At 41.8% G+C, this 288358-nt stretch overlaps 2 protein-coding genes across 6 annotated transcripts; one reads left to right on the top strand and one right to left on the bottom strand.

The window, feature by feature from the left end:
- Positions 1-2316: 2316 nt before the first annotated feature.
- On the bottom strand, positions 2317-5608 carry LOC142488561 (uncharacterized). Its single transcript, XM_075589035.1, has 3 exons — positions 5312-5608; positions 3836-3913; positions 2317-3470 (listed from the first exon to the last, which is right to left on the bottom strand). Exons 1-3 carry the CDS (start codon positions 5586-5588, stop codon positions 2389-2391), a joined length of 1437 nt encoding a protein of 478 aa, XP_075445150.1. The 5' UTR covers positions 5589-5608; the 3' UTR covers positions 2317-2388.
- Positions 5609-21305: 15697 nt separating this feature from the next.
- RB1CC1 (RB1 inducible coiled-coil 1) lies at positions 21306-195380 on the top strand. 5 transcript variants are annotated; one of them, XM_075584391.1, is made up of 24 exons: positions 21306-21450; positions 32608-32737; positions 37865-37991; positions 45131-45301; positions 46849-47051; positions 53843-54242; positions 64507-64677; positions 103341-103525; positions 112231-112417; positions 112881-112962; positions 117187-117248; positions 123355-123458; positions 126235-126361; positions 129225-131140; positions 137922-138087; positions 144428-144536; positions 146428-146674; positions 148138-148245; positions 148887-148935; positions 149284-149331; positions 173185-173243; positions 182977-183113; positions 186984-187054; positions 194665-195380. In XM_075584391.1, exons 2-24 carry the CDS (start codon positions 32667-32669, stop codon positions 194740-194742), a joined length of 4878 nt encoding a protein of 1625 aa, XP_075440506.1. In that variant the 5' UTR covers positions 21306-21450; positions 32608-32666; the 3' UTR covers positions 194743-195380. The 5 variants fall into 5 exon arrangements, 4 of the variants coding, with proteins under 4 accessions (XP_075440506.1, XP_075440507.1, XP_075440513.1 ...); XM_075584392.1 differs by having other exon boundaries at positions 182977-183104; XM_075584398.1 differs by lacking the exon at positions 148138-148245.
- Positions 195381-288358: the final 92978 nt, after the last annotated feature.

The following is a 288358-nucleotide window of genomic DNA, read 5'->3' on the forward strand; positions in this document are numbered from 1 at the left end:
CTTGGGCCATGACAAGGGTCCCACGTCATACGTGGTGGACCCGCTTTTAAATGTTGCATGATAACAAAACAGGTATGTGTTAGAGTTATGTTAAAATGTTGCTACTATGGTTAAAGGGATAGGAAAGTACGTATATTTATTCCGTCAGCAATGTGTACTACTCTTTCAGGTTATACTATATTGTATTCGGCAACAATTTCTTTGTGATCGCTACATGTTATGCAGTCTGCAATGTTACGCTGTATCCACGCATTGAAAGGGAAAATGGTGGTTAAAAAAAAAAAAAAAAACATTTAAACGCACAGTCAACGCATAACGGTTGTTATATTTACCATTCTTCTAGAATTAACTCTTCGTCTGGCTGCAACTGGTCGCTCCAGAAATGCAAGGCATTTTCATCCACGCTTGACCCACCCGCTGAATCCAGTATGACACACATCTCCTCCATGAAGCGCTCATAGGAATCGCCACTGCTTTCTTCAAACAATTGGTCGGGAGGTAGGTTCATTTCTTCTGGTTCCCATTCCAATGCATTTTCAGCTGAAAGGCTTGGTACATAATCATAGTACTTTTGTTGTTGTACAATGTGGGTTTCAGGAATGGAGGGTGCAGATATTGCAGCAGGTATCGATTCACACGGAACAGTAGTAGCGGATCCATTGCTATTGGCATTAGGAATAAATATGCCTTTCACAACAATATATGTGCCCTCTTTCAGGGTAAAATGCTTTTCCTTTGCAATCTTCCAGAAACCATAGGTGTGTTCTAGCTTATCCTGCACACGTTCAAAAAAGTCATTAGTTGATAAAGTGAATCTTATTGAGGAATTAAAATTCCGCGCATGCCTACGGTCTTGGTAATAAGGATATTTAGCTCGAATCAAATCATAGATTTGGCGTGTGCTTGCTTTGTGTCCGCGACTGTTTAAAATTGCTTCTGAAACCATGTACTTATACCCTAAAAGGGGATTCATATTGTTAACGAATTCATCAGCCATGTCAGAGTAGCACAAAAGATGTGTGCAGTTCTGTCTTCTTTGCTCATCAAAATGATTCTGCTCAATGGCTAACAAATTCCTGTGTTTCGTTTTCAAGGTCAACAAAAGTAACTACTTTTACTCCTTATTTCAAACGCCAATTGGATGTGTCCTTTTAATTGGGTTAAGTTTTGTGGTTAGTGATAGGCGAATGTGGGAAAAACATGTATCATTTTTTTATCTCGTTTGTGAAAACATTCCTACACTTATTTCAGTAACATTGAGTTTTCTATAAAAATAACAAAGAGCACTGTGTGAAAATAGTGCTTAGACAGCCATATCAGTAAATACACACACCTGCAAAATGAAATGTTTTTTTCCCACATACTTTTCTGTGTGTATTTGAAAGTCTGGTTAACTACCTGTCTGCATGAGTTTAAATACGTGTGTATCTATATATATATAAATATATCTCTCTCATAAAAATATATATATATATAAAGTGTATATTGTACTATATGTATAGTGTGTGTGTGTGTGTGTGTATATATGTATATGTATATATATATATATATATATATATATATATATATATAATGTATCTTTTTTTTTTTTTTTTATATTGCAGGAGTACACACAACATATTGATGGCAGTAAGTAGGCCTTGTATGAAACCTTTTTAAATGGTGATAAACATGAGTGAATTAAGTCATAAACATTTGTTTGCACCCAATAATGTTAGAGGCTCACACTTAGTATAGTTGTCAAACATTAGGCCTGTATTATTAAAATAGTGTGTTTTCACAAGGAAGCATGAAGTGTATGTTTTTTGTAAATACATCTATACCAGTTTAGATAGTACTATATATATACACACACACACACACACAGTGTGTGTCTGTGTGTGTGTGTGCATATATCAATACATACTACATATATTTTAGTATAAATTCAGAGATGTTCTTGAAACAAGAACACATAAATGATTAAAGGACAACATTACAATGGCCACCAAAGGTAAGTAATATTTAACACAAAATCCTGCTGTACACGTACAAGAAAGATGTTTGCAGTTAAATAGGTGCTTTTATAATTGCATGAAAATAATATGCACATGCAATGATTACATCAATTAACACACCCAAATGCAATGTTTTGCTGCAAAGTCAATGGCAGCTTCTCTAAACTTAGCAACTGGCTCCTGGTGGAGCATTACTGAGCAGACGATTAATACATCAATATTTATAACACTATTCATTAATTAGGAGTGTTAACATTTCCAAAAATTCCCGTGTACAAGAACATACTTGAAAGTTTGGAAACAACACAGTCTTCAGCATACATACAATAGTAATTAGATAATCTGAAGTCAACAAAACAAGGCCAAAGACATATTTTGTGAATTTTAAAATTTATTTTTTTTGTTCTTTTTGCGAGCGAGTAACAGGCCTGCTTGTTGTCTCTTGAATTTTCCTTTTTCTTTTGCCACCAACTTTAGGTACAACAGAGCCACTTTGAGTGGCCTCTGGCACTTCACGGGCAGGGCTTGTGGCCAGTGACACACCTACAGGGCTTTTGGGCAGTGACTCACCTACAGGGCTTTTGGGTAGTGACTGTTCACCTACAGGGCTTGTGGCCAGTGACTCACCTACAGGGCTTGTGGCCAGTGACTCACCTACAGGGCTTTTGGGCAGTGATTCACCTACAGGGCTTTTGGCCAGCGATTCACCTACAGGGCTTTTGGGCAGTGACTCACCTACAGGGCTTTTGGGTTGTGACTGTTCACGGACAGGGCTTGTGCCCACTGACACATGTGAGCAAGTTGGTAGACACTGCACAAGTGATGGTTGGTCTGTTTCATGTGTGTCTTTTGTTGTTTTTGACCAAAAACTGGTCAGTAGTAACTGCTTGTGTTTTCTTTTTGTGGCCTCCTTTGTAGGTGTCAGCTGCTGAATTTGTACAGATGGCAGCGGTAGGATGTCGTCAGGAACCTGCACAGCAATGTCTGCTACTTGACTGGTAACATTTGGGCCTGGTGAATGAATATCAGAAGCATGTGGTGAAAACTGACCTGCATGAACAGATCCTGGCTGTGAGGTGTTGAATTGTGGTACATTAGTCATTCTCCAGTAATTAGCTTGTGTTTGCTGAACAACTAATGCTTCGAATGAGGTGTTGATTTTTTGCAACTGTTTAGGCACTTCAATGAAGACTCTGTGGAGATGTGCCAATTGTGAAACTGTTTCTTCCTGCAGTGCAATCATCCTTTCCAGCACTGTCATCAGGTCAGAATGGCGACGATTTTCTGCTTCCACAATTTTTCCCTCAGAAGCTACAATTGCATCATATGTGGTATTTGCTGGACGTTTTGGCGGTAAAACAGTTTCAATTGGAACCTCTTCATGGTCACTTGCTTGTATTTGTGTGTCTATGGCGGCGGCAGCGGCATCATCATCATCATCATCATCATCATCATCATCCTCTTCATCATGTTCTACAAATAAATGTACACATTATTAAATGGCATGTTAATCTCTGCTGTGTTACTATGTAATTGTACTGTGTCATAAGTAACAACTAACATGTTTCCATACGTTTTATAACCTCACATTAAAAACTACCTTGACTTAAGAATAATGTTTGGACTCAGTATGAAATATGAGTGAATGAAAACTTGCTGTAAACTCACATCTCCTACATGATAGTTAACATCACTAACACAATACAAGTTGCCTTACACTTCATTTTCACTGACACTAAGTAATCCTATTTAAAGAAGATGTGCAAAACAAATAATGAACATGACAACATAACATATAGAAGAGCACATATTATATGGCCACCAACTGATACACTCACCCTCTAGGTGTGTTGAGCTGGCTGACCCAGGTGAAGACACTTGTTCAGTCTCAGGTGACACATGTCCTTCAGGGGCAACTATATATAACAATAACATAAGTTTTACATTTACATGTGTAAATATTGAACAAACAGTTATTGTATGTTCTGTATTTATGAGTACCTAACAGCATCATTTCCTTAACCCAAAATGTGTGTGTGAAAGTGAACATAAATAGTTGTAATAACAATGTGCATGCCTGTGTACTTAGAACTTTTGAGTTCCCTAACATAAAACATACTATGTTCCTGCAGTAATGCGTGAGGATAAATAGATAAAATTTGTACATAAAAATCATATGTTGTGTAGTGATATCAGTATCATAATGTACATAACTATCATGAGATGACCATTCACAATGGTTATCATGAAGGTGGTCATATTGCAAAAAGTGTTGTTTTTGGTAGAGGATATGTGTGGTACATTAATATAAGATGTGGCACACCTGAATGTGGCTGTGACTCAACAAGACAACACATGCAGTGTGTGATAATGTGTCGTTGATAGTAGTAGTTCAACTATAGATATGAGTGAACTAATGTGTGAGGTACGGTTTGATAAGTAATGAGTTGTTGGGGCATTTAGTAGCTAAAGTGAAGCTTTCAAATGAGTGTGATTAACTTCAGTTGTGCTAGTCAGGTTGTAAGAACGGTATTCCCTTCCCCAAAAAGCCTAATCAGCCACACCTTTCAATTACTTGAAACAGGTGAAAATGGTGTGAACTAAGTTGACCCTAAAATGAGGCTGTAATTAGTGTGTGTGCTGAACCCCACCCCCTCTGTTGAAGTGTATGCTGTGATGAGATATTAATTGCAGCTGCTTTAACACAATGGTAGATGAGCTAAATAGTCGTGTGCAGTTTTTAAGTTATGAAAACAATGACATAAAATATGATACGTGTGCCTCATTATGCTGTCTGTATATGAGTTAAAGCAAAAATGGACCTTTTCATAAACAACTATAGATGTGTTAGTGCAAGTGATGTTTGTAGGCCGTTGCATGCAATATATTTGATGCATGCTTAAAATAGGCAGTAATGTCATGTTTGTCGGAGTAAAATAAATAAAATACACAATAATATTATACATATTTCTGTTCTGTACCTGTAGCTAGTAATAATTTCTGATTAACATGTGTTACACATGTGTACTACCCTGTTGTTCCCCATCTTCGCCCACCATCAATTGCTTCCACTGCAGCAATGCATTTTGGGAATTCACATGTAAATGAGCACGCAATGGCACGTGCTATATTAGTTACTGCTTTTAGTAGGACTACAACATATATGTCTATTTTGAGATATATATATATACAGAATCAGACATATACATATATAGATGCAGGTATGCTTATATTGTGAAGACAGTATAAAAAGCAGTGTAACTATGCAAAATAACTGTAAGCAACGACACGCCTAGTACAGTAATATTTCTCACCTGGTGGAAATTGTGAGGGGTAAATTCCTATATCACGGTCACCAGGTAAGCCTTCCACGACGACGGGAAGTAATTTTGCCCGAAGCAGCTCCTCCAATGGACTTAATATGAGACGTTGTGGTGTGGGCCCACCTCCAGTGCCAGTAGCATGCACGCGTTGGTGTTGTATTTTCTTTTTCAATTTGGACCTAATATCATCAAATCTCTTGTGACAATTCCGCTTGTCCCTCACATGATTCCCACACGCATTGACACCAATGACTATTGTGTCCCACATTTCTTTTCTGCTTGCTGAACTTGTCCGCCCTTGAAAAACATATAAAATATATGAGGTAAATGAATAATAATAGAAGCACCAGTTTCCTACACTGCTAGCTGTTCCAAGAGATAGCAAACATGCTGTTTTATGTGTAATATGTGAAGCACATGAGCATTCACTACTAAACCTATACATGTAAGCAAGGTTGCATTCATATTGTATGCAGTTATGGCAAATTGACCGCCTGTGTTTAGTTGTCCTTGTAAGGCATGATAAAAAGCTGTGTTTCCAGACTAATTAACATAGAAAGATATTCTGAACCCATATTTGCATAGGAACAAAACTCAGATGACCTAGGATCACATGTATTTGAATAATAAATGTAAAGGTACACTTACCTAGTAAATGTCCATATATACTGTCATAGTGCTCCAGAATGCCAGTGACAAGAGCTGTATTTTCCTGGTCATTGAAGCGAGGATTACGTGGCTTCTCCACACGTTTCTTCCAAGCAGGTTTAGGGTCAGAGCTTGGCTGGTGCTGACTGGACTCTCCTTCTTCCAATGGAAGAGCCTCCAAAAGCTGCCCACCAGCAAGCACGGCACCACCAGACACCCCATCAGCAACTGCGCCACCAGCAGCACTCACAGCACCAGCACTCCCACTCCTAGCACCAGCACTCCCACTCCTAGCACCAGCACTCCCACTCCTAGCACCAGCACTCCCACTCCCAGCAACAGCACTCCCACTCCCAGCAACAACACTCCCACTCCCAGCAACAGCACTCCCACTCACAGCAACAGCACTCCCACTCCCAGCACCAGCACTCCCACTCCCAGCAACACCACTCGGTGCACCAGCAACATCACTCCCCTGAACAGTACGTTCACTCCGACGCGTACTCGCACGAGTAGCACTCCCACTCCCACCAGCATCACTCTTCCCACGCTTTGCGGGCATACTTCCAGCACTCACAAAAAACAGACAACTAATGTACAGCCAATCACACGAAACACTTCCACATATAAAACAAGACAAAGATGTAAACAAAACAACAATGGACAAAGCTCACCCAATACACAACAAGTCTCTCCGTCAATATGCAAATGTTCAATCAGCCAGCTCTGTGCGTCTCTCTCTCTCTCACTCCCAACAACACAGAGAATGATTAGCAGTACACGTTGCCTTTAAATATGGCGCGCAATCCAAAACATGCTTGTTTCGCCTGATTCAGCAAGATTTGTGATTGGGCAACCTATCAGCACCCCGCCACGCACGCCGATACACCTGTGTGTGATCGGCTAATCATCGTGAGAGTGGGCGGATTTGTTTTCGGGTTGATTTTGAATGTATTCGGCACTTACTGCATACGGAGAGGAAAAATCGCCATTAACATGACTAATCGGTAAGCTTGCCGATTTCACTTAATCGACGCTTACTGCATGAGGCCCAAAGTGTCTTTCAAAATCTCCATCATGGAAGCAAATTTCCTCGGTCTCACAACTTTTATATAGGAGCAGGCCTCCTCTCTACCGCCTATAGAGGAGCAGGACTCTTCTCTACAAGAACTCCAACACAGGAGCCGGCCTCCTCTCTACCAGAACTCCTACACAGGAGCAGAACTCCTCTCAACCCCAAATTCCTACACAGAAGCTGATATCCTCTCTCCCAGCAAACCTACACAGGAGAAAGTCTTCTCTCTTCCAGAACCCCTATACAAGAGCAGAACTCATCTCCCAGAACTCTTACAAAGGAGCAGTCCTCCTCTCTCCCAAAACTCGTACACAAGAGTAAACCTCCTCTCTCCCAGAACTCCTACACAGGAGCAGACCTCCTCTCTCCCAGAACTACTACACAGGTGATGATCTCCTATCTCCCAATAATCCTACACAGGAGCAGAGCTCCTTTCTCCTTGAACTCCTATGCTGGAGCTGATCTCTCCCAATAATCCAACATAGAAGACCTCTTACAAAGGAGCAGACCCCCCTCTCCAACAGAACTCCTACACAAGAGCAGACCTCATACATAGGAGCATACCTTCTCTCCTCCAGAACTCCTCCACAGGAGCAGACCTCCTTGCTCCCAAAACCACTACACAGGAAAAGTTCTCCTCTCTCCCAGATCTCCTACACAGGAGCAGACTTCCTCTCTCAGAAGTCCTACACAGGAGAAGACCTCCTCTCTCCCAGAACTACTACACAAGGGCAGACCTCCTCTACCAGAACTCCTAAACAGGAGCAGACCTCCTCTCTCCCCAAACTCTTACAAAGGCGCAGACTTCCTCCGCCAGAATTCTTACACAGGATAAGACCTCCTCTCTCCCAGAACTACTACACAAGGGCAGACCTCCTCTACCAGAACTCCTAAACAGGAGAATACCTCCTCTCTCCCAGAACTCTTACAAAGGAGCAGACTTCCTCCGCCAGAACTCTTACACAGGAGCTGACCTCTCCCAGAACTCCTACATAGGAACTGATCTCCTCTCTCCCAGAAGTCCTACATAGGAACTGATCTCCTCTCTCCCAGAACTCCTACACTGGAGCAGATCTTTTCTCTCCCAGAACTCCTACACAGGATCAGACCTCCACTCTCCCAGAACTCCAACACTGGAGCAGACCTCCTTTCACCCAATTATCCTACACAGGAGCATCTCAATTAAAGTCTAGAAATACTTCGTAGTCCAGGAAAAAAAATACATTTTCTAATCCACGAAACAGACAGATGCAATGCAGTTTACCTTAAGCCAGTTTTAGCTGGCACAGAATCATTATTATGTAGCAAACATTTGGAAGGGAACCACATGAGCATTCCTCACTCTACCTTTATGTAGCCCTTGTACCCCCCCCCCCCCCCCGGAGTAAAGAGACTACCCATGCTTCCATCACTTGTTTGGCTACCAGGAAGTCTGTAGCTCCGACTCTGGGAGTCTGGGGTATACTTATCGTTTTTGGTGCAGCGCCTCCACCGGCGAGGGAACCCAGCGTAGTGCGCCGGAAACCAATATACACAATAATTACACACAGTTATATTATAACAGTATTTACAAAGCACATATGAATATATATATATATATATAATATATATATATATATATATATATATCATCAAACATAACACAGCCCTGCAAGGCCTTCCCCAACCAATAACACCTCCCGGGTGGAACCCCCAAAATCCTGAAGTGCCTGGGCACTTTACCCTGTAGTGTCCACAAGCTAGTCCCTTGCCCAAAGAGTATGTGTGGGATAGAGCGCTTCCCTTTGTGTGTTGGGGCCTGTTGGTGCACGTGGCTAATACCTCCCTGGTCTCAGTCCAGACCAGGTCAACTTAGTAGGAGACTCTGTGGATCCGCGACATGGTCCTACACCGCAATCCACTGGCTCCTCTATTGAGTTGTTCCCTGGGCAGATGCCTCTGGAGGGGCTTCCAGCTGGAGTGTACCCCTTTAAGATAGTCTCTGTTGGAGTGTCCTTGCTTTGCTCACAGGCAGCAGGCCGCGCTTCACCTTCAGAGATAATGTCCTGCAGTTGAGGCCTCTCACTGACACACTACTGGGAAGGGTCCCTATCTGAGGCCTTCCCCTGCAGCATACACAGCATACTCCAACTACAGTGACTCAGGGAATCTACCTGGATCTGGGGGGGAAATCTGGCCTAGTCCAGGGGAGCACTGCTCCCTGGAAAGTACCTTCAATCTCTCTCTCCGGATCGCAACTGGCGTGGTGTCCCTTGGCGCCAAATGCATCTACTTGTCCCTCCGTGTTTCCAGGAGCCCTATTGGTACTCCTGCAACACATATGCAGGCGCCCCGTAGGTTGCTGGGGCTTGTAGCCCCCTCCCTCATCCTATTCCTATGGGACACCGTACTCTGTCTTGTACTGGACAGGTGCGGGCTTGCAATGATCGCCGCATGTGTGAGCCTCCTAGACATGGCGGCACCCTTACCTGCCACTCGCCCTCAGTACCTGCCTGAGTCCCCATGGAGCCATCACCCTTCGTGCAGTCTGGAGGTAAGAGGGGGACCAGGCGACATCTATTTTGTAATATTTCTAAAATACTGGGAAATGATTTTACCGCAGTAATATTTAATTGGAGATATATAGTGTGACGGTAGAGGGTAGCCAGTCATCTTAATAAAGGTGAAGCCCGACTGGTTACCCATGAAACCTATGGGTCCCTGGCAGCCACAGTAGCACCCTAAGCCATGGTCAATGTAATGCATATGAAAAACCTGACCTGTTTGAGGTTTTACATGTCCCCTTCCCCAATAAACATGAAACTTTGGGAGTGGGAGTTTTAGATGGGATATTTGTGTACAAATGTATTTATCTTGTTTGCAGGAATTCGGGGCACAAAGTTACCGGTAGTCCCGTAATTCTCCCTGACGGGCCGGCATGATTTGAGGGTACGCCAGATGAATTACACCGGGCTACATAGTGTCCCCCAGAATCCTGGTTTTCAAGCCCAAGTATCCCAGACCCATTTCCCACACATATATAAGGTTCTCCAAGAAGTATAAGTTTATTAAAACAGTGTTTTAATTTTTAATACTGTATGTATTAATGTCTATACAGTCAGCTCGGGAATCTACATAGGTGCCGGGATGTCTACATAGACATCAGAGTTCAAAGGAGAAAAAGGATGTCCAGAGGTGAGAAAACCGTTTGGTGAGCGGGGACGGGGGAAATATCAGGTCTGGAGAACAAAGCTGCCGGGCCCTGTGGCCAATACTGTAGGAATCTGTGACATCAACATGTGACGAGTAAGCTGAAAACTGCAGAAAGCTGTAGGAGATACCACCACCCCCTTCAAAGTATCTCTGGAAGCAGGGGGTCCACAGAGATGAAATTAATGGGGTTCAGCTACGGAGACACCCTGCTTCAATCCTATGTTAAAAAAAAGGAAGAGAAAAAAAACCACAATAAAAACAGCTCAAATTGCCTTTTTAATGCCATTGTTAATGTGTTTGTAATATACCGAGCATCCTTTGATGTCTATAGCAGACTTTAGCACACCTCTCCAGCACTGCAAGATATGTGCAACACTTTACTGTTCGTGATAATTTGTTGCCAATGTTCCCAGCAGTTTGAGCTGCAAACTGTAGCAATAGATAATGTTACCTTAGTAATATAAGAATGCATTGTAGCTGCTGTACACTGACTGAAGGATTGATTGAAACTGAAAGGCAGCCATTTAGTGAACCCTGGGAAACAGGATCCTTACTGATCGATAACTGGGGAACTAATCGATTGTGCGCTTGGGTAATTCATTTTCAATAAAGGTAATCAAATGCTGCATATATTAAAACAATTTTTTTTAAAGTGCTGCTTGGATTGCCTCTTTAATTCACATCCAAAAATTTGGCAAAAATGTTTTTGTTTCTAATAATCTGCACCTGATGTAAGAAACTGCCCTTTAGCTCTTAGGCTGCACTTATAGTGCCGGCGACAGCGACGCGACAGTGACGTCACGCTGCGGTCGCTGGAAAAATCAAATTGACTTGACTTTTAGCGATCGCGACCAAGCTGTCGCGCCGCTTCTACTATAAGCGCACGCGACGGCGACAATACATTTGTTTTGCTGTGACGTCGCGTCGCCGGCACTATAAGCGCAGCCTAACGCATTGTCTCCAAAATATGGTGCAAGGCATCAAGACACTTTCTCTGCTCTAAAATTGCTTTAAAGCGCAAATACTAAATTTCACCTTTTTTACTTCTTATTTTTATATAATGGATGTGACAATGTATAATTTTACATTCCTACCTAAGATGGCTATCGTTTGGTGTTCCTATTATAAATCTGTAAAAATCCTGATTGAGTGCCTAAAATAATGGCTGCCTTTCAATTTCAATCAATCCTTCAGTCAGGAGCTAGGCAAGAGATCAGAAGAACAGCCGCCCCATGTAAGAGCCGAACTCACCAGCAAAAAAGTGAAGTTATAAAGCTCTTTATTAAACTACATAAAATAGATACTACATCCGCAGACAAAAAAGAACCTCCTCCCACGCGTTTCCGTGTGAAACGCAGGTGTCTCATGAGCTGAACAAAGTGGATTTCAGAATTGAATTCAGTCTTGGGAACCCCCTGCTCCCGAGACACAGGCCCCAGTATGGGGTGCCGGTATCCCCGCAATATTAAAGGCCCCCGGTCACGTGACCCACAGGATTTTAACATGGCGGGGATACCAGCACCTCAGAACAGGGCCTGTATCTCGGGAAGCAGGGGTCCCCGAGGCTGAAATGAATGCGGTTCAGCTCAGGAGACACCCTGCTCACTCACACTATAAATAAAAATGTAAGCAGCTTCATTACCTTAACAGTTAGCCGCTAAGGCAATGAAGGGGTTAAGGCACAATTGCAGATTTATTGGGGGCAGAGGGGGTGAGTTAAAGGGGTACTTGGGTCTTAACTCACCCATTATGCCCCCAATAAACATTACAGTATGTACTACTCACCAATACACAACCCAACCACCCCCTGTGCCCCCACATAACATTTTGTTTTCTTTTTTCTACACAAGATTGATAGCAGAGACTGGTGGGGGTCCTCAAGTGGTCCACTCAGGGGTCTGGAGGTAATTGTGTGGTCCCCGCAGGTGTCAGGGGGCCTCCAGGTGGTCCCCCGGGTGTCTGGGGGACCCACGGAGGTCCTCGTTTTGTTCCTGCGGGTGTCTGGGGGTTCTCGGGTGGATCCCGCAGTTGTCTGGGGGTCTCCAGGTGTCACCGCGGGTGTCTGGGGGCCCAACAGGGGTCCTCGGGTGGTCCCATGGGTTTCTGAGGTCCCTCAGGTGGTTCCCGTGGGTGTCTGGGGGCCTCCAGGTGGTCCCCGCGTTTGTCCGGAAGTCCTCGGGTGGTCCCTACAGATGTCTGAGGGTCCTTGGGTGGTTCCTGCAGGTGTCTGGGGCCCTCCAGGTGGTCCCCACGGGTGTCTGGGGGTCCTCAGGTGGTCCCTGTGGGTGTCAAAGGGTCCCGCTGGCCTGCGGTATCAATCTTGTGCATAAAAAAAAATGCAATACAGTACATTCAGATAAATACACCCCCCCAATACAAACAGTACAGTAATGGGCAAAATTACTATTATACAGATATGGATAATAGTGCATTTGCCCATTTAAAATAAAACATAAATCAGCAGCATAAAGTAAATTAAACTGGCACTTACCAATGCCAGGATGAAGGCTGTCCTCATCCTCATCACCGTCCTTGTCCTCCCTGGGCATCAACAGCAACAGCACAATAAAAAAAATACAATCTAATAGCCCCTAACCCCTTAATCACCTTAGCGATTAGATACCGCTATAGTAATTAAGGGGTTATCCCACCCTCCCCGACTGCCCACCCACCCTAATCGGGGACACCACCCCCGCTACCCATTGATTGGCACAGTGTTAACGCATGCCCATATAGTATGGGCATGCTTTAACACTATATCAATAAATGGGAAAGCAAAAAAAAAAAAAAACAGGCCCAAAATAAAACACAGTATTACATAGAAAATAAAAACCCATTACAAATGCCATAAAAAATTTGATTGGCACTGTGGCACACCCATGCCCTGTGCGCATGAGCTGCCACCATGCCAGGCAATATAGAACCTGCCAATCACCAAAACAAGCCTCAAATTAAAAACACATCCAATTTAAATCTTAAAAATGCCAAAAAAAGTATTGATTGGCACGGTGGCACACTCATGCCCTGTTGGCATGAGCTGCCACCATGCCAGGCAAACTGCAAAAACATAAACACAGTAAAGTACATGCATCAAATAAAACCTACATTGCATTGCCAAAACACAAAAAAAAAACAATAAACCAATTGGTTGCCACAATACCACACAAATGCCCTGTGGGCATGGTCTGTCACTATGCCAGTCAATGGGCAACCTGCAAAAAAATACATGCATCAAATAAAAAAGGCACTACTGTACATTTTAATTAATAAAAATGCCAATACAGTACCAACCTAAAAAAAAGACTGCAAATAAAAACACAAGCACCAATCAACACATTTACATTGGAATACAAAAGTTTCAGTATGCCAATGCAAATGCCAACCTAAAAAAAAAATACAACATTAAATAAAATATAAGACATCTTTTTCTTACTTTTTGATGTCTTCACCCACCGAATCCGACTCCAACACTAACAATAGCAGCAGCAACTCTTGGTGTAAGGAAGCAGGGCTTTCACAACCCCTCCATACCTGCTCCGGAGGCCATCACTTCCACTCCCTCTCTTTCATGGCTGTGTTCCCGCTGCAGGCAGGCTTCGTTCCAGCCCACGCTGACACACGTGGCTGCCATATTTGCCAGGACGAGCTTACACTGCGTGCGTCTCCGGCTATAATTTATTCACTGTACTGGCTGCCTGGCCATGCCCCCGGCACTCGCTCCAGCCATACTCACGCCCCCCTGCTTCACAGCTGATGCCTGGCTATGATTACAACACGCACCTATCAACATCCGCTCCACAGCACACCTCTGCGCCACCTATCTCTGTGATTGGCTCTCCCATCTTTATTACCCCAGTTCTTCTCTGGAATCATTGCTCTGCATAGCGTTTGCTAACCTTGTGTGGATCTCCTCTTGCTTGCTTTTTGTTTCTCAGGTTTTGACCCGGCTTGGCTTACGTCTCCTTCTCTAGCACTCGATCCGGCTTGCTCCTCACTACGTTGCCTCTCTCATCCTTCGATCTCGGCTAGTACCTCGACCTCCCAGACCTATCTCACCCTCGACCCTTGGCTTCGGCATCTACTACGGTTCTTCTATTCCGGATCCGACAAGTATCTATTACTACAGCTATAACCTCCTGGCCTGACTTCGCCTATACCACACTCCGGACACGCGCCCTCTGCTGCGGGTGCGTGTTACTATACGATCCACCTCAGTAAAGGGACGGGTCTGGTCTGCGGGCAGCACTACCATGACACTTGGTCAACGACGCAATGCTCCTCAATAGCCACGGCCTACAGGTAAAATCTTTAATTATTTTCTTTCTTTTCTTCATCTGTAATTTGTAATCCATTTTGGGGTCTTCTTTATCTTCATCTGTTCTTGTAATCCACTCGTGGTTATTCTTTATCTTCCTCTGTTCTTCATCATGTTCTTCATGTTTTTGACAAAGTGCACACAGGTGCATGAAACGCGTCAGAGGTTCTTCTCGAGATCCCTGTTAGTGTACATGTTGCTGTTTGCAGAATAAAGTAATTTTATATAGCGATCCAGCATCCGTCAGATTTTTTTCAATTTGGAACGCAGCATTTCCTTGGTTTGGTACGCAGTGCACCGCCAATATCCTCCCCCTTGGGAGAACACTTCCTGCTATCATTTCGGGCTGAGAGCACGGTTCATCCAGGAGTCCGGACATACAAGACTGTGAGTACCATGTTTAAACTTATCATAGACTTTGCCATTCATATAATATTGTACTAGCTCCAGGGGATAGTTTGTTAGTGGATTTAGGGGTCTGCATCCCCACTCAGGTGGGTTTTCCAGACATCCCCAATGTACCAACATTATAACACACCTTTAAACGGGAGCCTCAATTACCTTTTGTGTATTGGGTACTCATATTTTTTCCCTTGGACATACCAACAACATGTTATTTTATTCTTAAATCAATCTATTTTTGAACAACATCCGAATATTTTACAGTTTATTATTAAGGATGTATTAACATACTCTAGAGCCCTGATCTAGGAGGTTTTTCCTCCGCTTCTCCTGTTTGGAGTGATGCTCGGCTGGGGGCGGGTTTGGTGTTCTATGGCCGTTACATAGATGACCTTATTAACAAACCAAAAGATAGTACCAGCACTCTCTGTCTCACAGCTACAGATACTAACGAATACCAGTGTAGGGATTATGAATAATTTAATGACACTAATAATAAACTGAAATTATAGCAACAATGCGCCAATGAGAGAATTAATACCACCATGGAAAAAGTCGAAGTATAAGGGGTAGAGGGGAAAGAAGGAGAAGGGGGAAAAAACACATGAAACAAAGGGAAAAAAACACAAAATGGAAAAAGGAAAGCAAACTAGGGGGGCGACGTTTCGAGGGGTAACCTCTTCATCTGTCCCATTCCCCCTGGTCCCAAAGGTCCTAGAGATACTTCCCTTAGCCTTCCCTCCCCACTGTCAAATAATCCCACACTCAGCTAACACAAGATATAAATCATGAATTATGGAGAGGACAAAGTGCATATGCAGATATCTGATGTCAAACAGTTAATGAGAATGAGCAAACCCTCTGTCCTCAGCTCCTCGTGCCCAGCACTCCACAGTATTAGAGAGCATGAAGCCCTCCCTCCATCATGGGTGGTGATAGATTTAAGAGATTATGTCTTAGAAATACTTTTTGGATTTACACTCTAGAAACATTGTCCCAAAGGTGTTTAATGAATCAATTGATGTTAGCACTATTGTATAGTTTTTGTCTAGTCCCTCTGGCTCTGCATTTAGGTGATCTTTGAAGGTTTGGGTTGAATATGATCTTCATGTTACCTTCATGGTCTCCTAGGCTTAACCCCTCCCCCTCCAATCCCTTATCCCCATCCTTTTCCCCTCACAGACAGTGCAAGCACAGTTATATTATTTAATCAATACATTATATGTATATATTTTATTATAGACACATTTAAAACACACTTCGTTATGATTCACATATCACATTATCATTATTATATCACACCATCAGTAATTCACTATTAACACATCACACATAGTACACACTTATATATTTGGGTTGCCCTGATGTACTGGTCTATCTGCTATCTATTCTTAGACATTTTTAAAGAATTTATGAAGTCCTATTTACCCAATTAGATCTACATTATGCATTTCGTTTTAACCACTTGCTACATACAGTAATATCGTCATCACTACTGATGCTTATTTCTTGTAGTTATACTATTTTCCAGAGCGCTTTTTCCTAAATTCAAAACTATTATCCAAAAGGATATTAAATTGGTCCTATTATCTATGCTCGATATTTTAAAATCATGTCCATATCAATACCATACCATATGATATTTTCTATCTTGATCTAAACTAGTGTACAGTATGTCAAGTAATCATTTTTTATACATTTAGTAAGCTTTCATTGTTGTCATTATTTCTATATCGGGACTCTGCATGTGTTTTTTTAAATCTATAATCTTGTATTGATTAATTACCATCAATGGCTATAAACTGGGCTCTCCGCTATTTATATGGGAGATTGATAGGCTAATACCAACCTCTGATGAAGTTGCAAACTGCAACGAAACGCGTTAGGACAATCTTAATGTTACGCTGGGAGACATCATAGCGGTAACGTGCCGGAGGTGCAGGAAATCCCACACCACAGAGGAAACATATCAGAAGTGCTGCCGGTTTCCGGGGGACCTAATCCGAAGGTGCAAGCGCCAGTTCCAGTCTCCGGATACACTAGTGGTGTCTAGGACCATAATTAACCTAGCGGAGTACGGCGGACACACTCCACTACCACGGCTGCGGTGACGGAGCTTGAGATTTATCTCAGACTTGCCTAAATCCATCCGGCGTTTGTGAGTTTGACCATTGTAAACTCATCTTGTTATATTAAACTGTTCATACATTTTTACACTAGGAGCGTGCACTATCTCTTTTCTTTCTCTTATATCTATAAATCAGTACAATTGTAGCTCTCAGAATTCTATTATTTTAAGTCTATAAGGACAATGGTATCAAGAATGAATAGTCACTCTACACCAGTGTTTTTAAATAAGGGTTCCTGTGAACCCTTGGGTTCCCCCAGGCATCCCTAAAGGGTTTCCTGCAAATTCCAGGTCATTTGAAGATTGTACCAAATACAGAAGAATTAACAATGCATCTGATCTCAGACGTGCTATTAGAGAGGGTTGGGGTTCCTTACAATACATCTGATATCAGACGCAGTATTAGAGAGCGTTGGGGTTCCTTACAATCTATCTGATCTCAGATACGCTATTAAAGATGGTTGGGGTTCCGCAGAATTTCACAATATAATTATAGGGTTCCTTAAACAAAAAAAGGTTCAAAAACACTGCTCTAAAGAAAGGCCTATCAGTGATTTGGAAGTACCTTGCTCATTTTTAGCACATATTGATCACAGGTTTCAATTCTCAATCTTTTAAGTAATTTATGTAATTATTGGCCCTTAACCCTCAACCCCGCTAATCCAACAGATAAGAAAATATTTAAGAAAAATATTAAATGTTGTTCACACTGTAGCCTTTACCGATGAATATAATTGTTGCATGGATAATTTTTTTAAAATATATTTTATGTACATGACCTAATATAAAAGGTACATGGATATGATGTGGTATGCATGACAGATTAGAATACTAATTATTTTGGTATCTAATCTTTTTTTATTCAATATGAATTATAAATAATTGTTACATAAATGTAGCCTGCTTTCCCCCGTGTCTAGGGTGACGTGTGGTGCGTTACCTGATAGGCTCACAGGAGGCCTGATCCTCCCCAGCAGGGAGCCTGGGGTGTACCAGATTCGTTCTGGTGACAGCGCCTCCACCTGTGAGGGTTCCTAGAAGCGCTGGACAACCCCTTCACAGGACCCAATATAATTTTACTGAACAGAGATATAATAGTAACACACCAACGTATATCATACAGGCCTTACCCATACACAATGCCCCACTGTCCAACCACCTTGTCCACACCCGGGTGAGGTTCCCCCAAAGTACCCATGTGATATTTTCTATCTTGATCTAAACTAGTGTACAGTATGTCAAGAAATCATTTGCCCTGGGCACCCAACCACCCGGTGTCCACAGGAGCCACAACCCAACCCAAAGTGTGCGGCTGCGTTACCCACAGAATGTGTGTGAATCGTTGGTGCACTTGTTGAGCTTGATACCGCCTGCTATTGGTAGTAACAGTCTGGTCCCATGTAGTCGTTGTCCGCGATGACGTCTGCCTCTGAGTGGGGTGGACTCCCGCTGGAGTGTGCCACCTGAAGAGTCTCTATCTTGCGGTGGTGGTCTGGTCCCAGACCACAGGCCGCAAGTACTGCGCGGCGTCTTGACTGTGTCCTTGAAACTATAGATCTAAAGGGAGCAATGTCCCTATTTAAGGGCTTGTCCCTGAAGCATCCAAAAGCTTATTGGGGACTCAGGGTCTTCCTGGGCCTAGGGGGGGAAAGCATAGCTCCCTGGACACTACCTTCTCTGTTCTGCTCCCCCTTGCGACTGAGCGCACGGTACCAGCGCACCAAATGTATCTTTTTCAGGAGCAGGGGATTGCTGCAGCCCTATTGGCTGTTGCACGCCACGTGGTAGCATCCCTAAGGCTCATGGGACATGTAGTCCTTGCACGGAGCCTATCTCTATAATGGCCGCCGCATTTCCTTCTACGCATGCGTGAACCTTGCACTGCGCATCCGCGCTCATATACAAGATGGCAGCGCCCTTGGCAGAGCTCCGGTGACCCGCTCGCCACACTGCTATCTGCCGCAGCGCTCCCAACATTGCTCGCACTGCCCCCCCCCCCCCCCGCAGCCTCCCTGACTAACCGCAGTCTCCCCGGCCGCAGCGGAGGTAAGCGGGGACCATTTGGGACACAGGGGGGGGGGGCTATATAAATATTCTGTGATACATGATTTATATGTACTCTTTCAGTGCCAGAGTGCCACGGTGCCCCTCCGGCAATCGCGATCTTATGAACACACCATCTCTGATGATGGAATAGAAGAGATTCCCTCCTCTTCCTGTAAGATTGCATCCTGCAAATGTTGTTTGTTTGTATATTCACTAAATGTTATAGTGTGAAGTTATTGAAAGATAAAGTAGTAAATGAACAGCATACTGTAAGTGTTGAGCCCTCTTTATTGAAATGTGAGCTATGCTCTATTATGAAGAAAAAGTCTGCACACTGGGTGAATGTCAATCCATTTTTTTTAATGTCCTCCTGTTGAAGGTAGCTAGCTGTACAATATAATTGGATCCTTCAAGTAATCACCTCTGTCATAGGACAGTGCTTCCTAACCTGTGATAGATGGGGGTAAATAAAGTATAAATTATTTAAAGTCTGCGTTTTTTAAAAACTTCTAATGTTCTTTTTAATTATATTTGTTAAAGTATGGATAATCCATTGGTTGCTACAGCAACCATTTAGAAAGTAATACCCACTTCCTCTTTTGAAACAGGCTCTAACACACATCTTTTCTAGCTCTGCCCTTTCGCAACAAAGTATCAGCAGACTGTCTATTTCTCTGAAAGCTGAAACAATAATGTGTTACACTTAGGAAGAAGTTGGTGTAAGAGGGTTTCCAAAGTTGTTTGGGGATTGGTTGGAGGCTTTTGTGATTTTGGCAAGTGTAATTGGGGAGAGATATCCATGTTCACATTTATTTAAGTATGTGGATACGATTTGGTCGACATGTTAGGCCATGGAAGGTGTGGTTTGATGGCAATATGATGAGAGTTTTTGGCAGAAGTTAGCAATACCTAGGCATATGACGGGATTGAAAGGAAATGGATTTATGGATGTCTTTGTTAGGGGGGAGGGGGGGATGTTAACCAGCACTCGGGGCAGCTGGTGGGGCCCGGAAAGGTGTATTGGGTATTTAATGAGGGACTATGTGATTGGGAGCAGGGGTATAAATTTAGGCACGAGTGTGGGGTGTGTGATAGAGCAGGGGTGTGCAAACTTTTGCTCCTATGCCCCCCTGCCTTGTGTTCCCCGGTGCTCACACCCCTCCCTCCCCTTCACTCAAGGGGTCATGTGACGTTACATGACCCGCGGTGTCATTTGACGCGTGTGACGTCACGCCGCATGATGCCGCAGCATCATTTGACGCCGCGTTGCCATGGAGACGCTTCCAAACGCCAGCTGAATCACGGTAAATTGAGGTTAGAAGCCTCACGCGATCCCCGGAATTTTGTTTTGATGCCTTGGGGAAGAGGGCAGGGCCTCTGCAACCACCTGCACCGCCCCATAAAAATCTCACGCCTTGCTTCTGTTTGTCCTCTACCACAGGAGTGCGCAAACTAGGGAGTTTGCGCACTCCTGTGGTAGAGGACAAACAGAAGCAAGGTGTTTTAGGAGGGGTAAAAGAATGAGTGGAAGTGGTTACGGTAGGGAGTTTGGTTAGAAAGGGGAAGACACTGGGGATTTAAATGAAATTGAAGAATTGCAAGAAACTAATAAGGGGGACAGCGGGTTTCAAAGAGGATTCCTGGATCCTCTTTTTTGGAGGTGAGGAATGTAGGAGGAATTTATTACCGATTTATGAGCACCTAGAAGTGGCTAGTTTTCATTCGGGCAGGCAGGAGGTACGTATGCATATCTTTATTTATGTAGCGGCACCTGTGTCAGCACACAACATAATAATATAACACATAATCAATGTACAGTAAGTGCCTCAGACATAAAAAAAATAACATTAGGAGAAAGAAGTCCCTGTTTCAATTCACGCACTGTAATTAAGAAATAATATCGCACATTTAGCATTATCAATAAAAAGAAAATCTGTTTCACAGATTGCTAAATACATGTCACAGATTGCGTGGCACAGCTTGCTATTGCTGCACAGGTAATAGATATCTGTCTTGTTCCTCTCCCGATTGCAACACTGAAGCGGTACAGCAGCCGCCCGAGGCTCACACGGCTCTTATGACGTTTAAGGCTGAAGTTAAGTGGGTGTGGCCTAAGAGCTCAGTGACGCGGCCCAGGGCACAGCTCCGCCTTCCCCGCCCTATCCCGATTTCCCCTGTGTAGCTCCCAAGTCCTAAACACGCGAGATTTCAGCGCGCTATCGCGATGTTTGAGCCGCTGCCGGAAACAAGCAGCTTGAGCGCTGCTGAGTCGTCAACAACAATAACAAGGGGATCCTCCTGACTGGCAGCCGGATCCGGGCCGGGTGAGACTGGGGGCGTACAGCGGGGGGTCGCAAAGCGGGGAGAGCGGGGGTCACAGAGCGGGGGGCCCGAGGCCTCTCTTTGTTATGATTAAAGTCCGTGAGGAGCCGGCCTTACAGTCTTAACAAATCCTCATCCCTCATCTGAGAGAGGCCCCTGTCACAGCTCGGCTTTAATCCACCCAGCTCAGACAACGATAGCAATGTCTCTGTGACATACTCCTGTAGATATAGACAAGTGACCGACCGGTTATGCCACAGACCAACACACAAATACACCTAATCACAACCTGTACCACAGACCCACTAAAACAAATACACCTAATCACAACCTGTACCCCAGACCTCCTAACAAATACACCTAATCACAACCTGTACCCCAGACCTCCTAACAAATACACCTAATCACAACCTGTACCCCAGACCTCCTAACAAATACACCGAATCACAACCTGTACCCCAGACCTCCACACAAATACACCTAATCACAACCTGTACCCCAGACCTAACAAATACACCTAATCACAACCTGTACCACAGACCTCCTAACAAATACACCTAATCACAACCTGTACCCCAGACCTCCACACAAATACACCTAATCACAACCTGTACCCCAGACCTCCACACAAATACACCTAATCACAACCTGTACCACAGACCTCCACACAAATACACCTAATCACAACCTGTACCACAGACCTCCACACAAATACACCTAATCACAACCTGTACCACAGACCTCCACACAAATACACCTAATCACAACATGTACCCCAGACCTCCACACAAATACACCTAATCACAACCTGTACCACAGACCTCCACACAAATACACCTAATCACAACCTGTACCACAGACCTCCACACAAATACACCTAATCACAACCTGTACCACAGACCTCCACACAAATACACCTAATCACAACCTGTACCACAGACCTCCACACAAATACACCTAATCACAACCTGTACCACAGACCTCCACACAAATACACCTAATCACAACATGTACCCCAGACCTCCTAACAAATACACCTAATCACAACCAGTACCCCAGACCTAACAAATACACCTAACCACAACCTGTACCCCAGACCTCCACACAAATGCACCTAATCACAACCTGTACCCCAGACCTCCACACAAATACACCTAATCACAACCTGTACCCAGACCTCCACACAAATACACCTAATCCCAACCTGTACCGCAGACCTCACAAATACAGACTCACAACCTGTACCACAGACCGCCACACAAATACACCTAATCACAACCTGTACCACAGACCTCCTCACAAATACAGACTCACAACCTGTACCACAGACCTCCACACAAATACACCTAATCACAACCTGTACCACAGACCTCCTCACAAATACAGACTCACAACCTGTACCGCAGACCTCCACACAAATACACCTAATCCCAACCTGTACCACAGACCTCCACACAAATAAACTTAATCACAGCCTGTACCACAGACCTCCTCACAAATACACAGACTCACAACCTGTACCACAGACCTCCACACAAATACATTTAATCACAACCTCTACCACAGACCTCCACACAAATTCACCGGCTCACAACCTGTAACACATACCTCATCACAAATACACCTAATCACAACCTGTTCTACAGACCAACACACAATTACACCGGTTTACAAACTACCACAGACCTCCTTACAAATACACAACTCACAACCTGTACCAAAGAAATCCACACAAATACACCTAATCACAACCTGTACCCCAGACCTCCACACAAATGCACCTAATCCCAACCTGTACCCCAGACCTCCACACACATGCACCTAATCCCAACCTGTACCCCAGACCTCCACACACATGCACCTAATCCCAACCTGTACCCAAGACCTCCTCACAAATACAAATAATAAACAACCTGTATTAGACAACCACAATTTAAACATAGTCACAACCGGTACTATAGACCTCTACCATTTGGAGATGTATAATCGCAACTTGTGCTAAAAAAAACTTCCCTATTGTCACAATCTGTACTGTAGATCTGCACCAAATAATACAATAACTATTTCATATTGTGCTTTTCTCCCAATGGGACTCAAAGCACTTCACAATTACAGTATAGTGTGCAGAATGCAGCACGGTACATAGGATTTTTACAGACAGTGTATCTGCTAAAATGAGTTTACAATCTGTTTTTGGTGTCTGAGGCACAGGGAGATAAAGCCCAAGGTAAGCGCTATGTACATTAATGGCGCTATATAAATAAAGACATACAATACAATACAAAGGATTTGAACCAGGTTTCCCTGCTTCAAGCTCAGTGTCGTTGTGATCAGTCGGTGCCTTGACTCACGGAGCCACTCCTTCAGCCCAATACAGACACCTAATCACAACATATACCCCTAGTCCTCCACCACATACACACACCGAATTAGAACCTGTATCATAGACCTTGACCAAATACACCGTGTCACAACCTGTACTATCGACCTCTACCAATAGACCTATAATCACAACCTGTAGATCTCCACCACATACAGACACATAATCACAATGTGTCAAACCTTCATCAAATACACAGTCGCAACCTGTACTATAGACCTCTACAAATAGACATATAGTCAGTCACATATAGACAATCACAACCTGTATTATAGACTTCGACCAAATGACACAGAATCACAATTTGTACTATAGACCTTCACAAAATACATATACCTGAAAACTAGCTGCACCTCGATAACCCATAAATAGATACTTGACGTGTTTTATATCAGACACCTGGTTTAAGGTTAACCCAAATAGACACCCATATCTGTCTAAACTTCCACACCAGCCGTGTGTGTGGGCATTCCTCAATGCTGACGCCCTGATTTGTACATGTTCAACAAGTCCAGATGTCCTGATCCACTAAAGGCTAACCCCATTCTGTCCTAAAGCTTCCCAAATTCAGACATTCTGAACAGAGACTGTGTTGTAATCTGCTATTTTCAAATACAACCCCACTGATATACATAATGTGTCCTAATATCCTTCCCAAATATTAATACTGTGATGTGTTTATTTAGAATTTTTTTACCAGGAAATAATAAATTGAGAGTACCACTCGTTTTCAAGTGCCGTATGTCCTGGGAACAGACATAATGACAATACATCGTTACACATTATATTTACAGACATTTCATGGAGAGTTAGGGACAATATATGTTATGGACGTATTTAACAGATAATTTATAGTTACAGAGAAGATTATAATGTGAGACAAGAAATAACTTGAACTGGAGGTGGTTTTGAGTGTGTCTAGTAGGTTGAATCTTGAGTCTCCTTAACCTTCTGCCCCAAATACATAATTTATAAAAAAATGCATTTTTAGACTTGTTAAAGGGAGGCACTTGCTTTATGAAACAAAGACAGCAGTATAAATAATAATTACTATTTGTGGTTTCCTTCCCTTAACCAGGAACTAATATTTTATGCTATATAAATGTTGGGACATTAGGCCCCAAAAATCTAATAACACAGCGGTGTGCAAACTGGGGGGGCGCGAGTAACTGCAGGGGGCGCGGGGTTTACACTTAAATTAAGTGCCTGGGAAGCGGCGAAGGCCTCTGTAAACTGCACTTACCGTTGTTCAGCTGGCATCTGGAGACGCGGCGCCATGGCAACCGCGGGACATGTGACTTCGTCATGACAGGCAGATGCTGGGAACCACAGTAGGGAGGGGGGGCGCGCGGAAAGCAGGACAGCTGGCGTGGGGCGCAGGGGAAAAAGATTGCGCTCCCTTGTAATAACATATAAGGAGGCTCCCCACAGGGACATTTTCTTGAGGGTGTGTCTTTAAGTCATGGTCTTCCTGTAATCCTGCTTTGCCGGGCCCAAGACTAAATTGTGAGGATCGCTAAGTATTATTTTCAAATACAATAACGTTTTCTCGGTGCACACGTCTCTTGGAGTCATGGATTGACTAAGGAGCATCATGGTTGAATGATTATTTTCTTAATCTCTAGTTTCTGAGGTTGCTATGTTAAACTTAAAGCCGTGATTATACCCAAAAACGCGCATGGTGTAGCGGCGCCGCGTGGCACCAAAACAAGCAGCAACAATCCTATGGAACTGCTCATTCAGCTGGTGACGGTCGCACTGCGACCATGCTGCAAAGCGGGCGGCTGGGGAAGAGACAACCAATTTTGTTTTTTTTCTTGCGACGGCCGTGTCCCGTGAGCGGTTCAGCTAATGTGGGCGAACCGCTCACGGCCACGCCTCCTCTGCTCTCTCTCCGTGGTATAATCAAGAGGCTGCTCGACTGGAGCGCTGGGTGACATCACAGAATAGCGCTGCCGCCTTGCAGCACTTGGGTACAATCTCAGCCTTTGCGCTTATAGTGACGGTGACGCGACGTCGCAGCAAAACAAATGTGTGGTGCGCTTTATAGTAGAAGCGGAGTGACGGCTTGGTCGCGATCGCTGGAAGTCAAGTCAATTGGATTTTTCCAGCGACCGCAGCGTGACGTCAAATGCTTTTATCTTCTGAACGGCACATCAGATTGTAAAAAAATATACCCACAATTGGAAAGGACCAAAAGAGATGCATCTTAAAATAAGTAAAAAAAAAAAAATTATACAAAGCAAAATCAGGTGGTCAGCGCAAATTGCACCATTTATTGACTCAAACTTTGAGACATCTCTTGATAACATTGCTCCAAGGTACTGCTCACATCGCTACTCTTAAAACTCCTCCTAAATCCAAAAATGACATAAGCATATACATATTTTCATAGATCATATTATATTCAGTGATAAAAAGTCAAATTGTGCAATTTGTCTCATTCAGTTTGAGACACACCCACACACCCACATCCCCCCCCTCAAATAATGTCACATGTTGAATAATACGAAGAATGTATAGACCGTTTTTTCAAACAAACTTTTTTGTATTCAACGCTACAGAGTTGTAGTGGTTACACTGAACACCATTTTTTTCAATGTCAACAAAAGAAATGTACAAAATGAAAGTTACTGGTTGCATAAGTATTCAGCCCCTTAAGTCATTACTTGGTAGAACCACGTTTTGCAGCAATTACTGCTGAGTCTTTTTGGATCTGTCTCTACTAGCTTTGCACAGTAGGATGGTGACATTTTTGCCCATTCTTAATGAGACAATTGATCCAGTTCTGATAACTTTGTTGGCAATTGTCGATGGACTGCAATCTTCAAGTCTTACCATAAATGTTCGATTGGATTGAAGTCACAACTTTGACTTTGCCACTCAATAACATTAATTCTCCTCTGGTTCACCCACTCCCCACTTGGCTTTGTGATTCGAGTCATTGACACTGGGGAGGAAATTCATATTTCAGCAGTACAGTGTCTATGCTGTCTCAAACAGGTTTTCTTCAAACGTTCGCCTGTACAGTACTTTTCACCATCCATTCTACTCGCTATCCTGACAAGCTTCCCAGTCCCTGCTGAAAAGAAACATACTCATAACATGATGTTGCCACAACCCTGCTTGACAGTTGGCCTGGTGTTGACTGGGTGACATGCAGTTTTGGGTTTGCGCCAGATGCAACGCTTGGAATTTAGACCAAAAAGTTAATTTTGTCTCCCCTGACCACAAAACCTTTCCCCACATATCTGCAATATCACCTATATGCGTTTTTAGAAACTCTTTTTGTGATTTAAGATTAGTCTTTTGAGTAATGACTTCTTTCTTGCCACCTGTCCATACAGGCCAGCTTTGTGTAGGGACCTGCTTATTGTTGATTTTTGAACAATGACTCCCATCTCAGACACAGAACTTTGCAGATTTCTCTCGATGTTATTGTTGGTTTCAGAGTGACACCCCGAACCAGGTTCCTGCTTGCCCGGCTGCCCAGTTTGGAAGGTTGATCTGATCTGGGTAGTGTCTCGGTTGTATGATGCATGTTCCAATTCTTAATGATGGACTTCACTGTGCTGAGAAGGATAATCGGCGCCTTTTAAATTTTCTTGTACCCTTCTCCTACTCTGTGCCTCTCTACTACTTTATACCTGACCTTGTTTCGAAAGCTCCTTCATGGTTGCTTTGTTTGATCACTTTGTGAGTTACAGCTTCAAAGTCTTTATATACCTGAGGGAAATAATTTACATATTAAACCACTTGATTACACACAGGCTGAAGCCATTTCAGTAATTTGACTTTTCAAACAATTCATTTGTACCAGTGCTGATTTTGGGGGGTGTAACAGGGACATATCCCTGTTTAGATAAAGCAGCCTTAAAGCTCTGAGAATCCAGAGGAGAGAGAGTTAATTGCAGCCACTCAATTAGCTAGTCTTCACCTGGACTAATGAGAGCTCTGTAAAAAGCCTCATGTGAGACACAGGAGATTCCTTTGCTCACATTTGGGCTGACAGAAGGAGAGCAGAGAAGCCTGTGATGAGATCCAGAGACCTATATTTCCTGGACACAGAGGACCCAGGAACCTGCCAGAGACTGACATGAAGTGCCACCTGCTTAAGGTACCTCCCTGCGACTTTGGGGTGATAGGCTGGTAATGGGACTATCCCTCCAGGCCTAGAGATAGTCTGTGGATGTAAGTTAGCCCTTACAAAGGGATAGGGGTTTGTTATTTTGTTATTTTTGTATGCTTTGCATGGCTAAAGGAACAGGCTCAATAAAGCAAAGATATAATTTAACACAAATCGGTCTCCATTATATGTACCTCTGCACACATCTCTTACAGGGGGCAGTAGCAAAGGGGTCGAATACTTATGCAACTGAGATTACTCTGTTTTTATCTGTAAATCTTACTTTATGTTCTATATATGCCTTTTCTAACTATCACTTTTGAGGATTTTATTAATTACATAGACATTCTAATTTTAAAGCGTTGTTAAGTATGCTCAGGTGCCAACAAACTGTGAAAAATTTGCAGTGGGGTGAATATGGAATGGGAATTTTCACCTTGACCAAAACACTTTGCCACAGGGCAGCTCGCCACAGGACACTTCGCCGCCATTTCTTGTATTCCGCGCACCTGACCCGACAACTGCATGTTTAAATGTCCAGAGCAGGACCTTTACACTGCCTAGACAGGCTGCTCCAACGCGCCATCTTTAAATGTCCCTCTGGCATTTTATAAAGGGTGCGTCTGAGCCGCCAGTCTTGGCTGTGTAGCGATCCTGTGTGGAACATTTAAACATACAGTTGTCAGAGCGGGCGGTCTGGCGCGGCAGACCTGGCTTGTCGGGCGCAGGAGTGGACATCGCAGCGAAATGTCTGTGCAGTGAAGTTTCCCGGCAGCAGAAAACTAGTGGCGGTTTGGTCGTCGCAAACGGCCTGGACCGGGGTGAATACTTCTGCACACTGCTGTGTGAGTGTGTGTGTGTATTTCTATATCTATATCTATCGAGAGAGCCAGATATAGATGTATATACATCCATATCCCATATAAACTTAAACTAGAATTTATACGGCAGATGGAAAAAACCACACTAAATATGTTCGGTTCTCAAATAGCTTTCAGAATGCACATAGAAATAAGTCTTTCAGTCCAAAGTGCTGATCAGGTTAGATGGTCCTGGTGTGTTAAGCAAATGCCTCCTGTGTCTCTTTAAAATCTACAATATAAAAAATTCACTGCACACAATAATTTGAACCTAAGTGTATACAGGCATACCCCGCTTTAAGTACACTCACTTTAAGTACACTCGTGAGTAAGTACATATCGCCCAATAGGCAAACGGCAGCTCACACATGCTCCTGACATCACGTCCTGAACAGCAATACCGGCTCCCTACCTGTACCGAAGCTGTGCGCAAGCGGGGAGACTATAGAGCCTGTTACAAATGCCTTATTTACATCACTTATGCACGTATATGACGATTGCAGTACAGTACATGCATCAATAAGTGGGAAAAGGTAGTGCTTCACTTTAAGTACATTTTCGCTTTACATACATGCTCCGGTCCCATTGCGTACGTTAATGCGGGGTATGCCTGTATTATGTTCAGTGCATCAAAAAGAAACCTGCACATTTTTAACAAGTCTGTGTACTTAATCAGGGGGATGCGCAACCACAGGAAGGGCACGAGATTTTTCTGGGGTGGCGCGGCGGTTGCAGAGGCCCCATGCTCTTCATGATCGCGTGAGGCCTCTACAACCTCAACTTACCATGACTCTGCCGACTTCAGGACTCGTCTCCATGGCATCGCGGCATCACGTTACGGCACACGCATAGTGGCGTCAAATTATGCTGCATGTAGGTAAGGGGGGGAGTGGGTGCGAGCACCAGAGGAGGCAAGGCAGGGGGTGGCGCAGCAGCAAATGTTTGTGCTCCCTTGTACTTAATCATAGTTGTTTTTGTTTTGTGTGCAAAGTATTATTTGCTTGTTTAATATAGTAAATGATATGAAGGATGGTATGCACACCAAAAAAACAAAACAGAATCTTACATTATTCAAAGATAGGAGGAAAAAAACAGTTTCAGATGCACTGGTCCCTTCGGGGTACCTATGCTAACCCCCCCCCCCCTTTTTTTTTTTTAAACGGTTATAGAAAAAATAAGGAAATTCCAGGCATTCTTCAAATATCCATTTTTTTTTATTTTTTAGAAAAAGCAATAATTGTTTCATTGTTTATAGAAATAATGGTTAATCACAACTCCATAGGATACAACAAAAGTCACACTTACTGCTATGTCTATGTATACATTCCACTATTTGGAACTCATCTTATGAAGGGTGCCGGGGACCTGAAAAGTTACATGTTCGAGGACTCTCACATGGATGTTTGGAGCTCTGCATCTACAGATTCCTACTTTGCTGCATACTTGGCCTTGGGAGATAAGTGTGACATTTCGTATCTTATGGAGTTGTGTATTAACCATTATCGATATGAATGATTACTTAGAATGCGTTCTTTTACTTTTTCTAAAAAAAAATAATTAATTTCTTCTTAAAAGATAGCTTTTTTGGTAGCCTTTGCTGTCTAGTCTCCAAGCGTTGGGATAAGGGAGGAGGAGCCACAGGGCTCTGGTTGTGCAAAGTATTGTTCAACACATGTGAAATTAGATAAAAGGGACTAGCCAGAGGAAGTCAAACCCCTCCCAAGTCTCAGCTCACTGTGTTTACAAATTTAAATGTATGAAATGATTGCAACCTTCCCCCATCATCCTTTATTTATTTTTTAACACTTTTTTTTTTTAATACATGATTGGGACGGGGTTTGGTGCGAGGTTCATCAGAGTAGATCAGACCTATTTTGATCATTGGAGACCCCCTGTTCCTGAGGTTCTTGTCACGGGAGACCAATGCTTTTAACACCAAAATACCCGGATCTTTTGAGCAAAGCAATGGATGAAATAAATTGTAATTTATTTACAGAATGAACATACACACTATTATTTGCAAAAAACACTTGAAATGCACTTACTGGGATGGGGCAAAACGAAATCTTCTATTCCCAAAACGAAATCTTTAGAAAGTGCCCCTAGGCACAATTTCCCAGGAGCGGGAGTTGTGCGCAAATAAAGCAGAAAACAGTCTTTATATAAGGGCACCTCTCGCAACCCCTGTTTCTCCTCCGCAGCTGTTTACTTCTTTCTACCGCCGTAGAATTGGTTCTGTATTCCTTAGTTCTTACGAACTCTTGACTTGGGTTACGATGTTGCAAAGCTTAAAATCCAGTGTAGATGAATCTGACTCCCGATCGGCTGCAGGGATTTTTACTGCATAAAAATCCCATCTCTAACCTGTGCAGCCAATGTCGTTTGTGGGAATAATATTGCCACCTATCCCAGCGTTGCCCATACTTGGCAAAACCTGGCAGAGGGGCTTCTTAGTTTGCTAAGTGCATGCACGAACCTCGCACCTTTGCCGCTTAGCATACTAGACCAAGCCCCTTTACCTGGCGACAGTTTATCTGCGTTGGCCGGACATTTGCTAAGATGGGAGATACTTGAATTATCCCTCCCACTTCACACTTTAGTCGACTAATGCTTTCAACTATGGACTTTTCCAGACATTGGGGAACCAAATCAGCGGGGTGGCTTAGAAGTCCTAGTTACATATGCATTGCTCACCTCTTAGGAATTTCCTGCTATACATTTCTAAAGTACCGCAATACAACTTAAGTGCTTCCCTCTGTTCCGGACGTCTGAATGAAAATACCCTTACGCCTATAAGGTTGGAACATTTAAAATATTAAGAAGGGGGACTTTCATTCATCAATTTTTTATAAAAATTGCTTTATAACCTTTTTCATGATTTTACTCCCTCAACGTGCCGGGCGCTGTGCTTGCGAGCTACTGGGTTTTAAAACCATTTTTCATTTGTGCGGTTACAGGAACACACTGCTATTGAAATACATGTCACAGTAGAAATAACATTATTCTCGCTACCTTATACCTGGTGGGAGAGACACAGCCATTTTTATGAAAAGCACAGTGTTGCGGCCATTACCGGATTGCAGAGCTGACAATCTACATTTCCCAATAAGGCTCAGGGGCACCCAGCCGGGCATAATACCTTTATTTACTTGCCTGGGTACCCCTTCACCGTCACAGTACTTACTTGGGAAGTTACTGATTTTAAATCTTCCAGTGGAAACAAAATGGCTGCCAAATTGCATGCCAATAGGAAACCACATCATCAGCTGGTGATTTTCTTTTGTGTGGCCATTGAATTCCCCTTTAAAAAAGCATTAAGTAAGACAGGGAACTTCACAGGGAAGTATCTTGGAAACCATGGAGTCCATGGAGTGAAAACGAGCATGGTTCAGTTCAGAAGGAGACCGGGACTTTTCATTATTGACGACATGACACAAACTATTTATGAAATAGGGTCTCTGGAGCTGTACAGCATTGCTTTCAGCTCTGGGGACCCAGTGTTTCCTGAGTTACTTACTTCTAAAGGATCTACCGGTTGCAGCTCTAGCTGGGCACCCAATGTGGCTTAAAGGTTCTGCGGACCAATAGAAGGCTGTGACATCATCCCTTGCTACATATACATCATCAACATACTGAACTATAATACTGTATATAGAGTGCTCTGAAAATTGTATTTATTTTAATGCTGTTGACGGGCTATTGTAATCTTTAGATTTGTTAGCTTGCACTATGCTATCCCTTTTGTATACTTGGGCTTTTTAATGATTCATTTTGTATGGTTTTGTTTTTACAGTTTCTAAATGAGCACACCAAAGTGTACAGTAGGAAACAGAGAAATTTAAAGAAGTCATCATGAAGTTGTATGTATTCCTGGTGAACACTGGAACCACCCTGACATTTGACACCGAGCTTGCAGTCCAAACGTAAGAGTCTAAATGACATATTTTTCAGATGATGTACTTTTTTTTAATGGCACATTCATTTTAATAGGTGTTCATGTTGCAGGAACATTAAGTACTAGTAAATAAACCCCATGTTTTCTAAAGTAAGAGAAAACAAAGTGCACTACACATGGGCCACACTATATGACATGATCAAAATGTTTGCCCTTTTAGTGCTCTATCAGTGTGTAGCACACACAACCATTGTGCAACTCAATCATACTGTGGTTATTCACAGCTGCAGCATTCTGCTGACATGCTGCCTGTCGTTTTTTAAAAGGCGATTAGAATGCTAGGTTACTCCATTAAATATATTTATTAGTAGAATTAACGTTTTGGTGCAAACATGGCACCTTTGCTTATTTGTTCACTGAAATATAGTAGTAGCCATTTTTCTGTCATTGATTTAAAGAAACTTTTTTGAACTTCATATTTATAAGACGGTCTTGTAAGACATTTGTGGGCATTGAATATACACATATGAGTAGGGACGTTATAGAAATTATATTCATTACAATGTGATTATGGTTCAGGCTTGCTTTACAAAATGAGGCAACATAGAGTGCAAAGCAATACAAGAATGAGTGGTATAGATGAGAATGAAAACTTTGAGAGTGGGAATCCCTTTTATGGAGAATTTATTAACCATGTGACAAATGAAAATGCCCTTTTTGTTTTGACTCTGTGCATATTTTCAATCGTTTACTGTGTTCGTCATGTTTCATTTGCTATGGAATTTCTCATCATTTATTTCCTAGGTTTTTTTGCATTTATGTTCCTAGTACACACTTTGTTTGATTATTCACCTATTGTATTGTTTGGTATTAAACAATGTAATGTAATGGAGATCAGGCACTTTTGATAGAGTTTGAAGATTGTATTGCTGTTGAAGTAAATACATTACCTATTCAGATGACATTAGCTTTGGCCACTAGTTTTATGCACGTGTGTCAGAATCTGCAAATAGTAGGACACAGGGTTCCAACAGTCAATGCTCAGCTGTAGAGAATCAATGTAGAGGTGATAGTATCTTGAGTAATGAAACAATTCTTAGAAGAACCACTTTAAATCCACTCTTGAGCATATGAGATTCCAGTGTGTCTATTGTTATCTCCTAAATGTGGGGGACCTGTGGTATAAAGTGCGGGTCAGCTATAAATGCCTGGCCCCATAATTTGTACCACAGTAATGAACGTCTCCCTGGAGAATGACACAAATATAATATAGTATAAGCACCCAATCCGTAACTGAAGGAGTGGGGTACTCACAATTGAGAAGTGGTGGGTCCGTCAGCGTGCATTACGTGTAGTGTAAATAGCAGGAGGATTTCCACAAAGAGTGGGAGATGCTATGGAGTGAGCTTTTAACCATTTAAAAGTGGGAGGGGTGAGCTTAAATTATGAAGGAGGTTGCCACCCTCCAATCGGCTAAGACCAGCTGAACAAGAATTGTAAGACATATAGAACACCCACAAGCTCATATTGAACCCCCAAAATAGCCACAACATATATATAAGCGTATAAGTGTCACAGATGAGTGCTACTGAGCATGGCAATATACATTTGAAACCAGAGACGAACATGAAACACAGACAGAGCTCAATGCACATCCAGCAAAACTTTATACACGGTACAGTGCCTAAATATACATGTATTGATATATATTAAATAAAATGGTCTTTTAGTTTAACATTTTGGCCAAATTGTTGTAAGCCCCTGAGCCACTGCACGGCAGACCAAATCTCAAGGGTCCCTACACTAATATGAATTCTTAATAACCTGTGCATTGCCAGGAAGAATGATTTATAATAAATCTGTCAAAATTAGTTGCATAGTTCTAAGTCTTATTGAAGCTTTTATTAACCTGTACATTACCAGGAAAAGCACTCTGTATTAGAGTTGTCACAATCGCACTGCAAGCAGGCAAGTTCCCCTGAGAGTGGGAGATGCTATGGAGTGAGCTTTTAACCATTTAAAAGTGGGAGTGGGTGAGCCAAAATGTTAAACTAAAAGACCATTTTATTTAATAGATATCAATACATGTATATTTAGGCACTGTACCGTGTATAAAGTTTTGCTGGATGTGCATTGAGCTCTGTCTGTGTTTCATGTTCGTCTCTGGTTTTAAATGTATATTGCCATGCTCAGTAGCACTCCTCTGTGACACTTATACGCTTATATATATGCTGTGGCTATTTTGGGGGTTCAATATGAGCTTGTGGGTGTTCTATACTGGCATGTCTTACAATTCTTGTTCAGCTGGTCTTAGCTGATTGCAGGGTGGCAACCTCCTACCTAATTTAAGCTCACCCCCTCCCACTTTTAAATGGTTAAAAGCTCACTCCATAGCATCTCCCACTCTCAGGGGAACTTGCTTGCTTGCAGTGTGATTGTGACAACTCTAATACAGAGTGATTTTCCTGGTAATGTACAGGTTAGTAAAAGCTTCAATCAGACTTAGAACTTTGCAACTAATTTTGACAGATTTATTATAAATCATTCTTCCTGGCAATGCACAGGTTATTAAGAATTCATATTAGTGTAGGGACCCTTGAGATTTGGTCTGCCGTGCAGTGGCTCAGGGGCTTATAACAATTTGGCCAAAATGTTAAACTAAAAGACCATTTTATTTAATAGATATCAATATATGTATTTAGGCACTGTACCGTGTATAAAGTTTTGCTGGATGTGCATTGAGCTCTGTCTGTGTTTTATGTTCGTCTCTGGTTTTAAATGTACATTGCCATGCTCATTAGCACTCCTCTGTGACACTTATACGCTTATATATATGTTGTGGCTATTTTGGGGGTTCAATATGAGCTTGTGGGTGTTCTATAAGGATTTCCACAAAGGAAAGAAGCAGAGCACAGCAGCGAAGTACGGGGGCTAGACACCGGTGAGTATAGGGTTAAAAATCCTTTAATCCATGGTAAACATCATTGTATGGGATGAGTAAAATCTCTAACGCATTTCGGGCCGTCGCCCTTTGTCAAAGAGAATATTTACAGGTCGCGTCTGTAACAGCTGATACCTGACGCCTATATCAGCTGTTACAGACGCGACCTGTAAATATTCTCTTTGACAAAGGGCGACGGCCCGAAACGCGTTAGAGATTTTACTCATCCCATACCATGATGTTTACCATGGATTAAAGGATTTTTAACCCTATACTCACCGGTGTCTAGCCCCCGTACTTCGCTGCTGTGCTCCGCTTCTTTCCTTTGTGGAAATCCTCCTGTCAGAATCTATTTGTAATCTTTGATATAGCTAGAAATAGGGAAATGTGATTAGCTTGTTGCAATATAACATCTGAATATCAAAAAAGAAAGATTTTTTTTTTCTTAAAAAGCCAGTGAGGATAGCAAGCCAGAGTTTTAGCATCAAATTAAAAAAAAGCTAATGTATATAAAGAAACATGCTTTTATCGAGCAAACTCCAGCTGTCTCAGTACAAAATAGTCACTTTTTATATGATCAGAAAAGTTAACAAGCAACCTGAAATGATCTTCTATACAATTTTCTTATTCCAATACATAGCTCTGAACAAAGTTTGTATAATAATTTCTTGATCCAAAGTGTAATTTATCTAAATTAGCGGAAGGTAAACCTAGATCTCAAAGTTCAATATTTCAAGGATAGCTTAGTCATTTTGGGCCTAAGGCAATTCTGTAGCTTAATTGTGTACTTATTGCAGTAATAATAATACCAATAAAGTCTATAAAAACCACTTGCAACTTACTGATTTATTTCTCACGGAAGCAGAATCTTGCTGCAGAGAATATAGTCCTTCATATTTTGTGTTTTTTTTACATTGTTTAATAAAGTATAGTATTTTCACATCTGCTGGAACACACTTCTAGTTGCTGGTTACATTTGAAGTAGCCAATGGAAGAGAAGGCAGTTGTATTTTGAGTTCAGCTTAAATGAATCTTGCATATTTACACGTTGGTATTTATATAAACAATATTCCAGTTGATGACGAATACTTCTCTGAAGTGGTTACGCGATGGAACAGAAGGGGATTATTCCTTCCGTTCTCCTACACTGTAAAGTGCAGGCCGCGATCTCCCCTACAAAAACAAGCGGTCATTTTGTGACGTAGCCGGCACAATGAGTTAATTCCAGTGCCTGCCAGAGTGATCCTTTGACAGGAGGGGGAGGGGACGGTCAGCCGGCCCTTGAACCGCTTACCTCTTGTCCCCTTCGTGAGCGGGCTCTCTAAGTCATGAATAAATGACCCTGCTGATCGATCACAGGAGAACTAATCAATAGGCAGCTTAGGTAATTGGTGTTCAATAAAGTTACCCAGAGGCTGTATATATTAAAACAGAAGTTTGTATGTAGCACGCAAACTGCCTCTTTAAAATAAACCTGACTCTTCAAATGTGTTTTTTTTTTTTTTTTTTTTTTTTAACTGCGCTTTTTTACTTGTTTGTTGTACCCTCCCTCTGATCCAGTGATTTTATTGAAAGCAAACATTGACAAACCGCACACAGGTTTAGACAAACTGTTCTAAAATTGTTGGCAAAACAAATTGATGCTTGCAACAGCGTCACAAGCACTGATTTTTCAGAACCCTGAAATTTCAAATGCATGATGTACTGTACAGCAAATAAAAATACCAACTGTGGTGCCATTGCATGTCTGACAGGTGTGCAACCCTGTTTTTTGCCATTATCGCTTAGCAAACAGCGCTTCCACTGCAACCAGGGATTCTGGGTAATGACATGCAAATTGACATGCAAAGTGTCACTTTGACATACAAAGTGTCACTTTTTTTATCCATTTTAATATGGAACCCTATAGTCTTTTGCCTGAACATTACACAACTTTTCAGCACAGCCTCGCTTGAAGTGCATTGCCAGTAAATCTACTCAGACAGCTGTTTTGACATTTTCGGTCTCATCAGTGTGAGAGGTTAGTTGCTGGCTTTGCATAATTGAAGTGTTGAATCCTAACCTGATGATCCTTATCACAAGTTGTTTGACTTCACATGTTCTGCATGCTTTTTTAACCACCCTAACACAAAGAAATAAGATATGTTCATGTGACAGTTACTATTGACCTTTTTTTTTTTTTTTTCATCGATATACATTCTCTTTTATATGCAGGGTGACTGACCTTAAGCATGCTATCCAAGCAAAGTATAAGATTGCTGTTCAGCAACAAATCCTTGTTGTCAATGGAGGGGAATGCATGGCACCTGACAGAAGGGTCTGTAGTTACAGTGCTGGCACCGTAAGTATTGCTCTTTAACTTCAATTATTTTCTGTTCACATTTTTTTTTCATTTAAGCAGTAAAGCAGCTAGTGTTGAACAGATGTGTTTTGGGTGGGTGCATGTATATATGTATTTTTCTCTAAGGATCTCTGCACACCCCTCGGTGATCGGCTGAGCAGTCTGTCACTCACCCAGGTACAACCAATGAGGTTGCACATCCTTCCTCCTCTGTGATAGGCTGATTGGCCTGTCACCCCACCCAGGGAACAGCCAAAGAAACTGCATATCTTGTGTAATTAAATTGCACATTTGCTGTGTCACATAGGACATGTCTGTGGAGTTCAAATTGGAGGTGAAGACTACAAGAACTGGACTTTGCGCTTGGCAGGAATTTCCTTTACGATTGTCTGACTTTGCTGCACTTATTATATTATTATAATTCCCTTTACTGTATTGACTTTGTAAAGTGCTGAGTACACTGTCAGACTATATACATAAAGATATACATACATCCCCCTCTGTGATAGACTGAGCGGTCTCTCACCCAGGAAACGCAGTGGGAGGGGATTTTTATGGCAATGGAAACAGCAAGGAGAGGAGGAGACAGATGAGACGAGTAGGAGAGGAGGGAGTGTAGTGTGCACAGAGAGGAGCAGACACAGTAAGGCAGGGAGTGCAGAGAGGGGGAGGAGAGGGCGAAGAGGAGCAGGGCATGATGGAGGAGAGAGGAAGGTGGGGAAGAGTGGACAAGAGACCGAAAGGCATTACAGGGAAGGGTGAAAAAAAAAAAGTTACGTTTAATAACCTTTTCAGATCTCCTAGATTGGCCTATGTTACGCCGGGTACAGCTTGTATATTATATTGTACTTAGTAATTTTCTAAGATAGAAATGGATGAATATAACTTATTTTGTCAACTTATAATTGTGTGCCTAGGACATACTTGAAACTGCTCAATGTATTTTTTCTGGTAAAATATTTTTTATAAATGTAAGTTTTTTTTAAAAATGTTATATGGATTGAATGAACAATATCATATGTTTTAATGGAAAAACATAATATTCAAATATTGTTGCTAAATTTGAGGCAACCTATACCTGCTAAGAATTAAGCTGCATCTGATAAATTGTTCAAGGTAAAAGTACAATTTAAATTCTTTAGACTGGGCCATTAAAGTGCATAGCATTTTTTTTTTTTTTAACTTGTATTTTTTTTATTGTTTTTCAAACTAAGAACAAAGGGGAAACAAAAGAGAGTGGGGAGGGGTGGGAGCAGGTACAGAAAATAAGAAGGTGTGGGGGGAGGGGGTAGTAGGGTGTCATCTATCATGTGCTCCTCGCAGGAAGCGTACATACAATTACACTTGAAACATCTTTAATCAGAGCTAAGTCAGTTTACCTAATAATAATTTCCTTATTTTGTCGATCCTATTGGATTTTTCCAAATGTATGTCTCCCACGGATCCCATTTTGTCAGGAAGGTGTGATGCCAGTCATGGATCAGACTTGTGAGTCTCTCCATTGTCATTATATAGTTTATCTTGTGTAATACCTCGGTAATAGAGGGGAGGCATTCTGCTTCCAGCGCTGGGGTATAGTACCAACTGTGTAGGACTTTCAGATTTGTTTCCCTGATTGTTGAGCACCGAGAAGCCCTAGCTATCCTTTCGTATTTTTCTTCCCACTCCTCTTCTTCTAAGGGGTTCTCAATATCGCGTTCCCAGTCCGATATATTTTTGCTTGTTTGGCCTTCATTTTGTTTCAATAGTGTCTGATAAAATTGGGCAATCGTCCCCCTGTTGTGTCCCCTTTGGAACAGACTCTCAAAATTGGTGAGTGGTCTGTTCCAGGTGTCTCCGGGCTGTATCGAGGTGACAAAGTGGGCTAACTGCATATATTGGAATATTTGTGCACTTGAAATATTGTATTTCTCTCTTATCCCCATAAATGATTTGATCTTGCCTCCTCTTTGCATGTCTCCTAGCTTGGATAGTTCTTTCTCGTCCCATTGTTTAAAGATGTTCGAGTTATGTGCTGGGGTGAATTCAGGGTTAGATCTGATTGGTGGTAGGGGCGATGGGATGGAGGAGATCTGCTTGTGTTTGCAGTTTTTATCCCAGATATTCAGGGAGTGTAGTAAGACTGGATGATTTCTATAGCTTGGCTGCCTATTTGCCTTGTTTACCCATAGGAGAGACGCGAGTTCCTCGTACCCAGCTCCCGACCTCTCTATGTCCACCCACGGTGTTTTTCCTGGGGCTGCGGACCAGTAAATTAGTGGGCTTAGTCTGGCTGCTTCGTAATATTTAGCTAGGTCTGGTTGACCCAGGCCTCCCCGGGTCAGAGGGAGGACCATCAATTTTTTCTTAATTCTGGGTTTTCTCCCATTCCAGATGAATTTAGTTATCTCTCTTTCCAGGTCTCTTATTACATAGATTGGGACGGTTACTGGAAGCACTTGGAATAGGTAGAGTATTCTGGGTAGCAAGTTAATTTTTACTGATATAATCTTGCCCGACCAGGATATCTGGTATCTTGAATTTAAAACCAGAGACAGAACATAAAACACAGACAGAGCTCAGTGCACGTCCAGTGAAACTCATACACGGTACAGTGCCTAAATATATATGTATAAATATCTATTAAATAAAATGGTCTTTTAGTTTAACATTGGCCAAAATGTTAAACTAAAAGACCATTTTATTTAATAGATATTTATACATATATATTTAGGCACTGTACCGTGTATGAGTTTCACTGGACGTGCACTGAGCTCTGTCTGTGTTTTATGTTCTGTCTCTGGTTTTAAATATATATTGCCATGCTCAGTAGCACTCCTCTGTGACACTCATATGCTTATATGTTGTGGTTATTTTGGGGGTTCAATAGGAGCTTGTTAGGTGTCCAGTATATCTGGTATCTTGACAAGATCTCTAGGTCTTTTTTCAGGCTTTTGATAAGATTTGGGTAGTTTGCTCTATAGATATCATAATAATGTCTAGTGATGTACACTCCCAGATATCTCATTTTGTCTGGCATCCATTTTATTGGGAATGTTTTCTTTAGTGCGCTTTCTGTTTCTCTAGGTATGTGTAGGCCTATAGCCTCTGATTTAGTGTGATTCACTTTGAAGTTTGATAGTTTCCCAAATTCGTCTAATGTATCAAATAGGTTTTTTAGAGAAGTTTCTGGGTTAGTCAGGGAAAGTAAGGTATCGTCCGCGAATAAGGACACTTTGTATATATTGTTTCCTATAGGCACTCCCTCTATCCCCTGGTTCTCTCTAATCCTTGATGCTAATACTTCAATGCACATGGCAAACAGCATAGGTGAGAGTGGGCAGAAAGTAGGGAGAGGATAGAAATCCAAATAACATATACTCTCAGACAAAGATGTTTAGTATCAGTGTGGAACTCGGGGATAAATGTAAAGCACTATGATCGATACAATTGGAAGACATGGGCTTACTATGCCCCTAAGGAGTTGTATAGTGCTAGTGAATTTATTAAAATAGTTTTATTAATCCAAAACTAAAAAATTGTATGCAAGAGGATGGTTAAAAAAACACTAAAGTGTATAACAATGGAGGTGAGTTGCACTGTATTTAGATTACCAAATATTGCCAGATCAGGGTCCTTAAGGTAGACGTCTTCGTGTGGGATACTTGCACCAACATTTTACCAGGATTAATTAGTTTGGTACTGTACTAATTCACCATGGTAAAATTTAAACCAGGATTCTAGGGGGGTAGGGGGGGTACCCTCTCTTCTAATATATGCATTACCCTAGTGCACCCAGATCACGCTAAATACAAGGTGAGCAGGTGGTTCTTTCCTTCGAAGGTCTTATCTTGCATTAAACGGGCAATGGATCGAAGGACAGTAAACATACTCATGCCCCTTTTTTATAAAGCATTAGTAAGTCCACACCTTGAATAAGAAGTGTAATTTTGGACACTATTCCTTAGAAAAGACACGAGGCGTGTAGAGAAGAGCTACCAAATTAGTTATGGGGATGGATAATCTGATTTATGAGGAGAGGGTAGCTAAATTAGATTTTACTTTAGAAAGAGGCGTCTAAGAGGGGATATGATAACTGTATAAAAATATATTCGGGGATAATGCAAGGAGTTTTTAAAAGAACTATTCATCCCAAGGGCAGTACATACCACACAGGGTCATCATTTAAGGTTGGAGGAAAGGAGATTTCACCAGCAACAAGGGAAATGTTTTTTTTTGTTTTTTTTTTAAAACAGTAGGAGCAGTTAAAATGTGGAATTCATTACCCATTGAAATTGTGATGGCAGATACAATAGCTGTGTTTAAAAAAAAGGTTGTACATCTCTTTGGAAAGGTATACAGGAATATACCAAATATGTAAACATGGGAAGGATGTTGATCCAGGGAGTAATCTGGTTGCCAATATTTGGAGTCAGGAAGGAATTTATGTTTCAATTTATGAGATCATTAGATGATATTTCACTGGGGTTTTTTGTTTGCCCTACTCTGGATCAATATACTGTAAATACAAATATAGGATAAGTATCTGTCTAAATTTAGCATAGGTTGAATTTGATGGACATATGTCTTTTTTTCAACCTCCTCTTATATGTAACTGCTATATAACTATGTAACTGTGTCGCCCAGCCTTTCAGTGCCGGCCTGAAATCCCCAGAGAAGGTACATAAAAGCCCACACACAACAACCCTCTATCACCAAACATATAAAAAACGTGAGAAGAAAAAATGAAGCATGCATTATAATATAAACACAATCCTGCTCATACAATGAACAGAAATAAATCTTGAACATCTAATAAATCGTCCAACTGCTATACATCTTGTTTATAAAAAAAAAACGGAATATAAATCACCTCTATTTTATATAGTACCCTAATGAGGAGTACAAAGGAGGTCCAAGTCTAAATAGGGAATGTATTGCGCAGAATTCAAAATACAAAAGTACTCACGGGAGACATAGGCCACACATGGCTGGCTAAAGAGAGATGGCTTCTCATGGTAATGGGACATCAATCTTCCATGTCTCGCAGGCTACGCCATAAAAATAATTAAAGAATAGTTCTATAAATATACTGAAAGATTTTAGTCTCTAAATCCTTTTGGGGACATTGTATCTAATCTCTCAATCCATTTAGCCTCTTTTTGTTTGAGCTGTTTTAATCTGTCACCACCTCTCCTTTTGGGTGGTACCTAGTCAATAATTTGAAAATGTATCTGAATTACCTCATATCCTGCTAGTTTAAAATGGCCCTCCACAGGAATTTCAATATTTCCTGGTCTGATGGTAGGCTTATGTGAACAGATCTGATCTTTAGTAAGTCTGGGGGTACCTATATAAGTAAGACCACAAGTACATTTAATCATATAAGCGATCCAGTCTGAGTCAAATGTAAAGTAGTTTGATTTAAATTATTTACCGTTTGAGGGTGGGTGAAGATGCTTCTTTTCGTTACATTACCGCAATGGGCACAGCTGAAGCACAGAAATTTCCCTAATGTCGAGACTAGTTGTCCCTTGTTACATTGGCCAATATTTGCGTCTGATGGATTCTATCTGTCTGCTTGAGTCATTTAAATTACTAGCAAAAGTAAAATATCACGAACATACCCATACCCACACAAACCTCCTTACCCGCATCTCATTCTGTCACGTGATATCAGACAGCCGGTACTCAAAAGCAGCGGGTCACTGTTCAGACTCCGGCCGCTGGACAGAAAGGTGCCTCTGTCCTGACTACAAGAAATTCACACTTGGGCTATTACAAAAAGGTGCTTAAACCTCACACTGATCTAATCCTAGCCTTCTTTGCTAGGATGGCAGGACCACTAGGGGTTCAAATAATAAAGACCCTTTATCTGACGTCTGTCATTGATGATGAAAGGGTAAAAATCAACCAGCTTGAAGTGAGAGATGCAGATTCCTTTTTTGCAGGACTGGGTGCTTAAAGGCACTGCAGGGCATGTGCAGGCAGTGTGCATGTTACTCACCGCTAGAGCCTTCCACACTTTGGCCCCTCAATGCCTTGCACTTAAAGGATCTAGATCACAGCGGCAGATGCAATGCATTGTGGGGCTAATGTGTTGATGCCCCGATGGTGAGTGACAGGCGCACTGCTTTCACACAAATTGCAGTTAAGTTAAGGATAAGGTCTAATTAAAAAGGAGGCTCTCTTTCACACGTCTGCCCTGAATTTTCACTCCTCCCGGATGAGGGTAAGGCCGCGTCCCTAGTCCGTGCTATGGAGCGCGTACGCTGCAAACAAAAGGCCGTACCTCAATAAGGGCGGCCATAGAGTGTGCGGCTGATTTTTGGCGCGACAAAATTATTTGAATTTGTCGCACAACGGCTGGCTCACATGCACGATTCAGCCAATGAGGTGAACCGCTCACATGAGGTCATGGGCACACCTCCCCGTCGTGTCTCCTCCAGATCCCAGGCCACGGATCGACTCTGCGGCAGGCGCACGCCAAGCCAATGCTCCGTTGTGTGCGCCTACTATATCCGAGGCCTAAGAGTGGATTGTTTCAGGCCTCTTAATGTGTATGTATTTCATGCAATATTCTGAAATACTTTTTCTGATAGAAAAATGTTTGTAAACCCAGTGTCATTTCTCCAATGGATAATCCTTGAAAATAGATATGTATTATCTACTGTACATAGAGTTCGGAATTCATATTGAAGCATTTATAGCCTTTAGGGGGGAAACATATTTCCCATTTAAAAGAAAACAAATGGCATTATTGGGAATTTTTACAACTGTTCATTAAACGTCATTTTAGTTCATTTGCTTATATAAGCAAATACTCGAACCTTGTGGTTATATTGTAACATTCTACCTCACTGTGGTATATAATCATAGTTCTGTGTTCACCTCAAGTAAGTATACTTTCGGTGCAAAGTACATGTTTAAAAAAAAAAAAAAAAAACCAAAAAAACACACAATAGTAATAGCCTCTCTCTCTTTTTTTTTTTTAAAGTATATACCGGTGAGCAATTTCCAAAAATGTACATAGTTGGGTATGGTACATATTTCATATTAAATATAGAGATTAAAGTATTAAATTAATAAATTGAGAATATGAAGAGCCAATACTAGCATAGATCTTCCCACTAATGTTTACAATATCTTTTTCTTTATAGGATACCAATCCAATTTTTCTGTTCAATAAAGAAATGATCCTGTGTGAGCGTCCACCAGTTATTCCTAAAACAACTTTTTCAGCAGAGAATGAAATGGAATTGAAAGTTGAAGAATCACTTATGATGCCTGCGGTATTTCACACAGTCGCCTCAAGAACCCAGCTCGCTGTGGTGAGAAATGTCCATGATTCTATAGTGATATCTGATAGATTTTAATGTCAGGGAACATGTTTGTAATTACTCTGCTGCGATTTATTTAGTATCAGGAGTATGCTTGAATCCAAATAAGAATGGAGAGAATCATGAGGCATAGCAGCATATTGCGATGTATTTGGCATTTATAACACACACAACCATAGTTGGAAAAACTGATATGGAACACAAAATACGTCTTTGAAATTCCGTGAAATCAAAATCTCTTGGCTTTTCTGTCCTCAAAGTTGGTCTCAAATAATTTTATGATGTAAGAGTCATGTCGCCATACCTTTTTATTAACCTGTTGGTTGTGTCGTACAAGCTTTCAGAAGTCCTCTGATCTAATAAACTACTGGGTGTTTTCCTGTGTATTAATACGTCAGCAATGACTTAAATTCAAATTGGCAGATCAATTTTTTTTAATACAGTTTATGGAATTGGCTTTTTTTTTAGAAAGTTTCAAATACCCTTAAATTACTACTTTTTATCTTGTATGCATTGGTTCCTGCCGGAAACACTGAATTCAAGCACATCAGCTACTTATGTTTGGCGGCTACACTAATGAAGGCACCATACTTTGTAAACAAAGGCGCAAAGCTGACCATTTTGATGACTGTCAAACATACATTAAAGATTGTAAAAAAAAAAAAAAACCTTTCAACACATTTAAGTACCCTAAAAATGTTAAAATGTAAATACTTATAAAAAAAGTGGAAATTGGCTACATTTAACCAATTAAACATGTCCTTAATTCACTTTTGTCCTAGGCAAGACTGCCCCTTTAACCCATTGGGTGCTAGATGGTTTGTGTCCTTCCGGGTTATGTGATCACTAGTGTAGTGATCACATGACAGTGACCTGCCGCTAATGTCAGAAACAGAAGCGAGGTCCTCCGTTCCGATCTCTGCTCAGTGATAGCTGAGGTAGCAATCTCCCCTAGAAATGAGAACGTAAATGACATGGCAAAACCATAAGGCCCACAGTGATGTTGCTACTTAATGACTCAATGTGGGTAATTCTGTGTGTGCAGCAGCAGCCGTTTAGTTTTTTTTTTTCTTTCTTGCGGTCTGAACGGCCACTTCAGCGTTTATAGAGTAAGGCCCAAAGCGCTAACAGCAGGTCAGGTGCTGCTGCTTTTAGCCTCATAATGTCTGTTGAAATGTTATTTGTTCAAGGTCTAGTCTTTTTTATTTACTGTAAGCAGGGCAGTAGCAAAGCACAGTAGATATTAGTAGATATTAGAAGATTTAAGATTAAAAGGAATGGTTCTCGCCTTCTTCAAAGTCTATTAGTTTCAGAAATCTGTGCTTCCTGCTGCTCCTTCACCGTATCAATATTAGGGCTAGAACCAGGTCCAGTAATCAAGTGATTGAGTTTGCTTGTTATCCAATATAATAATGTTAATATATATCGTGTATATGTTTTATTCCCTATGAATGGGAATATTTTAACAATAAACTACATCATAAACTGTTCATTTGTGTTGACTCCGCAAAGTAAAATTGTATTTTGTTTGTGTGCAGGAAATGTGTGAAGTTGCCAAGAAACTGTGCTCCTTTTGCGAAGGTCTGGTCCATGACGAACATCTTCAGCACCAAGGCTGGGCTGCTATCATGGCTAACTTAGAAGATTGTACACACTCATACCAAAAGCTGCTTTTCAAGTTTGAAAATGCATATTCAAAATATTTACAGACAATAGATGACATTAAAATCAAATTAACCAAGTAAGTGTGCAATGCAAAACATGATGAACATCTGTTTTTTGCAACAAATAGTTATTAATACAGGCAGAAATCTAAATATTTGCATCTTTCATGCATTTTCATCAATTGCATCATTTTATTTATAGTAGAAAATTATAATACATTATTGTAATATATGAATTCATTTTGTACCATTCCTTTATATACTTGCATGTTAACGCTGGTTCTTTCAATTCCCAACCAGGAAAAAATGTGTAGGTAGCAATTAGTTATTTGACTTTTTTTTACTTGCAATATGGTGATGCATAGGTTCCATGAAATTTGTAGGAATATGCTGTACATTTTGATTGAACAAAAGCACACTTCTGCCAGAACATGCAAAATATAATTTACTTCTATCTTGCATAGTCTCCCCCCTCTCTCTTCTGGTGTCATCTATCGATCACCTAAATTGATATGCTTCCCTTCAAACTTCCTGTCTGACTTTGCATCCTGGCTTTCCTGCTTCCTTTCCTGTGACGCACACACCCTCTTCATAACAGACTTGAACTGTATTACTGATGATCCCTTTGTTTCCCGGGTCTCTCCCTTCCTTTCTTTACCCTCAGCTTTGGCCCCAACCAATGTACACAAAGACGGGCCACTCTGCACGAGAAACTTCTCACTGTCTGACTTCAGTATACTTTCTGAACATCATCTCGTCTCATTTACGCTCTCGCTACTTGTAACTTACATTCTATAGCCCACACCACCACTCTGTACTCTGATCTCCCTCTCCTTGACCCTGGTAATCTTGTAAATAAATATAATTCTATCCTTGCCTCTTCCCTTAACCAACATGCCCCCTTTTCCTGCCTTCTTATCCCCATCCCTTGCTTAACAAGTACACACTTCCTGCGATCCTGCACTCGCTCACTTGACCGCCTCTGGAGGAACTCTCGCTGACTTCCTCCATCACAAGTGTCTCCCCTTCTGCTTCAACTCTGCCCTCTCTTAAGCTAAACAACACTATTTTTCTACACTAATTCGAACAAATCTAGCTGTCGCCTATTTTCTATTTTTGACACCTTTCCACCGGTTTATCTTTTAACTTCACACCAAGACTTGACTGACTACTTTAAGGCGAAGTTACATCTTATCCATCAAGACATCCCCCTTTTTTCTCATACACCTCCCCTTTGTAAACACTACCTGTCACTGAATTTGAATTGTCACAATAATATCCTCCTCTCACTATGTGCAAACTTGACCTCATTTTGAACCACTTATTCTACTGAAACTACCCTCACGAACAGAGTTAATGATCTTCACGCTGCCAAATCTCAAGGACTTCAAGGAATTTTGCTGGACATTTATGCAGTTTTTTTATATGGTCAACAACACTCTACTGCAAATTCTTCACACTCTATCCGTGTATAGATCTATCTTTGTATCCATAACAAAGACTTTTCCAGGTTCTAATCTTTATCTTTCTAACCGATCTTACCAAACTGTCTGGTGTGCTGTAACGCAGTGCTCACCACAAACAAGGTGGGACCCCGGTACTGAGGTGGGAATGGGTACAAACGCCACCCACAGCCACGAGGGCACGTATAGAGAGTAGATGGTCAGGCAGCCGGATCGGGATGGAGAGGTTAGAGTAGTCTTGATACTTGCCGAGGTCAGATGTAGGAGCCGGTAGAATGGTCAGAGTCCGATAGCCGTGGTCAGGGTTTGGGGCCAGTAGAAATGTAGAAGTCCGTAAGCCGTGGTCCGGATTGGAAAGATGCGGAAGGTCAGAGGTATGCCGGGGGCGGTAAGCCAGAAGTGCAGAGTCCAAATGTCAAGCTGGGTCGGTACACGGGAGATATATCTGTAAGCAAGGTGTAGGTACAAGGAGCAAGGCAATGAACCAGGAAGTGGGAGATCAAGCGCTACCAGGAACTCTGCTCAGCCAATGTGCAAGTGGCACAGCTGAGCATATATGGGAGAACAGGACCAATGAGAGAGAGGGGAGTAGTAGAGGTGCGCCCTCAGCGGAGACAAGGATAGGTGGAGTGGTGCAGGAGACAGGTGGGCGTAATGAGGGTAGTTGACGCATAGCTGGGGAGCGGTGCACACGCGTCACGTGTGCGCACCGCTGAAGCGCGCCATAAGCAGGGGCGGAGCCAGATTCCGCGATATGAACAAAGCTCCTCCATGAGCGTGTGCGCTGTAGAGACAGCAGGGTTGCGCGAGGCAGCAGTTAAGGAGGGAGTGTGCTGCGCTCCCCGATTCCTTACATGTGCCTCAGGGCTCTGTCTTGGGACACTCCTTTTCTCACTTTATTCACTTGGCGATCTCATTACCTTCTTTGTTTAACAAAATCACCTCTATGCAGCTAACACAACTGTTTTTTTTTATTTTTTCCAACCCCTAAGCTTACTCCTGACATCCAGTCCCAAGTCACTGATCGTCTCTGTTATTTCATGCTGGATGAACCTCCGTCACCTAAACCGCAACAGGTCTAAAACAGATAATCTTAATCAGTTCTTAATTGGGCCCCATAACTCCATTTTCTCTCATAGTCGATAACCCTTCTATTCATCCAGTGTGCAAAGCACACAGCCTAGGTGTAATATTTGACTTCACCTTTTCCTTCTCTCACATTTATAATATTGCTAAATCTTGCCACTTTTCCCTCTGCAACATTGCCAAAATCCTCTTTCACTCTAGAACTAAAATTCACATGCTACCCCAATCTCTCGACTTGACTATTGCAACCGTCTTCACTCTGGCCTTCCTGACTCAACTTCAAATTCTACAAGCTATTCAAAATACTGCTGCTATACAGTAGTTCTCTTTTAATCTCTTCTAGGTATGCCTGAGCCTCTCGTTCCAAATTCCCATTAATGCTTCCCCGTCCTACTCCGCATTAACTATAAAATTATTTTCTTAAAGGCCCTACATTCTGTTACTTTCTCTTACATCTCTGCGATTATCTCCCATTATATGTGTGTGTGTGTGTGTGTGTGTGTGTATGTGTATCAGTATCAGTATCAGTACCCTGTTAGCCGAGCTTCAATAATCAAAATCTTCCGGCGATGTTACAATGAATGAAGCAAGCAAAAGGGATACTTAACAACAGTGTCTATTGGAATGTTATCTGTGCTGGTCCTTCCCCCGGTGTGGATATATATGCAGATGAGCATACAGTTATATTTGCATATTTGCTTTCCTGTGGAGGGTTTTTGTCACTTTTTTTACTCACCATAACTTAACTCAGTATTATGGTTTAGCCTATCCCATAGCCTCTCTTGCATTCCCAGTAAAATCAACCCCACACTGATGAGACCCATCAAGGTCGAAACAGCTGTCTGTGGGTGGTTTTCTGGGTATGCACCTTAACCCTGGCTGTGCTCAAAGCTGTGACCATGCAGCAAGCTTAAGCCTATAGGGAACCATGTTAAAAATGGTTATTGAGGCAAAAAGTGACACTGTGTGCTCATTTGCATGTCATTTCCCAGAATCCCTTGCTGCAGTGGAAGTGCTGTATGCTGGGTGATAATGGGGAAAGGCGGGGTTGCAGACCTGCCTAAGACATGCAGATGAGCATACAGTTATATTTGTGTGTGTATATGTATATATATATATATATATATATACACACACACACACACACACACACACACACACACACACACACACACACACACACACACACACACGTAGAGGTATCAGTACCGTGTTAGCCGAGCTTCAATAATCAAAAAATAAATAGATGATACCGTTCTGTGGCTAACGAAATGCTTTTATTTGTGCGAGCTTTCGAGATGTTGTAACATCGCCGGAAGAAGAGATCAGTGTATCTCGAAAGCTCGCACAAATAAAAGCATTTCGTTAGCCACAGAACGGTATCATCTATTTTTTTTTGGATTATATATATATATATATATATATATATATATATATATATATATATATATATATATATATATATATACCTTCTCATTTCTTGTGCTCTACTTTCAGATATCTCCTCTATTCCATTTGTCACTATAGCACTCACATCTGAAACCTTTCTTACTTTTCACTCCCTCCCCACCATGGTGAAATCTCATGTGTTCATTTGGTTAGTTTAGGACGGTGGCTACTTGCTCTCCTGCTGCACTTACTTGCTTCCTCATATGTTCTATTCTGCGCTTTCTCCTATTGTACTCACACGAGCGTTCCCCACCAGCAGGGGAATCCTCCCGTCCCAGTCCCCCCTCACGGCACAGCTCACTACACGCTGTGACGCGTCAGCCGCTAGGGGATTCAAGAGAATTGTAATCCCTAGCGTCGACGCGTCACGTGGTGTAGCTGTGAGCCAATGAGGAGGGGAGGCTTCGGGAGGAGGAGAGGCTTCGGGGAGCGGGGAAGAGTGTGGAGGGAAAACAGCGTGAGTGCCCGTCTTTGTTTGTGTATGTGTGTGCCTGAGTGCGTGAGTGCCTGCCTCTGTGTGTGTGTGTGTGTGCCTGCGTGTGTGTGTATGAGTGCCTGTGTGTGTGTGTGTTGCTTTTGATTACCTTCCATCAGCAGCTCCAGCCCGAGCCCGTGGAGGGAGGGGGGGGAGTAGAGGGTCCCTCCGCTCAAGCCATGCCCCCCCTCCCGCTCAAGCCTCCCACTCCCGTCCACCTCCCGCTCCCTACAGACCGCATATCGCGCTGTCTGTGTCTGTCAGCGCCCCGTCTGTCTGCAGTGCGGGCGCGCTGGCTGAGGGAGCGGGGCCTTAGCCTAAGATTAGGATTAATCGATTTTAAGATTTAAATTGTAAGGCCGTGAATCCCTAATTCCCATTGTTTTAATTCCTGATAGTGAAAGCTTTGTATATTATCTCCCTGTTCTGCCGTGCTAATTGTGTATACATTTATTTGCTTTTCAAACATACGTTTGCAGATGTGTCACTTGCTCCCGTATTTGTAATACAGCACACAAAGGTTTATTGCTTGCAATATTACTACGATATATTGTGTGCCGCTTTTTATGGGGAAGACTTGCTAAACTCAAATATTGGGTATCTGCTCAACCCTTCGTCAACTGCAATTGACTTGGATAGCAGTTAACTCCGCATTGAGTGCTGATGTCCCTTATTGGAGGTTGAATCTCCCTCTGCTGTATCATTCACTTATTATCACTGATAATTGGAAAAGTGACAACATTTTTAGCAGCGCGGTACAATATGGTTACAGAGAGATGTAAATTACATAAACAGAGTTACATACCAAATAAGGACAAACATGCACAAACAGATACAAAAGGTAATGAGGGCCCTGCTCAAGGGAATGGAAACAGGTAAAGTGGCTGCTCATTGTGGGATGAAGTATGCCTTAGGCTGCGATTATAGAGAGTGCAAACAATTTACAACACAGCTATTAGGCTGCCCATAGTGCGGGCGAGTGATGAAAAGCGATCGCACGGCAGATTTGTGAAAACACAAATTATTTTGTATTTTCGCGCAACAGCCACCTCACTCACGTGAGGGTGAACCAGCCTGGTGATGTCACGGCCATGCCTCCGCCACGCCTCCCCGTCGCACAAACCCTGTGTGCACAAATCGGTTGAGCGAGAGGCGTGTGCACCTGCCCACTATAATTACGGCCTTAGGATGGCATTTGGTCCAGCATCACGGGTGATACCATAAAGGTTTGAAGGTGTGGATGTTGGGATGTGTGAGCGTGGCGTTTGGTCCAGTTGGTCACAATAGGGTTGGAGTGGTGGGTGAGGGGGGGAGGGGGAGAGTTGTATGTTAGATAACTCATCTTTTCAAGGAACCCTTTCATGGAGTTTTTAAATATCTGAAAGCTGGAGGAGAGTTTGATGGTGGGTGGTAGGGAATTCCGGAAAGAGAGAACAGCACGGGAGAAGTCTTGTACAATATATGCTGCCTCTTGTATTTTCCAAACTGAAGCTTTACGAATGAATTTCTTATGATAAAACATTTTAAACAGCATAGCTAAATATTGCACAAAGTTGTAGGTTTTGTTTAGCACTGTGTGTAATTGTTTTCAATTTTGTACATAATTTTTTCTTTTGTGTAGGTTTATTCAGTAGTGGCATAATTTAAATGAAGGATGTTTAGAAACATTACATGTATAAGATGCTATACTGTAGGTATTCTTGTCACAGAAAGTGCTTGCTAAAATTATGGCAAGTAATCAAGTGTTCCCTATATCTCAGTACAGAATGGGCCTTGTTAAACTTCTCGTAATGGTTCACATAACTAAACTGCCAATGTTTTAAACTGTATTGTGCTCTGCTTAAACAGTTAAAAATGGGGAAATAATGAGCTATCTTATAGAGCTAGGACACTGAAGTATGTATCAGTAGTTAATTTAGGTACATTGTCGCTTTGGTCTTCTCTCCAGACTACATTTTGATAACGGTCTGTTAGGATCAAAACATTGATGCAGTTACAGTAAATAAAGCTACTTATTAAACATGTTAGTGGCTGCTATATCTCTGTAACATAGTAATAGTATGAAACATTGACACAACGTAATGAATTCTTCAGTGGATTTTCTTAATGACAATTTAACAGCAAAGACTGTTAGCACTAGGTAGCCTCATCAACTAGATAAATTATATATTATAATTTGTAAAAAATAAATACCCAATACATCATAATATCCTGTAATGCCATACTATCATGTGCTACAGAAATAATTACAATAACTTTCAAGTGATCGAAAAAGACAGACGGCTAGTAGAATGAAATATTCACATTTCAGATAATCATTTGCAAAACAATTTGCGTACCTGAAACAATAATTGTGACCTGTTGTGTTCTGAAACTTTTTCCATTTTTCCTTTAGTTTAGGGACAGCTGTTTCTGTCATGGCCAAGATTCCGCTGCTAGAGTGCCTAACTCGACATAGCTACAGAATGTGTTTAGGGAGGCTGATATCTTCTATGGATGGAGACATTGATGAAATTGAGAGTGAGAAGTCAACTGAAATGCTGCATTATGAGGATGAAACAAAACTGAAAAATATGGCGTTGTTAGCCTCTCATTCGATGTCTGTGGAACAAAGAGACCATGTAATTGGTCAAGAGAACATTGATTCAGCTACCCAGGATATAGAACCTTCAGAAGAGCTTTATGCTGAGGATCTGCCTTCCTTCAATGTTTCATTATTGGACTGGATAAATGTACAAGACCGACCAAATGATGTTGAGTCGTTGGTCAGGAAATGTTTTGATTCAATGAGCAGAGTAAGTAACTGTGAGTGTGACATGTTGATTTGTTGATGCCATCTAATGACTTTAATATATAAACAAAACATCTTATGATTAAGTGATAGATTAAGTAAAATATAATCAAATCATATTTACAGCAGGAAAGTTTAATATGTTTATTAAACTTTCATGTGTGTGCTCACAACCTGAAGCACCTCATGCAGCTTCTTGGCTGAATCGCTTATCTTTTAATAAAGTTTGCTTTCTGTATCCACATCTCTTTATGCTTGAAAGCCCATTCTTCTAGTATGTATATAATGTTTCGTTTTAATTTAGTAATGTCAGCAGTTGATCCTCACACCCCTTGATTCATAAACATTAGCATCACCTTCTGTGGGTGGACACATAACAAATGTAAATGGCATGCGCTGTACCCAATGTAACATACTTCTAGATACAGCCATGCTTTCCATAAAGGTGGTAGAAGAGGTGTATAATGGGCAGGTACACATTGAGTTTGAAACACACTTGTAATCTACAGGTATGACAGAATTCCCAAATATGCAGTATGTGCTATTTGACAAGAAAACCATGTAGAAATGTATTCTGAAGGCATAATGGTATCCTGAGGATCCCCCATACATAAATCCACATTGTCATAATATTTGAATGTAGGTATTTTGTGGCACAGACATAATAGCACTGTGATATTTGAAAGTTCATTTTTTGTTCTGCCTTGTATGCAAAAATGAATTGATAAGTAGTTTTAGGATTTTTTGAGTAAATAGAATGGCAGCTTTATTATAATCTGTGAATCTTTTGATTATAAACAACGTATGCTGGGTATCACGTCCCACAGAACTTAATACTAGAGCTTAATTGGTCCTTTATTTTAGCATCCTCTTTGCAGTTAGTTTGTGATAGACAAACAAAAGTAGTGTAGAAGTGTGATACCTTTAATAGCCAACTCACGGTTAAACAGTGCAAGCTTTTCAGACTGTAAAGCATGTCATTAATACAAGAATTATATCCTAGTACAGTAGGTCTGGATATACAGATGCTAATTAGTGTGATACAGTACACAATTGACATCTGAATATCCAGATTTACTAGAATATACTTCCTGTATAAACATGACATACTTATTTCAGCCTTATTTCTAAAACTAATTTGCCTCAAGAAGGGACCTTTGTGGTGCTAAAATCTTGCACTTGTTTTAACCATGAGTTAGATAGTAAAGGCATCATGTCAACATTTTTGTTTATTCTACAGGCTAACATCCTATTATCCTTTTATTTTCTCATAGTTATTCTATTTAGGAAGAATATTGATTTAACATTTTGAATTTTCTAAGACCTATTTTAGACCATAACCCTCTCTGTAATTCTGACTATTGCTACTGAAGTCCTTTCTAGACCCGTAACTAAATTGTTGCGTGTTGCGTTGTTGCATATTGTGTGTTAAGGATTTGACAATTGGGTTTCTAGGTAAAACATTTTAATTCGTGACCAAATCTTCAAGCTAACAATATTAACAGTAAAAAAAATATTAATTGGTGTTTTCCTTATGTTCCCCATGTTGGTAAGCAGGACTGAACCTTTAAATGTGCTTTCCTGAACAAATATTGTATTGATAACCATTTTGTATAATTTAACATCAAGAGACAAACATACTTAAATCAGTTTTGTCATTGTCATTTACATATGTTTTTTTGTATTAAAACTCTTAGTTAACATTAAAGCATACAGTATAGTGATAATTAACATGGATTGCATGATGTCACTTGCCATCTATTTTTTTTCCCTGTAATATAGCAGCATTATGTTGTGTCTTGGATAATTTAAGGTTCCTGAACTAGTTTTTAAAAAGCTATTGTACTTCAGTCGCAAACTAAGAAACCGGGATATTCTAGTGGTGGAACAAATATATTAATGGCCTACTTGCTTCCCAGCTTTGAACTAAAAGACCGATAAGACTAAGCGATGGGGCTTATTACATACTCCCAAATCACTTAATTGTACCAATTAGTGCAATGTGTTGCGAGTTAATAGAATGAATCCATTTGAAAATGGAAAAAAACAAACAAATGCAGTAAATATTGAACTCTAAATGCATTCACCAACAAAACAATTCCAGGAAGATTTCACAGCACCCCATTTGCTTTTTTTTAGTTCATTGTTCTTAACCATATCCAAAAACATCTTCACTCTGTTCATACATTGATATTTCCATAATGTAAACCAACACATATCCTATTCTTATGCAAATTCGATACTTCCTCCTGTGTGCAAATGGATTAGGCATTCCCCAAAGGCTGGTGTTTCACTGCACTAGGGGGTGCAAAGTGCAGGGGGGACCTTCTGGATCTCACCCTTTCATGGTGATTTAACATTTTTAATGACTACCACTGAGAGGAAATTACACATTTGATTAATGGGAACAAAGTGTGTACCTAATGTACCAGCAAAATGTAGCTTTTGTGGTTGAAAAAGCAGGCAGCACCTTCCCCCTTCTCCGCCCTACCCCCACCCAGTTATTTTTAATATTGTAGCAATATGCTATTTTGTTTTGCTCATTCAATATGTTGTAGGGTAAAGACTGTTGTAGCCTTTCTGGAAATGCAATAGAAATTATGTAACTGTAACGGTTCACTAATAATTTTAACTATGGACACAACAAGAAAGAAAAACTATGTATAATGGATAAGACTGTTACTGCATAAAATGAAATGTGCCTGGAACAAATTCTAAGAATCCTCAACTACTTTGTGTTGGATACACTGGATTTGGTAAGAGGGACGTGAAGTGTATTGAAATAGTTCTCTCAGTCAAACTCCCCAAGTAATTGGCTTCCTCTTGCATTAAGAATTTAAGTTATTCTATTTGAGACGATTATTCATTTTAATTTTTTGCTTATGTCGTAACTCCATGTCTAGTAAAAAAAAACTCAACCAGAACAAATGCAGGATTTTGAGTGGGTCGGAATTGTTTTGTCATGGTATAAATTGTGATGACATTTGAGAACATTTTAACTACTCTGCCCTTTACAGGAAGTAGGACATGGGAAAAACAAGCAAAGTGTAAAAAATTATTGGACTCTTTGATGTAATAGTACCTCTTGATCTATATTGTACTGAAGCCAAAAGTTACATTTCCCATAACGGTTAAAGCTATTTTTATAGACAAAATGTTAGGGAGGAGACACAGTTATGATCTGTATTTGTTTAATTTTTGTGTCTCTCTTATTTGTGTCTTTGTGCGGTCTGTTTGTAATGTCCATCACCAATTAGCACTGTGTAAAAGGCTACAGGCACTACTATAGCAGTGGCTCACTTCAATTAAATAGTGTAGCAATCGTCTCTGGTCTTCATGACGAGATCTATGAATATTTTCTCACGTTCTTGGTTTACATGCAACTAAGAATTAGTCACAATTCTTGTTTGCTGTTGATTCTTGTCTTGACGCCTTGTTTTTGTGCTGAACATTATTTTATTGTTTTAATATAAAGATGATTAGCTTTAACCATCTGGATGTAGAATACCTTGTGCAAACAATCCAGGGGTTGCATCCCACTACCTGTGATTTGGACCCAGTCCCAACACACCTCTTAGGCTGTGTTGATGTAATCCTGTAGTCCTGTGCTCTTTGCAGACACTGATCTTTCCAGAACTGCTCAAGGAAGCAGTCGTCAGACCTCTTCTAAGAAAGCCTTCATTAGACCCGGATTGCATGGCTAATTACAGGCCTGTATCAAAACAAAAATTATTGAGAAAGTGGTGGCAACTCTACTGGAAAGCCGTTTATCAAGCCATGAAATGTATGACCCATTCCACTCGGGATTCAGAAGACGTCATTGTACTGAAACGGCTCTGGTTTGTGTGCTAAATGATCTATCCGAACCCCTTCAGTGTACATCTGTGTCGCTCCAAAGACGGACGCTTGATGGGGCTCCCCTCTGCACAAGACCAGCGTGCTAAGGGTCATCATTTGCTTGTACTTTGTGAAATGTCAACCCCACCCACTGGAATGTTTGAGCCAGGAGGGCAAAGAACTTTGAATTCGTAGATGCATTCAATCTTCAGTGTGCATCTGCGTAGCCCCAAAGGTGGACAGCCTTTGGCACAGCTAAAGGGTGTGAGCCGTTTGGTGATGTTCAAGCTTCTCTATTTCAATCTGAAACTCACCAGCCCTTCATCCCCTGAACCCAATTTTCCAACTATCTGTCCATCAAATGTCTGTGAATTGACTGACCTCTGTTCTGTTATTGTAACCATGTGTTGTTATAACTCTGTGCCCAGGACATACTTGAAAACGAGAGATAACTCTCAATGTATTACTTCCTGGTAAAATATTTTTATAAATAAATCTTCTGATGGCAAGAGACAGAAGTGACTGTTAAATCTGAGTACTCGTTGATCTCTCTGCAGCATTTGATGCCGTGGCCCATGGGATCTTAATGGAGCGCCTGAAGGATTTTTGTGGACTGGGTGGCACAGTTCTCAGCTGTTTCAGATCTTTTCTCACTGGCAGGTCACAGAGAATATATTCAGGAGTGTACTTCTCTGCACCAAGGTTCTATCCTATCTCCTATGTTGTTCGCAGTGTACATGCTGCCACTAGATTACTTAATCAGACGACATGGAATGGATTATCACTGCTATGTAGATTACACTCAACTCTACTCGTCCTTTGCAACAGGCACTAAGGACCCATTACCAGTCTTCGATAGATGTTTATCTGAGCTCCTGGAGTGGATGAGTGCCAGTTGGTTGAGGTTGAATCCTGATAAGACAGAAGTGCTTGTGGTGGATGCTTACCGTCGGAGCTTGGGGACTCCCAGCTTTTAAACTCTGTCCATGTGCGCAATCTGTGTTTTCCTAGACTGTAACTTGACCCTTAAACATCAGATGTCAGCCTGATCAAATCTTCAGTCTTCCACTTAAAGACCATATACAGGATTAAGCATTTGATCCACCCCATAGGATCTTGTACGCTTGTCCATGCCGTTGTGTCCTCTCGCCTGGACTACTGCAATGCACTCTACATGGGTCTTACGAAAAGCTGCAGCTGGTGCAGAATGCTGCGGCCAGGCTGTTCATTAACCAGACTCATGCTTGCCACATGACACCTGTTCTCTGCACTGGCTGCTTGTAACATGGCAAATTAATTTCAAGATTGGCTTGTTGACATTAAAAGCACTACATCATCAGGGTCACAGTTATCTGAAAGAGAATCCAGTTCCCTTCACGCCCATTCACCCACTTCGATCTGCAGATGAAGGACTTCCCAGAATCTCCTTCAATATCTATGGAACCCGTACTTTTAGTTTTGTACAGTTCTAGAGTCGTCTCTCTGGAAATCTATACAAACAAGCTCAAGACTTACCTGTTTCCTAGGCATTTAGTTACTGAACCACAACCTATCCATCATTTAATAGCTACAGTACCATCCCATCCTGTATTGTATTTTCCCTTGTGTTTGGTCTCGTTTATAACCTTAAATGTTAACTTTTTTTTGTAACTGTGATGTGCTTTGAGTCCCATTGGGAGAAAAGCGCTATATAAATAATTATGTAAATTCTCATGACATTTTGCTAGCACATGTACTTCACAGGAATATGAACACAACCATATTGCAAATTTTTATTTTTAAATAAAAGTGCAAACTCGTGTACATTTAAGAGGGAACAGTTGTTGCGGTAGCTCTGTTTATTCTTAAAGGGACACTGCCACAAAACATTTAAATGGTGGCTTTATAAATGTGACTGTAGGGCTAGCTGGCATCACAACTGGACCCAGCTAGCTAGTCCTACACCCATGTAACTTGGCCACCTATGTAATGCTTATTTTGGCCAAATGTATATAATATTTGTGATCTGTGTGTAAACACTGTGATGTGATTTGGGATTCATCCCTGTAAAGTATAAATTGGATTATGTACTCATTTCTAAGATAGCAGACTTGTAATGTGAGTTGCATTCCTATGGAGTGGACTGTGATTTAATCAGCTGAGGTTCCTGCAGATAAATGTGTTTTGAGACAATGGTTTGGAGCATGGAGCTGTTACAGACATTTGGTGAGTGAGAGAGTGAACAATCAGGGATGGGGATGGGTTCTTAGCACGCCCTCTGGCTTTTGTGGCACCAACCTAATCCATGCTCTGCTTGTCCAGCAGCCCCCCCCCATGTAATGGATAGCCACAGAGGGCTATACAAGGGGTGCTACTGGTCAGAGAATTCAGATCTACCTTCAGAGAGCATCTGAGAGCAAGGGAGGCTAACAGAGACTGAGAGGCACTCTGGGAAGGAGTGTGGAGATTCCCTCAGAGGACCATCTGAGAGACCGAGAGACATTCTGTGAAGCAGTTTGGATCTTGACAGTGACCAGCTGGGGATACATGTCAGAGAGGCTGCTGTGTGTGATCAGCACTCTGATATCCTGGACGAGAAGTGGACAGGGCAAGCCTTCTTGAAGCAGGCCCCTGCACCTAGCGAGGCTAGAGTCTACTCCCCAGGTTCCCAGTTGGTATTGTATCTTGTTTTGTAGATCTTTGTTTTGTCTTCTGACATGCCAGAATAAACCCCATTTTCTTCAACAACCTTGTCCTGTCTGGTGCTAGTGATCCCGGTGGTTTCTGTGTAAAAGTACTGGTCTCCCGTGACAAACACCTAAAAATGTACCTCTAAACCAGGGGGGCGCAAACTTTTTTCCCTGCGCCCCCCTGCCGGCTGTCCCCTCACTCCCGCGCCCCCCCCAACCCCAACTTACCCGCGCTCCGGCGTAATGACGTCACGTTACCACAGCAACGTGATGTCACATGACCCCGCAGCGTCATTTTGACGCCGCGTTGCCATGGCGACGCAGGGAGGAAGCCGCCGGAGCCACGGTAAGTTAGGTTTACAGAGGCCCTGCAGCTCCCCCGGCTCTTAATTTAAGTGCCTTCGGGAAGCGCGCGCGGCCTCTGTAAACCCCACGCCCCCCGTTGGCAGTCTCGCGCCCCCCTGGGGGTCGTGCCCCACAGTTTGCGCACCGCTGCTCTAAACTGCCGTAAGTGCACTCAAACAACTAAGTGATCTAGGATAACAATTGAAAATATACTAAATAAAGTCTAACACAATAAATAGAATAATTAAAAGTAAGTAACTGAATAACACTCATATATATATATATAAATATATATATATATTTTTTTTAATCTCTCTCCCTCTCTCTCTCTCTATCGAGAGAGAGAGAGAGAGATAGAGAGAGATATCACACACACTAAATCACAAAATGTTGAAAGTGTTCCAATTCATGTGCTGCTTCTTTGGGAAGGTTCAGCTGGATCTCCGTAATTGTGAAGAAGAATCAACAAAACAAAAATAGTGCAACCACTATAGTGTATTACTTATTGTAAAAAAGTTGAGTAGCATAAAAAAAACTAGAGGTAAACTCACAAACAGCCTTCGAATTGGCATGTTGCGGAGTTGCAATAACTCAATTCTGTGCTGTCCTTTCGAGGGTATTCTCCCCAAAATCGTCACTGTCTGCTTTGGTATGCTGAATTCTGTGTAGATTCTGACGTCGCCCACAATCAAACCTCCAGGTGTAGTAGCGATCATCTCAGCAGGCTAGAATGTCTCTATGCTGGTAATCGTCCCTCACAGGACCACAGTAAAGGACAATTCCACTTGAAATGATTGCAGACAGTTGCAGAGGTGGTCCCTTCACAGAGTACAATGTGGACTACTGGACAGGTAACCGTATGTGTTTTGTAGCAACTTGGCTACTTCATCAGGGATTGTACCAGGTACTGAATCTAAAGGTTCACATACTTGTCACACATAGTTATAGAATGTTGAATCATTTGTGGGTAAATAAATGTTGAAAAAGTATCCTGTTTTTGTGTCATTTGTTTGACCAGGTTAACTTTAGCTGTTATTAGGAGCTAGATTAACATCTAATAACATTTTAGGTTTTAAATATGTGAAAATCTTAAGGGCTTCACAAACTTGTTCTCGCCACTGTATATGTGAATAAGCACCATTTTAACTTGAGAATTATAGTTTTTCAAATTCTGACAAATAGTCAAGCACAAGGGAGGTTCCTTGACGATAAAAATTAGAATAGCAAGTAAAAATATAAAATTTCTGTTTAGTAAACTGCCCACCTAAGATGTATATTTAAGGTTTGATCCAAGTGTGGAAAAAAGCAGAGCACAGCGATCCCAAAAAAAAGGGGCAAATCACAAGTGAAGAAAATGAAAAACAATTTATTGGGTGGGTACCTCTGACGCGTTTCACGCTCTCAGCGCTTTGTCAAACCACAGAGCATGAAATGCGTAAAGGTACCCACACACCACCCTCTATGCTGTCACCCACCCAATAAATTGTTTATAATTTTCTTCACCTGGTCTTAGCCCTGTTTTTTGGATCGCTATGCTCTGCTTTTTTCCACATTTGGATCAAACCTTCAATTCTTTATTAGATGGAAGCATGCATGGAAGACAGACCCCACCATTGATGAGTAGCATTCCCGTGAATTTCATTCATATTCATTAAGAAGGTTTATATATCTACATCAAGCTCTAGGGGTTGTATGCATGTTGCACAGGACGACAACAAGCCGTTACTGTCTACCTAGGCCGACTTTGGCTCCATCATTCTCCCATCTGGGTACATACTTTAATCCACACATCTGAACAATGAATATCTGTGTTAGTATCATACTAACTATATTCATGAAAAAACAAAAAACTGCGCACTAACCCACGATTTTGTGATAAATTTAATAAATATGATGCAATCCTAAAATATATATTATACCAATAATAAATAGAGTGCACTGAGTGGTTTTTAAAAGAAACACAAAATAGTTTTCTTAAATAGTGAAATAAGTGACTTATAATAAAGTACATACAAAAACCTTCACTCATTTGCAGAGAGTCTGCAGCCTGTTAGTGTGGATGGCTCAACATTACACAGGAATCATGCGAAAGAGAAGAAAACAAAGCGCACAACTCTCATAGGGTAAATATATTGTGACAATATAGAGTGCAAGAAATGCACGAACAAGAAGGTAATTCAAACAAGCAGGGCATGTTTAGGGTACATGTTACCACTCCTGGATACAGGTGACTTGCTTCACGAGGGAAAGATCTGCATGCACAGCCTCCGGTCCGGTCAGAAGCCTTTCTCATCTTTTGCAGCAGGAAACATCCATGTATACTATGTACTGTAGTAAAGTCTGTGACACAGTACCCACAGGATTACGTGGAAGACACACTGGAAAAAACTCTCCTTGTCCACAATAGCCAAAGACAATCCATTGTCTTTGGCTATTGTGGACAAGGAGAGCTTGTTCCAGTGTGTCTTCCACATAACTCTGTGGGGTACTGTGTCACAGACTTTGCTACATAGTATACGTGGATGTTTCATGCTGCAACAGATGAGAAAGGCAACATGTACCCTAAACCATGCCCTGTTTGTTTGAATAACCTTGTACGTGCATTTCTTATACTCTATTGTGACAATATACTGTATTTACTTATTTACACTATGAGAGTCGTGCGCTTTGTTTTCTTCTCTTTTTTAACTATATTCATGGTTATCATTCTCTGTCTTCACCATACTCAGGAATCCGCTTTTATCATTATACGCCGTGTTGGTCATTTGCTCTGATACACTGGTATTTTGAACTTTGTTCTCTCTCGACTTAAAATGTATATTTGTATTCAAATTGTCACTATCCCAAAACACACGTGCTTCAAGTTAAAGTCCTACTAATTACTGTAATATTGTCTTTTACAATAATATCTAAGTAAATGCATACCATTTTTGAGAGACTACACAGAGTATTAGGGGCAAATTTAGCCCCTAACATTTTTTCCATTTGCCTCAAATGTTTTTTTTTCTAAGCTGCTTTATACATTCTAAATGTTTAGCAATGCCGTGTAAGACCTTCTGAAAGCAAAGGTATTCATGCATCAAAGTATAGCAGGTATGCTTTCAGGGGGAATAAGCATTTAATAATAAAATTGCTTCAACAATCAAATGCATTCTCATGAGAAATGGATATAGCACTTCTTTGCCCTACTATAGTTTTCATGGAGGTGGAATGGAAGCAAGTGAATTAACCGTTATCACTATATTCTTGCTATATAAAAAGGAAAACATTTGTACAATTACAGTGCATGTCTATTTAGTTCTAACGTATGATAATTTTATGAAATATGTTAATGCATGATTAGTTCCTTTAATTTATTTTCTGTTCTTATAATTTGTGATCTAAAAAAATAAAGCACTTTTTCATTGTACATTCTAGCTTGATCCACGAATTATTCAGACACTGTTGGGAGAAAGCCGTCAAACTGTTGCGAAACTGGATAATCAGAATATGAAAGCCATTAAGGGGCTTGAAGATAGGCTTTATGCACTGGATCAAATGATTGCTAGCTGCAGTAGGTTGGTTAATGAACAAAAAGAACTTGCTCAGGTAAGTGTTTATGTAGTATAATTTTTTGCATACAAATGTGTTCAAATTAACGTAAAATTACTACAGAATGTTTTAGCGTGCATTTAGAAAAATTGCAATCAAGTATTTTGTGAGAACATTGCTGGATTAACGTGTATTTCCATGTCCCTCCTATGCCAGTACACATGAATGGGGATTAAGCCTCGCCCAGTAATGAGTAGGACAAAAACTTTAAATGACTCTGGCTACCTCAGCCCGTACAAGGCTCCTTTCTCTACTCGGAGCAGTAATTTTTTTTCCTAACGGTCCAGTGGGTAGGTTCTCTATTCACAGATTTTGTTGTTTGGTATATCTGTGTGTCTTCAGGCTTAAAATTCTGCTAGTTTTATATATTTAAGGTGAATTTGTTTTATAACACATCCTAAAACTAAACTATTTCATAAGGCGCCGGGTGGCGTGAAATGCATTGGAAGATTTGTACCACGTTTTTAAGATGGCTATTGTAGTGCCGACGAGTATTCTAAAACCAATCTGGGGCAATCACCAACAAGACCAGGTACATGCTGGGTACATGCTGCAACATTTCAGTGACATTTCTGCAGACAGACTAATGGCCAATCTCATGGGTCTTGTTGGTGATAGCCCCAGATTTTCTAAGGGAAGTTTTTTGTGTGTAATTTGATATTTTTGGGATTAAATAGAATACAGGTACTTTTGGATATTTATTGTATACAAAATTAAATTCTAAAACACTAATGCCTTTCGCTTTGCCATGTATCAACATTATCTCCATAATTCTTAAAAATTCTGCCATTGGATCTCTTGCTAACTTCAGATAGGTTTCAGAATCCCCAAGGATTCTGTTAGCCTCTTGAATATACTATTCAACATTCATAATCACCATGCCACCACCTTTATCTGTCTGTTTAATATATTTTTTTTAAATTTGATCTTAGTTGTTTCAGTGCTGTAATTTCTTTATTATTGAGATTACTGTTTTTCTTATTTCTTTGTTTAGTACTCAATTCCTCAAAGTCTTTACTAATCATCTGAAAAAAAGGTGTCCACAAAATTCCCCTTACAGAAAGATGGAAAGAATGTGGAATTATACTTCAAATTTGAATGTCCTAAGACGCTCTCTTCCTCTGCTAGTTTAGTTGAGGGTAAATCGGATCTTTCTAAACTGCTTTTGATGTAATAACATTTTAAAGTAAGCTTCCATAAATATTTGTTAGCATCCATAAAAAGATTAAAGGAATTTAAACCTAATGTCGGAGCAAAAGTTAGACCTTTATTTAAAACTGAAATCTGATCGTTCGTTAAAACCGTGTCACATAAATTAAAAATGCCGACTGGATTTACAATCTCATTTTTTTTATGATGTGCCCTGCGTCCTCTAGTGCCTCTTGGCTGTTTGGGTTCTGTAGTCTTCTCAGTGAGGATGCTGTACAAGTAATTTCCCTCAAAGGGGAATATCTGTTCCTCTGGAACCATTGGGGTGAGTCCCTGTCTGTTTCTCTAATTTCTGGGGTATACATTGGCTTTTTCCCTAAAAAAAAGAATCTTGCCTATATTCTGTATAGAAAGGCCTGCTTTCTTTATCAAAAGTATTCCTGAGTTTTGGTCTATCTTGATGTCTCACGGGGTGATACTTGGTACTTCTATATTCAAGAGGTTTTGTAACATATTCTCTATAAGGGTGGGAGAATGGTCCCTGCGCGGCCGCGCACACTCCTGTAGCCCAAGCGATTTGTGAACTTGGCTGCAGGAGATTGTAGACGTGTTACAGCAGGGGCGTGGTGGACACATTACGTAGCTGGTTCACCCTCTTTGGCTGAACCTACTCGCGTGCACTGATGTCACTCTGAAGCTACCTGATAACACAGATTTTCTTGTATTCTGAAAACGCTGCCGCTTCAACGCGCTACTTTGCTGGCAGTTGCGCAGGCACTGGGGTAACTCCCATAACAAAATACAGCAGAGTGCTTGCCAGGCACGTGCGCGCATGCACACAGCGACTCCGGCATCATAAGCCGAGCCTAAGGGAGATTCAATGTATCTCTTTAGCTATGAATTTCCTCTCCTTTTCCCCCCCTCTGTGTGGGGCTTCTAGTGTCTTTATAAAAATGTCTTCCTTTGTGATGACCATTAAAATCTGTCGACTGATTAAAATTATCTTAAAATTCCTATTAGGGGTTCTCTCAGACACACCACTGTAATGAAATCTGTTAGGATTGCCAATATGGTTATCATTATTCTTAAATGTTGACAGGTCTCTAACTTTATTTCTAGCATAGTCCTCCTCATCTCTCTTGAACTTTTTTTGTTTGGTTATTATAATATTCTGTTCCAACTTTTCAATTCTCTGCTGAATCTCCTGATCCCTTTCTTTAAAATCTTCTGATATCACATACAGATGTGGTCTCTGGTTTCGTTGTGCCTCCCGGGATGCTCCGTGGGCAGTCCGTTGGCTTCACCCAATCTGGCTTTTATAAAGTCGGGAGGGGGCCCAATGTGGGAGCTGCAAGTTTTATACGTCAGAAGAGTGATAATAAAAACAACCAGTGGGTGTTGTTTTCATCAGGAAACGAGTCCGTAGCAAAACATTGAGAAAACTCTGAGGAAGCAGTCAGAACAGTGAAACGCGTAAGGTTAACGTTTTGTTCAAATCAAACTAAACTTGAATACGAGAGAGAACTCAATGTATTATTCCTGGTAAAACATTTTATAAATACAGCTTAATCCCGCTATAGCGCGACCCAGTATAACGCGAATTCGGTTATAACGCGGTTTTCACGTGGCTCCCGTTTACATTTTTTTTTGCACACTCACTGCCACACTACACACACTCTCACTGCACACACTCTCACTGCACACACTCCCAGCACTCACAGCACACTGCTCACAGCACACACTCTCACTGCACACTGCTCACAGCACTCACAGCACTCACTGCACACTGCTCACAGCACACTGCACACACTCACTGCACACACTCCCAGCACTCACTGCACACACTCCCAGCACTCACTGCAGACTGCTCACAGCACACACTCTCACTGCACACACTCACTGCACACAATCTCACTGCACACACTCCCAGCACTCACTGCCACTGCACACTGCTCACAGCACACACTCACACTGCTCACAGCACTCACTGCACACTGCTCACAGCACACTCTAACTGCACACTGCACACTGCACACACTCACTGCACACACTCCCAGCACTCACTGCACACACTCCCAGCACTCACTGCAGACTGCTCACAGCACACACTCTCACAGCACACACTCTCACTGCACACACTCTCACTGCACACACTCTCACTGCACACACTCTCACTGCACACAATCTCACTGCACACACTCCCAGCACTCACTGCTCACAGCACACACTGCTCACAGCACTCACAGCACACACTGCTCACAGCACACACTGCTCACAGCACACACTCACTGCACACAGCACACACTCTCACTGCACACTGCACACACTCCCAGCACTCACTGCACACACTCCCAGTACTCACTGCACACACACTCACTGCACACTGCACACACTCCCAGCACACACTCCCAGCACTCACTGCACACACACTCACTGCACACCCCCCCAGCACTCACTCTCAATGCACACTGCACACACTCACAGCACTCACAGCACTCACAGCACACTCACAGCACACAGCACACAGCACTCACAGCACACTGCACAGCACACAGCACTCACAGCACACTACACTGCACAGCACACTACACTGCACAGCACACTACACTGCACAGCACACCACACCTCCCACTCCCCCTCCCTACCTTTGGTGTCGGATGCTGAGATCGGAGCGGAGCTGGCATCAGGAGGAGGGGGGGTGTCGGGAGGAGGGGGGTGATGTGGATGCCGGTGGGGGGGTGAGTGAGGAGCAGGCTGGGACTCGGAGGGCCGCGTGGGCTAGGCCCAAAACTGATTATGCCGCGGAGGGCCGGTAGGTGTGGGGGCCTCGGGGGGGGGAGAAAATGGATGCCGGTGGTGGGAGGTACGGAGCAGGTTGCGGCTGGACTCGGAGGGCCGTTGCTGGGGGACGTATAGGGCTTCCGGCCACCTCTTCCTTACTCCCTCCCTCCCGATCAGGTGCGCGGCGGCCATTTTAAAAAAAATTTTAGCGCGACCCCGGTTCTAGCGCGGTCGGATCGGGTGGCCCCCGAATACCGCGCTATATTGGGGTTTAGCTGTAAATAAAATCTTAAAAGATTAGCAGATCCTATTTAATATTTTTTAATGAACACATTGTCAGGAACCAAGTAAATGTAGCGCACATACAGTAGTACAGCTCAACCCCGTTATAGCGCGATCCGCTACAACACCGATCTGCTTATTATTTATTTGTATTTTTTAAACAAAATGGCTGCAACGATCAGGGGTTCCACGAGGACTTACCCGCATCTGTAGCTCTCTCCCTGCTTCATTAGCTTTGGGCGAGGATGGTGTGTGTGTTTTGTTTTAATAGGGCTCTTGTTTTCTGTCCTTTCCATTATGGCTTTTGACACCCAAAGACTAAAATTCCCAGCATGCTCGCTGCCTGACAGAGCCTCGTGATTTGTTATTAAAGTTAGCTCCAAAAAAATATTATTTTTTTTGGGCAAACTTTAATAAGATCAAGAGGCTCTGTCAGGCAGCGAGCATGCTGGGAGATGTAGGCTTTGGCTGTCAAAAGCCATAGGGGAAAGGACAGGCAACAAGAGCCCTATTTAAACAAAACACACACTTGCCCAAAGGTTATAACACGGTCTCATTATGTGGACCCTGAGTACCGCGTTATAACGGGGTTTAGCTGTATCTGTATCTCTAAATTGTTATGAGATTGTTAGAAAGTGTGTTCAAGTATGAGCTGAATTTTTTGTTTAAGGTTGGAACTATGCATATTTAAAATATTAAATAGCCAAATACCAGTATACTAATTATATGAAATCATACCATGTAATAGAGTACATGATATTACTCTGAGTGTAGTTACAAATGTAGCTGCAGCGTCCATTATTTAAAAACTTCACACACTGTATAAATCGGAATACCCATGTCATGGCGCGTGATGTTTACCATACGTACCGCCTTAGACGCGGGTTTCTATCGGGTGCATAAAATTGCATTTTAGCGCGGGCTGCAATAACGTCGAAACTCAAGTGGGCGATCGCGAGTTGTTGTCTTAAAAATATAATAGCAATTCAACCTGTCTTTTATTGCCGTACAGTTCAGCAAGTGTGTGTGTGATTGTAATTTCAAGATTAATGTTAAGAGTTTATACTGTATAGTGTAGGTTGGAAAGAAGTCCTTTCTGAGGCTCCTTAGCCATGCACAGATTAAAAATATGATGACACAGTATACAAGATAATAAAGGGAAAAGAAGTAATACAAAAATACATTGTCGCTTCTTCCAAATGTATAATATTTTTCCCGCTCATGCGTGTACTGTATGTCTAAATGGAACTTTGTTGAAACGCAAATGCGTGTCATCACATTTCTATATGTATTATTTATTAAATACTTTTGAAATTGCCATGATCAAACATACTGTAAAAATCAGGGACAACACCCCAATACTCTCTTGTATCTCCGGCAGGAGGGCAATGCGAAAAAAACACTGATCGCTACTTAAGGTTTTTATTATCGAACGCTTCCAGCCACGAACATCAGGTGAAAACTTGGAAAATCAAAGTTCGAAATGAAAACATCATATATTTGAAAAGTCCAAAATTACTCTGACAATCTTTACCGAAATACATAAAATCCAGCCAAGTTCTTGAAGGCCATCAACAATATATTCCAGCCTTCTATCCATCAATAACCATCTAATATCAAAAAGGATGATACTACACTGACAAATCACATGGACAATGCAAACGCATTCAATTAATATTTTGTGGGGTGTACTACTTCTCTACTATCAAAGCGCAACCTTAACTACAATCATGAAGATCAACCTGTGATTTCCCCTATAGCTCCACCCTCTCCCTACAGTGCTTACAATTTTCTATTTGACAAGCGACAGAGAAGCCCAATGCTACATCCAATATGACAAAATTACACAGTAAAATACTTATATATATTCTCTTGAAAAAGGGTCATTTAGTTCAACCCTTTGGCCAAAGCATTGTAATCCTCTGAGCCATGACAAGGCAGACCCAGTTCACAGGTACTAACACTACCAGATAAAATACTAATATACCTCTATTAGGATTAAAATTCTAATTTACCTCTATTAGGAAGGAGAAAGACCAACATTGGATCTATATGCAGTAGAATGAAAAAGACCTGCTGACTTGGAAAGTGGGGATGAGTGAGCTTAAAACCTGGGAAGGAGGGGCCACTAACCTCCAACAGCTGAGACAGCTGAAAATAAGTTAAAGACACTTAGCTGTAGGAGGTTAGTGGCCCCTCCTTCCCAGGTTTTGAGCCCGCTCCTCCCCACTTCCCAAGGTAGCAGGTCCTTTTCCTTTTACTAGATATAGATCCAATGTTGGTCTTTCTCCCTCCTAATAGAGGTAAATGAGAATTTTAATCCTAATAGAGGTATGAGTATTTTATCTGGTTTTGTTAGGACCTGTGAACTGGGTCTGCCTTGTTGTGGCTCACAGGCTTACAATGCTTTGGCCAAAGGGTTAAACTAAATTACCCTTTTTCAAGAGAATATATAAGTATTTTACTGTATATTTTTGTCATATTGGATGTAGCATTGGGCTTCTCTGTCACTTGTTGTATACATTTGCCACGCTCAATAGCTCTCCTTTTTTACACTTATATACATATATACTTTGTGGACGCTCAGGGGTTCCCAAAATGAGCTTGCTGGGGTTCTGTGTGTTAGGTAATTTTCTATTTGACCCAGAATCTGTAGGGGAGATTATACAGGCGTTCTACCATTAAAACTAAACAGTCAATGTGGACCTGACCTAGTACAATCAAAGTTCCTACAACTCCGAGCCCCAGTCCTTGCCATACCATTTGCATCCCTAATTAACTCTATTTTGTCTTCAGGCCATATCACACAGACCTGGAAAACTGCCAGAGTTGTCCCAGTATTCAAAAGTGGGGACAAAAACCTTGTCTCCAACTACAGACCAATCTCTCTTCTCCCAAATCTATACAAAATCATGGAGAAAAAAAATTCACTCTCAATTAAGTGATTACTATATCAATACAAGTTTCCTTATCCAACTCCAATCTGGCTTTCGCCCAAACCACTCAACGGTAACCTGTTAAACATTGGCAATGAGATCCAGTGTGGAATGGAACTGGGACAACTTACTATGCAATATTTCTAGATTTTGCTAAGGCTTTTGATACTGTTTATCGTGTTATCTTGCTAAACAAGCTTCAGTGCTCTGGAATAGGGGAGAGCATGCTTTCAACAAGTTTAACTCATACATATCGGATAGATCCTTTTGTGTCTCTTGGGCTTTCACTCCAACCCCTTGAATGTCACCTGTGGAGTCCCACAAAGCACTCTTTTGTGGACCCTACTCTTTTCATTCTTCATTAATGATACATCTACAGCTTGTAAGGCAACTTCAATGCACATGTATGCGACTGACACAATCGTATTTGCACATATCCCTAGCTTTACTGACATAGGACACTTCAATTTAATTTTTCAAGAATTGAATACTAGATTTCCCAAAACCAACTGTTTTAAATACAGACAAAACTGTAACTTTCGTATTTGTGACTAAAGCTACATTTTCTAAAGATAACTGATTGTACACCGCTCACCAAATAGCGAATAATGTAACCGGTGCAAAGGGATGGTACTAACATGGCAAGTAAACAGGAAGACAATAGGTTAATCTTCCACAGATCCCAGATAACTGCACACAGGCTAATAGAATATATAGCACAAATACAGTTGCTTGTGTTACTACAGGGAGTGGACTGAGGGGGGGATCCTGGTAATTGCACCCAGAATTGGGGTAGAGCAATCACCTAAAATGCCCTATGGGCAAAACAATAAACTTTTATTAAACATATATGTAGACGCACATTGTCACGACGCAAAAAATCAGTGAATAATAAAAACAACTAAAACACAGGCACGGGTATGTAAGGAGGTGGTGGTAGGATAAATATCAGATATACCACTGCTTAGATAGATACCTCCACTAATGGCTCCGATAGGGGTGGTAGGCGGTGAAGGTAAATATACCTAATGAAAACTAGCAATATATGCTTGTGAATCACCTGAAGCCTGGGAGGGTGTAATGGGTGTCTGTTATGCAACTAGTATGGTAGTACCGGAGAAGTGAGCCTCAGTCACTGTGGGTCATGAGAGCTGCAGATAAATACGGCTGCGTTACACACTGCTCTATCGAATGCAATGTCACCCCGTGCAGCTTATGCAGTCCCCACTCTCCTGTCTCATAGAGCGGCAAGTGCCGGTATAGTGCTCAAAATCTGGCAAAGTAGCTGCGGTTAAGAGTACCCGGTACAGCAACTGACACCCTCCCTTCCCTGTAAAGGAGCGATCTCACCCGTGACTTCCGACGTCAACGCAATGACGTCATCCCGACGTACGTTTCGCGCTCGGGGGCTGGCGCTTTCTCAAGGTAGGAAAGCCTTGAGAAAGCGCCAGCCCCCGAGCGCGAAACGTACGTCGGGATGACGTCATTGCGTTGACGTCGGAAGTCACGGGTGAGATCGCTCCTTTACAGGGAAGGGAGGGTGTCAGTTGCTGTACCGGGTACTCTTAACCGCAGCTACTTTGCCAGATTTTGAGCACTATACCGGCACTTGCCGCTCTATGAGACAGGAGAGTGGGGACTGCATAAGCTGCACGGGGTGACATTGCATTCGATAGAGCAGTGTGTAACGCAGCCGTATTTATCTGCAGCTCTCATGACCCACAGTGACTGAGGCTCACTTCTCCGGTACTACCATACTAGTTGCATAACAGACACCCATTACACCCTCCCAGGCTTCAGGTGATTCACAAGCATATATTGCTAGTTTTCATTAGGTATATTTACCTTCACCGCCTACCACCCCTATCGGAGCCATTAGTGGAGGTATCTATCTAAGCAGTGGTATATCTGATATTTATCCTACCACCACCTCCTTACATACCCGTGCCTGTGTTTTAGTTGTTTTTATTATTCACTGATTTTTTGCGTCGTGACAATGTGCGTCTACATATATGTTTAATAAAAGTTTATTGTTTTGCCCATAGGGCATTTTAGGTGATTGCTCTACCCCAATTCTGGGTGCAATTACCAGGATCCCCCCCTCAGTCCACTCCCTGTAGTAACACAAGCAACTGTATTTGTGCTATATATTCTATTAGCCTGTGTGCAGTTATCTGGGATCTGTGGAAGATTAACCTATTGTCTTCCTGTTTACTTGCTACATTTTCTAAAGACAAGGACCGCTACAGATCAGAACCAACTCTAACCACTCTATAGCCCCTGTCATTAGTTTTAAGTATCTGGGAATGTGGTTTGACTTTGACTTAACATTCGGGGCTGCATAATGATACTCTTAACATCCAAAACATATGCCTAACTAGGTATACTTTTATACGAACAAATCCACCCTAAGCCCGCAGGTCAGAAAGTGCATCACACAGCAGATGCTAATGCAATTATAGACAATTGGAACATGGTGCAGCGCCCCGAACTCACCTTGGCAAACTAGACACGCTCAACAACTCAATGCCGTTTTATACTACAATGTAATTACAACACACATCACAGCAATATTTTTCCTGTTTTAACTTCAAATCCTTTGTGGGCACGCTACCCACCTGTCTGAACAAGCTCCTCACCCCTACACATGGCACTTATCTGACTCCAAAAAAACTGCTCAAGAACCCAAGTTTCAACAAGGAATCCAGTCACTCCTCCTCTTACCATGCACCTGACTGGAATAACCTACCAGAAACTCTCAAAACCACCTCCAGTTTAAGTAATTTGTCTTCATCTGTCTCACATTTTAGTCATGTCTGTGACTGTTACATATGCCCATAATCATATATTATCTCTTAACTGTTCATTTAATGTAACCATGTAATGTCATCATAACTCTGCGCCCAGGACATACTTGAAAATGAGAAATAACTCTGTGTATTATTTCCTGGCAAAACATTTTATAAATAAATACAATTTAACGCATTATTTAGTGTGTTACTTCTCGTTAACATAGAGTAGTGAGATCTGCTACATCTGTATGTTTGGTGTGCTGCAAATCACCTGTCCAGTTGCCCTTTTAATGTTAATTATGGCTCTGATAGGAACCATTAAGTGAAAGCAGGAGGGAGTGTTTGAAAGTAGTGTGATTTGTAATAGTGATATATCATTGGTGTTGGGCATCTATGCTGCTGAACTTGCATAAAAGCCCCCACATGAAAAATAAAGTTTATTTTGCTTTTAAATTAATCTAAATGTTACATTATAACGCTAGTTTTCAAACTTGGATCACAGCATCAAACTCCGTTTTAGTACTTGAAGTTGAAAAAGATTAAGACATGACATCTGTGACTCTTTAGGTGTTTGTAACGAAATCACAGACATGTGAAGTGACCTAAACAAACTAGGTCTTGTGAGTTATTTCATAGTGTTTGATCTTGAGCATAATAATCTGATGGAACTGTTCTGACCATGATCTGATTCTTGTCGGGCCGTCAAGAAATTATTCATGGTTCTCATTGAAATGTATTTGAAGATGCTTATAAATGTATACAAGTTTTACCGTCAAAATTTGCAAATTCTTTGTACAACCGCCACAAATCTGTTATAGAAGAGGTCGTAACCTGGGCAAATCTACTGACCCCAGCGGACCCCACTACTAAATATGCAGTTACAACAACATGGCTCCAAAGAGTACACAAGTGCCATGTTTGCATCAGTTGCCAATATTTGATCTTTGGGAAAACTTTTTTCAGATCCTCATAATGGCAATCAAATTAAAATCACTAACTATACAGTATGAATTGAGCCAAGGTCTGTGGTCTACATTATACAACGTCCCTGCGGTCTGTACTACGTGGGGAAAACCATGCGGATGCTAAAAGAATCACCAAGTCTGCATCGTTCAGCAATACGCAAAGCATTGACTGACAGAGGCAACAAGGAGGACCCCAATTATCAACCAGTGCCCAGGCATTTTAAAGAGTCAACATGGCCTGTCTACCCTTCGATGCATGCCGATTGTGCAAGCCCATGCCCCGGTAAGGGGTGGTGACCGGAATAAGACTTCTTCAGTTGGACGTTAAGATGATTCAACACTTGGATACGCTGAGCCCAAGAGGACTTAATTAAGACTTTAAATAAAGCTGTTTTCCATAAAACAGCCCACTCATCTGATGACGAATAACAAAGACTGCTGACACTAGGATGACTGCTTATCCACAGCAGCCATGAGTGAAGTAATGGATTATAGACAGACATGTCGTTACCCCAGTTGTTGTATATCCTTGGTACTTGTGGAACATAGTAACACATTTTAAGGCCATTTACTCATTCTTTGCAGGAATGGGTCTTGTGTTCAGGAGCATGATGATATTATAAATATTAATATTTATATTCACGGTGGTATTTTTGAGCATACTCATGCGAGTTACCTAATGGTTATTATTTCTCATGCAGTTACCCTGGCTACCACTTATTGCCCTAAGTAATTCATTGCTTATCTTGCTATGCTGATTTACCTATATGTCATCATATCCTGCTACATCTTTATTACCCATCTGATGACGAATAACATTGGACTGCTGACACTAGGATTTTTTATCTTCCACAGCAGCCACGGATAAAGCAAGGATAACGAGACAGACATCGTTATTCATGATGTTATTGATTTTTTGTGGACATAGTAATACTGTACATATTATTGCCATTTACCAGTTTTTTACAGGAATGGTCAGGGTTTCAAGACCATGGTTGTTGCTAACTATTAATATTCATAGAATTCATTTTTGCGCATATTTAAACAAATCGCCTTGGGAGAATCCATTCTCATGCAGTTACAATGGATATTACTTATTACCCATAGGAACAACCAGCTGTTCTGTATCTAATTGCTCATAATGTCATTCATCCTGCTATGCTGATCTACCGATACAATATCACGTCTGGCTACATCTTCATTGTGTACATAAGCATGTTTCCCCCCCCCATCACTTTAGTTCACATTATTTTGAGTCAATCCTGCCCCACAAAAATTTGTATACACGTTTGTGCAGCAAGCTCTTATTTTTCAGAGATACATTGTATCTCACGAGTATATGCATCTATTTTAAAGTTGTGTATGCGCAGTTGCATCTAAAATGGCCGCCGCGACTATGCTATGTCCTAGCAACCACACACGTGGGTTGCCGAAGCTTATTGTTACCCAAGAGAATTGCTTAGAGAAGTGTTTTTGTGAAGGAATCACACATTTTCTTTTTGAAGTAGATACAGTATCTGCACCTGGATATACATTCCATTTTGAGTGAGAGGTTTACAAACAAAAGGTTTGTTTACTTCAAATCCTGATAATAAACATACTTTTGTTTCGTATCAGGGACTTCAAAACAACTTGTGTTTACAAAATTAACATTTAAACCCCAGGGAAAACAGCTGCTATTTTCCCAATCAGGGGTATTGTTGACCTGTACAAACATTTATTGCCCTGATATAATAGATCAGGCTTCCCATCAACTTCCAAGAAACACACAATTTAGTTTGAGCATATTTAATCGACCAATCAGAACCTCCTACATGTTCAGCTATGGGTTTAGAAACACATTTAAACTACAGACAGGGTATTAGTTAGTTAGGAGAGAAAGGAGAGAAGAGTTTGGAGGGACAGCTCAGGAATTCCAATAGACAGAGAAGGTAATTATGATCATAATTCTTATGCACTTGTCAATCTGTATATATAGTTGAAAACACCATATGTAATATAACGCTCACTAGGATATATGATTGTGTAATATGATTTTAGCCTATAATATCAAGATAGATATTGGGTGCTACCTACTGCTGCGACACACTTTATTCGAGCAAATACCCAGTATGTACCTGGCAGATACCTGGAATGCGCCGCTCCTCACCTCTGACAAGCCCCGTTGCGTTTGCTTTCCCAGCCATGGTTCATGCCTGGCTGACGGGCGGCTGATCTGTTAAATGATAATGATTAGGATTTAATAGGCTGCAATGCTTCGCGTGTCCACCAGATGGCATAAATTCATGAATTGTAATGCAGTATATATATATATATATATATATATACTGTGCAGTATTGCAGCCAGCGGGAATAAAATGCTTCAATCCCTGCCTGGAAAATAACCCAATGCACTCGGGCAGAAAACAGTCACAAACCTCAATACACCTGAGTATACCCGAATTCGTGGGACTAGCCGAGCTCGAAAAAAGTGTGTCGCCAGTGTATGTGCTGTTATGAAATTGTATTTTCAAAGAAGGGAAAAGGGCCCCAAGTCATAAGGACCTTCCCCAGCAAGAAGCACATTAACGGTGCACTCCTAGGCTGTTAAAACTTAACATTTATTGTACTTTGATTAAAATAATGATACACATATATATTTAAATCTTAAATCCACAATTGAACAATGTGTAACGTGTTTTCTATAAAAACTCAATGAAGAAGTGCAAATTGTAGACTCTGTTGCTTATTCCTTAACCTTCACTATTGTGTAATCATAGGATATTTATATATACGAATCCTATGGTGAAGGATAGGTGTAACCTCTTATATGTAATTAGCTTAACAATGTTGATATCAATGGCTGAGCAGAAATAAAAAAAGTTATCCATATCACAGATGAATAAATCCTTATAATAAGTGCCTTTACGACTGATAAGCTTGACCAGATATAACTTAAATGCAGTAAATAATGGATTACAAGACACAGCTTACCTAATTACTCACCATAGACTCCGCCTATTGTGCATATACATCTAATTAACTGCTGATGTTTACTGGAATATGATGTTCCTCTATCTATAAACATCATAGATTTAATGACACAGTTCCAACATCACTGTATAATTTTACCCTCTTCTAATAGCAATTCAAATATCACACAGTTATATTAGAGGAGTAAACAGTGCCCTAAAGCAGGGTTTCCCAAACTTTTTTTTCCGTGACCCGGTTATTTTTTAACTTCTTTTTCGTGACCCACTAAAATTTTTATCGCCTATACTGGCCTATAGGGCCGGCACAGACACACACACAGCCACTGATATACACACACACACACACACACACACACACACAGCCACTGATACACACACAGACACACACAGCCGCTGATACACACACACACACACAGCCACTGACACACACAGATACACACACAGAGACACTGCTACACACACAGATACACACACAGAGACACTGCTACACACACACACACAAACACTGATACACACACACAGATACTGATACACACAGACACTGATTCACACACACACACACACACACACACACACACACACACACACACACACACACACACACACACACACACACTCGCTCTCCCCTATACGCACACAGACACAAACAGTGAATTACAGGCAACGACGGATGTGAGTGACTGGAGGGGGGGGCCAGGGACAATTGGGTTTAGGGGGCCAGGGACACTTGGGTGGGAGGGAGGGGGCCAGGGATACTTGGGTGGGTGGGAGGGAGGGGGCCAGGGACACTTGGGTGGGTGGGAGGGAGGGGGCCAGGGACACTTGGGTGGGTGGGAGGGAGGGGGCCATGGACACTTGGGTGGGTGGGAGGGAGGGGGCCAGGGACACTTGAGTGGGTGGCAGTGACTGGGTGGGGTGACTTACCTTGCCACCGGACGCTTTCCCCTGCTGCCCCCGATATCCCCTGTTGCCCGGGACGGGAGGTGGGCTTGGGGGCTCGGGAGGGGGTGCCACGGGAGGTGAGCTCGGGAAGCTGGCCGCCGGGGGAAGCGGGCCGCAATAGGAGCTTTTACTTCCTCCTCCGTCCCACGTTGGTGTAACGATGCGCGGAACACGCCCCCTGCGGCGTGTCCCTTCCTTTCCTGTTTACTTCTGATCGCCGCCCTCTAGCTGCGAGTCAAGATCCTGTGTCTTTAAGGATTCTGAAGCAAGCAACGCCATCTTGCTTTCTGGCAAACCCTGCCCTCTTCCTCCTGACAGGAAGTAAGCCTCTCTTTGACTTTCTCTCTGCTATTAGTCTTTTGCTACCAGCCCTGGTGCCTGCTAGTACTCATCTCATACTGTTCCTGCCTGGACCTCCTTGGGACCTTTACTTATCTCCTATGGATTCCAGAAGACTGGGATAATCACTCTTATACTATTGAGGTTAGTTTATCGTCGGGTAGTGTAGGTACCTGCTTAGTAGGGTTCACCTTGACGTGGTAGCAGGCTTATAATTCCTTGGCCAATGGATTAGACTAAGAACCCTTATGTTATGTTTAGTTTCGCTGCACCTTGCTGTTTCTGTCACTATGCCTTTAAGTAGTCTGGACGTTCTCCAAGAAGCAATCCTTCTCTGGATGTTACTTTGTGCTCTGGACTCCATGCCCATGTTCCTGTACCATGTTCCTGGTTTCCGTTTCCAGACTCCCGTGCTGAAGCGTTGGCTTCCCAGCAACCCCCGCGTTGGTGCCTGAGAACGCGCGCACTCCCGCTCTGCTGTCAGAGCATGCGCGCACATGCAGCTGGATCACTCGTGTCTCTGAGTAGGCACCGCACCTCCAGACGTGTTGCGCATTCTCATGCGCGCGGCGCGGTCACGTGTCTACGTACGTCGATCCCAAGCTGCGCGGCAACTTACTCCCTTCGTATCCCCTGCGGCCTCCCCACCTCGCTAATGGGTCCTTCCCTCTCTCCCTGCGCTTGTGAGGAGAGCACAAGCGTGACAGTTGGGAGCGGGGGGGGGGAGGAAGGGAGCGGGCCCTGCTTGCCCTGCGCAAGCGCGCGGGACCGCGGGGGGAATCGCCGCCATTGTTTTTTAACTTGAGCGGGGGGGACGGGAGACACAGCCGGCCAGCCTCGCTGCGACCCGGCAATTTTGGTGCCGTGGCCCGTGCCGGGTCGCGACCCACCATTTGGGAAACGCTGCCCTAAAGTAAGGTGCAATGCACTGCAGAGTGAATGGTGAGAGGTAAGTGGATTAATTCTGTGCCATGACCCCCAATTTAACTGTAGCTATAACCCCTGAAAACAGGTATTAACAACCACAAAATTACCAATACGTAGTTCATAAGCTTATTTCGGTTCAATATGTCTTCATTCTCATAAGCATAACAGTGGCAAATAACTGTGACAAACTAGCACACAGCGGTGCTTGTTCTCAGCTCTATACAACCTTGCAGACTCCCGATACACAGTCTAGCCCTCCTCCTGCGATGACGTCACCGCGTTCTCACGTTCTCTGACGTCACCACGTATGATGCCTACAGGCATACGTGGTGACGTCAGAGAACGTGAGAACGCGGTGACGTCATCGCAGGAGGAGGGCTAGACTGTGTATCGGGAGCCTGCAAGGTTGTATCACGCTGAGAACAAGCACCGCTGTGTGCTAGTTTGTCAGTTATTTGCCACTGTTATGCTTATGAGAATGAAGGCATATTGAACCGAAATAAGCTTATGAACTACGTATTGGTAATTTTGTGGTTGTTAATACCTGTATTCAGGGGTTATAGCTAAAGTTAAATTGGGGGTCATGGCACAGAATTAATCCACTTACCTCTCACCATTCACTCTGCAGTGCATTGCACCTTACTTTAGGGCACTGTTTACTCCTCTAATATAACTGTGTGATATTTGAATTGCTATTAGATGAGGGTAAAATTATACAGTGATGTTGGAACTGTGTCATTAAATCTATGACGTTTATAGATAGAGGAACATCATATTCCAGTAAACATCAGCAGTTAATTAGATGTATATGCACAATAGGCGGAGTCTATGGTGAGTAATTAGGTAAGCTGTGCCTTGTACCCCATTATTTACTGCATTTAAGTTATATTTGGTCAAGCTTATCAGTCGTAAAGGCACTTATTATAAGGATTTATTCATCTGTGATATGGATAACTTTTTTTATTTCTGCTCAGCCATTGATATCAACATTGTTAAGCTAATTACATATAAGAGGTTACACCTATCCTTCACCATAGGATTCGTATATATAAATAACCTATGATTACACAATAGTGAAGGTTAAGGAATAAGCAACAGAGTCTACAATTTGCACTTCTTCATTGAGTTTTTATAGAAAACACGTTACACATTGTTCAATTGTGGATTTAAGATTTAAATATATATGTGCAGTGGTTGACAAATCACCAAAAAATCTACTCGCCACACAAAAAAATCTACTCGCCACCTAGTACCAAATGTGTGCTGCTCGGGCCAATATTTACTCGCCCGGGGGTTAAATCCACTCGCCCGGGGCGAGCAAATGTATAGGTTTGTCGAACACTGTATATGTGTATCATTATTTTAATCAAAGCACAATAAATGTTAAGTTTTAATAGCCTAGGAGTGCACCGTTAATGTGCTTCTTGATGGGGAAGGTCCTTATGACTTAGGGCCCTTTTCCCTTCTTTGAAAATACAATGTATATATAGTTGTGTGAAAAAGAAAGTACACCCTCTATGAATTCTATGGTTTTACATATCAGGACATAATAACAATCATCTGTTCCTTAGCAGGTCTAAAAATTTGGTAAATACAACCTCAGATGAACAACAACACATGACATATTACACCGTGTCATGATTTATTTAATAAAAATAAAGTCAAAATGGAGATGCCATGTGTGAAAAACTAAGTACACCCCTACTGCTTCCATAGGAATTAAGATGCTATGTAGCAGACAGGTGCTGCTAATCAAATGCCCTTGATTAATTGATCATCGGCAAGTGCGACCACCTCTATAAAAGCCGACGTTTTAGCAGTTTGCTGGTCTGGAGCATTCAGGTGTGTTAACACAATGCCAAGGAGGAAAGACATCAGCAATGATCTTAGAGAAAAGATTGGTCGACGTGGAGGAGCAGTAACTGATTTATGGATTTTCGGTAAAATATAAATAACTGGGATAACAGGAAATGGTTGTTTTAAATATTTACCAGTTTCCTCAGAAATCCACATATTGGATATACCCAAGTCAATTATTGAATCAATTTCCATTGTGGGTCAATCCCTGCCCCACATAAATTTGTATGCATGTTTGTGCAGCAAGCTCTAATTTTGCAGAGATACATTGTATCTCATGAGTATATGCATCAATTTTATGGTTGCGCATGCGTAGTTGCATCTAAAATGGCCGCCACACTATGCTGTGACCTAGCAACCACAAACGTGGGTTGCGGAAGCTTACTCAGACATACCCTTGTGTATTACACATTGCACATGGGTTGGATCTCATGATTCAAGCTGGCAGAGTGAGCCACACATGCACTACTAGGCAGTACGGACATTTCTTTATTGCCCATGCACCGGATCTCCTGATCTAAAATGTCCGACAGAACTATTCAAAATGGCTGATGCTGCACTCTAGAGATCGTGGGAGTACAGGTTTTGCGGGCTTTAGTCTTATAATTGTTTTTTTGTAATTGTGTGTTAATTAGATTAATTACACCTGGGTTTAGGGTATTTATGTTGTGCATGTTCATTCTTTCACTGCACGTCCCTGAGGAAGGTCCATTTTTGGGACCGAAACGTTGGAAATTTGTGCTCTGTTTATTACAAAATTATTTACTTTACTTACCTGAGTGCTGTCTGCTGATTTCGTGAAAAAGGTATCGTACATTTGTCTTTATTTTATGGGATATGCACCAACTATTATTTTGCTATCGGAGTGCCGGCTGCTATTTTTTTCATTTGATGTTTTTTTGTGTCTGTGCGCCCGTATTTACAAATCAGTTTCTGTTGGCACACAGACCTGATTCTTTTAGGAGGTATACCAATATCAATTGTTAAACATTGTATAAGTGCAAATGGATGGATTTGACGATGTAGCTTGGATTTTCACTAACATCTGACACTGTCTGCTACAGGAGGCTGATATCACGAAGATCAGATACACAGAGGGAATTGATGCAGTTTTTGGCCCTGATAAACCAGTTGATACAACGATTTAATGAAATAAATAAATAAGTTGATTTGTATCTACATGGTGTAACCCTTTCCCACTATCATAGGGAGAAGCTACTACCCAGAGGTTTTCAGATTAAAAACCAACCAACTATAGGCAGGGGTGACCCAGAATTCTGTAAAACGTGTATAGGAATATTACATGTTCCTTTGATCTAACTGTCCTGATAATCGAGCAATGAAGCAAAGAGCTGATTAAAATTAGGAAAGAAATTGATACCCTTAATTCCAAACACAGGGCTATTTTATCAGCTCATACCACCACAGATTGGTTAGATAAAATTCAAACCACGATTGACGTATACAGGGATAACTTTATAAAATATAAAAAAGAAAAACTTAAAGCAGTTACAGCTGACTACAAAGCGTGGTGGCTATTAGGACAAACTGACCCCTCACAAACTAGATGTCAAACAAAAAAATAATTTTTCAAAAGCTAAATGTGCAGCAACAGCAGGTACCACTTACAGCACCAGTGACACTGAGTTTTCTGACACTCCTGATAATACACCTACTGTGCCTTTTAGCACAAGGCAAAACATTACATCACAAACCCCCGACGCAGGGGGAAAATCAGGCGAGGTGGCAGGAAACGGCAGATTTCTACCACGGCAATCCAAGGACAAGGGGGCAAACATGGGCAACCAAAGGAAAATTTTGTTTTTAATATGTCTAATCATATCCTTAGTACAGCAGAGCTTAGCCTTCTTAATAAGGGCCTTTCTTTTGTGCCAATGCATACCCAAGACCCATTTGGGTGGGAAATTGATTTGTATAAATTCAACAGACAGCTCAAACTTAAGGATTTTTTTAAGCAAAACTGCCTAAAGTACGGACATCACCACTAATAATGCTAGAACGGCACACTCCTTTAGACCTACAAGTACAAAGCTTGAATCATAATATTTCCACGTCCATGAGCTTGGTAGCGACAGACACAAGAAATAAAATTAAAAACGATTCCACTAGTTACTATAATTTAAATAGGGATGAGCACAAAGCATTAAAATCATTGCAAATGACTAAAGAGATCATTTTTAGGTCTGCAGATAAAGGCGGTGTTATTGTAGTTATGCCCTATACCTACTACCATGGTGAAATACTAAAACAATTAAGTGTTGATACACATTGCAACATTTTACCTGCAGATCCAACCACCACCTTTTAAAGGGGAAATTGATTCAATAATTGACTTGGGTATATCCAATATGTAGATTTCTGAGGACACTGCTAAATGTTTAAAACAACCATTTCCTGTTATCCCGGTTATTTATATTCTACCGAAAATCTATAAATCAGTTGCTGCTCCTCCAGGTCGACCAATCTTTTCTGCCGGAGGATCGCTTTGCCATCCTCTCTCACAATGCATAGACTTCTTCTTACAGCCTATGGTAGCATAAATGCAATCATGCATCAAAGATACCACAGACTTCATTAATCACATTGAGAGGTTATCCTGTGATACAGGTGACACCATATTAGTGACAATGGATGTTGCAAGCGTCTATACCAACATTAATCATACTGAAGGCATTGAGGCCAGCAGGAGTCATTTCAATAATTTGGCCAATCATATTGGCCCTCCGCCTGATTTTCTGTTGCTCCTTATGGAATTTCTTATATAAGAATTTTTTTAAATTCCAAAACCGTTTTACTTACAGCTCATGGGTACAGGTATGGGGTCAAATATTGCACCCTCCTATGCCAACCTGTTAATGGATGCGTACAAACAAATGCATATTTTAAATGAAACCCCATATAGTAGACACATTATAAAGTACCTACGTTATATAGATGACGACGTGTTTCATCTGGGGAGGCCAAGAGAACGAATTACTTAAGTTCATTGACGACCTTAATAGCATCCCATCTACCATACGCTTCACTGCCAGCTTTAGTTAGACGGAAGTAAACTTTCTGGATACAGTGGTTTATAAGAGCAAGGGTCCGTAGCTATAAGGGTCTTCAATAAACCAATGGATAAGAACACATTATTACTGGCAACTAGTCATCATCCCCCTCCACTGAAGAGGCATGCCCTATTCCCAATTTCTAAGAATTAAAACAATTAACCGCGATCGACTTGAATTGGAGCAAGCATTGGACAAAACAGCAGAGCGGTTTAAAGAGGGGATACTGCAGCACAGACATTGCGACTGCACTGGATAAAGCCAGATGATTGGACATAGACACTCCTAAAACCAACTGTAAAGAGTGAGTACGATGACTGGTTTAACATCAAAAGTATGTTCAGCACAGCATCCAGTTGCATCAAACAGAGTATCCTAAGACATTATCACATTCTGTCACATGATAAAAAATAATTGGCAAATACTTTGTACAACCGCCATGAATCTGTTCACGTGTTTTAGGCTGTGTTTATAGTGGCGTCGTGCTTGCTGATCCGCGCTGAGGCGCGCTTAGTATATTATCTGACACCCATTATTTATTATTGTGCCTTTCTGAGTGAAAGCTTCCGCTCGCGTGCTCATGCGTGCGGAACTTCGCTCAGCTTTTCGCTACAGGCAAATCTGTGTTTCAGCGCTTGCTGGAGAGGAGGTGCGGTCACGTGACCGCACAGCCGTCCAATCAGAGTGCAGCTCAGAAATGAGCTTAGACCCGAGAGTGGCCATTGTTCCCTCCGCTGTCGCGCGAATTAATTTTTTTTTAAAAAAGGCCGCCGCGCACCCGATCGGGGGGAGGGGGGAGGAGGGGGGACACACTGTCACCCGCTTCCCCCTCCCCCCTCTATCTCCCGCCCCGGGAAGGCAGCCACGGGGATCGGGGCAGAAGGGGGATATTCCAGGCAAAAGGTGACACGTATGCTCATTTGCATGTCGTTTCCCAGAATCCCTTGCTGCAGTGGAAGCACTGTATGCTAGGTGATAATGGTTGACAGGCAGGGTTGCAGACCTGTCTAAGACATGTGAATGTGCTCACAAGTGATATTTTCATTATATATATCTTGAATTTTGCTACAAGAGTGCTGGCTGCTTATCTATGTATATATATTTACACACACACACACACACACACACACACACACACACACACACACACACACACACACACACATATATATACAGCTTAACCCCGTTATAGCGTGGTCCTCCCGCGACCACTGCGATATAAACGGGGTCGCGGAAAAAATATGGCTGCCTAATTTTATTTTATTTTTTAAAGTGTTTTTTTTTTTTTGTGGTGGTACCGCGTCCGTTGGAGGGGGAAAGCTGAGAACTCTCCCAGTGTTCCCAGACCCGATGGGGCAGCGGCAACAGCACGCAGCTCTTCTCCCTGTCTCTGCTTCCTGCTTCTGCTTCCGTCTTGCGAGAGCAAGCTCCCTTAGAGACAGTGTGTCTCTGTGTGTGTGTTTGTGTATTTGTATTTGACTGTGTGCTGTGAGTGTGTGCAGTGTGCTGAGTGTGTGCAGTGTGCTGTGAATGTGTGCAGTGTGTGTGCAAAACAAAAAACTTAATTTTTTTAATTTATTTATTTTAATTCAGGGTCCACGCTCAAACCGCGTTATATGCGGATTCGCGTTATAGCGGGGTTGAGCTGTATATAGCACAACAGAAAAGTATCCTTATAATAAAGCACACGGGCATACCATGGATATAATTATTATTGTAAAATTTATTAGTATAAAAATAAAAACGGGGAGAGAAATATAAAAGAGGGGGACTCACAACTGACAATACATATATACCATGAGGACAAAGGCACATACAGTAAATTGGTCAAAAGAATCACCACGGCTGATATGATGCACAGCCAAAAAGTATTGGTACAAAGGAATTGGTAGCAATATAGAAGGCACTATTCTGTAAAGTAACACAAACTGCAGACTTCTGTACTAGGAATAGAGGTGTGCCTATAGTATAACCATAGATTCAAGTAAAGACAATATTGCCTAAGATAATGTCAAGGAATCTAAGATAAGGGCATGTATCAAGATGATATTGAATATTGATACATCACCAAAATCTGTGTAATAATCGTTGCCAAAATACGAGTTGCAGAGGCCTCTTGTGATGGAAAAAGTCAGGGGTCCCCCTCCACTTGGAGTTGGAGTCTGTGGAGGGGGACCCCTGACTTCAATATCATCTTGATACATGCCCTTATCTTAGATTCCTTGACATTATCTTAGGCAATATTGTCTTTACTTGAATCTATGGTTATACTATAGGCACACCTCTATTCCTAGTACACAAGTCTGCAGTTTGTGTTGCTTTACAGAATAGTGCCTTCTATATTGCTACCAATTCCTGTGTACCAATACTTTTTGGCTGTGCATCATATCAGCCGTGGTGATTCTTTTGACCAATTTATGTGCCTTTGTCCTCATGGTATATATGTATTGTCAGTTGTGAGTCCCCCTCCTCTTTTATATTTCTCTCCCCCTGTTTTTATTTTTATACTAATACATTTTGCAATAATAATTATATCGATGGTATGCCCGTGTGCTTTATTAGAAGGATACTTTTCTGTTGTGCTATACATTTATTATCCTTGAGCACCACTGTCTATTGATACTTTATCATATACTTAGGACAGTTTTTGGGCGACGGTCACGAATTGTGTTGATGCGGTATACTTTGTGTTTTCTGTTACACACACACACACACACACACACACACACACACACACACACACACACACACACACACTGTGTGTATATATATATATATATATATATATATATATATATATATATATATATATACATATATATATATATATACAGTGTGTGTGTGTGTGTGTGTGTGTGTGTATATATATATATATATATATATATATATATATATATATATATATATATAATAGATAATATACATTATACGTGTGTGTATATATATATATATCTCTATATATAGATATATAGATATATAGATAAGATAAGCAGCCGGCACTCTTGTAGCAAAATTCAAGATATATATAATGAAAATATCACTTGTGAGCACAGTATTGGACAGGTCTGCAACCCTTTTCACCATTATCGCCTAGCATACAATGCTTCCACTGCAGCAAGGGATTCTGGGAAATGACATGCAAATGAGCACACATTGTCACTTTTTGCTTCAAATCTGTTATGTCAAAATGGATTTGAAGCAAAAGGTGACAGTGTCCTCATTTGTATGTCATTTCCCAGAATTCCTTGCTGCAGTGAAAGCACTGTATGCTAGGCGATAATGGTGAAAAGCAGGGTTTCAGACCTGTCCAAGACACGTGGATGTGCTCACAAGTGATATTTTCATTTGCTATATGCTTTATGGTGGAGGTATTTTTTTGTCACTTTTTTACCCACCATAACTTAACGTGTGTGTTTGTGTATATGTATTGTTTAAGTGGTCACAAACTTATTCACATGCCCAGATGCTGTAAAACAACATAGAATCTGGTATCAGTGTGCACTTATGGTGTAATTGACACACAGGTTCAGTATACAAGTGATTTGATTAAATGGACTTTTTAACATGGGGACTAGCTCCTCTCATACAAACCCCTGAAGAAGTGGCGTAGATCGTGAAACATGTAGGGTATTAGGTCACATCATCCTATGTAATCCTGCGCAGCAGTAAGCCGGATTTCCGCTTCAGCCGTCTCGTGGAACGCCGCATCGTAGGCTCTCCCCCACATCCGAATCTCACAGGATTTTGAACGGTGAGACAGTGAAGTGACGGTGTGGCTTTATGATTGGACAAGCAAGCAACTAGTTATCCTTGGTTAGTGCCTGCACATGCCATCTGGTCTCGCACGCAGCCCTCCATAAAAGACGGAATAATAACATCCCCCGAGACCATATTCCAATCTACATGTGCATATCCTACCTGCATCTTGTAAAAAATAGAAATAAAGTGTGCTACTAATGTGATTGTAAAATAAATAATGATAGATACATATAACTGTAAATACAGATCCCAAATAACGAACAATGGTAATGTGATTAATATAACATTAACCAGTGCACAAATACAGTGATGAGTACATAACTTTATTAGGTGGTAAAAAGTGTCTGCTGCTGTAGAACAGGGGTGGCCCAGCACCCCACAAAAACTAAGAGATAAAAAACAAAAGCGCAGCGAACAACGCTCATAGTATAGTAAATTTTAGTAAGCATATGCAAAAAAGGGGGGGATAGGTAATCTGCGTACATCAATTCCAAAGGTAATAAGCATTTCATGTGTTAAGACATGCGTTACCAACACAGGAACCCGACCAGTCAGGAAATTCACAGCTTCTGATCATCTGATATGGATCTTTACAGGACACCTGTCCCCTTCCCTGATGTAGTGTGTTTTAAATACGAAATGAGTAGGGTTTTATTGTTGCCATTTTGTTGCTATTTTTGATTGATCTATTAATGTCCAGTTCAGTCACTAGGGTGTTAGATTGTACACTGTTAGCCAATGTATATGTATTCAATCAATAAGGTGACGTCATCAGGGAGCGCAACAGTGGCGGTTTCAGAGGAACCACACCGGAGCACATCATGACCATCCTAGTCGTATAAAGCGGTTAGCTTAAACACACGCTGTTGTTGGACTTACCTTATCACTGCAGAGTAACCTTATTGATTGAATACATATACATTGGCTAACATAGACTGTACAATCTAACACCCTAGTGACGGCGGGTAATACATGGAGAATTTCAATTAGAATTCCGTGTGGCTACGTCATTTGGATGTGAAACATGGTCATCACCTAAGGATCTTGGTGTAACTAATACCGATTTACACTTAACAAGGCTTAAACTAAGTTACTATCTGTATTAGTACATTGGGTTGTTCATTCATTTAACTGCAGCATTATCGTGTGGTTACATGTGCATTTTGGAAACATTGTAATGGTGTGTTAGCTATAAGTGTTCTGAGGACATTTGTAGTACTATAGCAACACATAGTGTCTTTACCAAACTATGTACGGCAATGTATCATTAAATATCTTTAAGAATTGAGATATTTATGATAGTGTATCATCTTGGGTGACAAATAGAGATTGTGCTCCTTAGTGACTAGCGATAGTCACATGCTGTAGATGTAACCCTCTAAGACAACACTAACATGTGTATTTCTTACGGTTAATTTTCAACTATATCTTTACAAGACAGACATAGTACGTGTCATGATATAGTTTTCCCCACTGAAGTAGTCTCCCTATAATTTTTGTGGAGTATGTGTTCCCTTTGTATATGTTTAATAAAATATTTTAGTTTATAATATTAGTGAGTGGCTATATAGGGATCAAACCCTAGGATTAAATCATTCCAAGCCCTCAATTGGTTATAGCTATTGCACATGTTCTTTGGTTGTCCTTCAAACACCACCTGCCCTTAATTTCCTATCCCCGTATGCACCCTATCTAATCCTTTACATGTAAATTAATATAAATGGAGAGCGGTAGTTACGTCGCCTTTCCAGAGGAGCAAGATGTCATCGATTATGCTGTCTACTGAGGCATGACCTCTGAAAAAACGCTCACTTCCTCCCACCAGCCATGGTAAAGGTTAGCGTAGGTGGGGGAACAGGTTATGCCCATGGCTGTGCCCTGTATATGTTGGGAGAATTTATTGTTGAACAAGAAGTAATTGTCTTAAAGTGAAGTTAAGTAGGTCACAAATGAAACAGAGGCTTACCTTTAAATAGCAACATAGTTGCCTTTCTCACTATACTACACAGAGATACATCTGTTTTTTTTTTTGGATACAGCCCAGTATTATTTTCACTGCAATAGTATCCTTTTGATCTACCATCTATCTCTGAGTTATCCTATAGGGAAGTGGTGCCGAACATAGGACTCTAATCCAGCCCACCACTCCATCTCGGGTAGATAGCTGAGCACATAATAAATAGCTTACTATCTGTAGCTCTGCTCACAGGGAGATGAGTACCCCCCTCTTTTAATATGTACTATGCCTAGGAGTACTGTCTAACTTTTGCTCTATTTGTGCTTTATTTTAACAATACCTATTACAATGTTACCTTTTAGTTGTTACATATTACTTACTAATTGTGGTGGTGTGCACCACATTGGGATCGCTATACCCTCTGTGTACCTTCTTGTACATTTTAAATTACATTGATGTTTGTTATTTGAACGCTGATTTGAGACTATATATTGGTACTATGTATTTTTTGTAAGGCATTTCTTTGGGGAAGGTCTGTTAATACCACTTAATCCTTCACTCTGATTTTAACCAAATATGGCACATTTGAGCACTTTACGGAGACCAACCATAACATAATATAAATACAAATGTCTGGAAATTATTTTAGTGAAATTTTTATGTTGGCTTAAAGGTCTCTGATGTATAGTGTGTATATTCAGTAGTGATCCATCTATTTCATATTGTATTAAAATGTTTTGCATTGTCTAGAACTCTAGACATGACAAAATACCAAATAAGTTAAGAATTGAATATGTTATGTGATTATAAGAGAGGAATGCACAATGCTCCCTGAAGCCTTACCTTTGACGTCAATAGTGATGATATATGACTCACATTAAAATCTCAATGCATTACTCCATGTATATATTACTCATTTAACGCTGGAATCTCTGACTGAAAATCATTTTTACTTTCATTGACATTAAATGTTTTACCTTTTTGTTTATTCTGCTCATATCTATTAAATAAAACAGATGAGTTTTGTAAGTGCTACATTACAAATTACATGGCATAAAGAAGAATTTAGATCTTCAATAGGATATTCCTGGTTAAAATATTTTTAGTTTTAAAGCAGCAGTCTATCTAAATAAAAAATATTTTAAACACCGAAGATGGATTACGCTGACCTTTTTTTTAAATTTCTTTTTGCAAACCATAAAATAACAATTTCATTACACAGACTACATTCTTATTATTTTTGCCACTATTATTCCTAAAAGCACTACTACTTACAGTATGTGTCAAATTTATTTTTAAATGTAGACCTGACAGCCTGTTTCACAGAATATATAATGCATACAAAATGCTTTTGTATGGGTCCTGTTGGAAATTTATACTCAAAAATAGCATGACATTATCCTTCAGAAATCATGGGAATCCTTCAGAGCCATCATTAATAAATGAACAGTTTCTCATCTATATAGGTCGCTTATTTTGATCCGATATTTCACTAAACTTAGAGAGTTCAGTAAACTTAAAAGAAAATGTTATTTGCATTTACGTTACGTGCATGAATGCTGAACACTTTAAGTCTGGTCCTTTAAATGCTGGTATACTGGGGTGGAAGGTTCAAGCAGCCAGTCTTTCTTGGGACAAGACCACCACCCGCTGTAATTTGATTATCTCAAACTGCAGAAAAGAAAATGTAAAAAGAAAATTTTAATCAATAAAAGAAACAAAAAAATCCATACAAACATCTATTATGCATAGCAAATGAAATGAAAAAGGGGTGTTTGAACATTACAAAAACATAATTAAAGTGCAATATGTCATGCAATCCTTCAGTTCACGTCCAGAAATATTATTGCAGAAAATCAAGTGAGACTACAATTGATATGAATCGGCGTCCTGATAAAATCTAATATCTGCACATACAAGAGCCCAATTACATTGGGAAACCCCCATAATAATACAATTGGAATACAACGATGTTGCATAACAGCTTGAGATATCGGCAAAAGATGTACATTCACGTGACACAAATACCCTACAGCAGTGGTTTTCAACCTTTTTTTGGTTGGGGAACCCCAACCCTCCCTCTCTTTACCCCCGGACCCCCTCCATCCCCCCGTCACCCCCCCTAAATCCCCCGGCCCATCTACCGCTCCCTCTCTCCTTCACACTCTCCCCCTTGCTCACGCGCACACACACTCCCCTTCTTACTTACATACACACCCTCTCACTTACTCTCTCCCCCACTCACTCACACTCACACACACACGTTGACGCACCAACCGGAGCAGGGAGTGGAAGGATAGCAGTGACCGGATGGCTGCTGCTGGCGGCTCGGGAGCAGTCTGGTCACTGCTATGTGAGGTGCCGCCGGGCATGGGACAGCTGGGAGAGTTGTCCCAGCTCTCCTCCCCTTTCGGGTGTGGAACACCTGAGGGGTGCTCAACCCTGGTTGAAAATCACTGCTCTACAGTATAACATATAATCCCTTCTCTATATTGTAATGATGATCTTCAATGGGCTGGTTGTATGCAGCAACCGATCCGGCACTTTGGCACAAATAAAATTAATTCCCAAAAATCCTTTTAACCTCAGTGGGGCAATGGGATTTTTAAAGATGATCATTACAATATAGACAAAACTAGATTTGTTTTTTTGTTTTCATTTTATGTTACGGTTAGTTAATGTTTTGATATTTATATTTAAAAATGGATGCTTTCTGGGTGCTCCAAACAAAACTAGTACTTTTATTTTTTGGTTCAATATTTTTGTTCTAGTTGGATGCACCTCCTCAAGGTTTTATTTTATGTAGTTTTACTTTTTATATTTGCTTGTCACACTACCCTTCAATGAAAAATGTATTTTGTTTAGTTTGATTGGCTTATTAAATTACTTTTGTCAACGTTCTCTTTATCCTGGATCAGTGGTTTTCAACCTTTTTTTTTCTCTCTGGGCACCCCTAACCACAGGGTTTAGTTGCTGAGGCACCCTTAAAACAGGACAGGGTCACAGAAAACACAGGACAGAGAGACAATCACACGATACAGTCAGGGACTTGCATGAGTCAGAGGGGGCAAGGAGTCATATATATTGCATGCACGTGCACACACACGACAGAACAAATACACACAGGGCAGAGACACACAGCCTCCGGGCACCTATTTCCGGTACACATGCTGCTTTCACATCTGGCCACTCCCCCCAGGCTCTTTATAGCACCTGATTGGCTGTTTCTGGGTAATGCAGCCAATCGGAATAGAGGACACTTCCCAGCCCCTAGCAACTGCCCTTCTCTGGGAAATCTTGCACCACCCTTTTTGGTCTTCACGGAACCACCGGGTGCTGCAGAACACTGGTTGGGTAACACTGTCCTAGGCACATGTTGAGAGAGTTTACAAAAAGGATTTGAAACTTAGATTTTGCAACAATAAAACCTTTTAAAGTGTTTAAATTAGATTTCTTCATAGATATAGTATCTACATGAACTTCTATAAAGAAAGGCAATTTGGTTCATTAAAGGTTATATTTTTACATGCACAATAATCTTAGTGCAGTGTCAGTGCTTCCAACTGAAGTAAATTTGTAAATGGTTAAGAATAAAGTAACTTTAGTTGATATCAGCTTGTTGCTTTTGGACAGAAGGTTAAATGGTATCAGGAGAATTTGAAGAACCTATTAACTTGATCTACCCTGAGATGGTAAAGTTTAAATAAATGTACATGTAAAGATATATTTTTCTCCAAAAAATTAAATACCCTGCTTTGTGAAATCATTTTTCTCAGAATAAATGAGCAGCGATCAATTTCATTATTGTTCGGTTATCCAACAAATCTGGTTCATATTGCATTCAAGTCTTGATTATTGCACTGGAATATAAACAATAGAACACTTACAGGTTGTTTTGCTTTCCCAAAAAGGCATTGGTTAGTGCTTTTATCTACAAACAGAACAGTTTCTTACAGTGACCATGAAGATGTCAGCACAATAAAAGTTACTATTCTTAAAAAAAAAAAAAAAAAAAAAACTGGGTATACCTTGGAGCTCTCTTCTACATCTTCTCCTATTAGACATTGTCACTTGGTTACTTCATTTACACACACATTCACTCCAGCACTCGCATCTATACTCCAGGCCTAAGTCTCCTTGTAATCTCACCTAAAACTGATACTATTTACATATTTTCAATCAATGTTGCTAACACTACCAGCCATCTAGTTTCCCTGGTACGTTGTTTCGTTTGGCTCGCATTCAAACTGTTGCTACCGTAAGTCTTGCCATTTCTTCCTTCACACCATTGCTTTGATCTACCCTTTCTTATGTCACCCTACAGCTAACACACTAAAGAAACATGCCTTCATTTTTGCTGTCTTAACTACTGCAACATTGTTTCTTCTCCGGTCTCAACCCTACAGTCAATGCACAATTCTGTGAAGGGCCGCCAACAGAAATCATGGGGCCCAGGACAAATGAAAGGAGCAGGACCTCCCCCCTCCCCCCAACCCATAGCGCACCGACCATGTTAAAAAAAAAAAAAAAAATAGCGCGCAACTTTGACTTAACCCCCAATACATATAAAAATACACCCCAAATACATATAAAAATACACCCCACATCCCCACAATACATATAAAAATATACCCCCACCCACCCTCCCAATACATATAAAAAATACACCCCCAATAAAAATAAAAATCAGACTTACCTTGTGGATGGTCTCAGGCCAGGCCCGGTGGCTGCGGGAAGGGCGGTGGGCCGGTGGCTGCTACTGCGCAGCGGTGGGGGCAAGGGGTTAGGCTGGTGGCTGCAGGATGGCTGGGGGGGAGGGCTAGGGTTGCCTGGCGGTACTGCGGGGAGCTGGTGGCAGGTCACAGCAGTTGCCGCCACCCCTGCCCCGCTGCAGGCACCTGTCTGGCTCACGTGCGTGCTGGAAGCTTAGCCCAGCTGACTTCCGGCGCTGCAGTCAGAGACCCGGCGCTGGGTGTAGCCACACTGCGGTTTTTTTGTTTTTTAAACAGCCGTACCCCTTGACCCACGTGGCCCGGGATGCCAACACCGGCTGTCCCCACCTGTTGGCGGCCCTGTTTCCATGGGTAGAATTATAACACTCCCTAGATCTGTCTCTGCCTCTCTAATCCTAAAATCCTTTTGCAGGCTTCCATGTCACCTACATAAAGGTATCGCCTACTAAATTCTCCTGTTTCTTGAATGCTCTTCATACCTATGCCGCTTCTTAAATGTCTGCTATTTTATGTCTTGCTATTTACCTCCTTGTATCTTTTGCCCGTCTCAAGCTAGTGTTTGTTCCCACGCTTCTCTACTGCTATGTCATGTCTGAAAGCTTTTATACTTTTCCTTACCTCTGGAACACTCTTCATCTGCCAAGTTCCCTCTCCTCCCCGCCTTATGAACTTGCCAGAAAATTCACCTTTACAAGGAAGCCTTTCCATATATTTGTATAATTACCATATGACCTACAAGATACACACCCTCTTAACCATTCACCATAAAGTTTGCACTTCCATGTACACTTTCTATCATGTCTCAATACACCACTTAGAAGGTAAACATCCCCTCCAAAATCTACTTTAATTTATTATGTATTTATTTGTATTATTTTGAGTACACTTGAAGAAATCCATATAAGGTTTTCAAAGCACCATACACTGTAATTGTAGCTGTAAGAACTCCGCTAAAAGGTATCACAATTTAAAATGAATCTGATCTTCTGGAGGATGAATACTGTTGCTAGAACTTTGAATTATATATATATTTTTCTTGTGATTGTTTTGTGTAATCCAGTATCGCTGTAAAAGCTCTGCGTACACTAGATGGCAGTATATAAATAGAGAATATAAATACAAGCTAAAAAAATTGTTTTCTAAATGAAAAATGTTTTATGATGGAATAACATATATGGTTAAATATCTTCACCAAAGGTCATTATTTTCTGTTGGTTAATGGTTAAATATCATTTTAACATGGTTAAATATCTTCACCAAAGGTCATTATTTTCTGTTGAAAAGAACATTTCCCTGAGGTGGTTTGTCATTCTGAAAAAAAACCCCTAAGTTTTCAGCCTACTTCAAACTCCTGAACATTATAGAGGGTAGAAACAATTTACAGGGTATGGACAAGGCAAAGAAGAAACTAATTTAAAAACAATGGTAATGTCTGGTCAAAAATATATTTTAAAAAACCCTCAAGTCCAAGACTAGTAAAAAAAAAAAAAAAATATGGGGGAGGGGACTAACTGTTACTGCATTCCCCCCTAACCACAATAGTTACAAAGCGCTCCCCCACTCGTGCCACGCTGAATTTGGCAGTGCCGACTGACCTGTCGGCTGCAACTAGCATCATCACAACTTATCCTGCTTAAAGTAGGATGTGTTGCGCTGTTGTGGTGACTGACAGGTTAGTCAGTACTGCAACTCAGACGCAAGCTTACCATTTTTTAGGCAGGATTTTTCCACCCTTGTGGCACATAATATAGTTTTAACCGGGCAATGAAACGAAAAGCCAACATAATTTCATAGTTACAATTTAGCGTTTTTCAAAACTCAATATAAAATAGTAAATGTATGGTGGCTTAAAAATAAATAAAACTTACCTGCTTATGTCTATTTGTCCATATCTATACCAGAATCCTCTGTGTCTGCACTTTCTCACACTGATGTGCAGATGTCTGGAAATGTTTAAAGGTCTCAGTTGATACAAAAGACTTACTATGTAAATATTAATAAAAATGTCCATTCATATTAACATATTTTATATGTTTGTATAGATCTATATATCTATATACAGACACGTGTATGTATAATACTGAATGTAAGACAGTCACAAAATTACTATAAAGAAATTAGAAATTCACCTAAAAAGGCTCAACTCTCCTTTACTTCTAGACCAGGAGTGAGCAAACCTTTTACATGGAGCCTCTTCCCCCCCCCCTTTATCTCATCTGCCCCCCCATATCTCCCTTTCCCCCCCATATCTCCCTTCCCCCCTCATCTTCCTCCCCCCCTCATATCTTCCTCCCCCCCTCATATCTTCCTCCCCCCTCATATCTTCCTCCCCCCTCATATCTTCCTCCCCCCTCATATCTTCCTCCCCCCTCATTTCCCTTCCCCCCTCATCTTCTCTCCTCCCTTCATCTCGTCTGTCCCCCCCATATCTCTTCTCTCCCCCCCTTCATCTTGCCTCGTCTCTCAGTCCCCCCCCCCCTCCACATCTCACCACCTCTTCTCCTCCCCTTACCTGCTCTTCTCTCACCCCCTTATCAATGCCTACCTGGCTTCGGTGGAGGAGTGTTGCGGGAGTGAACCAGGGCAGTGGCAGAGGAGGGTGGCAGGAGAATAGGATGGAGGACGCCCAGAGAGGAGTACGGTGGTAGAGGAGTTGGATGGCGGGAGCAAAGCAGGACAGCAGAGCAGGAGAATGGCCAGGGAGGAGTGAAGACTTCCGGGTCAGACCGCTGGTGCGTGCTCCTCCCCGGCCGTCCTGCTTTGCTCCCACGGTCCAACTCTGTTATCCTGCTCCGCTCTTGCAGTCCTTCGTCCTCTACCACTGCTGTCCTCCTTTTCCACTGCCCTGCTCCGCTCCCTCCTTCGTCTCCCGGCGCCCCCTTAAAAAAATCTTGCACCCCACAGTTTGCACACGTCTGTTCTAGACCACTTTTTTCCCCCTCTCCTGTCTCCATGTCAATACATGACCTGAGGTATATGCTCCTCCCAAGTGAGGCAGGACACAGAACAGCTGGCTCTTTGAGAACTACACTATGTAAGCCCTCCTCCATTTGTCTCTTGTCTGTGTCCTACCCTGAACATCATCAAGGAGATAGGTCTCCTTGAAGATAAGGAAGACTTGAATACATCAGACCACATTTTTTTATGCCTCTTAAGATGAGGATCTCATTCTCAATGAGTGGAAATATTCTTATCAGAAAAGTGGCACTTATAGCAAGTTTGCAAGGAGGTATTTGTTCAAGGAGGATAAGGTAGAGTGGAGCAATCCACTCAGAGTGGACACGGTGGTGCCAATATTACCAGACGGATGACTATTCTGTTGAAATATGCAGTATTTTTCTGATGAACAAGTGAATAGAAGGCCTTCTAAAGAGATTATACACTTCTGTGGGAACCACATACAAACCCATGATAGCCACAGCATGCCTAGCCAGGACTATGAATATTTGGTTCTCAACACTGCAGGAAGCAATAGTCAGAAACTTCACATCAGAATTCCTAAAGGATTCAGCAATCTTATCTGAATCATTAGATTTTTTTATGTGATGCCTTGTTTGGTGGAACAAGACGGTTTGCAAGCTTATCAGCACCATCAGTGGTAACATTCGGGCCCTTTGGCTGAAACCACAGGCAGCAGATAATTCCTTCAAGCACAAGTTTGTATCCACACCATTCTTGGGGTAAGCTCTTTTTAACGAGGAACTAGAAACCAGAATAAATAAAATTACTGGAAGAACGGGTTATTTTTTGCCGCAGGACTGAAGACTGAGGCCATTATCTGCTTTCAGAAGCTAAAGGCAGTCCTTTTGCGGGAACAGTATCTTCAGAGGGCCAAGAATGCCTAGAAAGCAGGAAGGCACAGTCTCAACGAGTAGATACAGAGCAGGCCAGTCTTTACACAAATCTCACCTTTCTGTAAAATTGGTGGGTCCCCTTCCTGTGCCCTCTGGCAGTTGGGGGCAGACTCGGATAGTTCAGGAAAGTATGGATACAAAATACAACAGATCTCAGAGTCCTTCAAATTATAGACAGCGGTTATATCATATAGTTTGCAGAAATTCCTCCAAGTGTGAGATTTCTTCCATCATCCATTCCTCAATACCCACACAACTACAAACATTAAAGTAGTGCCTTTAAGATATTCTACAACAGGAGGTAATCATAGAAGTGCCCAGATAGAAAAGAGGCAAATTATTTTTCTCAATCTTTTTCATGGTCTTGAAAAAGAAAGGTTCCTTGAGACCAGTACTAGACCTCAAAGATTAATCAGAAAAAGGAACTTAAAGATAGTATCCATTAGGTCTGTTATCAGCATGACAAGGAGATTTCGTAGCAACACTGGATCTCAAAGATGCTACATATCTACATATTCCCATCCACCAGAAATGCCGAAGATTTTCAATGCTGGATTGTCACTATCAGTTCTAAGCACTTCCTTTTCACCTTTCAACAGCCTCTCAGGTGTTTACGAAGGTGTTTGCCGTTATAGTGGCAGCCATCAGACAACCGTGGATATTTGTTGTCCCTTATGTAGAAGACATCTTTATAAGAGCTCCAGCTCAGAGGCAATTCTTCAACTACGCCTAGTACAACAGGCCCTAAAGAAGCAGGGTTGGCTGATCTACAACAAACAGAGCAGGCTAATCCCCTCCCAATTCCTCATATTTTTAGAGCTGAATTTCAATAGTCTGCCATCTGACAAGATGGAGGACATCATACAGAGGGCAAAACATGTGTTCCCTCAGTAGACCAATATATGACATTAGTTGCCACCATTTGCCCCAGCAGAGATAGTACCCTTGGGCCTCTTCCACATAGGACCACTACAACATAACCTCTTAATCGCCTGGAACAAGGGCTCTCAGGACCTGTCGCAGAAAATACATTTTACTCCCAAAACGCGTTTTTCCCTCAATAGTGGTAGTCCATTATGAATCTGTCCAGAGGCCAGTCACTGATGCCCAGTTCTACTGACGACCGACACATGCTCATCATGATGTGGCGCTAGCCTGCAAGGACAGTTCATACAAGGAACAAAGTCTAGTTCAGAGATATAAAATTCCAGTTAAAAATACTGGAACCAAGGTCGATAGTCCAAGCTCTACTGTACTTTTCCCACAATTTAAGGCTCATTCCACAAGAGCAATGGCAACATCTTGGGCGGTAAAACAGGATGCATCAGCAGAGCAAGACTAAAGCCACCACATGGTAATCACTCCATACCTTTGCAATGCATTATTGAGTAGATGTCTCGCCATCATCAGAAACAGCATTTGGGAGGACAGTCCTCCAGACAGCTGTACTATTCTCATTTACTCAACTCTATAATCATGGCTGTATCATTCTCATTTACTCAACTCTATTATCAAGGGTAACTGCTTAGTGACATTCCCTCGTGTCAGGTGCTGACATGGAGGAACAAGAAAGAAAATGGACTTATCATTAATTTCATTTCTCCTGGTCCCTCCTTTTTCCTTTAATGAAGGATTTTGTGGTAAATTTAGTAACACATCGTTCTTGTTATAATTTCTTATTGAGAGGAATATGTAGATACGTGAATAGTAAGCTTTGCTAGATGTACAACTGATCAGAGACCAATGGAGACGGGCATATATACCGTAGTTCTCATAGTCAGGTGTTCCGTGTCCAATCTCAGCTGGGAGAAGCATAGCCCTCACGTTCGTGCGCTGCCATGGGAGGACCAGGAGAAATGAACTGTAAGACAAATTTCCGTTTTTGCCATATGAATGCTGAAGACTTACAGCGAGTGTCATATGTACTTTATAAGGGCTTTGTCACTTTTTTGTTTAAATCAATTATATCATTCATTGTAAATATAAGAGTGTGTATGCTTAGTATATGCGGTTGACATAACAATGTTAACCTTTTAACTATTTCCATTATTTTATTGTATTAGAAACAAATACTGTAATATGTAAATGTATTGTAAGAGTTGAAAATAAGCAGTAGCTTCTTGATGTGACTCCACGGTTGAGTACTGCTATGATATTTTGGCTTGGCTCAGGTTGATTGATCATACAGTAGGTGGAAAATATTTTTCATTATTTTCTATGAAGGAGTGAAGTAGTTTGATCACTTTTACTGTGAGAAATATTTAAAGAACAGAGTCTGTGGTAAACTTTTAGGATTACATTTCATGCATGTAGGCTAGGAATAGTTGGTGATATTTGTCCAGCAGGTGGTGTTGCTGAATAAAACTTCATAATCCACATCTTGTTTTATTGCTAGATCTAAATTGTATGTCCTTCCTAAAGCCATAGAATCTGTAAATAAGATTGTGGTAGTAAGCATATATGTCAATATTTATGAATATATTGTAATGTTCATGAATGCAGAAGTTTACACACATACCATGCAGTACTAAATATACGAAGAATTAAGATTCTGGAAGAACGGCGACATTTGGGAGTGTGGCAATATGACCACTTGGGCTACTTATCACATAGTCCTGACCAGGCCCCCAGTGATGCGAACGGAAGTGGAGCGTACCGCTATTCTGATCGCGTTCATCTCTCCCTGGACAACAAATGCATATAACGTTCACGGAATGTCATATGCATTTGTGAACATGTCACAGTAAGATACGTATTACCTTAATGGGGAATCCCCAAGAGTTTAACGGTCGTTCCCATGTTTATGGAGATATTTGTACCGGTTTTGACACACAAAAAAAACTCGAACTATGGCGCTTATTCTGCAGCGGCCAGTCGGATTTCATTTTTTAATTCTAGCAGAAAACCACCCGACCCGCCGCTTCGGCGGATATAGAATAAGCCCCTAATCTTCAGATAGTGTTTCTATTGGCCACCAGAGTGATCCCGAATCCCAGCGGCCATATTGTTTGCCCCAGTTTATCCGGTTGAGATCCAGTCCACCATGTGCTCTGCCACTCATGAACTGGAGGGTCGCTGCACAATGAGGGACCCTTTTCAGGTAACGGGGGGGGGGGGGTCCCTATACCCAGGATTGCTGCATTAAATGTGTAGATCACTGACCAGAGGTTAGGTTTCCTTTTATTGAACCATCTATGTTTTGCCACTTACCAAGGTATTTCTAACTGGCATTATTTGTTTTCTTAAAGTATTTGTCTTACCTGGCATACTTGTATGCATGTGTGAAACTACTACTGTATTATGTTAATTTACTGGTTTTATTATAGTTCACTATTCCCTTTCAGGGATTTTTAGCCAATCAGAAGCGGGCTGAAAACTTGAAAGATCCATCTGTGTTACCTGATTTGTGCTTGAGTCATGCAAACCAGTTGATGATCATGCTAACGAACCACAGGAAACTGTTGGATATCAAACAGAAATGTACCACTGCCAAACAGGAGCTTGCTAATAACCTACAAGTACGATTAAAGTAAGCATATCCTTCTTAGTTTGTTTGTCTTATAACATGATGTATATTATTATGTACATTTACTAATGTAGGAAACTAAAATGAGTACATGGAGGTATGTTCCTTTTTTATGGTTATAAGAAGTGTGCTATGTTAGTGCATTATAGAAAGTAATGTCTGTATGTTACATTTGTTAACTCTGTAGTGTTGGGCCATATCAAATTTCTCAGTACAATAACGATATTAAGAAATGTATTGCATTAACTATATCGCAATACGTATGTTAAAATAAGTCTGAACATTTTCTAGTAAAAAAAATACTCAAAAGAAATAAATTTTTCTGTTGTCCCCATGACAGTGGTTACTAATGGGTTATATTCCACCCTCCAGCTGAGATAGGACAGAAATCTACCTGTGGGAGGACCATAAATAGCCCCTCCTTTCATCCCCAGGTAGTCTTTTTTTCTGTCCTACCTAGATAAGGTGGAAGTTAGTAGTTTTTCTTTTAAATGTAGAAAGGGGGCTTACCTGACTACTTAGTAGTTGATCCACGTGAGTTGTCTGCCTCTCTCTCTCTTCCGCTGAAGCCCAGACGTCCGCACTCCAAGGAGGTGCTGTTCTGGGAGCCGTCGGAAAGCCATGCTTTAAATAGCTGCTGAGGCTCGCAGCTCCTGAAGCCGCTTGTGGAGACGTGCACACGCATAGGTAGCAGGGGGAACACTCGCACACGGCTGCGTGAAGTCACAGAAGAAAATAAAAAAATATGGAGGATTTAAAGCACACTCTCTCGTTACTCTGCAGGAGTAGTAGGATGCACGGAGGACAGCACACGCTAGAAGCATGCTCATGCGGCAAGTAGGGTGTAACTGCTGCAAGCCTACATAACTATATAGGCACTGCTAAAAGTCTGCAACCCTATCAGGACGTGGCCATGGATACATCATGAATGCAAGCTCATTAAGAAATGCTGTTATTAAAGTCCCATGGGTAAGCCCCAGGGAGATAGTACTGGTACTCGTGTGATTTTTATTGGTTTTTAAAAGGAGATGGCTATAATTACTAATATTCATATTATGTCAGTACTCCAGGGTTACAACCGGAGGATCCAATGGCCAGAGCACCTACATAACTAACTATTAGAAAGAAGGCCATGAGGAAATCAAAACATTGTGCGACTTGAGAAGCCTGCATTGGAAAATAAGACTTTGTGAAAAGGATTGCTCAGAGATGCGGCAAGGGACCCAATTGAGCCAATGTGGGATTTTACCTCATGGATAACGGACACGGTAACATTTGGCATTGAGGCTGCCTCTTCGAAGTTGGGTCACAAAGGCCAGAAGCGGGCAAGATAATTTACTAGCCTGGAAAGACTGCAAGATTAATCTTATGGGAATTCGGAGGATGAACAATTCAGCAGGATTGATCTGGAAATGGAATCTTCAGAGAATGAGTTTAACAGAAAAATCATCCACTTTTGATCTAGAGCTTATAGACCAACTTCTCAAGACAGTGAGAGATCTTACAGATCGAGTTCCAGCATTCCCCTTCAGAACCTAGAGATCGTCTATTGAGGAGCCTGCATAGGAAATCAACATCCTTCCTGGTCCACAAAGTGGTGAAGGTTATGATTAAAGGATATTTGTCCCAGCCAGACAAAAAAAGCTCCTTTGATTAGTTCATTTTCAAGAATGTATCTATTCGAGGACAAAGTGGAAACATGGGAATCTTCCCCAAAGGTGGACACGACGGTATCAAGATTGGTCAGAAGAACAACACTGCTTTTGGATGACCAGCCTCCCTTCAAGACGGTATAGACAGGCGGATGCAGAACGTCTTGAAGAAATTGTTTACTTATGTGGACGCAGCTTGCAGGTCTTCTAGCCATGACATCTGTGTCAAGAGCAATAAAGTTATGGATTGCTAATTTGGAGGAAACCCTGGAGAAGGGCATTAAAAGATCCAAGATAGTTGAAGCACTCTGAGCTAAAACTGGCAGCGGACTTTGTAGCAGAAGCATCGCTGGATTCAGTAAGGCTGGCAGCAAGGTCTATGGCGCTGTGTCACAGCCACAAGAGCATTTTGGCTAAGGCTTTGGCTGGCAGATTCGTCATCTAACAACAATCTGTGTTCAATTCCTTTCGAAGTTCATCATCTGTCACAGCAAAAGAAGTGAAGATTGGATGTCCCAACTTTATAAATGAGAGGGCTAAATGAGAGGAATGAGACCCTATAGACCTGGAAGGGGTTGCTAAAGAACAGCCTCCTGGTGTTGAGGCCAGAGCTCTTTTTCATGGGCCAAGAAGAGGTGGACTCTCATATAGAGTCGCTGGGCGGTTCGCATGAGATAAAGGGAGCTCAAACATCGTACGTCAGAGAGATACTCCGGCAATTCTAGGACTTCTAGGAGCAAACAATTATGTACTCCTTGGTGTTCAATGTCGTCTGCAGGGGTTACTGTCTGGAATTCAAAATGATACTTGGAAGGCACATAAGATCTTGACGAACAGGAAACTTGCCAGACAGACATTAACCAGCAGTATCCAAAGGCTTATGAACGGTTATGAAATTCAACCAGTTTTACCACAAGAAAGAAATGGTGGTATCTGTTCACCATTGTTCCACGTGAAAAAGGTGATTGGAACATTCAGGTCTATCCTTGACCTATGAGGCGTAAACAAACTGCTCAAGGTAACGAAATTCCAAATGAGGTCCTCAGGACCATTATTGCCTCTGTGGACCAGGGGGGACTGGCACGTATCAGTATATCTATAGGATGCCTACTTCCACGTACCCATATATCACACACAAAGTATCTGCGGTTTGCTCTTCCCTTCGGTCTCTCTACATCACCAAGAACATTCACAAAGGTGTTGATAACACTCCTTGCCGATTTACGGACAGAATGAATACAAATTTTCTACTACCTGGACATGGTTTTGATAAAGGCACAGGGTAGAGTCCTGTTACTCCAACACCTATCAAGGGTATTAGAATTAATTTCACATCACAGGTTGGTCAATACAGAGAAGAGCCAATTAAGCAGCACAGACTGGGGTGCTCAACTCAGGTCATTTTCCTTGGGCTCTCTCTCTCTCTCTCCTATCGGAAGTCACGCAACATCAGCCAACATTTTAGAGCTATAGGGTAATGAAGGCAATCAAGCACTTCTCACCACAACTGTGAGGGTAGAACTTAAAAATCAGGTCAGACAACCGTACTATAGTGACCTACAGATGCAGCAGCCAGAATTCGACCAATTCTCACATTTTTTTGGGGGAGATCTCGCTGACATCCTTGCTAGATTCTCCGCAGCAGACTAATGGCCCATCGAATTAACACAGCAGGGGTCCCTGCTGTTTTAATCCTACCAGGGTCTACCTTTCTGTAAGAGACGTGCAGTAAGAGGCTGAATCCGTCACTCTACCTGCGTGCCTCTAACAGGCGATTGCATATTTTTTTTTTTTTTTACATTTTAACATAACCTTATTGTAGCTTGGGGTCTCCGGAGCTTAACCGTTTTGATTTCAGGTCCGGGGACCCCCTACTTCCCGAGTTACAGGTCCCAGTATGGGGTGCCGGTATCCTAGTCATGTTAAATTCCTGTTGGTCACGTGGGATTTAAATTCTGCAGGGGGATACTGGCACCCCATGACGGGGGCCTGTATCTTGGGAAGTAGGGGGTCCCCGAGGCTGAAACTAACTTTGTTCCGCTCAGGAGACCCCCTGCTCCCGCACACCAGTATCAAACCCCCCTCTCCCCTCCCTCCTCCCCCCACCCCCCCAAAAAATAAATAAAAATCATTACCGTAGCGGGTAGCCACTAAGGTAATGAAGCTGCTTAAATTTCATTTTTATTAATAGTGTGCATGAGCAGCCGGTCTCCTTAGCTGAACCACATTGATTTCAGCCTCAGTGATCCCCTGCTTCCAGAGATACAGGCCCCGGTATGGGGTGCCGGTATCCCCGCAATGTTAAAATCCTCTGCGCCACGTCACGTGGAAGCTTTTAACATTGCGGGGATACAGGCACCCCATATCGGGGCCTGTATGTTGGGAAGAAGGGGGTCCCCGAGGCTGAAATTAACTTGGTTCAGCTCGGGAGGCCCCCTGCGCACGCACATTGTGAATAAAAATCAAATTTAAGCAGCTTCATTACCTTAGCAGCTAACCGCTAAGGCAATGAAGGGTTAAGGTACACTACCAGGTTTTTTTGAGAGCAGAGGGGGTAAGTGAAGGGGGTAATAGCCCCAGGGTGGGTGGTTAGGCCTACCGGGAATGTTGCGGGAGGGGTTAACCCCTTCATTAGCTTAGCAGTAGTAACCGCTATGGTAATGAAAGGGTTAACCTCTACCACTACCCACCCGAGTCATAACCACCCACCCTGTGGCAACTTCCCCCTTCACTCAATCCCTCTACCCACAATAAACACTAAAATACCTACTTTGTACCAATACACAACGCACCCCCTGTACCCCCAACAACCCCCCCTAACACATACAGTACAGTAATGGTCAAAATTACTATTTTCCTGATATGGATAGTAGTGCATTTGCCCATTTTAAATAAAACATCAGCTAGCATAAAGTAAATAAAACTTGCACTTACCCCTGCCAGGATGAAGGCTGTCCTCATCCTCATCACCGTCCTTGTCCTCCATTATCAGCAACAGTACAAGTGGAGGAAAAAATACAATCCAATTGCCCCTAACCCCTTAATCACCTTAGCAGTTAGTAACCACTATAGCAATTAAGGGGTTAACCCATCCTACCCCACTACCCACCTAGGAGTCCTAACCACCCATCCCGGGGACACTACCCCCACTACCCATTGATTGGCACAGTGTTAAAGCATGCCCATGTTAATATTTATTTATAAAATGTTTTACCAGGAAGTAATACATTGAGACGTAACTCTTGTTTTTAAGTATGTACTGGGCATAGAGTTAATATGGGCATGCTTTGCCACTAAAGCAATGAATGGGTAACCTAAAATAAAAAACAGGCCCAAAATAAAACACATTACATACTGTAGAAAAAAATAAACACATTACAAATGCCAAGAAACCAATTGATTTGCACAGTGTTAAATCATTACATGGGAGGGGTTCGATTATCATAGAGCTTACTACCACTAAGGTAATGAAGGGGTTAACCCCTCCTTCAACCTTCCCGGTAGGCCTAACCACCCACCCTGGGGCTATTACCCCCTTCACTCACCCCCTCGGCCCCCAATAAACCTGGAAGTATGCCGTAACCCCTGTATTCCCTTAGCGGTTTGCCGCTAAGGTAAAGAAGCTCCTTAAATTTAATTTTTATTCCTAGTGTGCATGAGCAGGACGTCTCCTGAACTGAACAAAGTTTATTTCAGCCTCTGGGACCCCCTGCATCACGAGATACAAGCCCCGGTATGGGGTGCCTGTATCCCCGCAATGTTAAAATCCTCTGCGTAACATTTGGGGAGGGAGCGGGGAGGGGATGGGGGGGGTTGATGCTAGTGTGCGTGAACAAAGTTGGTTTCAGCCTCGGGGTCTATCTCTTACTGCATGTCTCTTACAGACAGGTAGACCCAGTAGGATCCACATCCTGCTGTGTTAATCCGATGGGCCATTACAGTCTGCTTCGGTCCACCTCTTGAGATATTGCTGCATAGTGCAGTTTTCATCTCGAGATGTGGTTGAATCCTGGCTGCTGCATCTGTATAAAAGAAGGAAACGAGGCACAAGGAGCCCCATACACCTACAGGAACAACGCCCAATTATAACCTGGGCAGAATGTCACCCAGCAGACTTTACAGCGATTCATATCGCAGGGAAAAGGAATCTGCGGGCAGACTACCTCAGCCTGCAGACCCTAGATCCGGGACAGTGGCCCCTTTCATATACGACTTTCAATCAATTTGTTGCAACATGGGGGAGAACACAAGAAGAGAGAAAGTGTCCCTGGTGATGCACTCGGCCCCCACTGATAATATACAGCAGGGCCCCGGGTATACGGCAAGTTCCGTTCCAGAGGCCCGCCGTATAGTGAAAATCGGCGGAAAGCGGATCCGGTGATTTTCAGTGCTGTGCATGCGCTAACCGGCTTTTTCGCCGTTCTGCGCATGTGCGACCTGCGGTCTGCGCGCGCAACCGGCTGCGCATGCGTGCCTGCCGCACCCGCCCGTTCTGCGCTTGCGCAATTTTAAATTCAACATAGCGGCCCCCTTCTCGGTGCCGCCGCACCAGCGGAGCACCGAGAAGCAGAGCCCTGCTGTAAATGAAAAATGACATTTTATTAAATCAAGAAAACATATAGTGAAAATCTAGAAAGCGCTGGTATGCGGTATTAAACCTAATGTGGCTAAAGTCAAAATATCATTGAAAGCTGCGATATCAGTATGATTTATCCTCTGGCCATATGTCCCTCGTGTATGGATACACTGATTATTGAAGCCAGCAAATACCAAGTGTATTTTAACACACATCAAACTGATCACAGCATTCCTTATTTCATAAACCATAGATAGCAGAGCAGTTATACTGTCAGTGGATGTTGGAAACCAGGCATAGATCTTGTGGAAATATAAGAAAACCAGAAGTTACAACAATTCTGCTCAAGAATGTTTCATCTAGGAACTACCAAGTTAGACACCCTGTCCTTTCCATGGAAATTCTGGCTCACGTATGTGTCCCCACCAATTCTTCTGATCCCAGGAGTTCTCAGAAAAATTAGGGCAAGGCCAAGTTAGTAGCAATACTCCCAAATTGTCCACCCTGAGCCTGGTTCCCACAGTTAATTAAACTTGTGGTAGACAAACCGTGGCAACTGCCGGTGTTTCAAGGCCTCCTATCCGAGGGTCCAGTGCAACATCCTAGTCCAGGGGAGTGGAGTTTGACGGCATGGATGTTGAGGGGGTGCTGCTTAGATCAAGACGGGCTGTCAGACTCAGTGGCACAGACGTTAATGGTGGCAAGAAAAAGGACTACTTCCACAGTATGTCATAGAATCTGGCAGTGATTCCATCTGTGGTGCGAGCCCCAAGGTGTAAGCTTCTTGGAGCCACCTATTCCTGCAATTCTGTTGCTTTTGTAAGACAGTCTAGAACAAGGTTTCAGCTCTAGCTCATTAAAAGTTCAGGTGTCCGCATTATCAGCACTACTAAAGAGACACGTGGATGCCATAGACAAAGTATCCGGCCGTTCCTCCTTCTCCTACCGTGCACCCCAAAACTGGAACAACCTACCAGAGACTCTCACATCCACCACCAGTTTAAGTTCTTTCAAATCTAAGGCTGTCTCACATTTTAACCTGGTCTGTAACTGTTTCATACGCCCATAATATATATTTTCTTTAACTGTGCACGCAATGTCTTGTATATAATGTATACCCTGTTCATTTATGTAACTGTATTTGTAACCATGTATTATTTGTCTTACTCTGTGCCCAGGACATACTTGAAAACGAGAGGTAACTCTCAATGTATTACTTCCTGGTAAAATATTTTATAAATAAATAATAGATCTCATAATAGGATCCTTGTCCCAAAATTCCTTGTATGTAAATCCACCCGGGCATATATAGGAAAGAACAAAAAGATTGGGGAGAAGTTGAAGAGAAAAATCTCATGTGATGTACTGTAGGAGAAGCATTATTGGAGTAATACTGCTACAATGTTGCAACCATACAAGGCTGTTCTTGTGAGTGCACATATAACAAAGTCTAATAACTTTAGCTAGTGGGAACACAAGGATAATTAGCTTTTTGTTCTTTCGTAATTGCCCCATATTTGATATGGCACATAATTAGTTTTCATTACTGGTTTTATCCTTTGTACTTTTTCAAATATTTTAAACATTTTGTTAGAAATATCCATGCTTTATCCAGTTAATTTGTTGTGTTCCTGCGTAAGTAGGATTAATTATATTGACACCGCATAAAGAAAAGAAAAAAAGGCTGCAGCAAAGACTTAAAAAAAAAAAACATTTTGTTAAAGGGTTGGGAGGCTAAAATAAAATAAAAAAATTGTTTTGAATTTCCTTGACATCAATTTTGAAAATAATCATTCAACCTTATTTTTAGTTTTGTCCCTGAAATATTGAGAAAATCATTGCATGGAATGGTTAGTAATGGGACTGTGTTCATAGTAAACATTATTATGTATTTTTAAGAATGTACTTCCAGTGGATTCTTTTTTCAGGGCCATCATATCCTCATGTACTCATATAAAGTGACAATCCTGTCTTGGAACTTTATTTTTTTTTTCTTAGTATTTTTTGTAATGGTCCCTGAATTGGGGGGCTCTGAAGTCCATAGCTTTTCTATTGGCTGCCAGAGCGAGCTCATACCACGGCGGCCACAGTGTTTCCCCAATTTTCCCGGTGGACCTCTGATCCACCACAGAATCGCTGCTCCTTAACTGGGGAGTCCACAACTGTTATGGGCAAGATTAAAATAAATTCTTTAATGCTGGAGGACATGCAGTGCATTACACTGAGCAGATCTATTACAGGCAAGAGATGAATATGTCCATCGTTATTGATACAACCCGTGTTCTGTAAAGTACTGTATCGTAGTCATTGTGAGCTACCGTAGTTTGCATTTAAAATGAAGACTTAAAAACGTATGGATTTGTAGTGTTTATCAATTTGTTGTACAAGCGTATACAGGAAATGAAAAACGGGAACATTTATAGCAAGAATATAATATGTAGCGGTTTAATATTTTTCATTTAGCTTTTGTTGCTTTACAGATGGTGCTGCTTTGTGATGCTACACGCTGATCAAGACGGGGAAAAACTGCAGGCATTGTTCCGTCTCTTGACTGAGCTCATTGAACGAGTCAAGATAGTGGAGGCACTTAGTACAGTTCCTCAAATGTATTGCCTCGCAGTTGTTGAAGTAGTGAGGAGAAAGATGTTCATAAAACACTACAGAGAGGTAAGCACGTTAACCACCTCCAAGTCCTCAATTACAAAGTTCATCAGTAATCGATGACATTTGCAACATTCTTTCCACTTTTGGGGGCTGAACTTTGTAATGTAATACTCGTACAGTATGTTAATTTACATTTTTTGGGTCACTCATAATAGTTTGCACATTTTGTTGTTTGTTTAAGATTTTCAGCGATAGCAATTGTATTGGCATGTGCTAGCTTGCCAATAACAGGAACATTGTACAATAGTTAACTTAAGACTTTGATGTAGAAAGTTTTTCCAAATAGACAGGATTTCATATACAATAGTCGTGTTTATTATGCATGTAAAGTATAACTTCATGTTTAGATTCTTTAAGGTATATAAATGTTAATTGGTTTATGCAAAACATGATTTTGTTTTTACGCTACAGTACCTCATTGAACTACATGCACTCATTCTCTCGTGTTAATGTTTTCTTATAACAGTGGGCAAATGCTTTAGTAAAAGATGGAAAAACTCTCTATGAAACGGAGAAGACAAAAAGGGAATCATTTGGGAAACTTTTTAGTGAGTATTTTTCTCTGTCTTTTTATATTTTTTACCTAGATTATATATATTTTTTAATTGTTGAAGTTTTATACAGCTCTAGCAGCCGGTTTTAGACCACTTGCCTTGAGAATTCTGCACTAAAACGAGTACAATGCTGGGAGATTTTTGCAGTCAGACTAATGGCCCATTGGATTAACACAGCGGGCCCTGCATTTGAATGGGACTCACCCTTTGTGAATCCTACCCGGCTGCGAATCCCATTCAAATGCAGGGACCCCCACTGTGTTAAACCGATGAGACATTACAGCCTTCTGTGGACAATCGCACGAGTTACTGCGAGATGGTAACAGATTTTCCAAGGCATGTGGGCTAAAACCGGCAGCTGAATCTGTATTTTTCAATGAAAAATAGCTAACAAAGAGAATCAAGTGAGTTTTTCACGTCTGAATGTTTGAAAATATTACATACAGTGGCCAGAAAACGTTTGTGAACCCATTAGAATTTTCACATATTTCAAAACTAAAATATTATTGGAACTTAATCTTATTAATCTTAGTCCTAATAGTAGCTAAAGATAACCTGATCAAACAAATTACACAAAAACATGATACTTTTTCAACATTTTATTTATCCACAAATAATTCAACACTAAATATCCATGTGTGAAAAAGTATGTGAACCTTTAGATTCAGTACCTGGTGGCACCCCCTTGAGCAGCAATGACTTAAAATAAGTGTGTCATGTAACTGCTGGTTAGTCTCTCCCAATCGGTTTTGATGATTTTTTGCCCATTCCTCCTTACAGAACTGCTTCAACTCGGTGATATTTGAGGCTTCCTTATATGGACAGCTCGCTTCAGGTCCTGCCACAACATCTCAATGGGGTTTATGTCCAGACTTTGACTAGGTCATTCTAAAACTTTTGCAGCCATTCTTTTGTAGATCTGCTTGTATGTTTAGGATCCTTGTCTTGCTGCATGACCCACTTTTTCTTCAGCTCAGGGACGAATGTACTGATGTTCTCCTCTAGAATCTTCTAATACAATGCAGATTCATGATTGTCTCAAATATGGTTCTGAGGCCGCAAAGCAGCCCCAAAGCATCACATCCCACCACCATGCTTGACGATTGGGATGAGGTTATTCTGTTCGAATGCAGTGTTTTTTGTTTTTGTCAAAGATAACATTTCTCATTGAGGTGAAAAAGTTTTACTTTGACTTGTCTGCCCAGATTATATTGTTCCAGAAGTTTTATGGATCATCTATGGCTCTTTGGCTAACTTGATACGGACAGCAATGTTCTTTCTAGAGAGCAGGGGTTTTCTCCCGGCTATCCTTTAATGAACACCATTCTTTTTCATTTTCTGATAATTAAGTCATGAAGACTCGCATTAGCCAAGACGAGAGTGGTCTGCAGATCCTTGGATGTTACTCTGGGATTCTGTGTGACTTCCTTGACGATTTGCTGGTTTGTTCTTGGGGATATTTTAGTAGGATTGCCACTCCATGTGTAGCGTGACTGTGGTCTTGAATTTTCTCCATGTGTAGACTGTCTGACAGTGGATTGGTAGAGCCCCAAATCCTTAGAAATGTTTTTGTAACCCTTTTCAGACTGATGAAATTCAATAACTGCTTTTCTGAGGTCCTCAGAGATTTCTTTTGATCGTGGCATGACATGTTTCCACACACCTGTATGGTGAAGACTAAACTCACAAAGTTTCTGATCTTTATATAGTGTGGGGCTTCCCAAACTCACCCATGAAGATCTAATCAATTATTTAAACATCTGATTCTAATTACCCCCTTTAATTTAGCTGATAAAATCAGGGTTTGATTTACTTTTGCACATACTGTGACTCGTAATTACTCATTGCTTGTCTTATTTATACATCATTTTGTTTAAAAAAAAAAAAAAAAAACATGCAATTGGTTAATATAAATCATATTAGCATTTAAGAAAAGACTGGTTTAGATTCAAACAAGTTATCATAGAAAAACTATGGAATTTCCGTAATTATCATTGGGGTTCTCAAACTGTTTCTCGCCATTGTATGTATAACAAATGTAATTTTTCTACTTGTAACTAGAAATTATTTTTGCACAAAAATCAGCATGAAACATTTTTTCATAGTACATAACATCCACAGATGTAGTGAAAATAAATGTAGGATGCTGCTGCTGCACCTGCTTTACTTTGGGCAAGACACGGTAAGTAACTACATGCGATGTGTCTACTGGTTTTGTTGTTCTCTAACAATGCAACAATTATCCTATTGTTAAACCTAATCAGATAAACTTGTGAAATCTTATATGGTTATTTTTAAATAAATCAGTTCTGTAATATTGGGGGGTGGGGGGTAGTAGTATTACTGCTTTAACAAAACATTACAACACTTGATGATACTGTTGAATTTAATATTACAGTCCTTGTAAATATGAACAGAATTATAAATTAAATGGTCCTTCTACATAACATATTTGTCAAAAACCTTGTTTTTCAGGCAGAATAATACGGATAATTTGCTAATAGGATTTCTGCATATGAGCTGATTTGTGTTCCTTTTAGATGCACTTTGTGGGCTTTCAGAAAGCTTTAATATTTTTTTTCAACAAAACAAGCATGTAAGAACACATTTATAAACCACATACAGAAGTTATTGTACCCAATAACACATTACAAAAAAATCCCTGCTCTCTCATTGGTTAGAATTCCGGGCACTATTCATTCAATAATGGCCGGAATTTTTGGCAGCTTGCCAACTCACCTTTCAGAGATACAATTGGAGCGTGGCATCTCTGTTCCTCTCACATCACACACAGGCTCTCTCACAGCAAATGCAGGCTCTCTCACAGCACATGCAGGCTCTCTCTCACAGCACATGCAGGCTCTCTCTCACAGCACATGCAGGCTCTCTCTCACAGCACATGCAGGCTCTCTCTCACAGCACATGCAGGCTCTTACAGCACATGCAGGCTCTCTCACAGTACATGCAGGCTCTCTCTCACAGCACATGCAGGCTCTCTCTCACAGCACATGCAGGCTCTCTCTCACAGCACATGCAGGCTCTCTCACAGCACATGCAGGCTCTCACAGCACATGCAGGCTCTCTCTCAGCACATGCAGGCTCTTACAGCACATGCAGGCTCTCTCACAGCACATGCAGGCTCTCTCACAACACATGCAGGCTCTCTCTCCTCCCACTCCCTCATCTCTCACCTCGCTCCCCCCCTTCACCTCGCTCCTCACCTCGCTCCCCCCACACCTAGCTCCTCACCTCGCTCCCCCACCTCTCTTTTCTCCCCTCCTCCACCTCTCTCAATCCCCCCTCACCTATCTCTTCTCCCCCACCCTTGCCTCTCTCCTCCTCCCACGCCCCCTCAACTCTCTCTTTCTCCCCACTTCCCCCCCACCTCTCTCCCCTCTTCCCCCCCACCCCCCACCAACCCCTCTCACCTCTCATTTGCTACTTCGCTTATTTTTCCTATACAGGTGTATCAGCGTTGTTTCGAGTTATATATCTTTACAAAAGTGTCTATTATTTTATTAAAAAGCCTACATTTATCCTATAATAGTAATAATCCCCTCAGAACAGGGCATTACTGGTCAATAATGCCCTGGCTAGGTTAAAGTGCCTCGGCCCTTCAACTCTTCCAGCCAGGGCATTATTGGCCAGTAATGCCTGTTCTGAGGGAATTATTACTTAATTAACACTACCACAATATTTATCTTAAGAAATACAGAGGCTCCATTGAAAACTATTGTAATGCGTGCACTATCATTTTCCTTCACATGATAATTTACACGTTAACGAGGTAACCACCTGCTACATCGGTATAATACTGACACTAATGAAGTTTCATTGAACATCAAAAATCTGCTGTGAATTATGTACAGAAAAAATAACTACTACAGAAGACAGAGAAGCCCAAAACTACATCCAATATGACAAAAATACAAAAAAAGGGTAATTTAGTTAAACCCTTTGGCTGAAGTGTTTGGCATACAACTGTTTGTCCACTAGTTGTACAGTATGCTAGCTTAAAAATAGCATCGTTTGGAACATAGGGAACATTTGGGCCCTTTTATCCATGTAGTTTCTTTATAACATTCAGAATTCATTAATGCTTTTTGCTTGGTTAATGTTATTTTGTTATGTTAAATACCATACAAATTATTTTATCAACTGATTTATAGCTAAACTAACTAAATATAAAAATGTTGAATAATGTTTCTATTCATGCAGGAAAATCCTATTTACGAAATCGTCTCTTTAGAGGACTTGACTGTTGGCCTTCATCTTTCTGTGTATGTATATTAGTTTTCTTCTTTGACTTTTCCATAGTTGCACAACGAACATTACTGGCCACTTCAGAGAAAAGTACATTGCGTTCCTAAATTACTTTTTTAAGCTCCGTTTAATTTTCTCTTGTATTAAACCAATGTGGTGTTGAACATTTCATTCGTCTCTAAGCTGGGATCTAAAAAGAATTAAGGCCAGGGTTTACCTAGCGTTTATGTGAGGTATCGTACTTGATCCGGTGTTAACTTCCATTCAAAACAATGGCAGTAAATGCTGTATAAGGGTGCGGATATCCAGCATCAGCGCTTAGTGAATTCCGGCCTAAATATTTTCATTTGAACGTAAAATGTCGATAGATACTGTTTTCTCAAATTTTTCCATTTGAATTTTAGTAATTGAGTGCCAAATACATAAAGTATGAGCAAGACTCTTTTTACTCTAACATCCATTTATGATGCTTTTACTGCTGAGCATGATATAGCAAAATGCATTCAAAGTTGTTTTTCTAAAGAAGTGAAACCGTCAATGGCTTGGCTCAAAACAAGGAAGTATCTCCCTCAAATATGATGTGTTACTTTATCCTATGCTGCTACTAGAGTTGGCCTGTAAAAATCCGATCCGTGGATTTTCCGCTGGGCTTTTGGTACAATCCGATCTGCACGCGTAAATCTGTAGATGGATTGAGTGCTGCTGACTCGGTCTGTATTTCTTGGAATCCGCAGTCACATTCTGTCTGTGCGGTTTCATTGGAATCGCGTATGGATTTACTATGAATCCATTGTGCGAATTACAAAAAAATTCCGAAACGAGCACATTTATTTTGCCTCTCACTTCCTGTCTTTTTTTGTTTTTCTCACACTTGTGATTGTGAGGGAAGGATGAGGGTGTGTGGAACTGGGTTGGTTACTGTTTGGGTAGGCAATACCTAGGGTTCAGTTCACCTTTTCTCATCTACACTGTTCCCATCACCCTGACGTCAATCTCATCCATACATCCCTCATCCCATCATCCCATCATTCTCACACTTGGATACTCCCATTTAAAAACACATTTTCTTAAGAACTGCCCAAAAATCTGTTTACTAATTTGTAACATTTTGTAAATTAAATGTTTTTAAATGGAGGGAGTATCTATGGGTGATAGTGATGGGATTTTCGGGTGATAGAAGCAGCATAGGTAAGAAAGGGTGAAGTTCCGACATGGTGTGGGAAGAGGGTTGAGGAGTCCCAGATGGAGGGGGAGAGGGTAGAAGGGGTTAAGGCCCCCATGGGGAGATAGGGATAAGGGTAAGGTTTATGGCCCCAGGACGTGTGGGGGAGGGGGAAGAGGGGAAGGGGTTAACACATGAAAACAAGTGCAGAGTAGTTCCTACCATTCACGCTGGTCTCACACTCACTCCCCATACTGCCCGAAACTCTTCCCCCTCGCCCTGAGCCCCTTCCCCCTGTGTAAGCATTCAAAAGCAGAAATTGAATGGGGAGGACTGAGAGATGGTGAGAGGCATCAAAGTTAATGCAAGTCTTACCATAGGAGCCTGTCGACATCACGGAATAGAGCAATAACTGTTAATCTCCCATATCGGCACACAGGGAGATTGTATTGTATGTCTTTATTTATATAGCGCCATTAATGTACATAGCGCTTCACAGCAGTAATACACGTGGTAATCAAATAATTAACAGATAATATTAATAACAGATCATGGGAATAAGTGCTTTAGACATAAAAGTAACATTAAGGAAGAGGAGTCCCTGCCCCGAGGAGCTTACAGTCTAATTGGTAGGTAGGGAGAACGTACAGAGACAGTAGGAGGGAGTACTGGTAAGTGCATCTGCAGGGGGCCAAGCATTATGTATCATGTGTTCAGAATATCCACAGTGCTATTCATATGCTTATTTAAGCAAGTGTGTCTTAAGTTGGGTCTTAAAGGTGGATAGAGAGGGGTGCTAGTCGGGTACTGAGGGGAAGGGCATTCCAGAGGTGTGGGGCAGTCAGTGAAAAAGGTTTAAGGCGGGAGAGGGCTTTAGATACAAAGGGGGTAGAAAGAAGACATCCTTGAGAAGAAGCCAGGAGAGGGATTTCATGAGGGGAGATGCTGAGACAGATCTAGGAAAGAGTAGAGTGATTCTGGCAGCAGCGTTTAGGATTGTAGGGGAGACAGGTGAGAGGCAGGAAGGCCGGACAGCAGGAGGTTACAGTAATCAAGACGGGAGAGAATGAGGGCCTGAGTCAGAGTTTTAGCAGTCGAGCAACAGAGGATAGGGCGTATCTTAGTTATATTGCGGAGGAAAAAGCGACAGGTTTTAGAAATGTTTTGAATGTGAGGGGCGAATGTGAGAGAGGAGTCGAGTGTGACCCCTAGGCAGCGTGCTTGGTCTACTGGGTGAATGACGTTGTTCCAACAGTAATGTGGAAGGAGGTAGTAGGGCCAGGTTTGGGATGAAGTATGAGGAGCTCTGTTTTAGCCATGTTGAGTTTAAGGCGGCGGAGGGCCATCCAGGATGATATAGCAGAGAGACATTCAGAAACTTTGGTTTGTACAGCAGGTGTAAGGTCAGGTGTTGATAAGTATATTTGTGTGTCGTCAGCATAGAGGGGATAATTAAACCCAAAAGATGTTATTAGGTCACCTAGAGAGAGTGTATACAGAGAAAAGAGAAGAGGTCTCAGGACAGAGCCCTGGAGTACCCCCACAGAGAGATCAATAGAGGAGGAGGAGGTGTTAGCAGAAGAGACACTGAAAGTACGATGGGAGAGGTAGGATGAGATCCAGGATAGAGCTTTGTTCCGAATACCAAGAGTATGGAGAATGTGAAGGAGAAGAGGGTGGTCTACGGTGTCAAATGCTGCAGAGAGGTCGAGTAATATGAGCAGAGTGTAATGACCTCTGTCTTTGGCAGCATGGAGGTCGTCAGTTATTTTAGTGAGGGCTGTTTCCATGGAGTGAGCAGTGCGGAAGCCAGATTGTAGAGGGTCTAGAAGAGAATAGGTGTTGAGAAAATGGAGCAAGCGAGCGAATACAAGATGTTCAAGGAGTTTAGAGGCAAAAGGCAGGAGGGAGACAGGTCGATAGTTAGAAAGACAGGTAGGGTCAAGCTTGCTGTTTTTTAGTAATAGTATGACTGTTGCATGTTTGAAGGAGGATGGAAAGGTTCCAGAGCAGAGGGAGGAGTTAAAAATGTGTGTGAGCGTAGGGATTATAGTAGGAGCAAGAGGTTTTAGGAGATGGGAGGGAATGGGGTCAAGAGGGCAAGTGGTAGAGGGAGAAGAGGCGATCAACAGCGACACATCGTCCTCTGAGACAGTGGAAAAAGTGTCAAGGAAGGCAGGAGGAGAGTTAGGAAGAGGTGTAGGATGGGAGGAAGAAACAGAGGGGATGTTCTGCCGTATGGATTCCACCTTTTCCTTAAAATAGTCAGCAAAGTCCTGAGCGGAGATGGAGGAAGGAGAGGCAGCTGATGGTGGTTTGAGTAGAGTATCAAAGACAGGGAACAGTCGGCGTGGGTTAGACTTGTGCATGTTGATTAGTGAAGAAACGTAGGCTTGTTTAGCTTGCGAGAGGGCAGAGTTGAAACAGGATAGCATAAATTTGTAGTGAAGGAAGTCTGCGAGAGTATGAGATTTCCTCCAGAGGCGTTCAGAGGAACGAGTGGAGGAACGCAGCATGCGCGTTTGGGAATTTAACCAGGGTCTAGGGTTAGAAGGGCGAGTGCGGCAGAGAGAAAGCGGGGCATGTAGATCAAGAGAGGAGGACAAGGCAGAGTTGTAGTTCCTGACCAGGTTGTCAGGGTCTGTAGCAGAGCTGAGAGAGGAGAGGGAGGAGTGTAAAGTGGACTCAAAGTCAGGTAAGTGAATAGAGCGCAGATTTCTGCAGAACCAGGGGTAGACGGAGGTGGAGAAGGGGAGAAGCGAGATAGAGAGGATGAGGTGATGGTCAGAGAGAGGAAAAGGGAAAATGGAGAAATCGGAGAGAGAGAAGTTTTTAGTGAAAACCAGGTCTAAGTAGTGGCCATCCTTGTGCGTGCTGGCTGCAGTCCACTGTTGAAGGCCAAAAGAAGAGGTTAGAGAAAGAAAGCGGGAAGCCCAAGGGAGAGAGGGGCATCAATGTGGCAATTGAAGTCCCCAAGGAGAAGAACAGGGGAGTCTGAGGAGAGAAAGAAAGAGAGCCAGGATTCAAAGTGAGAGAGAAAGGCAGAAGGGGAATAAGTAGAGGTAGGTGGGCGATAGATGACCGCCACGTGGACAGGGAGAGGAGGGAAGATCTGGACTGTGTGAACCTCAAAGGAGGGAAAAGCAAGAGAGGGGGGAATAGGAAGGGTTTGGTAACGGCAGAGAGAGGAGAGCAGGAGCCCCACGCCTCCACCCCTGCCATCAGGGCGCTGAGTGTGGGAGAAGGAAAGGCCACTATAAGAGAGGGCAGCTTCCAGAGCAGAGTCAGACTGAGTGAGCCAGGTCTCAGTTATAGCAAAGAGAAGCAGGGAGTGAGAGAGAAAGAAGTCATGCACAGAGTGGAACTTGTTAGAGAGGGAGCGAGCATTCCAAAGGGCACAGTAGAATGGGGGAGAGGAGGGAGCATGGCAGGGGATGGGTATGAGGTTGGAGGGGTTAACACCAGAAGGAGTAGAAGTTGTATGTGGGAGGTGAGGACGGGAGCAAGTAGAAATAAGGCAGGGACCAGGATTGGGAGAGATATCCGCAGAAGCAAGGAGGCGAAGCATGGAAAGAAAGAGAATGTGTGAGGATGATTTGTAGGGGTGTGTTTTAGTGCAGGGCGCATAGCTGTGTGGTGACAGAGGGTGCAGGTAAGAAAGGAGTTCATGTGAACTGAGAAGTGGGGAAGAAAGGAGAGATGGAGATATATGAATAGAGTTAGAGACATAAGGAGACTGGTGGAAGGAAGTGCATAATTTGAACATAAATGAGGTTACAGCAAATATAAAAAATAAAGGCGGCATCACAGCAATAGTTAAATGTTGAGATGTGCAGTCTGGGATAGATGATATCCTCCTTTCCAACATAGATCAAAAGCAGGAATCAGAAGCAGTAGGTGTTGTCCACTTTTCAACTTCCTTTTTAAACTTCATATCTACTTGAAATATTTCTACTTTATAGCATATCTGCTTAGGAGCATTGGCTGCAGGCAGCAATGGCTGTTATGAGTTTACTTATATACTTTTAGAAAGTCACCTGGTTGGCACAACAAACTTAATTAGCACATGTGAGGGACGTTAAAGCAAATGGTTTTTCTAAGGTGGGTGTTGTCTTGCACAAGTGTGAAAGCTGAATTAAATTAAGACAGTAGGGGGATGATTTACAGACAGACAATTTGGAATATGGTTTTACCTAAATAGAACTAAATACACAGAAGGGGAGGATATCAGGACAGACAATTGGGAATATGGTTTTACCTGAGGAAAGAGAATAGTCTTCCTTTTTAAACTTCATATCTACTTGAAACATTTCTACTTAAAAGCATATCTGCTTAGGAGCATTGGCTGCAGGGAGATTGCATTATTTCAGTATTTCGATATACCGGTTTACCGCCCAACCCTTCCAGGTCCTGTTTGTTGGAGACCGAAACGTTTGTTTTAGATGTAACCTGTGTTCATTCAATACACTTGTGTTACCACAATATACCTGAGTGCTGCCTCTTGATTGCCTGACGTTGGAACGGTATCGTGTCCCTCTCTTCCCTCTCTCCCCTCTCTCTTCTCTCTCCCCTCTCTCTGAAATTCCCTTACAAGGATTATTGTCCGGGAGAAACAATTAGGCCAATAGATTAGCCTGCCTCTGTTGGCTACAAAAAACTCTGTGACCTCATTGTGAGATAACATTACAGCTTTTGATTGGTTGATCCCACAGCCATCTTTGTTCTTCCTTAAAAGTACTGTAAATAAAATTCTGCAATCAGGAAGTTACCCGAGTTTTTAGTACCACAGTTAAAGTCCAAAGACTCCTAGTTCACTTGTTCATATGAGGTAATAATAAATAATAAAAAAAATACATTTTGCAGGGGGGAGGAGATTGTAAACTTTTCTTTAATTATTGTGTTAGTTATCACATTTTTCATCTATATGCAAATTAAATAACGTTCTTATTTGTATACTGTAGACGCGGAAGCCACGGAGGTTTGACGGTGAGCTTCCTGATATCTCATTAAACGACCTGCAGTTTTTGCAATCTTTTTGTCCTCCAGAAGTTCAACTTTTCCTCAGGTAATCTAATATAATCTAATATGTTTCTTCTCTTTACAAGTACAGTAAGATCTTATATTTCAATGTCTTCTCTATTTTATTTATGCCTAATAATATATACATCCATAACTGACTGGAAGTAATAACTTTGTAATGTGAAATCTTTAGTTATTTTGTAGTGTGCTATATTGTCACAGATTGTATCCAATTTTTCTCATTCTTTTGAAATTGTGAATGTTATTATTTAAAATGTGTTCATTCTTCACATGCAGAGTTTTCAAGGGTACCCCACTCCAGAGCTTGACACTGGGGCTTAATACGTGTGGGATCTGAGCGAGATCTAAGCGAGATCTACATGCGACCCCTCCTTACCTCTGGAGCAGGGGATCCTTGCCTGCAGAGGGTGGATGGAAGTGTTTGTGGGGGCGGGGTCTGTCTAATTGGGGCGGGGTTATAACACATGGGGGCAGGTGTTGAGACTGTGTCCTGGTCTCTCCCGACAGCGTGAGATTTACCTCATGCTGCGTGACACACATGCAATTTGAATGAGACTTAACAGGGATGCACGTTTGTTATTTTTGGTGCAAAAAGTATCGTTTTTCAAAGCACAGGTTAGCCTAGGTTTCACATAGCATTAGCACACATTTTAAAAGCAGCCATTACTATGCAATTAGCATTTCAGCCATATAGGTCCCTAAAAAGGATATTCAGTCTCCCTATCTTTGTGTTCATACCTGTAATCGTTCTTTACTTTGCAACCACATTACCTCTGTATTTCTCCCCCTGAATTCCTCTTCTGCTTTCTCCATATTTTTCTCTCTACCCCATTATTTTAAAATTTCAATATTAATATATTTCTCCCTTCACCCTTTATAATAGCCCAAAGTTATCCCCACTTACACCTCCTAGTCAGTCTTTCCACGTATAGTATGTTGATGCCTTTCTCATATTGTTTCCCCCTCCACCTTTCCACTTGTACCCTCTCTCCCACCTTTCTGACCAAAGTATGGCCATGTTTCACAAAGCTTACAGAATAAGCACTGAAAAGGTCTATATTTGTACTTCGTGCCTCCTCATGAAATACATTTTTCATATTTCTTATTAAAACTGCGTATTGCTTCAAAAGTGAGTCATAGGAACAAGCAGGTGGTGACCTGGATGAAAATAAATCTTATTAAATTAAAGTTACATTCAAAGGCAGCACATATGATGTTTGACATTTGAAATATTGGGCAAAACAAGTTTAGTCCAGTATTGGTTTAAAAAGATTTATTGTCTGCATGACTGTACATCCCAATTTCAGCTATAATAGATGGTATTTTCATCAAGCAAAGTCTTTTGGGATTAATGGTTGTTGGTGATTCCTTATAAAACAGAACGGGCATTTTGTCACCGAACTGACAGTATTTTTTATTTTCACCAACACGCATATGTGCTTGATAGAAATCTAACAAGAAAGATAAAGTATAGATAAACAGCAATGCAATTAATTGTTTTTCAAGTATTCTGATTCAATTGTTCTTGGGCTTATCTTTAAAGCTGCAGTTCAGTCTTTTTTTTTTTTTTTTTAATTCAATAGTTTCATATGGGCAATCTCTAATTACCTAAAGAACTGTATAGCTGCCAGTCAATTTGTTCTCCATGTATTGATCGGCGAAATTTGGCGACATCTTTAGATATGGCATGTGTTTTTCATCTGCTTCTGTCAGTCAGTGGAAGCTCATGAATATTCATGAGCACTCCTGCACTGACATGTCAAGAGGGAGGGCAGGACTGACAAAGGGGTGTGCCAGGGCTTGTGACAGGACATGAAGGGGCAGTGCCTTAGCAAATGCTTGTTAAAATAGAATACAAGAAAATTGGTCTTTCAAAGTTGTTTTTTTTAAAACAGAAAATGCTAAAAGTATTTTTTCTTACTACAGAACTGATTTATTAAAAAAAACACACATGCAGGATATTGACTGAACTGCAGCTTTAAATAGACTAGTTTTGGAGGCATCCATATATGTCTTGTGCTTTGTACATGGCTTTTCCAGAGCCTCACAAGCCTTTTTGTTTAAGAAAATGCTTGTAAGGTCTTGAAAACCTTTTATATTTCTATGTAGCAGTGTTTTGAAAATCAAACGATCAGGTGTCCTATCTAGTGGTTACAACCATTTCAAAAGGTTTGCTGATTTTGTTTTTATATAACCATTTTATGTTTTTTAAGGAGTCGAGTCTTACAAGTACAACAAACAAAAGGACATACGATAATACTGAAATGGCTAATTGGTTGAGCTTTATTTTAATCTAAAATATGTGAAATCTATATTGCACATGTGGTACATATTGCAAGATTATTTTGCTTTTTTAGACAAATATGTTTGTTGTCAATAAGGCCAATGCTGTGTTTATTTTAGTTTGCTGATTAAGTTTTTAGATATAACGATTTTATGACTTGTTTTCGGGGAATCAAGTCATATAAAAGTACAGCAAAGATAAGGGCATACGATAAAACAGAAATGGCTTATTGGTTGTAATTTATTTTAATCTCAAAGTATGTGAAAGCTACAGTATAATGCACATGTAGTGCATATTGCAAGATTATTTAGGCTTTTTGAGATATAGTTTCATAATTTGTGAATCTGTATTTTGCAGTATTCTACTTTCTACCATTGGATTGTATTGACTGTTATAGTCCGCCATCCTGAAAGCATACTACAAAATATTTTCTTAGAAAATGGAACATGCATGATATTTTTAGGGTTGTATTCGATTTTTCTAAAAATAAATGTATATGCTTCTCTCCTTCTTTAAGGGTTCCCTTACTTTGTGATTTCGAGCCTCTACACCAGCATGTACGTGCTCTACACAACCTAGTAAAAGCAGCGCAAAGTTTGGATGAAATGTCGCAGACAATAACAGATCTGTTAAATGAACAAAAGGTATAATTTTGTAATTTTCTCTTGCAAGGTAACACGATTTTACCTCTTTTTGTGGTAAGAATGAAAAAATGTATTTTTGTTGTCCATCCGGCCCATGTCGTGTAACTAGAATAATGCCACTTTTCAGTCATAACTGTAAATTTCTTTAGGGGTGTGTTCATTTTGGAGTTTCTCCTTTTTCAGTAGTATTGTTTTTTTTTCTGTTGTGTCTGCACTGTCAGAGGGAAAGTCAGCCTGCACTTCCCCCGTTTGCTATAGAGTGCTTGTTTATCATTGTCTTTATAAGGATTATAATTTTGGGCTATATTCCCAACTATGCTAAGGCTGCGTCCCCGCTAGCGCTGAGCTGGCGGCGCTTGCTGCGGTTACTTAGAAATAGATATATGTAAGTCCCCGCAGGCTCATGCACAGGCACACAAGCTCACCGGCGCTCGCCGCTTATGTAAAAATAAAAATCTAACTTTTCAGCGCGCTCAGTGCCCCCCCTCTCCCCCGCGCACACGGGCGTAAATGACAGGAGACACAGCACACAGCGCCAGCGGGGACTCAACCTAATAAAAAAAATGTAAATGAGAAAAAGTGGCAGAGCACAACCGGAAATGTCCAAAAAATTAGGAGGAAAGTGCGTTATCCATAAAATGATTTAATGGTCATGGTTAGAAAAAAAGGGCAAGACATTACCCAACCAACATGTTTTTGCTACACAGAGCACTTTATCAAGGCCTTGATAAAGTGCTCTGTGTAGCACGAAACATGTTGGTTGGGTAATGTCTTGCCCTTTTTTTCTAACCATGACCATTAAATCATTTTATGGATAACGTACTTTCCTCCTAATTTTTTGGATATTTCCGATTGTGCTCTGCCACTTCTTTTTCTCATTTGCATTTCTATCTACATGGACGGAGGCACACCAAGATTGCCTAGAACCTGGATCAACATGGATGCTGCAACAGACCAGTGAGTTTTTCTTGCTACATGTTTATTGTTATTACAAGGAATTTGGGTATTCAATTGGGGTCACATACAGCCTTTTGGTTCCTGGACTTATTGAGTGCCGCTTTTGCTGATTTACCAACTAGGATACCACACCCAGTACCCTACCTCATTTCAAGTTATATACTCCAGGCATCACACAGGAATTATCTTCATTACCTATACATATTGTTCTGTTAACAGTCTATAGCACCACGCATGAATATACTTGCTAATATAAAAATGTACATTGTGCCCTGTTCAGTAATAAAGGCTTTATATTTACTGTGATCCGTATGTTGTGCAGAATACTAGTGTAAAGTGATATGATAGGCTCAAAAACAACTTAACAGGTGGTCACTACTGATAATATAGTTAAGTGAAAAAATCAAACTCAATTATTTACGGTGTATAACAAAATACACATACATTAAAGTGAATCAGTGATAATAAAGTAAGAATGTGAAATACAAATATGCAAATAAATTGGAACCCCCTGCTCAAAACCCTCTGGTGGGATTCGTCTTCACTTGTCCCCAAGACGTAGAAGTAGATTCACAAAATCCAGGGGGAGCATAAAAGGGAAACAAAAAACACATAGACAATCTAAGTGTAGAGGTAATAAACCAATTAGCTAATATCAACTGAGATCTTTTCTCCTATAGAAGGCCTACTTACAAACTGTAAGATAATCAAAAGCAGTGTGTATTAACACTCCTGACAAAGCCTTATCCCCTGTGTGGCAAATCGCTTTGAGTGGGAGTATCCTACTGTTTTGGAGCCGACGGGAGACAAGCCGCAAGCTGTCCATCCACCGCCTCTTCCAAACCGAAAGTGTATCTCGAAAGCTCGCACAAATAAAAGCATTTAGTTAGCCACAGAACGGTATCGTCTATTAATTTTTTATTTTGTGTGTGTGTGTATATATATATTCCACAGTGTAAAAAGAACATTGAAATTAAACAATACAAACAACATAAAACAGAGAGAGACTAGTCTCTTAAATGTCCGATCTATGAAAAAACGCTTCCAGTTGAGTATAAGGCAGCTTTTAAATGGAAGAAACTGCGGGCAGAGTCCGTGACTGCTGGAGCATACTGTAGTTGGAGTTGAGCTGGAGACTGGTTCTGGTGCTGCTGCAGATATCTGGATCGGATTCCCATTACAGCTGGCGATGATATTAATTCACAAATGCTTGATTTTAACCTTCCCTTGTGAGTGAGCCTATTTTCTCCCTCCCTATTTCCCATAATTAAATGTACTTTTTACGCTATGGGCTGTGCGCTCTCTCTTTCTTTGCTTTTTAGGTTCTATTTTGGATGTGGTTCATCACTTTGAAAGCTGCCTTATACTCCTCAACTGGAAGCGTTTTTTCATAGATCGGACATTTAAGGGACTGGTTTCTCTCTGTTTTATTTTGTTTGTGTATTTACATACTGCATACATTCATACATTTATTTTGCTTCTAGTATAGTATCTTTTGAATTCATTTTAATAATATCACTTATATTTTTTGGCGCTACCATTTCCCTTTTTTTTCCTATGTATGTATATATATATATATATATATGTATATATATATGTATATATATATACACATATACGTGTGTGTGTACCTACAAGGAGCAGTCCCTGTAAATATTATTTACATAAATAATCCTCTAGAATAGGACTGGCTGCAGGCTTTCAAAATTATATATTAGACTAGGTTACAGAAGAAAACATTAAGACAAAAAAAAGCTGTATTAATTCAATGTAATTGCCTTTCATAGTACTGGGCATAATATTATAAATGGACATCTTCCAGTATATTTAGATGGACATAAACATGTTTAAAAATGCTGCTTTACTGCTGCTTTGCTTGTAAACACATTTCTACTTTTCTTTACAGGCCTCTAATGGTCAGCTCTCGCCACTATCTGTAAATGTACCAAGGATAGACAGTATAACAGAAGCTACAACTACTACCTCACCCAAAACGCCTCCATCGCTGAGTCTTCAGGGTCCCATTTGTCCTCCTATTACCCTTCCAAGGCAATTAGAAGAGTTGTCTCCAGACAGCATTGATGCTCATACCTTTGATTTTGAAACCATTCCCCATCCAAACATTGAACAATCACTTAAACAGGGTTCCTTGGAATTGGACTCATTAGCAGATAGTCCAGAATCTGATTTTATGTCAGCGGTTAATGAGTTTGTTATTGAGGAGAATCCTGTTTCACCCAACATTAGTGATCCACAGAGCCCAGAAATGATGGTGGAGTCTCTATATTCATCAGTTATAAATGCAATTGACAGTAGACGTATGCAAGACACAAAAAGTAAAGTAAAAGATGATTGTTTGGAAAACATCTCTTTAAAAGCTTGTTTGGAAAAATGTAAAATTGTTGCACAAGAATCCCAAGCCAATTTGAGAAATTTTAAGGAAGACCTTTGTTGTTTAACAACGCTTGTGCAAAAGGAACAAAGTAACTTTACTTGTGCTATAAAATGTGTTTCTGTAGAAATTCTAACCATAATTGAACAAGTGAAAGCTTCCCTTAAAACAACATTAAAAGAGAAACATTTAGAAGAACTGCAATCATTAGAAAAATCATACCAGAAAAGGCTAGAGTTGTTAAAAGAAGAATTTGAGGAAAATGAAAAAAGGATTACCACATTGAAGAGTGACCTTGTAGTGATACAAGAAGATCTGCAAAATAAGGATAATGAATTTGATGTGGTCAGAAACGAAAATAAAACATTTATATGTTTACAGATTGAAAATGATCAAAAAATGATAGGTCTGGAAAGTACCATGAGGGAACAAACTTGTGAAATTCAGAAACTGACACAATCACGAGAAGCAGCAGTAGAAGATTTCAAGAAACTTCATGCTGAAAATGAAGAAAAACTGAGACTTCTGAGGGAAGAACTTCAGACGTTGGAGCAAACTCACTTAAAGGAACTAGAAAATTATTTGAAACTTAGGCATGCACAAGAGCTTGAAAATGTAATTACTGACCATAAATGTTGTCTAGAGAAATTAAAAAGAGATAATAACCTTAAGATTGATCAGTTGCAAGAATCTTGTGAGACAATAGCTCAAGAGAAAGATCACCAGGTACAAGAATTAAACCTGAGAGTGTCTGAACTTGCTGATTTAAGGTGTACATTTGAAGTTGAAATGACACACAAAGAAGCAGAAATAGATGAAATTAAAGTATTGCTGGAGCAAAGCAAAGCACAGCAGCAGGATATCTTGAAATCCCAAATTGATGAGAAAACGGAAGCCTTAAAAAACGAGATAAATAAGTTGAATAACGTGATTCAGCTTAATAATGATGAACATGAACAGGGGCTAGTAGAACTCAGAACATTACTTGCAATTGAGCAAGACCAGTGTATTTCAGAGCTATTGAACAGGCATGAAGTGGAGACCAATTTACTGCGAGCTGACATGAGTATGGTAACCTCTTTACATCAACAAACATTAGAAGCAGAGTGTAGACTGCATGAAGAAATTAATGAACTAAGGAACACATTAGAGGATCATTTGAAAGCACTTGAAAAACAAAGAGAGCATCAAGAAATGGCTCTAAGTGAACAAAAAGAAAAATATGAAATGACTATCCAGAAACTTGCAGAAGAGAGAGAACAAATTCTGTCGACACAAAAGCATGAACAGGAGTTGCTCCTACAAAAGTTCACTTGCGAAAGAGAGGAATCAGTAGATCTTGTTGTTAAAGACTTAGAGTTGCACAGAGAATCTTTTGAGAAGGAACTGTTAAATAAAGCACGACACCTTGAGCAGCAAGTAAACCAGAGGTAGGATGAGATGCTAATTAACTTTGCAATTGGTGTGTTAAAATGTAAGTGTCATTGATGTACTATGAAACATTATTCAATGCCCCAATAGCAGACCAGTGTTTCCAGGGCAACAAAAACATTCTGCAGATTGATTTAGCATTAAGTGTGAAATGTATACTGAGGGATGTAATACTTCAATGATTACGCCTTTTGTTTCTCAGACCACTTTGGCCTTAAAATACCATCCCATCTGGATTAGAGATGGGATGAGTTGGCTGAGGAACAAAGTTGTGGAATGCTACCTTGAAATAGTCTGGTTATTTAGATGACAACAAAGGAAAACATTGTGAGACTCTATACCAGCAAGCCATCTTTTGGCTACTCTAATAGTTCAGGTATTTTTTCTGAAGCTTGACCAGCTTCTTTCTGCTACATGAACACACTGACAGAAACTTGATAAGTACTGTAACATGTTTTTCTTTGACTTGATTTCAGAACAAGTCTGTCAGTAGTTGAAGCAAATTCTGAATGAGAGGAAACCCATGTCTTTCATAAATTTACGTTTTTAATTTTTTCCATACAAAGTAGCTCAATGTAATATTTGATTGAATTTCATATTTTTAGAAGCGCAGGTCTCCTACTGGTGTTTTCTTTTTAGCCACACTATTTGATTTAACGAATAGGAGCCGGGGGTGTTGCAGGGTACATGCAACCACACACGTGGGTTCTTTGGATAAGGCTTATTTATTTGAGCCTTAAACCATACAGCACACCAAAAACAAATAGCTTCTCATCAGCAAACAAAAGAAAATAGCTTCTTCAGCAGACAAAACAAAATAGCTTATTTTTAGCAGACAGAACAAAATAGCTTCTCTCACATGTACTTTGCACCACATACCTTACAGCAGTAATCTCTTCAGCACTTTCAGTCCTGTCTCCTCACCAGCTCTCCTGCATGTGTGTACAGCCTGGGGTTTTAACACCTTGATTATGAAGCTGGGGTCAGACTAATTAAGCAGCCCTTCTCAACTTAACCTCGTCACTGCTGCACTGCAAACCTAAGGTTTTCCAGGCATATGGCTGGTGACGTTCATTCACCCTGTCACACTCGGGAACCGGGGTTGCCAAGGGCTGAAAATAGTGCTGTTCAATTCAGGACCTCCTGGTTCCAATCGTTGTGTGTGTGTATGCACACACATATACATAAACACATACATACATACATAAACAGGTTTGGTAGAGTGGATTTCTCTTTTAAAGCAATAATACCACATATTTCCATCTCTGGATGTAATCTTTTATATTCTATTATTATAGTACTTAATATTTTTACATGTTTTTTTCTTTTTCAATTTGCAGTTCTGTCTCACATTTTTAGGATGTTGGCGAGATTACATAAAATAATTGCTTTTTTATTTTATTGGAATAATTTTGTGTGCTAAAAACGAAATACATAATGTCAGAGCATGACATTGCAGCTTCCTATTGGATGACCCCAGTGGCCATCATTGATTATACTGGTGCATAGAAAGGTAAATGTCTCGGGAACCAGGGGTCCCCAGAGCTTGGTGTTAGCATAGTTCAGCTACAGGGGCTGAAAGTGGCTATTTTGTTCACATACGCTACCTCGTGTAATAACAGATACAATAAATTGAAAGCTACTAGCGATGTAACGCCTTTTTTTTTTTTCAATTTTAATGATTTACTCGGTTTTTTCAATTTTAGATCCAAAAACTTTATTGTTATAAGGCCAAAAGTAAGTATCACAGAATGTTCAATACGTGCTCCTTGGGTTAAAGTTTTCTTTTAATATAGGTATGAAGCCGGGGTTTCTGCAGCTGAACTGTGTGCTAATTTCAGCTCTGCGGACCCCTGCTTCCTGAGATACTTACCAGAGAAGTTGATACTGGTTACTTCCGAGTTGTTAAATGTCCCGCAGCGCGCAGGGAAATAGGAAGGCGTCACGGCTTCCTATTGGCTCCCATACCACAATGGACTTGTGCCATCATATTGCGTGCAGTACCGGGCTTCTACTGGCATGAGCTGGAAGGCAAGAATCCCGAAAAGCAGGGGTTCCATAGAAATTAAGGAAGTTCAGCGCCGGAGACCCCCAACTTCATATTTATCGTTTTTTTTAAAAAGAGGAAGAAACACACTTAAGTACTAATTAATAGAGCACATAGCAATGAAAACAATTCAGCAGAAATGTCAGTTTTAGGGGGGCCCATTGTTGAATTACTTTTTAAGTACTTTTTTTTTTTGCTTGAAAATATAACTTGTGAACACATTCACATGTCTCAGACAGGTCTGCAACCCTGCTTTTCACCATTATCTACTAGCATACAGTGCTTTCACTGCAGCAAGGGATTCTGGGAAATTATATGCAAATGATATGCAAATGAGCACAATGTGTCACCTTTTGCTTCAAATACATTTTGACGTGGACCCCTATGAGCTTATGCCTGCCCTACTTCACAGCTTCTCGGCACAGCCTGTTGTGTTTTTTTTTTAATGTAACTTTAAGTATCAATCCTTATTGGCTTTCTGGTAAAGTAACATTGTTTTAAAAGTAAAATGCGTTACTACTTTACTAATTTATAATTCAATTTATAACCAGGACAACTTTGAGTAGTGAGTATCTAATTCAGTCATTCCCAACTCCTGTCCTCAAGTACCCCCAACAGGTCAGGTTTTAGGGATATCCCTGCTTCAGCACAGGTGGCTCAATCAAAATGACAGGGCTTTCTGCTTCTCTCCTGGGTGTACTTGAGGACTTGAGTTGGAAATCACTGATCTATTTAGTAGGTGATTGTGCTGGATATCTTCTAGCTTGACAGGGGACAGTTTCTCTGTGATCGTAACATGGTCATTACCTGATGAACACAATAAAACAAAACGTTTCTGCCTTTTTGTTTATATATTTTTTTAGTTTGATAATGGACAGAGCCCAGAAGGGATAGGTTGCTGAAAAGCCCACTTAAGTTGGGACTTTGGCTGTCCCAACTTAAGGTGTAATATTTGTTGAGTATGAATGAAGGACACGTGAATCAAGTGTATTGTAATATAAAATTATTAAAAAGTATGGAAGATCATTTTTTCTAGGCTCTAACAAAATAGCGTGTACAAGGGAATTTTCACACACAAAAATTGTTATAAACTCCTTGTGACACCACACCTACTGTATACAGTATGATGTCTAAAGATATCTAATTGGCAATAATTAAGGATATACCACAAAAAGCGGGCAGGTGCACAGTGTGTATACATATTAAAAACACATTGTGTCTGTATACAGCAACCACCATCAGTAACCCAAAGGAGTTAATTCTCAAACTGTGTTTCAAAATGTGCATATGTAAATTTTTAAAATTCTATGATACATGTATATTTCTATTTTTTTTACGGCCCCATATGAATTCAATGTTATTGGGTATCTATTGTTCGCCCCCTTCCTTTATCACTTTGGCTAGTGATGGCAAAATAATAATTTTCCACCACAAATAATAAGCACAGATTTACTTTTTACCAAGAGTTTACAGTCATCACAAAACTGATTAGGTAAATATGGTAAAAACACTCCTAACCATTTGGTTAGGATGGAGACATTCAAAACTTAAAACTCGTAAGACATTTATTCTGGTCTGGTCTTTTCTTTTTAAAAGGTGTTAAACTTTATTTAACCTACTAAGCATGCACCTGCTATAAGTTAATCCTGGTCCTAGGATGGACTGCCACTTCGAATGTTTTTGCCCTTTGTTAAAGTTTACTAATGGCAATCTTCAAAACTAATTCCCTACTCATGACATTGCATTTTAAAAAATAATTGTATTGTTTTCAATTAGTTGTATTAATCTTGAATTACGTCCGTTTATTTGCTGCTGTATTTACTGTATATTTGAAAAATTAAATTCCCCAGACGAATTAAATGGAGACCGCAGAAAAAATTGAGATATAGAATATTTTTTAAATTGTGGTCAACTTTTCATGCGAGTGTAGAAGATTTAAAACCTCTTTTTTTAAAACATTCTGTATGTTCAATGACTGAGGCTTTCTTACCTAGAGATTAAAAGACTGAAGCACTAGTCTTTGTCTAAAATATGAGGACACCTCTTCCATGCGAGTAGAGTATTTATTACGTTTCTTGTAAAACCTTGCATCACATTCAAGAAATAAGGCTTTTATACCTTTGACATAAAAGACAAAAAGCACTAGTCTTCAATGAAGATCTGGTTACAGTCTTTTAAAAGTTAGGAGAAATACCTTTCCTATCAAAGATATGTGAATAAAATATTGTGATATATTGAGATCTGCGTGTGGAAACCTCCTATGGCGCTAAGGATAGAATGGAAGCTGAGTCTCTTGCAAAAGTTCACTTCTTGTGCTGAAAACCTCAGAAAAGGAAGACAAAGAGAGGCAAAAAACACTGCAATAGTGTATTACCCTAGGACATGTAATGATATATAATGAAGAGCATTTATTAATTAAAACAATGGATATTACAATTGGTGTGGAATAATTAAAAGAAAACAATTGATCAATAAAATATATGGGTATAAAACTTCCAAGCGCTTGTGCTCGAGGAAGCTATGCTGCTCCGCCGTGGGTAAAATTGAAATCCTACTCACCGGACATGAGTAGGACATGTGCAATAGGTTTAGGGTCTTTAGTACAGGAATCACCGCTCGCCGTGGGGTGCAGACGTCTGTTGGTGCGTGGGGATCTCCTACAATCCTCGTGGACTCGTTGCCGACAGAGTTTTTTTCGATCGTCTCCTCCGCTGACGTCACCGCCTGGATAGCACTGCTACGGTGTCCCTGAATGGCCAAAAACCTTCCAACGCGTTTCGAAACACCAATTGATGGGTTTCTTCGTCAGGGATGATTGCTACATGGGACTATGCTTCCTTTTAAACCCCAGATAGTTCAATTGGGATAATTGATATGATTGTCTTTTTGGGAACACCCTAATAAAAGTCCTATGTCTGAATATACATATAGATGAATAAGCACTTGTTGACCATCAAGTTTCTGGTGTTAAATCAGCTAATTTTCTAATAGGGTTTAAAGATCCAAAAATTAGTGTTATCTGTGTGTCATTTCATTTCACTTCTTGTACATTTTGTTGTATAATAATACTCTATCTATACTGATATTGGAGACATATAATTCAATTATAAAGAATTAAAAAACTTTTTATACATTTTTATATTTTTATTTTTATAAATAAATTTATTCACTTAATTATTTTATTTTTTCTTTATTCCCCAATTAATGGATTAAAATACCAAGTAACACCTATTAGGGTGTTCCCAAAAAGACAATCATATCAATTATCCCAATTGAACTATCTGGGGTTTAAAAGGAAGCATAGTCCCATGTAGCAATCATCCCTGACGAAGAAACCCATCAATTGGTGTTTCGAAACGCGTTGGAAGGTTTTTGGCCATTCAGGGACACCGTAGCAGTGCTATCCAGGCGGTGACGTCAGCGGAGGAGACGGTCGAAAAAAACTCTGTCGGCAACGAGTCCACGAGGATTGTAGGAGATCCCCCCCGCACCAACAGACGTCTGCACCCCACGGCGAGCGGTGATTCCTGTACTAAAGACCCTAAACCTATTGCACATGTCGTACTCATGTCCGGTGAGTAGGATTTCAATTTTACCTACGGCAGAGCAGCATAGCTTCCTCGAGCACAAGCGCTTGGAAGTTTTATACCCATATATTTTATTGATCAATTGTTTTCTTTTAATTATTCCACACCAATTGTAATATCCATTGTTTTAATTAATAAATGCTCTTCATTATATATCATTACATGTCCTAGGGTAATACACTATTGCAGTGTTTTTTGCCTCTCTTTGTCTTCCTTTTCTGAGGTTTTCAGCACAAGAAGTGAACTTTTGCAAGAGACTCAGCTTCCATTCTATCCTTAGCGCCAAAGGAGGTTTCCCCACGCAGACTTCTTATCTGGTTGGAAGATACCAGATTAACCTTTCAGGCAGCTCAAGGACTACCTTCATCATACTCTGTATTACAGGTTTTGTTTATTGTTTGCATATCACTGTATATTGTTTGCACGAGCGCTATTTGCACTTATTATTTTACCACTTTATATTGAGATCTGCTGTATATGAGCCAAATAGCAGCGGTGAATAAGGACAAGTGAACTTTTAAACAATCATACATTCCATGTATTTCATATGCATATACTTTGGTTTGTTTCAGCGTTTTATTTTATTTATTTATAAAATGTTTTACCAGGAAGTAATGCATTGAGTGACCTCAAGTATGTCATGGGCACAGAGTTATGATAACAATACATGGTTACATTAAATGAACAGAGCTTGTACAGTTCAGATTTACTGTATACAGAGGTTCACAGACTTTTCATGGACAGTTAGAGTTGGAAAATTGGGTACAGGGGATAAAAGGGCTGGCGAGTTTCAGATTGAAATAGAGCAATTTCAACATTAGCAAACGGCTCACACCCTTTGGCTGTGCCAAAGGCTGTCGTCCGCCTTTGGGGACGACTGTGGTTTCAGAGTCCTTTGTCCTCCGGGGGGGTTTAACATTCCACAGGGTGGGGCTGACGAAACACGGCAGTAAGCAAACGCAGATATTAACCCTTCGCACACGGGTTCTGTGCAGAGGGGTGTAGTGTCAGTTTCTTGAAGATGGCTAACAATTGATTATTTAGAACAGAGTTATATTGCACAATTTAAGGAAGGTGCTTAAATGTTTGAAATGGGCACATAAAATTGATAGAATTCTCCTTTTTTTTTTTAATTTCCATTTTAAGTCCCCCTGTTTCTGCGATGCCGGAAGATGACCACAGTTTGATCTCTGAACTTCAAGAAAAGCTTCAAAAGGAGAAGCTCACGTTCATGGAGCAACTTGAACAGCACGAAAGAAAGAAGTGTGAAGAAATGCAAAACCTCAGGATATCGCTGATTGCAGAACAACAGGTAATGTGATAAGGAGTTGTATTTCCTGAAGAATAAGACCGAATATGTAATATAAAATGTACTCCCTGCATATCTAAATGACTCCTTTGAATCTTTGACATTTGTCTATTAAATAATTTTAGAATCACCTAAATCTGTTGCGTTGTGACCAGTTTCGTGACATCTGTGTTGCAACACAACTTTGTACCTTCTCTGGCTGTGCGTGAAATACAGCAGCAACAGCCTGCCATCTGCAAATGTCAGATATATTAGTTTGCCATCTCCCATTAAAGTCTGGCTTAATAAGTGAGTTAAGTACCTGAACATGAACTAATTGAGATGATGGAAATATTTTTTTTATTTTGCGACATCAAAAAAGCTGATGGGAAGTAAAACTGGAAACTGGCCTGACATAACTGATCGAAAAAGTTATTTAATGCAATGCTCTGGATCGATTTAGTTTTTTCGGAACTTTTTAACCAACCTATTAAAGAGGTTAAAATATGTTCTGTATATTCAAAATACGAAAAAACGTAAATTTATCAAGTTTATTTTAACAATTAACATATATTTAGCAGCATTTTCCCTGAAACTTTTTTTTTTTGTTTTTTTGTTTTTTAACTTTGTGTTAATAGAAAATATGTGAAGTGCAGCACTTCCTCTGCCTGACTGCATGGTAAAAAGGGTGGACGTCTATGGGTGCGTGGACTAAACAAATTACATAAAAAGAGAAAACGTGGTGTAATCACACTTGGATGCAGGAATTAATCATAACATTAGTAGGTACACTTAATTTTGGCTGTAGTTGTTCTGTGATGGTTAGTGGACACTGTTCTTTCTTTCCTAGCCTTTCAGGGTGTTTCAGGGTGTATATTGATCTGCTGCATCTTGGTAGAAAGATAGAAGAAGGTACATGATTGTGACGGGCAAAGGTAACCAGGCTATATAATAAAGGTTAAGCTCTCTGGTTACCCTTGGGCCTCGTGGGTCCCTGACAGCTACCTAGCACTATAAGCCAAGGGCCAGGTATCATTACATGAAAAGTTAATGTGACCCCTGCTTTTCCACTTTCCATGTTCCCTTTGTCCCAGACTCATGAAACTTTCTGAGTGTAAGTTTTAGGTGGGATATTTGGGTAAGAATACAATTATTTTGTTTGCAGGAGTTCAGGGGCCAGAACAACCAGTAGTACCTCAATTGTACTCGGCGAGCAGGTATGATTTGCCGGTACGCGGGTAGAATTACACCGGGGCTGCCCAGTGTCCCCCAGACTACTTGTTTTTAGAGCCCCGATATGTGTCCTATTTCCCTTAGTCATGAGTCTCCCCAAAGTACCCCATGTATTAAAAATTTTCGGTGTTTTATACATTTATTATAAGGCTCTATGCATTTAGCGAGGGCATCTGCTTAAGGTGTCTAGGCACGTCTGCATAGAGTCCGTAGTTCAAAGAGGAAACGGAATGTTGAGAGGTGTCGGGGTGCCAAATAGCCGTGGCAGGGCAGAGTACTGAGTCCAGAGAAGAGACCCCCTGCGGGGAGGACCCACTGGTCTGTCAGACTTAGTGGAGCCTCCCCAGTAGGTGGCAATGTGTTGACGGGGAAGCGGCAGAATGTCGGCGCATTTCCCATTGGTCCACTCGTATGTCCTGCCCACTGGGCACCCCGAGCCGGCTTGGCATGCCCCCTCCTCTGATGTCAGCCAAGAGACGAGACCCGGTTTCTATAGGCTAGTGGGATAGGGTTTGATTGGTCGCTCCTCCTATCTCCATGCTAAGGAAAGCTTAGCGGAGTGTATGTAAGGAGATGGCCAAGGCAGAGAACCAAACCATCCAGTGGCTTGTGTCGATGAAGCTAAGGCGGGCTTTTCAAAGTTGCTCTGTTGCAAATAGCAGAGCAACCAGCTTTGTTTTGAAGCGAAGAAAGTCTGCCTCGCAGAGACTAAGTCCCGTTTTTTGCGTCCAAGTTCTACAAATCGAATGTAGTGGTTGCAGCTAGGAATTGAAGCCGAAAAGAGGACTAGGAGTGCCGGGGTCTATATCCCGGTCAGGGTAAGCTCATCCAAGTGGGCGCCCTGCACCAAGGAAAGCCTAGATTTTTTCCCCAAGACCCCCAGTAAGTGTATGTTTACCTGTATATTGTGTAATTCTTCTTCTTGTAAGTGGGTTTACCGAAATAAACGACATTTTGTTTCTACTACCTTGTTTTGCCTAATGCATGATCCCAGTACAAATATAAAAGGTGTTCAAAGTTCCTGGTCTCCCATGACAGTCTTTTTTGGGGTGGCAGAAGTGGGATCATTAGGCTTTGGACTATAAATTCCTGCAGGGGTTTATAGTACAAAGAGGAGCTCATTGATTTGATTGTGAGCTCTCAAAACAAGTAGGAAAAGAACGAAGAGCAATGGCGGTGCACAGTCATGAAGAACTCCACAGGGGCAGGTGAGTGTAGTAGTAGAAAAATATTTATTGGCTCATAGAGCAAGTTTAAAAAAAAAAACTAATGCGTTTCGCGCCCTATGGCGCTTTATCAAAGGGCGCGAAACAAGTTAGAGTTTTTTTTTTTTAATCTTGCTCTATGTGCCAATAAATATTTTTCAACTACTACACTCACCTGCCCCTGTGGAGTTCTTCGTGACTGTGCACCACTATTGCTCTTTGTTCTTTTTCTGCTTTCGTCTAGATGGAAGCACGCCTGCTGCCGTCGCAAACCCTGCAAGATACAAGCAATTGAGTGAATACTCCTTTCAATACAATTGTATCAAGATTTATACAAATGACTGATCTATGTTCGTAGAATGTTTCTTCAAGCAAGCTACATTGTATGCCAACAAGGAGTTACTTTACTGCTCATGGATCTTGAAGCTTAGAATCCTTACAGGGACACTGCTTTTCATATATTATAATCAATTGTTGCATGTCAGTTAATAGACATGTTTTGTGTCGTTGGTTTTTGATGCACTGTTTGATTTGGCACACACCAGATCTAATGCCTACTCTCAAAACAAGTAGTACACGTACGCACGACTACACAAAGCAGGAAAGCACACAGTTCTCTTGTAACTGACATTTATTGCCCAAAGGCGAAAATGTTTCGGCGTTCAGGACGGTATCGGTCCTGGGATCGCCATATAGTTGTGATCCAGTGTGAGGGTTATGGGCTACCGACAGACGATCAAGCTAAAGCTCAGCTCGAGGAGAATCTGGAGCACTATGAAGCTGGGGCATGGCTTCTCCTCTGGAACTGGAAACTGTGGCTGCTTCAGCCCAGGACATAACCCTCAACATCGAGGAGATTGGAGAGGAAACAGAGGGCGAGCCTGTAGTAGCCCCATTGGCTACTGGTGTCCCTTCCTGCGGATATCACGGCTATTGTTACAGCCATGGCCGTCTGGGTCACTTTTAAACAGATATTGCGACTGATCGCGGCTGGCTGCCCAAGGTGTTCAGATGCCCTGACCACAACCAGCCCCGACTCCCGAGGGTGTCTCACTACAGCTTTGCCACTTTTATGGAAGGCACTGATGCCATTGACAGCTTTTTGAAAGTCTTCGAGGACCAGTGTGGACGGTTCTGTCTCCCACCCCGAGACTGGGTGCTACACTTGTTCCCACTGTTAACCGGCAGAGCCCTGAATGCTTTCAAGGTAATCCCGACAGTGGACAGCCATGACTACAAGCATGTCAAGGCAGTCTTGCTGGATTGGTATGCCTGCTTACCGGGGGCTTTTCCGATCCAGGGTGAAAACTGGCAAGGACACTCACCTGGAATTCGCAGCCCGCTTAGCCCAGCCCGGTACTTGGTTGTTCGAAGGTTGCCGTGCCACCAAATATCGAGGCTTGCTGGACCTCATATTCCGGGAGCAGTTTTTGCAGAAATGTTTGCCTGAAGTCAGAGGGTGGGTGATTGACAAAAAAAACAAAGACATACATTGAGGCTGCCCGGCTGGCGGACGAGTTTGTGACAACTCGCCCTCAATTTTCCAAGTGGGCCCCCGCTCCTAGAGGGGTCGCCCCAACCATGGTGTCCAAGGCGGCTGAGACTGCTCATCCCACCCCGACCTGGAGACCCAAACCTCCTGCCGCGAGAAATTCAGCTAAGTCCACAGAATTTGTACGTGAGCGGCGGTGCTACCACTGTCACCGGATCGGGCATCTGACACCCGATTGTCCAGATTTGCATAGTCATCCCCCTCTTGGGCAACGTACCCAAGCGGCAAAATGCAGTCGCCTACGTGGGGCTGGCACCAACCCAGGAGCAGCCATCCAGCTTATACAGCTGAGGACCCAGGTGTTGGTCCCTACACCATCTACAGCCGGCACAGCGGAGTAGACAGATGGGCATGAAGTTGCAGCAGTCGGGCTTCAGATGAATGATGTCTAGCGAAAGCATTTATGGCCAGTGACAATCGGAGATCGCCAGGCAGTTGGCCTGATCGACTCCAGTGACACCATTACTCTGGTGTGACCTCATATGGTTTATCCGAGATGATCTGCTCCCAGGAACCGGGATGTAGGTCACTATGCCAAACGGGTAACCTAGGTCAACCCAGGTCGCACGGATGTTTCTCGACTGGGGTGCGTTGAGGAATGAGAGATGTGGGTGTCTTGCCAGGGTTGGATACAGGGGTGCTACTCGGTAACAGCCTAGGACACCATCTGTCCTTTTGCGGAGGAAGATGCTCCTGTGGCCGCAGTAACCAGGAGCCAAAGTCAGCCTTTGGTACCCCTGCCCACTGAGGAAATCACTGACCCCCTGCATTTGGGACCCACGAATCTTGAGGTCCCCTTGGAGACTGGGCAGGTAAGCCAGATCGAGTCTATACTGTGTCCTGACCTCCCTTCCAATGTACCGGTTTCACCAACCTTAATGACTAAGGATGAGTGGCCGGAGCTAGGTGCACGGTTCAGAGACTTGCCTTTTCTTGTATGACTGCTATTGCTTCTGATTTGCACATATTCATTTGTTTTGCACACTCATTGCATTCTATGTACCCGTGTACGCCTTTTACATTTGTTTTGAGTGTTTCCATGTTGTCTCTACCCATACTGCTGCAACTGCCGGTTGTCCACCGCATCACGGGACAAAAGTGCAGCAATCTCCCAAACACTCTGCTAGATGGTCCACAGAAGGCTGTAATGGACCATTGGATTAACACAGTTAGTGGGAGGCGCTTCGTTTTAACGGGAGTCGCGCTGTATGAATCCTACTGGGTTCCACCTGTCTGTAAGAGACGTGCAGTAAGATAGACTGAATCTGTCACTCTACCTGCATCTAACAGGCGATCGTGGGGCTTTTATTTTAATAGCATATTATTGTAGCAGCGGGTCTCTGGAGCTGAACTTTATTGAGTTCAGGTCGGGGACACCCTGCATCCTGAGTTATGGGGTGCCGGTATCCCAGCGGTTGTGTTTAAATTATCCCGCGTCATGGCCCACGTGATCGGGAGATTTAACTAAAGCAAGAGGATACCGGCACCCCATAAAGGGACCTGTAACTCGGGAAGCAGGGGATCCGGACCTGAAATCAATGCAGTTCTGCTCCGGAGACCCCCTGCTAAAATACTGTATTGTTAAAATAAAATAAAAGCCCCGCGAGTGCGTATTAGAGACGCGCAGGTAGAGTGACTGATTCAATCTATCTCTTACTATGCGTCTCTTACAGACAAGTGAAGCCCGGTAGGATTCACACAGCACGTGTCACATTAAAATGGAGGGACCCCCGCTGTGTTAATCTGATGGGCCGCTAGAATCTCGCAGCGTGAAATAGGTTTAAGTGCAGAATTTGCATGGCAAGCGGTTCAAAACCGGCAGTTGCACATGTACTTCCTATATGTATATGGTTGTATGATATGTGTCCAGTTATGAAGGGTGTCTTTTCTGTGGTTGTTTTTTCCTTTTGAACTATTTTTACATCAGTGTAATAAGTTGTGTATAAATAAATAGTTTTTGATACTTTTATCATACCGGTGAGTTCCCTAGTTCTTTGTTTGTGGGAGTCTCTTTGCCTAGTCTTTAGGCTTTGATTTGCTATGACCAACAAATAGATTATGTAACTGATTTTCCTAGGCATATAATGGTCGTCTCCCTAGGACCATCCCTATGAATTACAGGCTCTAGTAGAGGAGTGCATTCTCATACAAGCCCTCATCAAGAAGCAGCAAGTAGTTAAACACGTATTAAGTAAAATTAAAAAAAAACTTATAGGACCTACAATACTTAAAGACAATTTATTTATCATTCTCCATTGTAAATTTCCAGCAATACTTCACTTTTATAAGGCCTTTAAAAACTTTTTATCAGATCTATGTTGCATCTTCACTATATACTGTATATTTTTTTTTCTTCTGGTTTTTTTTTTTACAGACTAACTTTAATACGGTTTTGACAAGAGAGAGAATGAAGAAGGAAAACATCATAAGTGAGCTCAGTGATAAGCTGAAGACAGTTACACTGCAACAAGAAAGAGATAAAGGTGACAAATTGTGTTCAGCTCAGTTGACTTTTTAATTGCCCAATATCCTTCAATGTAAACCGCACGTTACATCATTAAAAAAATGAATGGAAGAAATGCACTTTTTAGGATATATCATCAAAATGTGAAAAATATTATGCTGTAGATTTACAGAAAATTAATTCTATAATATTTTTTAAGATATCCTTACTTTTCACGGGACAGGAGACATCCATATTGGATTAATGAACTCATTTATGACGGTAGAAAGCTGTATTGCTTTGAAAAACATACAAATTTACGAAATATTGGAACAACTTGACCCATCTAGACTTCCTATTTTATTATTTGGGGGAAAGAAGAAAAAAACAAAGGAGGGTTGACAATAGAGCCCCTTCTTATGTGGACTCGATACCCATTAGTCACTAATCAAATATAAAACACAGCTTTTAATTATAAAGTCACTAAAATCTGTGGACGGTGAAACCATTACACACATCACTGAGAAATACAGGTATGTAGTCAACACCCATTAATTACTAATGAGACATAAGGCATCACTTTTATGTTGAAGTCTCTAAAATGTGACCCCGCTGCGTTGCCATGGCGACGCGCAGTCAAATAACGCTGTGGGTTATGTGATGTCACGTGACCATGTGGCATCATTTCACACAGCGTTGCCATAGCGACACGTCGACTAAATCCGTCTTGAGTCAAGGTAAGATATAGTTACAGAAGACTTGTGTGGTCCACCGGCATTTAATTTAAATGCTTTGGGGAAGAGCACAGGGCCTCTGTAAGCACCGCACACCCCTGCCCTTTACAAGCTAACATCCTACTGGCTTTTTCCATTGCTTTGTTAGGGCGCGTTTATAGGGCCGGCGACACGACCGATGACGTCACCCGTTGCCATCACCACTAGCGAAAGTTAAACTGTAGTTTTGAGCGACGTCGCTGGCGACAAGGCCAGTGACGTCACGAAGGGGGCGGACAGCGCTCTTTGATTGGTTTAGAGACACACGTGGCGACTGTCTCTAAAAATTCAAATTTACCCAGCTTCAAAATTTTTGGTCGCTCCATCGCGCTTAGTATAAGCGCTTGCGACCGAGTAAATGGATTTGTTTTGGAGCAACGTCACCAGGCACTATAAGCACAGCCTTGCATTGCTTGCCTACTTTTGTCAGCTGAAATAATTACTGTACTTCCAGGGCCTTTTCTGTTATAGTAGTTGACATTATGGCGTCATTAATTCTGTCTTCTGCCTTTGGATGTATGTTACCCAAGTGCATTATGTTGCACATTTTGGCATTAAATAGTCGCAACACTTAAGATGAATTGATAATGTCTGTTCTTCTGGAATACCACTAACTGGTCCTTTTCTTTGCTGCCTCAAACTTCAGGTATAGAAGTAAAGGCAAAGTTGACATGTTTGCTGTTACAGAACAACTAGAAGCAGTTAGTACTAAAAATGAATATAATAGCACTTTATAAATTGTCAAAAATCAAAGATGGCCTCTCGACTCCAGAAAAAAAAAATATCTACAAGTTTTAATTCATTTAAAATGTTATTTTATGTTTGTACTAGTGTGGAAACACTTTTTTTTTGTTTTTGTATTAAAGTTATATTTAATAAAACATGCATTGTGTTTAGCTCCACACAGTTGTCCAGAGTAATAGCTAAACTTGCGTAACTGCATATTTATGGATTTATTAACAAAACCTATGAACGATACCAATTAATGTAATTATTTATGACTCGTGTAAAGAACACACATTAACATTTTAAGTTGCATATTCATTGCATGGCCTTTATAAACTACATTTGATCTTGCGCTTCCATTATACCCTTTTTTTAAAGTAGGTCTGCCAATGTTTTTAAATTGAGTAATTGTATGGAATTGTTAATATCTAGATTTGATTGAAATGCTCTCTGGAGACCGAGCCTGTTTACTTGAAGAGAAGAAAAAACTTGAAGAGGAGGTTGGCAAGCTGAGGACTTGTAATGTAGTCTCTTCCACTCATGCGGCTCCTGCTTCGGAACCTAGTGGTGCCTCTGCAGCTGACCTACCTGCAGACTTGGATAGACTTGTGTATGATGTCACTACCCTGGAGGAAGATAGATTAGAAACAACAATGGAAACCAGCATGATGGCTGTTCAGTAAGTACAAACACTGTGTGGACCCAGTATTTTTTTAACATACTGTATTAACAATGATTACTTAGAGGCAATGCGAGACGGTTTTAGTTTTTTTATTTACATTTTTTTATATACAGGATTGAAGCGAGGGGTCTCTGTAGCTGAACCCCATTAATTTCAGCTCCTGAGACCCTGTAGTGGGTACCGGTAGCCACTCAAGAGTACTATATGGCTGCTTTTCACAGCTCCCTGGCCCTGTGGGCCAATAGGAAGCATTGACGTCAACCGGTGCGGCTTCCAATTTGCCCACAGCGCCTGGGAGCTTTAGGCCTCGTCCAGGGTTGAAGCAAGCGTGCTGGTGCTCGAGCGCTGTGACGCATGTTAATCGGGCAATTCCTGGCCAGCTAGTTGCGCGCGTAGGAGGGCATGCCTGTCACGTCATGTGAGCAGTTTGCCCTCATTGGCTGAACCACGCATGTAACCATGGCAAGCGCGACAAATACAAAAATATTTGTTTCTGCAAGCATCGTGCCTCTGCGCGCGCACAGTATGGACGGGGGGTTATGAGTTTGTGTTTTGAACGCAAGCAAACGCGCTCTCACCCTGGACGAGGCCGAAAACGGCAGGAGATAATGGACCCCCTTTGGAGGCAAGTATCTCTGGAAGCAGGGGCTCCCCAGAGCTTAAATTAACAAAGTTCAGCTCCGGAGACCCTTGCTTCAAACCTGTATTAAATAAATGGAGGGAAAAGAAATGACTTGGATTGTTCCTTTAAGAGACTGCTGGTGAAAGGAGGTATGGTAAGTTATTATGACATTTCCACATAGTTTCTAATTTTCCATGAAATGTATTTGTTTATACTATGTAAGTTGCTGCATTGTTTACTATTTAACAACATGCTTTCACTACCTCTCCTTGCCCTAATGGCTCCTGTGTAATATTAAAATCTATCCCAATAATTAACACCTGAAATAAATTACCTGTGTTTGTCCACAGTGGTAGGTGTTTTCATATGTAACTTTCCAAATGTTTGAAATGTTAGCCTTCTATTTGATCAAAATGTGCCATCAAGAATTCTTGTACACACGAAACTGCAGTGTGATACTGCACACTACTTGCAGGCGAATGAGCAAAGGCCATATGTACATGTTTACTTAAACTTTTCATGAAAAAACATTTCTGCCTCAAATGTGAGTTTTCTGATAACAAAACCTTGCACTGCACTAAAAGAGTGTGTTTGGCAGAATCCTTTTGCTTTTCTGAAAAGGAAAGACATTTTTAGTTCTGTGTTGATTTTGTTCTTATATTTTGCATTTAAGTTTTAGACCTTTTTAGAAATCTAGCTCAAAATCAAATTAAGATATATTTAGCCAAGTTTAGTACACTTTATATACAGTAAAAGCTGTGTTATCCGACATTTTACCAACCGGCAAGCTTTAGTATCCAGAATGTCTGATATATCCCTATACAAATCTTCAATGTAGTAACCAGAATCCATGCCAAAGCTATCCGGCATCTCCAGGTCCCACTGAGTATTTCCGAGTGCAGTCGGATGTTTTCGACAGTATTACAGTAGTGTTACCACTTGATTGGTGAGTACAGTACCTGTATACTATTTTATACTTTATATGTTATAATGCATTGTATTTCTTTTAAAATTGTACAACAATAGGTTTGGAATAACTTAGTTTACCAGAATTTTTGCTTACCCGGCAGCTCTCATGTCCAGCACATGCCGGATTACAAAGCTTTTACTGTATATCTATGCTTATTGATCTACACTTCTAAAAACTGTTTTATGTTGCTTTACAAAATGTCTTTTTTAACTATGCTAAGTGGAACATTGGTTTGGTTTTTCCACCATAAAGTGTTTTCATTCATAAATCTGACTATATTTGAGCACGTGTGCTGCAATAAAACGTTGACGTATTTCCCTCTGGACATGTGGTATCATTCCAGAATACTGAAGCAGATATATCTTTCTTTTTACAATGTTGTAGTGTTAATAATAGAACTGAATATAAACGCTGGTGTTCATACCCCTTTTTAGGACAAGCATACTGAGCTGAGTTATTTCAGAGATGCCTTCACATACCAAGTATAAGCTTTCGCAACATGTAGACATGTTTTATTAGCATTATGTAGGTAGCATCAGACGTTTTTAAAGCTAGATGTGTCAGATGATTAGACTGTATTGTTACGTAAAGTTGTTTAATGTCCATTTTAATTTCAGTGATGTCCTTTTGTCTGAAGAAAAGCAGAAGATAATGCTACTCGAACGAGTAAGTAGAAACCTTGTCATTTTGGATGTATGAAATGTTGCTTGTACTCTTCTCTGCTCATGTTACTGGTTTGTAAAGTGTTTCAATTAATATTTCAAATACAAACACTTATTTCAACCCAAAAGATAGTGATATATATAATTTTCCAGGGAAGGAGACTCACATTCTAAACTTTCTGGAGATCTTTGTACAGTAACTAGATAAACAGATGTTTTTTTTTTTTAATACAACTTCTAGTACAGTAAGGTTAAAAGGATTATATCTGTAATACTCACAGGAAGTAATATTTGATACATGTGTGATCATTCCTGAGCAGTGTTAAAATATTATATATATTCTTTATTTCAGACGTTACAGTTGAAAGAAGAGGAGAACAAACGATTGAATCAGAGATTGGTAAATAAAAGATAACAAATACATGTCCTATTATATAGCACACCACAAGCATCCTAAAACACAACAATATAATAAGTAAATAGCAAGACACCCTTGGTTACATCACCTATATCTTTACCCCATTCCTGCAACAACAACAACAAAATCCCCTCCATGCATTTATTTACTCCACATGTAGTTATGAAAATGCCACTTGATAAGTGGCTGCTGTTGAAGCTTAAGTAGAACAGCATTCTAAAATACAGCATCCCTTGTGTACTGTATATTACTTTAGTACAACTCACATTCGTTATTTGGCTTAGGTGTCATCATGATTTATCAAGTACAGTACTGTACCTTTTTTACTTTCTATTTCTTACCTTAGCCAGGTATGAGAATGATGTGATTAAAACTAAGCATTATAAGCATGATTATTGTTTTTAGTATTTAGTACTTTACATGTCTTTCATAGTTTAAAACCTCCAACGTTTGTTAACCAATACCCTTGATGCTTTTGTCCAAAAAGAATAGTCACAAATGCCACTTCTGTATGACAGTTTTAGCTACTGCTCATGGGACCACATAATGTAAAAATGCAGGGGTATTCACATGTAGAGAAAACAGTGTGTCACAAAGTATAGGAAGGTATGTATCATGCTCATAATGTCTTGTATGGCACCTGCCGAGTGACCACCTCCAGTAATTGATGTAGCCCTTTACTGTAAGGGTTACAGATAATTTCTCAGTATAATGTGGCTGTTTTGCGTCTGGTACAGAAAATCAGTCTGTAACATACTGTACCTGCTGTATCGCAGTAAGATGGATCAGAGAGCAGTATGTTACTGTTTAAATGAGAATACATAATATATAGCCAGTATTAAAGTTGAAATATGATGTAGTGAAAGCAAAAAACAGACTGATGGCTGAATTGTCAAAATTATTATTTAGAAGTACAAGCAGATTGACAAGGGACAAGAACTAGGGTGTCAGCAGAGATCATTAAACTCTTGAAGCTTAACTGTACTTGCTACAAATTAAACTATGGTATCTTTTGTTGCATCAGGAATCTGTGGTCCTGCAGACAAGTGCACTTCACAAATATGTTGGTGTTATGTACAGATACTCAAATATCAATACACTATACATATTAAGATTTAAAAAAAAGTTATTCCTTTCTTTTTACAGAATAATAGTAAAAATAAAGGAATTCCCAGTAATAAACAATACTCTATTCTAGTGAAAAATAAAAATATTTTTATATAGCATTGTGTCCGGAATAAAGATGCCACAATCAGTTTTACAAGACACTGTCAGAAATAGTAAAATAACTGTAAAATATACATACTATAGAGAAGTCCCATCAGTGGATGGAAAAACTCAATGAGCAGGAGAATAAAAGGTCAAAGCCTCACAGAACACAAACACCTCTGTATCCAGATTATATAGAAGAGAAAAGGCACACGGCTAATACCAAGAGTATAGTGAAAAGCCTATGTTCCAGTCTATGTGAGCTCTGAAGTGCATAATGATAGTAACAGACTGGCACAGGACAGGGAAATATATAATTAATGGCAGCAATGAAAAATACTTATCAAGTGAGAAACCCAAAAATGTGGAAGAAGAAAAGAACAGATACACAGCAAATTCCTCTCTAACTATGTAAGGGGGGGCAAACGGTTTCAAGCCAGTTAAAGGTCCTTCTGGTCCGTTTCTTTTTAGAAGAGGATATACTTCAAAGTACACCCTTAACCAAGGGTCAAACAAGATTACTAATATCAAAGTACAGAGCAAATAGCTCTCACGTTGATACTCGCAGTTCTGGGTTGTTTTGCCGTGATTTCATCCTGTCTCTCCAATCCTCTTAGAAGAAGGTCCTTTTTTGGCTTGAAAACATTTTCCCCCTCACCTACTGTAGTTAGAGAAGAATTTGCTGTGTATCCATTTTTCTGGAATCTATTTAGGACACGATGCTATAAAAATATATATTTTGTTTTTCACTACAATTGAGTAGTCTATATATTTGGGCAGTGCTTGGAATTCTTTTCTTTTTAGTATATAAATATATGCAGGTCTGCATACATTGTCAACGCTATACAAGAAAAAATAAATATTTGAAAAAATATAATGCGCTGTCCAGGCCTGTACTTGCATAAGACCACACAGGGAGAAATTATCAAACTGAAATGGTGAAATTAATGTCTGATACTAGTGTAAATTCAATGCAAGGTAAATTGATGGTGAAATAAACGGACATTAGTACATATTTGTTTAATGCCTGAATGAATGTTCCTCTGTGTTCTGTTGCTACAGAAAGGCACTATGTTTTGCTTTACATATTTGTGGGTACGGTGAGTAGGACAAACTAAATCTAAAATAACTTCAATATTATTTGTACACACACTTTAGTCAGTTTGTATTTTTGTTTTAAAGGAAGACCATAGTTGTGGTCGTATAAACTGCTGAATATTGTATTTTGGGGGGTGGCAAAGGTTCTTTATTGGGGGGGAGTTTAAAAGAACTACTTCCAAATTAAACCAGCAATCCCTTCCAGAATACATAGAAAATAAAAAGTACACAAACAGACAATCATATGCATAAGGGTGTGTGTGTATAAACTACTCTCAAACATAAATGTACAAAAGCCATCACATGTGCCCTACATCTTTAGTGTAATCTTTCCCATGGCTGCCCTAACATTGCCACGTCAGACGTGTAAGCCACAGGTTTTGCACGTTTGTAGGAGTGGACAGTTGTTAAAACTTTATTTGATATCAAGAAATAAAAAATTGAGATTTAAAAAAAAGTTGGTGAAAAAATAAGTTTTTCACTATACCTAAAATAAAAATATAGAGAAAATAAAATACTGGTATTAAAATGAATGAAAGAAGAGATCCCTTATATATAGTATAAATTGTGGGGAAAAAATGAATACTTTCTGAAATTCCAAGGTTATCTACTGTATGCAGTATGAAGGCTACTATAATAAAACAAAATAATAATATACAAATGTACTAACAAATTGTCACTTGGATTTTAACCAAGGTCCTATGAAATGGTTGCTTTGAGTAAAGAGCAGTGAAGCCTAGGGCCCCTGTATAAACTAAAACTAATCTAAAGCTAGATTGGAATAGTGGTTTTAAGTCTAATGATTTTACGAAAGTAGTAAAAGAATGAATCCACACTTATGCTTTCAGCTTATTGGTAGCAAAGTGAGGGTATGGCTGCGTCCCCGCTAGCGCTGAGCGGGCGGCGCTTGGCGAGGTGACTTGCATATAAATATATATGCAAGTCCCCGCTCACGAGATGCGCGTATATGCGCGTGCACACACGCTCACCTGCGCTTAGCTAAACAAAATTTTTATACTCTCTAGCACGCTCAGCTTCCCCTGCATCGTCCCCCGCGAGCGCTTGCGAAATTTTAAAGGACAACCCGCGCTCATGCTTGGAGAGCTCTCCAAGCATGAGCAAGCTCAGCGCCAGCAGGGACAAAGCCTAAGGCCTGGGACCCGCTGCGCTCGTTGGCGCGGGCGGCAATGTAGCGAGTTCCCCACCAGCAGGGGAATCCTCGCGAGCCGGTCCCGGTCCCCACTGGCTGCACAGCTGACTACACGCTGTGGCGTTTCAGCCGCTAGGAGACACCACAGAATGGTGTTTCCTAGCGTTGACGCGTCACGTGGTGTGGCTGTGAGCCAATGGGGAGGGGAGGCTGCGGGAGGAGGAGAGGCTTCGGGGAGCGGGGAGGAGTGTGGAGTGAAAGCAGCGTGAGTGCCTCTCTGTGTGTGTGTCTGAGTGCGTGCGTGCCTGCCTGTGTGTGTGTGTGTATGTGTGTGCCTGTCTGTGTGCGTGCCTGTCTCTGTCTGTGTGTGTGTGTATGAGTGCGTGCGTGCCTGTCTCTGTCTGTGTGTGTGTGTGTGTGTGTGTGTGTGTGTGTGTGTGTGTGTGTGTGTGTGTGTGTATGAGTGCGTGAGTGCCTGCCTGTGTGTGTGTGTGTGTGTGTGTGTGTGTGTGTGTGTGTGTGTGTGTGTGTATGTATGTATGAGTGCCTGCGTGTGTGTGTTTTTTTTACTTACCTGCAGCCCGTGGCAGCCCGTGGAGGGGGGGGGGGGAAGAGTAGCGGGTCCCTCCGCTCAAGCCACGCCCCCCCCTCCCTGTCAAGCCTCCCACTCCCGCCCACCTCCCGCTCCGGCCCCTCACGTCATGGCCGCGCCCCCTCACGTCATGGCCGCGCCCCCCCCGACCCGTTTGGCCACGCCCCCCCGCCCCCGCTCCGAGAAAAGTAGCCTGTAGACCGCAGATCGCTGTACAGCGAGTTGCACGCGCCGCCGGCAAGCAAGCCAGCCGTGCGGACGCGTGCAACGGGACCTTAGCCTAACTTGTACTCCTTACAGCTGCTGTGTGTGAGAGCCCTCCCAGCTCCTCCAAGTTCCACTGCAGGAGATCTCTGAGGACAAGACTAGAAAAGGAAAACGCAAAGCGCACCAGATGGAAGTATAAATGTGTATTAAACAGGTAGCCGGTTTAGATGCTGGGAAAGTGCGGTACTCGGTGACTTCATGTCCCGCGCGCTGGGACAGGTTGTGTATAGTCAGTGATCCAGCACTTCCTAGTTGCGTCTGCAGCAAGGAATCTCGACGTGAAAAAAAAACATGTTTTCACGTCGAGATTCCTTGCTGCAGACGCAACTAGGAAGTGCTGGATCACGGATTATACACAACCTGTCCCAGCGCGAGGGACATCAAGTCACCGAGTACCGCACTTTCCCAACGTCTATAACGGCTAGATGTACAGTGAATTGTGACCCACTGCCCATACTATATCTTAATTGTACGTTTTCACTTTCTTTTTATACCTGTTTAATACACATTTATACTTACCTCTGGTATGCTCTGTGCTTTCCTTTTAATGATTTTCATTCAATGTCTTCATTCAGACTCTTAGGTGTAGTGACTGCATTTTGTAGATCCAATACTTCTCTTTTTGAGTTTTTTTTTTTTTTATATATATATCACCACCTCTAGGGTTCTATACCTGTCAGTTAGATCTTTTGGATTGCTGTTGGGGTTACTATATTTCTGATTGCCTTTAGTTTTGTTCCATAGATTTGTCTTTTAGTGTTCTGATAGTTCTACATATGTACTGTATTGGAAACCAGAATTATGTTTCAATACATAAGTTACGCAAGGGGTTCAATTATTTATCTACAATTTAATAGGAAAAACCTTACCTGTGACAAAATATTTCAAATGTTGTCTCGTAAAAACATGATCACATGTTACACACCCTGTACCCACATTTATAAAAATAAAAAACCTTTAGTATTTTCCAATGGTCCCAGAGTTATGGGGGCAGATTATAGAACTTAAACCTTTACACTAGGTGCTAAAATGTTTTTAAAGTTGCTTTCTATTATAAATTCTTCTGCTAGTTTTTGTCGAAGATGGAAAGATAAAATGGGGTCTCCTTTTAAAATATTCCAATGTTTGTTTATTTGTTTCCCAATATTTTTTAATATACTTTGTGGTGCTGTCTTGTATTTCTTACAAGAAACAACGACAACTGAGTCATGTTTATTAAGGTTTTTGTTGTATTTGCTTTGTTTATATATTTTACCGATATGAAAGAACAATAACTTCCTTTGTGTAAACGATTAAGAAGTTTGTGAGTGACTTTGTTCAGTCACGCAACTCACTACTTCCGTTTATTACTAATATAAATAATACCCAAGTGAGCTGAATGGCTAAAAGCTGTGTCTGCTCCCTTAGGATATATCCAAATGTTATACTGTTCTTGACCCCATGATTGGAATTTTTTCTCTTCACATGGTTGCAGAATTATGTTTGTAGGTTCACAAGTTCATGTACCGTTTTAAAAAAAAAAATGTTTTGCATTCCACTGGAAGTGTGTGTGTCCAAAAAAAAGTGTGCCATAAAAATTAGTACACAAATGTGAAGTGTGTATCGTAAAGCTTTCCCTGTTCAATTGCTGTCATAATCCTTGATTCCACACTGAATCAAAAAAGAAGGAAGAATCCCACAAAGTATTTGAAGTGACGACCTAAGCGCAAATAGGATAGGGGGAAAAGCCACAATAGTGTAATACGTTCCATTTCGAAAATATGGAGTGAGTGCTTGATAGGTATTCAACTCACAAATTCCTACTCTTAATTATTTAGCATGTATCCACCATAGGGATTAGTTGATTTGGAATCTGTATACTTTCTTTCTTTACACACCTTCAAAATTGAGAATTGGAATTTAGTGCAGTTCTGACATATGCAATGTAATACCACACTTTGAAATCTCACTCACAATTTTGTTGAGAAAATAAATGTGGCACAGCTCCTGCATGGACGCTTAGTAGTTGCTTCCCTGAGGAAGTGGTTATAGTGAAACGCGTTGGATTAGGAATAATCCCGTGGATTTTAAACATTGCGGACCTACTACCCAACCGGCCAGAGAAATAACGTGGAAAACGTGCAGATTCCATTTCCTGGTGAAGTCATCAACTGGAGCCAGAGACAAGCTGACACGAGGAGTTGGCGTGGAGATTGGTCCGTGTAGGAGCTATGGCACACTGGGCGTGCTGGACCGTGTCCCAGAAAATGCTTATTTTCTCAACAAAATTGTGAGTGAGATTTTAATGTGCAAAATTAAATTGTATATGTCAGAACAATACAGTAATAGGTTCCTTTTCTCCATTTTTGAGGTATGAATTAAGAGGACGTAAAAAAAGAGGGAATACAGATTGCAAATCAACTAATCCATATGGTGGATATATGCTAAATAATTAACAAGATAAATTTGTGAGTTGAATACCTATCAAGCACTCACTCCCATATTTTCTAAATTGAACATATTGCAATATTGTGGCTTTTTTCTCTTTGTTCCCTATCCTTAGGTATGAGGACACACACACACACACACACACACACACACACACACACACACACACGTGTGTGCAGCGACAGACAAACACAGAGACAGAAACAGGCTACCTGTAGTGCAGTGTCTCCTTCCCTGGCGATTTTATTTCGGTGAAGTATCATAGATATAGATATCTATATCCACATATGCACACACACATATATATATCTATATCTATATCTATGAAACTTCACCGAAATAAAATCGCCAGGGAAGGAGGCACTGCACTACAGGTAGCCTGTTTCTGTCTCTGTGTTTGTCTGTCGCTGCACACGTGTGTGTGCTCATGCAAACACACACATGATAGATAGATAGATAGATAGATAGATAGATAGATAGATAGATAGATAGATAGATAGATAGATATAACACATACACAAGTACTGATTTGTGTGACTGAATTACAGTTTGATTTCAAGCGCAATTTGGATTAAGTGTGGAATTAAACAAGGAACGTGTGTAATAAGGTGCAGTATATTGAAGTACTGTAAATTGTTAGCCCTTGATACTCCATAGTTGCAACAATGAGCAGGATTGTGAATACCACTCAATGCACATCTTGCCACATGTATTTGCACTTGGAACAGCTGTTCCAGAGAAACATACCTCTGGGAAATATGAGCAAGTTGTCTCTTTGGAGTCTCAGATTTCTGTTCCTAAAGAGGCAACTTGCAACATTGAGGCAAATTGACAATCTTAAAGGCCCTGGCTGGGACTAGTGGTGCAGAGGGTGGTGGTGTGAGTGAGGACCAGGAACAGGTAGGTAGGGGAAGTAGGGGGAAGAGGAAGAGGCAGGCCAGTTCTGAGCTGACCCATTCTAATAGATTTGCCAGATTGAGTGAAGATAATGTGACTGTCGGGAAGGAATGGCAAGGGTGGGGCAGACCGAGTCCTCTAGCATGGCAAGGCTGGGGCAGACTGAGTCCTCTAGCAGCCAGGGGAATACTTCCTCCAGCACAGAGGGAACTCAGGATACTCAGAGACCAACACTGGTTGTGTGGGTAGGGGACTCCATTATTAGGAGGGTAGAGAGGGTAATCTGTTGCTGTGACTGCTTGAATTGAATAGTTTGTCTTCCAGAGGTTCGAGTTAGGCACATTGCAGGTCGGGTAGACAGATTGTTGGGAGGGACTTGGACTGACCTGGTGGTCTTGGTTAGGGTTGGCAGATGGCTTGTCCAAAAATACTGGACACCCACGCCCCCCCGAACACATATAAAAAATACCCCCACGCCCCACAAATGCATATAAAAAATACCCCCACCTCCCCCAAATACATTTAAAAAATACCCTCACCTCCCCAGATACATTTTTTAAAAAATACCCCACCTCCCCAATACATATAAAATATACCCCCACCTCCCCAATACATATAAAATATACCCCAACCTCCCCAACAAATTTAAAATATACACCAACCTCCCCAACACATTTAAAATATACCCCCACCTCCCCAATACATTTAAAATATACCCCCACCTCCTCAATACATTTAAAATATACTCCCACCTCCCCAATACATTTAAAATATACCCCCACCTCCCCAATACATTTAAAATATACCCCCACCTCCCCAATACATTTAAAATATACCCCCACCTCCCCAGTACATTTAAAATATACCCCCACCTAGCCAATAAATTTAAAATATACCCCCACCTCCCCAATACATTTAAAATATACCCCCACCTCCCCAATACATTTTAAATATACCCCAACCTCCCCAATACATTTTAAATATACCCCAACCTCCCCAATACATTTAAAATATACCCCAACCTCCCCAATACATTTAAAATATACCCCAACCTCCCCAATACATTTAAAATATCCCCCATCATCATGATCTCATCTCCGCAGGCTGGTCCCCATCACCATCTTAACCCCCTCCCCCCCATTATCATTATATTCTCCCCCCTCCATTATCATCATATTCTCCCCCCCCCATCATCATCTCACCCTCCCCCCCATCATCTTCTCACCCTGCCCCCCATCCTCTCACCCTGCCCCCCCCCATCCTTTCACCATCACACCCTGCCCCCCCATTCTGTCACCATCTCACCCTGGCCCCCCCATCCTGTCACCATCTCACCCTGGCCCCCCCATCCTGTCACCATCTCACCCTGCCCCCCCCCATCCTGTCACCATCTCACCCTGCCCCCCCCCCATCCTGTCACCATCTCACCCTGGCCCCCCCATCCTGTCACCATCTCACCCTGCCCCCCCCATCCTGTCACCATCTCACCCTGGCCCCCCCATCCTGTCACCATCTCACCCTGGCCCCCCCATCCTGTCACCATCTCACCCTGGCCCCCCCATATTGTCACCATCTCACCCTGCCCCCCCCCCCCATCCTGTCACCATTTCACCATGGCCCCCCCAATCACCCAATCTGTGTCCTTACCTTATTCCCAGGAAGGACAGTCACACAGACTTCTCTGGGCTGCCGGGGTTGGCTCCGCCCCCGCTGTCCTCTGGCTCCCGCTCCTCCAATCAATCAGGGACAGGCTGCACACAGACTCGAGTGCTCCTGCCCGCCCCCAGTCTCAGTACTACTCTCTGCACTGCCTGCCCTCGCGCCTGCGCTGCCCTCCGCCACCGCAAAACTGGTAATACCGGAGACACATATGTGTCCGGTATTACCTCCGATTTTATACCGGACAGGCAACGGAATTACCGGCCTGTCAGGGTGAAAACCGGACACCTGGCAACCCTAGTCTTGGTATACATTGTCCAACTTTGTCATTGATGCCAAAGTTCCATGCACTACCGGGAGACAATTGGAACTTAAGGAGATTAATGCATGGCTAAGAAAGAGGTGTAGGAAGGAGAATTTGAAGAAAAAAAATAGGGCATTGGGATTCCTTTTCTGTGAGTGCTATCTTCATGGTAGGGATGAATTGCACATCAATGGAGGGATCTTTTGTGCTAGGGAGGCGGATGTTAGAGGTAGGATAGAGTTTAACCTAGGAAGGTGGGGTGAGAGACAAGAAACAGATAATGAACTAAACAGAATAGATAGCAATTGGAAAATGCCTAGTGTTCTTGGAGATAACATGGGCGGAAGTGAGAGTTTGGCAAGCAGGTAGACACCTATATTAAATACAGATAATACTAGAAAATGTCTAAAGATTAAATTCAATTGGAGTAGAAAGGCAGGAGCAGATAAGATCACAATTGCACAGACTTGAAAAAAACCTTAAATGCATGCTTGCTAATGCAAGAAGCCTGACCAATGAAATGGGTGAACTTATTTATTATTTATTTATTTATTTATAAAATATTTTACCAGGAAGTAATACATTGAGAGTTACCTCTCGTTTTCAAGTATGTCCTGGGCACAGAGTAAAACAAATAATACATGGTTACAAATACAGTTACATAAATGAACAAGGTGTACATTTATATACAAGACATTGCATGCACAGTTAAAGAAAATATATATTATGAGCGTATGAAACAGTTACAGACCAGATTAAAGTGTGAGACAGCCTTAGATTTGAAAGAACTTAAGCTGGTGGTGGATATGAGAGTCTCTGGTAGGTTGTTCCAGTTTTGGGGTGCACGGAAGGAGAAGGAGGAACGTCCGGATACTTTGTTGAGTCTTGGGACCATGAATAGTCTTTTGGAGTCTGATCTCAGGTGATAGGTACTGCATGTGGTAGGGGTGAGGAGCTTGTTCAGGTAGCTGGGTAGCTTGCCCAGAAAGTATTTGAGGGTGAGACAGGAAAGGTGAACTTTGCGCCTAGACTCTAGTGATGACCAATCTAGTTCTTTGAGCATTTCGCAGTGATGTGTGTTGTAGTTGCATTGGAGAACAAAACGACAAATTGAATTGTAGAGGGTGTCAAGTTTGCTAAGGTGGGTTTGAGGAGCCGAGCCATATACTATGTCTCCATAGTCAATAATTGGCATTAGCATCTGCTGTGCAATACGCTTTCTGACCAGGAGACTTAGGGAGGATTTGTTCCTGTAAAGTACCCCTAGTTTGGCATAGGTCTTGGTTGTCAGGGTATCAATGTGCATCCCGAATGTTAAGTGGGAGTCAAACCATAAGCCCAGGTATTTAAAACTAGTGACAGGTGTTAGGGTGGTTTTAGCGTTGGTTCTAATCAGGAGCTCAGTCACTTGAATTAATAGCTATAAGGGAGCAGTGTATCGTAGGCATTAATGAAACATGGTGGGTTGAAACTCATGACTGAGCAGTTCATTTAGAGGGTTATTCCCTTTTTCGGAAGCATCGAGCAAATAGAAAAGAAGGTGGAGTATGTTTACATGTTAAACCTGATCTAAAACCTATTATAAGGGAAAATGTCTATGAAGGGAAAGATGAAAATGTAGAGACCTTGTGGATAGAAATTAGCAGTGAAGGTAAGTGCAAAAAAAAACATTTTTGTAGGGATATACTATAAACCACCAAATATCTGTGACATTGAGGAAGCCAAAATAGAAGGCATCAAAACTAGGTCATGTTTGCATATTGGATGATTTTAATTAACCAGTCATTGACTTGGGCAATGAGATTAGCATTAGAACTAAAGGAAACACATTTTTGGGAGTGCTTAAAAACAATTCCATGACCCAAATTATTGAGGATTCAACCAGGAGAGGGGCATTACTGGATTTGGTAATATCAAACAATGTAGAAGTAATAACCAAGTTCGGGAACATGTTGGAAATAGTGATCATCATCACATTCGAAATACATTATCAAAAACCATATTATACGAGTTCAACAATGACTTTACATTTTAGAAAGGCAGATTTTAATAAACTGAGGAATAATCTACAAGGAATACATTGGGATAACGTTGCAGGGAAAAATGTGGGAGATAAATGGGCAGTCGTTAAAACATTGTGAGAAAGCACACTTAGGCTAAGTCCCCGCTGATGCTGAGCGCGCTCATGCTTGGAGAGCGCTCCAAACATGAGGCCGGGTGTCCGGCTTGTACGAGTGGGGGGGGCATTGTAGGTAGTTGAGCGCGCGGGTAAGTATAGATTTTTGTTTACCTAAGTGCCGATCGCGGCTGAGCGTGTGGGCACGAGCGCCCCGCACACCACGTGAGTGGGGACTTGCATATATCTATATATATAATTCCCTGTTGCATGCGCCGCCCGCTCAGCCCAATCAGCGCTAGCGGGGACTTAGCCTTATGAGTCTATAGCAAGGGTGCGCAATCTTTCCCTGCTGCACTCCCCTGCCGGCTTTCCTCCCTGCTTGCGCCCCCCCCCCCCCCCCCTCACCTTTTCTCTGGCTCTCTGCGTCAAATGAAGCCACGGGGTTACGTGACATCACGTTGCACACGTCGCCGAAGACAAGGTAAGTGAAGTTGCAGAGGCCTCACGCAATCCCCCTGCATTAATTTAATGCCTCTGCCACATCCGCCCCATCCCCCCCTGAATAATGTTGCGCACCCCAGTTTGCACACCCCTGGTCTATAGCCTTGGGTGCTAAATATAAAAGAAACAAGTCTAAACCAATGTGGCTAAATAAAAAGGTTGGTGAGGAAATGGAAAAGAAGAGGCAGGCATTTAGATTCTTAAAGTCAGAAGGGACAGAGGCATTCTATCAGAATTATTAGGAATGTACAGTAACAAAAATTGCAAACGGGCAATGAAATTAGCAAACATTAACAATGAAAAAAGGATTGCAACAGAAAGTAAGATTAATCCTAAAACATTCTTTAAGTACCGTAAAGAGGCAATGCAAGTGACATTTAAAAAAATAGTGTGTGTCTGTGTGTTATGGGTCAATAAAAGCCCTCTGTTTTTACATATATTTTGTCTGGTTCAGATAATTAGATCTTGCTGATCTTTTCTTTAATTGGATATTTTTTTATATCTAGCACAGACACCCTATGTAGGATACTTAACACTGAGTGTGCAGCCATTTCCTAAATGCATATAATTTATAGATACTGTACTGTAGATCTATCTCTTTAATGCAGCCATTGATTACCTTTATTGAAAATGAATTACCCAAGCTTCCGATCGATTAATTCTCCCATATCAGCAAAGAACCTGCTTCCTAGGGTTCACTAAATGCCTGCCTTTCACTTTCAATCAATTTAATTCAGGAGCTACAATGTAATATTGAATTACTAAGGTAACATTATTTATGCTTGCAGTTTGCAACTCAAACTGCTGGTACAATTGGCAACAAATTGTCACAAACAGGAAACTATTGCAACGATCATGCACTGCTTGGGAGGTGGGCTAAAAGCTCATATAGAAATTAAAGGATGGTTTAACACTCATTAGAAAAGGCATTAAGAGTTGAATTTAAAAAAAAAAAAAAGCAGTCACTATTATCTAATACTGCAGAACTGATTTATTTAAAAAAAAAACGTAAGGTTGTACAAGGTTTGCTGCTTGATTACAAAGTAACATACTGTAGCTCCCATTCTTTAAAGCTACTTCTCAACTATGGTGAAGAAGTTCGTTCCATTCATTTGAATAAACACTATCGCTAGCTTATCGCCAAAAAAGCCTTCAGCGATTCGGTAAGCCCTAATAAGCTGTCAAGAAGAGAACAATCGCAGTTTTGTCCCTCCGAAGAAGAAAAAACCCGCTAACCGCTTGGCGATAAGTTACTTTTCTCCGCTCATCGCCAGCTTTTCAAACTCGCTGTATTCTAGTAGCCGCAATCAGCTGATCGCCGCTCTAGAATGGAGATTTGCTCTCCAAATCGCCTCGCAATAAAAAGTTGATGAGAAGCTGCAGATGAGCTGCGAGACGGCACTTAGAAAAAATCAGGCCTTTTTCCTGCATCGGATTGGTGCCGGTGTCTCCGGAGCTGATATCCATTAATACCAGCACCAGAGACCCCCGGCATGGGATGACTGAAAAATGCATTTACAGCCCACTTCATTACCTTAGCGGCTAACCGCTAAGGCAATGAAGGTGTTAACCACCAGTGCCATGCTTATTGTGGGTAGCGGGGGTGGGTGGTATTTGGCCCTTGGTGGGTGTTTAGGCCTTGCGGGTGGACTTAACCCCTTCATTACCTTAGCGGTTAATACCGCTACGGTAATGAAAGGTTTAACCCCTCCTGCTACCCACCCGGTAGGCCTAAACACCCGTCCTCGGGGCTACTACCCCCTTCACTTACCCCGCTACCCACAATAAACAAATACACACAACAGCCCCACTGCCCACTGCCTATGCCCCCAATAAACATTACAATATCTAATATACAACAAAACACAACCCACCCACCCTCCTGTGCCCCCCAATAAAACTATTATTTATTTTTTTACACACAAGATTAATACCACAGGCCACGGGGGTCCCTGGGTGTCTGCAGGCCCCACAGTGCACCCCAGTGGGTACCCTTGGGTGTCGGGGGGCCTTTGGGTGGTCCCCGCTAGGCTCCATGGTCCTCCACGTGGTTCCCAATGGGATGTCTGGGGGTCCCCAGGTCATCCCCACGGGGTTCTGGGGGCCTTCGGGTGGTCCCCGCAAGTCCCGGTCCCCGGTTCCTCCCCGCAGGTGTCCAAGGGTCCTTGGGTGGTCCCCGTGTGCGTCCAGGGGTCCTCGGGTAGTCCCCGTGGGTCCCCACTGGCCTGCGGTACCATTCCTGTATTTAAAAAAAACAAAAACATGGCCTACATTTCAATAAATACACCTCCCCCCACCAAACACATACAGTACAGTAATTTGCAAAATTACTATTATCCAGAAATGCATAATAGATTATTTGCCCATTATTAAACACATTAGCCAGCCAGCATTAAATAAATACAAACTGTTCTACTTACCCCTGCCAATGTGAAGGGTGTCCTTATCAGCTTACTGCAGGTCCATGTCCTCCGTTGGCAGAAAAAATACATAGCAAAATACATTCTAATGGCCCCTAACCCCTTAATCAACTTAGTGGTTAATAACCGCTATAGTAATTAAGGGGGTACCTACCCAGGAGGCCTAACCACCCACTCCGGACCCACTATACCCACCCTTTACCCATTGAGTAACCTAGTGGTACATCATACCCTTTCAATAATATGAGCATGATAAGCCACATAGCACTCAATGGGCATCCTAATCAAAATACATTAATGCCCAAAAGACACAATAATAAAACATACAAAAACACCTAAACACCCCAATTCACTAAATAAAAACACTAGCCAAAAATGCAATTAATAAAAGCACTATCCAACACAACAATTAATTAATTGAACCACTAACGAACAAAGCAATTCATTAATAAAACAACTCGGCAGCACAACAATTAATTAATTGAACCACTACCATTAAAAGCAGGACATCATTAATTAAAAACGAAAATCAATCGCACAAAAAATTAAAAATAAGGCAGTAAAATGACAAACCATTACATCCACAGAATAAACACAAATAGAAAAAATATCACACTCAATACAAAGCAAGCAATTAAAAACAAATGCTTTAGCCCCATTGGGGACACCCGTGGGTACCCCCCGGGGTGCACTGTGGGACCTGCGGACACCCGTTGGGACCACCCGGGGATCCCCGCCGGCCTGTGGTATTAATCCTGTGTGTAACAAATTAAATATGGTTTTATGTGGGGGTACAGGGGGTGGCTTGTGTTTTGGTGGTTATTGCATATTTTATTTCAAATTGGGTGTACATTATGGGGTGCCGGTATCTCCTATGCATGTAAATGTCCCGCGTCACGTGACCGGGACATTTCAATGCATAGTTGATACCAGCACCCCATAACAGGGCCTGTATCTCGGGAAGCAGGGGGTCCCCGGACCTCAAATCATCAAGGTTCTGCTCCGGGGACTCCCTGCTCATGTACACACTAATACAATTTAAATTTAAAAGGATTTTTTTCTGCAGAGATTTGTGGCTCTCTCTCTCTGAAGCACTTAGAACTTGCCGGGTGAGCCCTTTTCGGAAGGCAGATCATCTCGGTGCCGGCAACTCGCTGTTTTTGGAAATGTTGCTCTCTCTGGTATTCGGGGCTTTCTGCATAACAACACTGCCAAAAATGGCGATTTAAAAACCCTGGCGATTTTTTTTTCTATCGGTCTTGACTGCATTGGGAAGAGGCTTTACGGCATATTGAATAAGGTCTAATAAGACTCAGGAAGCACAACAGTGATGTTATGGGTTTCTGAACATATTTATAAGCCAGTACAATTGTGTATCTCAGAATTCTATTATATTAAGTCGATAAGGACACTGGTATTGAGAATTAAGTCACTCTACACCAGTGTTTTTCAACATAAGTTCCTGGGAACCCTCATTCCTACAATTTTCAGAAGATTGTACAAAATACAGAAGAATTAACAATGCATCTGATATCAGACGCGCTATTAGCGAGGGTTGTGGTTTCTTACAATGCATCTGATCTCAGACACACTATTAGAGAAGTGTTTTCCAACCTTTGTCCATCTTGGGATAGTGTTGCTTTAAGATTTACCTTGACAATTGGTTATTCTGGTAAATGCTGGGGCTTAAATACTACCATGATTCAATATTATTTATACCCCTGAGGGAGACGTGATGAAACTTTGGAACCTATGTCACCTGAAGTATCCAAGTTTTACCGTTGATACCTCCTTCGGATCCATTCCGATCAGCTGCACACACACACACACACACACACACACACATATACAGTATATGCACACACATATACACGTAGTATATATAACGAAAAGGAAAAAGCGCACACACCCTAATGCATTACCATAAAAAAAGAACAATTTTTTTTAAGGGGAGGAGACAAATACCCACTTACAAGAAGAACAATTAAAAAAAGCATTTAATTAGACACCCGGTTACCGGCAACCGGCTGGAGACTCCGCAGTCCACTGGAAGAAGGTCTCAATTGATGCAGGACTGCAGCAGCAATAGGAATCCACGAAACTCAACTTAAGTGTGCCGACATCCAATTTGAGCAACAATGTCCTAATAGATATATCCGCATGTATCGCAAAACAAAACGGACAGAGTAATATCCTCAGCGTTTGAAGGGCATCCCAATAGCAAACGGAGATCAGCTGCTTGCTGAGGGAGTATTCTGCACAGCCCAGCGTCGCCTGTCAAGGCTGTGTGATGACGTTGAGAGAGATATCTCTATATAGAGTAAAGGAGCCAGGGCACACAATAACAGTAATAATGCAAACAATTGGAGTAAAAAGGTAAATATATATATATATGAAAAAATCATCTCAGTTGGCACACTGTAAACATAAATAAGATGCTGATGCTTGCCCCATAAGCACATGTAAAAAGTAGAATTTACCAGATTGGAGTCCGGAAAAAACGAGACAGCACACAGTCTTAGTAGTTCCAATGCAGTTGTAATCAAAGTAACATGGCACCACCTCCAACGTTTCGGTACACTCAACGTGACCTTCCTCAGGGACGTGCAATAAGTGAATGCTAATCCAACCCCTTATATACCCAAAATAATCAAAATTAAATCAAACTCACCCGTGTAGGGGCAACATTGCCCGCGAAACCGCGCTGCTGTGACACGCGTGCATCTGCTGGAACGCATCGCCATCTTGGATTTACCAAAACCTCCCCTTCAACTACGGTGGCCTCAATGGTCTGACTACAGGTACGATCGCGCATGCGCGGACCCGTCTTGTCTCCCTGGGCCATGACACGCAATGTACTACTGACATAACATTCATTTATGATAAGGCTGTTAAAAATAAACCATCCACGGAATGGGCCAAAAACGCCGTGGGCCTCACACTTTAACCCCTCATAGGGTACTTGATGTCTTAGCCAATGATGACAAAATAGGAAAAATTTTCCGTGAACCCCCCTTGTTTTGTTTTCGCCGTGGTCCGTCAATTGGGGACATGATCACGCAAGCAGATCCAACTGACAAATATAGCAAGGACAAAACTTGGTTAACCCAAAAACCTGGGGCCTACAGGTGTATGGGTTGCACAAATTGCCAATATATGCAGGTGGGGTCTTTCTATTGCCATCCACATAATGGGACCAAAATCAAAATTCACCAACATCTGAATTGTGAATCAAAATTTGTTATATATTTGATTAAATGTCCATGTGGTTTACTCTATATTGGGAAGACAGTGCGAATGCTTAAAGAACGCATAGCCATCCATCGTTCAACAATTCGTAAAGCATTATCTATAGACGCCAAAGATTTGGAGTTCAAATGTCTCCCTGTTGCCAAACATTTTAGGGACTTTAAACATTCACTGGCAACGTTCAGGTGCATGCCTATCTCACAGGTCCGAGCGCTCGCACGAGGGGGTGATAGAAACAGACTTTTATTGCAAAGCGAAGCGAGGCACATCTTTGAATTAAAAACTGTGGCCCCCTTTGGCCTAAACGAAGATTTTTCATTGGGATGTTTTCTATGAATGAAGTCAGGACTATGACATTTTGTGCTGATGAGCAATTGTTTACTATGTGTCTTTTCGTGTCAATGTTCATTTTGTGATATTTCTGCATTACGTCTGCATGTGTTATTTCTATATGTGCCCTTGTATTGTCATTTTCACTTTATCACCCTAGGGTGTTGGTATGTGCATCAAGTTGGTTCCATGTCCCGCTTCGAGATCATAGATACTATATGGTGTATATGAGACTTATAAATATGTGACATGTTGTGTAAATATGTCCTGTCGGTTACAAGCTGTTTTTAGGACAGAGTTTGCTTAGGGAGCACAATATGAATGCTGGCTCCGGTTAGGCATACACTTGTCAATTACATGTTGTCTCATTGGGCATATATACTAAAAGCCCATTGGTCACTCTATTTAGGAATAGATTGGTGTGACCATACTTGGTATCTTGTTTTCGATTTTAGACTATTTTAGTCATTGTAGTTATAGTATTTATTATAGTGGGACATTGATAACAATATATCTTACAGTGATGCACACATCATTACACAAGGTTTTTGTTTAATTTATTGGTTTTTGTAAGGTAGCTGTGTGTGCTATGCGTTCTCATGCTGGAACGGGTCCCTCTGTGTACATGATTAAGTAAACACCCAATTACATTCAAACATGCTTTAATGTGTCAGCATAACATAGCCTCCCCAAATGGCGCCATTGGCCAGGTGCCTTGCTTTATGTAGCTTGGGCACTTGTTATCACAGATCCTCATACAGGTCTTTAAGGTTGTGTCCATGTATGGGTGCCGTTATACACACAGTGGGGTTAGCCCTTGAGGAATTAAGAGCCTGCGCTAGATTACATTGTGCGCATTGAGTTGCCTGTGTATGTTCGCGCATGCGCGAACCGCCACTATAGTGGCAATATGCGCCATTCGGGCCACCGTAGCTAGGTCAACTATGTACTACTCTGGGAAGCAATATGGCGATGCGTGTCAGTAGTACATTGCGTGTCATGGCCCAGGGAGACAAGACGGGTCCGCGCATGCGCGATCGTACCTGTAGTCAGACCATTGAGGCCACCGTAGTTGAAGGGGAGGTTTTGGTAAATCCAAGATGGCGATGCGTTCCAGCAGATGCACGCGTGTCACAGCAGCGCGGTTTCGCGGGCAATGTTGCCCCTACACGGGTGAGTTTGATTTAATTTTGATTATTTTGGGTATATAAGGGGTTGGATTAGCATTCACTTATTGCACGTCCCTGAGGAAGGTCACGTTGAGTGTACCGAAACGTTGGAGGTGGTGCCATGTTACTTTGATTACAACTGCATTGGAACTACTAAGACTGTGTGCTGTCTCGTTTTTTCCGGACTCCAATCTGGTAAATTCTACTTTTTATATATATATATATATATATATATATATATATATATATATTTTTTTTTTATATATATATAATCTCAAAAAGAAAAATACATGTGTGAACTGGGGGTAGGTATAAAAGTAATTTATTCCAAAGACATAGTGTTTACTTATATGCAGTCATATAGGGAGGTGCATGGACACGGCAAAATGGTGCTGGAGGGGGGTACTTATCTTCTGGTGCACTGTGTCCAGGGAGGTCCAGACGTCCCAGAGGAGATCAGCTTAGAGAATGGAAGCAGACACACGGTCTTATGAAAATTCAATTTAATGTGCCACCAAAGGGACCCTTTGGTGACTTATATACAGTATAAGTTAAAATCACTGGATACTAGCAGCCATGTATTGCTAAAGTCTGATTAAATAACAAACGTGCTAGAGTCCCGACCGCCCAGGTGTAACAGCTTACAGGGATCCTCACAAGATTGACGCATTTCGTATTGAACGTACTTCTTCAGGGGTACGGTGCCATGCTCAAAGGTTTAATACATACCCAACTTTATTAATCGGTTAACAAATACACCATATCTCATGGTGAATCTGATTTGTGGCCAAGTAATTTAAATTGATAAAGTGCATTCATTGCACTGAAGAAACAGAAAGGAAAACACAAAAGTATGAATATAATATGAAGTAAAACATATAATATTTATGAAGTAATGTTTCAAGATTAATACAACCACAATCAAATTCCCAAATGGTTTAAAAATCAACAAAAAAAACATTATTAACAAAGTGCACACCTTACAGATAAAATGCAATATCCAAAAATGGGAGTAATATTGATGGACTCATTAAAAACCCAATGGAGACGTAGTTTGTAACTTTCAAATCCGAAATTATTTTCTATGTAATAAAAGAACTCCATCGCCTGAACGAACAGTGGTGGAAACTAATTCAATGCCCATACATTTCATGCACTGTGTATCACAATTACAGTATGTCTCTAAGAAATGAAATGTAAAAGCAAAACCGTCAGAGGTTTTTTTGAGCAATGAAACTTGGGGATGTGTTTAATATTTCTTTACTGCTCAAGTATCCTAGTCTTGCGTTTTCTCTTGGTTTTTCCCATGTATTGCAACCTACAATTGTAATAAATATACTACATACAGAGTGTTACAAAGGATAAAATTATTAATTGTGTAGTCCAATTTAGGGACATGAGACTTAAAAATGTGGATCAGTCACCAAATGTTCATACATTTTTACACTGGAAACGTTTATAACAACCCTTCGATTTTGAAACATTAGAACCAGTCTTATATTTTATCAAACTAGTATACCATTCAAGGTCCTCGCTTTCCTAAACATCCCTTTGTTTATTGGGTATACTAGCACCTAGTAACTCATCCATCTTCAACACATTCCAGTGTTTCATCAAGATCTGAAAAATCTCACCATAAGCAGAATTATAGTTGGTCATAAAAGGATATTATAAATTATTTGTATTAAGATTATCACTATTTAATGTAAATAAGCATACAGTGTCACCGTTTTGTTTCATGTCCGTTTATGTGGGCCCAATTACACAGCTTTTCAGCACAGCCTGGGTTACAGAAGTACATAGCCAGCAAAGACTGGGTTGCAGACCTATCTGTGACATGTGAATGCACTTACAATTACTCACAATATAATGTTCCCAGCACTCATAAATGACAAATTGAAAAGGGTATAAGCCAAATGTTTTAATGAGAGAGAAAAAAACACACCCCTAAGGGGTATAAGTAAATCACAATACCAGAACTTGTGATAAGGGAGGAGAGAAAAACAAGGGAAAGGGTGGGGTAGGGCAGGGGAGGTTAGTGCAAGCAAGGTAAAAATACAGGGGAAGGGGGGCAACGTATTGGGGATAGGACCCCTTCTTCAGGCCCGTTCCCAATAGGCAAAAAATGTCCAATGGTACTTTCATTGACCCTGTAAAAACGCCCTACAATACAATAAGCAAAAATAAAGTTCATCCCCAAGGGGAAAGGGTAAGCAAACAATCCGGCACCTTCAGCAAGATGGATATGCAGCTCTTGGTTAAAGATCAGTGAGAGTCTCACAGACCATAAGGTAAGAGTCCCAAAGTATCCTTGGTGCACACCTTAATAAAGCATACAGTAATTGGTGCTCACTTACTGGCAGGCAATGGGGAACAACAGCACAGGAAAAATGCTCAAAGTAGCACAGTAATAATATGTCTGTACCGACCAGTGAAAGTCCTGGGTGTTGATGCAAACCCCATGGGTGCTTGTGGATGTCTGCTAGCTGACAGTCCTGTCTTCCCACACTGTGAGAGTGAGCAGAAAGACTGCCAGCTAGCAGACATCCACAAGCACCCATGGGGTTTGCATCAACACCCAGGACTTTCACTGGTCGGTACAGACATATTATTACTGTGCTACTTTGAGCATTTTTCCTGTGCTATTGTTCCCCATTGCCTGCCCGTAAGTGAGAACTAATTATGCTTTATTAAGGTGTGCACCAAGGATACTTTGGGACTCTTACCTTATGGTCTGTGCTTACCCTTTCCCCTTGGGGATGAACTTTATTTTTGCTTTTTGCATTGTATTATAGGGAGTTTTTACAGGGTCAATGGAAGTACCATTGGACATTTTTTGCCTTTTGGGAACGGGCCTGAAGAAGGGGTCCTATCCCCCGAAACGTTGCCCCACTTCCCCTATATTTTTACCTTGCTTGCACTACCCCTGCCCCACCCAACCCTTTCCCTTGTTTTTCTCTCCTCCCTTATCACATGTGTTCTGGTATTGTGATTTACTTATACCCCTTAGGGGTGTGTGCTTTTCTTTCTCATTAAAACATTTGGCTTATACCCTTTTCAATTTGTTATTTGAGTGCTGGGAACATTATATTGTGATCACTGTATGTTTGGAGGAAATAGGGGTCCTCCTTGTTCCACGCTGCACCATCCAAATTTACTTTAGCTCATTGTTTGAGTGCTGTCTCTTTACTGTTTTGTTACGTACTCACAATTGATATTTTATTTGTCATACTGTAGATAAAGGCTAACTTTTATAATTAATTTTATTTCTAACCTTGATTCTGGCTGGTCATTTACAATGGAATTTGGGTAGAAAATTCAAGATACGATTACAGTGTTTTAGTAAATTTGACTAGTAAAAACTTTTGTCTACTTTTTAAGACCTATAATACCTAGTTGGTTTTATTTGTTTATTAAACAGTAACTATCTCTTTATTCACAGGTGGTATTTTTATGTGCTGTACGGTGGAGGGTTATTGTCATTTTTTTTTTACCAACCATAAAATGGTAATTTTTAAAATAACATATCAATTTGTCACGGTGTACAGCAAAGCTGGATTTTTAAGCCCTTATTTTATTTACTTCCATGTACATCAAACTTGTTAAATATTATTTATTTCCTTTACAATCCACTTACCCTGCTTCTCTCTCTATACTGAATAAATAAATAAATGTGTGCAGTTACAATGCACAAATGTCCATCTAAGAAAATGGAAGGTGATTGCAATACACTTGTCTGAACCACTCCCTCCCCCCCTTTTTTTTATATACGTGCTAAACAAGGGGTCCCCAGAGCTGAATCGTGTTCATATTCAGCTTCGGGAAGCCCAAGTTTATTTAAATAATTTCTAATAAACTGCTACAATATAAAGTAACCTCGCCATCTAAGCAAAATTGCAGCCAGTTTTTATGCCTAGGGCATTTTTTCTCAGGGACTTTCATTTTTTTTTCCTTCAAGAATGTAAAATAAATAGATTACATTTCAGGTTAGGATTTGCAATAGAGTCAAACACACCAAATATATTACCTCTTGTTCACAGAGGAAAGACACAGATGTCACCTACGAGCGATATACGGTACTAGTCGATCTATCGGAAGGGGGAGTTTACAAATAAATTAAATGTTATTTCTAGGGTATCAGGGAGAGACTATGAAATATGAATCCATTAGACATGGAGTAGCTAACTCCAGTCCGCAAGAGCCACTAGCAGGTCAGGTTTTAAGGATATCCGGTCTTCAGCACGTGACTGTTATTGACAGAGCCACTATTTAAGCCATGTGTGCTGCATCAGGGATATCCTTAAAACCCAACCTGTTAGTGGCCCTTAATGACTGGAGTTGGCCACTTCTGCACTCTAGTCCATTACCAGCGTAAATAAAATATATTACTTTATATAATGAAAAAAATTACAACTAGTCTGTTTAACTTTTTCTCTTGTTCTAGATGTCACAAAGCATGTCTTCGGTTTCTTCAAGGCACTCAGAAAAAATAGCAATCAGAGAGTAAGTTTTTTTCATACTTGATAAGTAAAACTCCTATCCTGTATCAGTTGTGTGTCAAACACTTGTATTGTTGACTGCTGCATTGTGATTAGTTTTAAAGGTGAAGTGCTGCTAATAAAATTGCATCCTAAAAACATTTACAAGGGATACAGTCTGTCATGAACGAAGATGGTCAATTAGCAAGATCAAATAGAGTTTTGGTAATGTAATTCAAATCCATAACGCCTTTTAATATGAATGTGCTTTGTCAGCATAACATATATAGTATAGCTACTTTTGTGAAGTGACTGGCTAATTATCATTTTGTAACAGTTTGATACAGTAATTGGTATTAAAACAATGCAGAATGAACAACACTTGTGAAACACAACATTTAGAACTTATGTTCACATATATTTTTAGAATTGATATTGGATTAAAATAATCATTTGTGTTTCAATACCCATTTTATTGGAGGGGTTTGCATTGATCTAATGATTCTGATCAGTATTGGTATTTGCAATGAAGGTGTTATGTAACTAGATACTTAATGGACACGCAATTGTGCTGTATATCCACCCTATCATGTTATATCTGTTTACACTGTTATATGTTCCACATTTGATAATCTTTACTTTTCATTCAAACTGAAATAGAGGATGGAAAGGAGATTTACTGACAGATTGCATTTGCTGAACAGAAGGTGCTCAAATGTACTGAAGTATCTTTAAATATTACAGTATATATGTTTGGATATGAGTGGTTTTAAATGTTAGACGTCTCTTTGTCTTGTCTGTCGGAGATATATATATATATCAAATGAATAGACAATACTGTTCTGTGGCTAACTAAATGCTTTTATTTGTTCGAGCTTTCGAGATACACTGATCTCTTCTATGGCGGTGGTACATTAAATAAAGCAGGCAAGGGTTTACTTAAAAACAGTGCATATAAGAATGTTATCTGTGACTGAAACCTAACACCCCCCTGTGTAGGTGTGTGTGTGGAGTGGGAGTGTACAGTATATCAATGGTGTGGGTAGGTGTGGAAATGAAGAGGCTGCAGCATTAAAAAAGTGTGTGTAGATACAATGTGGTCCCTTTTGGTATATAGGGATGGAATTACATAGAGTATTTGTATGTGTAAGAGACAGCTGTGTGTGCATACATATAGCACAGTATGTATAGACATGACCTTTAGCACTGCTGGGAAGAGTTCTCTCATGTCAGTAGTGACTCGCAAAACTTCGGTGTCGGTTCAGGCCATCGCTAAGTGTCCCAAACAGTTGAATAAATTTGTATTCATGCAACAGTCTCTCTTTCGGTGTTCTAAGATTACCTTTGAGTATGGCCACCTTCAGATCGTTCATCTTGTGGCCAGAGTCAGAGAAATGTTCGCCGACAGGACTGTCTCTTGTTCCGCGTGTGATGCTGTGGTGATGCAGATTCATTCTCTTGTTTAGCCCCTGTCCCGTCTCACCTATGTAGTAGCAGCCCCCTGGGCATGTCATGCACATGATGAGGTACACGACATTGCTGGAGGAACAGGTGAACCTTCCTCTGATTTTGTACTCCAGATTCCTGTGTGGTATGTCTTGTGCCCGCTGTGTGGAGCATTGCGCAGGTTTTGTATCTTGCGTCCTGGCATGGTTTGTCCCGCATTCAGTTGTACTGTTAATACTTTACTCCTCACCATAATTTTCTTGAGATTATGAGGTTGTCTGTATGATAATAAGGGTTTCAGGGAAGACCTGGTGCATTCTTGTATCTTCCTGGAGAATGGGTTGTAGTTCCCTGGCGATCTTGCGTAGGACTTCTAAGTGTGGGTTATATGTGACCACCCTGTGTACCCTGTCGCTTGTCTCTTTCTGTCTGTATTCAAGGAGATCACTTCTTGGTATTTTGGTGGCTTTGTGGATTTGCTTGTCTACAATTCTGTGGTTATATTCACGGTTTATGAAATCCGATCTCAAGGCTGTAATCCACTGGCCTCTGTCTGCTGTATTGGAGCATATCCGATTGTATCGTATGGCTTGACTGTAGATGGTTGCATGCTTAATGTGTGTCGGGTGGAAGCTGTTGTCCTTCAAATAGCTGGCTCTGTCTGTAGGTTTGCGATATACAGAAGTCTGTAGTTGGTTTTTCTTTATAGTAATGGTGGTGTCTAGGAAGTATACTTCGTCTGGGGAATGGGTGAGTTTGAGGTTGATGGTTGGGTGGAACGTATTGAAGTTCTCATTGAACTGTAGGAGGTCCTGTTCACCACAGGTCCAAATCAGGAGGATGTAATCGATGTAGCAAAGGTATGTAAGGGGTTTCAAGTGACAGGTGTAAAGAAAGTCACTTTCCAGTTTTGCGCAGAACAGATTGGAATGCTGTGGCGCAATCCGAGTGCCCATACCGGTCCCGGTTGTCTGGAGGTATGTGTCATTTCCAAATATTAAGTAGTTATGGGTCAGAATAAATTTGATGCATTTAATCACTGTCTCTGTGAGTGGCTCCTGCGGTCCCAGAAAGTATCTGCAGGCTGAAATCCCATCGTTGTGGGGGTTGTTTGTCTAAAGTGACTCTACATCCATGGTTGCTTGTAGTGTTCCTGTTGGAAAGGGGCCAATGGCATTAAGTTTGATTAGCATGTCGGTGGTGTCCTGGATATAGCTGGGTGTGTTCCTGACAAGTGGTTTTAGAATGCCTTCCTCCCAGCCAGAAATATTCTCAGTCAGTGTACCAGATCTAGAGATAATAGGGCGCCCAGGGTTACCCTCTTTGTGAATTTTAGGGAGCATTTAGAATGTGCCAAGTTTTGGGTTAGCTGGTATCAGGTCCAGAATTTGTTCTCTTGTGTAGATCGGGAGTGTTTTAATGATCCTGTTGAGTTCTCTCGTGTATTTTATGTTGTTGGATCCTCCTGCAGTTTGGTGTAATACTTTGCATCAGAGAGTTGTTTGTGCGCTTTCCGCAGGTAGTCTGTGGTGTTGATTATGACCCCTGCTCCTCGTCCGCAGGTTTGATTGTTATGTTGTGGTTGGCCTTTAGCGATTCCATGGCTCTCCTCTCAATTAGTTTCAGATTATACGTTTGTTTCCTTACTTTGTCCAGGATGGTGGTTTTGACTCACACATACAGTACATACATAAATATACATACACTAGACCGTAGAGTGCTTTTCTATTACGTTCTGTGTTTTAGGGTCTCTTGTACATAGCTCTACTATTAACTGTTTAACAATTAGATTACATAAAAATGTTTTGTACCAGATGAAGAATGTTACTGTATTTAGAACAAATTGTAATATAGGTTAAAAGCCAAAGTAACACTAAAATGAAATATATACAATGGTGTCCAAGTTCCTACTTAATAAATAAACCATTAAACTGCACACAAGCTCTGAAGTTTTTATTAGGAAAAATAAATTGTTGTATACCTGATGCTATCATGCCGGCCCTGAAATATATGTACATAGTTAGATATTTAGTATCACTTGTCCAAAAATTTAAGGCTGTACAGATATAACAAAAACAAGAGAGTACATTAGCATTTGGATGATGCTCCACAGAAAACTTCAGTAGAAAAGAGACTATAAGGCTTGGGGATAGAAATGTCAAAGATAAAATATAGATAAAAAGGGAAAATGTTAAAACTCATAGATGTATTAATTTACATACCAGTATTACAGGCATACCCCACATTAACGTACGCAATGGGTCCGGAGCATGTGTGTAAAGCGAAAATGTACATAAAGTGAAGCACTACCTTTTTTCCACTTATCGATGCACGTACTGTACTGCAATCGTCATATACATGCATAACCGATGTAAATAATGCATTTGTAACAGGCTCTATAGTCTGCCCGCTTGCGTACAGCTTCTGTACAGTTAGGGAGCCGGTAATGCTGTTCAGGACGTTCTGACAGGCGCATGTGCGAGCTGCCATTTGCCTATTGGGCGCTATGTCCTTACTCGCGAGTGTACTTTAAGTGAGTGTCCTTAAACCGGGGTATGCCTGTATACAATATCCTAAACCTAGAAACAGATTGAGAAACATTTATAAACCTAAAAACAAAATTTATCTAAATAAATTTGGTTTCATTTTCGTTTTACGGTGAGCTTTATTCGGTGGAAATGTCTAGTATTAGGAATTAATCCATACATAGGAAAATGACTAGGAGCGGAATCTGACAATTGGTTGCAGCCATCTCGCCGCAACCAAGTCGCCGCCAACGGACCCTTCACCACAGATACTGCCGCTGGACACTCAACCTGTAGCTTTTTTGCCAGTAAGGTGATTTAAATTTAGTGGTTTTTAGCCGTTATGGTAGGGGGTTAAGGATAGGGGTTTTATTGTAAGGGGTAGCGTTTATATTGGGGGTTAAGATTAGGCTGTTTTAGGGCAAGGGGTAGGGTCAAGTGGTTTCCTTGACGGGGAAACGGCCGGTGGCGAGATGTTCCTGCGAGGTGCGTGGCAGATAAATGCTGGCAGGGACTTGGCCACCTCAGAATGGCTGCAACCAAATGTCCTAGACCAGGCCAGGTGATACATGTGGTTGTTATCTGTTGTTAATTTCTATGTTTATGGATTACTATCTGAGAGACCCGGCGTTGCCCGGGATGTAAATGCGTAATAGGTAGTATTATTTATAAATCGTGGAACAATAGATGACTATTTGTTGTAAAGGTTGGATAATAATGTTGAAAAGAAAGATGGAAGAAAATGTAATACGATGTTTAAAAATGGTTTATTGTAAACACACCACAGTACAATGTATATTTTGGTGACATAACAGATGTAAAAATGTGAGGCGTGTGTCCTGCTAGGGTGGTGGCGCGTGGGTTGTGAGTGCTGTCTGTGAGTGGGGGTCCTGCTAGGGTGTGACGCGGTGGGTCAGTGATGTCGGTGCGTAGGGGCGGGAGGCAGCAGGTGTGTGTGGCGGCAGGTATGTGTCGAGTGTGGCGGGTGTCTGTTGAGTGCATGCAGCGGCTGTGAGGCGGTGGATGAAAGGCAGAGACGGGCGGGTGAAAGGCAGAGGCAGGTGGGCGCGAAAGCAGAGGCGGGGAGGCAGGAAGAGGGGCAGGAAGGCGAAGGGTGGTGGGAAGGGGTGGAGGAGGGGGGGGGAAAGTGGGAGGGGGAGGAAGGGGAAAGGGGGTGGGGGGGGGAAGGGGGGGGAAGGGAAGGGGGTGGGGGGGAAGGGAAGGGGGTGGGGGGTGTGAAAGGGGAGGAGGGGGAGTGAAAGGGGAGGGGGGGGGGAAGGGGAGTGGGGGGGGAAAGGGGAGTGGGGGGGGGAAAGGGGAGTGGGGGGGGGGAAAGGGGAGTGGGGGGGGGAAAGTGAGGTGGGAAGCAGTGGGCATATGTATTGTCATAATTTATGTATGTGCATGCCCCCCCCTCCGGGCGTCCGTCCCCCCCGCTAGTTTGGCGGGTGCCCCCCCCCTCCCCGTGACTCGGCCCCCCCCCTCCCCGTGACTCGCCCCCCCCCCCTCCCCGTGACTCGCCCCCCCCCTCCCCGTGACTCGCCCCCCCCTCCCCGTGACTCGCCCCCCCCGTCCCGTGACTCGCCCCCCATTCCCGGTTACTCGCGGCTCGCCCCCCCCGTTCCTCGCGGCTCACCCCCCCGTTCCTCGCGGCTCACCCCCCCGTTCCTCGCGGCTCACCCCCCCCGTTCCTCGCGGCTCGCCCCCCGTTCCCTGTGACTCGCGGCTCGCCCCCCCCTCCCGTTCCCTGTGACTTGCGGCTCGCCCCCCCCCCCCCCTTCCCTGTTACTCGCGGCTCGCCGTTCCCCGCGACTCGCGCTCCCCCCCCCCCCCCGGCGCCTGCCGTCCGGCTGAGTGAGGCGTGCAGGCGGCGGCAGGAAGCGCCCTGTGTGGGCCTGTGTGGACCTGAGGCGCGAGGCTACGCGCCTGAAATAGGAGAGTTACTGGCGCCATCAGCTGAGGCGGGACGCGCAGTGGTGTGACTTACCTGAGGGGGAGGTAGCGCCGGGGAGGTAAGGGAGCGGCTGGGGTAGGAGGGCCGCGCTTCCCGTCCGGAGCCGGTGCAGGGCGGCGCACGTGATGGGGGGGGGGGGGGGGACAGAGGGTGTGTGTGTGTGTGTGTGTGTGTGTGTGTGTGTGTGTGTGTGTGTGTGTGTGTGTGTGTGTGTGTGTGTGTGTGTGTGTGTGTGTGTGTGTGTGTGTGTGTGTGTGTGTGTGTGTGTCCGGCCAATGAGAGGTGGGCGGGCCAAGGGAGCCAATGGGATTGCCGCTAGGGAGACACATACATACAGACAACGACACATAGGACACTTTGAGAAATATATAGTAGATTATTTTCATAAAAGCACCGGTTCCTTCATTGCATTGGGAGTTGAAATAATAAAATAAAAAAATTGCAGCCTGTATTATCTTATAAATACTACTACACTGATTTGAGTGACAAGGTAGCTGCCACCTGCTTGACCAAGGGAACTTTATACAATTTTGCAATAAATTTAAATGATGATTTCTGTTTGTTGTACACATAACACGTTTTTTTGTTTGTTTTTTTTGTTTTTAGAACAAGTTAAATTGCAATCTTTGGTACAGTATCAAAAACGCCTGTAAGGGAGGGGTAAACAGAGACTAATCGTCCAAAAAAGGGCACTCAAAAAAACGGATTAAAAAATGATCACAATCAATTTATTCAGACAATTACTGAAGCTAGACATACTAATAACATATAGAAACACATATAAAGAGCAAAAAGAGACAATCCGATAATCTATATAGCTGCATATAATATGATATATCTATAGCAGAGTATATACTCAAAAATGGGAAATCTATAGAATCCACATTTGAGTCAAATTACTGGATCCGGAGTCTGGTGTAAATAGAGTCCAAACTATTATAAACAATATGCCCACTGTATAATATGCAGTAATAGCATGATATCACTCAATACAAAAGATTATATATAATCACATAAAATGTACTCAAAGCTGAGAAATAGATTGAAAAACAGCATAGTCTCTCAGGTAATTGATAATACTCCGCAGTACAATAGTCCAGATAGCAATGGCATCTGTGTAGTGCAGACACCACAACTTCATGCATCTTGTTATGGAAAGCCACGAGCCCAACAGGCGTAAATGCATTAAAGTTCACAGTGCGTTTAAATACGTGTGTATACGTGGTGATGTCATATCGGATTACAGAGAAAAGCAATTACATACAGTATATGTATAGTAACAAAATGCTATGCATTCCTACGAGTAGACCATTATAATATACCACCTCCTCAATCCCTGTGGTAGTATAGCTATGATTATTATATTTAATTTATTCTTGCATAGGGATCATTCTAACAGTTCCATAACTAAATCAATCTATAGAAAGGCAGAAAAGCAGAGCTCCTCATTTAACCTTGATTCTTTTTGTAACATTGCTCTTTCCAGGCTGCCACCCCTACTACCTAAGGAGATGAGTTGGATGCCCCATGCTTATTAGTTCATAGGGTAACCCTTTGTGTACTAATAAAGTGTCTGGGAACACTAGTTAATTTCTTGCCCATTGTATGGTCCTTTGAAGCATTTTTTTCTATTTCAACCATGTTCCAAAACACGCCTCCATAACTCTCTAGTTGTCATACATACATATAGTAGTTTACAGAGGCATGTTAATCCAGAAATGATCCCAGTCGAACGGCAGTTGATAAACTGTCTCGCATCATATTGATTCTGAAAAGAGCTATCCCAAAAAGATTTAGTAGTGCTCATATATCTACATCCCTTGCAGTTTCCACAGGGGTAAGATCCCACAGTTTGTCATTCTAGTTTGACTTGTACAAAATTAGGTTTGTACAAATATATCCTGCAAATTTGGGGACCTTCTCAGTCCTATTTATTTAGGTACAGTATATTACAAATGGAAGTGGCAGAGGCAAAATGAGAGCTTGTCAGCTCCACTCAGCAGGAACTATTTAATGTCAACTGGACTACATTCAGACAACTAATAATGCCACTAAAATCTACTGTACAGTATATTACTAGTCAGGTGGGGTGATGTGCTTTCAAAGTTTGGGTAACAGAAACGGACAGGTGATTCTTGCTAGACAAAATCTTTTAACATGGTATTTACCAATTCTGAGCATGAATTAAAAAATAAATCTCAACAAACTACAGTATACTGTACATATACTGTGCTAATATCTTCAAAATATAAGTGCAACCCCATTAATACTTTTAATAGTTACAGATTCAGCACTGTTAAGCCACTTGGAGCACATAAAACATATTTTATATTATTTCATGGAAATCCATTAATTTGCTCTCCTGTGTAAAATAAGAAGAATGCTAATAGTCTACCATGCCAGTCTTGTACTGCATGTGAAAATGAAGAATTTATAATATTAGCCTCTCTATTAACTAACCCCATCGGCAAGCACTGTGTTGTCATTTTGTGGATTTACAGTAATCTTGAATATCTTTTGGGCAGCTTAGATATAAAATTTTGTGGTTTATGACAGTACCTATTAGAACAGGGGTGTGCAACTTTGGGGCGCGCAATATTTGTTTAAGGGGGGCGCCAGAAGAGGAGCAAGACAGTGACAGAGGATGATGGTGGCGGGAGAAGAGGACGGAGGACTGCCATAGCTGAATAGAGCAGGCTGAGGAGTTGGACGGTGAGAGTGAAGCAGAATGGCCGGGGAGGAACGTGCCCCAGCTGTCCGACCCTTAAGCTTCCAGTGTCTCCTGCTGCTTCAGTGTGCTTCTTCTCTGACGCCCTGCTTCACTCCTACCATCCAACTTCTATACCGCTATAGTGGACCTCCATTCTCTTCTTCCGCTGCCCTCCTCTGCCACTGGCCTGCTCCACTCCCGCTGCCCTCTTCTCCCGCATCCGCTGCCCTCCTCTGCCACTGGCCTGCTCCACTCCCGCAGTCCTCCTCCACCGAAGCCAGGTAGTCATTGTTAAGGGGGTGAGAGGAGCAGGACAGAGGGGGAAGGAGGGGAGAGGAGATGCATTAGGAGTTGAAATAATAAAATAAGAAAGTTGCCGTCAGTATTATCTTATTATACTACTACACTGATTAATTTAAAAAAAAAATACCTATAACATTTGTCATGTTTTGCCGTTTAAACATTTTTGAAATATGCAAGGTTTTTTTGCGTATTTGTAATCACATTTATATTGTACAGTATATCGATTTAATAACATTTTTATTTTTCATGTGATTGGGATTATATCATGCAGAGGGGCCCTACTAATATCACGGATATCAGGGGGCTCGACGTAAAAATGCTGCTCACCCCTGAATTAGAGCTTACTCATCTTGGTTTGAGGTCCTACTGTCATAGTTTTGTTCTTTAATAAAAATGTTGTGTTTGTTAATTTTTTTCTTAGTTTGTTTTTCTGTAGTGTCTTCTGTTCAATTAACATTTGAAATTAGATTAGTTGTGTATATAATGAGCTCACATAATAGAAATACTAGCATTGTCTTTAGTTTAGACTTAAGGCCTGGTTCTATAAGCAAAAGTGGAGAAATTGCACTGCAAATAGAATCAGATCCTTCAAAGGGGTAGTTGGTGTACTTAAAGGACATAAGCATCCACTGAACAGATCAGTTATGAAGAAGCTTAATGAACTGCATTGCATACTGTATATTTTGGAACCACAATGAGTATAAAATAAGCTTTCTAGGATGTGAACTTCTTTTTTCTAAGAGATATCTTGTGCTTCTATCCCAACATACATTTCAGTGTATCTGTTTTTAATTTTTTTTTTTTTTTTATATATATACAGTTTCCAGGTTGGAGATTTGGTACTTATTATCTTGGATGAACGTCATGACAATTATGTGTTATTTACTGTCAGTCCGACTTTATACTTCTTGCATTCAGAGTCCCTTTCTGCACTGGATCTCAAACCAGGTGAGTGTGGTAAGTGTCGACCACAAAAGAATATGATTTAGAGTGCCTGATTCAATATGAGATTCCATGGAGCTATAAGAAGTATGTATGCTTGGAGGCATATCCTCTTTGGTGCCAAAGTGCAAGCTTTGTCTTTCTACACTGAAGGGATTTTGTGGATTTTCTCTATCTCCGTTTTAGACAAATAAAATTACTAATTTTACCAATCACAAACAAAATGTAAATCCTCCATTAAAAGTTTTGTAACTTGTTTTACGAATACCTTATAGAAATACAATCTTTTAAGGCCCATTAGTCTGAACATTTGAGAAAACTACTAATATTCCTGCTCAAAGAGAAGTTACACAGAACATTCTGCTTCATGTTAGTCATATTTAATACTTTTAATATTCTTTTGATGTTTTTGAATAATGTTTTAAAACGTAAAATAGTATAAGTAATAGATGTGCATGAAACACAAAGGGTACTCTGTTTTGATTACTGCATGCTAAACTGCATTGAGTCCAGATAATTTCCTTTCTATGCATGTCAAACTTGTGCCTTTTCAAGCATTAGTGCGTGCTAAGCTGCTAAGCAAGAATTTCATTTGAGACGGCATCTCGTACTATTTATAGGCATGCTAAATTCAATTCTACACACATTCAAATTTAAATTTTCTTGATTTTTTTTTCCTTGTTTTAGAGAGAGTTTTATTGTACAGTATTTCTAAATTAAGAAAGATCTGCCAATATACTGAAGATTGGGTAATGTGTCTCACCTCTTGTAGGAACTGACAGAAAGTCTCTAATTAGTAATGAAAACAAGTGAACAAAAGCAAGGCTTGTTTTTATACCCACAGCTCTTTGTGGTGTAAATTGCACTGCTTATTTTTCTGCCGGTTTCTTAAACTGGAACCATCCAGAATATTTTCTATTGCAATAAGTTGATTCTCACAAGTCAAAAATTATGCTTTATTAAAAATGCATTAGCAATAGTTGATAGTATGTCATTTCCTGATCTTAAATTGTGACATACAGTAAGTTAGAGGACTTTAACAAATACTGTATCATCTAACAAATGCAAATAATGTGTACTATATTTAGGCATTCTTTAATGTAATCCTTTCCGAACTAACTTATGGTCAATTCTGCCAGGATGCACATTTGGGATGGCAAATATTGAATCCATAAACTGGTAATGCACATTCATATTTTTGCAGAAGGTATTCGTTATGATTATTCCAAAGTAAATTTGTGATGTAATCCAAGGAGTTTTTCTTTAGACAATGTACATATGGTGCAAAAATGTGTGTTAACCCATTGAATGCTGGATGGGTGGTTGTGCCACGGCCCCTAAGGCACAGTGCGGTCTCTTTCTCCACTGATTAGATTGTATCTTGCACTCCATGGTAAACACAGTATGCCATTGAACCTGGAGAAAAAAAATCCTTTAAAGATAACGTAGGCACTACATCATGAGTCCTTCGGGGTTTCAGTCCCCATAATGTTGTGACAACGTCCTGGGGCACTCAAAGGGTGCTCTCTTCCCCTTGCTCTCTTCCCCTTGCTCTCTTCCCCTTGCTCTCTTCCCCTTGCTCTCTTCCCCTTGCTCTCTTCCCCTTGCTCTCTTCCCCTTGCTCTCTTCCCCTTGCTCTCTTCCCCTTGCTCTCTTCCCCTTGCTCTCTTCCCCTTGCTCTCTTCCCCTTGCTCTCTTCCCCTTGTTCTCTTCCCCTTGTTCTCTTCTTATAACTTTGTACTCACTACTTTTCATCACTAATCAACACACACAAGTCTAACCCACGCCGTCTCTTTTCTGTCTTTGACTCTACTCAGACCACCCTCAGCTGCCTCCTCTTCTTCCTCCATCTCACCTCAGGACTTTGCTGACTTTTTTAAGGAAAAGGTGGAGTCCATACGGCAGAACATCCCATCTGTTGCCTCCTCCCATCCCACAATGCTTCCCAACTCTCCTCCTGCCTTTCTTGACTCTTTTTCTGCTATCTCGGAGGAGGATGCATCACTGCTGATCTCCTCTTCTCCCTCTACCACTTGCCCTCTTGATCCCTTTCCCTCCCATCTCCTAAAACCTCTTGCTCCTTCTATAAACCCTATGCTCACACAGATCTTTAACTCTTCCCTCTACTCTGGTTCCTTTCCTTCATCCTTCAAGCATGCAACCGTTATACCATTACTCAAAAACAGCATGCTTGACCCTACCTGTCCTTCTAACTATCGACCTGTCTCCCTCCTGCCTTTTGCCTCCAAACTCCTTGAACGTCTTGTATTCTCTCGATTGCTACACTTTCTCAACACCTATTCTGTCCTAGACCCTCTACAATCTGGCTTCCGCACTGCTCACTCTACTGAAACAGCCCTCACTAAAATAACTGACGACCTCCACGCTGCCAAAGACAGAGGTCATTACACTCTGCTCATATTACTCGACCTCTCTGCAGCATTCGACACGTGGACCACCCTCTTCTCCTTCACATTCTCCATACTCTTGGTATTCGTAACAAAGCTTTATCCTGGATCTCCTCTTACCTCTCCCATCGTACCTTCAGTGTCTCTTTTGCTAACACCTCCTCCTCCTCTATTGATCTCTCTGTGGGAGTACCCCAGGGCTCTGTCCTGGGACCCCTTCTCTTTTCTCTCTACACACTCTCTCTAGGTGACCTTATCACATCTTTTGGGTTTAAATATCACCTCTATGCTGACGACACACAAATTTACCTTTCAACCCCTGACCTTACACCTGCAACATGGCAAAAACAGAGCTCCTTATACTTCCTCCCAAACCTGGCCCTACTACCTCCTTCCACATTGCTATTGGAAATACGATCATTCACCCAGTAGCCCAAGCACGCTGCCTAGGGGTCACACTTGATTCCTCTCTCTCATTCTCCTCTCATATTCAAAACGTTTCTAAAACTTGTCACTTTTTCCTCCGCAATATCACAAAGATACGCCCTTTCCTCTGTTACTCGACTGCTAAAACTCTGACTCAGGCCCTCATTCTCTCACGTCTCGATTACTGCAACCTCCTGCTGTCCGGCCTTCCTACCTCTCACCTGTCTCCCTTACAATCTATCCTAAACGCTGCTGCCAGAATCACTCTACTCTTTCCTAAATCTGTCTCCGCATCTCCCCTCCTGAAATCCCTCTCCTGGCTTCCAATTAAATCACGTATCTCACACTCAATTCTCCTGCTCACTTTTAAAGCTTTACATTCTTCTGCCCCTCCTTACATCTCAGCCCTAATTTCTCGCTATGCACCATCACGACTCTTGCGTTCTTCTCAAGGATGTCTTCTTTCTACCCCCTTTGTATCTAAAGCTCTCTCCCGCCTTAAACTTTTCTCACTTTCTGCCCCACACCTCTGGAATGCCCTTCCCCTCAATACCCGACTAGCCCCCTCGCTATCCACCTTTAAGACCCACCTTAAGACACACTTGCTTAAAGAAGCATATGAGTAGCACTGGATAATCATGGACACATGACACATAAAGCTTGGCCTCCTGCAGACGCACTTACTAGTATTCCCTCCTACTGTCTCTGTACGTTCTCCCTACCTACCATTTAGATTGTAAGCTCCTCGGAGCAGGGACTCCTTCCTTAATGTTTCTTTTACAGTATGTCTGAAGCACTTATTCCCATGATCTGTTATTTATATTATTTGTCATTTATATGACATGTATTACTACTGTGAACCGCTATGTACATTTATGGCGCTATATAAATAAAGACATACAATACAATACAATACTCGTAATCTTTTTTTTGGGCGTAAACATATTGTCTGTGTATTGTACATGTTATCCATATTTTTAAACATATTGAACTACAGAATTTGAATTGTGTATAATTCTTCTAAAATTGTACAAAATTGTTATGATTTCAGCTTCTGGCTCTTCTAGAAGACCCTGGGTTCTTGGAAAAGTGATGGAAAAGGAATATTGCCAAGCTAAAAAGGTAAACAAAACTATATAATTGTAATGTTTTGTATACTTTATATTAACTATAGAAAGCAAGACATGTAGAACTTTATAAATTTTTTGTTATTTGTTGGTTTAGTGCAAACCTTTTCAACATACTGTATTTATAAACGTCATCTTTATACAGTATACTGTATAGTATTTCTTTAGAAACCTCTCACTTTTTTGCAAGTAACATTTTCTATTCCTGCCCTGCTTTTTACACCATCATTTTTACAACGTACTGCCTTTTTGATAACCCGGTTGGCATTACTGTTGTCAAAGAGGATCTAAAATGTATAGAAATAGTAAACTTTAATTCTAAAGTAGTTTCATCCTCTATTAAATATAGTTGTTACTGCAGTATTCTGATATGTTAAAATGTTGCCTTCAGCACAGATTAAATAAAGGCAAAAGGAAGGAAACCTAACACGGTTAACATTTATGTGCAATGTTACTTGGTCTTCCAGTGTCATTATTACTAAAAACATAACAGCCTTATAAAACATAATTACTTTCATCTTTTTTTTTTTTTTTGGAACATTCTTATAATTGTGCTTTTTTCCAAATCACTTCTGAAAGGAAACAAATTATGCACGTAGTAAATTAACTTAGCTCTGTATCTTGTTTTTACTTTAAAGGTAAACATATTTCATAATTGGAAATGTTTATGTATTTATAAAAATGTTTTACCAGGAAGTAATACATTGAGAGTTACCACTCGTTTTCAAGTATGTCCTGGGCATAGAGGTATGATAACAAATACATGGTTACAAATACATAGTTACATTGGTGAACATGGTTATACATTACATACAAGACATTGCATGCACAGTTTAAGATAATATATGTTATAGGCGTATGTAACAGTTAGACCAGATTAAAATATGAGGCAACTTTTCCTCCTTTCATTCTAAAAGTGTTTTTTATGCTCCCAAAAATGGAAATGGCTGTACATACAGTACTTATTGGTTAGTTTAAAGGGTCAGTCCCTCCTAGGCCCAAACTGAGCTAATAGTAGTGATGTGTTTAATGAATTAAATATAGTTGAATATTTTTTCAACTTTTAATGTTTACTTAGTTTTCGAATGCGTTTAAGAATATTTATACTCTTTGCCTAATCTTTTCATTGATAAGACTATACGGTATGTGAAGTCTTTTCTCCACATGCAAGTTGTTGTCAATTCATACTTTTTCCTCGTTTATAATGTACAGTAACTATGATGTCACTGATTATCCAAACAGATGAAAGTTAAGAACAATAAGTATCAGACAAGATTATAATCATGCAGTGCCCTTTGAAAGTAAAGATAGTCCGCTCAGGATAAAACCTAAACTAAAGATAAATCTTATGGTAATAAAACCTACACTATCCCCCTGCGGAGGAGATGCACCTTAATAGATGTGAATATAGTACACTAATAGAATGGAATAAGTAGGATTGTGTTGCCGGGGGGGGGGGGGGGGGGGGAAGAATGGTAGTGAATAAGGTCAATGACCTTTGAGGTATACTGAGGAAAAGTTGAAAAAACATGATAAAGGCAGAATTTTCCTAGTAGTCTAAAATCAGTTGTGCGAAAACGGGGGGGGGGGGGCTAGATTTGTCTGGGGGGGCGCGGGCGGTTGCAGAGGTCCTGCGCTCCTCCCCAAGGCAATTAAATTAAACTCCTACACCCACCACATCATGAATATATATTTATGTCAAAAAGAGTGCTACTGAGCATGGCAAATGTATACAACAAAAGACAGGGGTGCCCAATGCTACATCCAATTGACAAAACATATATACATATATTCATTATGTGGTGGGTGTAGGAGTTTGAGCTAGCTGGGAATGTGTGTTAATCCATTTCTGACTGGAAACAGTTGTATGGAGGTAGGTGGCACCTCCCACCAGAGCTCACTCCTCACCTTTTAAACTTGGGAGGTCTTTCATTTTGCTGCAAGAACAGGATCTACTATGGTTCTTTACCGTCATGCAGAGGTAAAAGGAAGGGTTCACAGTGTAGTGTTAGAACCTGCAAAGTTTGGTTATACCTTGGCGTGGTATGCAGGCTTTGATGCTCTGGCCAAATGATCTAACTAAATAACCAAGAAAATATTATTATTGAAGTATTTAACTTTATACTTATTACCATATATATTTTGTCAATTGCATGTAGCATTGGGCACCCCTGTCTTTTGGTGAATTCTATGGTTTTACATATCAGAACATAATAACAATCATCTGTTCCTTAGCAGGTCTTAAAATTAGGTAAATACAACCTCAGATGAACAACACCATGACATATTACACTGTGTCATGATTTATTTAACAAAAATAAAGCCAAGATGGAGAAACTGTGTGTAAAGCTAAGTACACCCTTACTGCTTCGATAGGAATTAAGATGCTAAGTAGCAGATGGGTGCTACTAATCAAATGCCCTTGATTAATTGATCATCAGCAAGTGTGACCACCTCTATTAAAGCCGAAGTTTTAGCAGTTTGCTGGTCTGGTGCATTCAGGTGTGTGCTAACACAATGCCAAGGAGGAAAGACATCAGCAATAATCTTAGAGAAGCAATTGTGGCTGCCCATCAATCTGGGACGGGTTATAAGGCCATTTCCAACCAATTTAAAGTCCATCATTCTACAATGCGAGAGATTATTCAGAAGTGGAAAACATTCAAAACAGTTGCCAATCTTCCCAGGAGTGGACGTCCCAGCAAATTCACCCCAAGGTCAGACCGTACAATGCTCAGAGAAATTGCAAAAAACCCAAGAGTTACACCTCAGGCTCTACAGCCCTCAGCATGTTAAATGTTAAAGTTCATGACAGTACAATTCGAAAAAGACTGAACAAGTATGGTTTGTTTGGAATGGTTGCCAGGAGAAAGCCTCTTCTCTCTAAAAAGAACATGGCAGCACGGCTTAGGTTTGCAAAGTTGCATCTGAACAAACCACAAGACTTCTGGAACAATGTCCTTTGGACAGACGAGACCAAAGTGGAGATGTTTGGCCATAATGCACAGTGCCACGTTTGGCGAAAACCAAACACAGCATATCAGCACAAACACCTACTACCAACTGTCAAGCACGGGGCTGGAGGGGTGATGATTTGTTCTTGTTTTGCAGCCACTGGACCTGGGAACCTTGCCGTCATTGAGTCGACCATGAACTCCTCTGTATACCAAAGTATTGTAGAGTCAAATGTGAGGCCATTTGTCCGATAGCTAAAACTTGGCCGAAATTGGGTCATGCAACCGGACAATGATCCCAAGCACACTAGCAAATCTACAACAGAATGGCTGAAAACGAAAAGAATCAAGGTGTTGCAATGGCCCAGGCAAAGTCCAGACCTTAACCCGATTGAAATGCTGTGGCTGGACCTTAAGAGAGCTGTGCATAAACAAATGCCCACAAACCTCAATGAACTGAAGCAACGTTGTAAAGAAGAGTGGGCCAAAATTCCTCCACAACGATGTGAGAGACTGATAAAGGCATACAGAAAACGATTACTTCAAGTTATTGCTGCTAAAGGTGGTTCTACAAGCTATTGAATCATAAGGTATACTTAGTTTTTCACACATGGTTTCTCCATTTTGTTCATCTGAGGTAGTATTTACCTAATTTGAAGACCTGCTAAGGAACAGATGATTGTTGTTATGTCCTGATATGTAAAACCATAGAATTCAAAGAGGGTGTACTTTCTGTTTCACACTGCTGTGTGTGTGTGTTATATATATATATATATATATATATATATATTGGCACAGATGACCTAGGCGCAAAATACACTGGATACGTAGGAGGAAAAAAATGTAAATTTGTATCCCACACCAAAAAATATTTAACGGAGAGACTTAGTGGTCAAAGAGGACTTATCTCCATTGAATTTGATCAACCTATGACCAGCATGAATTATCACCAAGCATATAACTGATGTTGGAGTTGCCCGATTTGGCAATCAATGTAGGGTTGAGACAATAATATTAAAGAATTTATTAAAAAAAATGTTTGTTACCAAAATTGGTATACAGCTTCAATAAAAAATGCAATTTAAGCAATAATAGAGAGGAACACTGGAGCTGAGATGTATGAATGGATACTACTCAATGTGTATGAGTCTTTATAAAGACTAACAATTCATCTGGACACAGTTCCTTCACACATAAGATGTATAGACGGTATGAATAGTAGTAGTTCACCTTACCCACTATGATGATCTTCTGGGTGGCTGGTCTGGTGCAAAACTGCTTGCTGGCAGTGTAGAATGACAAAACGCAATTGCGTAGGAGGGGGAGAGATGCGAAGGGGTTTATTTTGCCTCTCCTATCAGTTTAACTCATCCCTCTTCACTGTATCCGTCCGGAAAAGATTTCCAAGGTAAGTTTTCTTCAGCGTCTTCAGACGCGTGGCTTTACCCCTGCTTTCCAGACCTCGCTCACCGCTTCCGCATCACGTGGGGGTGTCGGACCCTCGTCCCGCGAGATTTCAACTTAGACATTTCTCTGACCCGTATACCATCTGAAGTGCGGCTTCTTCCACTCTTTGACTGACTATAGAGAGGATCACTAGAGAGAGAGGTTAGCTGTTTCTCTCCAAGATTGTAGGATCGCCAGAGCTGAGAGTCAAACAGTGAAAGAGTGGAAGAAGCCGCACTTCAGATGGACAGAGAAATTTCTAAGTTGAAATCTCGCTGGACGAGGGTCCAACACCCCCACGTGATGCGGAAGCGGTGAGTGAGGTCTGGAAAGCAGGGGTAAAGCCACGCGTCTGGAGACGCTGAAGAAAACTTACCTTGGAAATCTTTTCCGGACGGATACAGTGAAGAGGGGTGAGTTAAACTGATAGGAGAGGCATATAAACCCCTTTGCATCTCTCCCCCCCCCTACGCAATTGCGTTTTGTCATTCTACACTGCCAGCAAGCAGTTTTGCACCAGACCAGCCACCCAGAAGATCATCATAGTGGGTAAGGTGAACTACTACTATTCATACCGTCTATACATCTTATGTGTGAAGGAACTGTGTCCAGATGAATTATTAGTCTTTATAAAGACTCATACACATTGAGTAGTATCCATTCATACATCTCGGCTCCAGTGTTCCTCTCTATTAGGCTTTGGTCCCGCTGCGGCCGGTGGCCGCGGACCACCAGCTGCTTGCCTCTGTTCTTGAGGTCCCCGCTGGCTCCTTCCGGCGTGGCTGACTGCATGCTGTGACGCGTCAGCCAGCCGGAGCTACAAGGAGCTTGTGATTTCGGCGAGTGCCGCGTCACGTGACATGCAAGGGAACCAATCACGGATTGGATCCATGCAGCCAATCCGATTTCTCCCCCGCTCCGATCCTCCTCCCCTTCCATTCACCCCCTTCTCCGATTTCCCCCCTCTGCTCCGATCCCCCTTCCGATTCCCCTCCTGCTCTTATCCCCCTCCGATCCCCCCCCGTGATATTTGTGTGTGTGAGTGCCTGTGTGTGTGTGAGTGCCTGTGTGTGTGCCTGTGTGTGTGTGAGTGCGTGTGTGTGTGTGTGTGTGCCTGTGTGTGTGTGTGAGTGCCGGTGTGTGTGTGTGTGTGAGTGCCGGTGTGTGTGTGTGAGTGCCGGTGTGTGTGTGGGAGTGCCGGTGTGTGTGTGGGAGTGCCGGTGTGTGTGTGGGAGTGCCGGTGTGTGTGTGGGAGTGCCGGTGTGTGTGTGTGTGTGTGAGTGCCGGTGTGTGTGTGTGAGTGCCGGTGTGTGTGTGTGAGTGCCGGTGTGTGTGTGTGTGTGTGTGTGTGTGTGTGTGTGTGAGTGCCGGTGTGTGTGTGTGTGTGTGTGTGTGTGTGTGTGTGTGTGTGTGTGTGTGTGTGTGTGTGTGTGTGTGTGTGTGAGTGCCGGTGTGTGTGTGTGTGAGTGCCGGTGTGTGTGTGTGAGTGTCGGTGTGTGTGAGTGCCGGTGTGTGTGTGTGAGTGCCGGTGTGTGTGTGTGAGTGCCGGTGTGTGTGTGTGAGTGCCGGTGTGTGTGTGTGAGTGCCGGTGTGTGTGTGTGTGTGTGAGAGTGCCGGTGTGTGTGTGTGTGTGTGTGTGTGTGTGTGTGTGTGTGTGTGTGTGTGTGTGTGTGCCGGTGTGTGTGTGTGTGTGTGTGTGTGTGTGCCGGTATGTGTGTGTGTGTGCCGGAGTGTGTGTGTGAGAGTGCCGGTGTGTGTGTGTGTGTGTGAGTGCCGGTGTGTGTGTGAGTGCCGGTGTGTGTGTGTGTGTGTGAGTGCCGGTGTGTGTGTGAGTGCCGGTGTGTGTGTGAGTGCCTGTGTGTGTGTGTGTGTGTGTGTGTGTGTGTGTGTGTGTGTGTGTGTGTGAGTGCCGGTGTGTGTGTGAGTGCCGGTGTGTGTGTGAGTGCCGGTGTGTGTGTGAGTGCCGGTGTGTGTGTGTGTGTGTGTGTGTGTGTGTGTGTGTGTGTGCCGGTGTGTGTGTGCCGGTGTGTGTGAGTGCCTGTGTGTGTGTGTGTGTGTGTTTGTGTGTGTGTGCCGGTCTGGGTGTGTGTGTGTGTGTGTGTGCCGGTGTGTGTGTGTGTGTGAGTGCCGGTGTGTGTGTGTGTGAGTGCCGGTGTGTGTGTGTGAGTGCCTGTGTGTGTGCCGGTCTGGGTGTGTGTGTGTGCCGGTCTGGGTCTGGGTGTGTGTGTGTGTGCCGGTGTGCGAATGCCTGTGAGTGTGTGAGGGCGCCTGTGAGGGTGCCTGTGAGGGGGCCGAGGGTGCCATGGGTGCCGAGGGGCGGCTGCAGTCCTGCGCTGTGGGGCGGTCCCGCCCCCTCACGTAATAGCCGCGCCGCCCCACCCGTTTTGGACATGGCCCCCCGCGCCAGAAAAAATTTGCTGCAGATCGCGGTGCTGTGAATTGCACGTGCCGCCGGCAAGCAAGGCGGCCGTGCGGGCGCGTGCAACGGGGCCTTAGCCTTATTGCTTAAATTGCATTTTTTATTGAAGCTGTATACCAATTTTGGTAACAAAAGTTTTTTTAATAAATTCTTTAATATTATTGTCTCAACCCTACATTGATTGCCAAATCAGGACAACTCCAACATAAGTTATATGCTTGGTGATAATTCATGCTGGTCATAGGTTGATCAAATTCAATGGAGATAAGTCCACTTTGACCACTAAGTCTCCCCGTTAAATATTTTTTGGTGTGGTATACAAAATTACATTTTTTCCCTCCTACCTATCCAGTGTATTTTGCGCCTAGGTCATCTGTGCCAATCTTTCTATCTCGGCTTTGGTGGAGTCGTGGACCTAATTGGCTGCATTATATATAGGAGAGGTAGTCACTGGTAGCACCTATATACAGTATACACACACACACACACACACCACTCACAGCATGTTTACGTGAGGATACAGTAGGTGTTGATGACAAAAGATTGTGCATAGGACTGTGCACACAGGGCTGAGTGACTTATTTGTTCAGAAGTGATATGCATTTTGAGGGAAGTATTTTCCTTGTAAATAGTCTTGAAGCTGATTTTATGGACAACTTTTTTGCACAGTAAAGTTATGAGTCATTGAGATGTGATCTTCATTGTCAGTAAATGTTAAGACATGTCTAAAACATATCAGATATGACAATTGCCATTATTTATTATCTCTTTCTTTATTTCTTTTAGGCACAAAACAGATTTAAAGTACCGCTGGGTACGAAATTTTACAGAGTGAAAGCAGTGCCATGGAACAAGAAAGTATAACACACCAACAATAACTACTCTTATCACATATTTATTTTTTGGCTTGTGCTACAGTACCTGTTAATAGCCCAAACAGCAGGCCCTCTTTTTATACTAAGATCAGAGTAGCAATTAGTCCCCACTGGTGTTGTACATTTTATTTTATTTTTTAAGGGTTTTGTTTTAGAAATGTAAATTTAATCAAAAGATTCTGCATATCTGCCCCAGTTTTTTTTAACCAAATAACTTAGAAATGTGGACCAAGATGAGTTCATTTTTTCAAAGGGCATTTGATGTGCATCATGGTTTTTTTGGCCATGCTTTCTGCCTGTTGAATATAAATTAGCTTGTACTTAGGTGTTAAATGTTAGTTACCATTATTACCAGCATTTGTCCTTTTGTGAAACATTTATCAAGTACTTGCACTCTTTAACACGTTCTTTATAATCTATATAAATCTGATAACTATTTAAAGAGGAGTGTTCATGGCATGCTGATAATCATCATTTTCTTCCACGTTTGCTTCTGTAAAGGAGTAAGATATCTATTAGAACTTGTTTCATTACTTTAAAAAGGCTTGTTAAAAAAAGAAAACAAAAAAAAAATCTAATTTGACTGGCTGTACACGGCAGTTTTCCAATGCACTTTCGACTGATTTATTGTGGACATTCTGAAGGGAAGAATGTATACAGCACCAGACAACACATACTGTATTGTGCTGAAGCATTCCCAGCAACACAGAAGTCTTTTATTATATAAAAAAAAATCATATTGATAAAATTGTATTTAATGGTTGAGTTTCAGGTAAAAATAAACTCATTGTACATTAACCATACTTAAGTAAAAAATTATTGTATTGCAAAAGACATGTAGAATTTTAAAACAATAAAGATTTAAAACTGTAAATGTTTGAAAATCTGTGTTTTTAAAAGCATATGTAAACTGTATATATATAATAAAAGCCACAATACAATTGTGCAAAATTTCCTTAATGCATCTAAGTTATGTGAATGGTTATATTATGTTAATGTTTTCCAATAAATAAGGGAAGTGATATATTGGGTTTGCTTAATGAAAGTTTATATTTTACTTCAATAATTCTTCCCCCTAGACTGTTAAATATATAAAACCAAAACAGAAGCGCATGCTCCATTGCTTAATTCTATTTAATAAAATATGATTGGAGGAAGCTACATAAAATAGCACTCACAATTGTAGGTAGATATATCACATTAGATAACCTGATCTCAGGTATTGGTCAGCAGGCTGTGCTTGAATTGGAGTCACAGCATTCAGATGGAAATAAAATGTCATGAATGAAGCCTCACCAACGGGATCCTGCATCCATAATGGGCTTGCACATAACAATGCGTTTCAAAGGATTGCAGGTAGTCGTTAACCTTGTCCTTGCCCTCCACAAAGCTGGGAAAGGTATTGTAATTTATCCTGGGACCGGGTCTCCCATCCTGGCTATGCGTAAAGGTGTTGGAGGTACCAGACCCCCCTCACTGGAGAGGGACAGACCCGTGTTCACACACCTTAGTTCGTGTAGGTGCTCTTCTGCTGTGCAGCCTGGCCCCAGTTCAGCCAGCAAGTTCCGCAAAACAACTACCATGTCCGGGGGGGCTTCCCTGTGACCACGGCTGTTGTCACTGCCCATGCTGGACAGGCAGCTACGGGGCACTGGGCTCCAATCGAACAATCCCCCCCATCTTCACTTTCCTCCTCCCGCTCAGGTACTGGGTCTCCCCGCTGGGCAAGCAAGAGTTCTAGCAGGTCCTTCTTGTTTAGTCCCTTGGTCCGTAATAAAGAAGCAAGAACCCACTATAAGCACTCAATACCCCCTGATGTATGATGTGAAATTTAAAAATAATTTTTAATGCTATACTAATTAAAATAATGGGTGTTAAAATTCAACAAATGACACACATATATATGATACCCTATGATGAATATATATGATATTCCGGGTAACTAAGTAAGGCGACAATTTGAGGTTAATTGGATCAAACTGTCCCAGGGAGCTGGTATACAGTAATCCCTATTAGTGGTTAATTAGGTGTATGCTGGTATCAGTGAGGGGCTGTTCAATACCTGTCTCAGGTGTCAGACAGGTCCCAGATGGTGAAGGTGAAATGTGAAATAGATCATAATATGCTAGGTACAGACAAAAAGATAATTATTTTAAACCATTGTGTGCTCACTTTGCAAATCATGAATCCATAATTGGAAAGTATAGACTCTCTCTACAATCCAACATGTAGCCACCTAACAGCAACTGGTTAACTCCTGAATAGTAAAGGAGTGGGCTGTTAAACACAGAACACAATGTGCAGAGGCTCATAGACTGTGCACATATTCATGAATGTGCGTCCACTGTCAGGAGTGCTAATGCCACTATAAAGCTGTGTATGGTGGAAAGAAACCTATCTAGTATACAGAAAAAGGTTTCATGGTGGATACATATAGTCACCTAACAGCAGCTAATTAGCTCCAAAATAGTAAAGGAGTGGGCTATTAAACACAGAACACAATGTGCAGAGGCTCAAAGACTCATATAGGCAGTGTAGTTATTAGTATACCTGTGTACTTATAAATGAATGTACTTCCACAGTCAGGAGTGCTAATGCCCCTATAAAGCTGTGTATGGTGAAAAGAAACCTATCTAGTATGCAGAGAAAGGTTTATGGTGGATACATGTAGTCACCTAACAGCAGCTAATTAGCTCCAAAATAGTAAAGGAGTGGGCTATTAAACACAGAACACAATGTGCAGAGGCTCATAGACTCCTATAGACAGTGTGGTTATTGGTATACCTGTGCACATATTAATGAATGTGCTTCCACTATCAGGAGTGTTAATGCCACTTTAAAGCTGTGTATGGTGGAAAGAAACCTGTCTAATGTGCAGGTAAAGGTTCCTTGGTGGGTACTGAGTGAGAAAGAGACACTGTTATAATACTGCCACAAAGCAGCACTGAACACACTGTTCGTAAACTGCTAAATGAGCATATGGTATACAGATCCAGTGAAGGTAAATCAGTCACATATGTACCTTAAAAATTCACATAAATCACCTGTGTACTAGCTGATGAATTCATAGAGCTAATACCACTCATAAATGCAAACGCCGTGGCTAATATACCCCTAGAAACGGTGTGGCTGTTGGTATGCATATGCACATATTAATGAATGTGCTACCAACGTTAGGAGTGCTGGTTACACTAATGCAACAAAATAACAAGGAAAATCAAGCAGCCCTCGCCTCACCATGCGTCACCGAGTCACCACAAAGACTCCTGCCCAACATTGAAGGGAGTACACGTTAGCCGTCTGGCAGCTGTTTGCTCTGCAACTCAATAATGCTACCACGTGAATACTGACGGCGCGCGTGCACGTGACAGATGCCAATCCCTTGGTCCCCAGTCCTGCAGCGATGCAGGCGTCATGGAGCCTGTCTCTAGTCCAGCCCTTGTACTTGGTCAGGGCTTGAACAGGATGGTCCATACTGATACCGCAGCTATGGACCCGCTATTATATGCCTGTTTGCGCTTTTGTTCTGTGACCTCCGGTCTTGATGGTCCCTGGGCAAGGACAGACTCGGTCAGAAATACGAATGCATATTTCGCCCCTGAGTTTGGCGATCCCACTGCTAGCCACCAGAAAGAGCGGGTCTCAACACGTAATGGTACTGAGCAGACCCAGCAAGTTCGTTGGATCATCAACCCAAGACACAGAGTTCAAAAAAATTATGTTTTATTTGCAAGGGCAACAGAATAAAAGCATACAAACGTACACAAAACACACAATTATCCACTTTGTGACCCACCTCTAACTTGGAAAGGGATTGGATTTCTCCCCACAGAGTAGGTTTCCAGGTGGTGGTGCCAGGGGTAGCCGCAATAGTCCCTCTGTTTCCAGGTTGGGGAAACACACCGTTATGGTGTACAGCAATGTCCTGGGGCTTCTTGGATAGCGGGTGCACAACAGATAAAAACAGTTCTTAGCCTTGGTGCAATTACCGGTAGAGGCTGTCCCACTAGTCCGGGGACCGACGTCCACTGGTTAGTGCAAGGGTTAAAGGGTATCAGCTCTCTGCGGCAGGCACAAGCTGATGCCTGGAGAAATTCTTCAAAAAGACTGGTTCGTCCTGAGCCAAGAAAACAAGCCAAAGAAACCAGTGTGTATAGAACCGGGCCCCTCAAGCAGACAGAGGTTTAGTTCTGCTAATCCACTCAGGCAACCCAGGAGAATAGTCTCCCGCAAGAGACTCACAGAACACCCCGCAAGGTATACAGATACAGTCCCTGTCTCAGGAGACAGGTCTTTTAACACTTTTATACCTTTCTGGGATCATTCACTAGGCAAAACAAGATAGTGGAATAAGATGGTTTATTCAGGTAAACTCATGTGCACACAAAGAAATACAAAATACAGACAGAATACACATTTACTGGGGGCCTGGGGGTGAAAACTAGCCTCAAATAGGTACAGGGTGCCTGATTCAGCAAAGGTTTAACCTGTCCACTCCACATCACTGGACTAAGCCTGGAACAAGTAACATTGGTCCTCAGAACTTGTTCTCGGCTAGGCTTTTCCTGGCACCCCAATGCCTAGTGCTTTGCTATTGCGAGCAAAACACCTTGGAAAAGCCTGCCAGCGCTTCACTGGACCAGGTCCCAAGATTTCCTGCAAGTCTGAGAGACTGAGTGAGAGAGCTCTCTGATTGGGCAGTCCCTTACATAGACCTCTGTGTCCTATGGCTAACATGGAACAGGTACTATCGGCCAATCACAGTGTGGGAACTTTTCCCACCAGCCAATCAGAACGGGGCTCATCTGGCTGCTGATGTCGGAGGTTGGGGTGTGCCAAGCCGGCTTGAAAAAATGGGTCGGCAGGAAATATGAATTAGCCAATGGGAAACGCGCCTACAAGCAGCATCTTCCCCCAGCTAACCCATTGCCGGCTCCACCAGCTCTGGCAGTCACAGAGGGGCCCTAGTGGGGTGCCCCTTGTTCCCTGGAACTGGCACTTGGCCTTTCCCTGCTCACCAAATGGTTCTCTCACTTCTGGACATCCTTCCACCTTGTAACTTCAATGTCTATGCAGACATCTTTGCACCTATGTAAATGCGCAGGCTGAATGCATAAACATTTATACATACAGTATAAAACATACTTTAATAAAGTATAGACCTTGGGGAACCTTATTACTGAGGGAAATGGGTCTGGTATACTTGGGCTCAAAAAACAAAATTCTGGGGGTCACTGGAGAGTCCCGGTGTAATTCACCTCGCGCACACGCAAATCATGCCTGCACGTCGGGGAGCATTACTGAACCTCCGGTAACTTTGTCCCCCGAACTGCTGCAAACAAAAGGAATATGTTTCGACCCAAATATCCCACCTAAAACTTGCACTCCCAAAGTTTCATGTCTCTAGGACACCGGGAACACACACAGCCTCAAAACAGGTCACACTTTTATTCTGCTTTAACATTGGGCTGGAAATACAACTTGGCCCCTAGAATATGGTCGCAAAGCACAGATTCGCTATAGATTTACATTGGACTTCCATAGCCCACCCCGTCCTTACGTACAGACGGGTACCCGCAAATTATACACTATTTGCTGGTAACATAACAGTACTACCGGCTACCCTGGTCAGCAACACTTAATACACTTTTTAACCCTAGTTGCTCCCTAATATCCACCCTTAATCTCCTGCTCCCATAATCCCTGTACTGCAGCTATTTCCTAACTGATCCTAACTATACCTGGCATCCCTATCTTACATTCCTGCAAGGGACCATATAATGAGAACAGGAATGTAGGGAAATACATTGGAGCACAACTAGACCCAAGAGCGGACACTTCATCCCTTGACATACGGTTTTATGGGTAAGCCAACTGGGCGTTACCTTTATTAATGAAGGCCAGCTACCCCCTGCCGCCACAGTCCCCTTGAGAACCGGGTGCAGAGACAGACTGACAGGCTTAGCTGTTCTAAGACACACTAGTACAGTTTGGGGCTTTCAGTTATACCTCAGACTTCAGAGAGATGCCAGAATGTGGAGATGGAAATTTATGAATGGAGTTAAGGCTGGTACAAAGCAAAGTGTAGTTTGAAAAGAAGTGAGTTTAGAGCAAATATAAATGGTAGGGGAGGCATGGCAATTGTAGTAGAGCAAGTTCAGAGGTGAGTGCTGGGCACGAACAATTGAGTTAGGACGAGGACAAAGTGCAATATGTGCTAAATGCAATCTATGAATAGTGGTGATGTACCGTAGAGTGAATATTGCTGTGTCTTCTTGAGTCTTTGATGGAATACTGTATGTCCTCCTTTCCAGTGCAGTTCAACTCCAGAATCCGGGGCTAGTTTATGTACAGTTGTCCACTTTAACACATGATGGGCACATAAGAGAAATGTAATTTATAATCAGACATCTCATACCTATGCAAGCTGTTGGATTTACTAATTAGGTCAGCACAGCAGATGTTAGATAGAAACATATAACCCAGTGCATACCTCAGAAATGAAAGTTGAAGCCTGTTAGAATCTTAAAAGATGAGGTCTTCAAGTATCCCTTATTAAACTCACTTGGCTTTATTGTTTTATGACGATGACATTATGCACTGCCTTACATGCAGGGCGTTCCTTCTCATTGCAGCACCATAGACCTTAACCACCACTACGGGTGCTCTGCCACATGGTGCTTTAGTGAGTTACTTAAAAGTTTGTCTGTTGGTACAGCTGATTTATAGTAACATTAACCAACAGACATTGTGTTCCAATCCCAAGCAGGACTATGCCCCTTGATGCATCATCAAACCGCTTGGAAATAATAATGCATTGGGCGGGGTGCCTAGCCATCCTGCAAAAAGAACATTTTCACTGTGAAACGGAGGCACAGTTGAGCAACAGCACTATACATATGGACACTGCACTTCAGTCTGTAAGCTTATACTTTGTAGATTGTCTATTGCCTACATTGTTTAGTTTGTTTTTTGCTCTGTGATGTTTTCTTAGCACTAGTTTTTTTGCTTGTTTTTCTTGCAGCGGACGTTATTCGAAAATTTAACAGAGCCGTTTTCGTGTGCTCTGCTGTATGCCACGCGGCATTCGGGCCTGTGTTTACCGCGGTTGATGTGTTTGAATTTCATGGATTCTGATTTCTTTTGCTGCAATTCTTTGCGTATCCGTGACAGAAATTAATGAATTGTAATGTGTACAATACTGTGCTACTGTGTCAATTTGCAGGTGTTTAAAAACCAGAACACTAAAATGCAATTTTCCGCACTCAATAAAAACGAGTCAACACGCGTCTTAAGGCGGTAAGGTTGGAAGAAATCACGCACCATGACATTAGTATTCCGAGGTATACAACGTGTGAAATGTTTGAATAACGGCTGCTGCATCTGTATCATACAACCTGCACTGTCAATTTGGACACTGAGCTGTGGATTTATTTTGTCTTGCCACTTCTATGCCCTCATGAGTCGTCTTGCTTACATTAATGTATGCTTTAATGTTGCCTTTATCATCATTATGTCCCCCTACATGCCCCAACAGGTGCAGCCAGTTGTATCTACAAACTGCCACAGCACGTTCTGGTGAAATGAGGACCATACATGGAGCATTTACGACAAAGTGCAGAGTAGGGGAGAATGGCTCATCAGTTCCTGCTTTTGAATGGGACTCCAGCTGCGTTAATCCTACTGGGCTGCACCAGTCTGGAGGAGACGCACAGTGAGAGTAGACAGAATCATTCACTCTGCACACCTCTAACAGGCGATAGCACGGCTTTTATTTTATTTTAATAACACAATTGAAGCAGGGGGTCTCTGGAGCTGACCCACATTAATTTTAGCTCTGGGGTCCCCCTGCTTCCCGAGTTACAGGCCCCGGTATGGGGTGCCGGTATATTAATTAGAATTAAACATGCAGGAGCTACAGGCACCCCATACCGAAGACGGCGAAACAATATAATAAGACTAATAGTACAAATGAAAAAGAAATATATGAAGAAATATATGAAGACTGATTTGGAGAATGGAAATCCACCACTCAATTGTCCTAATTTGTTTTTCAGCGTAAAGCCCCGGGCCAATCTTTGCTTCTCCCAGAGATATGGAAATCTCTCTCTTTGTTTTCAGGTATTTCCCATATGGTACAGGGATTTTAGGTTAGAAGATGTTGCCAACATACATGACTTCTGCTCCCCCCCTCATCTAGGTGAAAACACTACCATTACAGAAAGCGTGTGTAATATCATGCATTTTCATAATTAGAAAATGGTGACAGAAGAACCAGTTTGACCCTCCTAGGCTTCCCATGTTCCTATCTATAAAACAAAACACACAAAAAAAATCTGGCACCTCCACATGAGCCCAGGATTTCGTTAGGTCCTGTGCCAAGCCATCTACTCCTAACAAGCCCCCCTCTTCCACACCTGTTAGGGCCCAGGACATAACTTAGTCCTGGGACACACCATTCATCATCCTCATCCATGACTGGGGTGTGCACACTCTTCTCCCTGCGTCACCCTGCCTGCTTGGCTCCGCTGTCATGATGCGGCAGGGTCATGTGACATATTGCCATGGCAATGCATCACTGGAAAGTTAAGGTAAGTAAAGTTACAGGGGTGACGCACAATCCCCGGTATTTCATTTAAATGCCTTCAGGGAAGTGTGGGCCTTTGTAACTGCTGCGCCCACCCCAGAAAATCTTGCGCCCCCCAGTTTGTGCACCTGTGATCGATGATATGTGGTCGATCAAGAGGTAATGTTGAGTTGTCGTGAATCCTTGGACGTACCATTCCCCCTCGTGCTCCACTTCAAAAGTTCTAGGAGCCCATGACAAGGCTGAGTTCTAGACCTTGCGTTTCCCCATCACCATCTATGATATTTGCGTTTGGATGAGTAATGGGCCCTACCACCCCCAACCCTTTCACTCCTACAAAACCTATAAAAACCCAGAACATTGCTATGTCATGGGCCCTATCATTTCCCCCTGACTTTCAATCCATATGTTACTTTTAGAAATGCATGTTATAATTTAGTCATGGGCTCTGCATTGCCAAAATAATTATAGAGATAATGGCGAAAAACAGGGTTGCAGACCTGTCGGAGACATGTGAATGTGCTCAAGTGATATTTTTATTTTCTGTATGCAGTATCTTTGCAAATTTTCTGATCAAGACATTTTATTTGATCCTTACTGAACTCTGTGGTTAATTTTAGGTTCAGTGTATTCTTAAGTTGTGCGACATATGCATTAAATTTGTATTCCATGGCATTCCTAATCAATAAAATATCATCTATGTATCTGAGCCATAGATTAATGTGCTCAGTATGCATGGACCGGTCTTCTGAAAAAAACATATTTCTCTTCTCAATAGCCTAGGTACAGGTTGGCATATGTAGGTGCACAATCTGTGCTCATTGCCGTACCCTGGGTCTAGTAGTAGTAACGTCCATTGAACAAAAAATAATTATGCGTTAAAACTATTAGTAGCTCTAAGATTAATTGGTTGTTTGCTTTATATCCACGGTGACGCATTGAAAGAAAATGCTCACATGCTGCCAACTCGTTCTCATTAATTATGCTGGATGCCCCTCAACATCAAGGCTGGCTAAGTGAGTACTGGTGACTGTCCCGTTTATTCTCAACTGTGATACAATAGGTCTGCCAGGTGGTTTATGCTAATTCTTGTGGACTTTGGGCAGATATAAAATCTGTTGGTGTTTTTGTAGCCAAAAACACATTCCTTTTTGTTGATTAGTTTTTTGTCCAAACTATTGCAAGAGATGTGTATTAGGGTGCTCAAGCAATAAGATCCTGCAGGTCATTTGTACATAATGAGCTAAGTTCATAAAGATATATAAATGTGTATTCAATCCTTAGAATTTATCAGCAATAAGACAAATATCCCCTGAAGAATCAGAGAAGATGGAATGTCCTACACAAATCAATAACCTCACCGGGGGTGTCTATAGCATTCTTATTTTCAGGATGGTACACTGGCGACACACTTTATTCGAGCTCGGCTAGTCCCACGAATTCGGGTATACTCGGGTGTATTGAGGTTTGTGACTGTTTTCTGCCCGAGTGCATTGCGTTATTTTCCAGGCAGGGATTGAAGCATTTTATTCCCGCTGGCTGCAATACTGCACAGTATATATATATATATATATATATATATATACTGCATTACAATTCATGCATTTATGCCATCTGGTAGACACGCGAAGCATTGCAGCCTATTAAATCCTAATCATTATCATTTAACAGATCAGCCGCCCGTCAGCCAGGCATGAACCATGGCTGGGAAGGCAAACGCAACGGGGCTTGTCAGAGGTGAGGAGCGGCGCATTCCAGGTATCTGCCAGGTACATACTGGGTATTTGCTCGAATAAAGTGTGTCGCAGCAGTAGTCACGTTTCATGAACAGATAGTGTCCATATTGGGAGGCTTTTTCTGTGGTGTGCAAGCCGCTATAGTAGAATACAGGAGAAAAAAGACAGTAGCGCACAACCAGGGGAGAAGGGTACAAAAAAAGGAAATTTTATTGAAAATTTTTTAAAAGAAGGAGGTACACAACACTCCTATGCGTTTCGTTCATGGTACTTTTGTCCAAACTAGCCTGCAGAATATTTTATAACTCCCGTCTGTATGTATTAGTTGGGTTAGATTCAAGTATCGGTAGCTTTGCCTATCCTTCAATATCCTTTTGTTTTCATTTACGTAGTCTACTGTATTCAGGATGACAATGTTACCCCGCTTATCGGACTGTTTCATGGTAATCTTATTCTGTAAGGCAAGTTCTTTCAATATTTTTTTTTCATCATAGGTCACATTGCTAGGGGAGGGATAACTGGGTTTTAAATTCTCTAATTCTTGTGTGACTAAATGGGTTAAAGCTTCTACTTGTGGGCATATGACCAACAGATGTGTAATTTTTGCTCTTTTATTTCAATCCTGTAAAGGGACCCTCTGAATAGTATCTTATTCAACAGAGTTACAAGATTCTCCAAATTAATCCTGTCCTGCTCAGTGCTCCCCAAGGAGGATACATCTTTTTGTAGAACTGAGATGTGATCCCTGTTTAATTCGTAGGTGGAGAAATTGCAGATTTGTTATCTGTCGAAGTGTGGACTAATACTATTTATTTCCTCTGATAGCCTGGTGACCTTACCTCTCCTAATCTTCTTGTCTGTCTTTAATTACCGTTTTGTCTAAAAAAAAAAAAAAAAATTAATTCCAATCTGTCATAGGTTGTAGTTTTTTTTAATGTGAAAGTTTAAGGTGTTTTTGTCTCTGAAATAATGGCTCTAGAGTATCATATTCAGAGGTATCAGCCTCTGATGAGGAATTGCTCACACTTCTATCTATTCTTTCTTGTTGATCTATAATTGTAAACCTTGTTTTGGTTGTAATTGGGTTTATCTCTCAAGAATTTGTGGTGTTTTCTTTCCTTGATTTAATTTTTAAATGTCTATCTTTATGGAGTCTTATCTAAAATTCCTCAAATCCTGTTTTTTTTTTCTTATATTGATTTAGGTTTTTTAATTGATTGTGGAGCTGGGGATTTGGAAAGGCAGATACCGTATTTCCTCGATTCAAAGACGCACCTTTTTTCCGATTTTCAAATGTCTGAAATCGGAGTGTGTCTTAGAATCGATGTACGTATTAATTTTTTTTAAGTGTCTACTAACCCCTTCTTTCACTTATGTTTCAGGAGTGAGCCCATGTCAGCGGAGGATGAAGCGGTCGGCGGCGTCATAAGAGGTCCCAAGTCTGCAGGTGAATGTAGATAAGAAGACAGCAGGGGGCGATGGCGGTGGAGGCAGGATAGCATAATAGCAGGAGAGCTGAGCAGGAGCAGAGCGGCATAGGAGAACGGCTGGGGAAGAGCGCACTGTAATGGGAAGTCAGACATGGGTCACCTTCTGATGTTACAGTGTGCTCCTCCCCAGTTGTTCCCCTATACTGCCCTGCTCCTTCTCAGCTCTCCTGCTATTATGATCTGCCACTACCCCCACCCGCTGTCATCTTATCTTCATTCACCTGCAGACTTGGGACCTGTCCTGCTTACGCCGCTGCCACACTCCCACCCACTGTCCATCTTCAACCCTCTGCAGACGTGGGACCTCTCCTGATGCCGCCGCTGCCCGCCTCATACTCCGCTGACATGGGACCTCTCCTGAAACATGGTAAGTGAAAAAGTAATTTTCCTGATCACCCTGGCAGTGGGCACCATTGGGTTAATCCCTTCTCACTCTAGGTAGGACAGGAAATAGACTTTTGCAGGTAGGCCATATAAGGCCCCTCCCTCTACCTGCACCTTAGTCTTTTTCCTGTCCTCACAGCTAGGAGTAGGATTTTTTATTTTCTAACAGGACTCACCTACTGCACCTTGTGCAGATATCCAGGGTCTCAGCCTCTCTGCCCTGAAGCTCCGGTCGACGCGCCCTACGGGTGGCAAGACGGAGACCCCTTAGAGTCGGGGGAGCCCTTGGTTGGGGGGGGGGGAGCAGCTGCAGCCGCGGGCGGGGAAGCTTAGGTGCAAAGCCCAGGACCAATCGAAGGCGCACAGCAGCTGCAGCTGGGAGCCGTGGAGGCCCAGACTCACCGCATTAGCGTCTGGTACGCTGCGGTAAAGTACCCAGCAGCCCGCTACACGCGGAGGGGGGAGCAGCCATAGCTGCGAGTGGAGGAAGGCTCAATTGACCGCGCTAGCGTCTGGGACGCGGCGGTGAACTACCCCAGGAACTCTGCTGCGAACCGAAGGAGGTTCATATTGACCGCGTGAGTATCTGAAATACTGCGGTAAAAGGGTACAGTGCACGCGGCCGCTCGGGAGCGCGCGCGTCACGGCAGGCCGGCAGATGCGTGCACAGACACGCGAGCCGTGCACGAGCACTTGATGACGTCAGAGAAGCGACGGCTGGACTGTGTGTATGTGTGAGTGAAAGCTGCAGCATGGAACGCTCAGCAGGGAGAAGCCAAGTGCTGGATATGGATTCAAAGGAAACACCCAAAACTTCAGTTCCCAAGACTAGGTGAGTCCTTAGTTTTAGTTCTACATGGGAAAGAGAGATGGTATATATACATTAGGGTGTATGTTTAGTATTTATTTTGTTTTTATAAATTAGTTCGGTGGTTACCCTCCCAGAAGCAGAATCTTCAAAAGGGACAGGGGAATCCCTGCAACATAAAAGAAAGGTTGCTAAGAAAACTAAATGGTGTTCAGCTTGTGAGAAACCAGCCCTAATAGGGAAGTAATTATGTGAAGATTGTCTTAAGACACCTGCAGGTGATACCAATGAACAAATGAGCACTTTCCTTATTGATGAAGGAGGCTGTTAAACAGAGTGTTGATGCGGCAGTCCAGCAAGCTGTTAACCCTGCGCAGGAAAGAGCTAGATCTCAGACCAGTCTGGATAAGGAGAAAGGTTTTTTCATCATATGAGTCTGAAATTGATTGTTTTCATGTGTCAGAGAGTGAAATGGATTCATCAGATCAAGATATTCAGGAAGAGGAATCTGAATTTGATGCATGTTTGAAGGAGGATGGAAAGGTTCCAGAGCAGAGGGAGGAGTTACAAATGTGTGTGAGCGTAGGGATTATAGTAGGACCAAGAGGTTTTAGGAGATGGGAGGGAATGGGGTCCAGAGAGCAAGTGGTAGAGTGAGAAGAGGCGATCAACAGCGACACATCCTCCTCTGAGACAGTGGAAAAAGAGTCAAGGAAGGCAGGAGGAGAGTTAGGAAGAGGTGTAGGATAGGAGGAAGAAACAGAGGGGATGTTCTGCCGTATGGATTCCACCTTTTCCTTAAAATAGTCAGCAAAGTCCTGAGCGGAGATGGAGGAAGGAGAGGCAGCTGAGGGTGGTTTGAGTAGAGTATCAAAGACAGAACAGTCGGCGTGGGTTAGACTTGTGCATGTTGATTAGTGAAGAAAAGTAGGCTTGTTTAGCTTGCGAGAGGGCAGAGTTGAAACAGGATAGCATAAATTTGTAGTGAAGGAAGTCTGCGAGAGTATGAGACTTCCTCCAGAGGCGTTCAGAGGAACGAGTGGAAGAACGCAGTATGTGCGTGTGGGAATTTAGCCAGGGTCTAGGGTTAGAAGGGCGAGTGCGACAGAGAGAAAGCGGGGCATGTAGATCAAGAGACGAGGACAAGACAGAGTTGTAGTTCCTGACCAGATTGTCAGGGTCTGTCGCAGAGCTGAGAGAGGAGAGGGAGGAGCGTAAAGTGGACTCAAAGTCAGGTAAGTGAATAGAGCACAGGTTTCTGCAGAACCGGGGGGTAGATGGAGGTGGAGAAGGGGAGAAGCGAGATAGACAGAATGAGATAAGATGATGGTCAGAGAGAGGAAAAGGGGAAATGGAGAAATTGGAGAGAGAGAAGTTTTTAGTGAAAACCAGGTCTAAGTAGTGGCCATCCTTGTGGGTGCTGGCTACAGTCCACTGTTGAAGGCCAAAAGAAGAGGTTAGAGAATACATATAACAAATAATACAAATAACACATAATGGGAAGAAGTGCTTCCGACATAAAAGTAACAGTTAGGAAAAGGAGTCCCAGCTCCGTAGAGCTTACAAGCGAATTGGTAGGTAGGAAGAAAGAATGTACAAAGACATAATAGGTAAGGACTCTTACAAAATTTCGTTGTTTACGGATGAAATTAGCCTCACTTTGGCAAGTCCACTAACATCCTAATCTTCAGGCCATCCTAGATGAGTTTGGTGTTATATCAGGTTACAAAATCAATGCAGACAAATCCGAAGCATTAAATCTATCACTTCCTGTCCATGAAGTTAAGCAGTCCCAAACTAACTTTAACTTCAAGTGGCAAAAAATGCATATTACATGTACCACACTTTCCCACACCCCCTGGGAGATATGGCAGCTACTGAGTGTGCGGTGCGTTACCTGTGGCTCACAGGAGGCCTGAACCTCCGCCGCTGGGACCTGGGATGTACCTGATTCGTCTGGTGACAGCGCCACCACCTGCAAGGGATCCCAACTTGGTGGGATAAGCCCCTTACAGGAACAATATGAATAATACACACGCTTAAGTATATACTAACAACCTTTACTGAACACACTATAACAGTACCCTGTACCACACAGTATAATAGGCCAAACCCAGTACCACCAATGAGTGTCCCCAAAGTACATAGGGTGCTTGGCACCAATATACTGATGTCCTTTCCCCCCCACGGTTAGGGCCCACCCACAAGTGTAGGAGATAGCGCTATCCCGTGAAGTGTTCGTGCACTTAGTTTGGTACCCGCCCGGGGCAGCAGCACCTGGGTAATGCAGATTAACAAAGGGGATCCATCTGATCTAACGTTGTCATCATCCATGGCGTCTGCCTCCACATGGGGTGAATTCCGGCGTGGATAATATCACCATACAGAGTCTCTTACATGGAGGTGGTCTGGTCCCAGACAACAGGCCGCAATCACTGTGCGGCGTCTTCACTGTCCCTGACACTAGACAGTCAATGGGGAAGCGTCGCTACTAAGGGGCCTTCCCTGAAGCAACCACAAGCTACTGTGAGTCGGGGCCTTGCTGGGGCCTAAGGGGGGATATACTAGGCCTATTCTCAGAGCCACTGGCTCTGAAACACTACCTGTTGGATCCAGCTCCCTCTTCCGACTGGCATGGCTCTCAGCATGCCAAAAGTATCAATCACTGTAGATAGGAAAGCTGCAGCCCTATTGACTGTGCTGGCTCAGATGCTCGTCAGCCCTGGTGCATCATGGGAAATGTAGTTCCCTTGCAGACCTCTGTTGTAATGACTCCCTTTTCTTTTTATTTATAATTACCTTTCCTATACAGAAATAAGTTAATTTATGTGGACAAGATTAAAATACATACAGAAATAATTAATTTTTAGAGAGATTATTTATTTTAATAACCATTGAGAAAACAAAACTAATTGACCCAACAAAAATAAGATGGTGGGTTAAATATTAAATATTCTTCCTAGATTTTACTATTCTAAGAGTCATTACAACTTTGTTAACTAACTAAATAAACTCAAAGTAAGACTGGAATTAATGAAAGGATGAGACACTTAACAAAAATGTGAGTGAAATATCCCAGCCCGTGACCATAGACTAAACAGTGGTTGATAAACAGTCTTGTCGTGCCTTCTCATGAACTAAGAATTTAGACATTTATATATCTGGGATATGCAGTATACCAACGGTTTTCATTTTTGTAAAGGGCAACAACATCCATATTTATAAAAAATATATAATTTAACTTTTAATGAGAACAAATCTGTGCAATTTTATTTTGCAATGTGTCTCAAATATGCAATACACATGCCATACAGTCGGAATTTGTGGTGCAAATTATAAATTGAGTAGATTGTATAACCTACCAAAATGTCAAAATATGCGAGTTAAAGAACACTTAACAATAAAATAATGTACATCAGTGAGGAAAGTGAAAGACCAAAAGACAAGACACTAATTAATGAGCTTGTCTCTTTATTATATTTCCTTCCGTGATCACAATGACAATGTACACAATGTTGTATATAGAATTTCTTGGGTACAGTGAATTCATACCAGAAAGAGCTTACAATATACAGTAGACTCCAATTCTATACACCGTGAAGCTGTTTCCCTGTGGTCTAGCAGAATTAACCTCCATTCTCACGAAAAATACAAAATTGTTCATCACAGGAAGGCAGCTTCATGGTTGAAAAATATGAGCCATCATCCTTGGCAAATGAGACAAAAAGGAAATGAAGTGGTCTAAGATTACCAAGAGATCGAAAACTGGAGGGCAAACAGTTTTGTCCACTTGAAAGAAAACCACAGTATCCCTTGCATTTTCCCATACAAAATGTTCTTTACTTTTGACAGCCATTGAATTGATTAGCCATGAGATAGACTGAATTACAGTGTAGTGTTACAGCTAGTAGCATTAATTATTGTCTGTAAAACTCTGTGGGCTTGAATACATATTGTGATGTCTCTGTTACAGCATATGATCTTGTGTCCCAGATTAAGACAGGACACGTAGTCTTTCTCTATATGGGGTTTATTTACAAGCATAGCCCAGTCCCCTGGGACTACTGATTTGTGGGCCTTATAACACTCTAAGTCCCAATTAATAAGTGGGCAGTGTTAGCAGTAGACTATGCTGGGTCTGTTACATTGTTCATTGTGTATGTGAAATAAAGTTCAGGATTAGCCTGCTATTGTAAGGGGGGTCTATGACAGTATGTAGACCGGCTTACTAGCCACTCCCCAGGGAAGGAGGGGGTTTCTCCTCTATAGATAGAGTAAGGATTAGTGGGAGTAGGAGTTCTGGGCTGTCCTTCAGAATAGGAAGATGCAGCAATAGTCTCTCCTGCTAGAGGAGTAGGCTGAGGCCTTGCCCCACTAGGGGTATGGTATCTAAGAAGATAATAGTTAAGGCCTCAAGTCTGGGTACTATATCAATGGACTGTATCCTATGTATCCTGCTGTTCAATAAACCCAGTTATACCCCATCTGGTGTTATGATTGACTGTCAACTAAGATAAAGTGTCCCCGAGGTTCAACCTAGTAGCCTCAAGATCCTCTTGGACTGGAGGCGCTGTCATTGAAAGAACCACCGTGAGCCTGTCCTGTTGTCCTCCCACACCATCGCGGAGATCTCCTGCCTCCTATTTACGAGCCTGGTATGCACCAGCGCCACAGAATACACCAGTAACGATGCTATCTTCCATAGGATGGGGGGAAAGGGGCTACACAAGGATTAAATAACACACTAACAGACCCACCATCCATTTACATCAAAACAAAATCCATATCCATATACAGTCTCTGCACACAGCAATATAGGGTTTCTGTAATCTGTTATTCCAGGGTTAGGAGCAGACCTCCCCGCTTCAGCAGGGCCTCACATACTTCCTTCCTAGGGGAGCTCAGCCCCACGAGAGCTCAGAGAATCTTTCCTCTGTAAGTCCAATGTTAAGGGACAGGACATCCCCGCTTCAGCATGGTCTCGCGTCCTTCCTTCTTCCTGGGATTAACAACCCAAGCAGTTCCAGCAGGCTCCGTGACCTCCATCCAGCGAGCCTAGGGGACTGTGCCAGCTTCAAATAGCTGGGGAAAACTCTTGTTTGTCCCCCTTCTCTGGGAACAGCAGTCAGTCTTTCTTTGTGCATAGTCAATTCCGGACTTTGAAAACTACATGAGCAATCAGAAGTTCAGCCTGCTAAATTAGCCAGCAGCTGCTGACTTCTCTAGGGAGATCAACTCCCTGTGCATTGGAAAGTCCCATATCTGCCCTATTCCAGCACCTAGAGGACAGTGATGGTGTGTATATATATATATATATATATATATATATATATATATATATACACACACACATATATATTACATACACACATATATATTACACACACATATATATTACACACACACATATATATATATATTACACACACATATATATATTACACACACAAGAGAGAGACATCGCAAACAACACTGTTATATAAATGAAATCTAAAGCCAGAAAATCCCTATAAAAAATACTCAGGTCTGGCGGTGCTATGTGAAAAGTAATATAAACACACAAAGAAAAAAAGAACCCAATTAGAAGCACACAAATATTTCAGAAAAAATAAAAAGATTACAAAAATATTTTAATTAAACACATCTACACAAGAAACATACTCTTTAAAAATCATGAAACCAACATGCAAACTTCTTCTACAACTCCTAAAATATATAATTCAGTGGTATTTTTCGTCTGTGATACAATTGATTATTTTTCAGGTTCATTGCTATTAGTTTAGATGACCGTCCAGGCTTGAGTTAACTGGGTACTCTGTCCCCAATGTCCTCTGACACCACACAGCTATATCCCCTGCACTAAAAAACACCCCTACAAATCATCCTCACATATCCTCTTTCTATCCATGCTTCTGGGGATCTCTCTCCCAATCCTGGTCCTTGCCTTATTCCTACATGCGCTCGTCCTCATCTGCCAATTGCAACCTCTACTCCTTCTGGTGTCAACCACTCCAACCTCCTACCCATCCCCTGCCACCCTCCCTCCTCTCTCCCATTCTCCTGTGCCCTTTGGAATGCTCGCTCCCTTTCTAACAAGTTCCTCTCTGTACATGACTTTTTTCTCTCTCTACTCCTATTTGCTATAAATGAGACCTGACTCACTCAGTCTGACTCTGCTCTGGAAGCTGCCCTCTCTTATGGTGACCTTTCTTTCTCCCACACTCCGCGCACTGATGGCAGGGGTTGATGCGTGTGGCTCCTGTTCTCCTCTCTCTGCCATTACCGAACCCTTCCTATTTCTTCATCTCTTGCTTTTCCCTCCTTTGAGGCTCACACTGTCCAGATCTTCTCTCCTCTCCCTGTCCATCTATCGCCCACCTACCTCTACTCACCCCCCTTCTGCCTTTCTCTCTCACTTTGAATCCTGGCTCTCTTTCTTTCTCTCCTCAGACTCCCCTGTTCTTCTCCTTGGGGACTTCAATTGCCACATTGATGACCCCTCTCTCCCTTGGGCTTCCCGCTTTCTTTCTCTAACCTCTTCTTTTGGCCTTCAACAGTGGACTGCAGCCAGCACCCACAAGGATGGCCACTACTTAGACCTGGTTTCACTAAAAACTTCTCTCTCTCTGATTTCTCTGTTTCCCCTTTTCCTCTCTCTGACATCACCTCATCTCATTCTCTCTATCTCGCTTCTCCCCTTCTCCACCTCCATCTACCCCCTGGTTCTGAAGAAACCCGTGCTCTATTCACTTACCTAATTTTTAGTCCACTTTACGCTCCTCCCCCTCCTCTCTCAGCTCTGCTACAGACCCTGACAACCTGGTCAGGAACTACAGCTCTACCTTGTCCTCCTCTCTTGATCTACATGCCCCGCTTTCTCTCTGCTGCCCTCGCCCTTCAAACCCTAGACCCTGGATAAATTCCCAAACGCGCATGCTGCGTTCCTCCACTCATTCCTCTGAACGCCTCTGGAGGAAATCTCATACTCTCGCAGACTTCCTTCACTACAAATTTATGTTATCCTGTTTCAACTCTGCCCTCTCGCAAGCTAAACAAGCGTACTTTTCTTCACTAATCAACATGCACAAGTCTAACCCACGCCGACTGTTCTCTGTCTTTGATACTCTACTCACACCACCCTCAGCTGCCTCTCCTTCCTCCATCTCCGCTCAGGACTTTGCTGACTATTTTAAGGAAAAGGTGGAATCCATACGGCAGAACATCCCCTCTGTTTCTTCCTCCTATCCTACACCTCTTCCTAACTCTCCTCCTGCCTTCCTTGACTCTTTTTCCACTGTCTCAGAGGAGGATGTGTCGCTGTTGATTGCCTCTTCTCACTCTACCACTTGCTCTCTGGACCCCATTCCCTCCCATCTCCTAAAACCTCTTGGTCCTACTATAACCCCTACGCTCACACACATTTTTAACTCCTCCCTCTGCTCTGCAACCTTTCCATCCTCCTTCAAACATGCAACAGTCATACCATTACTCAAAAACAGCAAGCTTGACCCTACCTGTCTTTCCAACTATCGACCTGTCTCCTTCCTGCCTTTTGCCTCAAAACTCCTTGAACGTCTTGTATTCTCTCGCTTGCTCCATTTTCTCAACACCTATTCTCTCCTAGACCCTCTACAATCTGGCTTCCGCACTGCTCACTCCACGGAAACAGCCCTCACTAAAATAAATGACGACCTCCATGCTGCCAAAGACAGAGGTCATTACACTCTGCTCATATTTCTCGACCTCTCTGCAGCATTTGACACAGTGTACCACCCTCTTCTCCTCCACATTCTCCATACTCTTGGTATTCGGAACAAAGCTCTATCCTGCATCTCATCCTACCTCTCCCATCGTACTTTCAGTGTCTTTTCTGCTAACACCTCCTCCTCCTCTATTGATCTCTCTGTGGGGGTACCCCAGGGCTCTGTCCTGGGACCTCTTCTCTTTTCTCTGTACACACTCTCTCTAGGTGACCTAATAACATCTTTTGGGTTTAAATATCACCTCTATGCTGACGACACACAAATGTACTTTTCAACACCCGACCTTACACCTGCTGTGCAAACCAAAGTTTCTGAATGTCTCTCTGCTACAGTATATCATCCTGGATGGCCCTCCGCCACCTTAAACTCAACATGGCTAAAACAGAGCTCCTCATACTTCCTCCCAAACCTGGCGTACTACCTCCTTCCACATTACTGTTGGAACTACGATCATTCACCCAGTAGCCCAAGCACGCTGCCTAGGGGTCACACTCGACTCCTCTCTCACATTCGCCCCTCACATTCAAAACATACTGCACCGACACACTTTATTCGAGCAAATACCCAGTATGTACCTGGCAGATACCTGGAATGCGCCGCTCCTCACCTCTAACAAGCCCCGTTGCGTTTGCCTTCCCAGCCTGGGTTCATGCCTGGCTGATGGGCGGCTGATCTGTTAAATGATTATGATTAGGATTTAATAGGCTGCAATGCTTCGCGTGTCTACCAGATGGCATAAATTCATGAATTGTAATGCAGTATATATATATATACTGTGCAGTATTGCAGCCAGCGGGAATAAAATGCTTCAATCCCTGCCTGGAAAATACCTCAATGCACTCGGGCAGAAACCAGTCACAAACCTCAATACACCCGGGTATACCCGAATTCGTGGGACTAGCCGAGCTCGAATAAAGTGTGTCGCCAGTGTATCTAAAACCTGCTGCTTTTTCCTCCGCAATATCACAAAGATACGCCCTTTCCTCTGTTGCTCGACTGCTAAAACTCTGACTCAGGCCCTCATTCTCTCCCGTCTTGATTACTGTAACCTCCTGCTGTCCGACCTTCCTGTCTCTCACCTGTCTCCCCTACAATCTATCCTAAACACTGCTGCTAGAATCACTCCACTCTTTCCTAGATCTGTCTCAGCATCTCCCCTCATGAAATCCCTCTCCTGGCTTCCGATCAAATCCTGCATCTCACACTCCATTCTTCTCCTCACTTTTAAAGCTTTACACTCTTCTGCCCCTCCTTACAACTCAGCCCTAATTTCTCGTTATGCACTATCCAGACTCTTGTGTTCTTCTCAAGGATGTCTTCTTTCTACCCCCTTTCTATCTAAAGCCCTCTCCCGCCTTAAACCTTTTTAACTGACTGCCCCACACCTCTGGAATGCCCTTCCCCTCAGTACCCGACTAGCACCCTCTCTATCCACCTTTAAAACCCACCTTAAGACACACTTGCTTAAAGAAGCATATGAATAGCACTGTGGATATTCTGAACACATGATACATAAAGCTTGGCCCCCTGCAGACACACTTACTAGAACTCCCTCCTACTGTCTCTGTACATTCTCCCTACCTACCAATTAGACTGTAAGCTCCTCGGGGCAGGGACTCCTCTTCCTTAATGTTACTTTTATGTCTAAAGCACTTATTCCCATGATCTGTTATTTATATTATCTGTTATTTATTTGATTACAAAAGGCAAAGGTAATGCTGCACACCACAATACAAAAAACAGTAGATACTTGCTGTTACCGGTGCTCCTGGAACAGGAGAGTTCCTGACAATGACAAGCTCCAAAGCAGACAAAAAAGGAGAAGGTTCCAGGGCACTATGGATTTTCAAAAGAATTTATTGAACAGGCACAACATTTCAACAACCAAGCGTGGTCTTTCTCAAGTGAAGATATATCTTCACTTGAGAAAGACCACTCTTCGTGGTTGAAACGTTGTGCCTGTTCAATAAATTATTTTGAAAATCCGTAGTGCCCTTGAACCTTCTCCTTTTTTATTTATTTGATTACCACATGTATTACTACTGTGAAGCGCTATGTACATTAATGGCGCTATATAAATAAAGACATACAATACAATATTGTGCCTGATTATTATTGGTTCTTTCTTGTATCCACATTTCTAGTCCGCAGTTATTTTAGGAGGTGTAGGAGAAGATTGCGTGTTGGTGATTTTTAAAGTGACTGTTTATTATGTAGATGTGTTTAATTAAAATATTTTTGTAATCTTTATAACATATGTTTATTTTTTCTGAAATATTTGTGTGCTTCTTACTGGGTTCTTTTTTTTCTTTGTGTGTGTATTCCCTGACTAAGTCGGCTTAGACCGACGTAACGCGTAGGACTGACGTCACGACGTCGATCACGTGGTGTCTTGAGATCATTGTGGACACTAATATTGGATGCCTACTGAGGTGGTATGCCGTGGTGAATAGATCTGTTGGACTGTAACACTACCTTGAAAGATCTTGACATCGATTCCTGCTGGCACAGTTTGTTACTGTTACCTACAGGCTTCTGGTGGTGCTCCACGGGTCTGCAGAGGTGTGAATATTGGCTGATGACCCTACCCTCTGTCACCCGGCTAATCATACAGTTTAACAAAGAAACCTTTATGTGAATTTATTCTATATCCATCTTGTAAGTGTGCACTTTTTATCACACATCTATTTTATTAAATAATTGTATCCTATGTTCTGGAAGTTATTGCACTAGGGGATGCGCTTTTTTCCTTTTTCTTTTCTTCATAGTTACCAGGGAGTTATTCTCCCCTGGATCCAGCAGCCCCCCTCACCAATTATTCAACTGGCTTTCGATTCAACACACTGCTACCAAAAAATTTTGATGACATTTTGTGTCTGAACACTTTGGACTGGACTTTGTTCATTTTGTGGTATATTTTTATTTATTCATCATCAGATTTATGTGTTAGTGCTGTTTTCTTTTTCTTGATTTATATATATATATTTTTTTTTTCATAGAGCATAGTACCAACAATAGTTTATTGCCTACCCTATGCAAGTATACATTCACTAAAATGATTGTAAATAATTATTTTGACGTAGATCTAAGACATAGAAGCACATAAACAGCCTTCCTTAGTTTAAATACATTTAATAATGCCTAAAGTGGGCTTTAATGTGTGTATTTAAAGCACAGAAGGCTTTTTTTGCGCTTCTATGTCCTAGATACAGTATATACAGTCTTTTACTGTTAGAAGAACTGGGAGAGTCGTTGTTGGAGGAGCTGCACCAGCCTTATAGGATGTCATGGTTTATTTTATATACGCAGGTATCAGAGATAATCAGTTTGCTTACGTATGTACTTACTAGTTAAACTACCAGTGTTTTCTTTCCCTTCAAGGAAATAAAAATTGCCACTAACTCTCTCAGGTCTCTGGGCCACTAAGAAAGTCAAAAAAATTTAATCAATTTAATGACATTGCAGCTTCCTTTGGAGTAATTACTGCAACCATTTTTAAAGGTCCAGGTAGAACACCTGCAATTAAACCGGTAAGTATCTCATGAACCGGGCGATCCTTGGAGTCTATATGGTATACGGTAGTTCCTCTCTAACGGACCCCACCCCCTTCTCCTCCCCAGTTAGAATTCTGTAAGAAAATCTATTTGTAAAAGGGGAGGTATTGCCGCCTTAAATAACATTTCAAAATAGGGGAATCATTACTAAATGCTTAGAATTTGCATACCAAATGTGTACTGCATACTGTATATGAAATTGCTAGGATTATTCTCATCCTTTCAAAATGAAAATATAACACAGCAGCTTTGATTTTTTTTTTAGATTGCTTGTCATACATTTCATTTTATAACCTTTGTATATTCAAAATGGAAATTCTGTCAAACAGCGATTACAAGTTCTGTAAGGACTCTAAAAAGTCATTGAAAAGAAATTTGGTTTACATATTTGTTGGATGTCTCAGATTTCCCAAACGTTTGAATAGGAACAAGATGCTCCACCTCTTCTTCTATAATACTTTACAGGGACACGTCATGTTTAAAATTAGAATTAAATGTTAATTTGTTTAAAGGAGATTGATGGGAAATTTATCGACAAACACTTCGCTAAAATAGTTATGGATCCTTTGGCTTTTCTTTTTGGCAAATATAGTCTCTTTGCTTAAATATCACACACTTTACTTAATTTCAGGGTTTACTTCTCCTTCCCTATGCCCTGAAATTACCTTGTGCATTTGTGTACTACTATAGTTTCCCTCACTATGCATTAATAAGTACTGTATTTCAGTGCAGAAACTGTCCCTGAATCGACTGCCTCCATATATAACCTAAAACAAATTGTACTAGAACATATTTTATTATCTGTTAATTATAAGATATTGCAATTTTTGCTCCTAATCTATTTTAACATGGATCCTTTTAAGCGTATGCCTGCTGTTTTACATGCCGTTTACAGTTTTTTCCAAGCTCTCTGTAAGGCTATGGCCCCAGTGTCAGCCCCACATGCATCCATATTTTGTGCTATGCACTGAGATGTCTTTTATACTTTTATTATTTATTAGGTGCCTCCAGTATGTATTTAATTGTTCTTTTGCACTTCTATGTACTAACTTTTTTTTTTTTTTTTACAATGTGTGAATTAGGCACTAAAAAAATTTTAAGCTAGTGTTTTCGTGCACATAAATACAAATAGTATGTAATTCTCTGCATCGGAAAAAAAAATAGAAGAATATGCATCAAAGTCATCCAAGTTCCACCTGAATGCATAGTTAGAAAGACTGAAAAGGGAAAAAGTATTGACACAGCAGACAACATGAATCTGTTATAATATATGTTAAAGAATTGTTTTATGTACATAGTATGACTATAAGAAAATCAATTAACCTTAACATATATATTTATCAATACTACTTGTAGTATTAAATATATGTTTATGTTTAGATGTCAATATCTGTTGTGAATGCATTTTCTGTAGTATATTTCTAAACCAAATAAATAATACAAATATATTTGTACCAGGACGAAAAGCATTATACATATTGAATATATTATTAACACTTCTTTTTTAGTTGAATATGTTTTTATTATTATTAGGAACTTTAACAACTTTAAAAGTGATTTACAATTATAAATGTAACATAAAGAGTAAAACTACTTTACATAATGTTTTAAAGACTGACAAATAGGATTTTTTCATTATATATATATATATATATATATATATATATATATATATATATGTAGCCAGGTCCCCCTTTAGTGTGGCTGACCCCCTCCTCCCTTTTGGCCAAACGCTGTGTGCGAGGGAGTGAGGGGGGGCCGGAGCGCGAGCAGAGGAATCCCTGGTAGCTACGGCGGCTCGGGAAGCAGGGCGCCGCCATGTTAGGGCTGTTGCGCATGCGCAGTGGCAGAGCACAGCGCGGGAGGCCCCAGATAGCTCGCGCATGCGCGAGATGAGTCTGCCAGCCCCCAGGGTGCATAGGGGCAGAGACACCTGACGCCAGGGAGCCAATAGGGCTGAGGGATTTGCCTGGGAACAGATGGATACATTTCGCGGGGTTTTGCAGCCACGCAGGCAGTCAGGATCTGGACCAGCTAGGGGTAAGAGGTGGATGCAGGGGTCAGTGACCCTCTGCATTAGGCCAGCAGCCCCCAAGGTCCCAGTTAGGTCCTGAGTCACCTCGTAGCTTGTGGAGCTTAGGGACAGGCCCTAGATAGGGACACTGCCCAATTAATTGGTAGCTTAGTCAGGGACACAGTGCTAAAGCCGTGCGGCCCTGCGAGGTGGGTTCTGGGCTCAGAACACCACCGCCGACCCTGGCACTAAGGTGATATTATCCGCGCTGGAATACACCCAACGCGGTGTGGAGGACAACGTCGGATCGGGCGGATCTCCAGTGATATCGCGGTACCCGTGGCTGGAGCCCCGGGCAGGTAACCTACCATTCACGTGCACCAACAAGGCCTAATCACCAGACATAGTGGCTGCGCAGTCACACATATATACAGACAATGGTGTTTGACATTTGGGACTGCGAGACATTTGGGTGGGGGTTACTGGACACAGGGTGGGGTCACTCTGTGGGAGGTTAGCGTCCGCCGTGACGCCTAGAGGTGGTAGCGTCCGCCGTGACGCCTAGAGGTTGTAGTGTCCGCCGTGGCGCAGAGTGGTTAGCGTCCGCCATGGCGCAGAGTGGTTAGCGTCCGCCGTGGCGCATAGGGGTTAGCGTCCTGTGTGACGCCACATGTGGCTCCTCTAGAGAGGAGTCATGGTTATGTGATGTGTGTGTTATTATATGTTTTGCTATGCAGTAAAGCCAGTCCTGTTTTATATTTGCTCGCTTTGTGTGGTTGTTTCCTGTGAGGGCCTCCTCCCACTCCGTTGGGATCCCTCCCAGGTGGAGGCGTTGCACCCAGAGATGTATAACATGCATGTACCCCAGGTTCCCCAAGCGGAGGCTTAGGCTCCTGAGAGCCACACAGGTTGCACAGCAGGTAGTAGCGGTTGTATTCATAGGGAATACCCGTTACATATATATATATATATATCTCACACACAATCCCAGCAAGCTCAAATGCCCACACCTAATCTTGACTATATGTAATGTCACATAGAGTGCCACTGGGCTGTGGCAATTGAATATAACAAACGACAGGGGGTGCCAAGTGCTACATCCAAATGACAAAACATACATGGTAATAATTACAAGAAATAATGCTTCAGTACTAATAATAATGCTAATGCTAATAATAATAAAATATGTTTTTTTAGTTAGATATTTTGGCCAAAGCATCATAAGCTTGCGCACCAAATCACCAAGGTAAACCATAATAAGTGCAAGTTCTACACTACACTGCATTCTGTTCCCTATACCTCTGTATGAGGGGGAAGAACCATAATAGATTCCTTACCTGCAGCAAAATGAGAAGATTCACCATTAAAAAGAGGGAGGTGACGTGAGCTCTGGGGGAGGTTCCACAACCTCCATACAACTGATTGCAGTCAGAAATGAATTAGCACACACAATCCCAGCAAGCTCAAACGCCCACACCCACCTAATCTTGTCTATATGTTTTCTGAAGCCAGGGTCACGTGTGATGTGTGAATGGCTGCCGATAGCATTAACTCAGCTCCCTTTTAAATCACTCCAAGTCCTATAATATTTCCTCCACTTTATTGGAAAAAGCAGCAGAATACAGATACTTGTGGATGGTGTGTAGTGATGATTTTTAGTTAGAAACTGGTAGAAAGAGATGGCCTTGCCTTTGGAGATTAACAGAGATGGGTGCTGTACTCACTGTCTCCAGGGTGGGAAAGGAAGTGAGGGGCAATGTGGGTAAAAGGAATAGTTTTGAGACAGACTATCTGGGAACAAAACAGGGGGGAGGGCAGACTAGCCCATTCTGGTGAAGATCTCAGAGGCTGCAGTAGCAGGTCACTGATACATGCCCTGGGGCCAGAAATGCAACATTGTAACATGTCACACAGGCACAGTATGTGTATGCAAAATCCATGCAGCTGAAAATAAGAACTGACAGGCAGAAGCTGCAAAGGAAACAGGGGGGTGAAACAGGGATGTGATGTGTGTTCCATGACACTCCCCGTCTGGTATCTGGAGATACCACTATATTCTAGGTATATGTGGAACATATGTGCAATATAACAACATAACAATGCAAAGATGATGTCCACATAACGATGCGATACCGACCGGTACTCCAAGCTAGAAATCCTTCGCCATCTCGGTAAGGGAAGTGGGCAGATGCACAGCTCTGGGTTAGCTTGATGCACCACAATGTATTTGTGTAAAGGTCTCTTGCACTGTTTTCTTTCAACTTTGTGAGAGAACAGTCCCTTTGACTCTGTAGTTTTCTCTACAGAGTGCATCACCTCGTGGATGTGCCAGTCATGGTGGTTTGTCGCCCTATCACCTGGCATTTGGCAGAAGGCGATGGCCTTTGGCGCCTTGCAGAAGCGGATCAACGCCCCTGGAAGACCGGTTGTCGAGTCTGGTCCAGAGAGTAGTGCCCCGTTTGGAGAGGCTTCCTGGTGATGAACATTGGAGCTGAACGTTACCTGGATTTGGCTGGGTTTTTGACGGTGGAGAACACCAGATGATGGGAGGTGCCGGCATTTTTTACCTTCCTTCAGTGAAGGCGCTGGCTCTGTGTGTCCGCTAAGGAATCTCTTCCGCGTGAAGACCACAATTTGATTCTTGGTCTCCGGCTCCCTTTGTGGGTTGCGGCGGAGCGAAGTGAGCCTAGAGAGGGCAGGTTCTCTATTGTTCGGGAGGCGTCCTTTTGGTGAATGGAATGGTAGCGGAGTCACCCAACTGCCTGGTACATCTTTGGAGAGCTCCTTGACTGTTAACCTCGGGAATCTTCTATCTTCCCTCGATGGTGTTTGCTTGTCGTCATCCCTTGTTGTCTGGAACGCTGTGCACCGTAGGTCATCGGTGCATTCCTCTTGCACGAGAACATCTCCCCGTAGTTTGGTGAAATGCTTTTGTGTCTCTTTGTTAACTTCCATCAGGAGGTTATTTTCTCCCTGGATGTAACGAAGAACAGTCTCTTTTGCTCTAGTAAATCCTTTTATGAATGGTCTCTGCAACTGTCTCTTTTTAGACGTGTGAGAGGACAGTCTTTTTGACACTGTGGCTTCACCCGTAGGGCGCCATCTTTTGCAACTATGCCAGCCGTGACAGCTGGCTGCTTTGTCGCTTGATACTCTGTGGAGAGGAACAACTGTACGTCTTAGCCGTGCCATTGCTCGCGGGAGGATTGTCTGATTGTTTATTGCCCTTTGGACGATCTCTTTGTCGGCCACCTTTGGGAGATTACTTTCTTCCTTCGGTGGAATCGACTCCTCATCCTTAGCTGTCTGGACTGCTGAACATCCTAGGCCATTGTCATGTCCCCCCGATGTGAAGATGTTTTTGTTGATCTCAGGGGTATGACCTTGTCTTTTTTTTTCACTTGGCCCTTCTGTCACTTGGAGATGGCCAAGACATGGTTCAGAGAGAGCTGTGTGTCCACATTCTGTTACCACCGTTCTGCGGGCGTCAACATAGTCTTGTCTGTGCTCTTTGTCAGTGCACGCGTTGCCCACTATCACCCATCCTAGGTCAAGTCTTTGGGCGTATGGCGCGTTGTGGGGTCCGTTAAGCTGTTTACAGACTTTATGTACCCTCATGATGTCCCTACCGAGCAGCAGCAAGATTTTGGCGCCTTGTTCTACCGGCAGGATGTACTGCACCGACACACTTTATTCGAGCAAATACCCAGTATGTACCTGGCAGATACCTGGAATGCGCCGCTCCTCACCTCTGACAAGCCCCGTTGCATTTGCCTTCCCAGCCTGGGTTCATGCCTGGCTGATGGGCGGCTGATCTGTTAAATGATAATGATTAGGATTTAATAGGCTGCAATGCTTCGCGTGTCTACCAGATGGCATAAATTCATGAATTGTAATGCAGTATATATATATATATACTGTGCAGTATTGCAGCCAGCGGGAATAAAATGCTTCAATCCCTGCCTGGAAAATACCTCAATGCACTCGGGCAGAAAACAGTCACAAACCTCAATACACCCGGGTATACCCGAATTCGTGGGACTAGCCGAGCTCGAATAAAGTGTGTCGCCAGTGTAGTTGGCTATTCCTCTGAGGTGCGGGTGATGGCGTGCCACGTCTGGTGTGGGAATCTCATCCCTGTTTGTGGCCATGTGGTTGCACTCGAGTGTGGGAAGGGGCATGTTCACTTTGCCGTCTATTGAGCATATGTTGTAGCCATTCACTCTTCTCCCTGTAGTCTCCATTCGCCCTGCGCATGTTCTGAGAGTGTAAGGAGAAGCGCTGTCTTGTATGTTAAACATGTCAAAGAATTCTGACCTGACCAGCGATCGGTTGCTCTGGTCGTCGAGGATTGCATACATCCGAATAGCCTTCTCAGGTTGTCCCTGGGGGTGCACTGCGACAAGGCATATTTTGGAGCAGGACATTTTGTCACCTTCTTTTCCGCAAACCTCAGTGCGCTGAGATGTGACGGATGTTGGCTCTCCTTCTTTCTCCCCGCTATGCTCCGCTACGGGGGATGGGTTGTTGAGTTGGTGGAGTGTCAGCGCCTCTGGGTGTAACGATGTCACATGCTTGTCACTTTCGCAACTGTGCATTTGATTTCTTCTTTACAGTCTCTGGCTAGGTGAGTCGTGGAGCCGCAGCACCTGAAGCAAACTCTAAATTCTCCAAGTAACCTCTTGCGTTCCTCTAGGGACTTCATCCTCAACCCAAAGCACTTGTTGAGTGGGTGTGGCTTCTTGTGTATGGGACATTCCCTGTTTGGGTCCCTCGGTTCCTCGTCTCCGGCGACCGACTGATCGGGAGTAGTTTGGGTTGTGGGAGGAATGTCCGTCCTGTGGACCGAGATGGGTGTTTGACTGTTACCGTATCTCGCCACTGGTCTCTCATTCCTCAGGCTGCTTGCACTGTGTGTGGTTTGCACACCTAAGATGAAGCTGGGATCGTTCCTGGTCCTTGCTGCTTCGCGGATGAAGCTTAAGAAGAATGAGAATGGGGGGAAGGCGACTTGCTTCTCCCTTTTGTATTTGGAGCCTTGTGAAATCCATTTTTCTTGGAGGTTGTAGGGTAGCTTCTCCAGGATGGGTCTCACTCCACGAGCTGAGTCCAAGACGTTGAGACCTGTTAAGGAATGGTCTTTCCTTGCAAACTCCAGCTCTTGCAGCAGGTCCCCGAGCTCTCGTAACTTCGAGTAGTCTTTAGTTGTGATCTTGGGAAAGCTGTCGATTCTTTTGAAGAGCGAATCCTCGACTGCTTCGGGGCTACAATAGCACTCTTCTAGCCTTTCCCACACTGTCAAGACCTACTTGGGGTTGGTTCGCGTTTGCCGCCCGAAGTCTCTTCGCATGCTCCCTGGATTCGTTCCCCAGGAACTTGAATAGCAAGTTGAGCTCTTCCCTTGCTGAGAAGTCCAAGCTGTTGATTGCGTCTTTGAAATTGAACTTCCACGTCCGGTAGTTCTCAGGGCGGTCGTAGAAGCTGATGAGCCCTGCTTGCACCAGGTCACGCCGGATCATGTACTTGGCTATGTCTGTCAGGCCTGAGGCATCGGCGTTTTTGTCCCATTCTGAGGTAGTTGCTGGGAGGGTCTGTGCGGTCGCCTCTTCCTTGGCGTGGACGCGTAATGACTGCTGGTCGGTGTGAGGGGCTGTGTTTTCCCGTGTGGGTGTACCTGGATGGCGAGCCTGTTGTAGTGCATCCGTGTGCGCGCTGGCGTGTGGATCACTGTTGTGGCTGTAGCTATTCCAGGCAGCATGTGCCATTGACGGAGCAGCGTCTTCCCCTCGTGGACCTAGAAAGTCTTCGGTGTCTGTGGAGTGACTCCCTCCGTGTTGAGATGGTGCGCTGGTATTTACACTGAAGAGGCTCCTTACGTAGTCTTCAGTGCGTTGGGCTGGATCCTCTGAGGCTATCCGTCTGTACGGTTGCTCCCCGCCGTCCTGTCTCGCCGCTGCTTCTAGGACTTCAGCTTGGGCTATGGCGGCGGCGGCTTCCTTCTCTTGATTTAGGGCCTCTAGGTTGCCGTCCACCTCTGCCTTTTTCCGTGCAGCGGTGGCAGTGGCTGCCTGCTCCTCCTCTTCTAAGCGGGCCCTTTCTAGTTTCATGACTGCCTCTTTCAGAGCGTATGCGGCCCTGGCACGTGCGGCCTCTACGGTGGCTCGCGCCTTGGTGGTGTTTGCGCTTGCGCTTGACGCATGAGATTGCGCTGATCTTGCTGACCTTGATGAGTGTCTGGATGTGCTTGAGTGCTGCGATGCGGTCTCCAGTAGGAGCTCTTTTCTATCGCTTTGGGCATCTGTGATGCCGGTCTGCACGATGCCATCGCGCTCCAGGTCAATCGCCTTTTGCAGGTCGCGTTCCCGCGTGCTGTCTTCTGTGTTAGTTCTTGTCAGATAGGTGAAATATGCCTGTGGCAGCGTTACGTAACGTCAATGGTATGACTTAATCTGAGTAATGGCTTGTTTGATCTGGGTTTCTTGATCGCTAGCACTTGCGACATTACTTATTTCACGATCAGTGTCCTCCCAGGCCTTCTCTAATTTTTCGCGGTGTGCGTCAATGTCAGCCTCATATTTTTCGCGGCCCTTCTGTGTCAGTGTGACTGTCCGTTTGGGCCTTGCGCCTGCCTGCGCCTGTTGCAGTTGCGCAGCGGTCTCTGTGTCTGAGTGATCTCTCTCCTGCGTGATGTCTGGTGAGGCTCTAAGTTCTGCCATGCTGTAGGTGTGTGTAGGCCTTTAGCCAGTGCGTGTGGCATGCGGTCTTTTACCTGTGTCAGCGATGGGCGACTGTCTCAGATAATGCTGAGCGATGTCCTGCAGCGTTCAGCGTAGCTGTACTCACAGGTGTCCGGTGGCTCTGACCCGTGTCCTGGCGGGTGTCCGGTAGCATGGCCCTTGATGGCGCTAGCCGTGGGGATGTACGCAGGGATAGGTGAGATGGTGGCTCCTCACTACGGGGCTGTGCAGGGGGTGAACTCAGACAGAGAAAGGCAATTAGGTTTGTGTAAGAAGCACTGTTTGTCTGCAAAGCTGCTGCCTTGTGTGCAAGGTTGTTTGCTGGCTGTGTGCAGGCTTTTGCTGAAGAAAGTCTGTGCTCTTATTAGCAATGTAAAGCTGCTCATGTGTCTTTGCATAAAGTAGTGGTTGTTTGCTGTGTAGAGGCTGGTGGCTCTGTGTAGCAATGTGGAACAGTATGCTTGTACAGTGATGGTGAGAGACTGCTGTTTATTTGCTGTGTAAGCTGCTTGCTTGTTTCTGTAGCATAAAGGCTGTGGGTAGCAGCTCCTCTGTTTGTGTCCCCAAAGCACACGGTCCTCTTTCTACTTTTCTGAAGCCAGGGTCACGTGTGATGTGTGAATGGCTCCCGATAGCATTAACTCAGCTCCCTTTTAAATCACTCCAAGTCCTATAATATTTCCTCCACTTTATTGGAAAAAGCAGCAGAATACAGATACTTGTGGATGGTGTGTAGTGGTGATTTTTAGTTAGAAACTGGTAGAAAGAGATGGCCTTGCCATGGGAGATTAACAGAGATGGGTGCTGTACTCCCTGTCTCCAGGGTGGGAAAGGAAGTGAGGGGCAATGTGGGTAAAAGGAATAGTCTTGGGACAGACTATCTGGGAACAAAACAGTGGGGAGGGCAGACTAGCCCATTCTGGTGAAGATCTCAGAGGCTGCAGTAGCAGCTCACTGATACATGCCCTGGGGCCAGAAATGCAACATTGTAACATGTCACACAGGCACAGTATGTGTATGCAAAATCCATGCAGCTGAAAATAAGAACTGACAGGCAGAAGCTGCAAAGGAAACAGGGGGGTGAAACAGGGATGTGATGTTTGTTCCATGACAATATGTAATGTCACATAGAGTGCCACTGGGCTGTGCCAGGTGAATATAACAAACGTTATATAAACGTTGGTGTGCAAGCTTATGATGCTTTGGCCAAAATATCTTATTAAAAAAACATATTTTATTATTATTAGTACTGAAGCATTATTTCTTGTAAATTTTACCATGTATTATGTTTTGTCATTTGGATGTAGCACTTGGCACCCCCTGTAGTTTGTTTTATATATATATATATATATATATAGAACTGATCTAGCCTGCCCTTTCTTATACCCTGTTAATTAAGACCAGGTGATCTTTAACCCTACTATAGTATAATTTGCAAATGCAGGGTTTATATATATATATGTGTATATATAAATATATAATGTGTGGGGGGTGTATGTATATATATATATATGTATATATATATATATATATATATATATATATATATACATACAAATGAAAAAGTGCACATTAAACTAATAAAAATATAAATTGTGAAATGTAAATAATAATAATAATAATATTAAAAATATATATTCAATAAAAATTAAAATAAACTTTTTCAAAGATTGATCAAGACAAAAGCAGACCCAGAAAACAAGAAAAGATGGACACTAGACAATGGTGCTAGTGTCTAAGTTTTCATTGAGACCTCCTGGAGCCAAGCTACTGTATTTAGCTTAAAGATCCAGAAGGTCTCCCTATGTGAAAGCACTTGCACCTTTCACCCGCAAGAACTGAATTAAGTATGTGCTCAAGGCCCATCACTTTAAGACCGACGGTAGTTTTGTTGTGGCAATGGAAAAAATGCTTCGATATGTAGTGGTTTCTAACATCATTGTCACGGGAATATAGGAGTGCTCACCACAAACCGGACTGGACCGCGAGGCCGAGGTGGGGATACAGGAAAACCACCGCCCTACAGCCGCGTGAGCGGGTCCGGTTAGCAGAGTCATGTAGATAGCCTGGTTCGGGACAGGAGAGTGTAGAGTGGTAGAGGTACTTGCCAGATCCGGGGTAGGAGAGATCAAGAGTAGTCGTGTCCAAAGCCAAAGTCGAGGAGAGGAGAAGGTAGAAGTCCGTTGGGCGAGCCGGGGTTCGAGGGTGCCAGAGATCGGGAGTCCAGGTTCAAGCTAGGGTCTGTAACGGAAGACAAGAGCAGACTGCGAAGTAGCTTGTAGCAAGCACAACTAGAGACTGACTATGCTCAGCAATCAGCTCTGGGCTGGTAGCACTATATACTGACAGGAGCCAATGAGAACCTCCAGCGGTGATGTCAGATGAAGGTAGAGCGCTGATAGGCTGAGGCAGGATGCAGGACAGGTGGGAACGGAACAATAACCATGGCGGCAGTGGAGATGGACATGGTAGCGCGTGCGCGACGGAAGGGGCGGGTTGAGTTCGCCGGGATGAAAAAACGGAACTGTAGGCGCGCGGGTCTACCACGGCGGCGCGCATGGGCAGCAGGAGCTGCAGGAGGAGAAGGGAACGAAGGGGGACCACGTGACCGGGTGCCGCGCGCCCCGACGGCAGAGGTAAGAGCCGCAGCGGGCGCCGTGGGTAGCAGCCTTACAGTACCCCCCCCCTACAGGGTCAGACTCCGGACGATCCTTACCAGGTTTAAGTGGAAATTTGAGATGAAATGCCCGGACCAGCCTGGGGGCGTGTACCTGGACTTGCGGAATCCATGCCCTTTCTTCGGGTCCAAAACCCCTCCAATGCACCAAATACTGGAGCCCTCCTCTTGAGATACGAGAATCTAGGATGGATTGTACCTCAAACTCTTCTTGTCCATTGACAAGTCTGGGGGAAGGTGCGTTGTGTTGGATCTGAGGATTGGGTATAAATGGTTTTAACAGAGAACAATGAAAGGCAGAGGGAATCTTCATAGTAGCAGGTAGTTTGAGTCGGTAGGTAACTGGATAGATCCTCTCCAATATATAGAATGGACCGATAAATCCGGGTGCCAGCTTTGGGGATGTGACTTTCAAGCGTATGTTCTTAGTAGATAGCCATAATTTCTGACCTGGGGCATAATTGGGTGGGCTCCGACGATGTCGATCAGCCTGCCTTTTCTGCATAGCCGTGGCCCGCTTGAGATTATCCTGAATCCTAGACCAGGAAGCTTGAAGATCCCGAATCCTCTCTTCTGCGGCTGGAACTCCTGTACTCGGCCCAGACTGAGGGAGGGTGGAGGGATGAAAGTCAAAATAAGAAAAAAATGGAGACTGTAGTGTGGACTCATTTCTGAGATTATTGTGAGCGAATTCCGCCCAAGGAAGTATGTCGAGCCAATTGTCCTGAGAGTCCGATATGAAACAACGAAGGAACTGCTCCAGTGAATGATTGGTTCGTTCAGTTTGACCATTGGTCTATGGGTGATATCCCGAGGAGAAGTGAAGCGCCACGTTAAGTTTCTTACAGAAGGCCCTCCAGAATCTTGAAACAAATTGCGACCCCCGATCAGAAACTATGGTCTGAGGTGATCCATGGAGCCTGAAGACCTCCTTGACAAATACCTCGGCAAGTTTAGGGGCACTGGGTAGACCTTTGAGTGGGATAAAGTGCGCTTGTTTAGAAAAGCGGTCGACCATTACTAGTATAGTGTCCATACCCTTGGATTTGAGGAGGTCGACAATAAAGTCCATCGAGAGATGTTCCCATGGACGATCGGGAATAGGAAGGGTTTGCAGGAGTCCTGGAGGTTTATTCCGTGGAGTCTTGTTCTGTGCGCAGGTGGAACATGCTGAGACGAAATGTTGAATGTCCTTGTGCATGCTTGGCCACCAAAAGGTTCGTTGCAAGAGGTCAATAGTCCTTTTGAACCCTGGATGACCTGCCGTTTTAGCGGCGTGCCCCCATTGCATTACCTTCTGGCGGAAGGTAGGGGGTGTGAAAAGTCGTCCAACTGGCACCCTGAGACCCTGAGGATTTTGATCTTGAACCTTGGTGATCTCCGATAGTGCGTCAAAGGTACTGGCAGACAGAACACATTTCGGAGGAAGGATAGTCTCTTGAGGATCTTCGGTTTTGTCCTCTACATAGAATTGACGAGACAGTGCGTCAGCTTTAGTGTTTTTAGAACCCGGGAGGTATGAAATAAGGAAGTTGAATCGGGTGAAGAAGAGGGACCAACGTGCCTGCCGAGCACTCAGACGGCGGGCAGTCTCAATATATAAGAGGTTTTTATGGTCCGTAAGGATGGTGACGGGGTATTCAGCGCCTTCCAATAGATGCTGCCACTCCTCCAAAGCCATCTTGATAGCGAGGAGCTCACGGTTACCCACGTCATAATTCCGTTCTGCTGCGGAGAATTTTTTAGAAAAGAATGCACAGGGATGCAGTCTGGCCTGTGGGTTCTTCCTTTGGGATAAGATCGCCCCTGCCCCTATGTCCGAAGCATCCATCTCGAGAGTGAAGGGTTGTGCTGGATCAGGATGCACCAAGATAGGTGCTGTGACAAAGGCTTCCTTGAGAACCTGAAAAGCCATGATGGCCTCGGGGGACCACAGTGCGGGATTGGCGTTCTTCTGAGTGAGGGCTGTGATGGGTGCGACCAGCGTGGAGAAATTCTTTATGAACCTGCGGTAATAGTTGGCAAAACCTAAGAACCTCTGTACTGCTTTCAGAGAGAGGGGGCGGGGCCAATTCAAGACAGCTTCCACTTTGGTAGGATCCATCGCGAGTCCTGTATCAGAGATTATGTAACCCAAAAATGACGTGGATGACTGGTGGAACTGGCATTTTTCAAGTTTGGCGAACAGTCGGTTCTCCCGTAACCTCTGAAGTACTTTTTTGACGTGCCGAGTATGTTCCAGGGGATTCTGCGAGAATATAAGAATGTCGTCTAGGTAGACCACCACGTGTTGATCCAGCAGATCTCTGAAGACGTCGTTAACGAAATCCTGGAAGACGGCTGGCGCGTTACAGAGACCAAAGGGCATCACGAGGTACTCATAGTGCCCATCACGCGTGTTGAAGGCCGTCTTCCACTCATCTCCCTTACGAATCCGAACCAGATTGTAGGCTCCACGGAGATCCAGCTTGGAGAAGATAGTGGCGCCTTGTAATCTGTCGAAAAGTTCGGCAATCAAGGGAAGAGGATACCGATTCTTGACAGTCACCTTGTTGAGACCACGATAATCAATGCAAGGACGAAGTGTGCCGTCCTTTTTCTTTACAAAAAAGAAGCCTGCTCCTGCCGGAGAAGAAGACTTACGAATGAAGCCTCTCTGGAGGTTCTCCTGTATGTAAAGTTTCATCGCCTTGGTCTCGGGGGGGGAAAGTGGGTAGGTACAACCTCTGGGGGGAATCGCGCCAGGAAGAAGGTCGATCGGGCAATCGTAGGCGCGATGGGGTGGTAACTCCTCCGCCTGAATTTTGTCGAAGACATCTCTGAACTCCCCGTAGGCGTCCGGAAGGAGGGGATTCTTGGTTTCCGGATGTGTGGCACCTACTAGGGCTTTAGGTGAAACCAGGCAAATGTCTTGACACCGATCTCTCCAGGTGAGGGGTTGTGACTGAAGCCAGTCGATCTGGGGATTATGGTGCTGGAGCCAGGGAAGACCTAATATCATGTCTACAGCCGTCGTGTGGATGGCATCCAACTGAATTTGTTCGGAATGGTGTCCTGTCATCTTAAGACGGAGGGGAATGGTCTGATGAGAAATAAATGTGGGTTGCAAAGGCCTACCGTCAATGGCTTCTAGGCCTACGGGCCAATCCTTGGCTACCAGAGGAATCTGGTTCTTCTCCGCAAAAGATTGATCGACAAAGTTCCCACCAGAACCGGAGTCAAGGAAGGCCCTCGTGGTGATGTCCCCAAAGTCCCCTGATAGGGTTATAGGAAGAAGTATCTTGGATGGTAGTTTGGGAGAGGAAGGAGAGGTTACCATGCCCAGTGTAGTTCTCCCAGTACTCACTGGGGGCTGGCGTTTCCCGACTTGGAAGGACAGGTACTCACCAGGTGTCCACTATTTCCGCAGTAAAGACAGAGTCTCGCCCGACGACGACGTAGTCTTTCCGTTAACGAAAGGCGAGTTCCACCCAGCTGCATGGGTTCTTCGGAGGATACGGCGACGGACTCCCCTGGAGCTGTATGTGAGGAGAAAGTGGGTTGAGTACCTTTTTGGCGCTTCCCCTTCTCTGCTCTTCGCTCCTGGAGCCGCTGGTCCATACGGATACAGAGCGCGATGAGTTCCTCCAATGATGTAGGGCGCTCCAGAGCGGCCAGCTCGTCCTTGAGGGAGTCATTCAAACCCTACCAAAACACTGCGGCGAGTGCTTCATCATTCCACCTTGTTTCTGCTGAAATAGTACGAAATTCCAGTGCGTAGCGAGCCACCGAACGATTTCCCTGCGAAACATTGAGGAGAGAAGAAGCGGCAGTTACCCTCCTACCTGGTGTATCGAACACCTTCCGGAATTCAGCACAGAACCGGTCCAGGCTGGAAGTCAGATCCGGGCGATGCTCCCATATGGGTGTAGCCCAGGCCAGGGCGTCATCGGTCAGCAGCGAGTAAATGTACGCGACCTTGGAACGAGGAGTAGGAAAGTGAGCGGGTAGAAGTTCAAATTGGACGGAACACTGCCCCAGGAAGCCACGACATGCTGAAGGCTCTCCCGAATAGCGATTGGGAGAAGGTAGACGAGGTTCAGGAGGATGAGTCAGAGGTACCGGCGGGGAGAAGATAGGAGCAGGAGGAGCGGCAGCAGCCTCAGGAGAGGACAGAAGGGATTTGAGTTGCTCTGAAATGGTACCCAGGGAGTTTTGGAGCAGTTCCATACGCTGGTTATTTTGGGAGAGACCAGTCTCTACTTCCTTAAACAGGCCATCGTGTTCGCTTAAGCGTCGACCCACCTCGGCGGAGTCCAGGTCTGTTGGGCTGAGCATAATATCACGGGAATATAGGAGTGCTCACCACAAACCGGACTGGACCGCAAGGCCGAGATGGGGATACAGGAAAACCACCGCCCTACAGCCGCGTGAGCGGGTCCGGTTAGCAGAGTCATGTAGATAGCCTGGTTCGGGACAGGAGAGTGTAAAGTGGTAGAGGTACTTGCCAGATCCGGGGTAGGAGAGATCAAGAGTAGTCGGTGTCCAAAGCCAAAGTCGAGGAGAGGAGAAGGTAGAAGTCCGTTGGGCGAGCCGGGGTTCGAGGGTGCCAGAGATCGGGAGTCCAGGTTCAAGCTAGGGTCTGTAACAGAAGACAAGAGCAGACTGCGAAGTAGCTTGTAGCAAGCACAACTAGAGACTGACTATGCTCAGCAATCAGCTCTGGGCTGGTAGCACTATATACTGACAGGAGCCAATGAGAACCTCCAGCGGTGATGTCAGATGAAGGTAGAGCGCTGATAGGCTGAGGCAGGATGCAGGACAGGTGGGAACGGAACAATAACATTGGCGGCAGTGGAGATGGACATGGTAGCGCACGCGACGGAAGGGGCGGGTTGAGTTCGCCGGGAAGAAAAAACGGAACTGTAGGCGCGCGCGCGGGTCTACCACGGCGGCGCGCATGGGCAGCAGGAGCTGCAGGAGGAGAAGGGAACGAAGGGGGACCACGTGACCGGGTGCCGCGCGCCCCGACGGCGGAGGTAAGAGCCGCAGCGGGTGCCATGGGTAGCGGCCTTACAACCATGCAATATATATCATATGCTCAAAAAAACGTGTTGAAAGTGGTCTAGTGGTGTGGCCTACATATTGGCCGCATCCATATGTGATGATGTAAACTACAAATGTTGTCTGACAATGAATGAAACCCTTAACTAAAAAGGTTTCACCATTGGAATGTGATGTGAATTTCTTTCTTATATCAATAAAGGAACATGTTATGCATCTTCCTCTATTGCATTTGAAGTTACCTATAGGCCTTGAGCCATACAAGGGTGGCACATTTGAACGTAATTTGGAGGGAGCCAGAAGAGTTTTATGGCATTGAGTCTTCCTATATATAATAGATGGCTATGGATCCAAATGATCCATGATTCCTTCAGAATAGGGTCATGAGTCAGTATGTTCCAGTGTTTAAGAATAGCTTTAACTGACCTATGAGACTGACTATATTGAGTTGAAAATACAGTCTTGTCTTGAGAGAATGTCCGTCTCTAAGAGGCTCGTAAATTATGTTTCTCTCTAGAATTTTTTTTAATAATTCCTTTCTGTTAAGACAAGTAGGCCTTTGAAGAGATGAATCTATCAGTGATTCCTGAAAACCCTTCTCAAGAAACATTATCTTCATAGAGTTGCTCTGCGCAACATAATCCAGATCTTTGGAACAGTTTCGTCTAAATCTACCAAACTGGCTAAATGGAATATTATTTAGCCAACCCTGGTGATGACTATTGTTAGCATGGAGGTAGCTATTGGTAGTCACCTCCTTGATGTGTACATCAGTGTGGATGATGCTGTCCAGATCAACCCTAAGGCAAAGGTCCAAAAAGACAATGAAGGTGGGATTAACACAGGATGTAAATACCAGACCAAATGTGTTAAAAGAAAAGTATACAAATAAATACTTCACCCCGAACCAGGTTTGATGAAGAAGATACAGCCCAACAGCAAATGTCGATGTAGCTGGGTCCTTCTTACCTGCCCAGAGGAGGGGTATCTGTCTCTGGATTGCCCTGCATTGCTCCGGTGGATCGGGAGAAGTTGCGGTGGCCATCTTGAAATGGCTCTCCATGTACTGAGCAGAACTACAACTCCCAGAAGCCATGGGATTGGTCACATAGGCCATCCCAGCCAATTGGGAGCGAGCAGCCATTTTGTGGAGCTAGATGTCCTCTGCAGGGCTGGAGACAGCATGGGCAGACATCACGGAGCTTCTGAAGGGCGAGGTACTGTCTCAGGTGTGAGTATGCTTCTGGACTAGGCCAGACCTTGCCCCTTTGACCCCAGTTAGGCCCTGAGCCAAATACAGTGCAGTATTGCAGTGAAGGCCTCATATAGGGACCCTTCCCATTAGACCTGCAGCAGGACTACTGCGCCGGTGGATGGACGTCCACGTGGTGGACTGCAGCCTTTGACAAGAGCTGCACATGGCAGCACTGAGGTGGAACCCTCCGGCTGGAGACTTTACCGAGGATAGTGCCCTGGATAAGGTGTGAGGGGAGTTGTGTTGGAGGCCCCGCAGCATGGGACCTGATGCAGCATCCTCCTCTCATTCCCTGGTCGGGTCTGTGACCAGGAAGGTACCAACATGCACCTACACGTCACAAGGGGGTAGCGCTACCTCACACTTGGGTGGGATTGCTTGTGTGGACACCGGGGTTAGTACCAAAATAAATATATCCTTTCTACAGGTTTTCTCTAACAAAACAGAGTCAAGCGCAAATAGCACTAATAAGTGAAATACCAATTAACAGTGATAAGGAAATATATATAAAAAACACATGCAAGGTCATTTGCATGTCATTTCCCAGAATCCCTTGCTGCAATGGAAGCACTGTGTGCTGGGTGATGGTGAAAGGCAGGGTTGCAGACCTGTCTAAGACATGAAAATTAGCATACAGTAATATTTCCATTTGCTATATGATTTACTGTGAAGGGTTTTTGCAACTTTTTTTTACCCACCATAGCTTAACTAAGTATGTATATATAATACACACACACACACACACACACACACACACACACACACACACACACACACACACACACACACACACACACACACACACACACACACACACACACACACACACACAGTCCCTAGAGATAGTGCAGTTCCCAGACAAGACTCAAACAAACCTCCTGACAAAGTACGGTCTTACGAAACGCATTGAGGTCATGTGGGGTTATCTGACGTGTTTGCTGAGTGGCCGGGGTGGTTTGTTCAAGAGGGTCCGGGCAGAGGTTCCATCTCCGCAGCTGACGGGTCCGGACATCTATGCGCCAGCTAACGGTTCCTGCTTGTGCTCTCTGGGTCAGTTCCACCTCCCCCCCTCAGTTTTAGGTCTCCGGGTTCCGTGGGCACTCTAGTATTGCATAGCTCTATTCTAGAGATCACTGTGTCTCAGCCCAACGGCACCTGGTATCTATCACATTGCATTGTGCATTGCTGTACTTGTGGGTGTGTGACTCATGGTTTTGATAGATGTGCTACTCATTGGGCTTGCAGTGCAGCGTGGGTTCTGCAATTTTGTGTATGTGTGGTTTCTTTTATAACTTTTATGTCAATAAATTTGGGTACACGCTATTTATTTTAGATGGTTTTATTAACTTGTTTATATATTAGTGTGTATTAATCATTGGTGCACTTGGTGTGTTTTTGTTTAAGACTCAAACAAAGTCCCTAAAACTAGTGGCAAAATGGATTCCGGAGTGCAAATAAATCAAAGGACATGTGAATGAAAAAAATAAAAAATAATTACAGAGGGAATCAAGTAGTGTGAATAATCCACTCACATTTTCCGTGAAGTATTCAGACAATGAGGTTATCTATAGTAACCAACTCTTATGACTATCGAGGCATTCTCATCAGGCGTCCATCAGCAGGGCCATCAACAGAAATCATGGGGCCCAGGACAAATGAAAGGAGCAGACCCCCTCCCCTCCCCGAACCCATAGTGCACCTACCACGGATAAAAAAAAATTAGCGCGCAACTTCTACTTAACCCTCAATACATATAAAAATACATCCCACCCCCCCAATACATATACAAATATACCACCCCCAATACATATAAAAATATACCCCCACCCCCCCATACATATAAAAATACACCCCCCCCCCTACATATACAAATATACCACACCCCCAATACATATAAAAAATACACCCCCAATACAAATAAAAATCAGACTTACCTTGTGTAACGCTGTGCTCATCACAAACAAGGCGGGACCCCAGGACTGAGATGGGAATGGGTATAAATGCCACCCACAGCCACTGGGGCACGTCTGGCGTGTAGATTGGTTGAGGTAGCTGGGTCAGGATTGGAGAGGTAAGAGTCGTTGTTATACTTGCCAAGGTCAGAGTAGGAGAGGTCCGGATCATTGAAGGTACTATTAGCCGTAGTTGGGGTTGGAGAATGGAGAGTAGTCATTGTCCGAGTGTCGAGGTCAGGGTTGGAGAGATGTGGATGGTCAGAGGTAGCTGGGGGTCAGTATTCCAGAGGTGCGAAGTCCAAGAACAAAGGCAGGTCGGTACACAGAGCAATGTTCGGCAAGGCAAGACTGTGGAGGCAAAGAACAGGTAAGAACAACGGAACATGAATCTAATCTCAGTCAAAGTGCCAGTGGCACAGCTGAGCATATATAGGCAGGACTGTCCAATCCTATGGAGAGGTGGAGTGGATGCATGGCCTCAGCGGAAGCAGTGATTTGGCTAGGTGCAGGAGACAAGTGAATGTGCTGGAGCTGATTAGCTCTGTTGCCACGGAGCTTGGGCACGTCGCACAAGCGTCACGTGTGTGTGCCGCTAATGTGTGGTGCAATCCGGAGGCGGGGCCTTCCCCCGCAGTACCTGGTGATGTTACCGGTGCGCGCATGTGCGCTGTGCAGCCTGCGGATGATGTTCCCTTGGAAGGAACTCCACACGTGAATGGAGGAAGGCCGGGAGCGTGCCAAAGGTGGCGTGACTCCCGAATACTTACAGTTCCCCCCCCTTCAGGAGCAACCTCCGGGCGACTCCAGAATGGCTTGAGGGGATACTTCTGATGGAATTGCCTTAGGAGATTGGGAGCATGAATTTGGTGGTGGGGAATCCAGGACCATTCTTCTGGTCCAAACCCTTTTCAGTGGACCAAGTATTGGACTGCTCCTCTAGAGGTTCTTGTGTCCAGGATCGTCTGTATCTCGTACTCTTGTTGACCCTGTATGAGTAGAGGAGCTGGCGGTGCAGAAGAAGAATCCGGAAAGCGGGGACTCCGGAAGACAGGCTTCAGTAGGGATACATGGAAGACAGACAGTATCCTCATTGAGGGAGGGAGTTGTAGGCAATATGCCACAGGGTTAATCTTCTGCACAATTGGGTAAGGACATAGAAATCTCAGTGCCAGCTTGAGTGTATGTACCTTGAGTCAGATGTTCTTGGAGGATAACCATATCCTGTAGCCTGGTTTTAATTCTAGAATTGTGCGATGGTGGCAGTCTGCCTGGAGCTTTTGTCCAGAAGTTGCGTTCCTCAGATTATCTTGGATTTTCTTCCAAGAGTTTTGTAAGAACTGGATGCTGTTGTCCACTGGTACACCAGAAGAAGAGAAGGCGATAGGAATTCGTGATGGGTGGAATCCATAGTTGATGAAAAATGGTGAATCTCGTGTGGATTCATTCCATAGAAAATTCTGAGTAATTTCGGCCCAGGGAAGAAAATCCGCCCAGTCATCTTGGGTGTCTCAAAAAAAACAGAGCAAGTACTGCTCCAAAGGTTTGATTGGTTGTTTCCATCTGGCCATTGGTTTGGGGATGATATCCGGAAGAAAATGCAACGAAATACACATCCTTTGAGAGAACGAGCGCCAAAATTTAGAGACGAACTATGACCCTTGATCGGAGATGATGGTTAGGGGGACCCCATGAAGATGAAAGATCTCTTTGACAAAAATATCCGCCAGTGTGGAAGAATTAAGAAGACCCTTTAGTGGAATGAAATGTGTTTGTTTAGAGAACCGGTCGATGATGACAAGAATGGTGTTCATTCCTTTAGACACCGGAAGCTCTACAATGAAGTCCATAGACAAGTGGTTCCAGGGACGGGTCCGGGATGGGAAGTGGGTGTAAGAGTCCCAGTGGTTTACTGCAATGAGTTTTGTTGCAGGTGCATGTGGAACATGCATTGACGAACTCTTTAATGTCTCCTTGAATATTGGGCCACCAGAAGGTTTGTTCGACAAGATCGGTGGTTCTTCTAGTACCTGGATGTCCGGTGGACTTGGAAAAATGACCCCACTCCAAGATTTTCTTGCGGTAACATAGTGCGGTGAAGAGGCGACCTTCTGGACTCTCTGCAATATGGGATTGGTCCACAAGTATGTCGTCTAATACGTTGAATGTGTTCACGGATAAAATATATTTAGAAGGGGGAATGGTCTCCAAATGATCCTCTGACTTGTCCTCGACTACGAACTGGCAAGAAAGGGCATCGGCTTTCAGATTTTTGGAACTGGGTATAAAGGAAATTATGTAATTAAATTGGGGGGGAAAAAGTGAACGGCGAGCACCCTCTATGTAGAGTAGGTTCTTGGGATCCGTTAAGATGATGATTGGATTCTCAGTGCCCTCCAACAAGTGTCTCCACTCCTCTAGTTCCCGGTTACCGACGTCATAATTCTACTCAGCAGAAGAAAACTTTTTGGAGAAAAAGGCGCAGGGATGGAGTCTGGCTTGAGGTGACTTTCTTTGAGACATGATGGCTCCGGCCCTAATGTTCGATGCGTCCACCTCTAAAGTAAGCGGTAGCTTGAGATCCGGATGAATCAGAATGAGTGCTGACACGAAGGCCTTTTTTAGGAGATTGAAGGCTTGAAAAGCAGCGGATGGCCAGGAAGTAGCATCTGCCCCTTTTTTGGCCAATGCTGTGATGGGGGCTACTGTAGACGAAAAGTTATGAATATACCTACTGTAATTGTTTGCACGACCCAGGAATCGTTGTATGGCTTTGAGAGTGGTAGAACGCGGCCAGTCCATAACTGCTTTAAGTTTGGCAGGATCCATGTTGAAACCAGAGTCTGAGATGATATATCCCAAAAATGCCGTGGGGGTTTTATGAAATTGGCATTTCTCCAACTTGGCGAAGAGGTGATTCTCGTGGAGGCATAATAGTACCTGTTGACATGGTTGAAGTGTTCCGGAAGAGACGTGGGAAAAAAAATAATGTCAAGGTAAACAATAAGGAAATGATTCAGAAGATCTCGTTAACAAAATCTTGAAAAACAGCAGGAGCGTTGCAAAGTCCAAAGGGCATGACCAAGTACTCATAGTGGCCATCTCGTGTGTTGAAGACCATCTTTCACTCATCGCCCTGGTGAATCCTCACTAAATTATAGGCACCACACAAGTACAATTTGGTAAAGATAGTTGAGCCCTGAAGACGATTGAAAAGTTCAGAGATCAATGGTAAGTTGTAGCGGTTCTTGAGAGTGATCTTGTTAAGACCTCTATAGTCGATGCATGGGCGCAGAGAACCGTCTTTTTTTTTGACAAAAAAAACCTGCTCCGGCTGGTAGAGAAGGAGAAAAACTGGAAGAACATTACAGTAGGTATCAAAAAAGTAGAAAGGAGGGTGCGTATTCCATAAAAAAGATTATTTATTGGTCATGGAAAAACAGGGCAATGGAGAGCCCTACCAACGTTTCACGCTTCACACAGCGCTTTCTCAAGGTAGATGAAGATTTGCATATGAACCCCTTATTTAAATTCTCTTGTATATAGTTTGTCATGGCTTTGGTCTCTGGGAGTGAGAGGGGGTAAGATCTTCCTCTGGATAGAACAGAACCGGGGTCAATCGGACAATCGAATGGACAATGGGGAGGTAGAGCTTCAGATCATGCTTTGTCAAAAACATCCGGGAAGTCCGTGTAAATCTCGGGTAAGCTGCTCTTATCCTCTCCGGGAGTACTCAACCCGCATATCTGTTGAGCTGGAGTCACACAGGTCTTGGAACACAGGGTGTTCCATTGGATAGGTCTCTTATTAGTCCAATCAATGTGAGGATTATGGCGTTGGAGCCATGGAAGACCCAAAATGACCTTGATGGAAGGCGTGTGAATCACATCCAGGTAAATCTCCTCCTTGTGACCGTCCTCTACCAGTAGAGAGAAATTGATAGTTTATAGAGAAAGAAAGGGGGAGCACAGGTTGAAGACTTTGGGGTATGTATAGTATCTTATTAGATATTTGTGGGTGTGCTTGAAAGATATATTAAATGACTTACACGGCCTTGTGTAAATGCTCTCACAGCAAGGTTTACTTTTCTTTGTGTTCCCTTGGTTGATTTCCTTCTTCTTCTCAGGGTTTGATTTTCTTCCTGGATTTCTTCAACAGTCCTCGGCTTACAGTGAGAATGTCTCCCTCGGAGTGAACAGATTGAAAGACAGTTGTTTAGAGGGGAATACAGCCAGTATTTGTAATGTCCAATACTTTCAACTCTATATATATATATATATATATATATATATATATATAATGTCGAATGCTTTCAACTCTAAATATATATATATATATATATATATATAGAGAGAGAGGCAGTAAATACTGCCAGCACTCACACGGGCAAGTGTGGGTACAATCCTAGGGGAAGGTATCTTTTTATCCGAACTGGTCTTCACACGTGGTGATCTATAGATGTAATTAGGGTCTGGTGTATAATGATAGATGTAATTCAAATAATACTCACACGGCCTTGTGTGAGTAAATGCACATCAAGGTATCTTTAACTTGGATATTTTCTTTCTTTTATTCAGGTTCTTGATCTTCTTCCTGGTTTTCTTCGGCGGTCTTCAACTCCCAGTTAGGAAATCCCCCTCGGTGTGAACAAATTTGAAAAAAATTGTTAGTAGGAAAATATCAACATAATTCTGTGGTGACCCACTAGAAAACCCAAGCAGATATATAAAAGCAGCAAATGCTGCAGGCACTCACACGGGCAAGTGTGAGTGCAATCCTAGGGGAAGGTATCTTTTTTCTCTGTTTGTGTTTTTACACCTGCTGCCTTGTGGGGGTAATGGTGGTCTGATATATGGGGATCTATAAAACGAAAAATAATACTCACACGGCCTTGTGTGAGTGAATGCACATCAAGGTATCTTTAAATCCTTAGCAGTACTGCTAATGTTAAGTTCCAAGTGGGCAAGTGTATATAGATGACCCCTCCTTGGTGTAGATATAGAATGGAACAATGTCACGATTCTGGTGGACTACAATAAATTTTATTCTCAAAAGCTCTAAAAACAAAACATAAATAAAAACAATGAAAAAAAACATTAAAAGAAGAAACAGCCCGTCGATAGGAAATTGCTCGTGGATCTCGTGGAGCTCAGCTAACTTGCTCCGCGTCCGGATATAGTGCTGCCTCCTCTCTGATCCACTCCTTGACGGTGGCTGTGCTGGATCAAAATTGCTTAGTGGTGAGAGCAACGCGTTTTGACCCTTTCTGGTCTTCCTCAGGCTCCGTAGTTTGGGGTTAAGGTTGGTGGCCAGTATTTATGTAGATGTCCGCCAATCCCCATTCCACTTTAAGCAATGTCCTCTGTTATTCAATTAAAACTAATGAGTGATGTGTGATGCACTCCGTTTTCTGCTTCGGTGTGACGCAGTAAATAAATAATTAAATAGACACATATACTGGTTAAAAACCGGACATTCATACTGTACACTGGCGACACACTTTATTAAAGTGCGGCCAGTTCCGCAAGCCGGGAGATTTCCCGGCTTGCTAGTGGCATCCCCTCGGCGTGCCGCGCGTCACCGATGCGCGGTCACGCGTCATCGGGTGCCTGCGCCCCCTGCACACGCGTCCAGGGCTCCCCGAGGGAGCCCTGGTGTCCCGCGATGTGGGGGACGGCGGCAGGGGGTTCCGGGGGACCCGGCGGACCCGGAGAGGAGAGGGGGAAGCCCCGATCGGCGGGCCTCTCCTCCGCTGCTTCGGCGCGCGCCCGGCACCCTCCGGCGCGCGCCAGGTTACTGCTGCGGCCGAGAACGGGCAAATGCTCGAATAAACTCGGCCGCAGCAGTACATATAAATGAACTCATGATTAAAAATATAGTTAATACATAACTTGAAAGACAATTAGTGACGTTATCCATATACAGTGAGGGATGGTGTGTGATATAACGAATAAATGTGTGTACTCTGTGAAAATGCCTGCAAGGCTATTAAATGTTGATTATGACTTGTTTAACTTGGATAAAATTCCATGAGTGATTACTGTGCATGTGATATTTCTATGGTGTTTTTTGTGAATGATTAAATAAACAAATATTTTTATGCACTGTGATTAATAAACATAAATATTAGACAGTGTACTTTGGTGTCTGTGTTCCTTATTATTCTTATTATAAGGTGTTAGGTGAGATTTAGTGAATAAATGTGTGCTTATTTGCACATTAATATTTAATAAACTTTCATAGTAAAAAAATGATAAAAACCAAATTGTGTTTTTACATATAGTAGATGGAGATAATACCTATTAATGTTGTAGCCTTTTGGTAACATAGAATGTACACACTTTAAACAAATGCCTTAAAATGATATATTATATAAATATAAATATATTTATATATACACTTCCGTATTTTACTGAATTCGTGCTAAACAGTAACTTGAAACGCCAGATGTTATACTGCACTCAATAGTGCAGTTTTTGATACTATATATAATCTTACAAATATATTGTATCATGAGATGTGGTCATAAATTGATTTATTACTCATATTATTGAGGGTAATATCTTATAGCCTGTTTATACAAATATAGTAACCTTGTTTTATTTTTTGATATAGTGTACAATCTTAAACAAATATATTAAAAGCGTATCTAATACACAATATAAAATTTAAAAATGTTGTCTGTCATACTTTTATATAATGCAATCGTGCTATAAACTAAAGCACCCAATATAATATTAAAAGAACTGTTGTGGTCTTTTGGACTGCTACATGCAGTTTTAAGCATATATTGTGTCATGTCATTTCACAGTGTGATAGTGCATATACTTAAAACATACAGTTTTACTGTACAGTTTCAACTTATATATTAAAAATGAAGTATTTTTGTTTGGTATCGTAGGTGAGTGATATCTGTAAAGAAGATCAGAAATGACAATAGTGAATTCACATGTGTGGTACAAATGGGGAGGAGGTGGAGAGGGGGGGGAGGAGAGAACTTTGGAAAAGATGTAGGGAAAAAAGGATGAAGTATAATGGTGGATGAGGAAAAACGGAGAATACTGGAACTTAAATAAACGACCCCAGGTCTATATCTATATTCAGACCTTTTGGGGTCAATGTTTTAAGTTTATAAATCCAGTATGTTTCTCTTTGACAGAGTTTCCTTAGTCTGTCTCCGCCTCTCCAATGGATGTCTACCCTTTCTATTCCCTTGAATGTTAGGCCTTCTGGGTTTCCCTCGTGATGTAGACTGAAGTGTCTGGAGACGCTGTGTGTTAGCACCTGCTTACGGATGTTGCCCATGTGCTCCAAGATGCGCACCCTCAGGGGCCTGGAGGTGTGTCCTACATATTGGAGACCACATGGGCAGGCAAGCAGGTAAACAACATAATCTGTTTGGCAACTGATTGCTTGTTTAATTTTGAATTCTTCTTTTGTTATATGTGAATTAAAAGCTGCCTTGTCACCTTTCATTACCTGTTTACAGGCCTTACAACTGATGCAATTAAAAAAAACCTATCGGTGGGGGTAACCAATTTTGTCTGTTTTCTTTTATTTCTTTCCAGAAGGTACTTGGCGCTAATTGTGCTTTAATGCAAGGGGCCTTTCTGAAAATTACTTTTGGGATTGGCGGGATGTGTCCCTTTAAAATTGGGTCCATTTGGACAACATGCCAGTGTTTTTGTACTATCTTTTTGACTTTAGCAGCATCCGAGCTGTAGGTCGTAATGAATGCTGTAGAGAAGGTGGTATCAGTTCGTTTGATAGTTGGAGTCTCCCTTGGGATCCCTTGGGATCAAGCAGAGTCTCCCTTGGGATCAAGTTGATTTGGTCAACTGCTTTATTTAACAACTGTTGTTCATAACCTCTTTCCAGAAAACTATTTTGTAGTGTGTTTGACTGTTCTTTGAAAACCTCTATGTCAGAGCAATTCCTCTTAATCCTCCTAAATTGGCCATTGGGGATATTGCTAAGCCATCTTGGGTGATGGCAACTTGATGTTAGTAGGAAATTGTTTCCGTCTGTTTTTTTAAAATATGTTTTAGTCTTAATTTCGCTGTTTTCCACATAAATGGTGAGGTCTAAAAAATTGATAGTATTAAAACTGTATTCTGAGGGGAATTCCAAATTCACTGTATTGTCGTTTATATATATAATGAACTCTTTCAGGTCCTCTTCTCTCCCTTTCCATATGAACAAGACGTCGTCTATGTAGCGATGCCATGAGACCAAGTTTGCACTGAAGGGATGGGTGGACCAAATTGTCTTTTCTTCCCAATCTGCCATAAAAATGTTCGCAAAACTGGGTGCAAACTTGGTCCCCATCGCGGTGCCACACAGCTGGAGGAATATTTCGTCATTGAACCAGAATACGTTGTGTTTCAAGATAAAATTAATGCTATCTAGTATAAAGGTTCGTTGTTCATCCCTGATAGTGGTGTCTTTTGAGATAATATTGTCAATCGCCCTGATGCCATCTGAGTGATGGATGCACGTGTATAAAGATTTAACGTTGCACGTGGCCAGCATAAAGCCGTAGAAATTGATAGTTTGTAAGGAAATGAAAGCTGGTTGTAGTGGCCAACCGTCAATGGCCTTCAATCCTATAGGGACCATCTTTCGGATGAACGGAATTCTGTTTCTTTCCGCAAATCCTTGGTCAATGAAGTTGCCTCCAGACCCAGAGTCGATTAAGGCCAAAGCTGTGGCATGAAAGTTGTCGCCCGTAAGGGAGACTGGAATCAATATCTTGGTCTGCAAGATTTCTTTGGTGATAGGGGAAATGGAGAGTGTTCCCAATGAGATTCCCCTGGACCTCTTTGGGAGTTGGCGTTTTACGACTTGAGAGGGCAAAGGAGCACCTGATGTCCGGGATAGCCGCAGTAGAGACAGAGTCCTGAGTGCGACAACGTTTCTTCTCGAAGAAGGACAACTTATTTCCTTCCAGTTGCATGGGTTCCAGATCGTCAGGGGAAGGAGGATCTGGAGAAGAAAAATGGAAGACAGGTGACCTGGCGGGTAGTTGATGATAGGAATATTCCCAGCACTGTTTATACTATCAGTCTTGGCTCCTGTGTTATGCCTACTTGCAGAAAAATGGGAGTTTTCAGGCAATAGAGATCAATATGCAGACGAAGAAGTCCCACTGGCCTCCGTTACTCAGGGGATGTACCTCAGCGAGAGAGGGAGAAGAACGCACATAGCACAGATCTGGCAACAATTCCTTTTATCAATATAAACTTATAAAATGCACACTCACAGTGTATTAGATTTAAAACAGCATTGCAGCTTATAAAAGCTAAGTGACGCTGCCTGGACGAAAGCCCACACCGTCTCTCACCGCACCACCTCCCTCTGGAGCTCCGGTCAGATTACCACCAGTGTTTGCGTGAGACACTGCTCTACTTCCGGTCGCGGGGCGATGTCGTCACTTCTGGTCGCGGCTTTACAGCGGACATCAGGTGTAGGCATAGAGTACAGGGGCGCCTTCCACAGCTGCGTCATGTTGTGGGTGGTACAGCTCTACGCGTTTCTCCTGTAGATTGGTTCGGCTTCCTCAGGAGTGTACCTGCCCCTATCCCATGTCTGGTATATATATCTATACTGCATTCATTATACAATTAAACAATTACAATAAAAAAGCCTGATCTTAATCTTTCAATTGGAGAGTAAATATACAATCACAGGTTCCTACATTGGAAATGACCTAACAAGGGAAATGCACCATACACGCTTCTAAAATTATATCAATAGGAAATAATAGTACCTCCACGAATCTACTAACATAGAGAATATATATAATGTGTATACATTAAACTAATTACGACTAATGGCCACAATATTTCAGGAATTAATACTAGGACTTGATTATATTATGTAGTAGTATCAATAGGAGACAATAATGCCTCCTCAAAGAGAATGTAGGTGTATATACATTAAACCAATTACAACTGATGGTCACAGTATTGTGGGAATTGATACTAAAAAGTGATAATCACTGGAAGTCCTCATCTCTAAACACAACAGTATGAAGATAACAATAATAAATGACCTATATTAAACTGACACTAGCATCTTATAACTTACAGAGTATTATAGATAACAATATACAATAGGGTGATTATATTAATAACAAACAGTATGATTTAACTCACAATATAATGAAGGAAACAAGAGAGGGAGAGAGACAGGTATTAATAACATCATAAAAATTGTACAATATCAATTTCCAGGTTTAAACCCCTACGAGATAATGTTTTCATTTTATGTATCCAGAATGTTTCTCTTTTCCTTAATTCCAAATTCCTGTCCCCTCCTCTCCAATGTTGCAGAACGTGTTCTATTGCAATAAAGGTCAAGCCAGCATTATCTCCCTGATGGAATTTTGCAAAGTGATTAGATACACTATGTGTTTCTAATTTCCTTTTAATACTACTCAAATGTTCCAGGATTCGTGTCCGAATAGGTCTTTCTGTTTTACCAATGTACTGTATTGCATTTTGCACGGACATTCTAAAAGATATATAACATGATCAGTTCTACAAGTCATACAAGAATCCACAAGGAATTTCCCCCCTGTAACATTTGAAATAAATTCTGTATTGCTGGCGGACCTAAACTGACAAGTCCTACACGTTCTGTACCCATAAAAACCTTTATTTGTCTGCAACCAGATATTTCCCCCTGATTTAGTGGTTCTAAGTGCACTTGGTGCTAAATGGTGCTTCAAGTTGGCTGCTTTCCTAAAAATTATATTTGGTTAATCGGGAAAACTTGATCCCAAAATGGGGTCGTTTTTTTAAATATCCCAATGTTTATTGATAATTGATTTGATTTCTCCTGCTTCCCTATTATAATTTGTTAGAAAAGGATAATCAAATCTACCTTCTCTAGTGTTTGTTTTTATCTTTGGTTTTAAAAGATCTGTTCTATCTTTTTCGTTCACCCTTTGAATCGCTTTGTCTAACATACTTTCATTATAGTTCTTATCTATAAATCTCTGTTTCAACATATCGAAACAAAGAAGAGGCAGCAGTTTCCTTACGGCCAGGAGTGTGAAAGACTCGTTGAAATTCTTTGGCGAATCGTCCGATGTCTTGTGTAAGATCTAACCTCTGTTCCCACTTGGGGGAAGCCCAAGCCAGCGCGTCGCCTGTGAGCAAAGAGATGATATACGCAAGTTTGGATCTTTCGGAAGGAAAACGACAAGGCATTATTTCGAATTGTATGAAGCATTGGTTTAGAAAGCCTCGGCATCCATGGGGATCTCCAGCATAGCGGTTAGGAGTAGGGAGTCGAGGTTAAGAAGACAAGGGATTAACCAGCGGGGAAGAGGGAGGACCGATGGGAGCGGAAGGAGTCGGGTGTTGCACCTGTACCGTGAGACCCAGAAGATTTTGCTGTAACAAGTCCATTCGTCATTCACTCTGCTCAAGATATTTTTCAAGTTTGGTAAACATGCTAGCATGCGTAGCCAAGACGTGTCCCACCGCAGTGGGGTCCATGTTTGTTGGGCTGAGGATACTGTAACACTGTGCTCACCACAAACAAGGCGGAACCCTGGGACTGAGATGGGTATAAACACCATCCACAGCCACGGGGGCACGTCTGGAGTGTAGATTGGTCGAGGTAGCCAGGTCGGGATTGGAGATTTAAAAGTCGTCGTTATACTTGCCAATGTCAGAGTAGGAGAGATCTGGATCGTTAAAGGTACTATTAGCCGTAGTTGGGGTTGGAAAATGGAGAGTAGTTGTCTGAGTGCTGAAATCAGGGTTGGAGAGATGCGGAGGGTCAGAGGTAGCTGGGATCAGATTACAGAGATGCAGAGTCCAAGAACAAAGCCAGGTCAGTACACAGAGCAAGGTTCAGCAAGGCAAGACTGTGAAGGCAAAGAACAGATAAGCACAACGGCACATGAATCTATGCTCAGCCAAAGTGCCAGTGGCACAGCTGAGCATATATAGGCAGGACTGTCCAAACCTATAGACGGCCTCAGCGGAAGCAGTGATTGGGCTAGGTGCAGGAGACAGGTGAATGTCCTGGAGCTGATTAGCTCTGTTGCCACGTAGCTTGGGCGCGTTGCACACGCGTCACATGCGCGCACCATGTGTCACTGATGCATGGCACAATCAGGAGGCGAGGTTTTCCCCAGCAGTACATGGTGACGTCACCAGTGCACGCACGCATGCGTGCTCTGCGGCCTGTGGATGATGTTCCCTTGGAAGGAGCCCCATGCATGAACAGAGGTAGGGCTGGTGCGCACCAAATGCGGCGTGACTCCCGAATCATTACACCTTGTAGATGGTCTCAGGTCAGACCCAGTGGCTGCGGGGAGGCCAGTGGCTGTGGGGTGTGGATGGGCAGGTGGCTGTAGGAGGGCTGGTGGCTGCAGGGGGCGGTGGCTATGGGATGGGCGGTGGGCCGGTGGCTTTGGGAGGGCTGGTGGCTGCTACTGGGGGGAGCTGGTGGCTGCTATTGGGGGGGCCGGTGGTGGTGGCTGCTATTGGGGGGCCAGTGGCTGCTTCTGGGGGGGGGGCATTGCTGCGGGAAGGCCGGTGGCTGTGAAGAGCATGCAATTGATATGGGGATGGGGGGATGTTATGCCGGTTGCTGTAGGATGGCTGGGGGGGGGGGGCGGGTAGGGTTGCCACGTGGCATGTCCAAAAATACTGGACACAATGCTAAAATATGTGAGACCCACCCAATACATATAAAAATACCCCCCATGTAGGGGGGCCCGACAGCATGTTTTTTTTTTCTTCGGTTGCACTAAGTCACTTATATACTGTATACAGTACAGTATGTGAGGAATTCAGTTTGCGCTCTGTATGGTATTTTTATACTAAACTGTATATACTGTACTGTAGCTATATACTGTATAACTATAACACTGTACAGTAGGTTAGACAGCACTAATAGAAATGTACTGTACAGTGTACATACTATACTGTATAATACTAGAAGGGCTGGCATAAAATGGTTAAAATGGTTATTTTGAGTGCCATACTTATTTGTATTATACTTACTGTACCTGTACTTACCTTACTACAGTGCAGTGCCTTACTACATTCCGGTGGCACCCCCATTATGCTGTAAAAGAACAGGCAACATGCTAGCAATATGATCAATAAAGTTATTGCATCTTTGTACCGTGAGAATGTTGTTCCAGAAACTCATTATTCCTTTTGCTAATTCATCCTTTTTGGATGGTTTTACAACTTATCTGATATGATCCTTCATCGCATGCCACACCAATTCGATGGGATTCAAATTTGGTGATCTGGAATTGGAGGGGGAAAAAAAGTGAATTAGTTAAAGAGATTAAAAAGATATAAACAGTGTAAAACAATGAGAAACAGTTACCGTACAGTAAACTGGAGAACTTACTCCGGTGGTGTCTTAACCCAGTTGATACCGCTCGCAAAAATATGGGTACTAGATCCAGTATGTTTAGGGTCATTGTCCTGGAAGAAACGGTGACCAGATGGGAAATCATGCCTAATGTATTCAACAATACGGGTGACAATTTTCTCTTGGAAAAATACTTTATCCATGATTCCTGGAACAAGAAAAAAAAAATGTAACATTAGATACAAATACTGTACACTACAGTTGTACGGTGCATAAGGCCTTATTTTACCCTCAAAGATGATGATGCATCCTGGTCCATGTCTAGAAATCGCACCCCACACATGCATCTTTACTGGGTGCTTGGGACGTGGCTTCAGAGATAGGAGTCCTTTTTTGTGGAATGCAAAAGTGGCAAATCTCTGAAGAGCTACAGTTGTCTCGTCAGTAAAGATGACATCCTGAAAAGTCTCGCCACTTTTGATCCATGCCCGTGCCTGGTCCACTCTTTTGATTTTGTTGGCATCCCTTATCATAGGATACGCTCTGTAATGAGAAGGAATACTTTTACAGGTACACTAAAACCACACTTTTACCTACTGTCCAGTCCTAACTACAGCAGAGGACTCTGCATACAATACTATAGCAATATACTGAACAATATAACTACTGTATACTGTACCATAAAACATTTGCAGGGATATTACTACTGTATACTGCCGTTTATTTAGTTCTATATGCAATATACAGTACTGTACTTTGTTACAGTAAACCACTTACTTTACACATTCATATTTCCATCCCAATTTGCGTCTCATCTGCCTGATGCGGGTCTCAGATGCTGTTATATTGTGAATTTTCCCTAGAGCAGTCTTGACTCTTATTGCGCACCGCTCATCATTATCTTCACTGATTTGGTCCAGCAGAAGCGTTGTCATCCTACAGTGTAAAGGAAAACAGAACAATTTGTTACAGTAGGCCCCAAATTTTCTCTAAAATAATTACAAGTTAATCTTGTATTACCACAGGCTCAGTACCACAAGATTGGCGTAAAGCAGATGTGGTGCATATATTTAAAATGGGAGCTAGATCACAACCGGGAAATTACAGACCTGTAAGCCTGACTTCAATAGTAGGGAAACTACTTGAAGGTTTAATACGGGATAATATTCAGGAATACCTAATGGAAAACAAAATTATTAGTAATAGTCAGCATGGATTTAGGAAGGATAGATCTTGCCAAACTAACCTTATTTGTTTCTTTGAGGAGGTAAGTAGGAATTTAGACCAGGGTAATGCAGTGGATGTGGTCTACTTAGATTTTGCAAAGGCTTTTGATACGGTTTCACACAAGAGGTTGGTGTACAAAATAAAGAAAATTGGACTCAGTAATAATATATGCATCTGGATTGAAAACTGGTTAAAGGACAGACAACAGAGGGGTGTCATAAATGGAACTTTTTCAGGTTGGGCTAAAGTCGTGAGTGGAGTACCTCAGAGATCGGTACTGGGACCCCTGCTTTTTAACTTGTTTATTAATGACCTTGAGCTTGGGATCGAGAGCAAAGTCTCCATCTTTTCTGATCATACTAAATTGTGTAAGGTAATAGAATCAGAGCAGGATGTAATTTCTCTTCAGAAGGACTTGGAGAGACTGGAAACGTGGGCAGGTAAATGGCAAATGAGGTTTAATACAGATAAATGTAAGGTTATGCATTTGGGATGCAAGAATAAAAAGGCGACTTACAAATTAAATGGAGATATATTGGGGGAATCCTTGATGGAGAAGTATTTAGGAGTGCTTGTAGACTGCAGGCTTTGCAATAGTGCCCAATGTCATGCAGTAGCTGCAAAGGCAAACAAGATGTTATCTTGCCTCAAGCGGGCAATGGATGGAAGGGAAGAACACATAATTATGCCCCTTCACAAAGCACTAGTAAGACCACACCATGAATATGGAGTACAATTTTGGGCACCAATCCTAAGAAAAGACATTATGGAACTAGAGAGAGTGCAGAGAAGAGCCACCAAATTAATAAAGGGGAATGACATTGTAACTTATGAGGAGAGTCTAGCTAAATTAGATTTATTTACATTAGAAAAGAGGCGTCTAAGAGGGGATATGATAACTATATACAAATATATTCGGGGACAATACAAGGAGCTTTCAAAAGAACTATTCATCCCACCGGCAGTACTAAGTACTCGGGGCCATCCCTTAAGGTTGGAGGAAAGGAAATTTCACCAGCAACAAAGGAAAGGGTTCTTTAGAGTAAGGGCAGTTACAATGTGAAATTCATTACCCATGGAGACTGTGATGGCAGATACAATAGAGTTGTTCAAAAAAAGGTTGGACATCTTTTTACATGGGAAAGGTATACAGGGATATACCAAATAAGTATACATGGGAAGGTTGTTGATCCAGGGATTAATCCGATTGCCAATTCTTGGAGTCAGGAAGGAATTCATTTTTCCCCTAAATGGGGTTTTTTTGTTTGCCTTCCTCTAGATCAATAAGTAAGTATAGATATAGGATAAAGTATCTGTTGTCTAAATTTAGCATAGGTTGAACTTGATGGACCTATGTCTTTTTTCAACCTCATCTACTATGTAACTATGTAACTATGTAACCTGAATAACAGACACTAGTTTGTCATATGCAATGCAGCCTGAAAAAGAATGAAAATGTGTGAATGTCTTGTATCTCTCTGGGGAGGTGTCGATAAGCAGTTGAATGTCCTTCTGCTATGCTTTGTGAGGGGGAAGGTGCAACTTTGCCAGTCTGAGTGTGCAGGATTGTCACGGTAGCTTGTGACAGGGTATAATATACACCAAATATCTGTGTTGAATTGAACAAGACTTAGATATAATAAATATAGTTTATTCCATAAAGAAGGAGAACACACAAGATGATACAAATAACAGACAAGAAATGGACACTTACTTATGGGTTGGACAATAAAGCAATCAGGTACAGGATTGGCAATTCATTCAGCAATACAGGTTCAAATGCAGACATCACGAAAAGACACGAAAGTCACTGGGCATAGAGCTTACACTCGTTTATATGGAGTTTCACTCCTATACCCTGGCATTGAGTGCAAGTCATTGGAGGACAATTATCTGCACCCAATCCCTCCTTGCCACCTCACCTGAGAGGTGAAGTAATACCTGCCCACTGGGTGGATATTATTCTAATCAGGGGCTTATTTCCCTAGCCCCCCTCCCACAAGACTGGCGTCTGAAAGTCTGCTTGGGACAGGAAAACCTTTGTCCCAAGGTGTGAAACACAACACTTATCATAAAGTACTCACGTCCTGCTTTCCTTTGTGCTAGCATACACAAGCAGGGTGGGGGAGCCTTTGATCAGGGGTTTATTGTAGATAATTTGTCTCCCCCCTGAGCATTAACATACCATATGGGCTCTGGGTTTTTATACCAGACCCAAAATACAATACCTGCTTTAATAGCTACACATATTAAAATAATCCGTTCTGTGGATCTGAGCGGGCTGAAATTTGCCAGGTCCTCATGCCGGAGGACCCTTGCCATAGTGGCCAAATATCAGCCTTCCACGACCCCCAGAACCGGAGATACAAAAATCAAGTTAAAATCCCCTATTAACTTTAATGCAGAATTCTCCGCTATAAGCTAAAAGAAATCTCTGCATTTCACTCTCCCATTGAAATCAATGGGCTCCGCCGCTATAGGCTTTCAATGGAGCAACTCCGCTATTGAAGTCAATGGGGAAAACACAATCTTCACATTTGCCCATACTCCGTCTGGTTGATCGGAGAGGGCTGGAAATGGCCATGCAGTCATGCCGGAACAGTGACTACCTGCGACCAAAATTCCAGCCCTCTGGTACTCACAGAACCGGAGATATAGGCTTACACTTTTCACACTTTCGGATTTAGCCGTTTCAAAGCCATGCGGCTTTCCTCCATTAGAATCAATATGGCCGGCGCCTCCATAGGAAATGCATGGGTCGGCGCTGCCATAGGATTCAATGGGACCTCCGCTCCCATTAGAGTCAATTGTGTGACCCTGGTAGCGAGCACAACCCTTTATGGGGGTCCTTCATTCTCGGACCCGTTGGTGGTCGAGTGTGGGGGTTCCTAGGATCTAGGGGCAAAAATAATTTTATTCCTGGGTGCCCTAGAACCTAAGTTTCCCACTCCAATTGGGATTGAACTTGACCTAATGTGATCAATGCTCTTTTTTAGACAATGTATCCGCTTCTGCGGTCTGCGGTTTGGATGGCTGCCAACCCGTTCCTGGAGGTCGGCGTCGAGGAATCCCCATTGAAATGAATGGCTTCATTGACTTACAATGGGGAACCGCCGCTCCTTCTCTTGGGCGCCACCTGCAGGTCTTCTGATGAAAATGGGCCCAAATAGCCAGTTTCCCCATAGGATCGTATGGAGCTGCAACAGCAACCTATGGGAGCTGCAAAATGGAGCCTGCAAAGGCGGGAAAATGGAACAAAGGGCTATAATCACTCCTTAACTATTAACCCTTTCCCTCCCGCATCGATCCCAGTGTATGTGTTGGTGCAGACACTTGAATGGGAACAATACACATTTACAGGGGAATATACATTTGGGTGCTGAAGCAGGGTAAAAACACATTACTGGACCACACTCCAGTTAGCCCCTTGCTTCCCAAGTGAGAGCAGGGGGTGGCCAAATGCGGTGTAACCCCTTTAATACCGGGCCAAACCCCCTCTCCCATGACAAGGATAATACACTGTAGTTCAAAGACATCATTTGAACAGTTTTACAATAAAGGTTCACTGCAGTACATACTGTAAAGAACATGGGTGTATGTCTGAGATATTTCCATAAGCAGTATGCAAAGCAGACCAAGCCTAGCAAAAGGTGAAGGTTTTCAATGCAGATGCTGTAACTATTATGATCTAGAAATCAACACGTACAAATTTTCCAAATTTCGCGCTTAATATTCAATTAAGACATGCTGAACTTTTTTGCATGGTGGGACAAAGTTGTCCACGAAGGGCCAATGTTACAACATTTTTCAGTATATGTAATATATAAGAAAAAAAAGAATCAAGTACATATAATTCAGAAAAATATATTAATAATTAAACATAAATGTATTGCAACACATGACAGGATCTGATTTCCTCGCATTATTTCTATCTACGTTAGTATACACAGTAGAGAGAAATTGAGTCTCACACCCCCTAGTGGCGCTTCTCAGTGTTAGCCAAAGTAGAAAGATAATGTCTTTGGTAATGTCCTAAACCGCAGTAGCCATTGATGTGACCAATACAATGATATATCCCATGTAGCCACAGTATACAACAGTGGTCAGGTCCCCCCAATAGCCTCTGGCATGAGGTAAGTCTCGTATGGGTGGGACCAGTATAATAAAAATTACTCACTGTTTAGGCAGGGTATGGATACTGATGGCATCGGCTACCGGAGTGAGTAGCAGAAGATCAAACTAGACGAGGCGGTGCAGCTGCCTTGCAGGAAGGAATAAGACCGGGACTGGATCACAGGTAAGGGCAAAAAGTTTTAATGACACATAACAGCCAGACGAACCACTCTTACGCGTTTCGCACGGGAGACCGTGCTTTATCAAAGAGTACATATACAATACAAAAAGACGGCTTAAAATACCCATCAGACCCTGCGCTCTAGCGAATAGTAACTTGATATACACCCAGTAGCTCCCACCTGATGCATAATGAATTGCTCAACGAGCTCACCAAGATGTGGGGAGTGTATACAAAGTGTCACGGGGAATGAAAAAAGGTAACATAAAAAAACAACAAGCAAGTTAAAGGGATACCTGTCATGGTATCAAAACCAATGAAATACAACATATCAAAAGTAAATTGCTATATAAAAAGATGTTAAACCATTCAGATATCCCTAAAACGAAATTGTAACTACAAATATATATATATATATATATATATATATATATATATATATATATATATATATATATATATATAAATAAACAAATATATATATATATATAAACAAATATCTACATTTAAAACAAGGCTCTAAGGCTGTATTAATCCTGAACAATAAATCTCAACATAACAAAATCATGTCTACAAACTTAAAACAAAATACTTTACATTTAAGCATAAAGAACCCCAATATACATGTCTATTGTCTCCAATTTCAAAATAAATTCATACATTGATTAACATATAAGAATATAGGAAACTCTGACATGGTGTTATTTTTCAGTAGTATTTACACACCATTGTATTAAAGTCAAAGTTAATTCAATCATGTTATGACATATATATGAAATGGGACAATAGGACTATGTAATAACAGTAAATATGAATATATAGAGAGTTATGATGAAGAGACATTGTGTTTCCATTACATCATGAACAACCAAGTACAATGTAATGGGGAAAGGACTAAAAGGAGAAAGCGGGAAAAGGAAAAGGGGAAAAAGGAGAAGGGAAGGGGGGGGTAGGGGGAATAAGGGAAGGGGGAAGGAAGGGAGGGGAGGGGGGAAGAAGGGAGGGTGAAAGGGGAGGGGAAGAAGGGAAAGGATGGAAGGGGGGGAAGGGGGAAGAGAGGGAAGAGGAGAATGAAGAAAGAGGAACTAGAGGCCAAACTTATGGCATGATGATATAATTAATGTAGGAAATGTTGGAGCTCCCAATCAACATTTATCCCAACAGGGCTCAATGTATCTAAGGCAAAAATCCACGACATCTCTTTCTGATTGAGGGGGTTCAATCTATCTCCTCCTCTAACTGATGCCTGGACTTGTTCAATTCCTACAAAATGAAAATTTCTTAGTCCCCTCTGAGAACATTGTGTAAAATGTCTAGAGACTGGATGTTTAAAGTCTTTGTTGTTTTTTAGACGAATGTGTTCCATAATTCTTTGCTTTAGTGGTCTGATCGTTCTGCCCACATAACCCAGTCTCTAGACATTTTACACAATGTTCTCAGGGGGGACTAAGACATTTTAATTTTGTAGGAATTGAACAAGTCCAGGCATCAGTTAGAGGAGGAGATAGATTGAACCTCCTCAATCAGAAAGAGATGTCGTATATTTTTGCCTTAGATACGTTCAGCCCTGTTGGGATAAATATTGATTGGGAGCACCAATATTTCCTACATTAATTATATCATCATGCCATAAGTTTGGCCTCCAGTTCCTCTTCCTTCATTCTCCTCTTCCCTCTATTCCCCCTTTTCCCTTCCTCCCCCTTTCCCAGCTTCCTTCCCTCCCCTCCCCTCTTCTATTCATTCCTCCCTCCCCCTCTCCCTTCCACACCCCTTCTCCCCCTTCCCCCCCTTCCCTTCTCCTTTTTTACCTTTTCCCTTTCCTCCTTTTTCCACTTTCTCCTTTTAGTCCTTTCCCCATTACATTGTACTTGGTTGTTCATGATGTAATGGAAACACAATGTCTCTTAATCATAACTCTCTATATATTCATATATACTGTTATTACATAGTCATATTGTCCCATTGCATATATATGTCATAACATGATTGAATTAACTTTGACTTTAATACAATGGTGTGTATAAATATTACTGAAAAATAACAGCATATCAGAGTTTCCTATATTATTATATGTTAATGAATGTATGAATTTATTTTGCAATTGGAGACAATAGACATGTATATTGGGGTTCCTTTTGCTTAAATGTAAAGTATTTTGTTTTAAGTTTGTAGACATGATTTTGTTATGTTGAGATTTATTGTTCAGGATTAATACAGCCTTAGATCATTGTTTTAAATGTAGATATTTGTTTATATATATATATATATATATATATATATATATATATATATATTTGTAGTTACAATTTCGTTTTAGGGATATCTGAATAGTTTAACATCTTTTTATATAGCAATTTACTTTTGATATGTTGTATTTCATTGGTTTTGATACCATGACAGGTATCCCTTTAACTTGCTTGTTGTTTTTGTATGTTACCTTTTTTCATTCCCCGTGACACTTTGTATACACTCCCCACATCTTGGTGAGCTCGTTGAGCAATTCATTATGCATCAGGTGGGAGCTACTGGGTGTATACCAAGTTACTATTGGCTAGAGCGCTGGGTCTGATGGGTATTTTAAGCCGTCTTTTTGTATTGTATATGTACTCTTTGATAAAGCGCGGTCTCCCGTGCGAAACGCGTAAGAGAGGTTCGTCTGGCTGTTATGTGTCATTAAAGCTTTTTGCACTTACCTCTGATCCAGTCCCAGTCTGATTCCTTCCCACAAGGCAGCTGCACCGCCTCGTCTTGTTTGATCTATGTTAGTAGTGCACCCCCTGGTTTAGTTGGTGATAAGTTGGTGATAAGTTATAAAAGAGAACAGAAAAATGAGGAAAGAGTATATAGTGGAGCGTAAAAAATCCAACAAAGTTTTGATTTTTTCCCATGGTGACTACTTTGATGCTTTTTAAAAAAATATCAAACTCTTTAAAAAAAAATTTTGTGGTGTCCTTGCTTTGCTGGTGTCCAAACATATGCTTAGTTTGCCTATTGGGTAATCTGGCCCTGAGTAGTAGGCAGATATAGAAGGGCACATGGTGGTGCTGGAGTCCATACATGTGGACCTACAGTACAGGATCCCAACTGAAATATCTAATAGCCTAATGAGCATGTACCATACAGCGGGGGCATACATAGATTATATTTAAATTCTCATTTTAGTGCAGATGCAAAATTAATGAAACAAAGCCAGAAGTGAACATTTTGTGAAATACATTCATCACAACATCGTCCAGGGTGTTGTTTTAATGCACATATTGTTTGTATTATTATTAAAATTAGGAGGTGGTGATCAGAGAGACTACATCTGTACCCAGGGAAAACTGACTGCGTCAGAACGATATTTTTTTCAGTGTTTATCTTGCATGCTGTTTGCCATCTTGAATGCTGTCATTAGTATTTATTTTAAGTAAGGTTTACCTGTTTCCAAACCTTGTCTTTAAAATTGTTGTGACCTTAACTAGATTTGAGTTCAAATATCTAGCACATCATTAATATAATATATTTTTGAATACTAAAATGACATTTTATTTTTGTGAAGTTTACAAGATGTATGCTAAAAAGTATGTCCCAAATGTGCCTGTTAAGGCATTATATTATTCCATTACAAAGAGTGAATTATGACTGCTTTACGAAGTATAAATATCCCATTCCACAAATTGCTTCTATACAATGTAATACTAATAACATTTAAATATTCAGGCATTGAAAGATTTATATAGTACAGTAGGTGCATGTTTGTCGTCAAGTTTGTTTGCATTGTAATGTGTTCCAGACAGAAACAGCACCCATGATTTCTTAGAGAATCTTTCTTTATCTGCTACAGTACACACAATAAACAATGCTTTTCAAAAGTATACTGTACAGTATATAACTTCTTAATACAATGCTAAACTAATCAATATATCCTACAAAATATTATTGGGGGTGGGGGGTGTAAGCGGTTGGTTATTTGAAACTAAAATAAAATCTTTTTTCTAGAAATACTTCACTGTCCCTGAGATGATGAATATTGTGAGGTCCGCAAATGACTTAAATTTTCCATGAATATGAATATTTATCGATATCAAATTCTGAGGTGATATGTGAAGATGAGTAAATGTTTTTCCAAAATCCATATTTTTAGGAAAAATTAAATTTTTAAGCATTTTTATATTTCCAAATTCTTTACATAGAATATTTTTTGTGTGAAAATTAGAGAATGATCAAATATTAAAAAAAAAAAATGGGGAACTTTTTTTAAACGTATACAATATTTGAAATTAAAAGAAAATTACATTTTTTTCCTGAAAATGAAAAGAAAAGCTATACATTATATTTTGATACAATCGCTTATTTCTAGACATTTGAGTCATAAAGCTAAGTTTGTCATGGAGGATGACGATTTCAATGGCACATTAACTAATTTGTTCTGCCTGAAATGCACCTACTGAAGTAAATGTAAAATTGACCAACATTTAAAACAACAAACTACCCATACAAAGAGAAAGTGTTTTGAATATTGCTTAAGATTTTTTGTTCCTGAGGGTCCTATGACTGAGGAGTTAAAAAAATATATAAGTAGTCATCGAACTTAAATGATTTAACATACAGTATATCGTAATTTTTATTGTTTCTTTACATTAATAGTCTTACAAAATAAAGTGCAGACTTTTATTTTTACATATTGTAAAGCATTTTTAGTCTGGGATAAAACAATTATTCTAATATAACCATCTTGGCCAGCAGAGTTTATTGAGTTGAAATCAATTATACTTTATCGTTATGTTAAGGAAATTACTGTACTTTGTGTTTATGGGCTGTATACTGTACAACAGAAGGAACGGTTTGGATACATCAATGCACAATTATAACCACAAATAAGTAACCAAGGATTAATTGTAATTTGTTTTGTTTTTTATTATTGTACCATCAGGCATGGATTTGTTTTTTTGGGGGGGATGGATGGCCATCAGCCTTTATTGAATGGATCCTCTGGTGGACCTGTGGAGGAGGAAGATAAAAGCCTTAATACTGTCAATACGGTCCTAAGGTAAGTAATAAAGTCCAATGGTAATGAAGTCTCTCCTGTTAGATGGCTGTTGGTATAACTTCCCAGCTTTTTCTCAGGATGTGGACTCCATATGTATGATGCAGAATGAGAAGAAAAGAAAACACATCATAGTGCAAATATGCAAATGGGATCATACAAGACAAACTAGACTAGACAAACTACATATAACAAGCAAGGCTGACTATTACTAAAAGATGAGTTTATTACACACAATGACTGAAACAGATGTGGGATCCGGTATGTAAAACCGGAATCCTACTTACAGAATAGCCACAGATCATAAGCAGGGATAAAACGTGAACGGTGGTTCAGCTACAGCTCCGTCTGAGCACGTGACGTCCAGGAGTCTCCTTAGCTCCACAGCCGGAAGTACGTCACTCCGGGCGACTTTGGAGTCCTCCAGGAACTGTCTGTTAGCCTTCCGCCGGAAACACGTCACTCGGGGCGGGTAAAATCGCCAAATCCCTTCTCCAAAAGATCAATGCGGCAACGTTCTATAAGACCTCCGTCTCAGTCTAAAAGCAACAGCAAACTGCCCAACGCTTTTCGTGCGCATGCGCACTTCTTCAGGGGGTGTAAATCACAGGGCATGATACACTTATATACTGACAGAACTAATACTATTGGTTAATAGAGCCAGAGTCCATCCTGGTGATTGGTCTAGATAACTGTCAGTCACGCGTGACGCGTACTCTCCATTGTTTTACTTTAGCTTGATCGGTGGCACAATTAGGTTTTATATTTGGAAGTACAGTGTTTTCTGCATATTTTTGGAGCATCGGTTTTTGAAGGTCTATTCCTCCTTTTTTCTACATGTAACTTGGATGTGTAACCTGCTGTAACACGTGCTGGTGAAACATGGGCCAAAAGTTGAGCGTTTGTGGCACAGTGCTTGGCAGGGGGGAATGGCCCATCAGGATTAACACAGCGGGGGTCCCTGCTTCTAAATGGGACTCTCGCTGTGTGAATCCTACCGGGTGGCATTAGTCTGTAAGAGATGTACAATGAGAGTAGACAGAATCAGTCAGGGAGGGTGGTTAGGCCTCCTTGGTGGGTAGCAGGAGGGGGGTTAACCTCTTAATTATCATAGCGATTAAAAACCGCTAAGGTGATTATGGGGTTTCAGGCCAGTAGTTTAGATTTTTTTTTTTTACTATCGGTGCCCACTGAAGACGCAGAGGAAAAGAATGACAATGACTACCTTCAATCCAGCAGAGGTAAATTCAAATTTTATTTCCTATATGCTGGCTGGGTAATGCTTTATGTTTAATTGGCAAATGCTCTGTTAACCAGATCTGAATAATAGGACTTCTGCCCATTATTGTATTTGTTGTGGGGGAGGAGGTTGTTAGGAGTAGAGGGGTGGTATTAGGGTGCCCATTCACTGCTATTGGGGTTATCTGTGTTCCCATTGAAGGCAAATTTAACCACAGTGGCAATCATTGGGTGTATTGGCTAGTATTTTTTGCTTGTATTGTATTTTAATGTTATTTTATTCACTTGTGTATTGTTTTTTTTTTTAATCACAAATGGGCAAAAGAGTTTAGTCAATTGACTACTATTGCTTTTGCGCATTTAAGTGTGGTGATTGTGGAGGGGGTGGAGGTAGATGGGGCGGAATATGTGGGTAGTTGCCCCAGGGTGGGTGGTTAGGCCTACTGAGAGGGGTTAACTCCTTCATTACCTTAACCACCCTCCCTGGGACCACTATAGTACACCCTTCACCCACCCCATTAAAATATCAAAATGTTAGTATAAACTAAATTAAGGGGGTATATATTAAAATAAGGGGTACTAAATTACCTTAGCCAGAGCAAGCGGACCATAATTCCATCCAATGTTACAATAAAGAACACCGGGGGAGTTCCCAGCACTCAATAAAGATTATAGATGCTAATGACACTGGGTGATATGCCACAAAGAAAATGTTTTTGCTTTTCTGATGATTGTACACTATACATAAAAAATAATACAAAAGTAGCAAACAATTGCAACTGACAATGATTAAGGTATAATAAAGTAACCCATCAAGTATATCCACATATGGCGTCAAATCAACACACTAAGTCTAACGGGAGAAAAAAGGTACATGGGCAAGGGAGATATGGGAAGGGAAAAAGAGAAAGGGAGGAGGGAATGGGGAAAAAAACAGGGGATTATGGGGTGCAAAGTTTCGGGGCTCTTAGCCCCTTCTTCTGGCCTGTTCCCAAAGACCACAATGATCCAGGTACTTCCCTTACCCCTGTAAAAACAGGAACTCCCTGAATAAAAGCAATAACCAGGCTCAAATAATGATGAAAGTAGCAAAATGCACTAAGAATAATACTCTCCCAATTGGGTATAATGAGAAAAATGACTGCAAAGGCACCTACCAAAAGTTAGTAACAACACTATCAGCTCAGAAGTGGACAGTCCTGAGTAGCACAACCGAGTCCTATGTCTAATGTTCACACCGAGTAAAGTTGTATCAAATGGAGTAACTATCATGGGAGACCAGGCAAAATACACCTTTATACCGGGATCTTATCATTGAGTAAAGCCAATAAGTAAAATAAATTGTAATTTATTCCATAGAAACAGGCAAACACACATTTAATTACAATTGACAGAAAAAGATACACTTGCTGGGGGTCTGGGGTTGACAAACTGACATTCCTATTTGAAATAAAGTCTTTAAAACAGTCCAATGCTGAAGTAGGGACTAAGAAAACATTCTGGTTTTAAAAGTCCTGCAGCCTTTTTCCTTGCAATTGCAGCAAGGTGTCTCTGGGTCCGGACTGACCCGTTCTTGCCCTTATGGCAAATTAGACTTCTGGAATCTTGGCACAAGCATTGAATCCATTTGAATCACTGGGAAAAACCTATCTTAGGAATCTCTGGGGAATCTGCTAAATCTGAGCTATGTCAGAGTTTTTAAAACCTCGGATATTCATTCCCAGAAACCCTGCAGCCCAATCAAAAAACTTAGCATGCCCCTAGCAACCAATCTGAGGCGACTAGATGGGGTTTCCCAAACACCTGTGTTCCCAGGGTCCAGCAAAATATTCTTCTCTGCCCCTTTGTCCCCCACGGTTCGAGGCTCCACTCTGTCTGGGCTAGGCCACATGGACCCTTTGAGCTGAGGATGTGGGTGCTTCACTTAGCCTTTCTAGCTAACAAATGGTTCACACCTCTAGCCATCTGGTTCCCTTTCATCTAGGACTAAGGGTTAGACCCACCGGCACCAACGCCCAGGTAGCTAGGAGAGGGAAGACCCTGCTTTGTTTCATGGACACTGTATATAAAAATTTTAAACATACCAGCTTTAATAACCTATACTTTTCTATTCTTCTTTATTAAAATGTGCTAAGTTTATTTGGGGTGTTAGAGTGAAACCTGTAACAGTGTTTTTTTCTCCCACTAGTCATATCTCTGACCCTCAATAGATAGACTTCTTATTTTAATAAAAACCTGCTCAGCCTTATCTTAATTAAACCCTCTCAGTTTTATTTTTGGGCTGGAGAAAACCCTCAACTCCTTATCCCCGCGTGAGGGTGACCTGGATAAGAACTGGGCAGCCCCTCATGTCTATATTAGGGACCCCTTGACTGTTTCAGTTATCCTTTTCCTCCCTGTGCCTCATTTTACATGTTCAGGTCTGTGCTGAAGCAGGACCTCCTAGGGGTAAGTTGCAAGAATGCTTTTCATGGAAGGGTTTTGGCCGGAGCACTGCGCTTCAATGTAGCCGGGAATCTAACCTGAATCCCGGGTACATTTTTGGGGTCTCCAGTAACTTTGGAACCCTGCTAAATAGACGGAATCTGAAATATGTTTCTCCGTCAAACCTACCCTAGAAAGCTCCTGTCCCAGCATCCCAGGAAAGGCAAAACACACAGAAATCTTTAATGTTGCATAATTTGCACACAGTCACAGTAATGCATTTAGGACTTTTGGGTTCAAGAGCTGACACTCTATGACCCCAACACACAGATCTTGGGTAACCAAGTGGGCTTGACCTTTATTGATGAGCCTGGTTAACCCCTTCACCGTCACAGTAACCGATCACAGAAATCAAACAAGCAGAGGTTTAGTTTCTCCAGGATGCCTGCAATGAACAGCGCGCGTGCCGGTTTAAATCTGCATTGACATGATGTCATCAGGGGGCGAACACCTCTGCAGCATCCATCAATTGGACAGCAACATCAGCTAGTATCTGTACTGAGTCACCGCATCATCTGAATTGTGTATGTGGTAGCCAGGACAACCACCCAATGCTTGTTGGTGGTTGCACAAATGTCACAGGTCCCGTTGAAACAATCGCAGAGCTGGAACTTCTGTTGATAGGAGTAGTGTCTCCTGCAGCACAAATTGCTTGCAAAATGAACCCACATAGGGCATCGGGGTCATGTCACACCGCAGCAGGGGACAAACAGCACATAATAGTAGTAAAAAAAAAAACATAAAATATAGTGCCTCTTCAGTAAAGACCGGAAAGCCCTCAATCTTCCGCAAAAAGTCTGAAGTATCCTGAATGTACGAACTGTTAATTTACAATTAAAATCACCAACCACAAATTAGAATCAGATATCTACACTAAGATGACCAATATGAACAATTTGCTGCATTGCAACAGCTTCCATCCAGCAGGCACCATTAAGGGACTCCCGTATAGTCAATTTTTGAGAGCACTGCGTTTCATTAGCACTCCCGATAGGGTTCCAGCGAGACGAAAAGACATGCAAAACAAATTTGAACCTCGAAGAGAAAAAAGAGGGAGGCGCAAAGTAGCAATATATGAAAATACCTTTATATAAGAAAAAGGGCATGGGTGATGCATACACAATTAAACAACAATGCAGTGAAAAAATTGTATATATGAAAATAATACAAAGACATTGCCTGAGTATTGGGGCTGCTGCCGATGTGCCTGATATGTGTGTTTGATGGACCTTCCTCATCACACTCAGTCACAAGATCTTCTCCGTCAATAGTAGTGGGAGGGGCGGGCGCTGATCTTCTCCACTCTGCTATGATGCTGTGCTGGGGTAGTTGTCTCCTGGGAATGATAAGGTAACACGAATGAGTCACTCACTGTTCTTTGAAAAAGTTTATTGTTAAAGCTGTTCTTCAGGTTTTTTGTTAATTTATTAAACACACTAATTTTCAGGAATATTTATTTGTTATGACATGAACCACTATCATTACTGCAGACTTATCCACCTTTGACTGGAAGTACACCAGGGGTTAAAAGGCCTTTTATAGATAATTTACACCTGATATCAGCTTTTTTTTTAGTAAAAGGGGTGTATTTAAGCAGAATGGGTAAGCCTGTTCAGTATCCCTAAAGAAGCTATTCACGTGGTGAAACGGGTAGGAGGAAGAGCCTACTGAGGATGGAGGAGGAGAAGGGGAAGTGTCAGTCAGCCGCAGCAGCTCAAGCAGCACAAGCCAGGTCAACTGAGGGTCATTTCCAGGAGACAACTACCCCGGCACAGCATCATAGCAGAGTGGAGAAGATCAGCGCCCGCCCCTCCCCCCTACCCTTGACGGAGAAGATCTTGTGACTGAGTGTGACGAGGAAGGTCCATCAAACACACATATCAGGCACATCTGCCGCAGCCCCAATACTCAGACAAAACCTTTGTTTTTATTTTCATATATACATTTTTTTAATTGCATTGTTGTTTAATTGTGTATGCATCACCCATGCCATTTTTCTTATATAAAGGCATTTTAATTTATTGCTACAGTACTTTGCGTCCCTCTTTTTTCTCTTTGAGCTTCTAGCTTCGTGAAGGATTGGTTATCCTGATTTGAAAGGCTGCAACTATTGCAACAAATTGGACAATTGATTAACTACACATAGACATTTATTAAGCTATCAATGCACTGTAGGGGGAATGCAATCTTTTCCCCCTGCGCCCCCCTGCCAGCTGTCCTGGTCTCCGTTCACCCCCTCCCTCCTCCTTATCGTGGTTCCCGGCACCTGGGTGTCATGACATCACGTTGCCATAGCAATGCGACTTCACATGACCCCGCGGCATAATTTGACGCCGCATTGCCATTGCGATGTATCTCCAGATGCCGGCTGAACCATGGTAAGTAAGATTTACAGAGGCCTTCGCTGCTTCTCCAGCACTTAATTTAAGTGCCTTCGTGAAGCGCCCGGGGCCTCTGTAAATCCTGCGCCCCCGCAGTTATTCTCGCGCCCCCCAGTTTGTACACCGCTGCACTAAGTGCTGGATTGAGACCCACACTGTAGCTCCTCATGTGACGTCACGTCGCCATGGTAACGGAACGTCATATAACCCCGCGGCGTCATTTGATGCTGGGTTACCAGAATGACACGTCACGGGAAGGAAAGTGTATGAACCCCTTTAGTCGGTGTTGAAGTTGGTTTTTGCCACATATAGATCTGATTCTGTTCATAGTCCATCTTATCTCTTTGAAATTTAGACTGCTTCTTTGCAATGATGATTTTATCCACATTTTTGATATTACCTAAAAGTTTTTCATCATTGGCTGAAAAAGTTTCCATATATTCATATTCATGGAGTTTGGCCCTCAAAGATGACAATTTTGTAGCCACAGTTGACCTCTGTTGGATTTTGGAATCTATTATAAGTTGCATTAAACAATTAGAACAATCCTCCAATACTTTTCGCCAACTTTCTTCAAATTCCTTAGTTAAAAAGCCAAACGTGGGTGCCTTTTTTTACCCTAAGGCCTCGTGAAATCCTATTAACTCTTAAATAGTTTTCTAAAGAGGTGATGTCCCACCATAACCTTAGATCATATATCAAAAGCTTTTCCAACTGAAAGAAATATGTGGCCAGATCTGATTAATCATTACATGGAATAGCTCCAGACCCGTCAAATACATATTCTGCTTGCCTTATCCTATTTGAAAAGTCTTCATTATTGTATGTATAAGACCTTGATACCACTGGTACATCTGCCATTTCCTCTATAAGTAATCAAAAGTCCCACAACAATGTCCCAAGAACAATATCCTTGTTGAAAAAATAAGAAAAAGAAAAATTATATGTGAATCCTGTTGCATTAAAAAAAAACCTTTAAAAATATTTTAATTGTCCTCTTGGAGACAAAAAATAAAAATGTATTGTGCAGGATAAAAGTGCCACAAATAAATCATATATTTATAAATAACTACACCTAGTCTGCAGTCTGGTCTTAATAAAACAAATGAATCATGTCATCTCCGGAGCCATCACTTGAATTGTAGACATAGCATGGAAAAATAGAGGAAATACCCCTAGCGATGCTGACCAGGAAATGTCCATGTATTAAAGTATTATAACACTTGAATCTTCATATTTCTCCAAACAAAGACAGCTTAATGAACTCAGGACTCCAATATCCAAACATTATTGTCCCTTTAAACACCACTATATATGGACTCCCACTAGCCTGCAACTATCTTGTGTGGTAGTCAAAGTGGTTATGAGAGCTGGATGATCACATAAATAAAGTAACATGTGTAATAAAGTTACTCACTGCTGAAAGTGTGGAGATGCTGGTGCTGTCAGCGTGCTCCTACCAAGGAATATCAGCATGCAATTGGTTGTAGACGGCGGTGCAACTGCTGTTGAAAAAATATGACCAGTACTGCAAAAGGATCTAGGTGCAAAAATGTATTAAAGGCACAATAAAAAACAGTAAGAGAACACTCTTACGCGTTTCTTTCCCCTTCCTGTTTTAGGGTCATTTGCATCCCAGTCAACATGTATGCACTATGACACTAGAGCTTCCAAAATCCTTAGATGAATTTATAGTTGTGGTTTTAGAATTAATAACACAACTATTATAGTATTATTCCTCTAGGGAAAAGAGATTCAAAGTAATATACATATATATTCCTTTATCAATTATTACATCAATTACAAAAATATTGGGTATATTTTTGATATGTTAACTACAATGATAAAGATCATTTAAAGATATTTGACTTGCATAGTCCATTTTTCTCTACAAATGTCCTTACATGATTAATACAATGTCCTGTTTATTTATTTAAGGAATGATTAATGTTTATGATTATGATAATGTGTTTTCAAGTTTTTCTTTTTGTATTAGTATTGTGAGGATATACATTACAGTAATTGTTATTTTATTATTTTCACTATAAGGTTGATAGTGTTTTAATGTGATTGATTTTTTTTATGTGGGACAATGCTTTTGAGTTACATTTGGGTTTATATGTATGGTGTTTAGGAATTCATAGCATTGCCCCAGTTAGGTTATATGTTTTGTTAGTGTGTCCAAATTGCCCTCCTCCTTCGTGTATATTGTGTGTGTTTTTAAGCTGTTTGTTTACATCTGTATGGTAGACGAGATATGATTGTTCCCATTGGTCAAATGGGCCGATACGTCATCAAAGAGGGAGGGTTCATTTTACCTCCATACATTGTATTATTGCATGATGCTGTCCAGCTGGCATCAGGTTGAGTTTCACTAGTTCTCCATGAGAGAAGGGGCGTGATGTTCACTATTGGATGTCAGCATTGTTACGTCACGAGCAAAGGGAGGGAATTGTGGGTATTTAAATAACTGATCGGTTGTTTGTACTTTGCTCTTTGATAAAGCGTGGGTGACCATGCGAAACGCGTAAGAGTGTTCTCTTACTGTTTTTTATTGTGCCTTTAATACATTTTTGTAACTAGATCCTTTTGCAGTACTGGTCATATTTTTTCAACAGCAGTTGCACCGCCGTCTACAACCAATTGCATGCTGATATTCCTTGGTAGGAGCACGCTGACAGCACCAGGATCTCCACACGGTCAGCCGTGAGTAACTTTATTACACATGTTACTTCATTTATGTGATCATCCAGCTCTCATAACCACTTTGACTACCACACAAGATATATCTGTTGCAGGCTAGTGGGAGTCCATACATAGTGGTGTTTAAAGGGACAATAATGTTTGGATATTGGAGTCCTGAGTTCATTAAGCTGTCTTTGTTTGAAGAAATATGAAGATTCAAGTGTTATAATACTTTAATACATGGACATTTCCTGGTCAGCATCGCTAGGGGTATTTACTCTATTTTTCTTTGTTATGTCTACAATTCAAGTGATGGCTCCGGAGATGACATGATTCATATGTTTTATTAAGACCAGACTGCAGACTAGGTGTAGTTATTTATAAATGTATGATTTATTTGTGGCACTTTTATCCTGCACAATATTATTTTTATTTTTTGTCTCCAAGAGGACGATTAAAATATTTTTAAAGGTTTTTTTTCATGCAACAGGATTCACATATAATTTTTCTTTTTCTTATTTTTTCAACAAGGATATTGTTCTTGGGACATTGTTGTGGGACTTTTGATTACTTATGGAGGAAATGGCAGATGTACCAGTGGTATCAAGGTCTTATACATACAATAATGAAGACACGTAGAATATGTATTTGACGGGTCTGGAGCTATTCCATGTAATGATTCATCAGATCTGGCCACATATTTCTTTCAGTTGGAAAAGCTTTTGATGTATGATCTAAGGTTATGGTGGGACATCACCTCTTTAGAAAACTATTTAAGAGTTAATAAGATTCCACGAGGACTTAGGGTAAAAAAGGCATCCACGTTTGTGTTTTTAACTAAGGAATTTGAAGAAAGTTGGCGAAAAATATTGGATGATTGTTCTATTCGTTTAATGCAACTTATAATAGATTCCAAAATCCAACAGAGGTCAACTGTGGCTACAGACATTTCATCTTTGAGGGCTAAACTCCATGAATTTGAATATATGGAAACTTTTTCAGCCAATGATGGAAAACTTTTAGGTAATATCAAAAATGTGGATAAAATCATCATTGCAAAGAAGCAGTCTAAATTTCAAAGAGATAAGATGGACTATGAACGGAATCAGATCTATATGTGGCAAAAACCGACTTCAACACCGACTAAAGGAGTTCAACGTACACCCAAGAAATATAATAAAAAAGATCATTCTAGGAATTTAGCACAGACACCTACAAAATCTATTCTCAAGAAACAGAGTGATGCATTTAGCATGGACTCTGATGCCTCAGATTTAGACTTTAGAAGTCATGGAGTCTCTTTTTCAGAGGAACCTAGAGCATCCACCAGCTCTCAGAGATGAGAGGATCAGACACATAGTGCATTCATGGCTCGGGACAATCCTTATACTTCATTTTTTACACAGTCAAAAAACACCAAGCGCACAGAAGGGCGAGAAGATCCCAGAAACGGAAGCGATTATGGAGGGAAAGGGAAAAGAAAGAAATTCTAGAGAGAGAGACAAATAATGTTATTAACATTTCGGGAGTGAATTTAAATTTCAATCAGTTGAGTCTATTAAATAGGGGCTTCAATTTTGCCCCAGATGCAAACTTTAAGTTATTTGATACAACAATTGACCTCCAGAGGTTTACAAGGAAATTAGCTTTAAAGAAATTCTTTGCTAAAAATAATGACACCAGTAGTGATCCATCTATGAGTGTCACTCCCGATAATGTTCTAACCTCTGTGGTTAATAACCAAGATTCATTGTCTTCCTTCAAAGAAATAAGTGTTGTTCAAGATTTAGAAAGTTTACTTTCAGAACAAGGTGAATTATATGATGACACTATTGAGGAAGATTTGTCCTCTTTTCTTGATAACATCCATACAGGGTACAAAAAGAAACCTCAGTTTTGTCCTAATTTTGTGAAGGGCCCCCATTTGTGTACATTTGAAAGATTGGTAGAAAGAGATTTAGCAGTCTTGTCTCAAGGTTTTTCAATTGGAACCGGCACTACCAATCTTTCTTTATCTGAACGTAAAGAATTGAGTGATTTACAAAAAAATAAATCACTTATAATCAAAAACGCAGACAAAGGGGGTGCAATAATTGTACAATCATCTAAATCTTATGAAATGAAGCTCTACACCAACTTAATGACACTGTTTCATATTGCAAATTGTTCTCTAATCCCACTGTTTCATTTAAGAGATAATTGGTTGATTTGTTGGAATTGGGCAGAGTCCTACAGGTTATTGATAAAAATGAATATGATTTTTTGCTTACCCCATGTCCCATCGTGCCGATATTCCACCATCTCCCAAAGATCCATAAATAACTGGAGAACCCTCCGGGGCGTCCCATCATCTCCAGTATTGGATCTTTGGGAGATGGTCTCTCTCGGTACGTGGATTCGTTCCTACAGCCTCTGGTAAAATCGCTGCCTTCATACACTGGCGACACACTTTATTCGAGCTCGGCTAGTCCCACGAATTCGGGTATACCCGGGTGTATTGAGGTTTGTGACTGTTTTCTGCCCGAGTGCATTGGGTTATTTTCCAGGCAGGGATTGAAGCATTTTATTCCCGTTTGCTGCAATACTGCACAGTATATATATATATACTGCATTACAATTCATGAATTTATGCCATCTGGTAGACACGCGAAGCATTGCAGCCTATTAAATCCTAATCATTATCATTTAACAGATCAGCCGCCCGTCAGCCAGGCATGAACCCAGGCTGGGAAGGCAAACGCAACGGGGCTTGTCAGAGGTGAGGAGCGGCGCATTCCAGGTATCTGCCAGGTACATACTGGGTATTTGCTCGAATAAAGTGTGTCGGTGCAGTACATCTCACAGTAGATTTGATTAAAGCTTTAAAGGAAATCCAATGGTCGAAATCATACCGTTGGGTAACTATGGATGTTTCATCCCTTTATAGTATTATTGACCATGACCAAGGGATGACTGCTGTATCGATATATTGAATACAAATAATTTTAATTTAAATTTCACATTTGAAAGTCACGTAACAAATAATAATTATTTGGATATACATTTATACATTGATCTATCCTGTACCATCCAGATGGAGGTTTTCAGGAAGACCAATTCACGAAACACTTTTTTAAGATCAGACAGCAGTCACCCAAAGTCTTTATTAAAGGGGATACCTAAAGGTCGATTTTTTAGGCTGAGGAGGTTGTGTTCCTCAGATGAGACATACATTTATCATTCCAGCGGTTTGACGCAGAGGTTTAGGGACCGGGGGTATGATGATTTAACTTTAAGAAATGCATTTGAAAATGCATTACATCTAGATAGACAGTCTTATCACCTGTGGTGACAAATCACAAAAGAAGAAAAAAAATGAGAAATAAAAACAGTGGTTCTGTCAATGAATCTTCAACACTGTTTTTTATAACAAGATTCAGTAATCAGGCCCAACAGGTCAAAAACATCATTCACAAACATTGGGGTGTTTTAAGTTTGGATAACGAACTTCTTCCATTTATTGAGAAAGGTACTAGAATGGTTTTTACAGAAGCTAAAACTCTGGCCAACCATTTATCCCCTAGCCTTTTCTCTTCAATGAATACAGTAGTGTCCCTGAATAAAACAAAAGGTTTTTTTAGATGTGGTACATGCAAGATTTGCAGGTACGCTCATCCTGCTAAGAATCTTGTAGTCAAGAAAATGAAATATCCCTATGTGATTAGATCTTTTATAAATTGTAATACACAGTTTGTAATTTATTACATATGGTGTAAATGTTCTAAGGGATATGTGGTGAGAACAATAAGACCATTGAAACAGTGGATGATGGAACATGTCAGGTTTATTAGAACTAAGGATTGAAACATCCAGTTTCAAGACACTTTGTGGAATGTCCCCAGGGTGGTCTTGTAAACTTTAGATTTATGGCTATTGAGCACATTGAGATTCTAAAACGAGGTGGTGACAGAATTAACATCTTAAACAAGAGAGAGATGTTTTGGATGTTTTCTTTAGATACCTTGGCCCCACATGGCATCAATGTTGACTGGGAATTGCAACATTTTCTGCATTAAATGATTATTTAATTATTTTTATTGTTCTTTTTCCCTTTGCTCTCCTTTCCCATCCCCATGGCGTCTCCCCCCTCCCCTTTCCCCCCTCCCCCCCCGTCCCCCATTCCCATCCCCCCACCCCTTCTTTCCTTCATTTCTTTCCCCTTCTTGTTTTAGGGTCATTTGCATCCCAGTCAACATGTATGCACTATGACACTAGAGCTTCCAAAAATCCTTAGATGAATTTATAGTTGTGGTTTTAGAATTAATAACACAACTATTATAGTATTATTCCTCTAGGGAAAAGAGATTCAAAGTAATATACATATATATTCCTTTATCAATTATTACATCAATTACAAAAATATTGGATATATTTTTGACATGATAACAACAATGATAAAGATCATTTAAAGATATTTGACTTGCATAGTCCATTTTTCTCTACAAATGTCCTTACATTATATATATATATATATATATATATATATATATATATATATATATATATATATATATATATATATATATATATATATATAATGTCCTGTTTATTTATTTAAGGAATGATTTATGTTTATGATTATGATAATGTGTTTTCAAGTTTTTCTTTTTGTATTAGTATTGTGAGGATATACATTACAGTAATTGTTATTTTATTATTTTCACTATAAGGTTGATAGTGTTTTAATGTGATTGATTTTTTTATGTGGGACAATGCTTTTGAGTTACATTTGGGTTTATATGTATGGTGTTTAGGAATTCATAGCATTGCCCCAGTTAGGTTATATGTTTTGTTAGTGTGTCCAAATTCCCTTCATCCTTTGTGTATATTGTGTATTTTTAAGCTGTTTGTTTACATCTCTATGGTAGATGAGATACGATTGTTCCCATTGGTCAAATGGGCCGATACGTCATCAAAGAGGGAGGGTTCATTTTACCTCCATACATTGTATTATTGCATGATGCTGTCCAGCTGGCATCAGGTTGAGTTTCACTAGTTCTCCATGAGAGAAGGGGCGTGATGTTCCCTATTGGATGTCAGCATTGTTACGTCACGAACAAAGGGAGGGAATTGTGGGTATTTAAATAACTGATCGGTTGTTTGTACTTTGTTCTTTGATAAAGCGTGGGTGACCACGCGAAACGCGTAAGAGTGTTCTTTTACTGTTTTTTATTGTGCCTTTAATACATTTTTGCACCTAGATCCTTTACAGTACTGGTCATATTTTTTCAACAGCAGTTGCACCGCCGTCTACAACCAATTGCATAAATGCCTGGAGGGAGAGTGCGGGACGTCTATAACTGCCGTGTTCCCCCCCAGAAAATCTAGCGCCCCCTAGTTTGCACACTGCTATCATAGACTACATTGTTGTTTTAATAATTATATCACTGCTATTGCTTGGCTGTTATCTTTGTTGGTTGTGAAATCTACACACATTTATATTACTATCCAGTTAGGTGAGGTTTTCACTTCAAGCATCATCCTCATCTAGTTGCCCTATTTACATCTCATTTAATATCCACCCCTAGAGGTATTACAATCAATTGTATCTAGCACACAATAATTTTGCCAGTCCTATTAGGGTTGTTTATTCCTTAGCACACAATTTTGTGCGTACATTCATTTTACATCTCGTTGGGGACTTTGGATTATATTATTCAACACATCCCCTCACCCATTTGACATTTTCTTTTTATCTTTGGATCTGGTTCATTGGCGCACCCAATTTTTTTTTTTCAATTTTTTTTTTTCAATTTTTTTTTACCAATAGGGGTTATCCTAACTCGCTACTACAGGAGCAGAGACAAAAGGCAGAAAAACTGCCAGATCCACATTACTTCAAAGGAGACCATGTCCACATGATACTAGAAAGGAATTTTCTGTTCCATTCGTATATAATTTTAGTACGTGGAGTGGGCGGATAAAAAATATTATCCTCAATCACTTGCATCTCCTGAGTACCGATGAGCTTTTAGCACCTGTATTAAGTCCCAAACCGTTGTTTTCCTATAAATGAGGGAGGAATCTGAGGCACCACCTCATCAGAGCTGATATAGGGGGTAAAGCTCCCACACAGACATTTTTAGGTGTCCCCAAATTAGGATGTTTTCGTTGCTGCAGTTGCAGCCAGTATATTAGCATGCAAGAAGGTAATTTATTCTTTCATCCGTTATCAGGTAAAAGGTTTTTCATTAAAAGGTTTTTTTACGTGCCTCTCTAAAAATGTAATTTACCTCATTAAATGTCCTTGTGGATTGGGTTATGTGGGAGGGACCACACAAAGCATCAGGTATAGAATCAGACAACACAAAGCGGCATTCACAGGTATGACCTGGAGGCCCCAGTGGCACATCATTTCACACAAGCTGGACACAATGCGAGCCAACTGCGGTACCAGGTGATTCACGGTGTCAATAAGAACCGTCGGGGTGGCAACATCTATCTATAGAAGGAATCTAAATGGATAAGGCGTTTGGACACAATGATCCTGGCTAGGATTAATAAAGAATTGGATCTGGGTTGTTTCTAACATACCCTTTCCATTCTATGTTTACATTTGCACTTTGCAGTGTAATATATGCCATACTCAGTATGCAGTATTGCCTCCATATAATATACTCATCCTATTGTTAATGTTCCATCAATTCCCTTACAGAATAAACCACCCTCCAAGATGTGCCGCTGCCCCAATGATCTGAAAGTTGTGTCCACCTACCTGCTCCGGCCTCACTGTGACTTTCGCTGTCTCTGTTCTTGTGATCGATCCTTGGTTGCAGTGGTCCAATTCCACCCCTACCCTCCTTTGTCCACAGTTGGGGGCCACTAAGAATGACTTATTTAGACCTAGATCAGCTACTTATTACCACTGAAGGTATTTTTGTCCAAAGAAGATAGACTTGAAGTTTCTGACTAAATTTATTGCATGATTCGTTTTATTTCACCGATTGTACATGTGAGTACAACTAATATAATATACACAGCAGGTGTCCATCTGGTTGTTTAACATTGTTTCACAAGCAGAGGCTATATCTAAATATGGTATATATTGGGATGTGTGACTAGAACATACCCTACATTCTTTTCTTTCTATCTGTGATACATTTGCACAGCCATCATAGCAAACATGACACAAGACTGTCATTTATACATTCTGACAGACAAAGATTTTTGATACTCTTATTTTGCTTGTTTCCTCTTTATTATGTGCTGTTTGTCCTCTGCCCTATGTGGGTTCATTTTGCGATTAATTTGCGGTGCAGGAGACACTAGTCCTATCAACAGAAGTTCCTGCCCCAAGATTGGTTCAACGGGACCTGTGACGTTTGCGCGACCACCAACCAGACTTAAACCGGCACGCGCACTGTTGATTGCAGGCGTCCTGGAGAAACTCAACCTCTGCTGGTTTGATTTTGTGATCAGTTACTCTATTTGATACAACTTAACTCAGTGTGAAACTTTGCCCCCCATAAAACCATGTTTTTTTCCCCATGCTCTCCTCCCTTCCTCTTTTCCTTATCTCCCTTCCCATGTACCTTTTTTTCTCCCGTTAGACTTAGTGTGTTGAATTGATGCCATATGTGGATATACTTGATGGGTTACTTTATTATTCGTTAATCATTGTCAGTTGCTATTGTTTGCTATGTTTGTATTATTTTTTATGTATAGTGTACAATCATCAGTACAGTAAAAACATTTTTTTTTGTCATATCATCGAGCGTCGTTAACATTTATAATCTTTATTGAGTGCTGAGATCTCCCCCTGTGTTATTTATTAATTGAATGTGTTATGTATTTAATGTGTATTTTACTGTATGTATTTTACAGTATTTGTATGTTACATAGTTACATAGTAGATGAGGTTGAAAAAAGACAGATGTCCAACAAGTTTAACCTATGCTAAATTTAGATGACAGATACTTTATCCTATATTTGTACTTAAAGTATGTTGATCCAGAGGAAGGCAAACAAAAAACCAAAATGAAATATCATCTAATGATATTTCGTAAGGAGGAAAATAAATTCCTTCCTGACTCCAAATATTGGCAATCAAATTACTTCCTGGATCAACATTCGTCCCACGTTAACGTATTTGGTATATCCCTCTATACCTTTCCTTTTTAAAATGATGTCCAACCTTTTTTTGAAGATATCTATTGTATCTGCTATTTCAGTCTCCATGGGTAATGAATACCACATTTGAACTTCCCTTACTGTAAAGAACCCTTTCCTTTGTTGCTGGTGAAATCTCCTTTCCTCCAACATTAAGGGATGACCCTGTGTAATTTGTACTGCAGAAACAGAAAAGCGCACAGAGCGCACCGGGGGTTAATGACCAAATATAAAGAGCTATGCTCTATTGATATAAGGTGTATACATAAATGCAGACAAGCAATATGATGACACAACACCTACTGGGTGTATAGTAGCAAATTTATTCAATGTAGTAAAAACACAAGGGTTAAAAGTTAAGGGACCACAACACAGTCAAGGCAAGCGGTTCCTAGACCGCTGCTCTAGCACTAAAATATGCCAGATAGAAAACTGGCAAGACAGTGCACACTGGGCACACACAATACAAACACATACAGACACTATGGTCACAAAATATAATAAATACCCAATGCAGTAGACTATGACAGGACCTGCTGCCGGGTACAGGCTGGGGGGTGGGAGGGGGGAGGGCACTTACCCCAGGTAATGCTAGCTGGAAACGCTCGCTGACACCAACGGTCCGGACTGCACCAGCGGCGTAGATGGCGACACAGCAAGAACCACCCGGATCAGTATCCACCCAGCCAGACAGCAAGTGCGTATGGTGACCTCACGTGACCTCCATCCGAGGTCATCTCCGCCATCTCCGCCGCTGGTGCAGTCTGGACCGTTGGTGTCGGCGAGCGGTTCCAGTTAGCATTACATGGGGTAAGTGGCCGCCCCCCCGTTAGCCTGTACCCGGCAGCAGGTCTTGTCATAGTCTGCTGCATTGGGTATTTATTATATTTTGTGACCATAGTGTCTGTATGTGTTTGTATTGTGTGTGCCCAGTGTGCACTGTCTTGCCAATTTTCTATCTGGCATATTTTAGTGTTAGAGCAGCGGTCTAGGAACCGCTTGCCTTGACTGTGTTGTGGACCCTTAACTTTTAACCCTTGTGTTTTTACTACATTGAATAAATTTGCTACCATACACCCAGTAGGTGTTGTGTCATCATATTGCTTGTCTGCATTTATGTATACACCTTATATCAATAGAGCATAGCTCTTTATATCTGGTCATTAACCCCCGGTGCGCTCTGTGCGCTTTTTTGTTTTTGTTTTGGGGACTCCATTTATTGGAGCCACCTTTAGGAGTGTTTAGAGGAGATGCTCACGCACGGATAGCAGCAAGGGGGGGGGGCTGTACTTTTGGACAGCTCGAGCGCGGAAGTTCATCTATACTTTGCTTGCCGTAATTTGTACTGCGTTTGAGATGAATAATTCATTTGAAAGCTCCTTGTACTGTCCCCGAATATAGTTTTATATAGTTATCATATCCTCCTTAGATGCCTTTTTTTTTTTTTGTTTCAAACAGTTTATTGGGTTTTTCAACAAAAAAACAAAAACTAATAAAGGAAAAACAAACATAGATTGTCCGAGTTATACATACAAATAAGACGTCTCTTTTCTAATGTAAACAAATCTAATTTAAATAGCCTTTCCTCATAAATCAGATTATTAATCGCCTGTATTCATTTGGTGGCTCTTCTCTGCACTTTCTCTAGTTTCATAATGTCTTTTCTAAGGACTGATGCCCAATATTGTACTCCATATTCAAGGTGTGGCCTTACTAATTCTTTATAAAAGGGCATCATTATGTTTACTTCCCTTCCATCCATTGCTTGTTTAAAGCATTACTGTATAAGATATTGTTTGCCTTTGCAGCTACTGCATAACATTGGGCACAATTGCTAAGCCTGCTGTCTACAATCACTCCTAAATCCTTCTTGATCAAGACGTTTCCTAATTTATCCCCATTTAACTTGTAAGTTGCTTGTTTATTCTTGCTTCCCAAACGCATAACCTTACATTTATCTGTATTAAACCTCATCTTCCATTTACCTTCTCAAGTTTCCAGTGTCAACAAGTCCTTCCGGAGAGAAATTACATCCTGCTCTGATTCTACTACCTTACACAATTTAGTATCATCAGCAAAGATGGAGACTTTGCTCTCTCTGCCAACCTCAAGGTCATTAATAAACAAGTTAAAAAGCAGGGGTCCCAGTACCGATCCCTGAGGTACTCTACTCACAACTTTAGCCCAACCTTAAAAAGTTCCATTTATGACAACTCTCTCTTGTAACCGCTAAGGTAATGAAGGGGTTACCCCTCCCACTACCCATCCAAGAGACCTAACCACCCACCCTAGGGCAACTACCCCTTTTACCCATCCCCTCTACCCCCAATAAACTAGGTACTTTGGTTTAACCCCTTCATTACTGTAGCGCCTAGCAACTAAGGTAATGAGGGTGCTTTTATTTTAATGACATAGTATTGAAGCAGGGGGTCTCTGGAGCTGAACCGCATTAATTTCAACCCTGGGGACCCCTGCTTCCCGAGTTACCGGATGCCAATATGGGGTGCTGGTATCTATCTGCATGTTTAATTCTCTCACGTCACGTGATCAGGACATTTAAACGTGCAGGATATACTGGCACCCCATACAGGGGCCTGTAACTCGGGATGCAGGGGGTTCCCGAGGCTGAAAATCATTATTTTCATTGGAGACATCCTGCTTCAATAATATGATATTCAAATAAAATTAAAGCATTGTGATCGCTTGTTAGAGGTGCACAGAGAGCGATTCTGTCTACTCTCACTACGCATCTTTTACAAACTGATACAGCCAGGTAGGATTCACACAGCAGGAATCCCATTCAGAAGCAGAGACCCTTTTGAGCCTTTAGTCTGGTTGCGGGGATTTCGGGAGCAGGCAGGTGCCAGGACCATGCCATGGGTAGCTTCCGTGCTGACTATGGGACAAACCATCACCCTGCATATGTAAATTAAATATAGGGGGAAATTAACTAAACTCCTTAATGGCGTGTAAGAGCTTGATCGTGTGTGAACTTTCTTTCATGTCAATAGCAGTTATTGACCTTTGATGCACCTTATCAGAGCTTTTCAAATTCCAGCCTCAAGGAGAAGAGAATTCCATTCCCAATTGAAACATCTGCTGAAATATATAAATTCATGTTAGAATGAAAAATGATGTGAAATTTAGCCAAAAATGTAATATTAAAGAACATTCACAAAAATATATTGAGATGCTCAGCTTTGGTATATATATTTGAATATCAAAAGGTTTATTTTTAAAGGTTTCCTGTTCTATATCTACTATATTTATGTATGTGACATTCATTCAGGTACCCCAGCATAGTATTACAGGAAAACATTGTACTTTTAGGAATTGTAATCACTCTATTTCAGGACACTGTATTAATCATAAACTTTTCCATATGCTATTTGCTCAGTAGAAAAACATTTAAGAGATCATAAAGACCTTGGAAAGAATCTCCGTACATACTGCATACAAAATGTCTGTTTATTTTATGAAGAAAAAGCAAGGTATCATGCTAACTGTTAAATGGGCTTTCCCATTCGTGCTGCAAAATGTATTCAATTGAACTAGTATATTTGAAGAGTATCCTTTTTAACCAGAGCAAGAAACTTTTTACTTATGATCAACCGCTATTATTTCTACACAATTAAAGATAGCAAGGATATTTAAGACAAAATGGTATTACATATGTCAACATTTAGTGATTGGATCCTCAGGGACAATTTATAATTATGTCTATATTATTGTAAACATAAATGTAAATACAGTAATTATGCCTGGCACTAAAAAGAAATCTCAGTTTCAAAAAATAATTTTGACAATTTTCAGCAGAAGGAAATACATTATAGAAATGTAGCATACGTAATGTGGCTCTAAAAACAGAAAGGGAGAAAGACTTTATAAATATAATATACCTTTCTTAAAAAATAAAAAAAAAGCTAGTGGTTTTAAATACAGTAATGGTACAATAACACTTAAACCACTGTGCAGGAGTGATCATTTATTATTGTAATATTACTATTATTATTATTTATTTTTGTTACTAAAATTACTATAATTATTGTTTCCTAGTGATACTGAAAGTAAACATTGTTTCAGTTGTGAATAAAAAGTTAAATGCTATGAGCATAAATGGGAGAAAGGAGTCTGTCCCACACAGTTCTTAATCAATGTGGATAAATAAAATGTACAGTATAGATATACATTTGTTAAATGCCAATTAGCATAATAGAATAATAGAAAATAATTATACAAAAATAATTATATACAGCAGGGCCCCGCTTCTCGGTGTTCCGCTTTTTGGCGATCCGCCGATACGGCGGTGCCGAGAAGGGGGCCGCCATGTTGCCGCATACCGCTGCCATGTCCGCGCATGTGCAGAACAGGCCGGCCAGGAGTCGCGCATGCGCAGAATGGGCCGGCTCGGTGTTGTGCATGCGCGGAATGGAGGGGTTTCCTTCTGTCGCACATGCGCAGAACGGCGCATTGCCGGTCTGCGCATGCGCACCTAACGAAAATCACCGGTTCCACTTTTCGGCGATTTTCGCTTTATGGCGGATCCTCAGAACGGAACCCGCGGTATTAGTGGGGCCTTGCTGTATACTAGTATGCCTTCAGATGTGTTTGTATTTCTATAAATATGTCAATATTTATATGTATCTAAAATTCACAAAATAGAAATTATACAGGCATACCCCGGTTTAAGGACACTCACTTTAAGTACACTCGCGAGTAAGGACATATCACCCAATAGGCAAACGGCAGCTCGTGCATGCGCCTGTCAGCACGTCCTGCACAGCAATACCGGCTCCCTACCTGTACCGAAGCTGTGCGCAAGCGGGGAGACTATAGAAATGCGTTATTTACATCAGTTATGTACGTATATGACGATTGCAGTACAGTACATGCATCAATAAGTGGAAAAAAGATAGTGCTTCACTTTAAGTACATTTACGCTTTACATACATGCTCCGGTCCCATTGCGTATGTTAATGTGGGGTATTCCTGTGTACTGTAATTGAACAATTAATGTATAATATATAGCTTTATAAATGGATCTAACCAGGAAATAAGCCATTATCTGCAGTGAGCCACTGCTGGCATCTTTAAAATCCCTGACAGAGTTTGGAATATGTTATCTGAACAGAGGAGGACTTCTGATCTCCTTTGTTTACGTGAATTATATCAATTATATTATTTTAAGGAAATTATGTAATGTGTAGCCTTTTTTTATATTAAATATTTGATTTGGTTTTCAGAAATTATATTGGGGAACAGAAAGAAGAAACGGAAGGATGTCAATAGGTTACAATACAATAACACAGTTAGGAGGGAAAACATACTGTAGAATGCAAATTAATTATAGACAACAAACCTTCTATGGTGGATAGACTCACTACTGCACTCACATCGCCAAAGATTACTTAATCAGTGTTACCTTAATAGAAGAGGACTTGTCACCCAATGACCTATGTTAAAAGTTAATAGATTACTTATACCACTAACCCACAAACCAGACAGGATGTACACACCCGGATACCCAGCTGGACAAATATGGTACTCGACAGGATTCCATGAGAGATTAAAAGATCAAGACGATGACCAAAATTAGGTGAGAAGATGAAATCAGAAAGTTTGTTGGATCAATTTTGAGAAGAGTGACTTGCACCTGCAGTACTGAAAAATATTTGAGGCCACTCTATTCTCTGCCAATGGATTATCAAGATAAATGTACAGTAAGTTTACATACAGTAGAGGAGTAAACAGTAGAACTGTTATTCCAAAATGACATACATATGTATTACATGCAACACGCATGTGCCTACATTCAATGACGCACATATGTGTTCCATGCAACATGCATGCAATTACATTCAAAGACACACATGTGTACAGACAATGCACTTTAAGCATTTAATTCTTCATCTCGATTCTTAATAAATAGCATTCTCACAATTATTTTACAGAATTAAACTGTATAAGAGACAGCCAGAAGATGTTGATTGAAGTCTAATAATTAAATAACATTTTAAACTTTTACTACTAACATCTTTTTTTAAATTAATATTTTCTACTTTTAATATTTGTAAGGATTAACTTAAATAAAAACATTGTAACTGAAAAGCATTGTACTTTTTAAATATTTTAATCAGAGTGGGCACATAGATACATATACATTATTACACTTATACTATGGGAGTTTAACTGAAATAATAACATTATAACTGTAAAATATTGTAAATACAATGGGCTGTTTCTTTTATAATATTTACATGTATTGAGTGTTGACATTAGTGATGTGGGTAACAATACTGACAACTTGCTCCCACTATCAAGTGCATGCATAGACAGAGTAGTCACCCCTCCCCCACTACCTGCTCCTATTGTTGCAACAAAAATTGTTTAGTTTAAAATATAATCATTTTTTATACCATGATCAATTTTTTTTGGCCATTCAAGATTGTTCTAAAACAATGGGTAACATTATTTATATGATTTATATACAGTTAGATCTGGAAATAATTGGACACTGACACAATTTTCATAATTTTGGCTCTGTACGCCACCACAATGGATTTGAACTGAAACAGCTGAGATGCAATAGAAGTGCAGACTTTCAGCTTTAATTCAAGGGGTTGAACAAAAATATTGAATGAAACATTTAGGAATTGCAACCATTTTTATACACAGTCCCCTTATTTCAGGGGCTCAAATGTAATTGAACAAATTAACACAATCATAAATAAAATGTTCATTTTTAATACTTTGTTGAGAATCCTTTGTAGGCAATGACTGCTTGAAGTCTGGAACGCATGGACATCACCAAACGCTGGGTTTCCTCCTTTGTGATGCTTTGAATGGCCTTCACTCCAGCTGTCTTCAGTTGTTGTTTGTTCGTGGGTCTTTCTGCCTTAAGTTTTGTCTTCAGCAAGTGAAATGCATGCTCGATCGGGTTGAGATCAGGTGATTGACTCGGCCATTGCAGAATATTCCAATTCTTTGCATTAAAATACCCCTGGGTTGCTTTCGCAGTATGTTTTGGGTTATTGTCCATCTGTAAAATGAAGCGCCGTCCAATCAACTTCACTGAATTTGTCTGAATCTGAGCAGACAATATATCCCTATACACTTCAGAATTCATCCGGCTGTTTCTGTCTTCTGTCACATCATCAATAAACACTAGTGACCCAGTGACATTGTAAGCCATGCATGCCCATGCCATCACACTGCCTCCACCGTGTTTTACAGATGATGTGGTATGCTTGGGATCATGAGCCGTTCCAAGCCTTCTCCATACTTTTTTCTTCCCATCATTCTGGTACAGGTTGATCTTAGTTTAACCTGTCCAAAGAATGCTGTTCCAGAACTGGGCTGACTTTTTTAGATATTGTTTGGCAAAGTCTAATCTGGCCTTTCTATTCTTGAGGCTTATGAATGGTTTGCACATTGTGGTGAACTCTCTGTATTTGCTCTCGTGAAGTCTTCTCATTATGGTAGGCTTGGAGAATGATATGCCTACCTCCTGGAGAGTGTTCGTCACTTGGCTGGATGTTGTGAAGGGGTTTTTCTTTACCATTGAAAGGATCCTACGATCATCCACCACTGTTGTCTTGGCCACTCCTAATGTTCCTGCTATCTCTCTGATGAATTTTTTTTTTTGCAGCCTAAGGATGCCCTGTTTCACTTGCATTGAGAGCTCCTTTGACGGCATGTTGTGGGTTCACAGCAACAGCTTCCAAATGCGAATGCCACACCTGGAATCAACTCCAGACCTTTTACCTGCTTAATTGATGATAAAATTACTAAGGAATAGCCCACACCTGTACATGAAACAGCTTTTGAGTCAATTGTCCAATTACTTTTGGTCCCTTGAAAAAGAGGGGGATACATATTAAAGCGTTGTAATTTCTAAACCCTTCCTCCAATTTGGATGGGAATACCCTCAAATTAAAGCGGATGGACTGCACTTTAAGCTCATATTCATTATTCATTATTTAACTGTAACTTGAGTTTATTTTGGTACACAGCCGAAATAACAAAACTTGTATCAGACACCTAACTGTAATGGAAACAAAAGAAAACAGCGCACAACGCCAAATAGTGAAGCAAATTCAACAATATATTATAGAATTAAAAAGGGGGTAATATATCTGCGTACATAAAAAAAGGTTGGTAAAAGGCATGTAGTGTGTATCACACTGTTTACCACTCGGCTGTTAGCTGTAGATTCAGGTGCTTGCTTCCCTCTGCTGCTGCAGCTCAGTTGATTCTGGGGCAGGACGTCAGTCTTTTCACTCCCAAGGGGATTTCCCTTCATGCAGCCAGGTTCAGCAGCTGGTACTGGGGCTCGGTGAAATCGCTCCTGCTTCCTAGCCGATATGAAGCTGCTCCTGTACCTCGGCAGGTGTATCCTCTGCACAGAGGTTAAAACGCAGCTTGCTGCTGTCTTCACAGCAGTGGTGGATTCAATAGGGAAGTTTGAACAGTCTTACAGAGTCTCTCACAAGTGTCCAAAACAGCACACAGGATGAAATAAAAACAGGACAGGCCAACACATAGACAAAGGCCAATGTAAGCCTGAAGAAGTAGTTAATTCTACGAAACTAGTTGGATGTAACATTCTATTGCCTTATATCTGCTTACATTGGCCTTTGTCTATGTGTTGGCCTGTCCTGTTTTTATTTCATCCTGTGTGCTGTTTTGGACACTTGTGAGAGACTCTGTAAGACTGTTCAAACTTCCCTATTGAATCCACCACTGCTGTGAAGACAGCAGCAAGC

This window comes from Ascaphus truei, chromosome 2 (genome assembly GCF_040206685.1).
Source record: "Ascaphus truei isolate aAscTru1 chromosome 2, aAscTru1.hap1, whole genome shotgun sequence".
NCBI lineage: Eukaryota > Metazoa > Chordata > Amphibia > Anura > Ascaphidae > Ascaphus > Ascaphus truei.

Coding starts and splice junctions, on each gene's coding strand:
- RB1CC1 (XM_075584391.1), top strand. CDS start 32,667: ATGAAGTTGTATGTATTCCTGGTGAACACTGGAACCACCCTGACATTT. Junction 103,526..112,230: donor AACCTACAAGTACGATTAAA/GTAAGCATATCC, acceptor GTTGCTTTACAG/ATGGTGCTGCTTTGTGATGC. Junction 187,055..194,664: donor AATATTGCCAAGCTAAAAAG/GTAAACAAAACT, acceptor TATTTCTTTTAG/GCACAAAACAGATTTAAAGT.
- LOC142488561 (XM_075589035.1), bottom strand. CDS start 5,588: ATGTGGGACACAATAGTCATTGGTGTCAATGCGTGTGGGAATCATGTG. Junction 3,914..5,311: donor CCCCTCACAATTTCCACCAG/GTGAGAAATATT, acceptor TGTTATATATAG/TTGCCCCTGAAGGACATGTG. Junction 3,471..3,835: donor CAGCTCAACACACCTAGAGG/GTGAGTGTATCA, acceptor ATTTATTTGTAG/AACATGATGAAGAGGATGAT.